The 239,569-nt window shown below is 39.4% G+C and overlaps 2 protein-coding genes across 2 annotated transcripts; one reads left to right on the top strand and one right to left on the bottom strand.

Moving 5' to 3' along the window:
• The first annotated feature begins 19,406 nt into the window (after positions 1 to 19,406).
• On the top strand, positions 19,407 to 193,461 carry STON2 (stonin 2). The gene is made up of 7 exons (XM_036735413.1): positions 19,407 to 19,539; positions 61,755 to 62,002; positions 63,795 to 64,070; positions 84,322 to 84,519; positions 171,331 to 173,175; positions 182,418 to 182,620; positions 190,006 to 193,461. Exons 2-7 carry the CDS (start codon positions 61,915 to 61,917, stop codon positions 190,087 to 190,089), a joined length of 2,694 nt encoding a protein of 897 aa, XP_036591308.1. The 5' UTR covers positions 19,407 to 19,539; positions 61,755 to 61,914; the 3' UTR covers positions 190,090 to 193,461.
• A 35,693-nt stretch (positions 193,462 to 229,154) lies between these two features.
• On the bottom strand, positions 229,155 to 230,428 carry LOC118828887 (40S ribosomal protein S2-like). The gene is made up of 2 exons (XM_036735771.1): positions 229,679 to 230,428; positions 229,155 to 229,309 (listed from the first exon to the last, which is right to left on the bottom strand). The coding sequence occupies exons 1-2, from the start codon at positions 230,409 to 230,411 to the stop codon at positions 229,155 to 229,157; spliced, it is 888 nt and encodes a 295-aa protein (XP_036591666.1). The 5' UTR covers positions 230,412 to 230,428.
• Between the last annotated feature and the right edge of the window lie 9,141 nt (positions 230,429 to 239,569).

The raw sequence follows: 239,569 nt of genomic DNA, 5'->3' as shown, positions 1-239,569 counted from the left end.
GACTTATAGTCAAAGGACTTGAGTTCAAATTCTAGCTCTGAATAGGTACTTCCTACCTATGTGGTCTTTGCACCTCAGTTTCCTCATCCACAAAATCGAGGTGTTGCACTAAATGACCCCTGAGGTAATTTCCAGCTCTAGAACTAAGATCTATAATTCTGCAATTCTGGGTTTGAAAAGATGGTATGGACTAGTGAAAATAACACTTGGTTAAGAGCTCAGGCAATTTGGGTTCTAATCTTGGCCCTACATTAAGTAGATATATGGGATCCATAGTCATTTCTCCTTTCTGGTGGCCCCATTTTTCATTATATCTGTGAAATGAGCATATTGGACAAGCTGATAGAAGGTTCCTTCCAGTTCTAGTATCGCCTTATAAAATACACCCTTGATTGAAGGGTGGTGTCTCTGAAATAGAAGCCCAAGTGTCCTCATAGTGGTGAGGTCATGGTGCACAGCTGTGACCTATTTCAAGTAAGCAGGTGATAGCTTTTGGTCTCCTCCTATGATTTTACTTCGCAGGAAGAAGCAGACGACTTAAAGCCTGGCTCAAAAAGCAATTTGAGACCCCCTTGACTACATAAAAGGAGTAGGGGGAAGGAAGGTTTTCCTCAGGAAACAAAAAAATTTCCTTCTTGCTCCCAAAAGAAAATAATTTTTATTGGGCAAGTTTTTGGAGTGGGGATACTTAGTCACTCTCTCTCTCTGATATGGCCACTTTGTGGCCAGTATCTAATCCAGTCACTTCTGTCCTGGGTCTCCCGACACCTGGACTGGGACACAACAAACGAGTTGATCCCATATGCCTCCAACAGCAGGATTGTTTTTCCTGTTGGAAACATGTCTGGGAAGAGAAAAACAATAAAAGGGTGTAGGTTCTCATAACTACCACAACTCTGCAAATGCCAAGTGCTCTCTGCCAGCTGGAAATGAAAAGGATTTTGGAGGGGGTGGGAAGGAGGGCTTTATGGAGGGAATTTGTCAAATTGAGAATTAACCAAGCATTTTGCTGGAATTATCTCCCCGGGCACTGAAAAGCTTGGCCCAAATTGTTAATGTAATAAATGTATGAATAGTTGCTGGTGTATCTACAGCAAGGCCATTTACATGCATTATGTCATTTGACCCTCACAACCCTGTGAAAGAGGTAACACAGGTATTACTCCCATTGTTACAGCTGAAGAAACTGAGGCTCTGAGAGGTTGAGTGATCACATGGCCAGGAGCACAAAGTTAGCATAGTGTTGGAAGCAGGATTCAAACCAATATTTTCCTGGCTGCAAGTCCAGCACTCTGGCTTCTACTACTCCATATTGGAGATATGCATTGGGTTGTGTCCATCTAAGCATCTGATAGCATTGACTAATATTGTGTTTTTCAAGGACTTTTCATGTTTTCATTTTTAAAAATGGTACCCTGAGGTAGAACCACTTCCTACAATTATTTGATCCTCAGAGATAGCTATGGGGCACATAATTTGATTTCACAAACACTGATCAACTGCCTGCAAAGCAGCTAGATGGTTCAGCGGATAGAGTGCCAAGCCTAAAGTCAGGAAGACTTAGCTTCCTGAGTTCAAATCCAGCTTCAGACATTTACTAGCTGTCTGACCCTGGGCAAGTCATTTAACCCTGTTTGCCCTAGTTCCTCAACTGTAAAATGAGCTGGAGAAGGAAGTGGCAAACCACCGAAGTATCTTTGCCAAGAGAACACCAAATGGGGTCACGAAGAGTTGGACACAACTAAAACCATCAAACAAGAACAACGAAATATGCAAGGCACTGTAGATACAAAAAGAGGAAAATTAGGCAACCTCTTGGAGCTTGGCAGTGGCAGGGGGATGCATACAAAAATAACTATAACACAAGTTAGATTAAATATGTAGATGAAATCAGACATCCACGGATCAAACCTTCACTTCCCTCAAGGATGCTGGCTCAGGAGATCAGGAAAAGCCTAATGGAGGAAGTTAATACCTGAGTTGGCCTTTGAAGGAGTGGTAGAAACTCACTAGGTGAACATGGAAGTGTGCCACAGTCCATTCCAGCCACAAGGGGATGGTGTGTGCTAAGGCACAGGAGGCATAAAATAGGACTGGAAATGTATGTTGAATTCAAATTATGGAAAGATTTGATTGCCGAGCTAAGGAGTCTGTATTATTTTTTATTTCTTTGTTGAAAGCAGTGTGATGTAATGGATAAAGTATTAACCTGGGTTCAACTCTCACTACAGTTACTTACAGGCTATGTGACCCTAGGTAAAGCTCAGATGACTTTCCTTATTTGAGGTTCTCTGAGCCTCGGTTTTCTCATCTGCAAAACTGAGATAGTAACAGCACCTATCTCACAAGGTCGCTCTGAGGATGGAGTGGTGATAATACTGCTAGCCTTAGTGCTTTGTATAGTGCTTTAAGGTTTGCAGAACACTTTACAAATAATCTCTTATTTTATTTTCACAACAACCCTGGGAAGTAGGTGCTGTTAATATGCCCATTTTATAGATAAGGCAATCCAGGCAACCAGTGTTGCCCAGGGTCATACAGCTAGTAAATATCTGAGGCGGCATTCAAACTCAGGTCTTCCTGACTCGAAGTCATTCTATCTACTACACCACTTATCTGCCTAAGATGAGATAATGCTTGTAAAGCCCTACACAAATCTTAAAGTTCTATATGAATGTGAGCTATTTTTTTAATTTAGTAAGCAAGGTGGAGTCACTGAAAAGCAAGGTGGGGTCACTGAAATCATTTGTGTATAACTGGATCTCAATATTAGAAATATTACTTTGGCTGTGGTATGAAGGGTAAGTTGGACATGAGGGAGACTGGAGGCAGAGAGAACAGAGAACAGTTGATAGTTATAATAGTGCAAGTAGAGGTGGTGTGGATCTGAACCAGGGTCCTTGTAAAGAGAGGTGGGGAGGCAGAATAGAGGTAAGACAGATTTTAGAGGTAGAATCAACAATGTTTGGCAACTCACTATATTTTGGGAGTAAGGGAAAGGGAAGAGTCAAGGATGACTCTGGGAAGTCATTTAAGCCTGGTTCATTGAGTAAATGGTAGTGCCAACAACAGAAATGAAGAATTTGAGAAGGTGCACAGGTTTAGGAAAGAAGATGAGGAGTTGAATTTTATATTAAGTAAAAACAAAAAAAATCATATGTTATATATGAATTAGACTACTGTGGGGCAGGTTACTTTTACCATATGAATGAATGTGCTAATGAGATAGCCAGGTGGAAGTACCTAGGAGGCATTTGGAAATGTAGGACTAGAGCTCAGTGTAAGGGTTGGATATGTAGATTTGGAAGTCTTACACATGCATGAAAATTAGAGCCAAGAGGGGAGATGGGATTTTTCAAGTGAGAGAAAAAAAGGGTCAGGGATTCCCTGACAGACACCCCACCTGGAAGATTAAGAATACAGAATAAAAAGAGAGCCAAGAACATGGCCTTTAGGAATTCTCACATTTATGGCTTGGGAGGAGAAAAGAGAGACTGAGAAATAGCTTCCAGAAACATAGAAGGAGAGCTGAAATTGATCTGTGTCATGGAATCCAAACAAAGAGACTATCATAGAAGGAGGGATAGCCAACAGTTAGAGCCAGCATGGTGTGATGAGAGATGGTGTGATATCATGGAAAAATTACTGGAATTGGAGTCAGAAAACTGGGTTCTAATTTTTGCTCTGCCTCTTTATGTACTAAACGCATGACCTTGGGCAAATCATTTAATCTCTCTAATCCTTGATTTCTTCACACATAATTATTTTTGTAAGGCATACTTCATGAGATAGGTGTGAGGATTAAATAAGATAATGTATATAAACTGCTTTGTAAATAAAAAACCATTGACATCAATGTAAGCTATTATTATTATAAATGCTATAGTGTTCTATCCAAAATTCCCTATACAAGATGTGAAAGTCCCCAGTGACCCACTGATCAGGACTTTGTTCTAATATCTATGTTTTTATTTTAATAAGGTGAAAATCTCTTGCCTTGTCCTGGGTTGCCCCATTTGTACTAAAATAGAGGATGGCTGACAGTTCACAGCTGGTTCATAGACCTGGGTTAAACCCTTGAACCTGGTCTTGGAGTTTAAAAGGGAGTGCTGAGACCCAGAAGAATGATCACCCAAGCTGGGAAGTTAGACAGAAACAAGTGGCACACTCATGGACTTGGTTCCTTGGTGAGAAGTCTGCCTAGCTTTGCGCTCCTTCCAGGGAATCATGTGCATCAAAGAAGTGGTGGGAGATGAAGGGAACCAAAGGCATAAGTTTCTAAACCAAGCAGGAAATGGAATCACAGGTAGCAGCCAAGGACAGAGCCACAGTGAAGGAGTAGACCTGGAACTTGCCCTTCATTGGGTCTATGAATTAAATGGATTGTGCAGGTTTTGAGAAAGGTGTTGAGTCACCTTACTGCTGTTCTCTTGCAGGGGGGGCCCATGACCCAAGGAAGGTACTATAAATTTAGAGAACTTTAAAGGTCCCTGGAGGGCAAGAGTATGCTGGTGAATATTTAACAACTAGTTCTCTGGGAAGAAAAAAGTTTTTAAGTTTAAAACTTTGAAATTTAGTCTGCATTATTAATATTTTCTCTATTGCTTTCTTAAGTCGGGATAGTCAACAAAATAACAAACCCAGCCCTGATGTTTGCTCATTTCAGAGGTATAGATGTTCACACTGAAAATTCAACAATGGGTTCACAGGAGACAGTTGAACTGTCTCCAGTACATTCCTGATGGAAGGGAGGGTTGCTTTATTCTCTGATAAACCTGTGTGTGGAGGAAGGGTCACCAGGCTAGTATATGGAGGACCATATAAGTCCATGGGGGAGGTTAGGCTTACCAAAAGGGAAGGTGAGTTATTTTGACTACTTATGGACTCAAGCATGAACCCTCTGTATTTTACAGTTTTTGGCAGGTTAAATAAAGCACATTCTATAGTCAGTGTTAGCTTGAGTACTTATGTCAGTCCTAGGGAACTCTTTCCTTTTTTGTAGGGAACTAGACATCAACCAACGACAGTTAGGTGATACAGTAGACAGAGCATTGGGCCTGGACTCGAGAAGACTCATCTTCTTGAGTTCAAACACAGCCTCAGATACTTCCTAGCTGTGTGACCCTGTTTACTTCAGTTTCCTCATCTGTCAAATGAACTGGAGAAGGAAATAGCAAACTGTTCTAGTATCTTTACCAAGAAAACCCAAAATGGGATCACGAAGAGTCAGATACAACTAAAAAAAAGACTCAAAAAAACATGAGCCAAATTCTGATCATTCTAGGAGAAAATATAAGCCAAAGAGTAACTTGCATGAGAAACTCCCCCAAATTGAACCCAATTCATATAAACCCAAAGCTTCAGTTCTAGGTCGTGAGTTAGATAAGAAAGGTCAAAGAAGATGAAGACTGAATAGAAACTATTGACTTGGGCAATTAAAAGGTTTCTTATAATTTCAAAGAGAACATTTTCAGTAAAGTAGTTAGATAGATCAAAAGCTTTTATTAAGCACTTACTGTGTGCTGTGCTAAGCAGTGATAAGAGTTGCAGAGAACTGAGGAGTGAATAGGTGGTAAGAGAGAACAGACAGTGAACAAAGATTGCCGCATGGGAAGGGAACTTCCAGGTGTGTCCAGAGAAGGCAGTGTTTAGAAATTCTCCAGCATGTCTACAAAATCTGCCTTAAAATGCGGCCAAATGTGAAATTAATAGCAGACAACTAAATACCAGAGTCATTGTTGAAACCCACTAAAGGAATCAGGTGGCATGTAGGAAACAAAAAAAGGTGTGAATGGTATTTAGGAAGCATGTGAGAATGACTGGGATATGGAGTGAAGCTTATGAGGTAGGAGCTTCCTGAACATCTGGATTCAGATCCTGAAAAGAGCTATGATTTGATAACAATTAGCAACAAATCCAATAACATTACTGCTCCTATTTGTAGTGAGAAAGGATGGGACTGGATTTGTCTTTTTTAGTTGGATAATTTCAAATGATCGATGATGGTAATTATTATTGATTCATAATACCTACTGGTCTAGGGCATTATGCATATGATGTCGGACTCAATACTATCTTTGACTAATGGAACATTTTCTTATTAAAGGTTGGCATGTCATCTGTTTCTTGTATTTTCCTCTCTCTTCCTGAGACTTTAAGTTAATCTATGAATGACTGTTACAAAAGACTCCCTTTATCCATTTGCAGCCTCAAAGTTTGAAGTCTTCTTCATTCTCTTTTTCCATTTGTTATAACTGAAATCTATAAGCTTCCTCAAACGGGGAAACCTGAACCTCTTTCAAGGAATCTCATTTGATTAAAAGCCTGCTTGGAATGGTAAGAACCATCCACATTTTGAATTGTAAATAAGCTGACAAGCAACCTGTACTGAAATTGGATTCTCCACAAACAAACCCACAAACCAGAGACTCAGACACTTATTCCTTATTTTGGAGCTATTTTCCTATAATGGATATCCTTTAACTTGGATTCCCCAGCATGGCCTGATGAGAAAAGCATGGGAGTCAGGAAACAAGTTTTATCTTGAATAGCTATGTAACATGAAATTACTCTCTTTTCCTCAATTTTCTCATCTGTCAAATTGGGATATACACATACTTCCCTACCTACCTATAAAAGTCACTTTAAGACTTAAAAGGAGATAATAGCCTGGAAAGTACTTTGAAAAATTAAAATCACAGCTAAAGAATGAAATTATTTTTTATCATATTCTTTTAGGATAGGCACATCAATCAGTCAGCAAGCCTCCCATGATTTTACCTAGAGTTGTAGTTGGCAATGACTGTTATAAAAACAAAAGCAAAAAAAAAAAGGGAAATGAACTTTCGTTCATTCATTCATGTATAGTATAGAGTATATGGAGGACTGTATATGTCCTTGGGGGAAGCTAGGGTTTACCAAGAAGGAAGGAGAGTCATTTTAACTATTTATGGGTTCAAGTATGAATCCTCTGTACTTTGTAGGTTTTTTTTGTCAAGTTATATAAAGCATGTTCTATAATCAGTATTAGCCTGAGTATTGCCTCAGAGTCTAAAGCAGACCTATACAACTTAGCAGTAGGTAGGGGCTAAAATTAAAATAGGCTAAACTTCTTCAGGTTGCAGATAGATTAGTCCAGAGACAGACTGATGATGGTTGGTTGCCATGGGTCATGTGACAAACAGAAGAGTGCACAGTGGCAACCCTACATTTTGGGAGGGCCACCCAAAATTCTTTGGCTGGCCCTAGGGCCCTTTGTTGTGCTGGCCTGGTCTAAAGTTTAAAAAAGAATGTACATGAAACAGTTAACAGCACAATTACGTGTTGAACTGTGTGATACTGAACCTAACTATAATAGAATGTCAAGGCAACAAAAATTCTTATCAGTTGGAGTGGTTAGATAAAGTTCTGTGGAGGAGGTAGAACCTGAGCTGGGCTTTGAAGGGATGGTTCAGATTTAGATAATAACTCACAGGTGCACAGCTTTGCAAGGTTTGCAAAGCACTTTCCTCACAACAGCCATTTTTGCAAATATTGTTACCCTCATTTTACAAGTATCCCTCAACTCAGGGGGGTTCTTTCTCCTGGGAAGTTCTGACTCACATCAACACAGATTCATCTGAGGGGGATGTCCTGACCCCAAATAAGAAGGGTCAGTTTTCCTTTTCTGCAGTTCATTGCCCCACTTGGAATAAAATTTAGGGGAATTTATAAATCAAAGTGTAGGTATGATTCATGTGTAGGGTCTTCTAAAAAGTATATACGCATTTACCTTCTAGAAAATGTTTTGTTCAGTAGTGTCCGACTCCGTGTCTTCATTTAGGGTTTTCTTAGCAAAGACACTGCAATGGTTTTCCAATTCCTTCTCCAGCTCATTTTATAGATGAAGAAACTGAGGCAAACAGGGTTAAGTGGCTTGCCCAGGGTCACACAGCTAGCAAGTATCTGAGGCTAGATTTGAACTCAGGAAGATGAGTCTTCCTGACTCCAGACCTGGAACTCAATCCACTGTGCCATCTAGCTGCCCTTATCATTGGGGACCAATCAGGAGTTGCTATGTCATCCTAGCAAGGCACATATCACTCAGTAAAGAGCCAAAGTGCTTAGAGAAGTTCCTCTGATTACCCTTGTTACATATAAATTCAGAAACAGCTCATAAAGGTTAAACCACTTGCCCAAATTAAAACACCAGTAAGTATCAGAACAAAGATTCTGTTCTCTCCAGCATTTGTTCTACTTATACCATGATAATGCTTGCTTTCTTTATAGCCTGAAAAATGGAGGGTGTACAAGAATTCCAGGATGGAAGGAACAGTACTGGATTGGAATGCTATTCAATGGATTAGCAGCAGGAAACAAGCATGGTGTATTATAGGACAATGAAAATTCCAGTTTGACTAGAGCAGCAGGTGTTTATTGAAGATGAGGAGTAGGAAAATTTAAAGATTTAATAGAGGAGATGAAACGAAATGATAAAAGACTTAGGAAACCAGACAGAGGAGTTTGAACTTCATTTGGTAGAGAATAGAGAACCTCTGGAGGTTATAATGCGTGGGAGTAATGGGGGAATTACATGATTGACAGAAAGCAATCTTTAAGGAAGATTAGTCTGGCAGAATGTATGCTGGATGTATTGGAGTAGATGGGGGAGGGGAGAGAAACCATGGATAAGGAGTTATAGTAATCTAGGTATGAGAGATTTAACTGGAATGGCGATGGTCTAGGAATAAAGAGGAAGGAGAGAATGGAGGAACCATTTCTAGGAAACAATAGGACTTACTGACAAATTAGTTTAAGGAAATGAAGAATATATCAAAGGTGGTTTCAAGTTCAGGTGAGTCAGAAAATGATTCTATTGGCAGAGCCTGGAGAGTTTGGAGAGGAAGACTGGAAATAAAATTAGTTTGAGGGGGAAGATGACAACATGAATGGAGTGCTTATCTAATTTGCAGCTGACTGACTCAAAGGTGGGAAAGATAGGTAATGTGTTAGATAACAGAATTAGGATCCAAACAAATCTCAATGGACTCAAAGGATAGACCTAGAGATAAATGTAGAGTCCTGCATTTAATATGCTTTTTAAATGAGCAACTGAACAGAACCAGGGAGACATGATTATACAGCAGTTTATGTGGAAAAAGATATGGGATTTGCATGAACTGCTAGTTCAGTTTGAGTCATCAGTGGGAATGACAGCCACAAAACCTAATGTAACTCTCTGGCAAATGAGGACAGATGCGCCAACTTCAATCTCAGATACTTATCAACGATTTCCATATTTCTACATTGCCTCAGGCCATATAAATCCAGCAACAACTGAATTTAGAGTATATCTAGAGTACTGAGTTCAGCTCATCCACAAAACTCCAAAGCTTCAAATCAGCATTTAACCATAGAACATTTATGTATTCAGGACAGTAATGGGACAGAGAAGGGGTTACTCTACCACCTCCTCTAGAAAAAAATCAGGAAGCATTTATTGCCCATCTTTCTGGTGAGTACAGTTTATAAATCCCTCCCTCTTCCCACCATAGTTTCATCTCCATCTCTACCCAAAAAGGCTCATACCCATTGGGAAAGTCTGAAGGAATAGTCAAATGTCTGGGGAGCACTGCTGGATGAGTCCTGTGACAAATACAGCTTTTACATCCTCATTTTCCAGGCTGTTCCACCTGTTCACCATATTTCCAACCTGGCCCCTATAGATCCCAGCTTGCCTTAGAAGTGCTAATAACCTTTTGCCCTGGAAACAGTTGTTTCCTGAATATTCCACTCTCTTAGAAGCCATCTCTTCTTCCTCTTCAGTTATTCTTCCAGCTCTCCTGCCCTGGTCCTTTTTGATCATGTACATTCAGTCCACATTATTCTGTGAAAAGTTGTTTTTTCCTTCTTACACTATCTGCTACAGAACAATTGGTATGCATCTTTCCTCTTCTTATCCCTCCACCCCTCTCAAGAGGCAGGAAAGGAGAAAAAGCTCAGCCATCTGTCAGCTCTTATACATGTCTGCTACACTAATATTCCTTTAATCTTTATTAATAGGAAAATGGTGCCAAGAACAAGGGAGGAGAAAGTCATATCACATTCATTATGCCCTGCTCAAAAAGTATCTGGAGTTTTATGTTTAGTTCTTGGGGCTGAAAATCAGTGTTGTATAGTGGTAAGAGAGCTATCCTCAGAGCCACAAAAGTCAAGGCTCAAGTCCACATTTGTGATACATGCCTTACCCTAGGCAGGTCACTTAACCTCTCCATTCTCAATAGGCATTTCTCTAAGACCACAAAATTACAAAGAAGGTGCTAACCAGCATTGGTAGAGGGAACTTCCTCATCTGGAGGCTCCCTAAAGCTATGATATCACAGACCCTATCCTTATCCCTACCTGCAGACTACTTTTTAGGAGAGATATTAACAAACAGGAACACATATAGATGATCCCAACCATGATAATGAGGGTACTCTAAAACTATGCCATATAAGGATCAGTTGAAGAAAAATGGAATGTTTAACCTGGAAGAAGACTTGTTGACAACATGATTGAGATCTTCAAATGTTTGTCTTATAAAAGAAAGATTTGATTTATCCTGCTTGGTCCTAGGGGACAGAGCTAAACCAATGAATGGAAGTTACAAGGAGGTAGATTTTGACTCAGAATAAGGAAAAAACTTCCTAACAAAGCTATCCCAAAATGGAATGGATGCACTAACAGAAAGTATTGAGTTTCCTCTTCTCTATCTCTCACCAGACTGCACTTGGGACTTTTCCACCATGCCCCTGAAATCCCTTCATCCTGGAAGATCATTTTAGCCCTGAAATTCACTCCTTAGAAGTACTTTCTACTCTTGTAGCCCCTCCCTCTGATTGGATGGTACTTCCCAGAGCTTCCATTTATAGAGTGTGGCCCAGCCAGCCATTTCTTTGTTTCTCACCAGGCTGTACTCCAGATTTGTCCATCACGTTCCCTCAACTGGGTGCTTTCCATCCCTTACCCTCTCCTTTTCAGCTTCCTTTTATGCATTGTCTTCTCCCCTTGGAATGTAAGCTACTTGAGGGGAGGGACTAACTTTTTTTGTTCATAGTCCTATCCCCAGTGCTTAGCACAATATCTTTCTCATAGTAAACATTTAATAAATGCTCATTTACTGACTGACTGATTTTCCATCACATCAAGCTGAGGCAGGAGATGTTGAAGTTTTCACAGATGTTGAAGTCACAATTCACCTCTTAGGAAAAGGGTAACTAAATGACTCCAGGCTCTTTCCAACTCTGAGGTTCTATGATGAGTCATGTTTTAGGCATGTTGGATTTGCTTGGCTAAGTGGGGAGATTCTATAGGCTAAAAATCAAAGGTGAAGATTGAGATTTGAGACATCCACATAGAAGTGAGAGTTGAAGCACAGAAGTAATCATACATATAATAATACTCTCATTTGCATAGTATCTTATATTTGTATAGTACTTTATAATTTTCTAGGGACTTTCACATTTGACCTTCACGACAATTATGAAATAGACCAACAGGTAGCATTAGTATCACTTTATAGCTGGGGAAACTGAGGCCCTGGAAGGCTAAATGATTTGTTTCTGATCTCATAGCTAATGGGTCAGTCGACAAACATTATTAAGTGCTTTCTAGACACTAAGTGGTGAGGATACAAGGAAAGGCAAAAACAACTCCTGACTTCAAGAAGTTTACATTTGAATGAGAGAGGCTAGGCACTAGGTTCATAGATAAATGGAAAGTTGATAGTAATTTCAGAGGTAAAGGTCCTAGTAGCCAGAGGGATGGGGAAAGGACTCCTACACAAAGTGAGATTTGCACTTGGTCTTGAAGAAATCCAGGGAAGCTGAGGGGCACAAGTGAAGAGGGAGAACATTCCAAGTATGGAAAACAAGCAGTGTAAAGGCATGGGAGATGGGAGATGAAGTTTTATTAAAGCAGCTGCATGCAATGAGATCAATTTGACTAGATAAGAGAATAAATGAAGGAAAATGATTTAGCATAAGTCTGGACAAGTAGATCAGAGGTGGGCTGTGAATGGCTTTAAATGCCAGACAATGGAATTTGTATTCCCTCATAGAGGTAATAAGCAGTGGAATGACATGGTCCAACCCACCTACATTTTAGGAATATCACTTGGTAATGCCTGAGAAAATGGTTTACACAAAGCTGTTGTAGTGAAAGCTTGATTGCAGTGAATTAAGAAGGTAAATGGATGGACAGGAAGTAGAGACAATGAGTATAAATGGTTAGTTTGAGGAATTCAGTAGTAAAAAAAAAGAAACTTGGAACACAGCTAGAAAAAAAGCTGTAAAAATCAGTTAGGGCACAGGAGGGCCTGAAATGTAACCTCCCTCACAACACTTTTTTAAACTTTCAGTCAAAGCTCTCATTGTAGGGAACTCTCTGAAAAGGAAGAATTCCAAAGAGACCAGCCAAGATGGCCTAGCAGAAAGAAGCACTATAGCCGATCTCTTCCCCATAACTATTCCATGAAAATTAAAAAGTGGACCAAATTTTCACCAGGAAATACAAGAGAAAAAACTACAGTAAGTCATTTTTTCCAGGCCAGGTTTGCATATGGAGCTAGAAAAGTATATGACACTGGGGACAGAGTCCATCTAGGAGAAGCAACATAAAGCATTCCAGGGTAGGGACTGAACCAAGCTGTGCAGTAGGGCAAGAAGAGGTCCCAGATCTAACACAGGAGGGCCCCATTAGGAATGTGCTCATGTGAGAGATCAGTGAAAATTAAGTTTCCACAGAATAATTAATGAAGTGTCATCTTGAACAAAGAAGGGAATGAAAATTAACTAAGGCAGTAGACCCAGCCAATCAGAGCAGAGCTAGTAGTTTTCTGAAAACCACAAATTCAGGATATAGGCAGAATTGGTCTAAACCGGCCAAATAACAGTCAGGGTTGAAGAAAGAACTGAGTCAAATGGCTACCATGCATGCTTAGTTGGCTAATTTAATATTACCTTACTAACCCACAGGGAGGAGTTTTCCACCATTTTTGAACATGGGACATATGTTGAGGCGGGGAACATACCAAGGAGTTACATGTGAGGGGTGTATAGGGAAGAATGTAATGCAGAAGGGAGTGGACCAATTCGTTCTCTGAAGGGAGGTACTGAGCTGATGCTGCATTAATCTGTGTCGGTCTAACAGAATAAAACTGGTCTCCTGTATTCCCCATTCCCTCTTCCCAAAGAAGAGTGAGGCCCACTCCTGGCTAGGAATGTCAGCCCAATTCCTTTGGATTCCTCAATAATAATAAATTGCCCTTGATACCTAAATCTCTGTGCCAACCATGTTTCTAACAGCTCCTAAATGTTTAACAATCAACTTTCAGGGAAAAAAAAAGTATGCATGACATGCTTTTAAGTTTAATCTGCATTATTACCATTTTCTCTCACTTTCTTAGGTCTAGACAATCCACAAAACGATAAATCAAGCCCTGATTTGGAGTGTTTGCTGATTTCTGATGTGCGAATGCTCAAGTTGAAAGTTTAAGTTGGCTCTTGAAAGCCAGTTAGAGCTGGCTTCAGCACACCCCAGGACCTGACCTTGTGTAAGCAGCAAAAACAAGGAGCCAAGCTCCTGGAAGCTCTGTTGCTCACTGCCCAATTCTGGATCACAGATTCAATTCAGATGGAGGAGGGGACCTGTGCCTGGGTGTGGCATTACAGGACAAGCAGTGATTTAAGGCCCTCAGCTATGTACTGAGCAAGAAACATGTATGGAAGGAAGTAGCAGTTGTATGACTTTAATCCTGGGAGCAGAGTGGAGTGTCATATCCAACCCAGCACAGTCTCAAACCTTCAGCTGAATAACCAGGGCAGGAAGCTCAGACCAAAGGGGAGCCTGGAGCTCTGTCACTGAACCCTTAGAGTTTTCCATTTAGCTAATGGCGATGGCCGAGTCCAGCAGCAGTATACAAGAGTTCCAAGCAGTGTTTTACTTATATCGCCCCCCCCAGAACAGGAACTTGCAGAGCTCAGACCAAGAGGGTAGCACTCAGATTTCACCCTGGATTAGACCACTTTGGGCACACTGAAGGACTACAGATCCCTTGCCTGAGATGTCTCAGATCCTAGAATGACACTCAATTCCCAAAGAAAGCAGTAGCAGGACCTAAGAGAACACACAACAGGACCAACTATGGCCCAAACATTCTCTCCAAAAGTGCACACAGCGGTCCTGACAGTTGGAAGTCAGAAACCAAGGCTAGGAAGAATAAGCAAACAAAAATAGAATTCCACCAATAAGAGCCATTATGGTGACAGGGATGCATGCTCAACAAACCCAGAAAAAAAAGAAAAACTCCAAAATATCTACAAGCCAAGACACAAATTAAAACACAGCCTGGGTACAAGTTCAACTAGAATTCCTGTGATATATGAAGCAAGAATTTTTTTAAAGAGCTCAAAATTATTTTATAAATGAAATGAGAGAGCTAGAGGAAAAAATGGAAAAGAAATGAGAACACAAGAGGAAAAAATTGGGAAAGCAATGGGAGCCAGGGAAGAAAAACTTGGAAAGAGAATTAACAGCTTGGAACTTTAAAGGGGGACTGTTTCTTTCCTTAAACATAGGCTTGATTCTGAAAGGAAAAATGCAACTTAGGGAAAAGCAGCGGAAAAGAAGGTAGAGGAGGTCAAGAAGAAAGTGCATTTTTGTTCTTGGGACAATATCATATTAGGGTAGAATGATAATGGACAATTTAAGAAAAGTAATAGAAGTTGAGGGTATATCCCTGATCCTTCAATACCAGCTAAAATGCTTCTTCCTTCATAAAGCCTTATCTAACCATTTTTCCCCATTCAGATATCACATAGTATTTTGCTTGCATCTCTTGTATAGACTTATTATGCAATGTTTTGTATCATAGCTATGCTTGCATGGGTCATATGGGTCAGACTGTAAGTTCAAATAGAGAAGGAACTTGGGATTTATCTAAGTCTTTTATCTTTCCTAGGGCCTTGTACATTTCTCTCCATACAGTAGATGCTTAAAAAATGGAGGGCAATTCCCAGGATGTCCAACAGAACAGTTTTTGGTGACATTACCAGAGAAAGATTAATAGATTAAATAACTGGTCTAGTCCAGTATGAGATTTCTGACATATGGCAGCCATTGTTTCCTCCTAAAGATACCACATCTCTTGGCACTCTCTCCTATGCTGACTGTTCCTTATGGATAAAGATGAAAGAGACCTTAAAGAAAATGTAGCCCGACCTCCTTGTTTTCCAGATGAGAAGACTGAGGCCCATTGGGTTTACATGACTTAATCAAAGTCACGCTGGTGGCAAGCATCAGAGGCAGGGTTTGAATGAAGGCCCTCTGATTCCAGGATATAAAAACTACATTCTTTCATATAGACCTCTGACACCCTGGCCGGGAGTTGTGGGCAATCTCCTTGTTTATTACTACCACTTTTAGACCCTTCATCTATTACCTCCATTCAGCAAACCATCTATCCTTCTTAACCTTTTTAAAATTCCATGAGCTCCCAGTTTCCCAGCTTCCTCAATTCCTATGACTTCTGTTTGCAATCTATCTTGACCCTTGGATTTAAGTGAAGGAGGGCTATGCAAAGTCACCAGCCTTACTATCTCTTCTAGAGACATCTGGGTCCAGCAGCAGGACATAGATGAAAATGACTGGAGATGGCCCTGGATGCAGTGGGAGAACTTGGCCTTTTTAAGCTAAAGTCTTTATCAGGTCTCAATTTGACTGGGATAACACTTATTTAGTGATTTACTCCCTGACCCCATCCACACACTGAATTTACCCCCAGGTAAGAGAATTCCTAGCTTTGGTTCTATTGGATCAGCCACTCAAACACCTGGTAATAATGTCAACCCAAATTAAATTCCTGGCCTAGGTTAGGAACAGGGACAGAACTTCAGCAAATTAAATTTTGTTTCAGCTGATGCCTAAATCCACTTCCCACCTTTTGTTGAAAGTTCTCTTCACAAGTACAAATCAACCTACTTCCTGCCTAAATTACTTTTCATGAGAGGCAAGGGGTTTGCCTATAACCAGTCTGTCACTTCTTCCAATGGGAAATCCGCTGTTTGCCAATTAATATGGGCAGAAGAAAACTTGGCTGTTCTTGCTGCCTGAGTTCTGGGCACAGAGGCTTCTCAAAGTAAATGACCTTATGCCTTACCCTTCAATAAACCTGAGAATAATGGAATGTTATCCCATCTGAATTCCTTCAAAGTGGAGCAGGGCAGTTTTTCAAAAAGCTCTTTACTTCCCCGACAAGGCAAATTATTGGCTCAAGGGCTATCCTGTCAAATCTGAGAACTTATTAGATGGAAAAATAGTATTAAAATGCTAATATAATGGCTTTCCAAAATATAAATATGTCTAAACTTAAGAACCTTTAAAATCTTATGAATGAACGATAAAACAATTAAGTACTTAGTATGTACCAGGCACAGAGCTAAGTGCTAGAGATATAAATGCAAAAATTGCAATAGTCCATGCCCTCTGGGAGGTTACATTTAAGTGTATGTGTGCGTGTGTGTGTGTGTGTGTGTGTGTGTGTGTGTGTGTGTGTAGATTGCACATTTAGAGGAAGGAAAGGGAATTTTTGTCTGCAGAGTCACAGGGACAGGGACAATCATGCCCTTGATTTGATGACTGTGCCTAAAGCATGAGGTAGAAAATTGGAGATCAAAGGTATATTGGTCAATGACAGGGCAGATGGCAAGATGGACTGGATGGTTGGGTGGTGAAGCATGAACTTCATATCTATCAAGCTAGATCTAGGATATGGGTTCCATTTTACAGCAGTTGTGCCTTGACCACATATCAAATCTATACGTACTTATTAAGTGCCTAATATATGCCAAGCACTGTGCTAACCTCTGGGGATAAAAGAAAGGCAAAAACAAAACTTCCTGATCTCAGGGAGCTCACAGTCTTAATGGTGTTACTTGTATTTATGCCCTTCTGCTTATGAACTCTGTGAGAGTTTGTTCTTTTCCATGACTACATATTTGTCGTAATGGGCGACAGGCTTCAGGGGGGAAATGTCTTGTTTCTTACTATGACATTTTGGTAAATGTCTTTATTTTGAACTAGTTATGACCTCTGGATCACTTCTGAAAGGAAACACAAAACGGTTGACTTGTGGGCCATAGTTTTATGAATGAAGACCCACAGAATACCTTGAACCTGGGATAGCTGTCAGGGTGACCTAATCTGCCAATGTAAGTGGGGGGGGGAGGAGGTGCCAGGGAGGGGAGGTAACCCAGAGGAGCCCATACTGTTGGCTTACTTTGTTCTAAAATTATCTGTCAAGGTGCCAGGGGAGAGAGGTAGGTGCAGTGAACTGATGGAATTGGCATAATAAGACCTAAAGGAGAAAACAGATTTATAAATATTTTAAAACAAGGGCTTAGCATAAATAGGAATAAGAAAAGCTGAGGTGCAGTAACAGAAGGAATACCTTGTTTAATTAATACGAATTAATTAAGCACTTACTATGGGTCAGGTCCTGTGCTAATTATTGCATATACAAAGGGGAAAAAGTGAAATAGTACTTGCCCAAAGACATTTTGTGTATAAAAAGGATATGCAAAATATTTATCAAATAAATAAATACAAGATAATTTTGTCAGGGAGACAGTTGAGTGGATTAGTCAAGGCCCTGTAGGTGATGAGCCTTGAGCTGAACTTTAAAGGAAACTGGAGGATTCTAAGAGGCAGAGGTGAAGGGAAAGCAAATTCCAGGCATGAGAGACAGTCTGTGTCGAGGCTCAGAGATGAGAGAGGGGATATTTTTTATGAAGAGTGGCAAATAGGCCAGTATACTTGGAAGGGAGAGTACTTAAAGGAATATGATATGTAAGATACCTTAAAAAGTTCATAGATCTGGAAAAAACTAGAAAGGCCTTCTAGTCCCATCTCCCCTCCCCTTATTTTACAGAGGACAATATTGAGACTAAGGGAGATTAAGTATCTTGCCCACAGAAGAAGGGTCGGAGGTAAGATTTTTGAACCTAAGTCCCCTGACTCCAACATTTTGGCTCTTTATCATACCACTTCCAGGTGTCTGGAGCCAGAGTTTAAAGGGCTTCAAATACTAGAGGAGTTTTATTTTGTTTAGAGGCCAAAGGGAGCCATTGGGACTCAGTGAGCATGGGCATTAGGAGGTCATACTTGTGTTTTAGGGATATCAATATAGTACTTGTGTGGAGGTTGGATTAGAGATGGGAGAAACTTGAGGTGGAAATACACTTCATTGTATTGGGATTTCACTGTTTTGTGTCCACTGTTTTGGAGTCTCTGTGCCTAAAATTCAGGCAAGAAGAACAGCCAAATTTTCTCCTGCCTGTGTTTTCAATTTCACTTTTCATGTGAAAATGTTATTTATTATTAGAGCTATAACTAGACATTCTAGCACATACTGTAAACATCATCAAAATGCTGTGGGGAAGCAATCTAAATGGCACCCTCATATCAGCTTTGTGTCTGAAGGTTTGGAACTGGGGGACACAAGTCATGTACAAAAAGAAACTCTTAGACACTGTCCACAGCAGAGACTCCGAGACATCACCGGAGACATCTGGGAGAGGAGGCAAGATTGGACGAGGTAGGGAAGGAGCTTACCTAGGATACAGTTGCCTGGAAGAAGCTCTCATATGGTAGTTTCCCATTTTAACCAAAATATTATGCCTAATTAGATGCTAGGCTTAATTGTACAGTGCCGTCACTGCTCTCTAAAGAGCGGATAACTGATCACCTAGCTCTACTCCCTACCTCAAGACCCAAAGCTCTATGTCAGCAGGAACCACGTCTTAAACAGATTCATAGGAAGCGTTAGGGCTCACAGTATCTAGCATAGTGCCTTATACACCGTGTGCATGCGTGTGTGTGTGTGTGTGTGTGTGTGTGTGGGAAGGGGGTCCTAGGCATAGAATATTGGGTGCAATATGCGTGCAAGTATATAATAGTGAGGTGGAAAAGCTTAATTGGAGCACTGGTCATTCCAGTGCCTGGAACCACGTGGGGTAGAGAGTACTCTGCATCCTCAGTGTTTTACAAGCTGGCACGCAGGGACAGTGTGGGTGGGAACTGCTTAGACATGATCGTATTCCCCGCCCCCAGTCCCCGCCATCCCCACCACGCACACACAGGTGTCACCGCCCAGGAGTCCCTCAGTTCTGGCCTGAGCCGCGATCTGGACAGTTACGCAACTACGGATTAAGAGGAAGACTTGGGAACACAGAAAAACCCCGAGGGTCTCCCCTGCCCCGCATCCCTACTCCTCCTGCTTGGCTTCCTGCACTGCCCAATCAGGTAGCTCCTCCAGCTTCTGCTCTGGCCAATCAGGAGCGGCGGGAGCGAGGCTGGGGTTGGGAGCAGGGAGCCCTAGCCCTGGGCTCAGAGCGCAGTCGGAGCACTCACTCTCCACGATTCTTCTGCCGGGCGCCTGTGGACTGCATCGCCACTGCCACCGCTGCTACTGCTCTGTGACTTCTCTGCCGGCGTCCGTGGACCCTGCTGGCAGTTCTCAAGGTAACCGCAGCCCTGCCTTCCCAGGTACCGCCACCCCTTCGCTCGCTCCTCGTAAACCTTAGAAGTGTCTCTAGAGACCCGAGGGAAAGGCAGGTGGAGCTAGGGGAGAGAGAAGGGACGTCTGCTAGGTCCTAGTGCCATTGAGGTTCCCTTCACCTCTGGCTCTTCCTTCCACGGACCCGAGGAAGCGAGCTTTGCTCCTGCTCGCTCCTCTGGCTACTATTCTAGCGTCTGCTTCCCCCAACCAGTCTGGGTGCCTGTGTTCGGGCTAGAGCTTACTGTGAATCTGGTTCATCTGAGTGTGTAATTCATAAGGGGGCGACGGGACGGTGGGAAGAAAAAAAAAGTGTTAGGAATGGGGGTTAGGAAGCAAGGTGTCCCCAAGGACCCTCACCAAACTCCCCAGACGCCCGTCCAGGGTACTGCTACGGCCGGCTTAGAGGGATGGTAGAGCTGCGCAGGGGTGAATAATTCAAGCGGGGGGTGGGTTGAAAAGAAAGCTGGAAGGCACGTTTGTTAGCGTGACCTCCCCTAAGGGAGATCTGGAAGTGCTGAAAATTCCCTCCCTTGGGGTGTGTGTGTGTGTGTGTGTGTGTGTGTGTGTGTGTGTGTGAGTGTGTGTGTGTGTGTGTACGCGTAGGGTCTGTTCAGAGATTGCTGGGCTTAGCAGGTGACCGACTAGACACATTTCCCTCTCCTTGGCTCCTTCTGCTTATTATTCTCCAGTGCTTTGTCCTGGAGCACCTCAGCGTCTGTCTCTCTCTTTAGTGATGCAGACGCCAGCAGCTGCTCTCAGTCCCACTGCCTACTTGTCATCGGAAAGAGACTGGCTCTGGTAATGAGGACTCAAACCTTCCTTTTGCTGAAACCTCATAGCCTTGTTTCTGGTGGTCTTCTCTTCAACATTCCCTCTCTGTCCATTGTGCTTATACCTTCTGCTTGCCAAGTATAAGGAGAAGGAAATGCATATTTATTTAACACATCTAAACTATAGCTTCCTTCCAACTGGTCTGGTTGTCTTTTGGAGCTAGAGTTATGAGTGGATCTGCTTATCTGAGTGTGTAACACCAGAGGGGGGCAGTGGGACGGTGGGGGTGAGAAAAGTGCATTTGTTTGCATGTCCCCTTCAGCAAAGGAGCTGCTGAAAGCCAGCTTCCCATCAAGAAAACAAGCTCTCTTGATGCCCCTACACAGAAGGGAGCTGGCAGTGCGGGATGGACGTGTGAGTGAATCATTAAGAATGGTATTTGGAAGCTGCTGGCACCTCTACCTGAATCAGCAAATGTTCTCTACCATTTCTCAATTTGTATGACTGGCTATCACTATTCCTCCAGGCTTGAATACATAAGTGTGAATGCTCCCTTTAGCTTAATATACTGCAAATGTATTTCCACTATTTGGGAGAGGGGCAAGGGGAGAGATGGAAAAAAAAATCTTTTCCTACAGTCATAAATTTTACCTCTGTTAGAGAGATCTTACAGGTCAACTAGTCCAACCCCTTCATTCTACAGATAAGGAAACTGAGGCCTAGAATGAAATGTTTGGCCTGAGCTACACAGACAGTTAATGGGAAGCTGAGATTCAAACCCAGACCTCTTCATTTAAAATGCAGTGCTATTTCCACTATCTTGTTCTGTTTTATTCCAAATTCCAAACATCAAATTATAAAAACAAGAGGATTTGAGTGTCCTTTTGGCTCTTCTTAGCTCTTTACTCCCTTCCTGTTTGAGGCCAGATAGAATTAGATAATTCTCTTGGCTTTATTCTCCTTCTCCATAATGTATGTGTTTCTGTTGAAATAATTCTTTCCCTCTTTGAAACTTGTCTCTGTGCAGCCTCATTTTTAAAAGATGTACCTAAAGAGCAAGCCAGGATTCAACTTGTGGCCCTGGGCCTGCCTAAGCTCTTCACTTTTGTGTGACCCAGAGCCAACTAGGAAAGAAAGGGGCATTGCCATTTGTATTCATGTTGTGATTAAAAGTTACATTACATACTTTGAAAATGCTAAAATATTAGAATATAAAGACATACAAAAGGGCTTTCATCAACTAGCAATAGAAAAGACATGTTTTGATGCCTCATTGAATTGGAAATAGAAATTTGGGGTGGGGTAAATTTAGGAAAGACTAATCAGTGAAGGATTTTGTTGATGACACTGGTGTATTCTGGTTCCTAGGAGCAAATGTTTAAAGCTGTATTACTCCTTTCATTTGTAATTTCAAGTGTTCTGGCCAGTTACGCATATGCCCTGATGATTTGATTCATTTATGTATCACTGTTTCCTGTTTCTTTTCCTTGCTTAATCCTGTAAGTTGTTCAAACAAACATCCTTGCCCTGTTTATTTTTTTTAAAACCTAAGATATCAACATGTCGCAGCTTCAGTTAGTATTCTTAAATTCTTCTCTCTCTCTCTCTCTCTCTCTCTCTCTCTCTCTCTTTCTCTTGCACACACACACACTCACACACACTCCCTCCAAGGCCTTCTGGTCATTCCTATTCTTTTGGGAAACAGTAGCAAGAATATGTGCATTTAAACATGCTTTCCCTATGCAGGAAAATGGGTAAAAGGGATTGGTAAAATATTACATTTCAAGTAGGGAGTTAAGTTTCTGATTGAGCAAGTATTGGAATATGCGCACAGTATTTTTTATGCTTCATAGTCATAGGTTTTTTAGTATTGTGAAGCATGAAGCACCGATTCAGTCCTTGTTGATGTTTATTACATCTGACCATCAAAGTAGAACAAAGGTACCCAATGAATGATAGAAGCAAGACTGACGGTGATGTAGTAGAAAGAATTCTAGAGTTGGAGAAAGAAGTTAATAACTCAACAAACATTTATTAAGGGCCTACTATGTGACAGGCACTGTGCTGAGCACTGAGAATACAAATAAGAAAAAGATAGTCCTGCCCTCAAGGAGCTTACAGTCTAATGGGGGAAGACCAAACACCAAAAAGAGGTTGGAAAAGATGTAGGGATATGTGGGGGGAGGGGAGGGGATGGGTTGGGGAGGGCAGATATCTTCTTCCATGGAGTTGAAACCGCCCTGAGCTGCAGGTAGATGTGAGATAGATTGAACTGAGAGTCCAATTTCCATCCTTTATATAGGAAGGTTTTAGGAGGAGTTTGGTAACTCCACCCTCCAGCCTCCAGTTAGAGGGTGGAGGTATTTGGCTTTGAGTTAACTGCTTGGTGACTAGATTAGAAGTGATATGTTTACCCCTGGATGGGCACCTTGTTCTGTGGAGTTGAAACCAGGCACAGCTGAAGATACAAAGTAGTATTCTTAAATTCCCTCTCTCTCTCTCTCTCTCTCTCTCTCTCTCTCTCTCTCTCTCTCTCTCTCATACACACACACACACACACACACACACACACACACACACACACAGAGCTTGATCCCTTATTAGCTGTGTGACCCTAGGAAGATTGTTTAACATCTTTTAAGATTGGTCTTCTCATCCAGAAAATGGAGACTATAACCATCATAGGGTCATTTTATAAATGGTAAAAAGCTATATAAATATGTATTATTATTATTGCATAGTGTGATTTGATATACAGGCTTCTATTCTACACCCCCCCTCCCAGGTATTTCTCCTACCACCTCTCAATGGTGCCAGAAACTGTACCATGAGCAATCTGTTCCTTTGGATTTTTGTTGTTTGGTTGTGTCCTGCTCTTCCTGACCCCATTTGGGGTTTTCTTGGCAAAGATACTAGAGTGGTTTGCCATTTTTCTTTTCCAGCTCATTTTAGAGATGAGGAAACTGAGGCAAACAGGATTAAGTGACTTGCCTGAGGCCAGATTTGCATTTAGGAAGTTGAGTCTTCCTGATTCCAGGCTTGGCACTCTATCACTGTGCCACCTTGCTGCCTTTATTCCTTTGGCTGTTAAAGGCTTCCCCCCCCCCCCCAAAAGCCATTTATACAAATGCAAACATTCTTGGAGGGGCAACACCTTAGGCCATTTTATTATCAGCCAATGTTTTAAAAATTAAATACCTTTTCAATTATCAAGCGTTTATTTTTGAAAAAAGAAAAACAAAACATTTTTTTAAGCAAACAAGCATAATCGAGCCAAACAAATGCCCATCTTGCCCACGTCCAAAAATGTATGTCTCATTCTGCATAGTTGTTTTGATCTCCTCTCTGTTATGAGGTAGGTAGCATTCTTCTTCACCATCAGTCCTCTGGAATCATGGTTGATCATTGTGTTCTTTTCAGAATTGTTTGTTTTTACAGGGCATTAGTTAATAAAAATGATTTTCTCTGGGAATTGGGTGATGGCACAGGAGCATGAAGAGAAGAGAGCTAAAGAAATCAGAATGTGGAAGGACACCAAAGACAGACTTTGCCTACTTTACATTTTTGTTTATGGACCTGCCCTGAGTATGGACAGTGGAGTCTATACAAATGATTGGGTCTCCTTGTGTTAAGTAGAGTTAATTTTCATTAGCGAGGACTGGTAAGAAACCAGGTTAGGGAAAACAGGAAATATACAAGTCTTGCCTTGTCCTGCCCCTCTGAAACTCTGCCCAGACTCCCATAATCCTGGTTTAGAGCATCCTGTCATTTAGGTCAAAGCTCCTCACCAACATCTGTCAACATATCCCAGTCCTAAACCAAAACACCTCTCACTGTACCCCATTTAGAATTGAATGTGCTTGCTTGGTGGTAATTTTGGGTAGTTTTCATAGGAATCAACAAAGCTCTGATTTCACTTGGGATCACTAGTAAGCTAGTGTTGGTGCCCCTTGATCATCCTAATTATAACTGCCTCCCTCATTCACCAAGGTGAATGACCCAAGAGGACCCAAGTTAATACAGAACAGTGTTCTTAGGTTGGCTTAAGATTGTGGGTGGAACAACAGTAGTTCCCTTAACAGTAGTGACTCATTACATCTATAATGACAGTGCATTCCTAGAATTGCCTTTGAGGAGAAAAGGCTTACATTCCAGTATGGTATACAACATAAGTATGATACAGATACATGATGAGGTTTGTTTTGCTTTTACTAGGTCTTTGCTTATCCCAAAACTTGAACTCTACTGAGGCTTTAATGGCTTGCTCAGTTTTTGGCTGGGTTAAAAACAAGCCTCTAAATACCTAACCAGGATTCTAAACATGTTGCCATTGGTAACTGAAGTGAAAGCCAGGTATATGGTCAGTATCAGGCTGAACTCCCATGGTTCCCCTTACAAACTTTCTACTTACTAACCTTCTCCTCCCTCCCCACATCTTTTGGTAAAAATATTTCATAGATGAGAGATTATCCAATTATTTTTGGAGCCATAATGACTTAGCACAGTCTCAGTTTTGACATTTGCATCCTAACTTCAAAAAATAACAATCGTTAAGTATTTATCTCTGTGCTTTGGAGAAATTCCTGGGCTTTTGGCACACAGTAGGTGTGAGTGATAGGTGAAAAATGGACCATTCAGATGTCAATTTACAAATAACCCCAATGGTACTTTGATTAAGAAATATCAATAGAGGCAACAAAGTGTAGAATAAAGAACCCCAGTTTGGGAGTCAGGAGACCTGGACTTGAATCTCAGCCCTGATACCTCCTAACTGGGGGACCCTGGGCAATCATCTCACTTCTTTCTCTGAGTCCTGGTTTTCTCTTCTGTAGAATGGAAATAACATTTGCCCTATCTTGGCCCTCAGGTGATTATAAAGAAAGTGCTTTATAAACCTTAAAGTCCTCTAGAAGTTGGAGTTACAGAACTATTATTATTAAATATTATAAATATTAAATATTATTATTTGTGTTCTGCAAGGTCCCCCAAAGTAGTAATATTCTTTCTTGGTTCTGTGACACTCTGGAGTCTCCAGTTATCTCTAGGGTTGTTGAAAAAAAGTTCTTAAAAGGAAACCACTTTTAATTCATGCACTTGGATTTCTTGTTCCTCACACAGATAACGTTTGTTAAGTGCTTGTGCTAAGTGCTAGGTATACAATAAAAGCAAAATGAACGATCCTTGCATTCGAGGAGCTCACCTTTCTAAGAAGAGTTAGAAAGGGGGAGAGTGTCTAGGAAGTATTTCAGAGGCCATGAGTTAAGCAAGGTGAGACCAAAGATGGCCTGTGTAAGCCTTGGGTGGCTTCAGAACCGAATCCAATTCTCTGGCGGGGAGGGTTAGTGGAAGTGTTGGCTGGAGTGGAGTGGAGATGACACGGCTCCTAAGAAAGTTATTTAGCACATATTGATATACACATAATCAAAACATTTTTATTCTAAAATAAATGTAACAAGGTGGGCTCCTTTCCCCCCGCCCCCAAATTGGGAAATCACTGCCCTATTTCAATCCAGTGAATATTCACCATATGCCTACTGCTTGCCTAGGATTGAGCAGTATGGAGCAAAGAAAGGGAGTATAAGATAGACATAATCCAAAAAGCCTTCTATCTTTTGTAAACATGTAAACTGAAGCCTAGAGAAATAGTAGTCGATTATCTTTATCTAGTACTTTAAGGTTGCGAAGTGTTTTCACATAGATAGCTCATAGCTACCCCAAGCCATTGTGTTTTCTACACAAATATTCATATTACTTTCCTCCTAATGCCAGGGAGCCTGGTGATCTTCAGCTACAAATTGAGAAACTTGGGTTAGGATTAAAACAAAGTTGTCCAGCTAGAAGGTATATTTTTGAGCCAGAAACGAGATTTTGATGAATTTGCTAAGGTTATGCATATACTTGTCATTTAGCGGAATCTGCTGGATGTGGGTGAAAAAGCTGTGGGATATAACCTCACCAGGAGGGTTTAGGCTACACCCAGCATTGGTCAGAACCATCTGTTTGCATCTGTAGTTAACTTCAGAAAGTCCATCTTCCTTTACCACCACCCCCTCCGCATTGTGTGCTTTGCCGCAGTAATTCCTTCCCTTTGTCAACTCAGTAATAAACTCCTGCAGTTCCCTCCTCCTTAGGTTTCCCTGGAAACTCAGCCTGAAGTTTCAAAAGCAGCAAGCAACACCCCATAAGAGTGAGAGCCTGTGGGGAAGGGGGTGAGGAAACCATTCAGGAGGTATTTAAAACCCTTAACACATTCACTGGGAGGTGTTACTAACACCATTTATCTAGCAATTTGATATTTACAAAATGCCTTCTGTTGCCTTAGACCCCTCCCTACTCTCCATCTTCTACCCACTTCCCCCCACCCCACTTCCCAGCAATTCCAGAAGGCAGGTTTCTAGTATTATCTCTGTCTCTGTTAGATGAGGTAACCAAGAGACTGAGAGTTTGCCAGGATTATACAGGCAGGAAATGTCAGTACTGGGATCGAAATGCATGGCTCCTCAAATGCCTAGCTCTCTACTAAGTATTCTGGGCCAAGACTACATTCTACAGTGTAGTCTCAGTTACCAATAAGAAATGACAGATGGTCTTTTCTTTTTGTGAAGGCCAGTTAAAAAGAGGGGTTGGAAGCCACCCTGAAGCGTGCTCGTCGTGTACTTACTAAGTACCTACTATGTGCCAGGCACTGTGCTAAGCACTGCAGCTATACAGAAAGGCAAAAGACAGTTCCTACCCTTAGATTGAGAAGATCACAATCTAATGGGAGACAACGCGCAAACAAGCTATATATAGGACAAATAGGAAACAGTCAATAGAGGGAAGGTACAAGTATTTAGAGGAATTGGAAAGGCTTCATGTAGAAGGTGGGATTTTAGCTGAGACTTGAAGGAAGCCAGGGAAGCCAAGAGGTGGAGATGAGGAGGGAGAACCTTCCAGACATAGGTTATAGATAGATTGCTGAGAGATGCAGTGCCTTGTTTAAGGCAGAGCAAGGAGGCTGCCATACCTGGATCAAAGAGGAGGGGGTGGTTTGAAATGTAAGGTGTAAAAATATTAGAAATCGCTTGTTATTTTTTATATACATAATTTTTTTTAAAGTTCGTGGTAAAATAATATTGGAAAGGGGGGTAGGAAAGGTAGATTATAAAAGGCATTGAATGCCAAACAGGATTTTATATTTGATACTGGAGGTGATAGGAAGTCAGTAGTCTTGGGAAGGAGACATGAAGCAAGGTGTGAACAGATATTTAGTAAGTACCTACTGTGTGCACTGTTAGGGGTTATGACAGCTATCAAGCATACCACTTAGTCCTTTGCCATCTAGGAGTAATAGTATAGGTTAGAGATAAGGCACAATTACAGGAAAAATCCATAGGCTTTAGAGCTGGAGGGGACTTTATAGATGAGGTGATGAATAATAATAATAGCAACGAACATTTACATAGTTACTTACTATATCATTAGTGCTTTGTAGTGATTCTCTCACTTGAGCCTTACAACAACCGTGGAAGGGAGGTGCTATTATCGCCATCCACATTTTAACAAATGAGGAAACTGAAGCAAATAGGTTAAGTTTACACACTGTCACATAGCTAGTAAATGTCTGAGACCAGATTGGCACTCAGGTCTTCCTGATTCTAGGCCCAGTGCTCTATCCACTGTATTACCTAAGTCCTAGAAAGGTAAAATGACTTCCCTAAAGACATATAGATAGTGAGGAGCAGAGGCAGAATTTGAACTCAGGTTCTCTGATTCCAAATGTACCATTCCCTCCATTATACCACACCTTCTAGCAAAAGAATAATAATACAAAGTAGGAATTAATAGCAACGACAAATATTAAAACGAAGTCCTGTTTCAGTACCTCATGAAACAGAGGTGACCCTGGGATCTTGAAGGCTGTTCCAGCAGAAGACAAATTCTGATGGGTTCTGCCAATATGTGAAGTCTTTGGGGACAAACTGCCTGCCGTTGGAGGATAAGTATAGCTAAGTATGAAAAGTTGATTATCAGTAAGTTGGGCCCTTAGGTGGTTCATTTTTTTGGCTGTGGCAACACAGGAAGCACAAAAATGCTGTCTCTTATTCCTGTGGCTACTTCCCACCCCCCTCCCCCCAACTTCCCTCTGTCCCCTTTTCATTTCACTACTGACAGTGATAGAGAAGTGAAAAAGGCATTGGGAGGTATCCAGCAGTTACTAGGATATCTTGAAAATAATTAGGTTTATGAATTCTAAATATGAAATCTTTCTTCAGTCCCCACCAAGGTTATATACTTAAAGGAACCAAATCATATCAGTATTGATGTTCTCCTCATGAATGAAATCTAAAGCAATAAGGAAATTGCAGCTAAATAGAAAGAGAGTCAAATAAAGGAGTTGCCCAAGGTCAAATTATGCCAAAGGATGACAAGAAACATCATTTCATGGGACACTCAGTCATCTTAGCATTCATGGTGGATATAATGGGCATCATGAGTCTTGTCTTTAGCTTTTATCCTCAGAGACACACACAGTGCCTTGTGAAATGGATGTCTGTAGAATTATACATTAGTATTTATTGCAAAGAATAAAGAGGTAGAGAAATTATACTAAGAACTTAAAAAGATTTTTCAAAACTAAATCAATATGCAAGTATGTATTCAGTGTCTACTTTGTGCCAGGCTCCATGCTAGGCACTGAGAATTCAAAAACAAAAGTCCCTGCCCTCAGAAATCTTACATTCTATGAGGGGAAACCACATGAACATGGTAAATGCATATACATATATATACATATATCTATATTTATATTTCTATATTAATATATTTGTTATATACATACATACATATATAAAATACAAAAAAAAATTTCAGAGAGAGGAGGAAGCAGTTATCTACTTAGGGAGTATCAGAAAAGACCTCAAGTAGGAGGCAATATTGATCTGAATTTGGAAGGAAGCTAGAGATTCTCAGAGGTAAATAAGAGATGTGCATTTCAGGCATGATGGAGAGCCTGTGCAAAGGAACACAGATGAGATTTCACGATCTAGAAGAGGGGCACTAAGTAGGCCAGTTTAGCTTCCATTTAACATTCATTGATACTTGGTTGACCTTGGATTTCCTGATTTGCTTTCAGAACTTGGTTCACGCACTGCTTTCTTCATGAAGTCTTTCATGGTGCCTTCAACTACCAGTACATCCCCTCCAAAAATCACCTTGAATTCATTTTGTACATATTCTGTGTGCATATGTATGTGTGTGTACACAACCTTAAAGGTTCTTCTCCACTTGGAGTCTCCTATGTATTTATTAAGATCATAGAAGATTCCTTGATAAATACAACCAGAGAAATAATCAGAAGATCATTGAACAAAGCTTAGCTATCAATATCAAGTGAGATATAAAACAGGAAGATATAATCTAGCCAGTAGTGGTTTTTTTTTTATCATGGAGGATATCCTGCACTGGGTCTAAATGGAAAAAAATTCACTATAGGTAGTAAAGTCTTCCAGATAGCCCTTTTTGTGGATGATATACCAACTGCTTCAAGCTACTAAATACTACAGGATCTCCTCAATGAGATCCACAAAAGAGAAATCAGTCTAACTATCTGTAGGATCATAAGATTTGGATTTGAATGGGGCTTAGTCCAGCTTCTTCATTTCTGAGATTAATTTTGAGGGCATTAGAGCCCATGGAGGTAAAGTGATTGGCCCAAAGTCATAGAGCTGGTGAATGGCAGAACCAAGATTCAGTTTCTGGTCATTTACTCCAAATAGTGTCTTTCCCTCTGTACCAGGAATTCTTAACTTCTTTTTTTGTGCCATGGGCCCTTTTGACAATCTGGGGAAGCCTATTGACTCTGTTTTCAAAATAATGTTTTTTAATACGTAAAATAAATAGGATTGCAGAATTCTTTTGAAATACAGTTATCAACATATTTAAATGGCCAAATACACAAATCCCAGGTTAAGAACCTTATTCTATACTGCATTCTATACTGCGACGTGCAGTTGGATAGGCAGCCCGTTGAATTAGAGCATTGGTTCATATATCTGTGACAGGAGCTACAAGTAGACAATGAGTTTCTGGAGTCAGAATTGAATAGGAAATAGAGTGGGCTGCATTGTTTTAAAAAAAATTGCATGGCATTTTCAGTGATTCCAAAGCTGCCCCCTGAGGCACAAACCCATTTCTTTAACAATGAATTTTGAAGATTTAAAATTGAAAATGGCTCAAATGGCAGTGGAGAGGAGCATTCCGTGTATAAATAGAAAGAGGACTTGTGATTTCAGTGGCATAGAAAACTCCCAGGTGAGGAAGTGCTCTTCTAGGGCTTGTTAAGCACCTTCTCTGTAACATAGCATTAGCCACCTAAAGCACTGTGTTTAAATGATTTTCACAAGGTCATCCAACTAGTATGTGTCAGAGGTGGGATTTGAACCCAGGTCTTCTTGGCTTGCAAAGCAGCTCTTCATCTATAACACCACGCTGTCTCCCTGGCTGCAAACAGGGCATAGCAAAATACCAACTAGGACTTGCATACAGTTGTGTGAAGGATACCCAGAAAACATTTGGGTGGAAAAGCAAGTGGGCCAGTCTTAAAATAAGAGGAAGTGGTAACATGGAAAACCCAACTGCTGTAGCAGAACCACAGAATGTCCAAAAGGCCTAAAAGAACATGTCTGCTGTTATTGGGTAGATTCTTTAAGGAAGATTTATGGTCAAATGTGAATGGGTCATGATTTGTACCATTGGGGGCAGTATTCACATTGTCAAGATCATAGAAAGATTGATATACTGTGTTATTATTTACCATGTTACCAAATGAATATTACAGATAGTGAGCCCATTGGGTTTGGAGTTAGGAAAGATCACTATGAGCTAAAATAGAATAAAAACATGTTGAGGAGAAAATAGAATTTGTGCTGGGCTTTGAAAGGCGAATAGGATTTGGATGGGCAAAGATAAAAGAGGAGGATATTATGAAATTATTTTATCCGTGACTTGGAAAATGCCACAGGTGGCATACTTATCACATTTGCAAATGGCACAAAGTAGATAAATTAGATCTATGGTATCCAGAAATATCTCAGCAAACTACATTATAGAATTCTGAACCAAATCAAATAAGATAAAATTTGGTTCGGATAAAGGTAGTCTTATACTTGAGTTAAAAAAAGTTTCATAATGTGTTTCATAATAGCATAGATATGGCTAGGCAGCAGTTTGAAAATGATTCAAAGGTTTTAGTGGACAGCAAATGTTTTTTTTTTCTTTTAAGATTATTTTTTAAAATTTTGAGCTTAAATACCAAAAGAATTCCATATACATAGCAGTAAATAGACTACAAACGTAAAACTGTCAGTGATATGTTATGATAGTCAAGAAGGGAAATATAATTTTAGGTTTCATCAAGAGAAGTATAATATACCAAACTAAAGAGGTGATGGTATTGATGTACATGTCCTGGGCAGAGTACATCTGGAATATTGTTTTCAGTTCTGGTAAATACATTTTAAGAAGGACATCACTAACATGGAGGAGATTATTCAGAGGAGGGCAGCCTAGATGGTAAAGCATCTCAACATTATGAAGGAAATAAGAATGCTTAGCCTGGAGACAGAGGACTTGAAAGGGTGGGGATATAATAGTTAACTTTAGGTGTTTGAAGGGCCTTCAGTGTGGTAGAGGGAGTCGACTATTCTGCTAAATCCTAGAGAGCAGCACTAGAAGGGTAGATGAAGAGAGGCTGATTTAGGCTTGATGCTGGATAGCTCTAACAAATGAGAGCTGTCTGAATATGGAATGGACTGCTTCAGGAGGTAGAGGCTTACCTCTACCTAGAGGTTTTCAGGCAGATCCTGGTTGACAGCTTGTTGGGTGTGTCAGAGCAAAGGTGTTAAACTCAAATAGAAACAGCCACTAAACCACATATTGACTTAGAAGACCACATATTAACATTATCTTTGTTCTATTATATTTTCATTCCTTTTGTTAAAATATTTCCCTGCCAGCAGCACGTTTGATGCCTCTGTTGTAGTGGGAAGAGGATTCTTGTTCTGAGAAGGGTTGAACTAGTTGACTCTGAATTCCTTTACAACTTTGAGATTCTCTGATTCAAGTGGGGAGAGCAGCATGCACCAAGACTAAGGTAAAAAGTTCAAGGCATGTTTTGGAAATGAGAAATGGAATCTGGATAGATTGTAGGGCTTTATAAAGGGGTGATAGAGCAATACTAGAAGAGTACAATTTCTCATTTGCTTTTTTTCTATGTTCTAAGTACATTTCTTTTTCACATAAGCAAAGGTCTGTCTGAGGTACCTTGGCATAATCGCAGGTCATGGAGTTAGGAAGACCTGGGCCTAGGTCCTGCCTCCAATGGATATTGACTGTGTCTCTCTGCAGACCACTTCTCTCAGTACCCTGGGCAACTCACCAAATCTCTAAGTTGCAGAGCAGGTGATAGTCTGCATTGGCCAAAGAAGCGTTCTCGTCAGGAGTTTTCCATACCACTTAAATCACAGGTTTGGTTAAAAAAAATTGGGCATCTGAATACCCACTCATACAATAGGAGATAATACAAGTGGTCAAGAATAATCATAAGCATATGGTATCAGTTATGATCATTATTATCATTTTTGGTTTTGGTTAGGCTGGGGATAAGGGATTTATGATTTCTTCCATGTAGGCAACTCCCAGCTTGGAAAAACTGTTCACTGATACAGCTCTATGACTTGTTTAGACAAAGTTAACATTAAAAGGTTAAAAAACTTACCATGGTCACACAGCCAGTATGTGTCAGGCACAGCATTTGTATCCAGAGCTTCCTGACTCCAAGGCTAACTTTCTGTTTACCGTGTCTTGTTGCCCCTTTATTGTTGTCGTCCCTGACCACTTGTCTCCTGTTGAATGGTGACTCTTTGATAACTAACCACAAGTGTCCATGACCTTTCCGAGATAGCCATTTTATGGATAAAGACAGACCTTTATCCCAATACTTTTAAGAAGATCTAATCCTATTGTACCCTCTCTCTGGTAGCATGTGTTCAAATTCTGAAGCACACACCACAAAACCGCAGCCAAAAGCAGTACCTTCCATTCATCTCTACCCTCCAAGTGAAAATTAAAGAGAACCCCTTGGGGATTAGAGAAACTCTGCTATTATCTGGCAAACTCTAGCAAAAAGGTCAGACATCAGCTCGATGACCACATTGACAAAACTATCACCATCCTTGCAGAAATCCTTAAAGTAGTTTACGTCAGAAATTATGATTTATCTAGAGGAAAGGCTATTGAGCTTAGAGTCAAAAGACATAAACTCAGACCTTGGCTTTGCCACTTACTAATGACGTTCTTTCTGTTATTCTTTCTGTTTGTGTTCTTTCTGATTACAAAATGATGCAGATCATGTGACATCCTCATCATAACATTTATATGATACTTCAAAGTTTTAAAGCACTTTACAAATATGTGTCAAATCACATAATAACTGACTTCTACAATTGAAAAGGACCTTAGAAGTCGTGGGATAACTGCGTAGAGTGCTAGGCTTGGAGTCAGAAAGCCTGCGTTTAAATCCCGCCTAGAATGCTTGCTAGCTGTGTGACCTTAGGCAAGTTACCTAACCCCTGTGAGCCTCAGTTTCCTTGGCTATAGTATGAAAATGCTTCATTATGTGACCTCTAAGGTACCTTCTAGCTCTAAATCTCTGACACTATGATCTTAGTCAACACTTTGTTTTAAAAATGAGGAACCTGAAGCCCGGAGTGAAGAAGCTTTGTAACTAGTAAGTGGCAAAGCCAAAGTTTGAGTTTATGTCTTTTGACTCTAAGCTCAATAGTCTTCCCTCTAGATAAATTATAATTTCCGATGTAAACTCCTTTAAGAATTTCTGCAAGGATGGTGATAGTTTGTGAATGTGGTCATCGAATTGATGTCTGACGTTTTTGCTAGAGTTTTACCAGATAATAGCAGAGTTTCTCTAATCCCTTAGGGGTTCTCTTTAATTTTCACTTGGAGGGTAGAGATGAACAGAAGGTACTACTTTTGGCTGCGGTTTTGTGGTGTGTGCTTCAGAATTTGAAAGAAACTGCATTCTCAGCATTTTCATGCTCAATTTCATGCCCAATGACAGCAAGTATTGCACTTCCCTAGAGACCTTTTCTCTGCCTAGATGTCTTAAGGTACAACATTGTGTCCTTACAAGCTTGATGGCATCACTTGAATGGAGACCCTTGAACCTGAAGAGGTATGAAAATGCTTAAAAATTAAAACATTTTCAGAACCATTAATATATCGCTTTTGAAACTCCAAATGTGTGGCTTTCCTTGCTGATGTCATAGCACTTAGCTATTGAAATGAATACTTTCAAGTGTCCTGTTGGGAAAATAGATCACGATAGAAGGACAGATTATGTTTATACATTCTGATACTCATAACCATGTGGAATAGTTCTGTAAAGATGGGATAATCCAGGAATAAATTCTCAAAACGCTGCCTGTTGTGTGAACATTCAGGGCTTTGTTAATCTTATATTCACTTGTTTTTCCTTCTCCATGTTACCCTTGCACTTGCCTCAGTGTTCAGTTTTCCTCTTTCTGTATTATTCCTCCTCTGATATTTTGTCCTTCTTGGTTTAGTCTCAAGGTTTGTTCAGAGCAGTTGAAAGATTGAATGACTTTGTTTGAGAGTAAAAGAAACAATGCTTTAAACCAGCATTGAAAGGAGTCATCTTCTTTGACCAGGTCTTCAGAGGCTCTGCTGGGGAGAAATTCTCTTCCTCTTCATTGTGCTTTGGTTTCATCCTATGGGTGACACAGCCAAAGATTGATTTTTCTCTCTCCTTTACTTAACCACGCCCTACCACATTCAATAAATAAAGGGTAAAGAAGTATGTCTATTTGAGTAAATAAAGCAGATGTCTCAGTTACCAACCTATTTTGTAGAAGGAGTGAATGTCCCATATCTACCAAGATTGGCACTGGTTTTTTTTGTTTAGTTCCATTCTCTCCTACCCTCCTTACTCAGGTAGTAATACGGGTTTGTTTGTTTTTTTAATGCCTGCCATTAAAGGTCATTCTTTTTCTTTTCACATAAGTCTTTGGCTGTGGATAACCATTTTGGTTAGAGCATAATTCTATTCCCCAAAGTCATGGGAATAACCTTCAGTTCAGAGCTTTGCTTTGGTCTTTTAAAAAACACAGCTTGCACTCTTAACATTGTCCAATCACTTTATAAATGGTTGTCATTGGTCACAAACAACATCGTATGAGAATGCATAGGTAGATTAGTGCAAATATATTTATATCACTAGGGAAAAAACCAAAAATTGTGCCTTTTGGATAGTGGGTCCTTAGAAACATATAAAGGATAGCATATTTACAGGTGAAGCTTGCTCTTTATACTATCGATATAGTCTTGAAAATGGAATCCTTTTCTAAATCCTGGCGTTCTCACCATTTAAAAGAATCCTATTAGGGATTAATTTGGCAAAACAAATCATCATTTCTTTAAAGTGAATAATTCCTCCCTAATTTAACCAATTATGTATGTATTTCATAGACTGAATCTGCATAAAGTGGAAGCACTGGTATATGTGTTACTTTACCTCAGTAGTTGGAATTAACTGACCTGTTGTTGCCTGGTTATTCAGAACTGAATGTACTGCTATGGATGGTGTAATATTGCAGCCTCTGCAGTTACTGATACTGTGGTCCTAACTGTAAATCTCATGAAGACTGAAACTGCCACCTGAGGTGAAGTTAAAAGCATCTTTCTAAGAGTGCTTATGTCCCCATGGGCAAAACAGAACATTAAGGAAATTACAGAAAATTCACATGAAGAAGCCATATTGGCCTTAAGCTATCTGGATATCCATTTGCCTCAATTCTCTGCTTCATTTTGCCAGGGGATAACTAGCCTCTTTGAATTTCCCCCAGTGGGATATAAGTTGGACTCCATTAGTTAAAGTCTTTTCCTGTTGGATCAGCCCTCATGATATTGCTTCATTGGCCAGCCAATTCAGCAGACCAAGAATAGTGACTCTTCAAACTTCCTAGAACCCTTGCATATTTTTCCTGAACTTCAGACCACATTTTAAATTATTTCATGGGGCAGGAATTTTTCTACCTAATCTTCTTTCTTTATTAAATAATTATGTGGTGAGGAGAAGAGCAGACAGCAATAAATCTCTCACACATGTTCTTCCCCTTTTATATTTCCATAATTGCACAGAGACTCAATCTGGTCAGTATAAGTGACAGTCTTTACACTGGTTCACGAAGGCTGAAAGACGGAAAAGGACAATAGTAATCTGTTTGGCAAAAGCAATTCAGTTCCCACTTCCTACTACACTTTGTCAGGCAGGCAAGGAGTTCCTTTACATTTCAGGTGAAGTAATTGAACCTCCTCTGGAATTCAGTGTCTCTTTGAAAGTCAAATAAAAAACCTGAGATCTTCGGGAACTGAGTTTGCCTCTTATATTCCCTAATGAGGAAATCTGCTGTTTCCATTTATGGCTTATATGGTTTGAATTTGTGGTTTTTCTGTTTCGCAAGAGCTGCTGACAGTGATAAGTCTAGCATGGGAAATAATACTATTAGTGGTGGTATGACTAAGTGTATGTAATAAAGGTTTGTGTCTAAATCCCCAATGGAATTTTCAAGAATCAGTGTTCACATGCAGGTTGGAAGGGTGAAGGCAAAGAGAAATCCCTTGAGAGTAAGGAGTCATAGATAAAGCCTGGAAAAGGCCTTAAAGTTTGGATAGTTCAACCTCTTATTTTACATATGAGGAAACTGAAGCCCAAACTTGCCCAGGTCACATAGGCAGAGTTGAGATTTGGACAGGAATTCTTCTGACCCCCAAATTCAACAGTCTTTCTACTTATCTTTATCTCTCCCTTAGTGACAGGCATAATGTGTCGCACATAGTAGGCATTTGATGAATGTTTGGCCTTTGAATAAGTTATGAAAAGTAAAGTGGAATAAACTTGTAGGACAGAACTATTTATTCAGTTTTCTATTTCAGCTGTCCAGGATGAGGAGGTAGAGATAATAGGCATACTGTGGGAAATTTCCATCAACTTGGAAAAACAATAGCGTGCATAATTCTTAGCCATCAAAATGATAGAGACAGGGAGTCACAAGGCCAAATGACTGCTTCCCATTTGCTTTTTGTTGACAACTCCTTCCATCTAAAAGTAATACTTCAGTTTTAGATAATAAATGGCACAACATTAGGGCTAGAAGGGAGCATGGAGATCATTTATTCCATGTGTGTGTCTCCTTTCCCTCCATTCTTCCTCACATTTTATAGATAAAGAAACTGAGACCTCAGAAACAAGCCCAGAAATAAGTGACAGAGGCAGTTCCTTTCAAAACTCCTAATTGTTACTCTTAGTAGGATCCCTCCTGGCCCTAAATCCTTTGATTACTTTCTATACTGTCCCATACTGTCCTGATTAAACCTGGTCTTCATGGAAGAAAGAGACTCAAAGGTCCTCCACTAGTCAGTGGTTCAGGGACCCTGTGGTGGGAGAGTATGATTAAGGTAATTATTAGGGATTGGACCTTCCGGCTGGAGATAGGTCACCTTGTTTTATTAAAAACCTCCCTAAGTGTTCTAGATCAACCCATCTGCACCTTCCCTCCTTGACTGTTATAGTCCTCATGGAGGGGTGGGGAGTGGAATGGGAGGGCATCTGGGAGGCCAGTGGTGCTGAAAGCATAAAGGAATCATGAGGTGAGACTAGGATACTGGTTTGGGACAAAGGCTATTCCAAACAAAGTCAAGAGCAAGCAAAGATACCTCTTTAATGTGTCTGGAATCAGAGCATTTAATGTGCCCAGTGGTGTGCATGTTCATAAAATGAGGATTTTACATGTCAGGTTATCACAATCTGCTGTTACTGACCTTTCCAAGCTTATCTCACATTTCTTCTTTACCTCTACTCCCTAGCATTCAGTATGCCAACCAAACTGAACTATTCACTGTCCTCTGAATATATCCCATGCTTTCTTAGCTCCAGGTTATTGATCGTGTTTGCTCATCACTTTCTCTATAATGATAGCTAGAGTATACTACTACATAGCATAGGGTGCTTAGAGTGCTTTTTGGTTTGCACAAAGTACTTTACAAATGTCTCACTTTATCCTCACAACAACCCTGGGAGGTAGAGGCTGCTATTTTCTCCATTTTACAGATGGGGAAACTGAGGCAAACAGAGGTTAAGTAAGTAACTCGCTCAGTCACACAATTACTAAGTGTATGAGTTTGGATTTGAACTCAGATTTTCCTGACTCTGCAGCTAGGTGGCACAGTGGATAGAGCTCCAGGCCTAGAGTCAGAAAGACTCATTTTCCTGGCCTCTGACACTTACCAGCTGTGTGACCTTGGGCAAGTCACTTAACCCTGTTTGCCTCAGATTCCTCATTTATAAAATGAGTTGGGAAAGGAAGTGGAAAACCACTCCAGTATCTTTGCTAAAAAAAATCCCAAATGGGGTCATGAAGAGTCAGACATGACTGAAAAAAACTGAACAACAACTTCCTGACTCCAGGTATAGAATTCTACCTTGTGCCTAGGCCTGACACACTCCTACCCCCAAATCTCCACTTGCTCAAATTCTGTCCATGTTTTAGGACCCAGCTTCAATGCCATCACCTCTAGAAAGTATGATTTAATGGTGAAATCATTAAGACCTGGATTTGCATTCCTTCTCTGCTCCATACTTTTTAAATTATATATCTGCTGGCAAGATTCTTAACTCCTTTGAGTTTTGGATTCCTTACCTGTAAAATGGGCCGATAATGCTGTAAAAGCACTTTGTAAATTGCAAAACTTTGTATAAACACACAGGTTGTTCTTCCTATCTAATCTTCCCTAATTCTCCCAGCCCTAGAAGCAGAAAAAAATCATTCTATTCTTGAACCTCACATAATTCCTTATTTGTATCACCTGTCCATCGTTCATGCCTCATTTTGGTACTGACCCTGTATTCTCAGAGGCCATGCACACAGAACACGAGCCCTGGCAGGACCTACAAAACTGGAAAGATCTTGGATACTGGTTATATTAGGAAGGCAGAATTTATGATTTCAAAGAGAATCTCATATGTGCCTAAAAGGTCCGGAACCGCAGGATATAAGGAATTCTCTAGGCAGAAGGCAGGAAAACTAAAGCATGTATTTACACTCCACAATAACAAGCCCACAAACCAGCGTCCCCATTTTGATATTTTCATCAAAAGCTTCCAGGCCCAATAAGTCCGCCTTACAAGGGTAATCAGAAGGCCACAGAGAAGCGAGATGGTATAAGGCAAAATCGTATACATGCTTCCCCTCTATGGTAAGAAGATTACCCACTAGCCTCTAGTCAGCTCTGCTACGGGCAGCTCAGCTTCGGCTGTAGGTGTCTCTGGCTCCAACCGGAAAAGGAAAGGAGGATCTTCAAGCTGTCCTCTCCCCTCTTATAGAGTTTTTGACATCATCAAGCGCCACCTGAACAACCAGGGCCGATTGGTTCTTGACTTGGCCCCTCCCCCAGCGTAGACCACGTTAACACACCTCCCCTCAGCCAGCGCCACGACTCATCACACAGGAAGCTCTGGTCCTGCCCCGGAAGAGCAAGCCCCAGCGTCCAGGGAAGCTCAACGAGGCGAGCTGAGTCATTCAAAGAAAACAAAGTCCATTCTGGCTACACTGGTCCAGCAACAGACTGCGTAGCTGTCTCAGTATATGCATACTTGCTTAGGATGAGTTGAAATAATGAGAGCTAACATTTATGTAGTGCTTCAAGGTTGGCAAAGCACTTTACAAATGTCTGTGCAAGTGATGAAAAAAAAAAGACTACTCGTATTCATCCTATTATCACCTCAGTCTTTTTTTTAATGGTATGTGTTGGTAATTCGATAGGACTCCTCACCACAAGACTGGTCACTGGTTAAAGGTTATGACCTTTTTTGGCCACAGAAACTCATGAAGTAGTTTGCATTGGTGGAAAAAGTGTCCATGCAAGTCAACAAGTCAATAAGCATTTATTAAATGCTTACTGTGTGCCCAGCACTGTGCTAAGCATTGAAGTGGCAAAGAGAGGCCAAAACTGTCCCTATCCTTAGAAACCTCACACCACAGTCTGATGAGTGTGACAATACACAAACAACCATGTATATTCAAGAGTAAATTGTGTATATGGTAAATGAGAGGTAATCTCAAAGGGATGGCCTTTTTCCATTGAAAGGGACCCAGAGAAAACTGATCCAAAATGAAGTGAGTAGAACTAGGAGAACAAACAGCAATACTGTAAACATAATTAACTCTGAAAGACTTAGTAACTCTGATGAATACAATGATCCATCCGAATTCCAAAGGACTCATGATAAAATACACTCTCCACCTCCAGATAGAGAACTGAAGGACTGAGACTGCTGATTGAAGCATTTTTTTGTTTCTTTTTCTTGGATTCTTTTTTCTTTTTCAGAATATGACTAATGTGGAAATACGTTTTGCATGACTTCACATGTATAAAGGGTATTGTATTTCTTGCCTCCTCAATGGGTGTTGGGGGAAGGGGTGGAGAGAAGGAAAAATTTTGGAACTGAAAATAAAAAGAAAGTTGCGTTTTTAGAAAGATGGAGCCCCAGAAAGACTTCTCGGAAAGATGGGATTTCATACTAATGGAATTATGAATCCTTGAAGTAAAAAAAGCACATTTGTGTGTGTGTGTGTGTGTTAGGGTTGCTTGTATGTCTCTCAACTTTCTTACGTTACAAACTCCTTGAGAGCAAAGATTGGATCTAATTTATCTATCATCCCCCAGCACCCAACACTGTTCTATGCACATAAAAGGTCTTAATGTTTGTTGAACTGAATAGTCTGCTAATTTATCTGTTCTCTTAAGTTTGGACTTCTACATTGGGCTTTCTTGAAGTAGGACCTCTTTTTCATTATAATGAGTCAGAATCCAAGACTGTCGCAATAAATGGAGAGGTAACCCTTCTAGATTTGCAATCTGCAGTTCTTGACAGTTTCTTTGGCCTCTATCTCTACCCAAATTTGATTCTTATTCCCCTTCCCCAACCCCTAGCCAGCAAAACTTGGAATGGTTTCTCCTTTGGAGCTCAGTTTCATGCCATTTTCCTTTGGTGATGGCTTTCCTTTATGTAGTAAGAATTTATTTAGTATTTGTTATGTGGCAGGCACTGTACTAGGCACAGGGCATACAAAGACAGAGTGGAAAAAAACGAAAACAGTCTGTCCTCAGTGGGCTTGGAGTCTGTTGGGGTGAAATGTGATTGCAGATAAGTAGCTATAAAATATATAGAAAAAGTAAATACAAAATAATATCTGTTGAGGAAAGGACTCTAACAGGTAGTTATCAGGAAAGGCTTCAAGAAAGGGAAGGTACTTAGGTGGAGCCTATAAAGGCAGCTAGGGATTCTGAGAGGTGGAAGCAAGGAGAGAGTGCCTTCCACTCACAGGGGACAGTCCTCATGGAAAAGCAGGGAAATGGGATATATAGTACATCCTGCATGGAGAGCGGCTGGTAGGTTAGTTTGATTGTAAGGTAGAGGCACTGGCCGTGTGTGCTGACACTCTAGGGGAGCATTCCCAGTGGCCTTTTCACTCCTCAGAGACAATGGGAATGATCCCCCCGGGTTCCTGAGCACACCTATGGTGGAGTGTATGTAGGGGACTAATATACAGCAACCCTGGAAAGACCAAATTGGGAGTGATCTTTAAATAACAAACTAAGGAATTTACATCTCATTCCATGTGATCAGTCAACATTCAAACTGAAAAGAACCCTTGCCATGTGTCCGTTTTAGATGTGCTGCAGCTGCGTGAGATATCACATTTGGCTGTGCTGCTGTTGCTGTTTTGTTTTACCGTATGTGGATGGGTTGTTTTTTTTTTTTTTCTCAGAAAAGGGAAGATCTCCTTCCCCTCCCCTGTCAGCGGAAACAGAGAGTTATCAGTGAGGGGTCAGCAGAAGCCACAAGTCCCTTCCTTCCTTCAACTATACTTCTTTGGAATGATTTTTGGTTTTGTTTTGAAGGCTAGAGAAGAGACTAGATTATATAGAGTATAAAGGTTGTTTGAGGAGGAATCCATCATCTAAACCTTCCTTGTATTTCTCACACTAGCTCCCAAGCATCACTACTAGTTTGGTTTATGCATAGCATGACAGGCAGTTAATCTTATGCAGTAGCCCAAGCAACCCACGCTTCAGACAACTAAAAGATTCATTCTTCTTTATTAATATTTGTGTATGCCCAGTCAGTGTTTTGCACATGCACAGAGAAGGTGTTTACTGAGTATTTGCTGCATCGAATTGAATTGTGAAGAAACAGATTGAAAGTCTTTTACTTTTCTGTTTAACACCTCATCTCCTTTCCTACTGTTTCTGATCTTGTCTAGGTATCCTTTAATTCAAGGGGTTCTTACCTGGAGTCTAGGGTAGGGCCACCTAGATTTCAGAGATTCTGTGAACTTGGATTGGAAAAAAATCTTTATTTCAGTTTAGTTGGTTTCCTTTGTAATCCTGTATACTTTATCATCTCCAATTAACCTACATATATTTTGTTTGTACACAGTTACTTGCATGTTATCTCCCCACCAGACTGAGCTCCTTGAGAACAGACACTGGGTTTTGGAGGAACAAAGACATGGGTTCATATTCATATCCCTGATGATAGCTGTGTGACCAAGGAAAGTCACTTGAATTCTCTGACTCTTCGTTTCTCCATCTTCAAATGAGCATAATAACATTAGTAATTGTCCCATAAAGTTAGACTGAGGATAAAGTGAGATAATCTATGTAAAATGCATTGCACCCTTTAAAGTGGGGCGTGTGTGTGTGTACACATGTGCATATATGGACAGACGGACAGCGTGGCATCTTGGATAGAGAGCTGTCTATAACACATGCTGGCTGTGTAACCCTAACCAAATCACCTAACCTCTCAGTACTCTAGACAGTTCTATAAGCTTCAGAAAAGGTGCTGACCTGCATTTGTAGAGGGAGTTTCCTTATCTAGGAACTGCCTATATCAATGAAATCACAGGTCTAATCCCTATTCTGTAATTATAATCTGTAACTATTATGGGGGTGGGGTAAGAATGGGAGGGTTTTTTTAAATTGTAGTCATTTTAGAATATGGTATGTGCTGCTATGTACCTGGGAATCTTAAGATTAGACATGAAGTCAGAAGACCCAGGTTCAAATACTACTGCTGCTCCTTATACAAGCGACTGTGAAGAAATCATTTCACTTGTCCAGATTCAAAGTTTCTTCCTTTGTATCATGAAAGGGTTAGACTAGATTCTTTAGTCTTGGGGTTCTTAAAATGTTTTGCCTCATGGACCCCTTTAACAGTCTGGTGAAACCTATGGACTGCTTTTTAGAATAACATTTTAAAATGCATAAAACAAAATATAGGATTACAAAGAAAACCAATTATATTGAAATTTAATGATAAAATTATTAAATAACGCACCCTGGGTTAAGAATCTTTATTCTAGTATAAGATCCTTTCCAGCTCTTAGTCCTACAATCATTTGTTAACAGGTAAGGGCTGCCCACTTAGATCTTGTCATACAAGTCTCCGGATGTGCTCTTCAGTGATCAAAGATAACACAATATTGCCCCTTCTCCAATTCCTGCTCTATGTTTCTTAATTGCCACTTCATCCTTAACTAGTTCTGTAATCTGGTTTTTTCCCATTCTTAAATGAAAATTTAGAGAGTGATAGAAATTCCTTTAGTCTTATACCCCACACAGATTTTGGTGAAACCTGACAAGTGTTGCTTTTCCACCTCTAAAAATTCTTTGTGAGTATGAAAAAGCAACATGTAAGTTTGTGATTTGTTAAGGAAGTGAAAAACAATAATTTTCCATGAATAGTGTTCACATTTGGACCTTTTAGTTTCTCCCTTCTATTTGAAAACCAAGTGAGAATTTGGTGCAATTTAAGAACCAATCAAGTTGAACGGTTTACTGTCCTTCCCCAATTTCTAAGACTCTTCAATGACTGTTCAGTTAAGTACTCTTAGTCTCATTTTACATTAGCTGAAACTGAGATGCAGTGAAGTTAGGTGACTTGAGAAAGTCCACTCAGTGAGCTGGTGGTGAAGAGTATCCCTGAAAATAGACATTTGCTTACTTGCTCAGGGTGACTTGCAATCGCTGCCAAGTGAGTAAAAAATACTGCTGGTATCCATCTTATCACCTCAGTGGAGGCGTACAGGCTGTTTAAAAAGAATAGCGTGTGCTGGCTAAATTTCTATTATTTACAAGACTGCATTTAGAGTAGTTATATTTCAAGCTACAACCACATTCTATTTAACATGGAGCTGAAAGAACTGACAAGGAACTAAGGTGATTCAGAGTAAATGTGTGGGCCCAGGTGAATAGGTGTTCTGTATATAGTGAAAGCAACACTAGGGAGAAAAATCTTGAATTGTATTTTTACTTAAGTATTGGGATGGGACTGGTACCATGAAGGGTTGCCTGGAACACAAGAGGTATGATTCTTGTTATCTTCCTAACAGAGTTGTTGTGGGGTTCAAATGACATTATATGAATAAAGTGCTTTGTAAACTTTAAGGCATTATTAATATTTAAAAGACATAGTTTCAAATCCTACTCCTGCCCTTTATTTCCTGTGTGCATCTCTCTGGGCAAGTCATTTCTTTCCTGAATCTCAGTTGCCCTATCTGCAAAATGAGAAGGTTGGATTAAATGGCCTTAAATCCTATCTAGCATTAATTCTATGACCCTATGTTACTGTAATCAAACATTTGTTGATTCGAATTATTGAATTAATGTAGGTGATTTCTAGATCTAAAGTTGAATGTATTTTGGAACTGGGGGTGAGGAGGGGGAGGAGCACAGATATAATTGAAGCAGGATATACAGGTGGCACCTACTTGTTGGTAGTGTTTAGTGTTATACAGGTTCCTGGAAGAACCAGCAGACTTGAGATGGACTTGGAAAGAGTACAGTAGGTTACTTCGCTAGAGAGCTGTCCACCAATTAGTATGTGCCAAGTACTTATATCATAAAGGATTTAGGTTCTTCTGTGTCTCCTAGCCAGGGAGAGGATGCTACAATTATCCAGGACACCAGGGCTAACCTTAAAGTGGGTAGTCTTTTCTAGCACTATGTTCGTAACCAATCTTGTAAAGCCACTGTGTAGTTCTTATGTGTATGGATGAGGCTAGTAGATCAGTTTCAGTAGAATGAGCACTTCGAGTGATCAAATGTAGTTATGGATTACTCTGATCCAGTCACACACTTTCACTTCCTCAGTAATTAGAACTCTCATCCTATTCCTCCCAAATTATTTGTACTTATTTTATATGTTCTTTTGATTTACTTATTGGTATACAAGTCGTGTCCCATTCTACAGTATATGCTATTTGAGGACTGGTAATTACCAAATTATACAACCTCTTTTTTTTCAAATCCCTAGTACCTAGCACAGTGCCTTGTATGCAGTGAGCACTCGATTGTTTATTAAATTGCACTGCCTTTCTGCTTCTTTTTTAAATTGACCAAAGCCTTTATCTTCATCGAGTATTATAAGTGTTATAACCCTTTTATGCCTGGATTAGAGGATAAGGCATAGCAGGGAGAGAGCTGCGGAGATTTGGCTGCTGAATCTTCACAGAAAATTTCATCTGTTGGAAAGAAGGCAGGGGAGATAGATGCTTTCCATTTCTGCCATTTGCCAAGAAGATTAATGCTCTGCCACTTTGTGAAAGAGTTTCATTGAATCCAACTCAGTGGAGGCAGCTCAACGGGTCTGCCACAGCCTAGTATGGCCTAAGGCTATATTTTCTTTTAATCATCGTTTTTTTTCCTTGGAGAGAACTATGAGTTATTCTCTAAAGTAAAGGCTCATTGTTTTTGGCAGATCCAGTGTTAACTCCTGTAATTCCAAATTCTAAGTAAGACTAGTTATCGTATAGGGCTTGTTTGGTTATATTCTTACTATTTTCCAGAAGAGTCAGTGTGGTATGGTGGTACAGAGAGTTGGCCTTGAAGACAAAAAGATAGCTAACGTTGATCTCGAAGGCAAAAAAACAGGAACAAATATTTATTAATCACCTACTGTGTGCTATGCACTTTTATCATCATAACAACCCTGTGAGGTAAATGATATTATCCCTGTTTTACAGTTGCAGAAACTGAGGCAGATTTGCCCAGGGTCATGCAATTAATAGGGTGTAAAGAAGATACTGACTTAATACTTGTTGAAGAAGTATCCTATACCAGTAAAATCACAGGTATAGTTCCTATCTCTGTTTTCCAGAAAAGTTGATCACTCCTGACTTTCCATTTGGGGAAGAGAACCCTCTAGATTTTTGATGATTGCAACAGTGGATCTCTTGTCTAAGAGAATATGGCAGCAGCATATACCAGTCAGGGACTTGACATCTTGTAAATCAAAAAGCATTTCTTGAGACTTTACGTGCCAAACAGAGAAGTTTACGTTTGATTCTAGAGGGAATAGGTGTTTATTATGATGGAGTTTATTAAGACCTGTGCTTTAGGGAAATCACTTTGGCAGAGATGTGTAGAATGGATTGGAATTGGGAGAGAGCTGAGCTGAGTTATGAGGCTCTTGCTTTAGCCTAAGTGAGAGGTGAAGAGGGCCTGAGCTAGGGTGATGGCTGTGTGGGTGAAGAGATGAGAATGGAAATGAATGTCCGGTATATAGCCGGTTGTTTAACAGTTGTGGAAAAAGAATAGCTATCCTTATTATTGCTGAACTTGTGGAATCATGGACCTCTAAGACAGGGAAGGAACTTGGGAGAAATTTGTCTGCTTGGTATATCATAATGAGTTCTCTTTAGATATATACTCACGATAAATGCTACCTGGAGACCAGCTAGCCTGCTTATCATGGCAAGTTGGACCCTACACCTCCTAAGTCTTCAGAGTTGTAGGCTGTCCACGCTGGAAGCTTTTTTCTCAGATCACTGCTTCCTGGCTCTGGCCTAACCATATGTGTCAGCCCCATCCGTCTGGTGTTCTTGTTCCATGTTTCCCTACACTTCCATTGAGCCCTCCAGAGCTCCTTTTCTTTTGTTGACACTAGAAAGACTGGAATAAACAAGCTGTGTCAATTAAAGAAATAGTTTTAAAAATATATAAGGACAAAGAAAATTAAAGATAGGACAAAATTTTTATTTCAAAGAGAAATTCTAATAAAATTTTTGTGTCTAATAATTCTCATGAACCCTGTGCCATCCCTCTGGAAATTATTTTGTATATACTTTCTATTTATATATGTGCATGTTGTTCCCCCAATAAAGTCCTCGAGGACTGTTTTGCTTTATCCTTATATCCTCACTGTTTGTTCATATAGTCAATAAATGTTTGCTTAATTAGTTTTCCAAAGAGCATACAAAATTAGTGGCAGAAAAGGACACACTGGGTTTCCTAACTCTTTGGTGCAGTACTTCTTAAACCAGGGGTCACAACTCCATATGGGGTCATGAAAAAGTTGGCAACAGTAAAAGGTTTCTGAATGTGCAACAAACAAAAATTAATTCAAAATCAAACTTGTAACAAATGCAACGTGTTTCTGGCAGCTCTTTGCTGTGTTGCTTTACAGCTTCACTGCAGCCTTGATTCTGAACACAAAGTATGTGCACTTTGCACTGTGCATGGAAACCGAAAAGGGGTTGTGAGTGGAAAAAGTTTAAGAAGCCCTGGTCTAGTGCTCTGCTATTGCAACCCCTTATTTCATATAAGTTGCTCTTAAGAAGGGAAATGAGATTGCCTAGGATAACTCTATAGGATTGAGCTTGACTCTTGATGTCTGTCCCTACATTGTCGTCTGTAGCCTCATTTTATTTATTGATCAGTCTGAAATGAAATCCTACCTAGAGTTTTATGAAACACTTTCTCATGGCAGAATCATCACATTTGATATTTAATGCTTTGGGTTTCTTTCTTTCTTCCTTTTCTTTGCCTTCCTTCCTTCTTTCCTTTCCCTGGTTATAAAGAATCAAATTGGAAAAAATCTCCTTTTTCGTGTTGTCAGACATGCTGCCAACAGTTGCTCCCTACTGTTGCTCTTAAGGACAACTCTGCAGCTTATTTTTTGTCTGTTGTGTAGCAGTATGACTAGAGATCATGTGGCCAAACCCTTACCCTTCTACAAGTTAAGATATTATTGTCTATATTTCATTGATAAGGAACGGAGGCAAAGCAAATGATTGATTAAAAATGTGGTAACAGGAATGCCACCTTCTTCCTTGCTAAGCATGTTAGCTCATGGATTCCTAAGAAAGAAAGGAACTGTATCCACATGACATGGTATAATGGAAAGATTGCTGGCTTTGGAATCAGGAGAGCTGGGTTTGAATCTTAACTATGGGCAAATCACATACTCTCAGTCACAGATTCCTCCTCTGTAAAATGAGAATGATAATACCCCAGAGGCTTGTTAGAGGAAAATGCTTTGTAAATCCTAAGGAGTTACATAAATTTGAATTCCTTATTATCATTAGTATTTGAGAATCATAGCTTTTTGAAGCCTGAAAGGACCTTAGAGAACATTTATTCCAAATCTCGGTTTAGTAGGAATCCCATTTACATAAACTCTGACAAGAAATCCTCCAGCCTAAGCTTCAAGACCTTCACTGCATAAAATTCACTACATCCTTCGAAAGCTCCATTTCACTTTTAGACATCTGTCTAAATTTTCACTGATTTTTGGCATGCAAATCTTACCCATTCCTCCTGGTTCCGACCTTTGGGGCCAAAAGAATAAGCTTTCTAAATGGCATTCCTTCGAATAATTGAAAACGGCTATCTGTGTCTACACCACCTCCATCTTCTGTTCTCCAGGCTAAAGATCTGTTCCTTCAACCCGTCAGCATGATCTCTAGTCCCCTCCCCACCTTGTCTGCCTTTCTCTGAAGGTGTTGTAGCTTGTCATTGCTTCGGTACTTAGATAGATCTGTGAGCTTATCAATATCAGTATTTCCTCCAGTGACGCAGATTGTGAGCCATCTGTGCCTTTGCATACAGTTTAACCTTTATTCATTTACTTCTCCCCCCCCCCCCAGCCCCGTGGAAGGGAGGAGGGTAGTAGAAAACCAGTGTATTGGGATCCTCCTCTAGTTTTCTTGACATTGTGTTCCCATTGTTGAGGTTCAGTCTCTGCCTACCTAGGGCCAAAAACTGTTGCAGTTTCAAGGTGTGCTGTGGTGGAACTGTCTCAGAGAATTCAGTCAGACCATTTCTAATCCAGGTATAGTCATTTATTGAGATGGACGCCTCTCGTGGAGTGGGCTAAGTTCCAAGAGGAACCAGCAGCTTCAGAGAAAGAAAGATGGATTTTTATAGGGTAAAGATGCAATTACGTAACAGAAATTCACATAGAGTACAGGAATATGATTAATATTAAAAAGGCAGGACAAATTTGTTAAAGGATAAGGTAACGGAGGAGGGGTGCTATCTCAGGGTGGGCCCCTTCTAAGGTGAGGTGGTGGAGCATTCTGGTAGTGCTGCCCTCCAGTTGGCTAGCTATCGTGGTCCTGTCTGGCCAAGATAGATAGTTAGATATTGTGGTCCTGTTTTGGGCTAAATGGGTGATGTGATTGTGATTGCACACCAGTTTCATGGGAAAGGGTCTGGAGGCAGGGCTGGGCTTCTATCGCATGGACACGCCTGCTCTTTCCGTGGGAACTAAGAGTTCAGGGACATGCGATGTTTCTCTTGTGCTTGGTAATGTGTTGTTAAATCATACCCAGCATGTACCTCTCCACTGCTAATCCGGTGGCCCTTAAATCTAATTCTCCATAGACTGGCATTTCATGATTCAAAGCAATAGAATATCACTAGAAGAATCTTGCTGAAAAGAAGGGCTTTACTCTTCTACCGTTCCAGTCTTCTTTAATCCAGTGACACTGGTCTTGAACAAGACATTCTATCCTGACTCTGCGCATTTTCACTGGCTGTCCCTGATACCCGGAATGCTCTCTTCCTCATTACTTCCTTTGGGCTTCCCAGCTTCCTTCAAATCCCAGCTAAAATCTCACCTCATCAAAGAAGACTTTCCCGATCCTCCTCAATTCTGGTTCCTTTCCTCTGTTGATTATTTCTTATTTCTCTTGCACATATCTTGTTTGTACATAGTTGTTTGCATGTTGTCTGCTCCATTCGACTGTGTGCTTTTTGAGAGCAGGAACTGTCTTTTGCCTCTCTTTGTATCCCCAGTGCTTAGCACAGTGCCTGGAACACAGAAGGCACCTAATAATGACTAAGTAAAAGGCTTCCAGCTCCTTCAAGAAGATCTGTGTATAGATTACCATGAAATTTTTGTAGAAATGAAAAAAATAGACATTAGGTCATCTTTTATGTAACTATAAGCTCCAAATTTTTTTTGAGGTCCTTTGGTCTCCTCCCTTCCTTAGAGAATCTTGAGAATCAGTCCATCAAAGCATTCAAAATTGTGTTACACAGACCTCCTTTGTAAGTGTTTGTTCCAGTCTGGCTGTTCTTTCTATCTTTTTTGTTTTTTTAGCACCATTCAGCTCCCTTGTGTAGCACATGAGGAACTGTGATGTTGGTGTCCAGCACTGGCTCTGCTCTAATTAAGGGTAAAATGTTTGGTTTAAAAATATTTGCAGATCTTCTCCTGTTTGTTGTCTCCATATTTGTTGTCTTCTTTCCAATTTCATCCTTACAGTCCTTGGAATGACTTTGCTTAGTGAGGTCTGGCCCCAAGTTTTCATTAAGCTTATTTTTCCTGTACAATTAGGTTTGTTTTTCCTTTCCAATGGTGATGGAGAGGTGGGAGGACAAGGAAGAATAGGGATAAGGTAGCAAAAAAGAATAAAGCAAGAAAAAAGGGTCATTGAGGCATCTATTTTTTAAAATGGGGAAAAAATAACAGGAGTGACAAAAAGGATGGTTGTGACAATTTTGAAAGCCATAGATTGATCTTATTGTATACTTGGAAAACAAAACAAATTATGTCTAATACAAATGTCAAGTTTCATGTACTAACATTTTTCTCTTCTACATACATACTTGTAAATACCCATCCTATCTGGTGGTTTGAGTTCAGAATAAAAATAGAAATTAATTTAAAATAATAAACTTGCTTCCCCTTTACCATTTCTTGCTATGTTGTGAAGCAATCTAGAAAGGAACAAACTATTCAATTCAGCAAGTATTTATTAAGCACCTACTATATACAGCACACTGTGCTACACAAAAATTACTCTCAAAAAATGTTCAAAATAAGTACAGAGTAATTTGGGGGGATAGGGAGAAGGGCACTAACACCTAAAGGTATTAGAAAGGCCTCCTGAAGGAAGTCACACCTGATTTGTACCTTGAAGGAAATTATGGATTTTAGGAAGCAGACATGAGGGGGAATGAATTCATGAGGAAGGCATGGGGAAAAGCAGTTTTAAAAAACAAGTTCTTATTAAATCATTATAAGAGTCTTGGGATTTACTCTTTTCTCTTCATAAAACAAAGAAATAAAATAGTAAGAAAATACCAACTATATCCTTATGGGATAGAGCTCCATTCTAATACAGGATTTTTAAAAATATGCATATTTTTAAATTAAAAAAAAAACTATTTTCTCTCCTTCCTATATCTTCCCCCACCCCAGTGAGTGGAAGAAATCCTTAGAACAAATATGCTTAGTGAAGCAAAATCAAGCCATATATTAATCCATGTCCAAAAAATAGACTTTAATCCACACCCTGAATCTGTCACCTCTCTTGTCAGGAGATGAGTTGAATTTTTTCATCCCGGGTTCTTTGGAATTATGGTGGATCACTGCATTTATTAGAGTTCTTAATCTTGCAAAGCTTCAACATAGGGTTATTTGCCTGCACAAAGAATATGCACAAAATAAGGAAACTATTATAAATATTCTCTTCACTCATCAGAAGTGAAGGTTCAATACATCTCTCCTCCCCTCCCCTCTTATCCAGTCCAAAAGGCAATGAGAAAACCAGGGGTATGGATAAAAAATTGTTTGGAAAGATGAAAAATCTCTGAGGAGCAATGCAGGTGTTAGACTAGTTAAGAGAACAATAGAAAAGTATGGCCAGATTGCCTCAGATGTCATCAACAACCAGGATCGGAGAATTTTTAAAAAGTTGATCTCATGACAAGGATTTAAGAGTGGTAGTATAAGATAGAGAGGGATAGCTTTTTTACAGCAGGATTTCTGACTGGTTCACTTATCTGATAATCCTTGCCCAGACACATTTAGGAAATTCCTACAGAATATCAGCTGCATTCCACTATTCTCAACTAGGAGGTCTTCTGAAATAATTTAGCTACTCCTCCACCCTTCCTATCTCTTCAGGCAGCTAGATGGCACAGAGGAGACAGAGTGCCGAGTCTGGAGTCAGGAAGACTCATCTTCCTGAGTTCTGTCCTGTCTGGCCTCAGACACTTACTAGCTATGTGACCCTGGGCAAGTCACTTAACCCTGTTTGCCTCAGTTTCCTCATCTGTAAAATGAGCTGAAGATGGAAATGGCTAGCCTCTCAGTGTCTTTGCCAAGAAAACCCCAAATGGGGTCGCAAAGAGTTGGACACAGCTGAAACGATGCAGCAGCAGCAGCAGCAACTACAAAGCTAGGTGTTCTGAGTTTGAAATCAACCTCAGACACGTTTTAGCTTTGTGACCTTGGGCAAGTCAAGTGGTTAAACTGTATGCATCAGTTTGTTCATCTGTAAAATGAAGATAATAAAATGAGATAATATTTGTAAAGCACTAAACATGCTGCTTCCTCCCCCTTCTCCTTTTTCTCCTTCTCCTATTAATTGTTATCATTAATCACTTCTTTCAGGCTGGATTTTATTTCCTTATTGTGTGACTGTGTTCCTTTATTCTTATATAGATGAGAATCATGCCATTTTTACAAAGAATTTCTCAAAAAGGAAAGTCTACATTCTCCCTTCCATAACCTATTCCAGTGATTTAATATCTTTTGCTAGCAGGGCCATTGGCAAGATTATATCCATTCTTGTTCCTAATAAATCAGTCAATTTACCGAACAATATTCTGTGACAGGAAGTCACCAAATTTCCCTTTACTTTCTGCAATAGAAAATTGTTCTGAATGCACTGTTAGAATTTGCTTGATAGTATGTACTGGTTTTTCAAGGTTTGTACAGGTAGAGTCAACTCTCAATTATGCGCAACGAATGTTAAATCTGGGCTAACTCACCATACCCTTTAGCTGCTGTGCGATTAGGCAAAATAGACTAATTTCACGTTTGCCTAAGTGAAGTATATCAGGAAGCCACATTTGCTTGTTTCCTATAGATCACTTTGATTATCAGCTGTTGAGGACAGAATTGTCTGTGATGAATAATATCTCATTAACATGAACAAGATTTCAGCAGTTAAAATCTCATTTCCCTGTCTTATCTTCAGGGCCAAACTGCCTTAAGAAGCTTGTTCAGCTACAGTTTGGAGACAAATGATATGTAAATCCCTCTTCTAAGAGATCTCTTTCCTTTTTTAACTTAACTGAGAGTCTCTGTTCATCTTCATTGTTTTCTGGACTTGGATATTAATTTGTGGGAGGCTCCTGAGTAAGGAAAGCAGAAGCAGATTCCAGATGCCAAAGAGTCAACTCCTCTGCTTTGAGGCTTCAGGAGCTGGTGCTCTCACAATGGAGTAAGCTCGATTAACTGCTAACGTTAGGATTCTGGATCAAATGAGATAATGTATGTAAAGGGATTGGCAAACTTTAAAGAGCTACAGAAATGTACCTATTGTTATTATTTCTATTATTATCTTAGAAATAGAAGGGACCTGACCGGAAGAGTTCTTTATTTGTTCCTGCCCCTTCAGGCTATTGGGAACTGAGGTAAAGCAGTGAACTATGTATCAAAATTGTTGATATCTGAATCTGAGTCATTTGGTAGAAGTATAAGTCACACATTCCTTTGATAGCCTGGTAGGCTTCCATTCACAGAACTGAATGAATATAACTGCCCCAGGCCCATGTTCTCTTCAGGGTCAGGGACAAATCTTAACTTGTTTTTAAATTTTTAAAAAAATTTTATAAAGCTTTTATAATTTTTATTTTATATTTATAAATTTTATTTATATTATGATAAATTATATATACTAAAATAAATTATAAATTATATTTATAAACGATAATTTTAAAAATCTGGATTCCCTACTGCTGAATATAGAATTCACCTTGATGGGGTTGATGTTGGCTAGTCAGGATAGCTAAATTAAATGAAAAGTTTCCTGGCAGGATATTTAAAAATCATTATCTTAAGATTCTTCCCCTTCTACTATATGACTAGAGAGGGGCGTGTGTGTGTGTGTGTGTGTGTGTGTGTGTGTATGTGTGTGTTTGTATGTGTTCGTGTTCCATGCCACTGGGTGTCAGAGGTAAGTGCTGATTGTAAGAGAAGTAAAACTCATATTCCTTCCTTTTCAAGTTCTCCATCATGTATATATGGGTTTCATTTGAGATAGCCGTCAGTCAGTAAATATTTATTAAGTTCCTGTTATGAGCCAGGTCCTGTACTAAGTGCTGGGGATAAAAAAAAAAAAAAAAGGAAAAGACAGACCTTGCCCTCCAGGACCTCACAGTCTAATGGGAGAAGACCACACTTAAAAAGAAGCTGAAAATGGGGGATGGCAGGCAGGGGGAGGAGGGTACTTAGGGTGAGACTGTGATGACATCCTGCTGCCAAGTGGGAATTATAACATGGCTGCCCTGGGCTCCCTCCTTAAATGAAGGATCTAGGAGCTCTCCAGTGAGGAGAAGGGGAAGGGTTTGTGAAGGAAGGGGACAGGCCTCAGGGACATGGGGTGCTGAGGAGGCATGGATTTCAGAGTTGATGTGAAGTCCTTGGTTCCTTTCTGTTCCTCAATAGGAGAGGGAAGTGGTCAGTTTCTTTTTGTTCTCTAGACATTAATTTGGGAGGTAAGGACAAAAACAAAATGGGCAAGGTCAGAGTAGCAAAGGATACTCTTCCCCTCCAACTGCATCATGGTATAAAATCTGGAGTCAAGAGGACATGGGCTTGGATCCCAGTTCTTCTACGTCCTTAGCAGTGGAATTTAGGAAAGGCTTCATCTGTATCTTTACCTTTAACTCCCTGGACTTGAATTTCCTCACCTAACAAATGAGGCCACTGATTTCTTCTCTCCATTAATAAATTTTTGAAGTACTTGTGAAGATTTTAGAATTTTTAGTACTTCACATTTAGTACTTCACATCTTAGTACTTGTGAAGTACTTCAGAAGATTTTAATTTTCACTTTTCAGGCATGTGGTAGAGAGGATTCCTCTTTAGGGACAGATTGGACTAGATGACCGCCTGAGGTCCCTTCCTACTTTGATATGGGTCTGTACAGGACAGCAGTAGAAGAAAAAACTAGAAAGGCGAATTAGGTCCAGATTAGGTCCATATTGGAGCCTCTGGAATGCCAGATTAAGGAGTTTGACCTTGATTCTCTTGCTTAAAAAAAATAGCTTCCGTAGCTCCCTATTTCCTATAAGATGTGTGCAAAGTGATGTTTTGTAAGAATTACTCTAATAATCCTATAAAATGGATTTCTTGGGAAGAAAGTACGGGTGGAAAGTCTGAGATCTCTTTTCCTTTGAGCTGAATCTTTCCTCTGCCCTAAAGGGTGTGACCTCTTCTATGTCCCTACCAACATGTCTTTTCATTCCCCATTTCAGGCCTTTGTTCATGTGTTTCTGCCCACTCAGAATGCCATCCATTCTTCCTTATATCTATCCAAATGCTATATGTCCACCTAGGCTTAAATGGAATAATTCATCATAAAACCTCCCTGACTATTCCAGCCTCACTGATCTCTCTCTCTCTTTCTTATGAACTCCTATATTTAGGGTGTTTTTTGCCACATTGTTTAGTGTTTTTAGTCTTTATTTAGTCTTATTTCTTATTAGTCTTATCTCCCCAACTAGTTTGTAAGTTACTTGGGGAAAGACAGGGAGAAGGAGCCCTTCTGGACACACTGCAGGGCGTATTGTAGAAGGAGATATTGTAGAATTCTATAATTCCGTGATTCTACTTCTTCATGCCTACCATGATGCTAGATAAATGTATTAAGTATTTGATAAATACTTGTTTATTTCATATAGTAATAGTAAGAAAAGATCTCTAAGTTCTAGCTTCCCAAGACTCCTCCCTTTGGCACTGATACAAACACAGTTTGAATTCAGAGGATCTGGGTTTTAATCCCACCTCATATACCTTACTTGGGTGAGCTATTGTTAGCTCTCGGGGTTGCTGTGTCCTTGCCTGTAAAGTGAGAGGTTTGGAGTAGATTTTGAAGGTTCCTTCCAACTCAAAATCCTATGATCTCATTGAAAAAGAGGTATTTTTCTAAAATGCTGACATTCCTAGAATGTGATTTATCCTTCTCTTGCCTTGCATCTCTGGGGGTAGCTCTGTTGAAGATTTTGAGTCATTGGCTTGCAGCGACTGAACGTTGGCATGCTATGCACATCGAAAGAATGGGGTGGGAGGCGGGTTTGTTTTGTCTTGTTCCAAGCTTCTCTAGTGGGAAGTGGAGCCTTACAATTTGTACCAGGAAAACAGAAACAGCTGCTTGTGCAGCATTCCTGAAGGTGTAGTGTCTTATTCTGCATGTTGAATGTGGTCATTTCACAGTAAATACCTGAAACCCATTTAACAGCATTACATTGTATAGGTGGAGCTGGCCTGTAATAAGATGTCTCAGCCATCCTCTTGTAGGATTTCTTAATTCTTATAACCAGCTCACATCTGGATCTGAGACAGGGAGGCCAAGGAAGGGTGGGTGAGTCCTCAGGGAAAACTGTGCAGTCTTCTGTAGTCCACATTTTCTGAGTTATGTCCTTAGTGCAATCTGCATTACATGCCTAATCTGTCTGAGAAACATGTTTGTAAATAGGAATTTTCAGAATCTGCCTTGGGGCCTCTGATATTGGGTCTGTGCCCTTACAGCTGGTCTCACTCTTAACTCATATGGAGATGGGAAATCATTAAAACCAGAGAGTGGTGTAGGGACATGTAGGATTGGGAGTCAGAAAATCTGACTCTCCCACTAAGTTGCTGTGTGACTTTTGGCAAATCAGTTAATCTCTCTGAGCCTGTTTCTTCCTTTTGAAAATAATAGAATTGAACTAAATCTTTAAGATCCCTTTCAGTTCTAAAGTTGTAAGATTTTAAAGGAGCTTCTAGATGGCTTTTCACCTCTATCTCATTCCCCTCATTTAAACCATTTCTTTTGATTCTCCAGTGTAGTGCACTGTCTGAGATGTTTGTTTATTTTCCCTCATTGGGTTATGACAGTGCATATGTCAATGTACTTACTCATTTAATGACTTGAATTTTTTAAAATTTGCTTGTTTTTGTGTGGTAGTGCTGGTAGTGGTGAGAGGGGAAATCTGACTCTTGAATTTTATACTCTTATCTTGGCCAGCAGACCTTACAGTAGTGAGGGGCATTGTGTCTGACAGGACATGAAAATGGCTGTGTGCCTAGAAATTCGAACAGATCTGATGTTTTGGTTTGTGGGCACTATGCCTACTTTGCTACTGGGAGAGCAGGATTCATGTTTAATTCTTGTTCCTATGGTGCTTGCTGAAGTTTGACTCCACAGATGGGAGTAAGAGCTTGGTGAAAGGGGATATTGGACTTTCTATAGTTAGTCTGGCTTTGGTCTCCTGGCTAATTTTTATGTGAGTAATTTTCTTCAGGGCCTTATACTAGGCCAGTATTTCTCACATTATTTATCCACAAAACTCTGGGGCCTGAAATTATTCACAGAATCACAGAGGAGGTCTGGGTCTATAGGCTACACCCAGGATTAAAGGGTGTTAGGGAAATTTGGGGTCAAAATAGAAGAAACTAAGCCCATTTTCTTGGTTTCTTTTTTAAAGATTACATATATGTATGTATATGTGTATATATATATATTAAACAAACATTTGAATACATAATATCATAGTATCCCTAGGATTGTGATTTCATTCATTGATATAGGTAACTCCTGGTTGAGGAACCTGATTCCCACAATGCCTGTTGAAGATTGAGTTGTCCAGGATCACAGTATGATCCATGATCCACTATGTGTCTAAGGTAGGAATTGAACACAGGTGTTCAGTTTAGCCCACTACACAACACCACACTGGGTCTCATTTCCTTTCGTGTCTGCCATTTTAGAAGAGAAAATATTGTTAGCATCAGAATTTCCTCACAGCACCCCAATCTCATTGAGTGGAACTACAGTTTTCTCAGGATTACAGCCTGGGAAATTTCGCACTAAGTAATTGTTATATTCCCTTAGCAATTTATATATGAAAAGTGCTTTTCTCAGTAAGTTAGGTCAATGGTTTCCAAACTTTTCAATCATAATTCTCTATCAGTAAAAATATTTTTGAATAAAGTCTTCAATATGTATATAATTTACTGATAAACTATGTATATACTAATAATAATTATGTATATCATGATATATATACAAAAATAAAAATTTTAAGAGATAATGAGATGAAGAAATTATTTTTTATTCTAGGATAACAGGAAGCCATTGGAATTTATTGAGTAGGAAAATGACAATGCTAGACCTAGACTTTAGGAAAAGTCACCTTACAATCTTTATGGAAGAGAAACTGAAGTAGGGAGACTTAGGGATAGTCTGGACGAGAGGTCATGAATTTCTCAGTGATACCTGTATAGCTACTGCTGCTTTGTTGGCTTGGACTTGAAGAAACTGAGGCAAACAGAGGTTAAGTGACTTGGGCCAAGGTCACACATCTACTAAGTGTCTGAGGCCAAACCGAACTCAGGTTTTCTTTTCTCCAGGTCAAGTGCTCTATCTACTGCACCAATATCCTTTGTCCACTTATCTGTTGAAATATGGCTTTTGGTCTTACGTATTTCTGTTAATTTTTTACGTGTAATGAAGGCCATCACAGAGGGCATACTCAGAGTTGTCCTTCCTGGTTCTAATTGACCACTGCGTGCTTTGGAGACTGCTTCTATAGTTGTGACATCTTTCCTTTTTTTTGGATTGTTTAGGCCATTCACATTTAAAATAACTATATAGAGTCAGGTTGTGGTTTCCTCCATTTGTATCTTTAATATTGTAAAAAATAAATTAATCCCTTTGCTTTTTTACATCAAAACTTTGTTTTGGTTTTGGTTTTGCTTGTACTACTTGAATGCAATTTTATTCCCAGATGATCTCTTTCCTCACTTCCACAACTCCCTTGCTGTCTTTTGCCAACAGTTTTCCTAGGTTGGGGATTTTACTTAAATTACTAGTTTCTTTTTATTTCTTCTAGAAAAGAAATGAGTCAGAGGACAGGGTATGTCTTTAAAGTTTGCTGAAGGAGCTCTCAATATGGGCTCCCAGCACAAGCTTATGAGGGTGGGGCAGGGATGGGCTGGTTAGGTAGGGTGTTAATCAGTGATTGACATTTTCCTGTGTTAATTTAATTCATAAGGATTTTTTAGTTTGTGTCAGTTCTCTCTTCTTTCTATGGATTCAGTTATAATTGCTCTCTGTTTAGCAAATAATGCTTCTTTGAAAGCTTTGAGAGTTAGTGCATTACATCCTGGACAAAGTGTTCAAAGCACCATCTTGATAATTCTGTTTGCCAAATAACTTTTACTAAAATTATTTCCTTTGATCCTCACAACATTCATATTTTATAATTTTATAAATAACAAAACATATTTTATAAATAACAAAATTAAGACTGAAACTTTAAGTAATTTGCTTATGACTGCATAACTAGTATGTTTTGGAATCAGGATGTGAACCCAGGTCTTCCTGCCTCCAAGTCCAGGACCCTATCCACCATACTACCTTGCCCCCTGTGGTACCAGAAAGAGTTTCTCTAGTTGTCCAAAATCCAAAGAGTTGAGGCAGAAGTGAAAAACTGATTGCAGGAATATAGATTTATGTTGGGGTGAAGGGGGTGGGGTGGGGATGTCAGTATTAGATTATAAGGCAAAACGCAGGTTTCAAGAATCTGATTATTCGCCTGACCCAACCTGTTTTCCTATAGCTTCTATCTTTTGTGACAGCTGCCTTTGTTCCTCACTCTCACTTTGTGTGCCTAGTCACTAGTATGTAATGGCCTCTCTTAAGCAGCTGTGCCAATAGGTTTAGAAGCTTATTAGCTCCAATATGAGTGAGCATGTAATGGGCTTCTGTTCTTATGCTGTGAAACGTGCTTGGCTAAGTTCTCTGGACACTTTTTATCTTTAAACTTCAGTAGATTGTGCCACAGATTTAAATCAGTCTTGCAAATAGTTACCTGACAAATGCAATTACAATGCTGAATGAATAGCAGAGAAGACTGACTTTATTTTACTATCTGTCAAGAGAATGTCAAAGTGCTTGAAAAGTATAAGGCCCTTGGAATTGTAAAGCTAGTGAAATATTATAATGATACAAATTACATCCTTGGGAGACTGATGAGTTAATTAAAATGTTTGGCAGCTTAGTAAAATTTGTGGACTTTAAAAAAAAAAACAAAGCTGATTTAAAGGCTAATTTTTTTGAGGTCTTATTATGACATTTCCTGAATTAGGGCAAGGGAACAGGGCAGGGAATAAAGTAAGCTGAATGTTTACTTGGGGTGGATTAGTTCATCACCTTCAAATAATTCACTTTGGTGAGTTTTTTTTTTTAAAAATAGACTCTTAGGTCTATTGCATAATATGTTTAATTATTTTAAAATTATTTTATAATGCATTTAATCATCCATAAGCACAGATGTCTCCATATACAAAGAACAAAAAAAGATTATATAGAAATCTGTGAACTTACATGTTAGTTTGCTTTGAAAAAAAGGCATATATTAAACATAAAAAAATTATAACAAAAGTCTTACTTATATCCTCTTCTGGATTTATTTTTGCATTTTCAGTATATATTAATAGATTTTTATTGACCTTTTTTTTTGCATTATCCATGTTCCCCCCCTTATCTCCTTCCTAGAGAGCCATTTATTCATTGTATTTTAGTGTTTTATTAACACTTTGCTTTTTTTTCCCATTTAATCACTGAGAAAACATGATGTAGTTGAGGGCTAGGCTGGAGGCCAGGAAGACCTAGGTCCAAGTCCTCTGTATGCCATGTCCTGGCTCTGTGACCCTGCTCAGTGTCCTAGACAGCAGAGGTAGCAACCTTCACTGATAGAGCAAGTTCCCTCACTGTGGGGTTATTACGTATGCCAATAAAATCACAAGTCCAATCTGTATCTCTATTCCTATCTTTATATTGCTACCCACTAACTCACACCTTCCCAAGCCAAAGCGCTCCCTAGTAACAAGTATAGCTGAGCAAAACAAATTGGCACATTGTTCATGTCTGAAAATGGCTTCATATGTAATTTCAGTATTCCTTTTTTTTTGACAGGGTGTTTCCACTCCGTTGGGAAGCGTGAGGAAAGAGGGGTCAGTCTCTAAGAAGTGATTAGTACTTTTGGCTGTTTGGGTACATCGTTTATTGCTTTGCTGCAACAAGACATTGCCAAAGGGTCTAATTGAAATCAGCTGTGGAAAGATGCATCTCTAGTATGACGACCCTTAGCAATGTCATCGCCACCCACCAGTCTGAGTGGGTATCTTTCAATGAGGAGTCACTTTTTCCTGTTACTTCAGAAGGTAAAGTCTCCTGTTATTTCATAGAATTAAAAAAAAAAGACTAACAAATCACAGTGTATATTTTTGCTGCTTCTGGTACTTCAGTTTTAGCCATCCATAGGCTTGGTCCTACTATTAAAATAAGGTACATTGGTCACTAGAAAGAGATCCATGAGCTCTTTTCTACAAGCTCTGTAGTTGTAGAGCACTTCATCATCATGGGATTATAGGAACTAGAGTTGGAAGGGATATTAGAGATAATTTTACAGATGACTACATCATGCAGTTATTTTCCTTCACAGCAATGTAGCTATCCAGCCTATTGTAGTCCTTCTTCTATTCTGTTCGTGAAATGAGTACACAGAGGGACCCCAAAGTGGCACAGTGGACTGAGCACTGGCCCTCAAGTCAGGAGGACCAGACTTCAGACACTTGACACTTAATAACTGTGCGACCCTGGGCAAGTCACTTAACCCTGATTGCCTTGCCAAAAAAAGAAAGAGAAAGGAAGGAAGGAAGGAAGGTGGTAGGAAGGAAGGAAGGAAGAGAGAAAGGAAGGAAGGAAGAGAGAAAGAAAGGAAGAAAGAAAGAGAAAGAAACTACTATACAGAGATATTAAATAACTTTTCCCTCAAGACAGGATTATGTGTCAAGGCAATGCCTAGTAAACTTCAGTTGGCTCAAATCACTTGGTTCTAGTATGGCTGCCATTATTCATTGTTATTCCCTTTTACTATTTAGTCATCTCTATGACTGAACTTAATGGGTTTAATTGGATATGAGTGGGTCTTTTTCATTTGGATTATGATTTAAAAATTTTTTGTTTTATTTTTTTTAATTGAAGATAGGGGTCTCATCTTGCTTTTAAGAAAAATTTGTTACTTATTAATGACTTTGTTCCATTATCAGGAAGTTTAAAGCTCAGGAGAGAACTTTACAAAAATACTGAATTTCAGAGTTGGAGGAGACATCAGTGGTCATCTAGTTTGACCCATATCTTGAAAAAGATGTCCATTTAAATACACCTGAGAAGTCATTATCTAGCCTTTGTTTGAAGACTTACAATGAGGGGGCAGAGGGCAGGACATTGAAAGGCAGACCATCTGACCTTTACATAGTCTTCACCTTTAGGAAATTTTTCCTGACATCAGACCTAAAACTCTCATTTTAACTTCCACCCATAGCTCCTAGTTCTCTTACTCGTTGCTCCTAATTCTGCCCTCTGGGACCATGCAGGAGCCTTGTCAGAAAGACTGGAGTTTGAAGCCTGCCTTAGTCACTCAGCTGTTTGACCTTTAGCAAGCCACTTAACAACTCCTAGCTTCAGTTTCCTATCTGTAAAATGAAGGGGTGAAACTTAGTTACCTCCAAGGTCCCTTTCACTTCTTAAATCTATGATCCTGTGTCTGATACCTATTCCACATGAGGGCCCTTCAGATACTTGCAGACAACTCTCATGTTTCCCATAAGACTCCTCTTCTCCAGGTTCCTTTGCTTTACTTTAATTTTGCTAAAGTACTTTTTTATTTAGGGAGTTTTAGTCAGAGCACTAGTTGAACGTTAATGTTAATCATTATACCATATGTGTAATATTTTAACTTTGACCCATTATTAGAGAGAACTGTCACATTAGTACAGAACTGGTTGTTCTTACTGCCCTCGCTCCCCACCCCCTCCCCACCCCAATACCTTTATTAGAAATTCTTACGGCTTCTGTATAGCAGTACTTTTCCCTTCTCTGTCTCATTTGTCTTCTTTAAGGTAGTTCTGAATAGTGGACTATACTGAGGTATCTGTATTTTCTTTGTTTCAGGTGGCCCTGAGAATCTTGTTACAGGGCTGTCTTCTTCCTCAGACAGGTCAGAGAGTTCCTCTGGGGAAAACCAGACAGTGGATGGAGAATCCCAGGACCTCTCTCACTCAGAGCAGGGTGATAGCTCAGAGAAGCTGGGTCTCATCTCAGAGCCATCATCCCCACCTGACAACCTTGTACAGCCCAAACCTGACTTGGCCTCCGCCATTAGCACCTGGGTTCAATTTGAAGAAGATACACAATGGACCAGCACTTTGACAGCTCACAAAGAAACAGGTGGGGCTGGTGGGAAGGGTAAGATACTAAACTTCCTTGGGAGTTTCTTCTGTAGAAAAGGATTCTCTATATGAATATAACTGATGCTCTTGATTTTGCCTGTCTGGAAATATTGAATTAAGCAACCACATTGAGGGCTCCACACAGATCTAATTTGGTTTCATCAAGAAACTAGCTTTTGTTAATTTAAGCAAATTGTGTAATGAGACAAACCCTTATCTTTTTGAATCCTTTATCCCTGGCTTTGACTACTAATTGTGTTTATAAGCACATCTCTATGTATCTACTGAAATCTTACTCCAATGCCTCAATCTGATCCATAGTTCTTAAGATCTTATTTAGGAAAGCAAAAACCTCAGAAGGTCCTACCAATCCGTTTCTATTTAACAAACTTATTAAGCACCTACTATATACAAGTCATGGTACTGAATGCTGGGAATACAAAGACAAATGAAACAGCCCCGTACTCAAGCAACAAAGGTTCTACTGGAGGGATCCAACATCTATAGATACATATAAAGAAAACCGGGAAGGCTGTCATTATAAGGGCCTGGTGACAGACTGTGGGTCTCCTATCTGAATACTTGCTTATTTGATTGGTTTATCATGAGAGGTTTGGAAAGCTGTTGAATTTATTCATCCACAGGAATTCATGAAAACCATCTTCTCAAGTGTAGGAAGGTTGAATCTCCATTGGTAGGGGAAGACTCAGGGCAGGTAGGTGGTGCAGTGGATAGAGCACAGGGCTTGGAATTGGGAAGACTCCTCTCCACGTGTTCAGATCTGGCCTCAGACACTTAATAGCTGTGTGACCCTGGGCAAGTTACTTATCCTCGTTTGCTTCAGTTTCCTCATCTGTAAAAATGGGCTGGAGAAGGAAATGGCAAGCTACTCTAGTATCTTTGCCAAGAAAATTCCAAAAGGGATCATAAAGAGTCAGACACAACAGAACGGACTCAACAATAGCATATCTATGTATAAAATTATGCAACAGTCCACTAGGCACTGGGATTATTACCCACTCGACTCCTGCTGAACTAGGTAGTAACTATTTCTTAACTGCTAGAATTATGCCTTATTCACCTTTTTTATGAATTGCAGCTGTTTTATCCATAGCATTTAGGGCGACAGCATGGCTATAGTCCTCAAAACACTTCAACAGGTCAGGAGTATTTTGCTTGTCGTAACAAGTTGATGCTAACTGCATAGACAGCTGATTCAGGAATGACTCCCATATCAGTAATGAGTTGCTTCCTGCATGTTACTACATAATCGGTTTTATTTTTGGTGATGTTATGTGGTGTACACCATGTGCACCTTTGCCTACCAATTCTTTTCTCAAAGAAAGTATGCCTAACACACAGCCTACAAGTTTTTGGCTTCTTTCATTCTTTATTCCTGATCTATATTGGGTGTCCCAAAAGTCTTAGTGCAGTTTTAAGCTATTAAAGCTTAAAGGATTTTATAATTTAGAGTACCACCAGACTGTCTTTAAACCATAAGCTATTAAAGCTTAAAATTGAACTATGACTTTAGGGACATGCTACATATCCCAAAAAATTTCTTGTCATCTATTCCTTTCCTTGCTTTGTAGTTCCTGAGGAGCATAGTATTTGTTGATTTAACTTATTGAGTTCTTCATAGAATTTCTTTTACCTTTTTATCCTCAGTAACAGGTGTTTCTGCCTAAGATGCAACTATTTTCATGGTGGAACAGTCCTGCCAACAGAATGACTACCCCCTCCCCAACCCTAAGGGTCAGAGGCTTATCACCACTGTCAGATTCCTTGCTGCTAAATTCTCTGGCCATGGCAACCCATGAAACAAAAATCCAAAATTATCCTCAGACCTTTGCCACTTCTGCAGTAATACTGACATTCTTGATTTAAACAAAACCAGAAGAAATAAAGAAATTTTAGCTAAATGTAAAAATGATTCAGGCTCTCCTTGGAGAGGCATATAATGTTTGCATTTATTAAGCACCTCCTATGGGCCAGGCACTGTTCTGAATACCAAGGATAAAAAGAAAGGCAAAGGACAGTCTCTGCCCTTGAGGACCTCACAAGCAAACGAATATGTACAAACAAGCTATATACAAGGTAAATAGGCAGCAATTAACAAGGGAAGGTGCTAGAATTAAGAAGGATGAGGAAAGGCTTCCTGTGGAAGGTGGTGTTTTACCTGAAGGATGGACTTAAAGGAAGCCAAGAAAACTGAGAAACAGAGATGAGGAAGAATGAGGGATAGCCAGAGAAAATGCTTGGCACTCAGATTCATTGTCTTCTTCATGGAACAGCAAGGAGGCCAGTGTCACTGAATCAAAGGAGATGTAAGAAGAATGGAAGTGGGGGTGGGGTGTAAAGGGCTTTGAACATCAAACAAAGGATTTTACATTTGATACTGGAGGTATTGGGGAGCCACAGGTGTTTATAGAGTAGGGGCATAACATGGTCAGAACTGCACTTTAGGAAAATCACGTTAGTGGCTGAATGGAAGATGAACTGGAGTAGAAAAAAGACTTGTGTCAGACAGACCAACCCAGGCATGTCAGTGGTTTAAAATATATATAGAATATTTTCATTATTTTTAGTCTTATCTTTTTAACATTACAGGATAAAGTAAATAACTACTTATATACTCTCTGGGAAGGCTGATACATAAAACATTAAGTTATGATACATTTTGAGGGACTTCTGAATAGGTATTTTAGATATTACTTCAGCTCTGCCAAGTCTTCCAGGTTCATGTCTTCTGACAAAACTTTCAGTCAGCTCTGACCAAGAGACCCAGATCTTGAGTCCTCTGAAACTCACAATGTAGCCTCTAAGTCTGGACACATCCATGTCATGATTGCTCTTTGATCACCTACTATCAGACAAAGAAAAACAAAGCAGAAGAGGCAACCATAAGTCCAGACTCAAGCTCACCTAGTTGAGCCCCCTGCCGTATCACCAGGTTGAAGGTTTTTGTCTTCCACCACCCCTCCCAGGAAGTCCCAGAATTATATCATGCCACCTAGAGACTAAGCCTGAAGCTGTCTCTCCATTTTAACTGATGTGTCCCCACCCTCACTGCCATCTTAGGGCTAAGGGGATCACTTTGTCTTCCTAAAACGGCTGAGCCAATACACATGGTGGGTGGAAGCAGGCAGGGCAGCTCTGTGCATACTCCATGGGGTACAATCCCCACTACATACGTGTTTGGGACAGACAGTACAAATGGACGAGGAATTGGGCCAAGAATTAGATAGGCGGAGGAGAGCGTGTTGGATTGTCTTTGGGAAAACTTGCAGCGCTCCGTTAATGACCCCAAAGTTTTCCCAGAAACAAAGGACCATCGTTTTCATGGCAATATTCCACCAGCCATGAGTCATGGAATAGTACGCAGTCTGTGAAGAATTAAATGTGAGTATCACACAAAGGGCAGTGGAGAGGTGGATGCGAGCGGGCTACAACACATAACAAATGAGAAACTTTACGGAAGTGGAATAAAGGTTAATGTGATTGAAAAGATGGGCTGGACGTGGGGTAAGGATGAAGCTAGCAAGTATCCAGCCTGAGTGTCGCCTGGTACTAGCTAGCATTTAACAGTGCTATGTTAAGAGAAGGCAAAGGGAGCTAGTGTGTTGGGTGGATCCTCTTGTGTAGAACTTATGGAAAGACATGGACAACAGTTGCCAAAGGTGGGTAGGCATGAAATAGGTTGCCCCTTCCATTGTTGGAGAGAATATCCACATTGATGAGATCACAGAGCTGAGTAGTAAAGCTCATTGGTTTATACTTTGCAAAGTGTACCCTCCTCCCTTTTTTGAAAATTGGGATAATAATTATGCTTCTCCGGGAACATTGACATTTAGACTTTTCCAAAAGGAAAAGCAGAGAGTAATTTATATGTGCCTCTGCTGGTTTGTTTCTCTGATTTAACTGCTCCCATTTTGTGGTTATCCTTGCCCACCAGGCTGTGTCCTTTATATTGGTGTGAGTCTAAAGGATGTACAAGGAATATATATGTGCATAAATATGTACATACATATATGGAACATATATACATATATAAAATGCATGCACACGTATATGTACATTTACACATACATACATGCAGATATGTAACATTTACAAAGTACTTAGTATGTGCCAGGCACTGTGCTAAGCTCTTTACAGTTTTTATCTCATTTGACCCTGCGAAGTTGGTGCTATTATTATCCCCATTTTACAGATAGGGAAACTGAGGCAAATGGATGTTAAGTGACTTGTCCCAGCTAGTAAGTGTCTGAGGCTAGATTTGAACTCAAATCTTTCTAACTCTAGGCCTGTCATGGGGCGGGGGGAGAGAGACAGACAAACATATATACGCATATAGCATATGGAGAGATGTATATTTTATAATATATGATATTATAAAGGCAGAAGATTCTTGACTAGTTATGACTACTATTTAAGTACTGTCAAGTTGGTTCTAATTAGGCTCTAATCCCACTTAATGCTTATCACGTGCCTTTTAGTGACTTTTTCTTGATCTCTTGAGAGAAGAGGGAGTTTATCATTGGGTGAAGATGAGGAAAGAGGGAGAAATAATACGCTTTTCTTTAGGCCTGCTCCTTAATGATGAATGTCTCCCCACTCTCCTAACCATTCCTGGTGTGGAGAAGTAGGAGAAAATTTTACATCGATAGTCGATGGCCATCAGATCATAGGATTTAGAGCTGGCAGGAACCTTAGATATCCTGTAGTCCAACTTTATAGAGGAGGAGACCAAAGGCTAGAGAGGCAGAGTGATTTTCCCCAAGTCACATTGCTAGTAAAGAAAAGGGCTGGGATTTCAACCCACGTCCTCTGACTCTAAATCTCATTTTCTTCCTCTGTACTGCTTGGAAATGACAACTTTCAGATGTACCATAGTAATTCTTGAACTTGAGAATTATCAGATGTGATGGCACATTCAAAGTATGTGACTGTTGTGGTGGTGGTAGTAAGAAATAGAAATATGATTCTGGTTTTCCTGATTATTTCATAAACCTAGATGTGTCCTTGGGAAAATCCCAGTAGAGGTTACTGGATGAGGAACAATAAAATACAGAAAACACTTATTAAGCACTTTCTATGCATCAGTCACTGGGCTAAGCTGTGGATACAGTCCCTGCCCTCAAGGAGGTTGCAACTTAGTGGGGGAAGACAGTACATTAAAGGAAGCTGAAACGGGAGGGGGGAGTGCCAGAGGATACCCAGCCAGAGGAAGGGGGATGCAGAAGTGGGGGGCAGGGATGCATGATGAAGACATGTGAAGTGTATAATAGAGGTTTCCACGTTAAGTCGTCACCATCATGAAAAAGTTAAAATGTCACAATTGCTGGATAACAACTCTGAATCATGTAAATTTTCTAATCCTGAAATCGATAATCTTAAGAGACCTAGTAACTACAGAGGAAAATGAAAATACATTTCTGTGAACAAAATGGTATGGGGGTGGGAGTGGTTGCTGTGTGCAAGTAAAGATGTAGAACTGTATCAGCTACCACACTCCTGCTGTCTAATCACCAGCTGAGGAGGAAAAAAAATGAAGGTAAAAACCCAGATTCCTCAAGGAACTTTCTATCATATAGAATTCCTCTCATAAGATGCTATCATGAATAAAAGTAGTTGGTAAAGGTAAGAACAAGTCAAACTCTAAAGACTTGTAATGAGCAGACAGTCCTGTAGAATTGATAATGTAACAAACCTTCCTTTCAGTAAACAGGTCGGGGACGATAAATGTGAAATGCGGTCTGTGCTCTCAGTTGCTTAGTTGGTTGCTATTTACTATGTCGACTTTTTCTTTGTTACGAGGAAGGACTCACTGTGGGGAAGGCTTCTAGGGAAAAATCAGTATGGTATAAAAAAATGCAACAATGAACTTAAAAAAAAATAAAATGCCCAGTTTTTTTAAGGTAACACACATAGGCGCACGAGATTAAGGTCTTTGTTCGATTCCACCTGGATTTCTATTATATTTCTTAGCACAGGGCTGTTTACTACACTTCCCAAGTGTTTAGGGAGAGGACACTGTAAGTTCTAGAAAGAAAGCCATTTGTCTTGTCTAAACTTTATGTCTCATCCAACCAACAGTACTGTGCACACAATAAGTAGTTAATATTTTCAGAATTTTTTACATTTAGGGAACAAAACTTGTTCAAAGTTCATTTCCCAGATATGCCCCCAAATGGAGAGTCCTTCTGCAAAAGGCCTTGTGTCTGTTAAAAAAAAAAGATAACTGAAAGTTTTAGGTTGGCTGTGAAGAAGAAAATGTGTTTATAGTTCTGTTTGCCTTAAAAATTGCAACACTATCTTATGATTTGGCTATTGAAGTCTACATTGTGCTTCTTCCTGCAAAGGCCTAAAGTCAGAATTTAAAGCAAAGCCCCTGACTTCTAGGATTTGGAGACTTATCATTTAACCACTGCTTACTAATCATCCCTTACTTCATTGCATTACTGTGCTGGATTTTCCAAAGGTCCACCCAGGTGAACATCTGTGATGTTCATTACATCTTCTAGGTACAAACGGATGAGGCTGCCATAATAGCTAAGTAGGAATTTTAGCTAGTAACTTGGTATAACGGAGATCGGAAGTCTTAAGATATTTGTTACTACCTAACATAAAATTTTCATTGGTACTTCATTTTCCAGTATTCATTTCTCTAAAAAGTTTTCCTTTATGTTTATCTTAATTCACTTCAAACCAACCAATCTTTTCAAGACTTATTTGGTGTATACCTTTACTTAAATAAAATCAACAAGCATTTATTTTTAAATATATTTTTATTTGTTTTGTTAAACATTTCCTAGTCACGTGTAAAGTTTTTTTAGATATTTATCTTTTAAAATTTTGAGTTCCAAATTTTCTCCCTCCCCTCCCCTCCGCCCCTTGAAAAGTCAAGCAATATAATATTGATTATACATGTGAAGGCATGCAAAACATATTAGCTGTGTTGCAAAAGAAAACACACACACACAAAAACCCCAAGAAAAATAAAGTTAAAAAAAAGTATGCTTCAGTCCATACTTAGAGTTCATCAGTTCTCTTTGGAGGTAGATAGCATTTTTTTTTCATCATGAGTCCTTTGGCATTATTAACATGTGTTTATTAAGCTCTTACTAGTGTTAGGCCGGGCAACTAGATGGCACAGTGGATAGAGTGCCAGAACTAGAGTCAGGAAGACTCATCTTCCTGAGTTCAAATCTGGCCTCAGATATTTACTTAGCTGTGTGACCCTGCTTGTTTGCCTCAGTTTCCTCATCTCTCAAATGAGCTGGAGAAGGAAATGGCAAACTACTCCAGTATCATTGCAAAAAAAAAACAAACCCAAATGGGGTCGTGAAGATTGGACACCACTGAAAAACGGAGGAACAGCAGTAGTGTCCACTAGGCACTATTCCTGGGTAAGTGCAGGGAAAGCAAATGAGCATAAAGACAGTCCTGGCCTTCGGGAAGCTTGCATTCCAAACCTAATTAAGTAAGACTTTTTCCCCCAGTGGTAGTTGTGAATTTAAGCGCCTTTTGACAAATAGAATATTTGGTATAATATGGAAAGGTCCAGGAGCTTTTGGACATGTGGGCTATATGCATGCAAAGAGGAGTGAGGTTAAAGAAAGAAGCAACAATCTTTGGGAGCTTTTTTCATTGTACCATTAAGATTAATAAGAGGAGAAGCCTTCTTTTCCTTTCTGAGTGTGATTCCATTCCTTTTCTCTACCTCATGTACTCCATGCTGTTTCATCTTCTGTCTGCCTGGAGCATTCTGTTCCAGTGTCTACCTCAGAAAATGGGCTTTTTATTAACAATGATTTGTTCTGATGAAAATGTCTTAAAAGAGTGGTTTTTCTCTAGGTTGTGCCTTTCTGAAGAATGCATATTCTACTTGGCTTAAAACAATATTTGGAAGAATGAGAATGGATCTGTACTTGCCTTTTCTTGGATTTCAAGTGCTGTCTCAGTGAGTTATGCAATAGCTTAATGTTCTGCCATGCACTAAGAAATAGGAACAGAGAGTAATTTCACAGCAAGGAACTTGATTGAGGAATATCTTCTAGGCTGTCCTTAACTTCCCCTCCTCTGCACTTCTTTGTAGTAAATCCAGCAGCATGCTGAAGATGGTCAGTGTCAGAAAGTGGACTTTAGGTTACATACACACCTAAGGGGGCCTAAATGATGCAAAAGAAGGTTGGATTACAGCCTAGAATGGGAATGTACTGTTTGGCCTAATTAAAATGCAAGAAGGCTGTAACCATAGTGGAGTTGGAGACAAAGAGGCTGTCTTTAATGTTAAATCTCTTATTTTGTACTGTTTGAATAGCCAGACCAGACCGTCTGGGGAGCTTACTGAGAGTAACAGAAGGGCCAAGCCAATGAAGTTTTCAGTAACCATCGAGTAGCCCCGATGGCCAGGGTATTTATTTCATTGTACACTGAAACATTCTGAGGTTGATTGAATAACCAAGAGCAACAGCTTGGTGATGAGAACAGCCCTAGATATGTGTAAACATTCAAAGGGGACAGTCCATCTATGGCTTTCTTTAAAACCCTAGCTAGGAGAGGATATAAGATAGAGAAATGCCTTCTTGGTCAGATTTTAGCCCAAGAAATAAGAGATGAATACTCTCTTTCACATGGCATAAAGGCAAAACAAAAAAAGAAAGAGAAGTAGTAGCCTATTTTTAAAATCTTATTAAGTGACTGGGAGGAAGGCACAAACTTTAGGGTCCAGAGGATGGCAGGAATTAGGAGATGGAAAAGAGCCTACCCCTTGGTCTGATGTAAAATAAGAGTGCTCTCTGGTACATGGCTGAGGCCACTCTAAAATGTCTTAAGTGATAAAATTAACATCCTCTGTCTTGAGGGAGACTCTTTCATATCTATCAGTGTTGAGTGTTTTTCCTGGAAGCGGTAGCAAGCAGAACCTTAAGTGTTTTTTGATCCCTAAGTTTAAGTTAATTTTTGATCCTTTTTGGAGATGGTGGTAAATAGGACATGTGAAAAAGCATAGGAAGGGAGAAGAGTGGTGGTGTGCAGGAAGTGTCAGAAATGAAAAGTCACTGATCCAGGAACCAATAATGGTAAAGAATTGAACTACTTTAATGAATTCAGGCATTTTTTTCCCTTGATAAATTTCTTTTTTAAAAATTCATTATTTATTTATTAATATTTTTAGTTTTCAGCATTGATTTCCACAAGAGTTTGAATTACAAATTTTCTTCCCATTTCTACCCTCTCCCCCCTCCAAGATGGCATATATTCTGATTGTCCCATTCCCCAGTCAGCCCTCCCTTCTGTCACACCACTTCCCACCCATCCCCTTTTCCCTTACTTTCTTGTAGGACAAGATAGATTTCTATGCCCCATTGCCTGTATATCTTATTTCCTAGTTGCATGCAAAAACCTTTTTTTTTTTAACATCTGCTTTTAAAACTTTGAGTTCCAAATTCTCTCCCCTCTTCTCTCCCCACCCACCCTCCCTAAGAAGGCAAGCAATTCAACATAGGCCACATGTATATCATTATACAAAACCCTTCCACAATACTCATGTTGTGAAAGACTAACTATATTTTGCTCCTTCCTATCCTATCCCCCTTTATTCAATTTTCTCCCTTGACCCTGTCCGTTTTCAAAAGTGTTTGCTTTTGATTACCTTCTCCCCCTATCTGCCCTCCCTTCTATCATCCCCCCTTTTTTATCTCCTTTCTCCTTCTTTCCTGTGGGGTAAGATACCCATTTGAGTGTGTATGTTATTCCCTCCTCAGGTCAAATCCAATGACAGCAAGATTCACTCATTCCCCCTCACCTGCCCCCTCTTCCCTTCCAATGAACTGCTTTTTCTTGCCACTTTCATGTGAGATAATTTGCCCATTCTATTTCTCCCTCTCTCAATATATTCCTCTCTCATCCCTTAATTTGATTTTTTTAGATATCATCCCTTCATATTTAACTCACCCTGTGCCCTCTGTTTATAAAAATACATATATATATATATATATATATATATATATATATATATGTATATATGTATATTCCCTTCAGCTACCCTAATACTGAGGTCTCATGAATTATACACAACATCTTTCCATATCAGGATGTAAACAAAACAGTTCAACTTTAGTAAGTCCATTGTGATTTCTCTTTCTTGTTTACCTTTTCATGCTTCTCTTGATTCTTGTGTTTGAAAGTCAAATTTTCTATTCAACTCTGGTCTTTTCACTGAGAAAGCTTGAAAGTCCTCTATTTTATTGAAAATCCATATTTTGCCTTGGAGCATTATACTCAGTTATGCTGGGTAGGTGATTCTTGGTTTTAATCCTAGCTCTATTGACCTCTGGAATATATTCCAAACCCTTTGATCCCTTAATGTAGAAGCTGCTAGATCTTGTATTATCCTGATTGTGTTTCCACAATACTCAAATTGTTTCTTTCTGGCTGCTTGCAGTATTTTCTCCTTGATCTGGGAGCTCTGGAATTTGGCAACAATATTCCTAGGAGTTTTCTTTGTGGGATCTTTTCCAGGAGGTCATCATTGGATTCTTTCAATTTCTATTTTATCAAGGCAGTTCTCCTTGATAATTTCTTGAAAGATGATATCTAGGCTCTTTTTTTGATTATTACTTTCAGGTAGTCCAATAATTTTTAAATCATCTCTCCTGGATCTATTTTCCAGGTCAGTGGTTTTTTCCAATGAGATATTTCACATTGTCTTCCATTTTTTCATTCCTTTGGTTCTGTTTTATAATATCTTGATTTCTCATAAAGCCACTAGCTTCCACTTGCTCCAGTCTAATTTTTAAGGTGATATTTTCTTCAGTGGTCTTTTGGACCTCCTTTTCCATTTGGCTAATTCTGCCTTTCAAGGCATTCTTTTCCTCATTGGCTTTTTGGAGCTCTTTTGCCATTTAGGTTAGTCTATTTTTTAAGGTGTTATTTTCTTCAGTATTCTTTTGTTCTCCTTTAGCAAGTCATTGACTTGTTTTTCATGGTTTTCTTGCATCACTCTCATTTCCCTTCCCAATTTTTCCTCTACTTCTCTAACTTGCTTTTCCAAATCCTTTTTGAGCTCTTCCATGGCCTGAGACCAGTTCATGTTTTTCTTGGAGGCTTTTGATGTAGGCTCTTTGACTTTGTTGACTTCTTCTGGCTGTATGTTTTGGTCTTCTTTTTCACCAAAGAAAGATTCCAAAGTCTGAGTCTGAATCTGAGTCTGTTTTCGCTGCCTGTTCATGTTCCCAGCCAACTACTTGACCCTTGAGCTTTTCATCTGGGTATGACTGCTTGTAGAATAGAGAGTACTTTGTCCCAAGCTTGGGGAGCTGTGGTGTTGTTTTCAGAGCTATTTCTACACAGCAGCTCAGCCACACCGGTGCTCCTTCTCCCCCAAGAACCGTCAACCCAGACCACAACTCAGATCTAAGCAGGCTCTGCACTCCTGCTGTGATCTGCCACTTAATTCCTCTCACCAAGTGGGCCTGGGGCCAGAAGCAGGTGCACCTGTAGCTCTGTAAGCAGCCTCAGAACTACACCCCTGCCCCAGGGCAGTGGCCAACCAGGAACTCCTTTCACTCTGTCCCCATACTTTTTCCCACTAACCTTCTCTGTTGTCTTTGGTGTTTGTGGTTTGAGAAGTCTGGTAACTGCCACAGCTCACTAATTCAGGGCGCTACAGCCTGTTCCGCCCGACTCATGGTCTGGTTGGTCTGGGCACAGCCCACACTGGGCTCTGCTCTAGTGTGATAGACCTTACATAGCGACCATCCAGGCTGCCCTGGACTAGAGCCCTGCTTCCCTCTGCTCTTTCGTGGGTTCTGCAGTTCTAGAATTTGTTCAGAACCATTTCTATAGGTGTTTGGAGGGTCCTGGGGGAGAGCTTTGGGCAAGTCCCTGCTTTCCAGCCGCCATCTTGGCTCCACCCCAGGCATTTTTACTGAACAATGAACCAAACCAAAGTGATATCTTCCCCCCACCAAAAACAATAATAATAATGATCAACCTAGTTAACCTCTTCAAATATGAATTGACTCGATATGCTCTATTTTCTAAAACTATTAAAATGGGTAAATTACAACCTCTCTGGACCTCAGTTTCCCCAACCATAAAATAAAGGCGATTGGATTAGATTATCTCTTTGGTGCCTTCCAGTCCTTAACAGAAGATGCTATGATGTTATTCTCTCTATGATGTCATTGAACAGGAAGGAAGAAAGGAAGGAAGTAAACATTTCTTAAGCACCTACTATGTGCCAGGCAATGTGCAAAGTACTTTACAAATATTATTTCACATGGTTCTCCCAAAAACCCTGGGAGGTAGGTACGATTATTATCCCCATTTTACAGATGAGGAAACTGAGCCAGATAGGAGCTAAGTGACTTACCCAGGGCCACATAGTAATTGTCTGAGGGCGGATTTGAACTCAGGTCTTTCAAACTCCAGGCCTAGTGCTCTATGCGTTGTGCCATCTAGCTGCTTCCACTGTAGTCAAGTGGAAAATGTTAATGCACCAGACTAAGCTGTCTGACCAACCAACTCTACAACCATGTAGTGTAAAGAATGCTGTATTGGGACTCTTAAGGACCTAGGTTCAAATCCTGTTCCTAATGTTTACTTGCTGTATGGACTTAGGCAACTTCTCTAACCTCCCAGGACATGAGTTTCTTCATCAGTAAGATGAGGTTTGGAATAGATGGCCACTGAGATTCTTTCTAACTTTAGATCTGTGATTCTATAACCAACCTCTCTGAACCTCAGTTTCTTCATCTACAAAGTTCAATTAGAGTAGATGGCCTGACACCTCATTCCATTCACAGAATTATAATTTGAAAGGGACCCAGGTGTGATCTAAGCCAACCTATACTTGAATAGGGGATATATATCTACAATATCCCTGAAGTGGTCATCCAGGCTCTGTTTGAAGACTTCTAGTGATGGAAAACTCACTATCTTCTGAGGTAGCTCCAATTATGAGGTAGTTTTCCCAGACATTGCAATAAAATTTGCCTCTGCAACTTCTACCAATCACCCTTAGTTCTTCTGCCTTTTGAGGACAAGAAGAAGAAGTCCAATCTCTCTTTTATATGGCAACCTTTCAGATTCTTGAAGATAGCTGTCATATCCCCTTTGCTCAATTGCTAAATATTCTCTTCTCTAGTGAAACCTCCCGTTTCTTCAACCACTCTTTCATAGTCATGATGTCTAGTCCCAGCATCATTCTGGTTGCCTTTCTTTATATCTAAATTTTTAAATGTTTCCTCAAACTGATGAATGTGCATCTATTCCAAAAATGTTCTTCTCATTATAGAAGCTTACACTTGCATGTGGACAAATTGATTTTGTAAAGAGCCTAGAAATACCACCTCCATTTTCATTATATACATTAAAGTTCCTCTACCATCAGGACAGTTTGGAAGCAAAGCAAATCATGAAATACAGGATGTGCATAACTACAAACACAGAAGGTCTCTCATTTCTGAAATGTTAGCCTCACAACACAAGCAAAAACACTAGGTTACCCCTGTCCTTCCCAGCTCTTTGAAAAGCTTGAGCTAAGGTCTCCCTGCTATGTCTGGTGAAACTAATTTCTGAACCCAGAGAAAGACTCATTTATGAAGATGTATCCAGTGTCAGTAGAAAATTTAGCCATTCAAGTGAATTGAAGAAGGGACATCTGAAAGATCTGTTTAGCAGGAAGACACTAAGACCAACAGGTCTTTTTCCCTCTTTTCGTCTTTTGGACAAAAAAGTGTATTCGTAAATTTTAGGGCAAAATAAAGTGTACACATTTTTCTCATGAATGGGAGACATGTTGTTTTCTGAACTACCCTGCAAGATCAGCACCTTCTATCAGGCTATTTGAAGTAACAATAACAATGGCTAGCATTTTTTGAAGCATTTAAAAGCTGTGAAGTATTTTGCCTGTGTCTTTTCTTTTGATCCTCACCAGGCTTGCCAGGGAGGTAGATGCTGTTGTTATGTCCATTTGACACATGAAGAATTGAGGCAAAAATAGGTTAAGTGACTGGCCCAGAGTCCCACTCCTATTAAATAAGTCCCACTCCTGAGGTAGGATTTGAACTCGGGTCTTCCTACCTACAAATCCAGCACTCTATGCATTGCAATACTTAGCTGTCTGAGAATATAAATTCCACCCCCAGTGCCTTCATGTGTGTCAGCTGCTATAGCCTCCAAATCCTGGTTTGACTAATTGAAAGCTACATATGTTTGGAGGTTTTAGCTAGATTGATGTAATTTTAGCTAAAGCGTAATCCTTGGTTTTTCATTTTTTACTTTTTCTTTAAATTCTCAAATAATTCCAAGTTGGTTGATCCTCATTTGACCAAATAGATGAGGAAAGCTATCCTTTTATTGTTGCAAGCTTTGATTCAGCTTATTGTCCCTATCAACTAGGGGTTTGACTTTTTAAAATATGGTGGGGGGAGGGGAGCTACCCTGAGAAGCCCACACTTTGAGAACCACTGGTCTGTGAGATTAGGGTTTGAGATGGTTTCCTGGGTGCATGAGATATAAAAAGCCTAGCCTATGAGGATTACTCAAGCTCGAAAGAATTCTTACTGTCCTGTGAGTCAGCATACCTTTCTGACCAGGTAGACAACAACCAAGGTCCTTGGGGGCAGGATCTTTTTTGTTGTTATTGTGGTTGTTAAGTAAGCATTTAATACATGACTTGATGGACTGATTCATAGATGGGGAAGTATTTGAGAGCTTTGGTCATTAGAACCCATGTTGTATCTTTATTGATCCTTTTTATGACTGGGTAAACTTCTCTTTGTTAAATATTTTATGATTTACAAGTGTGTCATTGTATTCCAATCCCTAGCCTGAACCACTGAACAGGCCTAAATTAAGCCTAGCCCAAAATAGCACCAGATTGGCAATCTAGGACAATCAGAGCATTCTGAGGGTTAGCATACTTCCTCCAAATGAATCACTGGTGCAAGCATTTAATGTTTCTTTTGATGTAGTCACAATTAAACCACAAAGGAAAGTGAAAATTTAATCAGTAATCTATAAATATGCCCATTAGCTAATGATATGGTGACTACATTGTGGGTCCAGTTCTGTGATAAAGAACTTGCATCCAAAACACCTATGATTGAGGTGCATCATATTCTAGTAAGAAGTGTTCAAAGACATTGTACTGTACTTTATGGATGATTTAAGGAATTTTCAAGGATTTTTGCCTTAGTTACTGACTTCAGAACTTAATCCCAACATAAGATGTTTTCTACTGAATTTATTGATTTTAGCTTAAGTATCTACCAAGTGTCCTAGAATTCTAAAGAAAAGAGATGCCATTAGTTAACCACCCATGGATGGCTGTAAAGTGGAGAAGCGGATTTGACTCTGTCCTCTGCTTTTCTGTCTCAGGGCATGAAAGGGCTGGAGGGGGAAGAGGAATATGGTAATAGAATCTTGTTGTTCCACAGTATAAATATCACAGGCTTGGCTTCTGGGAGAGGATCAATTCCAAGCCCTTTCAGCTAATTTTATGGTCTGAGTGAATTTCATTAGGGACTTAAATAAATTGTCACATTAACGATTTCTAAACTGATGTAAGTAAGCAAATGTGTTGAACCAGGCAAAAGCAATTAATGAGCTTCGTTGACATCTGGCTTCCCTCTTCCAGAAAGAGTTGTTCTTTAAGTTCAGCTTGGGGCTTGTTAAAAATAAAAAGATTGGGAAGATCCAATGAAAACTAGAATGAAAATAATTAAAACACTCTCATCTCTGAGTAGTAGCACTTGATTTACTATCAGTAGACCAAGCTTTAAATGCCGTATCTGTTACTAGCTGTTTGACCTTGGCCAAGGTATTTGACCTCTCTACGCTTTAGTTTCTTTCTTGCTGTAGAATGAAGGTACTGATGATTTTTCAATGATATGGTACTATAATAGTAATGTTTGTATAAACCTTGTTAATGGCATATTATAATAGTCAATAATAATACATAATGCTTTAAGGTTTGAAGAGTGCTTTGCAAATATTAGCTCATCTGTTCATTTAATTGCAGCATATTTTTATGGGTTAGAATAATTTGTATTCCTTTTTAGTTGTCCAGATCAATATAAAAGTCTCTCCTTTTCTATGTGGTTAGGGGGTGGGGAGTGGAGGGAAACAACCTCTCTTTTGAGTTCCTGAACATGAAGAATGAAAGCATTTTATTACTTTTAAAATATATTTTAATTCTATTAACTCTTTTCTCATTCTGGAATATGTTAACCTATTCTTATATTTATCTATACATCCTCAACATATCATATATAAAATAGATATGTCACATATAATATGTATAATGAGTTGGATTACATATATGTGTGAATCTATAACAGGGCCATCCAAAATAAGGCCACAGTGTGATTTATGCGGCCAGTCTACAAGCTAAAATGGCAAATCAAAATATATTGTCTATTGTTTCAATAAAAACCTAAGGTTGGACAGCCCTGATCTATAATATAGGCATGTGCAGCACATTTCATTAAGCTGCGTACCCAGGGAATTTAATTTTTAAAGGCAGGCATTTATTGAATACTTAATCATAAAATACATTGTTTATATTCATTAAACTAAATAAATTAAAGTTAAATTTGATTTTTCAAAAAAAATTAACAACTAGTTAGTGCAATATATGATTTATTCCTCACTCCAGCCCCCCATCATCATTTTGAACCACTCCCCAGCCACTATGGCCAGTCGGTAACTACATCCCATCCTTTGAGGAGCTCCTTCCCCTACAACCTAGGAAGGATATACTTCTGCCATTGCTGCTGCCACCACCATGGGGAAGGCATGTCATGAGTGAACATAAGCTTCCTATGTGCATCTATATTGAACAATTCAGCTCTTATTGCCTAATAAAACAATCCAGACTTTAAAATTAAAAGAACATACTATGAGATTAAGCTAAAACACAAAACCACTTTTTTGAGATAGGGTGTGCCTGCACATGCCTGACACACCTTGTGCACACACTCTTGTATGTTATTCAACAAGTATTTATTAAATGCCTAATACAAGTTCTGTGTGTGTGCTCTGTTTTCTTGCTATACCATTTCACAAACACACTTCTAGCCAGAAGGGTTGCCAGCTTTTTCCCTTATGTTTGTATTTTCCCCTCGTAGGAAAAAGATTCAAAGTATTATGTGAGATTGAATGAGGGAAGAAATGATTCCTAGCTCAGGGCATCAAAGAAGGCATTATGGAGGGAGTGGTACCTGAGCTCTATTTCAAGAAAGGGAAGAATTTTCACTGGCAGAGATGGGGGTGGGGGAGAGGCTGCTACATTCCTGGGGTTGAGGGGATGTTATGAGCCAAGGCAGGCTACCACACACTGAGATGAGAGCTGTGAAAGCCCTTTGAGGTCTCAGAACACAGTTGTCACCTGAGTGGTATTTCTTCAGAAAGCAAACAAAGATCTCAAGACTTGTTTGAAGCCCCCCACCCCCACCCCCTCAGATCCCCGATGTTAGATTGAGTGAGGTTTCTTTGGGCAGCATTATTTCCTAATACAATGTCCTGGCCACACTGCTCCCCACCTCCATTCAGTGTCCATCCCCACCGCCTGAGGTCTAACCTACCTTTTCAGTCTTATTTTACACAATGCTTATTAATGGACTGTGAGTTCTAGCCAGATTAGATTACTTGCTTTTCACCAGTTTAATTCCTCCCTCTCTTACCTTTGTGGTTTTGTGTGCATGATCCCCAGCATCTGCAATAGACAACCTTCATCCACAACACATTCACACCTCTTTCTCTTTAAGCCTTCCCTTTTTGCCAAGGCCCAGCTCAGTTGCCACATCTTCCACAGTGATGTTCCTAAATCCCTTTCCTGCCTTGAGGCTCTTAGCACCCTTCGTTCAGACCTCCCCCATTCACTTGTATTCTTATTTTTATTACAGTTAGCTCTGTATGTTTTATTTCTCCTACAAGATTGTGTGCTTCTTGACAGCTGGGATTATACCTTGCTTCATCACTGTTTTTCACATAGTACCTAGCTCACTTATGCACAGAGCAAACATAATGTTTTCCTGAATTTACTGAACTGAATATGGCACTCCCAAAGGAATAAGCTTGCACATGCCATTAACCAGAGGCTTTCTGTGCTTTTTAGTAAATTTGAGAGGATAAGATGTGAGGGTGGCAACTGATAATTTTGGTTAGTCTGCTTGTCTCAGGAAGGCAAGGTGGCACCCAGGCCTCTGGGTGCTTTGAAGTTTTTTACTTTGGATCTCCAAATATGATATAAATATGAATTTGGGGCATAGGACAAAGGAAATGGATCTAGATAATATACATTTTCCCTTTAGAGAGTTCGGGGTACTATGGTGCAGGCCATCAGGTATGTAATATCTGCCTAGCATTATGTGGGGGGAAGTTTAACCTAGAGGAGAGAAAACTCTTTTTTTATAATTAATTAATTAATTTTTAGTTTTCAACATTCACTTCCATACGATTTTGACTTTTCAATTTTCTCCCTCTCCCTCTCCTCCCCTCTCCCCAAGATGGCATGCAATCTGACACAGGCTCCACTTATACAGTCATAGCAAACACATTTTAACATTAGTCATGAGGTAAAGAAGAATTAGAATTAATGGGAGGAACCACAAGAAAGAAGAAACAAAACAAAACAACAAAATAAAAGAAGCACAAACGCAGCGCTTCCATGTGCATTCAGACTCCTAAGTTGTTTCTCTGGATGTGGGTGGCATTTTCCATCGTGAGTCTTTTGGAGTTGTCTTAGATCCTTCCATTGCTGAGAAGAGCTAAGTCTATCAAAGTCGGTCACCACACGATGTGGCCGTTCTCCTGATTCTGTTCATTTCATTCAGCATCAATTTTCCTGGTTCTGTTCATTTCATTCAGCATCAGTCAAGTCTTTCCAGGTTTTTCTGAAGTCCACCTGCTCATCATTTTTGATGGACGTCCCCTCACTTTCCAATTCTTTGCCACCACAAAAAGAGCTGCTATAAAAAATTGTGTACATGTGGGTCCTTTTACGTTTCTATTGTCTCTTTGGCATACAGAGAAATTTCTCTTTCTAACCAAAGGAGGAAGAATCAGCTTAAAGCAATACAACACAACAAGCATTTATTAAACGTCTACTATATGCAGAGTACTAGGCAGGTAGGTAGCTCAGTGCATGGAGCGCTGGGCTTGGATTCACGAAGACTTGGGTTCAAATCTAGCCTCAGACATTACTAGCTATGTGACTGTAGGGCAAGTCACTTAACATCTGTTTCCCTTAATCCATTGGAGAAGGAAATGGCAAACCACTCCAGCATGTCTGCCAAGAAAACCCCACAGATAACACAGGGTCGCAAAGAGTCAGACACGGCTGAACAACTAAACAACTATAATCTAGACCATGGGGGATATGCAAAGTTAAGATAAGATACTGGTGGTCATTGACTTTGTAGAGCTTGCAGCATACCATGGGAACACGGGCCAAACACAGATTAAGTCTAATATATTATAGCACATGATCAGGAATTCGTTTTGCTTGGCTATACTTATCTTTCACAAGAGTTTTCTTTTTTCTTTTTTTCCTCCAGTGGGAGGGGGAGTAGGAGAGAAAAAAATTTTTGTTCATTGGAAAAAATTAAATTGAATTTTAAAATATTACATGAGTAAATAAGAGAGATAAGAGCTAAATGGAATATGAGGTCAAAGGAGAAGAAAGCTACAGATTGAGAAAAATCAGGGAAGGTTTCCTGGAAGACCTAGGTATTGAGTTAGGAGATTAAAGAATGGGTAGGCCAACAAACAAAGAGGAAGAGGGTATCCATTGCAGATATATGCATAACAGCATTAAAACACAAACATAATTATCAGCTGTGCGCAGATATGTACTATTATATACAACACAAGTACATTTACACAGGAGTGTGAATGAGTGGATTATGTTGAGGATAATGAATGGTATACCTCTAAATACAGCAATCCAAAGTTGCTGCTGCTAAATTCATTTCTCTCTTCTCCGAGCAAAGCTATAACCTAAAGTCTATCCTAGAATGGAGCCCCTGACATCACTTATGACATTGTATGTCCTTGAATAGGTCATCTAGCTTCCTGTTTCATTCTACTTACTCTCTGTCTCAGGTGACTATTTTGAGGGTCAAATGAGCTAAGAACTATGAAAACTCTTTGAACTCTTGAAAAGAAAATGGGAAAAATTTCAGTCAAGTTAGCACTATTAATATTAGTTGCTTTTTTTTATTTGTCTCTAGCCCCACCATTAACTGTGTCCTGCTGGACATGTCCGTCCTTTGGCTCTTTGGGAAGATGTCCCCTCGCTTCAGAGAGCAGCTGGACCACCCGTTCTGAGGACACCAGTAGCCCGAGTATTGGCCCATCATACACAGACATGCAGGCTCTTGATGCTGAGGAGCAGACAAGTGGCGGGGCCTCGGGAGCAGATTCTGCTGGTAAGACAAACCAAAGCAAGGTGAAAGACGTTTCCATCCTGCCTCAGTGTCTCTCTATGCTCTCGAAACTCTCTTATCCAGTTTGGTTCTTGGTACTTGTCAGGACTTTATTAGAACATCTCCATCCAAGGCAGCATAAGAATTGCAACAGGGAGACAGTTTCATTGGATTCACCAGCAATTTCATGTCAGGAAACATTTGAGATAACTAAGTGGCACAGTGGACATTTAGTGTTGGATTTGGAATCAGGAAGACCTGAGTTCAAATCCTGCCTTGGACACTATCAGTGTCAACCTGGGTAACTCACTTAGCCTCAGTTTCCTCATAAGATAATTATAGTACTTGCCTTTTGGCATTGTTGTGAGGTTCAAATGAGATCATATACATGTGAAGCGTCTTATTGTAAACCTTGAAGAATTATATAAAGGCGAGCTGTTACTTGTTTTATGCCTATTATAATGTCGTTGTGTTGTGGATATTATGTATAATAATATACATAAATATAATAATATATAATTAATATATATGGATATTACAATTGTTGTTATTGGTTTATGGATATCATAATGAGGCATTTGAGGATTCTGTTCAGCACCAGCTCTTTTCCCCTGTCCATTTATTTCCCCCTCCCTATATCCATGAGCTGGGAGCAGTATGTATAAGGCTAACTCTTTCATCCTTTCCTGCCTCCCACACATCTCTTCTGCCCGCAGAGCTCTGTTGACATAGAATAAAGCTCAGTTTAGGAAAGAAACACACAGCGTGTGGAAGGAGATAAAAATTGGGATCCTAGAAACTGCTTCCGTTCTACTGCTCCTTTGCTGTTTTTCCCGTCGTAATCTAAATATTCTTCACATCAGTCTGTGCATTCCTGTGACCTCTAATGCTAAACTAGGTAGTAGACTAGACAGTGATGTTTACTTTTCCTGGCCTGTGGAGTACTGGTAAGTAGACAAGCATTTCTTGACTATTTTTTGTGTTTGAAATCTTTGATGAAAAAATTTTTTTAAAAATTAAAAAATTTAAAGAAAAGAAATCTTTGGTGCATGTACTTTAATGATGTACTAGATTAAGGGTAAGGGGGAAAGTGCACATGAAAGAAATAGTGTATTTCATTTCATTGGTTTCTTTGGTTCCAAAGATATTTCTTTGCTGATTTCTAGTGCCATCGATGGTTTTTATGTGGAGTATGTGGGCCACTTTGTATTTTAATGTTGTTTGTCTCTCCTTATCAGATTTAAGTGGGTTTTGAAATTTCATCTCTAGAGTATTTAGGCAGTTTTCAGAGGCACAGTGCTACTCTTGGGTTCCCAGAGGAAAGCAAGAGGTCTCACCATCACAAGGGCCCTCAACTAATTGATCAAGATTGACTGGTTAATCTTCCAGGTGACCTAGTCAATTATGGAGCTAACACATTGTCGTCGTCCCCCCCTTCCATCCTGCTTCAGTGTCTCTCTATGCTTAAGCATAGAGAGCATTTTTAAGCATTTTTGATGGGAAGAGAGGTGTTCCCAGGAACCTCAGCCCTCTCCTATGGTTATTCAGAGCACTGAGGAGGGGACAGAATGAGCGGGATGTACATCCACTGAGATTCTGCTTAGCTTCAGCAACTCTTCTATGTCCCCTCCACTGATTCACTGTTTCATTGTTCTTCTATAGGCCCATTCCTTTCCCAGAAGGAATGTTTTTCATTCCAGGACAGTGAAAAGTAGATTTCCTCATTGAAAATGTTTGTCTGGTCTAAGACATACTTTGGAGGATCCTTGTACCTTGTTTTTATGACAGCATTACTTTAAAAATCTATATAATGATGTCTCAAATATGTCTCATCTGCCACAGACATGATTAGTTTACCTTTCTGAAAGTTAAAAATTCTAGTGCCTCCATTTCCCCAATCCATATGAATATAATTTTCTGACCAACTGAATAAAAATAACTCACTATGATCTGGTCCTAGTCCAGAAAGTAAGGAAGAAACCGAGTGGTAGAAATTAATTGACAGTTAAGCTCATCCACTTTAAAGATGCAGAGACAGAAATGAGACAGAAGTGTTGAGAGTTTTCTTCTCCTTTAAGCAAAGGACAGCTACCTGAATCAGAGCCACAGTCTAAATAGGACCTGTTAGCAGGCAGTTACATTTGCAGAAATGAGCTTTTGTATTCACACAAATAAGACACAAGTTTTGGGAGGGTGGGATTGTGTAGCAGCACTGCAAGAGCTGATCCTGAGTTCTCAAGGACTCACTGGGGAAAACCAGGCTGCCTCAGAAAGAGGTTTTTTTCCCTTTCAAGCAGAACTCTGAGTCATTGTTTAAGGACACAGTTGTATTAATGCAATGAGAGTCTCCTTAAGTGTAGGGAAATACAGATTAAGTGCCGAGGTGTTTTACTCGATTGAATATAAATCATCCTGTTGGTCAGGGAAATCCACTTGCAGAATGATGTTCTACAGAAGAGGGGTTCTTAAGGATACAAGTTCAAGCTTCTCAAAGCTGGGAGACAGTATGTGTGCTTCGATTGGGTTTCACGCATTCTCCTATACTTAGCCCAGACCTAGGAAGAAGGAACTTTATGTGAGATATACTGACATACCCAGATACAGGAACAAAGCTGATCATAGCATTCAGGTTTTCTCTTTGCAGATATGGTCTCATGTCAAACACTTTCTAGATGAAACTTGCAAGAAAAAAGGAGGGGAAAAGAAAAAAATAAAAAACCTTTCATTTAGAACAAGACAAAGGTTGAGAAGTTTGAGCCTAGATCTTTCTCACTAAGCCCTGGATGCACGCGTGACCCTTGGACAAAATCTAATGTAGTGTCTGGACAATAATCTCATCTAGAAATCGTAAACTACTAAGACTAAAGTCGATGACATATAATTGATGACATAATCTATAAAGTTCGATGCCTAAATATACTAATGAAATATTATCCCTTGCCAAATTATTTTGCTTATCATCTCCGGGTGAAACAATAGCTACCCTGGCAGTACTAAGAGGGTTATAAGATAATGAAATGAGTGGATGTAAACCATATTCATGTCATGTAGTTAGTATCCTACTAAAAAAACAAAAAACTTTACTGCTTGAATCAAAGAAACTAATTTCAAGTCTTTCCTTGGTCACTTAATATGTTTATGACCTCAATGACCTTAGGCAAGTCATTTGACCTCTTTGGGCCTCAGTTTTCTCATCTGTAAAATCAGAGAATTAGACCAGATGGTCTCTGAGGTCTCTTTCAGTCCTAGACCCATGATTCTCCAGGAAAGGGGGAGAGATTAGGTAAGTACAAAAAGGAATCAAGTCAGATCAGATCAATAAGCATCTATTAACTACTTCGTATGTTCCAGGTACTATGCTAAGTGCTGGGGATACAAAGAAAGTTTAAAAATAAACCAAACAAACCGTTTTCTGCCCTCTAAAAACCAGGTACATATAAGATAAACACATAGTAGAAGAAGGTAATCTGAAAGGGAATTACATTAGCAACTGAAGGGACCAGGAAAAGCCTCTTGTAGAGTGTAGTCTTTGAGCTGAGTCTTGAAGGAAGCCATGGAAACTAGGAGGTAGAGGTGAGAGGGCAGCCTTCTAGGAATGGGGGATAGCCAGTACAAAGCTGGGAGATAAGAGTATTTGTTCAAGGAACTGCAAGTAGGCTGGTGAAGCTGGATCATAGAATTTGTGGAACGGAACAAAAGATAAGAGGACTGAGGACAGAGGTTTGGGGATATCACAGTTAGAGAATGTGACATGGATGAAGAACCATCAAAGGAGACTGACAAGTGTTTGGACAAATAGCAGAAGAACCAGAGGAGAACAGTGTCACAAAAACCTAGGGAGGAAGGAGTATCCAGGAGGAGAAGGTGATCATGAGTGTCAAGGCTGGATAGAGGCTTAAGATTTTTTTTAAAAAGACCTTGGGTTTGGGAATTGAGAGGTCATTGGTAGTTTTGGAGAAGGTTGTTTCAGTTGGATAATGAGATCAGAAAACAGATTGCAGAAGGTTTTGAAGAGAATGAGAAGAGAGGAAATGGAGGCACCCGTTGTATACATTACTTCTCAAGAAGTTTAGCCACGAAGAGGTAGAAAGCTAGAGGATGATAGCCGGTGGGAACGGTAGGATCGAGTGAAGGTTTGGTTTTTGGTTGGTTTGGTTTTTAAGGGTGGGGGCGAGAGTTATTTTAACTTTTGAGAACTCTGAGATTCTAAGACAGAAAAGCCTTGAGAAAAATGATTGCTGATACTCTCTCTCTTGCCAGCTCTACAGAAGCTCAAATTTCTTCTCTGTATGAGTTCGCAGTAGAAGTGGAAAAGGTGAGGAAGGAGGATACAGGGTTTGAGAGGTAAAATGGAATTTCAGCTTCACTCATGAGACTAAGTAAACCATCTCTCTCCCTCAGCAACACAGCCAGCTCTGGATAATAGCCATGGACAGAAGCTGTTCAGTTCACCTTAGACCTTTGAAGTCCTGGAGGGCAGGGCAAAAGCCTCTTATTTGTGTCGAAGGTGTTCTAGTGCCTGATGCTCCTGCCTGTTGACTTGGCTCCTGTTCCGTAATGTATTGCTCATAAACAGGAGCTCAGCTGGGGATTTAGCAGCCAACACAAGGCAATTTTGTCTGGTCACATAATTGTAAAGGAAAATTATCTGTGTTCTACCTACACTTTTCTCTCATTTTTCCTCCATGGGGATAATTAGGAGAAGGAAAACAAATTAATTTCCTCACCTTGGTTTAATCACAGGATGTAAAGCAGGCTAAGGATTATAGCCCAGTACATGTATGTATGGGTTCAGTTCTGCACTTGGGTCTGGTTCGTTGTCAAAGGAAATGTCAGTAGAATCAAGGTTAGGTAAGAGTGTCCTTCCATTCCATCCATCTTTTCCTCTTCCTCTCTTCTCTGATAAACATTTCGAGTTTTGACAAAGCTGAGAAACGCTGTCAGTCCTCAGTGGAAATAATTAGTTCTTCAACACAACATAATTTCAAATTAGAAGCTAAGATGAAAGAAAGAGTACAAAGAACCTTGCTTTTGAAATTGTTTCCAAAAAGGGAATCACTGAGATTTCGGAAGTGAAACAAACTCCTGTTAGTGCTTTTCTGTGACTTAAAAAATTCAGCCTTTGTGTGTGATATTATGCTTGTGCACTGCAGGCATTAATGTGGCATGAGTAATGTGAAGACTGGGGGGGCAAAAGTGAGAGAGATGCGCCAAAACATTTCTGTCCTATGGAAATGAGTAGACATCAGTATAGCATGTCTTACCGTATAGCTAGCTATAGGACTTAAACCCAGAACAATAAGGTGGGCGTCAAAATGTGAAGGCCAGAAGTCTGGTGGATTTGAATATCTCAAGAAAACTAAAAGCATAAATAGATCCAGGAAAGGGGGGAAAATCAGTTCACAGCACCAGGCTGCCTATTCAAGGCAGTACAAAGATAAATAAGAAATAGTTCTTGTTCTTCTCATCCATGTGCTTACAGTTAAATAGTATTTGATTATCTGTTATTGTCTATTGTCTATATAATAGACAGTCACCTAATTCTTAGGCGATTCTTAGGCTCTAGGCATTTAGAAGCCAACAGATTCTAAGGAACTCACTTTAGAAGATACCTAGTAGTTCAGCTTTTCACCCAATGAAGATGTACTTCACAGAGGTTGGATAATTATCTGCTTGAACACCTGCAGTCACAAAGAGCTTACTGTCTCCTAATGTAGTCCATTCCAGTTTTGAAGAGTTGTAATTCTTAGAGAGTTGTTCTGTATGTTGAAATAAAATTTGCCTCTTTCTGATGTCTACCTGCTAGTCCTAATTTTGCCATCCTGAGCAACATAAAAGAAGTCTAATCCATATGTTTGTTGTCTTCACATGTCTAAAGTGCTGTCATGCATGAGTTCCAGTATTCTGCAATCAGTGGACAAGACCCCTGAATTCTGGGTTATTAAAGACCCAGTTCAATCTTTGGGAATGTCCCCCTACCAAATCATCACTGACTCATTTCATACCCACCTAGAGTTACTTCTGGGAATCTCAAAGTATGGGTCATGTTTAGGTCTTCACAGATGCAAATAAAAAGGTCTTTAGTTCATGCCTCTCTTCTCTTCTGGCCAGAATCCAGGAAAACACAAAGAACTCACAGTAGCTCATAATTTGTCAATACAATTTTCCTTCCATTTCCAGTATGCCTTGTTTCACCCCAGGAACCTATGTAGCCCTTCAGCTACACAATAGAGGTTTGAACTCCCTGTAGAAGAACAAGCCAGTACTTCACAGTCCAGTTTGACTCCTAGGACAGTTATAGGCCTCTAGACTTATAGTACTACCTTAAGAGTTTAGAATCAAAAGAAAAAAAAACCTCTCTCATCAGACATGCACTTTTCTCATTGGTAATAGTAGGGAGCAAAGTTCAGGTTTTGCTCTTCCATATCTTGGCTCAGTCGCTTGCTGCTCCTCCACCTAAGGAGCCTTGTTCTAAAGCCTCTGTCCAGGAAGTTCTAACAAATCTTCAGAAAGTTTGTGTTTTATGACCACCTGGAGGGTTCAGTTAATCCTACCACTCAGCCTGTTCTTGCCTTCTCCGTGCCTGTTCTTTCTCAGACTAATAAGATATGCTATTATGGCTCCACAGCTTGGTCTAGGAATTTGAAGCCAGGAAGTCTTACCACTCTACTGCTGTTCCAAGTTCTTGCTCTCTCTTAGGCCAAAATGATCTGCCACCAGATAGCTGGTCAGCATATTTGAGGGTGAGGAGATAGGTGGTTCTAGGCTGCTGTGACAATACCCAGGCTTAACCAGTAACCCCCACCAAAGTTTTCTGTCAAGTCTCAGCTGTCTGTGGATGTCTGATTTAGCTACTCTGCCAGGTCTGTTTGCTTCCTTTTATAAGCCAAATACAAAGAGATGGCTAAGTTCCATAATAGCCTGGGCCAATCTAATTATCCCCAATTCTGAGACTTAATTGCTCATCCTCTGTGAGGTGTGAATGGGCCAACAATTATCCAGGCCCTGGAGATTTTGGTCTAGGAGGTATAATCAAGGCTTTGGCAGATAATGAAGAGTCTCAAACAATGACCTCATCCGTCTCTCCCTTACTAAATTAATTCTTTTATGCTTCTTTTTTTTTGTAACTATTCCTGAGTTCTTTCGATTGATTTTCAGGTAACGATGTTTCCAGATCATTCACTGTTCTTTTTGCTCACTTGGACATCACCCAGTTAGTGAAGGTTCCTTTTGACATTGAGATCTAGAATCGAACCTCATACCCCAAATATTGTCTGACCAGAACATTACCTCTCTTGAGCTCATTACTGTACTTCTGTTAATGCAGCCTAAGGTTGCATTAGATTTTTAATACCCATGTCACATTGTGGGTTTATGTTGAACCTGTATTTAATTAAAACCTTTTTCACATGACTTGTTGCCAAGGTATATCCCTTCCATCCAGTGTTCTTGCAGGTGCCAACACACATAAGCACAGACATACACACACACACACACACACACACACACACACATCCACGTACACACACACACCATCACCACCACCACCACCGCTGCCATTGTCACACCAAAAACAAAACCAACAGCAACAACCAAAAAAAAAACTCTCCAAAGTCTAGGCTTCACTGGTCCCTGTTAAATTTAACCTTAGTAATTTAAGCCCAAAACATATATAGTCAATGCCAGATAGGAAGGTTCCCCCCTACCAAAAAAAATGCAATAATGACATAGTATAGATTTAAAAAAGGTTGTGAGAGGTTATAGAAAAGAAAAATCATTTCCTACTGGGGAAAATCAAGGAAGGCTTCCTAGAGGAAGAGGTGGTATTTGAGCTAGGCCTTGAAACATAAATCAGACTTCAAGAGATAAAGTGATATGGGGATAGGAATTCTAGGTATAGTAAATGGCATGAGTAAGAGCTTGAAAGCAGGAAAGCACTGGACATCTGCAAGGGATGGTGAGTGGTCCATTTGGGCTGAAATAAAGTAAATGTGGGGTAGGAATGAAACAAGTTAGGAGAAGAGTGACATTAGTGGCAGAGAGGTATGTAGGGCTTGGGATGCCAGGCTAAGAAGTTCAGACTTGATCTCAATGAACTCTCACTGACTAATGGTGATCACTTTTTTTATGTAAGTGGTCACAAACCATCTATTTAAAGAGGTGGCATGTCCTAAGGAATAGAGTACTAGCTTTGGAGTCAGGAATATCTATATTTTATTTTATTTTTACTTCTTTAAGGCTTTTTTCATTTATTTATTTTTAAATTTTTTAGATTTGTTATTTTTAGTTTACAACACTCAGTTCCACAAGTTTTTAAATTTCAAAATTTCTTCCCCTCCTTCCCTGTTTCAACAATCTGGCTAGCAGCTTCTGTGGGGGTGTAAGATCCACTAACAACCAGCACCCAGAAAGCTGCCAACACACTGCAAAAGCACAGGTTCTTTTGATCTGCTTAACTAAGGAAAGCAACGTTAAGGGGTTGACAAGCTTACTTTAATTCAGCATGCAAATATCATTCACTTAGTTCAGGGGAAAAGACCAACACCCTGAACTTCAGAGCAAAATACAAACAAATTACAAACATCAACAGACAGACCCAATACAATTCATGGTTACCAACATCTAGGTTCAGCCCGGGAGCTCAGAACAAGGGCTGGCCCAGAGTCAAGCACGCCACCACTGCTGTGGGTAAGAGCCCCAAAGAAGAGAAAGCCAACCCCTGGTTTTATATCTTTTTCAGGGTCAGGGGTGAGTCACACATGTGACTCACCCATGTGACCTCACAAAGAGGCAACTTAAACCCATGTGGTCTAAAAGCCTCTGCTGTCCCAGACATGTCACTCAAACTCATGTGTAAATTAGGCCCTCCCCTTAGTTAGCCCCACCTTGGGCCCCACCTTAGTTACCAATCCACACCCACATAGGTTTAACACCTAATATGGGTTTGGGCCTGGGGCTTAGCACCTAGTAAGACTCAATGAAATACCCTGAACTACTCAAAGGAAGCAAAAGCCAAACTCTTCAAGGGCACTTGGTTGAACTAAGTGCTAAGAGCCCATTTTGCTTACCAACACACTCCCCTCGGCCCTTCCCCCACCAAGACAGCATGGAATCCAATATAGATTCTACATATACCTTCTCATTAAACTTATTTACACAATAGTCAAGTTGTAAAGAAGAATTATGTCCAATGGAATGAATCATGAGAAAGAAGAAACAAAACCAAAAAAGAAAAAAAGGACGGCAAATAGTTTGCCTCAATCTGTATTCAGACTCTGTAATTCTTTCTCTGGATGTAGATAGCTCTGTCCCTCATGAGTCCTTTGGAGCTGTCTTTGAACCTTGTATTGCTGAGAAGAGCCAAGTCTAGCAAAGTTAGTTAGACAGAAGCAATATATCTGTGATTGTATACAATGTTTTCCTGGTTGTGCTCCCCTCACTCAGCATTATATCATGTAGGTCTTTCCAGGTTATTATGAAGTCCGTATCTTCCCCATTTCTTATAGCATAATAGTATTCCATTACCTTCATATACCACAACTTGTTCAGCCATTCCCCAATTAATGGGCATCCCCTTGATTTCCAATTCTTTGTTACCACAAGAAGAGCTGCTATAAATATTTTTGTACATATGGGTCCCTTTCCCACTTGTGTGATCTCTTTGGGATGTAGCCCTAGGAGTGGTATTGCTGAGTCAAAAGGTATGCACATTTTTTAGCCCTTTGGGCATAGCTCCAAATTGCTCTCCAGAATGGCTGAATCTGTTCACAACTCCACCAACAATGTAACAGTGAGAAATATCTATATTTTCAGTCCTGCCTCTGACATATTCTAATGATGTAGTGATGTGACCATGGATAATAAGGTTAGTAATAACTGCGCTACCTACTTCCAAGGTTTGCTGTGAGATAATATCTGTAAGCATTTTTAGACCCTCAAGTGCTACATAAAAGTCAAACATTTTATTATTTTCATCTTTTCAAGAATGTATGGTGATCAATTCCTGGTAGGAATCACAACTAGCTAGGTCTAGAACTGAGGTCTAACTCAAGTGTTTTTTTTTTCCACCGTATTACTCATCTAACTTAACCGTAGTTGGGTGTGCTCATGCATAAAATGTGAATATCGACTTATAGTCCTTTCAGGGGAAAGTTGTGGCACAGCATTAAAATTGAGAATACTAACAAACCAGACAGAGTCTGTTGCTGCTCTGGGTTGTCTTTGTCAAGTAGCCAAGTGTTTCCTTCTGTGGAATTAGTTAGGTCTTTCAGGGATAGTTAAATCTACTATTTTTTTCATGCTCCACCATATAACCTTGAAAAGTATTTTAAACATTCTTGGTTTAGCAAAACCCAATCTATGTTTTGCCAAACACACATCATATTTAAACCTGTACATATTTCAAGGCAAATTTAGACTGTGTGTTTTTATTTATACTTCCCTCATCAAAATGGTATCTTGCCAGAATAGTAGGGTAACCTCTAAGTTTTGACTTATTTCTCTTCAGAAATAAATGTTTTTGCTTCATGATGAGTAGACAAGAATTCAAGCTAGTTTAGAACCATGAGAGGTTCCTAAGTACCATTATTTAACATTTAAAATGAATTAAACATCTTAAATTCAACTGTCCAAAACGAAACTAGTTATCTTTTCCCCTAAACCCTCCCTACCTTTTACCTTTCCCATTACTGTAGAAGGCAACACCACCCTTCTAGGCCCTCAGGCTCACAACCTAGGCATCATTCTTTCTTCTTTTTTAATTTATTAATTAATTTTTAGTTTTCAAATTTCATTTTTATAAGATTTTGAGTTCTGAATTTCCCCCATTCCCTCCACTTGCCCCTCCCCAAGATGGCATGCAATCTGATATAGGCTATACATGTAGGTTCATATTAAACATAAATCCACATTAGTCACGTTGTGAAAGAAGAATCAGAACAAAAGGGAAAATAACCATGAGTCAGAAAAAAACAAAAAACAACAGAAAAAAGAGAAAATAGTCTGCTTCAATCTGCATTCAGACTCCATAGTTCTTTCTCTGGATGTGGATAGCATGCTTTGGATCATTGCATTGCTCAGAAGAGCTGAGTCTACAAAGTCGGTCATTGCACAATGTTGCTGTTGCTGTGTACAGTGTCCTCCTGGTTCTGCTCACTTCACTCAGCATGAGTTCATGCAATTCTTTCCAGGTTTTTCTGAAGTCCACCTGATCACCAGTTCTTATGGAACAAATAGTGCTTCATTACATTCATATACCACAACTTGTTCAGCCATTCTCTAATTGATGGGCATCTCCTCAAATCCTAGTTAGATTTTTTTATTCTTCCTTACAAGCTTGCTACACAGCCTGTCAGTGTCACCATGTGAGTAATGCTGATGGCTCTGATATTAATGGATCTGGTGATCATGCTTTTCCAGATTCCTATAAATGAGATCAAGAGATAACTCAAGGAAAAAAAAAACTGTTATCCAGACTTATCCAATCCAGTAAAAATGTATCAAGCCCCTATTATGTGCCAGGCCCTGTGCTAAGTGCTAGGTATATAATTAATATAAAGAAAGACACTCCTTGACCTCAAGGATATTACAATCTAATGGGGAGACACAGTACACAAAAGAAGGCAAAAATGGGAGGGGGCAGGAGGTACCTCAGATGGGGGTATCTTGTTCCATGGAGCTGAAACCAGGCAGAACAGCAGATTCAGAGTGGAGTCTTATGTGTATTATTTAAGTTTATCTTATATTTAATAGTTATATAAATATAAACAGTAGTTAACTGGTCTAGGAATCACAGAATCTTTGAGTCAGAGGGAAACTTGAGAAGCCTTCCTTGATTTTCTCCAATTAGAATTATCTTTCCTTCCTCTGACTTCTCTTAGGGTACAATAAATGAAATGGGAAATGTCGCTGGCCCCTTAGACAGTCTATCCAACATGATACAAAATTAAAGAAATATGGATTTTGCCACACTTCTATTTATACCATCCTCTTCCTTTATGTGCTTCTTTGGACCTCAAATTGTAAAATGAATTCCCACCTAGGCAGCCATTGATTGGTGACTTTAAAAGTTTGTATGACCGCATTAGTCTTCCTGGGTGGGGCAAATGCTCCTTGGAAATGCTTCCAACCATTGAAAGTTAAGGGTTTTATATGTTTCCTTCTACTGTAACACTATTTGGGAATTAAACCTGAGGGCTAATAAAAAGGGATTGGAAATTCATTATCCACAGGTAAGGCTAGTCTACCACTATCCATGGTCCTACATCATCCTAGAAGTTACCTTTCCACTGCTAGTTTCCTTGGCACATTGTATGAGTACCTATTGAAACAGAATCTCAGGGGTCAAAAGGAGATCAAACATATGTACCCATAGTGTAAATGCGTCCTCCTGTTGGGGCTTCCATTATTAGGTAGTTACTTGTGTTGACTACAAAGTGAGTTAGGAATGAAAATCTCTCCCTCAGGTCCTTGTCCTAACTCTTTGATCTAGATTTGAATCCTAGCTGTGATACTTAATATCTGTGTGACCATGGGCAAGTCACTCATTCTCTCTGGGCCTCACTCAGTTTCCTCATTTACAAAATGATACAGCTTGAACAGGTAACCACTAGGATCTTTTGTGGCTGTAAATTTCTGATCCTGTGACTCATCAAGGAAGCCAGGCATCAGGGAAAAAACAACAGAAATCAGGATACAAACTGTGTCTTACCGAATTTTGCATCTGCCCCTTTCCTCAGCACAGTGTTCCACATACATAATGCAGTTAAACATTTGTTGAACTGGGAAAAGATGTTAGTTGTATTTTCAGATAATAAGATGTAACCATAATAATTTGGAGTGAAAATAGAGCTGGCTGAGAATCTGTGGAAAGAAAATGTTATTCTAATTAATTTGGTGTGGTTGTGGATATTTCTTAAAAACCATAGAATCCTATCATTTAGAAGCTCCAACTCCTTTATTTTACATGTGGAGAAAATGAAGCCTAGAGAAATAGACTTGCCCTAGGTGGCAAACTACTTAGTTGCTGATCTAAGATCTAACCTGACTCCCAATCCAGTGCTTCTTAGATTGCTGACTCCTGCATGGCATAGGGTCATAATTAATTTAAGCCTGTCCTGGAAGAGACCATCTAGTCCAATTACCTCATTTTGTAAATGAAGAAACAGAGGCCACAGGTGTTAAGCACTTTGCCCAGTGTCACATAAGTAGTTAGTGACAGATCCATGATTTGAACCCACTTTATGGAGATAATTCTCCTTGTACAGCTCCTACATGAACAACTACCATAGTGATGGTAGTTAGTCAATGCTTTTTGGTCATCTTCATCCTGCACCTAATTTTTTATCCTTTCTATTAGAGGTTTTTCCCTGCCACCTTAACCTTTCCTTAAGTTTATCTCTTCCTTCCATGTTCAAATTATAGAAGACATCTTTGCTAGCTTTCATGAAAATAGGCCTTCAAGAAGGCCTTGATGTTATCAAATGAAGAGGAGAATCTTGTATAATTTAGCCGACATAGTCCTGGGGCACTTGAAGAATAAAATACGTAAGAAACAAATTCATTTGCCAGAATTCTCTTGAACTCTTACCTATAACTTACTCTATATGCAGTCAGTCACCAAGCACTTACAAAGTGCTTACTGCATGCCATGCACAATGCTAAGCTCTGGGATACAAAGAAAGGCAGAAACATAATCTTTGCCCTCAGCGGACTCAAATTTAATGAAGGAGACAACCTGCAAATACCTATGTACATACAAAATATATACCTTAAGTATATATTACCTTAGAGGGAAGTACCTTAGAGGGAAGACACAAGTACCTCCTGCAGAACGTATCATTCAGACTGAGTCATGAAGGAAGCCAGGGAATCTAGGAGTTCAGCTAAGGAGAAGAGACCCTCATCTGGCTTTTGATGTTTTTGAAAATTTAAGGAAAAGTCATTAACATAGGATGCTGTAGCCTAGATGCCTATGAGGGATCAGACTTGGTATAGGAAATGTTTCCTGGACCTGAAACTTCAGTTTTTACCCACCTGTTTTTTGCTTTTGCCTGAGTAAATTTAGGTCTCTGGAAAGGTTATCAGTTGCTTGCTTCAAAGACAGGAGGCAGAAAATTGCAGAAAGAAGATGAAATAAAAAGCCTGTCATGCTTCATGAATTTCCTGATTAGATTTTTTGATGCTCCACAGAATGGATACTGGGAATTACTTATCCAGCTAGATCTTCCAGTCCTGACCTGGGCTTCATGGTTTTTTCCCCCAGTAATGCCTGATGCATTGCTCCAAATGAGAGGTTCCTCAGTAAATGTTTGTGGGCTACTTATTCAAATAATGCCATTCAGTGCCTCTCAGGTAGGAACATGGGAGAGTTCAATGCTACTTGAAGTTCAAGTTTGAGATGATATTGATGAAGGTGTGCACATGAACGAACATCTGTCTTACTTTACCACTGAAGTTTGCTGATAGTTACTATGCTCAGAGATTCTTCAGCAGAATTAAAATTAAACTGTTTGCAATGAGCCTGGAAAAAAATCCTGGGGTAGGTTTGTGAAAAAATTGCATAATTCCAAAATATCATTAAGTAACCTTAGTATATCACTATATCAAGGACTTATGATTTTGTTGGTGCAGAAACAAGACTTAGTACAACTGTAATTTAGTCTTAATGAGTTTCTTGAGACTCAAAGATGTTAGGTGAGTCAACAATAGACTTATGTCTAAAAATTCTTAAAGGTGAGACTTGAACCTAGATCTTCCTTACTTTCCTAGCACTCTACATACTGTACCACACTGTTTCTCAAATTGCATAAGACACAGTGAGTTGACCATGTAGATTTTGGAGATGGTTCTAGAAGACAATTCAGAGTTTTAAAGATAAACAACATACATTCTACACATATTCCACAAATGTTTTGAGCATGTGTTAATGCTATTTAGTATGGTGTTAGGTACTATGTACTTAAAAAAAAAGGCAAAGGGAGATAAAGATAGACACAGTTCTCTTGGAGTCTTCATAATTAATCTGTATCTCAAACTAGACATGGGATCATAGTTTATGTTTCTAGCTTCCTTTCTTGGTAGACCAGTGACAGTTTTCAGATTTTTTGTCTGTCCCAGTGAGCATTTATGATTCCATTTTCCTATCACATACCCAAAGTATGGAAGTGTTTACATTCTGTGGAAAAGGAGCCAAGTGATGATACTGCATTTTCTTTGTTTTACCTATCCTACTGGACTATATGGTGAACCTGTCTAAAGCTAAGGGAGGAGAAGGTGATGACCAAGAGGGGCCCTCTGAGGTATAGGAGCTAATAGGTTAGAATAGCTAGGGAAGAAATTGAGTATGTCAGGAATAGGGCAAAGCTGATGGGATAGGCATGGAAATTCTAATTCATGGAACTATGCCCAGTGCTGTAGCTCAGGTATCCTTGAAATCCCTTCTGGATTCTCCCTTGAGCATCTTGGGTGTCACGATCTCTATTTTGAAAAATAAGCAATTATTCATATTTATGTAATTACACAGTAGCAGCAGTGAGGTAATATAGTAGAGAGAATGCTGGGTTTGGAGTTAGGAAGACTTGGGTTTGAGTACTGTCTCAGACATTTACTAGCTGTGTGACCCCGTGCAAGACCCAAGTTTCCTCAGCCTCAGTTTCCTCATGTATTAAATAGGGATACTGATAGCACCTACTTCATATGATTGTGAGAATCAAAACACATAATGTCTGTAAAGTGCTTGGCAAATCTTAAAGTGATATGGAAACGGAAGCTATTACTCCCTACTGTTGCTCTCACTGCTAAAAGTATCCCGTAGGGCTAGAGAGTGATGAGAAAAAGATGCAGACCCATTTTCAAAGTGTTCTTTGGGGATCTAGAGTTAAATTTTTATGAGTAAGGTAGGTCTTGTCTTCTGAGAAAAGGCTTTATCTTCTCATCTGTGGATTCCAAATTCTTTCACTGTGTACATTTTAAATTAACCCTTAGCATCTCAGTACTGTGTCTGAGAAAAAAGAAATAGGAAGAGGTAAGGACAGCTAAATCTAGATGTTCTATGTTAGGAAGTTGTTGAATTTTATATTCCTGGCTAGGTACTTGCAAATTCATTCTGCTTTTTCACTGTGTTTCATATACTTTATAATTTAGTACTGGCTCCAGTGAAAGGCTTACCCGGCAAGATTTGTTAGATTGCCTTTGTCTAAGAGATTCTTATAAAGAATTAAAACCTAGAGAGGAAATTTTCCTCAGAGGTTGGGAAAAGATCTGCCAGGAGTTTTGCTCCCATGAATCCATTTTCTTCCTCCATGGGATTGGGTTGTTTGTACAGAGTTGGTTGCCTTAAGCAACACATTGCTAATGTGAGCCAATAGCGTTTCCCTAGAGATGTGCCATTTTCCTCTTCTCCATTTGATTCTTTGTAACCACAGAGGATATTAGGATCTTGGGCATTTAGCTTTCCTGGAATGAAATATTTTGAGATTTTATTTCTTTGTAAATCCTTTCCAGAAATCTATCAACTGTAGCAACAATTGTTGAAGCATCTCCTCTGTTTATTAACACTCCACACTAACTGACATTAGAGAAAGGGAAGGTACTAAGGAAAGATACTGTTGTCAGACTCCTAACCACTTAAAATCATGTGGCATCTGGAGGAATATTTATTAGAGTGCTCAGGTCTGGGCTATCCCAGAGAGAGTTTGGGAGAACTCCCTGTGGGCCATTGTAAGAAGAATACACAGTAGATACACTGTCTGTAGCTATTTCTCACATAAATAGCCATATGTGTGTGTATGTGCATATACACACACACACATGTATATATACATGTGTATGTTTGTATATTTCGTTTCAGTATGCAGAGATGCTGATGGGTCAGTCTGTAGCATCAGCAGGAGCATCAGCTTTTGAGGGGTTTTGTTTCTTTCTGTTCAGATCTCATTCATACTCTTTCGTCTCAACCTTCTTGCATGTGCACATATGAGATGACTGACTGGTTGGGGTTAAGGGTGCAGATTATGACCATGGAACCCAACAAAACTAACTGGCCAGAGTGAGACTGGAAACCATGGCACTGGCCTGAGCAAACAGTGTAGCAGTCATCATAATGGCAGCTCTCCTTTATGTAGTGCTTTATACTTTACAGAGTACTTTCCTTGTAATAATTACATGATGTAAGTAGTCCAAGGATTATGATCCCAGTTTATGGATGAGGAAACTGAAGTTCAGAGATGCCCAATGACTTGCCCAAAGTTACCTGGCAAATGTCAGAATTGGGACCTGGTTTTCTGGCCCCTACTACACCTACAACAAACTACCACAAACAGACATACTTACCTTCATATATTCCCTTTTTCAATTTTCAAAACATTTTCACATAAATAATCTCTTGTGATTCTCACAACAACTCTGTGAACTGACCAAACAGCTATCATTCTACCCACTTTATAGATAAGGCAAGATGGAATAATTTTCCCCAAGGTCCCACAACTTGTGTCTGAACGGGTATCTGATTTCATGTCAGAACTTTTTCTGCTATATACTATACCACCTCTTATAAATAATCATAAATATCTTATGAGTATCGTTTTTGTTCTTGTTGCTCCTAATAAGAATAATGTTGAATTTCTTTTGAAGAATGATTGACCTGCCCAAGACCCAAATGTGACTCTCTTTTTGTTTTGTTCATGTTTACATTTTCTATGATCCTATAAATCATTTCCTCTTGACATCCTGCCTTAGAAATGGCAAAGACCATAAGAAATGTCACTAATTCTATTTCACACAGCCATGGATTCACAAGGAATTTGATGAAGGAAGGCCGTGAGTACCTGCTGTGTGCCACAATCAGAGGAGGGATAAAAAGTATGTTATTACTCTTTGGAGCTCCAATGTTGTACAAATGGGACTCCCAATTGTACAGAGTGGGTCGATGATAAATTTGTTGATCAGGTAAATCAGAGAATAAATATTTCCTAGGGAGGAAGGCCTGCCAACCCATCTTCCCTGTAGGCAGCAATTTATTATCAAGGAAAGCCCAGCAAATTTTCAGAGGCCCAAACCAGCATTCCAAAGAGAACTTTGAAGGCTTGGTTCTGTAAACTCCTCCAGTAATCAAGTTGTCTCTTATCACAAATATATCCTCCTAGCCCTACCTCCAACTTCCTGCTTCCTTCATCTCAGTTACCCAGTTACCTCATTGGGCACAAATCCTCCCTTTTGCTTTTCCCTCTCAGTCCTTCTCATGGCTAAAAGCATTCTACCCACTTACCCTTTTAGTAGTCCCTTCCTTTTGTGTCCTGATGATTCTCTGATGATATCACTGATATCACTCCCCTCCAATGGTGGCAGCCTCTCCTAATTCTTATTGATTCTCAGGGCCAGGATGAGGAATGGGTGGTAATGAGGATAACAGCAACTTGATTTTATATAACACTTTAACATTTGCAGAATACCTTTCTCATGACACAAGAGCAGATAAATAAACAGAGGTAGCCTTTTGCCCCATTCCTTCCTCATCTTCATTCTACCACCCTTTCTAAAAAATGAAAATAAAAAATCTTTGCTCTTTGTTATCCCTCTCATCATTAGTCAATTAACCAACCAGGATTTAAGTGCCTGCTATATGCCACGTCCTATGCTAGGCACTGGTGGTGTTCAAACAAAAATGAAATAGTTCCTGCCCTCAAGGAGCTTACATTCTTTTGAGGTAGACACCATGTAGAGATATGAGTATAAAAAGACAGACAGACAAAATAAATATAAAGTAATTTGGTGGAAAGGAACTAATAGTTGGGGAAGGGGATCAAGAAAGGATCCATGTAGAAGCCTTTGAGCTGAGTTTTGAAGGAGACCAGGGATTCTAAGAGATGAAAATGAGGAGGGAGTTTGTTGTCATCATCTACGTATATGCAGGGTATATTCCCTCTCACCTGTCTAGTTGGCTTTAGTACCTGGCTCATGGTCCTTTTCCTCCAGTTAATCCCTGGTAGCCATTCCTCATGGCTTCAATATCCATGTTTGCAATCTCAACCTGTTAATAAAAAACAGGCCCTCCTCTCCATGAGTTTACATTTTAAATGTAAGACTAGTAAAGCTACTTCTTGGGACCACGTTGTTATTTAAAACTGCCTCGCTTCCAACATAACAAACTATAAATTCTTTTCTCTGATGCCACCCTACCTCACATCCCTTCAGTTTTTCCATGTCTCGTTCCTATGAAACCTACTATTTGTGATCTTCAATCTTCCCTGTTCTCCTAATCGGTAAACCCCTTTTGGCAAAACAAAGTACTTGACACATTAATAAATCTTTGAAATGAACTTATTTGAATTGATTTCTCTTCATCAACCTGGACCCCTTGATCAGTTATTTTAGTGATGTCTTTACTACCATCCTCCCTCCATTGACCTTTTGAAGTCAGTAGAGTCATAGTGTAATTGAAAAAGCACTTTCCTTAATCTAGAAAACCCGGGTTCACCTCACAGTTCTGACATTTTCTAGCTGTGGGATTATGGGCAAATCACACGACTTCTCCAACTCTCATGTTCCCTATCCATAAAATGAAGATAATTGTATTTGCACAACCTGCTTTGTTAGTAACATGCTTTATAAACACCAAAGCATCATATAAAGGTGGGCTGTTATTATTCTGTTATACCTGTTATTCCCATCCCTGGGAAGTTTCCATTATAGGTTTTGTTCTTTCATTCCCAGCCTGCTGAGCACTGCGGGAAAGTCATGAAACTGTGCTGATTGGGTTCATTATAAATTCATGCTCTCTAACATCTACTGGATCTAAGCTTAGTTCCTTTCTTATTTCTTTTAAAAAAAACTGTGTTGCTCTCCTTGAATTCTGTCCCAGCTTTCTTCTTCATTATAAGACACCTTTTGCCAACCCAGCAGCGAGAAAACGATGACTGGTTGAAAGATTCATAACATTCACAGCAGTGATAGTGAACCATGTTCTCTTGTGGCTGTCCAGTAGAGTATTCTCAAGAGAACATGCTGACCTTGGGGAAAATGCTATTTGCCGAAGAGTATTTGTCAGTACAATCCTCACCATGTTGAAGACATATATTTTTTCTAACATGCTGCAGAATATTTCTTTGAAGGATAAGCAAAGTCCTACTACTCAGACATCATGGGATCACACATATAAAGCTGGAAGGGGACTCAGAGGCCACCTATTTCAATCCCCTAATTTTACAGATAAGGAAATTGAGGCCTTTTTTCAATGTTATACAGGTATATGTGCTTTTCTCAATGTTATACAGGTAGTAAGTGTCAGAGGATGGCATTTGATCTGAGGCTTTCTGAGTCCACGTACAAGAGTTCTTTCCACTGGGCCAGGCTTTTGACCACCTACTGCATTCCCACAATGATTGATCCACATGGTCTCCACACTCCTCAAATCACTATTCTTTCTCTGATCTTGTTTTTTCCTGAATTACTGAGAAAAATGAAGCCATCTAGCATAAGCTCTCTCATCTTTCTATAATGAGTGACTGGGGTTCTTGCTCCTATATTCCTCCAACTGGAGCCACTTAATTCACCACATACCCACCTGCAGGCTCTGCCCTAGGACTTAGCGAACAGGTCTGTAAGCAGAAATGTTAGAAGGATCCTTACCCCAAGTATCTCAGTATCAAGCCACCTACCCTTACTGTTCTGTTCTTGGACCCTGGCTTGAGTAATTGAACTCAGGAACTGGAGACCTGCTTGGCCATCTCACTAGTCCTCCCAAGGACTAGAACCCAGTTCCTTGAACTAGAGCCCTCATGGCTGGTCCTCACTACTTGCTGCCAGACCTCCTTAATGCTGACCAGCTGGCTACCTGCCCAAGTCTCTTCTTGTCATCTACTGATAGTTTATTGTAACAAAACCAGGTTCTATACACACACCAGCTAGGGAAGCTAGGTGGCACAGTGGGTAAAGCATTGGGCCTGGAGTCTGGAAGTCCTGAGTTCACATCTAGCCTCATACCCTTATTAGTTGTGTGACCCTGGGCAAGTCATTTAGCCTCAATTTCCGCAACTATAAAATGAAACTAATATTAGCACTTAACTCTCAAAGTTGTTGTGAGGGTCGGATGAGAATAATATTTGTAAAGCACTTAGCACAGTGTCTGGCACATTTTTTTGTTGTTTAATCATTTCAGTCAGGTCCAACTCTTTGTGACCCCTTTTGGGGCTTTTCTTGGCAGAGATACAGGAGTGGCTTGCCATTTCCTTCTCTAGCTCATTGTACAGATAAGGAAACTGAGGCAAATGGCATTAAGAGACTTGTCCAGGGTCATGCAACTAGTAAATGTCTGAGGCCAGATTTGAACTTGAGTCTTCCTGATTCCAGGCCCAGTCCTCTATCCACTGTGCTACCTAGCTGCCTCACCTGGCACATAGTAGGTGTTTAATAAATGCTTGTTTCTTCCTTCCTGCCTTATCACTTGATTTCTTTCACTGGACTTCTTGGGCTGCTAAGCCTCCACCTGTTCTAATACTGTCCTAAGAAATAGAATTGAATAGAGGAGTCAGCTTGAAAGGAAGAAGACTAGGATTCAACTTGGGCAAGTTATGTAACCTCTTGGTGTTCTAGTCAACTCTCTAAGACTATAAGCTGCAGAGAAGGTGCTAAATCTATGTGGGTAAAGGGAATTTCCTCACCTGGGAGGTCCCTATACAAATGAAATTACAAGTCCTGGGCCTATCACTATCTCCATCCCATACTCCCCTGCTGTAACCACTTATCCTGGTTTTCTTCTGGTTCCAACTTCTAGGAACTCAAGATCATCTGTCCTGCCTTAGCTAGTCTGTGGGCCTTTTGCTGGCCAAAGACAACCTTATGAATGGAAAGTAGCTAAACTAGAGGAAAAGTAGAAAAATATTGCAATATACAGTGCCAAGAGCAAGGGAGATACAAAAAAAGGGAGGATTCTGGCAAGCCAACTGGATCTAAGAAGGGGAAGAGGACAACAAAGAATAAATGAATATCCATGCTGTGACATTTTGGTTTTTGTTTGCTTGTTTGTTTTTTACAAGCCATTTATAGTTTATTTTGCCTGAAAGTACTTCATCTCTTTGTGAACAGCTACAGAATAGTACTAAGCAGTGGTGGGATTCAAATAAATTACCAACTAGTTCTCCATGGAACTGAGCCAAGGAGAGGCCACTGCTGCTGATGTGGAGGGTGCAGGCCCTGCCACTGCTAACAACCGGTGCACCGACCTCAACCTAAAATTAGATAACAGTTCTACCGAACTGGAGCAAACTGGCTGAATCCCACCACTGGTACTAAGTCAGAAACTATTGGGTAAAGCAAAATCATAAAAGAGAAAGATGGCCAAATATTCCTTCTTTTTTTAAGTCCTCTTCTTTCTGTACCTGATAATGATTATGCCCCTTCTTTCAGAAGAAGTAGCCTTCCTTCCCAGACTAAACTTTTCACTGGTGCCCTTCCTACCCTCTTGGAGGACTTCACTTGTCTATCATCCCTTTTCTCTCCTGCATCAGTCATCTATCCATTCTACATTCAAATCTAGGAGATGCTACTTACTACTTGTGTGATCTTGGGCAGGTCTTTGATTTCCTCATCTATAAAATCCAGGGGTTGGTAGACTAAGACTTGAAGTTCTATTTCCTTTTTCCTCTCTACTGATTCCTTCCCCTCTTCCTACACCATTCCCAGACTCCTCTAGTCTTGAAAGATAAAAGCAAAAGCTATCTCTTCAGACTAGTACTTGATGACAGAAGGGACAGGATAGCTATAGTTGAGTATTTAAAGGGCTGTTATTATATAAAAGGACTTAACCCCAGAGGGCAGAAGTAGGAACAACGGCTAGAAGTTCCAAAAGGCAAAATTAGACTTGAAGAATTTCCTAGCTGGTAGACCTTCCCAGAGGTGGGGTAGTCTGCAGCTAGAGATAGTGAGTTCTATGTCACTTGAGATCTTTAAGCAAAGGCTGGATTGCCTCTTTGGGGTATTCTTGTTCAGGTACAGGTTGGAACAACTCTGCCAACTCTGAAATTCAGGGACAATTTCCATATTTATATGCAACTAGGTCCTGCTATAATCTGTGATGGAGATCTTCAGTCTACAGTATTGGTTTAGATTTCTCAGCTGTAGTGGAAAGAAGACAGAAGAATTGGGTTCAAATCTCAGACGTACTAGATGAGTGACTTATGTTATTGTCATGTCACATGACTATTCAGAGCTTCAGTTTTCTCATCTGTAAAGTAGGAATAATGGTACTTTCAATGCCCACCTTTCAGGCTTCTTAGGAGGAAGTTCTGTATAAACCTTAACCCACCATATAATGAAGAGCAATTGGTCTTGTCATTCAGAAAAGAAAAACATTGCCTGTAAGCCATTGATTTCCCTCCTGGAATCTCAACTTCTTCGTCTCTAGGACAGGGACAATACCTACCTTCCCTACCCCAGGAGGGTCGTTGTGAGCCATCAAATGATAGCGTCCAGAGAGTACTGTGTAAACTACAAGGTAGAGAATAACAATAATCGTATTTGCAGAGAGCCTACTATGTGCTGAGTGCTTTAGACTTTCCACTTTGCTCACCATGTGCTGAGTACTTTACAAATATTATTTCATTTGTAGCCTCACAACCACCCCGGAGGCACGCGCTGTTATCCTCATTTTGTAGTTAAGGAAACTAAGGGAGACAGATTAAATGATTTGTGGCTCGATTTGAATTCGAATCTTCTTGACTCTAGGCCTGCTGCTCTAATTATAATAAATGTAATCCATTATTATTATCATTTCTGGTGTTTGAAAAGATTAGACATAATTTCTGGGTAATTTAGTCATTTTATTGATAATGCCAGCATTTTAATAGAAGCATGGTCATTTGGCAGTCTTTCTTTTTTTTTTTTTTCAGTCTTTCTCTTGTACAGAAGACAATCCTGGCAGTGGGCTCAAGCCCCTAAGCCCACCGGGTAAGAAGTATTCCCCAGGGTGGCAATCAACTCTGATTGGCTAACAGTTAATGAGAGAATGAATATTACAATAATGGGCTGTACCTGAACTTTGATTTTGTCATTTACTTCTAAGTTAGTCCCAGCCTGGGGCAATCTATTCAGAGAATTTCTCCCCACCCAAACCTGAGTGGAACACTCTAGCTTCCCCACCTGGGTGGGATCTGGATAGAGGAGGTTAGCTCAGTCTTTAGAGACTGAGGTCTTGAGATGAGGATAAGAGAAAAAGGAAGACATTTGAATCTCTGCAAATCACTGGTTATTAGTAATCCTATCTGCACATTTTTATTATTATTAGCAAGATCAACTACATAGGAAACCTAGGAATTCAAGAAATATATTCAAAATCCAAGGCTGTACTCAGAAACCGAGTTCATGTTCACCTTGAATTTTCCCTTTCCCCCCTTAGATCTCTCCCCTACCTATGTGACAGGCTGTGTTCTAAAAGGATCTTGGACTGAGAACGACTTTTTTTTCTGTGTGTCTTATGATTGACAGACCAGCTGTGTCCATTGAACAAAACTAATTTGTCTTGTGTGCCTGGCTGAACTAACAAAAAAAACAGGTGTTGAGAGACAGGAGAAATGGTGACATTTTCTTCTTCCAGTTGCCCTTTTTCTCCCAAGAGCTCATTTGGTCAAAATAAACTAAAATTCCCAGTGTCTCCCAGACAGAAAAGTCAGGGGTTAAATAGATCAGTTTTAGAGGTCTGGGTTACTTTAGAGCAGGGTTAGCAGTCTATATAGCACTGAAGTCACTTTCTATCTTATGTGCCTCTTATTCTTTTCTTTACTCCTCATTTTTCTTTCCCTTCTGTTCCTTCCTTGATTTCCCCCTTGGTCATTCTATGTGTGTGCATACTCGTTCAAGCATGAGCTCGCATGTGTGCTCATGCACACATACAACCCTCCCCACCCCCCACTCAGTCTCGCAAAATCTCTCTCCTCTCTCACTATCTTCCTTTTCTTCTACCTTTGGCACCTGTCAGTACTGCTTAGCCTCACAAATAGAGATCACCATTGCCCAAACATAGCCAGTAGTTCTTTTAGCTCACAAAAAAAGCCCCTTACACTCCAGTGGTGGAAAAGGCATTTTTAAGGAATGGGAGGAGGAGGGACGTTTTTGCAAAATATTGCTTGGGAGCTCAGATTTCCAATAATGGCTTTGGCCCTATTGATGGTGCTTGGACCTAGTGGTGTGCTACTAAATGTTTAACAGGCAGCTGTCCGAGGGGGAAATGTATCACACAAACTTATAATCTGCTTTATCAATATTTTCTCCACAATTTTCTTAAGTCTAGGTCAGTTAGGTGGTACAGGAGATAGAGCACTGAGCTTAAAATCATACACTTAATTTTGGGCAAGTCACTTAACCGTATTTGCCTCAGTTTCCTCATCTGTCAAATGAGCTGGGGAAGGAAATGGCAAACCACTCCAATATCTTTGCCTAGAAAACCCCAAATGGGGTCATGAAGAGTCATACATGACTGAAACGACTGAACAACAAAAACAGCAAAACAATAACTCAAGCCGTGATTTGTAGCATTTTCTGATTTCCAAAGTGTAAATGCTCACATCGAGAATTTAACAATACGCTTTTAAAAGCCAGTCTTGAGCTGGCTCCAGCACAACCCTGGCTTGCATGTAAAAGAGATTCACCGAGCTTTAGAATCTGAAGGAGCCTCAAAGGCATTTAATCCAAGCCAAGCTTGAAAAAGGATACTCAGGACAGCATACCCAATATAACTTTTTCTTGCAGCCCTCAGGGATAGGCACAAGCCATTACCTCCTTCCTAAGAAGTTTAATTTCTTAAGAAATGATCAAGCCTAAATTTGCCTCTTTTGGGGAGAAGTTTCTTGCTCTAACCTCCAGCCCTCCAATCAGAGGGGAGAAGCAACTGAGAGTGCTGCGGAAGTGTTGAATATTAAAGCTGAATAAGTCTACATGATGTTGAGATTTCATATGATGAGTTCATCCTGAGGGAGGCATGATGTTCAGCAGTGGAAACCAAGCAGAGCAGCTGACAGAAAATGAAGTTAGTTGGAAAGTTCTGAGCCCTCCACAATGGAAGACTTTATTCAAGTTCACTTTGCTTTGGGGGCATTTCTTTGCTCTTTGACACCACCATCAGAGGCTAGAAAGTTCAGGAGAAGAAATGGGAATGCTATTTGGGGAAAAGTGAAGCAAATAGTTAACATGGGACTTTTATATTCTATGGACTCAGGTATTTGTGTACACCACTGTACATAGTACTCCAAATGTAGTCTGATCGAGGTACAGTGGGATTACCATCCTTCTATTCCTTTACACTGCTTTTCTTAACACATTCTAAGATCACATTAACATTTTTAGGTGCTGTGTCAGACTGTTGACTTATATTGAACTTGAAATCTACTAAAAAATCCCGGTGCTCTTTAGCCAGTCTGCTGTCTAACCACACCAACCTCATTCTGTACTTAGGTCGATACAGAAAAAGTATTGCATTTGGAATCAGAGCACATGAGTTTAAATCTTGGCTGTTTCATTTACTGTCCACGTGACATTAGACAAGTCATTTCATTTCTGTGGACATCAGTTTCCTCAAAATGGAGTTGGAGATGGAGTAGACAGTCTCAAAGGGCTCTTCCAGCTCTGACATCCAATAATTCGATGTTAGATAATATTCAAATAATGTCAAATAATATTCATCTCCTGGCCTCCGTTACTATAATTAATCCAGATTTTCTGTTGTTTCTGTGGGGAAACTTATGAGAAAAATGGGAGACAGGCATCTTGTGGCCTGTGTTTCTTATGTAAACTTCTTGGCAAGCTTTTGGAGCTTTTCAAAGCTTTGTGGAAACCATGGCAAAAGGAGCTTCCACAAAAGGAGCAAGGAAGGAAAGAGATCTGAACTACTTGAGTAGAGCTTATGTTTTTTAAAAGTACCTCTAGAATATGAACTGAACTAGAAAAACAAGGTCAAAGTAAATCTAAGTAGCGTGGAAGTTAATTTTTCTAAGCCCCTCCAGACCAGTAATAATCCAAATTGATTATTCTCATTCATTAATAGAAAATTCCAGGTAGCTCAACTACTAACTTTAGGGAACCAACAAGTAATGGGCCCAAGGTAGGAGTGGCTAAAGAAACATCTCAGTATAGTAACGGAGGGCTGTCTCTATGCAGCAGGAGCCTGGGACCGAAACAAAGCTCTCCCTACCGTCCATCAGTGATGTCCAAGGAATTTCCTAAGCAGTTTTGTTTTGACAGGTGTAGAACCAGAAGATAAATCCAATAACCCAGCAGCATAGAGGCTTTATAGCCCTGTATATAGGTTTGTGACCCATGTTATAGCTGGATTTTGGCTTGAAAGGAAGACCTTTCACTGGGTTTAAAAGTAACATAAAATCTCTTTCAAGAGGCTATGGAGTTTATTCATCAAAAGGAGTGACAACCCGAATCTTCATTAAGCTGCTGATGTAGGCTGGAATATGAAGGAGGTCAGGGGCTTCCATTATCCATTCAGACTGTGCCTGGCAGCAGTGGCCCTGTGATGTGTGGGCTCTGCAAAGCCTTTGTTTGATTTCTGTGGCTCTAGCCTCAATTAGTAGCTCCGTGTGGTTGTAGAGCGAGACCAAGGGAAGCTGGTTTTAATCGTGACTTTCCTTTTGATTTGATTCTCCTTTTCCCCTCCTCTATCCACAGCTGATCTTACACCTTATTGTCATGACTTTAAGGGTGTGTGAGTAAAGGAGGAGAGTGGATGAGACAGCCTTTTGCCTCGCAGTTTTTTTCTAGGTGGGGGGTGGTGGTTACCATTTTATAGTTCTACGAAATTGAACCCTTCCTCCTTTTTCTAGAGGGAACTCAAAAAGTTTGTGGGAATTATGCGAGAATGTGTCGATTCAAAAAAGTGCATGGAAAATCAGATTTCCTCCCCTCTCACCAAATAAAAATTTGGCTGTAAGAGAAAAGTCTTTCATTGTATAGCCCTGAGTTAAGGTGCCCCCATGCCTACTTTCCCCTAGGTTGCTAACAACTAATTCCAGCATCATTCTGCCTTACAGTATTCCTGGTGCTATTTCATGATATTATCTTTCCTCTTAACATAAACACAGGCCCACTGCATTTTCCCAAAGGAAATTGAATTTGTTTATATGTCACAGTATTGACCTCACCTGCTTCTGATTATTCTATACTGCTGAAAATGAAGCATACGAAGATGTGACGTAACATACGTCCCACACTTCCCTACCTAGCATTGCCCTCCCCAGCACAAAGACTTACAAGCAGTTAAACGTTCTACACCTGGATATATCATGCCCACCTCCACTTAGTAGCATCGTGAACAGTGGTGAATCAGCACTTCAGCAAGGACTTAGGGAGCATCTCTTGCATCCTCGGCATTGTGATATAGATGCAGCGGTGGGTGGGGAAAATAAAGGATAATCTATGACCCTTTGCCCTTTATCATTGAATCTCTGTCCAGGCATAGTGCTTGGCACATAGTAAGCACAAATGACTTGGAGTCACAAGACTTGTGTTCAAATCCTCCTTCAGGCACTTACTAGCTGAATGACCGTGAGCAGGTCACTTAACCTCTTTCAGCTTTGGAAAGATGAATAATAGCACTTTCCTGCCAGGGTTGTGAGAATCAAATGAGATCATAAGGGAAAAGTTCTGCGCAAACCTTAAAGTGCTTTGTAAATGTTAGTTGTCATTATTGTTAATAACAAGTGCTTGCTGAATTAAATTAAATATAATTGCCCTTAGCGGACTTAGGGGCTAGTTAGGTAGACAGAACCAACGCACATGCAACAGTTGTTCAGAAAAGGACTTAATCATTAATGTGTGTCTTAGAAGTTGGATATAAGACCACATCCTGTAACTCTTCATGCCTCCTAAGATCCTCCAGGCCTTACCATCTGCCTTGCTTCTATGCCCTGAAATCCCCCCAGCACCATCACCTTAGCTGTTTATGTAACCAAAGGACCTTTGTGCCTTGTCGTCTATCCAGCAGAAACCCCCTTAGGATTTCCAGGCCTTTCCCTTTGCCCTACGGTTGAACTGTCTTTTATGTGTTGTCTCCTACAATCAGATTGTGAGTTCCTTGTGAACCAGGACTGTCTTGCTTTTTCTATTTGTATTGCTTAGTACATAGCACTTAAATCAATTTTCATTCATTCATATTCTCTATGGTGTCTTGTACATAGTAGGCTCTTAATTTCATCATAGTCATAAAATATGGATGGGGGCCAGGAAGTGAATCTGTTTTTTCATTATATGGGGAAATTCCCTCTACCAATGCAACCTCTTGTCATGTTCACCATGACTTAGAATCTTAGAGAGCTTCCTAGAACTCTGAGAGTTTAGTGTCATGCAGGATCACACAGTTAGCAGGGTGAGACCTAAACCTAAATAGGTCTTCTTGACCTCAAGGCCAGCCCTTTATGCTGTTGTGATAAATAGAATAGCATATTGTAATCCTGCCCCCTCCAAAAAAATCCTTTGGACCCATAAGGCTATGTAACACCATTTCCTTTGCTCCTTTTGATGCTGTTTTTTTTTTCAGGTAGCTTGCCCTGCAGGGGCAAATGGGGTGGAAGTATATTATGAGATAGTAAAGTGTTGCTTTTCTTTCTTTTTGTCTCCGTGGAAGGGCATGAAAGCAGCCAAGTTCCTAAAAGAACATGCTCAACTCAGCAGCATCTGTGCCAACATGTTCTGTGGCTTTTGCTACCCGATCTTCAGGTTAATCGGGATTTACCTGTTGGTACTTGTGCAGTTTACAGACTCTGCCTCAGGCACTGATGAAGTAAGATTGAATTAGGACTGATCAGAGTTCTCACAGTTATATGGTTTCACTTCTTCCTCTTCTCCCTCTCCCAAATGTTTTAAGTCAGCAGTGGATTATTTCATTTCTGGTGGAGAAAGTATATGAAGTATGAGGACGACAATCATAATATATATACTTATATAGCACTTTGCGGTTCACAGTGTTCTAATAACATGAACATGCTGTGTTTCATCTACGTAAGTTTACACATATATTCTTAATGTTCAGCTGGATCTATGGTCTTATTCATTTGGAAGTTTCTTCCAGTGATGCAAAAAAGCAACCTTCCTGCGACACTTGTGCCATATCATTCCATTAGTTCATCATGAGGGAGCCATCTTATGTGCCAAAGGCCTTTCCTGTTTTCTCTGGATATTTTTAGGGTACCAGTGGAGTACAATGGCTATCTACCTATCGTCCCTTGACACATGACCAGGTCATCTTCTCTTTTTATCATGCAGTTCATTGGTGATGACATCTTTTATTCCCATTCTTCTGAGTTCCTCACTAGTTAAAGGTCACAGATTTCCATTGCCCTCTGTGAAAGCTCTTTTAGTAACCCCAAACTTCCCGTTAAAGCAAAAAGTCCAGGCAGCAACTCATGAAATTTCAGTAGTGTCCAGAGAAAACTAAATATGTGGGTGTACACACTCATGTCTGCGTATGTGTGAGAGAGAGTGTGTATGAAGATATTAAGAGGCTGCATGGTGTAGTTGAGAGAGAGCTGGCCTTGGTATCAGGAGGACCTGGGTTCAAGTTCTGTTTCTGACACATAGCAGCTATGTAATACCATGTAAGTACTTAGTCTCTCAGTACCTCCAAGCAACAATCTGTGTCTGTAAGTTGCAGAAGCACTGGTTGATCTGTGTTGGTAGAAGGGAATTCATCATATTAATGGGAATTTCCTATACAAATGAAATCATAGGTCCAAACCAAGAGATGTCACTGCTTCCTCATTGCTTTTAATCTTAGACAGTAATGGAGGGTGGTGTATGTATTGATCCAACTACAGTGTATTGCTTTGCCCCCTCATAACCAAAGGCACATAGTTTGAGGTCATCTAGCCAGGAGAAAATCTGGAGTCAATGACCTCTGGGACACAGAACCTAATTGATCCATGAAGCACTGGACCTATGATCATCGTCAATTGGCACTTTGTATGTAACATTATCAACTGATCTAACTAACCCACTTCGGACTAGGTAACTGTTTAGATGTGGGTTTCTCTTCCCATAAAGCTTCACTCTTATCTTGGACAACCTAGGGTTCTCCAAAGCTATAGCAGAAGAGCACAAGCTTTATCAGGGCCTTTTAAGCAGGGAAAGCTTTGAGTTTGGTCCAAGGAATTAGCTGTATGCCTGTCATCTGAGAACTAGCCTCAGTAAGTTGAGAGGCTTTAGGACAGAAGGTAGTCCACTGGCTGGTGAAATTTTTGGTCAATTATGTTTAATACTGAGCTTATTAAATTCCCCTTTAAAGCTGGTGTTCCTTCCTGGTATCACTATTGCTTTGTAGAATAAAGCCTCTCAGTCTCTCACATTCAAGATTTCACTATTAATTTTGGAGAACTCTCCATACTGAGACTACTATTTCAGTTCACTCTTTTGGCTTCTCCTCCTCCTCACCAGCCACCTTGCCCCACCCTGCATGGGTTTACCTCTTTCTACCCTGCCCCTTTCCATCTCCCTTTTATGTATTTTCTTCCGTTGTTAGAACATGGGCTCCTTGAGGGTAAGGACTGTCTTTTTTGTTCATATTTGCATCCGTTATATTTAACACAGTTCCTGGTACACAGTAAGTGCTCAATAAATGCTCTATCCATCTGTCTGTCCTCTCAGATACCTCTTTAAATATCTGTCTTTATCTTTGGCTGGTCTCTCTCACCTCTTATAAATTATCACTCATCAAGCCCTTTAATTCTTTTGTGGTTATTTTCAGTTTTGTCTGACTGTGACAACATTTAAGGTTTTCTTGGCAGAGATATTGGAGTGGTTTTCCATTTCCTTCTACAGCTCATTTTTGTAGGTGGGAAACTAAGGCAAACAGGACTAAGTGATTTGCCCAGAGTCACACAGCTGGTAAGTGACTGAAGCCAGATGTCAACTCAGGAAGTTGTCTTCCTGATTCCAGGTGGACATTCTATCCACTGTGCCCCCTAGCTGGCCCCCTTTGATTCTACCTATGCAATATCTCTTGCATCCGATCCCTGCCCATTATTCTCATCAAGCCCACCTGAATATAGCCCCCTCATTACCACCCACTTGGACTATAGCAATATGCTCCTAATAGGTCTTTACAACTCAGTTGTCTGTTCTCTCCAATCCTTTGTACTTCTCCCAGATTTATGTTCATCTGTAGATATTACCATGCCTTTCCTCTACAAAAAACCTTTCATTGTTCACCACGTTAACCGCCTAATCCAGACATTCAGTGTCCCTAATCTGGTGCTGTCACAGTTTTCTTTCACACTACTCTGCTCTGTGTATACTGTACTTTAGTCAAAATGGCAACTTTCCCACATTTTCTTTTCCATTCTTGTATTTCCTCACAGCATTCCCTGTGTCTGGAAAATACCACCCATTGCCCCACATTCTCAACCGGTTTAATTCCTATCCATTTTTTAAAGCTAGCTCTTCCAAGAATGTTTCTCTAGTCCCACTCTAGTTGGTAACCCCTTCCCTGACCTCATATAGCAATTTTCTTGTACCTCTCATGCATTTATTATACACTATGGTTGTTGGTCTAGTGTCATATGGACTAGGTATGTAGTATAAAGGCAGGGATCGTGTCTTAATTAAACTCTTCATTTCTCCCTACACTTAGCACAGAGCTCTGCACTCAGTGAGTGTTTAATAGATACTGAATTAAATTTGTTTATTAGCATTCTATTGAGGATTCTAGTCTAGAAACCACAGCTATACTACGGCAGAATACTAGAAACAACAATCTTAAACTTATAAAATTCTGTATGTAAGTATAATAGTTATAATCTACATTCGAGGATGTGTTGATAAAATCACAACCTTGAATAAACCTGCAGAAGGCATCAGTAAATAATAAGCATTTATTAAGCATTTACCATGCACCAGACACTGTGCTAATGAAAATTAGAAGTAAAAATCCTTTTAAAAAAAATAATGTGCTATATAAGTGAGGTCTGTGACTTTTCTGTCCCTAATGTGGGCTTTTCATTTTCTTTTGTCTCTAATTGAGAGCAAGAAACAAAGCTGGGAATCTTTCTTGTTGGAAGGTCATCTTTTATGAAAATGACATCTAAGAGAGCAGTGTGGATGAGGAGATTAAGATATAATCAGTCCTTCATTGTGAGAAGCAGCCTAGCCTATTTATGTAGAAGGAATTATTAAACCAGACTTGTTCAGGGTTTTCTTGGGTAGCTGTTGGGTTTTTTTTTCCTGTTGTCTTATGAAGTCAAGTAAGACAGTCAATGCACATGGAGTTTAGACCTGACCAATACTCCATTTTAGGGGCAGCTAGTCAAATCTGGTCTCAGACACTTATTAGCTGTCTGATCTGGGCAAATCACTTAAGTCTGTTTGCCTCAGTTCCCTCATTTCTAAAATGAGCTAGAGAAGGAAATGGCAAACCACTCCAGCATCTTTGCAACTAAAACTCCAAATGAGGTCATGAAGAGTCAGACTTGACTAAACAACAACAAAATATTTCCACTTTAACACTTTCCTTTCCCTACACGTGGCCACATAATTCAAGCTTATCAAAAAGTGGAAGCAGATTGCAGGCATGAGGGCAAGGCCTGTTTCATTTTTGTCTTTTTTGGCCCAATTTTTGCATGGTGCCATGTATGTGCTTTTCGGGGTTTGTTGTTATGTAGACCTGGAGTTACTCTCCTTTCACAGGTATAGATCAATAGCTCAGCTGTAACTTCAAATCTAAGGAAAGTTGCCTGACACATTAAGAGGTTTTGTAATTTGTCCATGGTCACACAGATAATACAGGTTTGAGGCAACACTTGGACCCGAGTTGTTCTAACCTCGAGGTAGGGCCTCTAATCCACTATACCATACTATCTTTCTCCTTGATCATAGAAAATGCTTTATAAATATTTGTTTAATTGAATTGAAAGTATCCTCTTTGAACTTAGAAATGGTTTTCATTTGGCCGCATAGGGAACTATAAATCAGTGATTTGGAATAATTATTCTTAAGGGGACAGAAAGAATGGCAAAGATGGGAGATTGAAAAATCAGCAGCTGAATAACTTTATGTATAAATGAATAACATGTGTGTTCACACTGATGTGAATGAAAGTTCAGTATGGAGGTAAGGAAGAGCCTTTTTCTTAGTCTAGAGAATATGATAAAATGATTTCCATTACAACTTAGTATTTTAGAATATATGTGTTCCTGAAAAATCAAGTATGAATTTAATTTCTATGGCTTTCAGGACTTCTTCAAATAAGCAGTGACTCAAGAAGTCAGCAGTATTGGGGAAAGAGGTGTGGCTTTCAGGCTAGTTAATGTTTGGGGGTTTTGTATTTAAACAAAAATCTGAGACTAAGTGACAAACATACCTACATAAATACCTACATACTCACACAACTAATGTCACCAGAGTAAAGGGGTGTGACTACTCTTCCCTCTCCATTCCCATACACCCCATCAGATCACCCTTTTATGATTTCTTTTGTCCTTGTTTAGAGAGGATGGTAAAGAAAAGATAATAAATGAGGGCCAAGTTCTAGAAAGTTCTTACTCTCCAAACGCTCACACCTCTGCTTGCTACAGAAAAATTTATCCACAGTTTGAAGGAATTACTTCAGACTTCCATCAATAGCTCTGTTGAGGTACATGAATCATCCAAGTTATTTAAAAGGGACTTCCTAATTCTAAGAACAGAAGAAAAAAGAAACAATTTATTAAGTACTTATTATTACTTACATATTCATTTAAAATCAAACGTGATATAGTAGAGTCCTATACAGTTAGGTGGTGCAGTAGATAGAGTAGTAGACTTGGCGTTAGGAAGACCTGAGTTCAGAGCCTCCTCAGGAACTTACTAGCTGTAAATAAAATGACCCTTGGCAAGTTACAACATCACTTAAGTTCAATTTCCTCATCGATAAAATGGTGACTAGAAACAGCACCTACAACAGAATTATTGTGGAGATCAAGTGACATAATACATGTAAAGCATTAAGGCAACAGATAAACATTAACTATTATTATTATAATACATGAAAGCCCCTTATATGATCCTTATGTTCCCTTCAATTGGACTTGTGTAAAGGGAGATTATGTGCTGTAATGGAAATCATCCTAGCCTGGGAGTCAGGAGAGCTGGGTTCTATGTCCACATCCACCATTAAGTACCTCTTTGAGCTTGGACAGGTTACCAATACCACTTTAAGGCTTAGTTGCCTTATTTGAGATTGAATCTCTAAATTTCCTTCTTTCTGTAAAATTCTATGACTTTGCATAAATTCTTACTATTTAATATTTTTATAGAAATATGTAGTTTTATATCTTGAATTTTATCATGGATCATGTTTACATTTTATTTTGTTTTGATTTGCTGAACCCTGGTCAGGACCCCAACCCCCCATTACTTGTTCATTCATTTCTTTATCTGTCATATATCCACTGAGTTCTGCCTAAGCACAGAGGGGGAAGACAAAGATAAGATTATAAACTCTTTGAAAACAGGGACTATGTAGCAGTAGCAGTAGTAGTAGTAGTAGTAGTAGTAGTGGTTGGTGGTGGTGGTGGTAGATGACAAATCAGTATAATTCAAAATGGAATGTGATAATTGCATAAGAGAAATACAAAGCTCTTTGAAAATGCAGAAGAGATGTTTTAGCTTTACAAGGATACACTTGATATTACTAGGAATACATTGTGACAGAAAGGACGACTTGAATTATGTTGGTATAAAGTAGGTATGTTAGGCCTGGCAATATTACATATGCTGTTAGACTTCATTTACACAAATTCACTAATCTGATTCTCTTCTAGTCACCATAAAAAATGAGGGAAGTGGAAAGTGCTCCCCAAACAATTTTATTACAAGTGTAACAAAACCTCAAGCATGTTACAGAGCTCAGTTATTACAGGGCTTTGTCTCCTGCAATTGGAGGTTCTTATCCTAAGATCCATAAACTTATTTTGTTGTTTTTGGGGTGGTCATGGTGATGGTGGTGGTGTTAGTATTTTGATAACTATATTGCAATATGATTATTTTCCTTTATAATTCTATGTATCTTATTTTCTGCATTTAAGAACATTATTTTAACAAGAGGCCCATAGGCTTTACCAGACTGCCAAAGAGGTCTGTGACACACAAAAGTGGTTAAGACCCCCAGATCTACATAGTACAGTAAGAGAGCCCACTTTTATTCCAGATTATGGGTATATCTTACTTTGAGAAACTATATATATATATACACACACATATCCAAATATATGTGTGTATGCACAGAGAGACAGATATGTCTGTGTTTGTGTATGTATGTATATGTGTATATACATATACATACTTGTATATATACACATATATATCCTTATTTACACAAGTTAGGAGTGATCATTCACCTCATTGAAGGACTTCTCACTTTGCAAAACCGTTGATGTCTCTAGGTCTATTACAATCATCTTCCACAGGGCATTTAAAATGGGAATGTTTGTTTTGTTTTGCTTTGCTTTTTAAAAAAAAAAGATTAAATATAACTTCCCTGAAACTAATCCATTGTATAAACTGAGGTGTCACCTGTCTTTGGGGCCCTGGTAGATTGGGTAGGGCAAGATCCAGAGACTAAAGTCCTTTTTCAGTGACTCACAGTCAGGTTTGCTTTCTCTAGGCTATACTAAGCCTCTTGCCCTCACCTTCATTTCCGGAGGCCAGTAATACCTGCATATAAGAAGCTCACTACAGGACCACCATATAAAGAATGTGTAGATATAAATTTTAAAAGAATCAAATGTTTAGATTTGCCTTTAGAAAATAACCTCTGTATTAAATTGCTTTGAGATCTAATTATCCAGCTATCGTATGCCCATCCAGAGTGCTTTTGTATAGGCAATTGCCCTTAAAATTCAGTAAGTTTTTTTTTTTAAATAGAATCAAAAGTAGGATCTTTGTATAGAGTCACTGAAATGTTCCTGTCTATCAGCTTCTCCTGGCTCTCCCTCCCTCTTAGGGTGTGTCGCTGTGGGGAAAGCCAGTGAGTTAACCTGTATGGGTTGGCTGGTTTGGTTTTTTTTTCGTGTTGGCCCATCCCACACAGACAAGAGGACTGAGTGGCAGACAGACAGCCTTGGGTTCTGCTCAAGCATGCAAAGTGCATACCTACACAGACACACACGCAGACTCACTCACCCCCACACACACAGTCACATACACTGTAACCTCAGGAAGAGACTGAGCTGCAGGGTCAGCGTGGGACGGGGGAAGTACTCCATTCCTTCTTAGTGGTAAGTAAAGTGAGCAGAGGACTCCATTCATCTCATTTAAATGCTTCAACGCTGATCTTTCTTGTTGGTTGTCCAAACGAAGATTAGAAAAAGGACTGCAGAGTGTTTTTTGTTTCTTTGGTTGACTTCCTGAAAGTTATGGGACAAAGAAATGTCTTTTCATTTCTCTGTGATATTCAAACTTATAACCTGATATCATGATCTTGGAATGAAACTTTACATTACCTTGCCAAGTCGGAGTTACCGTTTGCCCCTAAAGGAAAAGGTTACAAGATTTATTAATAGGTTTTGATGGGGAAAAAGGTGCTAGGGGTGATCATGTACTTTCCAGCTCTCAAAAAGAAACAGTGAGAATGATTGACGGCTTCAGCTAGATAGCCCTTAAATGGGGCTATAAGGGTGTTCTGTCTCTCTGATTTAAAAAAAAAATACAACAGAAAGGTAATAAAAGTTTATTGAATTCAAGTGGCAGGGAGTAGGAGGTTTGAGAAAGTAAAAAAAGCAAATTAATGAAATTACACAGAGACTCTTTATATCCTTTCTATATAAGTAGTAGCCCTTTGAGGAAAAAACAAGTAACAAGAAATCAGAATTGTAATATATGACATTCAAAAAACAGGGATCTTTGTAAAGTAGTATGTAGGATGCTTTGGGAGGCAGAAGGAGGTGGCTGGGGAGCAGGTTTTTTTTTTTTCTGTGTCAGCAGTGCCAAGGGCCTCTCTGTTAACTTGCAGTGGGTGAGAGAGCGATTCATTTCTATCAAGCCCTGCATTGTTAACTGGGGGCATCTGTTTCAAATATTTGTTCTAAACTTAAGAAGCTGATGGCATTGGCATGTAAAAGAATGCAACTGCTGCCCTCAGTTTGTAAAATAATTCAGACTTTGAAAACTGGGTGGGTATGGAGAAGATTTCAAAGCAAGAGAGAAAGATGTTCAAGGAAAAGCTGATCTGTCTGGATCGTGGGGAGGTAAATATGATACACGGTATTTTTTTAACAGCTCTGTTATTTTTAAACAGCCGTGTGAAATGCATCTTGATTACATTAGAGTGTGAAGTAGCGAAGTAGTTTTCTAGAAAAATGGTCCAGGAAATCTGAATAGGAATTGCTCAGGCCAGAAGTACAGATGCCCTCTCACAGTGCACATGTCAGTCTGACACACATGCCTGATCAGCTTTCTCTTTGCAAACCAATATAACACTGGCTTTGATTTGGAACCACGTGCACGGTCAGTTTGGGAATTTAAGCTGTGTGGCAGTTTGTACTTATTAAAGCTGGGTATTTCTTGGGTAGGGCTTAATGGTGTTTCACGAGCATGATTCAAGGTTGTGGACCCCTGTTTGCAAGGGGAGGAGAAGACCAGATGGTGCCCGATCTTGTCTCAATGACAACAAAAACTAACATTTATATGGTCCTTGAAGGCTGGCAGAGTACTTTGCAAATCTCGTTTCATTTGGTGCTCACAACAGCCTTGTGAGCTAGGTGCTACTGTTATTCCTGTTTTGCAGATGAGGAAACTGAGGCAGACAGGGCTTAAGCAACTTGTCCAGAGTAACACAACTATTAAGTGTCTGAGGTGAGATTTGAACTCAGGTCTTCCAGCTCCAGGTCCAATGTTCTATCCATTGCTCTACATTTAAGTACTAAAAATGGCAATATTCACAAATGCTTCCCCCCAAAAAAATCAACTGTTGAACCAAACAAGTTGGGAGAGAAGTAATTTTCCAATCAAATCCTCAAGTTTTCGATCAAATAGAGGAAAAATTATATATATTACATTATACATTTTGATAAAATCAAACTAAGTAAAGGTAAAAATGGATTTACTCAGGTGAATGCTAGGCCACACATGGAATAACCATGCATTTCTGTACATGCAGTGACCATGTGTATGTTTGTATTTAGAGAGATGGCAGCACTCAAAAGTTGTGGGAAAGAGCTGGGTCAGTAGTGATGTCTGGTTATCGTGCATGACTTAGGTTATTGACCTTGTTTGATGGTATCCGTGACAACAGTATGAAGACTTTTGCCCTAGAAAGACATTCATAACTACTCTTCCTGCTTTTCCTTGAAGCTCCTGTAGCAAAGGTAAAAATAACCCAGAGAGGCATTGGATGAAAGTATTTCAGAAAGAACACTGGATGTGGAGTTAGAGGGAGGGAATTCATTGTCCAGTCGTGTCCGACTGTTTATGACCCCATTTGGGGTTTTCTGGCAAAGATACTGGAGTGGTTTGCCAACATGGGTTCAAATCTTACGCAATACAACTTTGTAGTCATCAGTGAGTCCTATAACTAGCTCTTTGAGCCTCAGTTTACTCCATTATAAGTAAGACTAGATGGTCTCTCAAGATTTCTTTTTTAGCCTTTAATCTGCAGTCCTATGTCTACATCCTTGGAATTCATATGGACCTTCTAATTCTTGAAGATTCAAAAGTTAAGTTTCTGTCATTGGTAAGATACAAACAAAAACCGCATGGATTCCTGTGTGTCGTATTTCGGAAGTGATAACCATTAGCTTCTGGTTGCTGTTTTGATCACCATCTATAGCAAGCCGTATATTAAGTTCAAAAGTTTCCTCATGCTCCCCAAACTCATTATCCTCCCATATCCATTACTTATGAATATGAATGAACAAAAGAAAAATATAGCTTATGCAGCTTACAAGGCAATAGACTTCTTAACGTACTGGTGGCCTGATCTTTAAGTTTACAGATCCTTTCAATACCTCCTCCTTTTAATATTGGGGTGCTTTCTAGTCTTTCTTAATCAAGTTGCATTTTACTCCAGACAGTGTCTTTGTTTTTGTCTTTTTCCCATCGACCTTAATAGAATATTGAAAGCTGCGGGAAAGAGCTGGGCCAGTAGTGATGTCTGGGGATCGTGCATGACTCAGGTTATGGACCTTGTTTGATGGTATCCATGACAACAGTATGAAGACCTTTCCCCAGAGAGAAGTTCATAACTACTCTTCCTGCTAGAAGTGTGTGTGTATGTTTTAACGTAAACCAAGAGAAAAAAAAAAGTCTTGTTATCCAGCTAGGTGGCACAGTGTATAGAATGCTGGGTCTGCCGTAAGGAAGACCTAAATTCAAATCTAGCTTTCAGATCACCTAACCTGTGTTTGCCTTATTATTCCTGCACTGTAAAATAGGAATATTAATAGCCCCTACCTCCCAGAGTTGTGAGGATCAAATGGGATAATATTTACAAAGGGCTTGGCACATAGTAGGAGCTTAATAAGTGCTTGTTCCCTTCCCTAGTTTAGCAACTCAGTTTAAAGCCTCTGTTCTTTATATTGTCTTAAAATCCCTCTATGGATGCAGATGGCTAACTCAGCTGTAACTTGGAGTCTTGGAGATTTGCCTGGGTCACTGAGAGGTTAAGCAGTCTGCCCGTGGTCACACTGCCAGTATGTGTCAGACACAGGATTTAAACTATGTCTTCCGGACTCTAAAATTGCCTTCTATCCACTATTCCATTCCGTGTGCGTGTGCGTGTGTGTCTATTCCAGGCCTCTCCTCTATTCCATTCCGTGTGTGTGTGTGTGTGTGTGTGTGTGTGTGTGTGAGTGGATTTGTAATCTCACTGATGGAGCTACCATCTTCAGGGGTTCAAGAGATCCATAACTTCCCACTGTATCTCTTATGCATGTTCTCCCATAAATCATTGTTGGGGAGAAGGGGAAAGTTCACTTAACATGCTGGAGGCCTTCTTCTAGATCTCTAAACATTCCGTGGGTAACAAAAAGGCCAAAGACAGAGAGTAAAGATATGTATATACAAAAGTATTTAGAGCAGCACTTTCTGTGGTAGCACAAACCTGGGTACTAATCAATCGGGGGACGGCTGAACGAATCATGATATGTGAAAGGAATGGAGTGAAATGACAAAAGGGACAGATTCAGAGAATCCCAGGAACACTTTTCTGAACTGTTGTAGTATGAAGTGATCAGAACTAGGAGAGCAATTCATACAACCACTACACTGATTTAAAGGAAAATAATTTCGAAACCCTTGAGAACCCTGACCAAAGACCAGGTGGGGTTCCAAAAGACTAATGACAAGGCATGCCTCCTTCCTTTTGCCAGAGAAGTGACAGAGAGAAGGCATGGAATGAGGCATATGCATTCTCGGACAGTGTCAATCTGCAAGTTTATTTTGCTTGAATGTACTTACTTGTTGCAGAGGATGGCTTTTGCTATGGAGAGAGGGAGTGGTAAAGATGGACATTCCTAAGAAGAAAGAAAGGAGCATTGATGAAACATTGAAAATATAGAAAAGAGGAGGGGGGCAGATGGGAAGGGGCACTGACAAGCAGAACAGTGTTGGCATTATCATGTTAAATGTAATAGGTACTTTCAAGGAAAAGCTTAACAGAATAGATAGAAACATTTTTCTGTTGTATATTCAAGTGCTCTTGTTTCATTTGTAATGAAAAAAAAAAAGAATTAAAAAAAACAGCATTTGTGTAACAAGGTAGCACTCAGGCCATCCATCTTTTATTCTTTAATCTCCACCCCCCTGGTGTTCTCCCTTATCATCCTTGTCACTATCTGGACCAAAGTGCCTCTCCCTGGCTGCACTCCCCTATGTGTATTTTTTCTTTCGTTAGAATGTAAGCTTCTTGGTAGTCAGCTCCTCAAGATGCCAGTCAGTAGAAGCAGAACAGACAGGCAGGCCCTCTCATGACAACTTCGGCAAGCGTGAAACACAACAACAACAAAAACACTTAACAGAGACGTAATCAGCAATCCGAAGTATGTTTTGCCAGCCTCGGTCCACACAAAGAGATAGCCAGACTATGGGCATTGGGTAAGGCGTCCAGACCAAAAGGGCCTGGAGAAGTCTGGAAGTCTTCTAGCTCAGGATCTAAGGGCAAGCCAAGGAAGCCTAAGCCTGAAACTGGGTTGCTTCAACCCCAACTACAGCTCGAAAGCATGCAGGCGCTCAGGTACAGAAGAAGATGATCAAGGATTCCCTGGATCACTTTGTCTCAGTACGGACCAGATTAGATAGCCACAGAGCCAGAAAGATCTGCTGCTGTATCATGCTTGACTCTTAGTGATGTGGGTTTTCTTGGCAAAGATACTGGAGTGGTTTGCCATTTTCTTTCCCACCTCATTTTGCAGTTGAGGCAACTGAAGCAGATAAGGTTAAGTGACTTGCCCAGGGTCACTCAGCTAAAAGGTACCCTGAGGTCAGATTTGAATTCTGGAAGACTGGTCTTCCTGACTCCAGGGCAGGCACCATGTCCACTGCCCCTAGTCTCTATGCATACCACACTTCTTAAAGCACAGGCCATATTAAGTGTCTTACTAAGGTATGCAGAACCTTCCCTTTGGTGACCCAAAGGCTTGACCCCTTGGACTCTATGTGGAGGAAAGAGTCAGTTATCTGCTGATGGCTAAAGTAGCACGAGCATAATCATGCAGTCCCTCCAAGCTCCCTTGGATTTTTCCTGTACCTTTGTACTCTTACCTACTGACTGCTCTTTCAGATATTTATGTTTTAAGTACCATTGCCCTCAATGGTGATTTTAACCATCTTGTGCCTGTTAAAATTCCTAAGGGGCTATCTATGCAAAAACTGAAGGGCATTGGGAAGTAGTCCTGATGGTTCATACAGAATCTGTGGTCCAGTGTTAAGGCTAGATGGCATCAGTGTGGTGGAGTGTGCTGGAGGAGGGGAAAGTATTGTTTAGCTGATAAAAGCCACAGATAAGGCTGGAAATGGAACTCTTTAGTTTCTCCTGACCAACCATTGACAACTACATTTTTGCTAATCCTAGATGGAGCAGAGATTTTCCTCTAATTATGTGGCTACCTCTACATGTTCATTCCCGGCTCCCTGTCATTCCAGACATAGAAACATCAGGTCACTGATTTATAGTTAGCAGCTAGGGGAAATGAGATTCAATTCTCCAATTAAGTGTCTATGTGGAAGATAAGAAAGTAAGTTCTTTTCAGACAAGGACTGTATTTTTGCCTTTCGTCATATCTCTAGTGCTTAGTACAGTGCCCGACACAGTACAGGAGTTTGATTAATTGATTGAAGAAGACAGGAGAGCTGCCTTTCCCTGGGGCTGGCCAGGGCAACACTGCATGCAGATGACAACATCTGCCTAGCCTGGCACTTAGAAGGCACATAACAATTTATTGAATTAGATGGAAGAATTTAAAGGAAAAAAGAGTTTATTGCAGCAGGCATATTTCTCAAGAATTGGAGCCAAAATTCCCATAGAATGTTTATCCTCATCCTCATCATAGACATGCATACATTTGCAGAATGCTCAGGAACATTCTAATGTACCAACATCCCACTCACCATGGTAGAGTTGCCTGGGATCTGGAGCCCATTGAGAGTGGAGGTGGTTTTCCTAATCTTTGAGAAAACCTGGTTGCTGCAGCTGCTACCATTGCTATACCTACTTCTTCTTTCTTCTCAATTTTCCTTGAGGCCCTGATGCAAGAATAGGAGGCATATCTACTGACTTAGTTGTCTAGTATTTCAGGGCATCACCCTCTTCTTAGATACTCTGAGGTGCTGCCTCTTCTACGTCAATGGTAATTCTTGTTGAAATACTGTTCCTGTCTTGATCAGGTGAGCTATCTGCCTTTCTTCTGCCTGCTCCCAGGAGGCCTCTACTCCTGCCCAGGGACTCTAACTGACTGAAAGCCAGTCAGGAAAAAGTCATCTAGACCTTTTTCCCCATCAAAACCTCATCTTTTTTCCTCACCATACTTTGATTCTGCTGGTCACTTTTTCCCCGTGGTTCAGTCCATGCTATTCAACCCTAAGACTCTGGTTGATACAGCCAAAGAATGCAAAAAAAAAATAAATAAAAATTCAATTTTAAATTCTAAAAAGTCACTTTTGGTCTCCAGTCTTTAAATGCTACCACCACCTCTTTGTGGGCTAGGGGAGCACGGTCCATTTGAAATAGTCTTTCTTAGACAAGAAGATAAGGAGGAAAAAGTTGTTGTGTATTTTAGGGCAAGAGGAAGGGTTTGATTAAAATGAGGCCTTTGCAAAGCTTGTATATTAAAAGTAAAGATTAGGTGTTGATTTTTTAAAATTAAATTTTAGTTTCTTTAGTTTGATGAATAAAATAAAGTTCTTTATTTTTCAGCATTCAATAAATAATCCCCTGTAAAAATTATCCATGTGCAAAACCTCAATAAAATGTATCTGGAAAGCAACTTGTAACTTTGCCTGAAAAGTTACTAAATTACACATACCCTTTGACCCAACTAAAATACTGCTAGGTCTCTATCCCAAAAAGATCATAGAAAAAGAAAAAGAACCCTTATGTACAAAAATATTTATGACTTTTTTTTAAGTGGCAGAGAACTAGGAATTAAAGAGGTTCTTATTAGTTGGGAATGACTGAACAATTTACGTTTGTGAACATAATGTAATATTATTATGCCATAAGAAATGATAAAATAGATGGTTTCAAAGAAACTTTAGAAGACCTGTATGAAATACTGCGTAGTGAAGTGAGCAAATTTATACAGTAACAAAAGCATTATAAAGATGAACAGCTTTGAGATAATTAGGAACTCTGAGCAACGCGATTATCAACCACAATTCCAGAGGAGCTGTGCCATGGGAGTATCACAAACTCATCATATACTCATAAGAGTACCATAGTCAGTCACTTTCGGGAGTCACGCTATACTTTGTTATCAAGCACCTCTTTCCTTGGCAGACAAAAATCCAGGGTAACAAAGGAGAACTTTATTGTTTAGCAGAGAATGTGCCAAACTTCTTTCAACCCTGTGACCCATTTCTTATCTGGATTATTTGTTTGTTTGTTTTGCAGTGGGTTGTGTGGGCTGGAAAAGATAGGAAACCAAAGTTCTAAAATATATTTGAGGTTTTAAGTCTCTAGGGCAGATTGTGCTGATACTTATTAATAGTAATAAAGTACTTTATTTCTGGCAAAGTACTTTACAGTCTTCTGTTATTAGTCATCTTTCATCACTGGATCCCTAATTTATAGCCAGGGAAATCAAGGCACATGGAGATTAAGTAACTTGCCTGAGGCCACCCAGACTTTGATAAATAGACACTAGCATTTATGATGTCTGGATTTTCTAGCTTTTTGTCTGCCTTCCAGACTTATACCTACTGAGCTATTATTTGGTTATATTTATGAGGTGGTTCACTGTTATAAAGAACTTCTTGCATCTTGAACTGATTGTTCTATAGATATTTTTTTTATTTACTACATTTTATTTTTCCCCCAATTACATGTCAAAGTCCTGTAGATATCTTAAACACAACATGTCCAAAACTGAACTCATTACCTCTCTCTTACCAACCTTCACTCCTTCCAAACTTTACTATTTACTGTCAAGTGCATCCATATCTTCCCAGCCCCAGGCTCAAAACCTGATTGATGTCTTCTAGTATCAAATATAAAATCTTCTGTTTATCATTCAAAAAGCTTCATAACCTAGCTTCCCCCCGCCCCGGCCCTCCCCCCACAGACACATACTTTTCCAGTCTTCTTGTACATTCACCCCCGTCTCACTCCACCACGTACTCCTGATCCTGGACATTTTCATTGGTTCTCATGCATAAAATGTTCCCTCTCCTCATTTCCACCTCTTGGCTTCCCTGGCTTTCTTCAAGCCTCAGCTAAAAACCCACCTTCTACATGAAGCCTTTCTCTTAATTCTAGTGCCTTTACTTTGTTGATTGTTTCCTATTTATAGGTAGAACTAGTAGTAGGATGCCCATTTTACAGATGTGGAAACTGAGACTCAGAGAGGTGAATAGCACAAGTAACTGATCTGGAACTCAAACATTATACTTCTTACTCTTCTCCTGGTGTTTGAACTCTCTGAATAAGAGGAAATATTAGACCATCACATAGGATAATCTGGCATTACGATTTTTCTAAGTCACAGTTTTAATGCCCAGAATTCGTAGGGTATTTATGAATGTCACCCATTTCTACTCTTCATTTCTGACAAAAATGGGGGAGGCTGGTTTGAGTATCCCTTTGTTCCCCCTAGGCAGTGGTTACTTGATATACTTAGCCGCTATGCTGGCAGCTATCGATTGTAAATGCTCAGTTGTAATCTCATCCCCAGCAACTGCCTGGAATAATTTTGTGATCAATATGATACGGAATAAGTACACTGTTTAAATTTTATGTGATAACTGGCTTAATTAAATTTACTTATTTGAAAGAATCTTATCAGTGTAGCCTAGATAAGAACCAAATTTTCGTTTCTGGATGCATTATTCTAGAAGCAACAAGATTATTATCCGTAGAAGCATTGCAGTGACACAAGAATAAAGTCGGTCTGCATTTAACCCAAAACTGGACAAGTTGAATAGCTTCTCTTTTTCCTTTCTTTCTTGTTGCATCCTCTCTAGCCTAGCTCTTCTGTTTTCAAGATGTTGCTTTTAGAACAGAATTGAGTAGATTTCTCTAGTATTGCTACCCTTTTGAAGGAAGGGCTAATGGTATTCTAGGGGTTAATGTCCATCTGCTTACTGGAGCTTTTGTGGAGCCTGTTAGGAGGGATTTGGATATGGAGAATGGCAGTACTGCAGTTTGCCCCTGAATCACATTCCTTCTGCTGCTATAGCAACAGGTTGAAAATTCTGCCTGCATTGTCGCAGCCTACGTTCAAAAATTCCTGGTGTGCAGACGGCTTTATTGTCTATAGGACAACTGTCTTTTCTATGAACTTTCAATAAAGCAGCTTCTTCTTAGAGATAAAGAGACCAACACAAAACAGGGTCTAAGTGTCATGGAAATGGAGAGCAAAGAGATTAAGTTTTGATTGGAGGAGTATTTGTAATCATTTGGCCCTCCAAAAGGGTTGGGGGAGAACTTAGTTTAAGCTGAAAAACTATAATTTCCCCCCCAGGCTCCTTTCTCTTCTTAATAAAGCTTTTCTCTTGAGGCCCTTCTATTACCCCTGCCCCCCACCAACACTTCATAAACTTTGCCAAGTATCACCATTTTGATAAGTGGAGTTACTATTAAATGTTTATTTCCCACGTTCACTTTTAAACTGGAGACAGCTATGCATGGACAGAAGATCTAAATTTCTGTGATGGCTGTGTCATCAGAGGGAAAGCAGGGTGGGTTGAATGCTAAAGGAATGAAGATCCTGTTTCCAAACAACTTAGCAGTGTTGTAAAAAGAGAAGAAAATGAGGAAAGATGGGCTTGAACAATAAAATGCCATGAGATTGCCAGGAGGCTTCACAAGCTTTTTGAGAGCCAGTACTTTTGTTTGGGTTTCTTGTAAGAAATCTCAGTGAGGCCGGGGCAACAGGCAGATAGGATGTGAAAACCAGGGAGAGGGCTGATGGGGACTTAGCTCTGATGAGGCTGATGAGAACAAAGCCTGTAGCTTTGTGCTAGCACAAGATTAAACATGTATATGAAATAAGTAGACACCATTTTAAAATCATCTTTTGGCCATACTTTGGATAGATTTGATCAACAGTCATACTTATAGAAGTGTGTTACCTTACATTGCTTTAACTTTGCAATTCAGATAGTGAAATCTGCCTGTGAGTTTATGTAGCTAGTTTTGTTGCAAGGATATTGACTCAGTAGGCGTACAGATTCTGCTAAGGACATACTTATGTTTAACAGGTCTTTAAAGGCCCCTTTAGAGGCAGCTGGATTGCCACTGTGAATAGATCGCTGGGCCTGGAGTCAAGAAGATGGGACTTCAAATATGGCCTTAGACATTTACAAGTTATACGATCCTGGACATGTCAGTTAATCTCTGTTTGCCCCAGTTTCTTCAACTGTAAAATAGGAATAGAAGTAGCACCTACCTCCTAGGGTTTTCATGAGGATCAAGGCAATAATATTCATAAAAGCACTTAGCACAGAGCCTGGCACATAGTATGCACTCAATAAATCCTTATTCTCTTTCCTTTCTTTTTAAGATGTTAAAAACCCATCAACATTTCTATTAATAAGATACTCTTTTCTTCAGAAACAGAATGAAGTCCTCTTATTTAAAATCTTGTCTTCCTCTCTTCCAGCACATTCCATTTGGTGATTGGATGCACTCTTAATTTTTGCCAGTAAAATTTTTCAACAGCAAATATCTATCATATATTTAATATATGACTGCTAGGGATACAAATACAAAAATAAAATGGGACCTGCCCACAAGGAGTTTACATTCTACTGAGGGGGATATATATATAGATATAGATATAGATATATAGATATATATATATGTGTGTATGTGTGTGTGTGTGTGTGTGTGTACAAATAAGAAAATACAAAATAATACAAAATAATTCCCTAAAGTGGAGGATCAGGAAAGTCCTCTTGTAGGAGGTGATATTTGAGCTGTGTTTGAAGGAGCTGTATCTGAAGGAGGCTTAGAATTCTAATAGGTAGAAGTGAGGATCGAGTGTGTTCCAGGCATGGAAAGACAGCCTGTGCACAGAGGATGGAAATGGAATTCTGTGTTAGGCAACAGTTAGTAAAGCTTCATAAATGCTTGTTGATTGATTCTAAATTTATCTCACTTTTCTCCTCATCCCACCCTACCAATCCAGCAAGCCATTATTCATAAAAAATAATTGAAAAAGGAAAAAAGCAGTTCACAAAACTAACCAACACATCAACCAAGTCTGATGGTGTATGCTGTGATCCACACCCACAGCCCCCCAACTTTGCCAAGTCTTCTTTGGGGCCAAGCTTGAACCAGAGGCAGCTTGATATTTTTATAAAGGATGGATTGGAATGGTGGAAGAGACAAGAAACAAGTAAACCAGATAAGAGGTTATTGAAATAATCCAGGTGGGAGGTGATACAGAACTGAACAGAGATAGATGAGATTTGAGTAAAAAAGAAGTGAATGAAGCAGACATGACAGCAGCTAATTGGATAATGGAATGGAAGGAGAAAAGAGTCAGTGGTGATTCCATGAGCAACTAGAAGGCTAGTGATATCTTCAACAGAAAAAGGAGAGCTTTGAGGTAGGATAGATTTGGGGGAAAACATAAAGAGCTCCATTTTAGAAGTGTTGAGTTTGAGACGCCCATGAGATATATAGGTGGAAATGTCCAGTGGGACTAGAGTTAAAGAAAGAGAATATGGTAGAATAAGTATACATGGAAACCATTTGCATAGAAATGATAGTGGAACTTCTATGAGTTGACAAGGTCACTGAGAGGTCACTATGTCCATCTGGAATCCTGTGTTAATATTTTGGAGTAATGGAAAGAACAATTGACTGAGATTCCAGAGACCTGGGTTATAGTCCAGTCCCACATGGCCTTGAATCATTAATCCACCTTTCTGTATCTCAGTTTCCTTATTGATAAAATAAAGGTGATTGTATCATCCCTAAAGTCCCATCTAACTTTAAAACAAATATGCAAAAAAATGGCATGAAAATGATTTAAAATAAGAAGAAAGATTTTTACATTTGCCTTTCCTCCTCTCCTTCTCCATTTCCTAATCTGTAAAGAAGAATTTTTTTAAAAACCTAGTTTTTATTGATTATAATGGGGATAAGGATTGGCTCCCTTTCAGTGTCCTGATTTTCAGGCAAGTTTTATGACTTTCATTGTTCTGTTTGGACTAATTAATCTTTTCTGAAACCCTCTATGTCCTTAAGGGAGGGGAAGAAAGAGACAGTGAGAGAACAAATTCCTAAGAAGTATATCCACAAAAGATGATATAAATAAATAAATATGGATGATGAGTAAAGAATTGAGATCAGATTCACCAAGCACGAATTCACTTATGGAGTTGTTTTTGTTTTGTTTTGTAATCAATGTGTATTTAAGGCTTTTTGCACATGGCAGTCAAGGTTTACAAACAAGAACCTGGATCAAACGAGTCTTGCTGACACTGGTTGCCACATAGATAGTGCACAATCTATGGGTGAGGGCTTTCACCCAGAAGACTAAAGTGGACTGGGTTTAAAAATTCTTTGTACTTTTAATCCCCAGGGTACAGATTTTTAAGAGACTGGTTAGGCTCATGTAAAGTAATATAGTTATAGACAGTGTGGGGGGGGGGGAAGCATTGTGAAACCAGACTTACATAGTTTCATCTAAATGAAGAGTAAAAGGTGATTTTGTTTTAGATAGTGGTAGGCTGGGTATCCATATTATAAGTTGAGAGCCAAGCATTCCTGGATAGGTGGATGAAATGGACTTTCAGTCAGTCAGGGTATGGCACTTAATTTACAATGAGTCCTAATGTAATATAGAATGTCTTTTGATATTGTCACACTTTTCAATTTAGAGGGTTTGCCCAGGAAAAATTCTCCTGCCTAGTGGCTTGATTTCTGGCAAAAAAAAAAAAAAAAAGCACCAGATGGCAGCCGCTGAGCCCAAAAGGTATTTTTTTTTACCTCCAGAACAGGGGTAATATTGGCCATAGATGCAAGTTTTTCCTTCCAGTCCCTTTCTCTAGAGCAGAGATTCTTAACCTGTTCATGCGTCATGGTCTCTCTTGAAAATCTGATGAAATCTATGGATATCTTCCCAGAACAGTGTTTCCATAAATACATAAAATAAAATACTGTGATCACAAGGAAAACCAGTTACATTAAAATACAGTGATCAAAATATTGAAACAAGTTCATGGGACCCAGAATAAGAATACTTTTCTGGAATATTAAGCTAAACACCTGCAGTCTTTCTCTGACAGCTGCCTCTCTACTATTCCCAACACGTTTGATTGTCTTCCTATTTATTTCAGTTTAAATTTTGAACATCAGCAAGGCTGATTCTTTCTCAAGACCATTTCAGGAATGGATATTTGACTAAAATCAATAATGCTTCCCTGCTGTTTGTTGAGAAAAGAGAAAATGCCCTGAATAAGGAAAGAAGAAACCCTCTTGGGTTATAAGAGGTGACCACTGGCTTTGGGTCTGCTTCCCACAAACATAGCTCCTTTAAAAACAAGATAACCTAGGATGTTGGGAAGAGGAGACCAGATCTTCCATGGACATCCAAGTAAAGCTCTAAAAATGGACCTTAAGGAATAATGATAAAGAAAACAAAAGGGAATCAGTAATAAACAACTCGATCCAGGGCAAGATTTCATGAAAAGTGACTGCCAGAACCTTGCAGATGCCCTGAGTGAAGACAAACTGGGGCATTTGAAAGGTGAAGTACCAGGCCCACATCCAGGTAGCCTGTACCCAACTCAATAGAGTTTTGTTGCAAGGATATTGACTCAGTAGGCGTACAGATTCTGCTAAAGACATACTTATGTTTAACAGGTCTCTATAGAATAGGTATTCTTCAATCTTTTTGTGTGTGCCACAAAACCCTTTGGAAGTCCGGTGAAGCATATGGATTCCTTCTCAGAATATTTTTAAATTTATAAATACACACATACACACACACACACACACACGCACGCACGCACGCACGCACACACAGGCTGATGAAGAAAACCAAAAGTAAATGAAAATAAAGGTGCAATTTTTTCCATCTCTGCTCATGGACCTCCTGAAATATATATGGAACTTGTTTTAACTTTCCTAGACCCCGTATTAAGAACTCCTGATGTAGAGCCTTAGAGAGAAGAATGTCTTGGCCACAAGATTTTAAGAATACCTTGGAGAAATTAAATAAATGATGTAAAATGGAATTAGTAGTGAAGAAAGAATGGTAAGAAGAATTAATATCTTAAAACAGGTGTGGTAAACCTTATCCAAGGATTGAATTCATTGAAAATTAGAATGCTCCAAGTGGAAAATAATGAAAATAAGAACTAATAAAACAAAGTAAAACTTTTGAAAAACCAGGAAAAAAATAAGGTATATGTTAACAACAACCAACCTGGAAAAAGAATCAAAGAAAGATCATCTAAGAATCACCAGATTACCTGAAAATCATGACCTCTGACCTTTCTCCCTCCCCCCCAAAAAGTCCCACTGTGATTTACTTTTTTAAGTAAGTATAAATGGTAATTGCTGGATACTGTTGCTTATTAAGATATTCATATTTGTCTTCCTTTACATTTTTATAGTTACTGTATAAATTGTTCTCCTGATTCTAATCACTTTACTCTGTATCAGTTTATACAGGTCTTTCTGGGTTTTTCTGAACCCCTCTCTTTTGTTGTTTTTTATGCGGCAATAATATTCCATTATGTTCACTTATCATAATTTATTCAGCTGGGGGACATCTTTAGTTTTTAGTTCTTTACTACAACAAAAAGTGCTGCTACAATTTATTTTAGGTCTCTTCCCACTTTTTTATCACTTTGGGGTCAATGCCTAGTAGTAGTATCACTGGATAAAAGAGTATACAGAATTTGATTTACTTTTGGGGTATTGTTCTAAAGGACTTTCCTGGATGACTGTATTAATTCAGTTTGACCAACAATGCTTTAGTGTGCCCAAGCTCCCACAGCTCCTTCAGCAATTGTCAGTATCATTTTTAAAAATCATCTTTACCAATCTGATGAGTATGCAATGGAATTTGAGAATTATTTTAATTTGTATTTGATGTTATTAGTCATTTGGAGTATTTTTATATGATTGTTGATAGATACCTTTCTTCTGAGTTCTGCCTGTTTATGTCTTTTGACGATTTATCAATTGGGGAATGACTTGTTCTTTTTTCTATCAGTTCTCCATAGATGTTGTATATTAGACCTTCATCAAAGACATTTACTGCAAAGATGTTTTCCCTACTTAACTACTATATTCCTCCTCATATTCTTTAATCGTGAAATTTGCTCTTATCTTTAATTGTGGAGGATATCTATTTCTCTGCTCCTCGAATTTGATTATGATATGACCTGGTATATATCAATCTTATATCCATTAGAATTGTGGTCTATATCTAGTTTTTGCCAGGTTATTTTCCAGTTTTTCTCAGCACTTTCTGCTGAATAGTGAATCCTTACCCCAATAGTTACAGTCCTTGATACTATATAGAAGTCTTTTGTGTGCTTTGATAGGTCATCCTCTAGATAGTTTGTGCAGTTTGTAAAATTTTGGCTTTTTTTTTTTCAAAATGAGATTTCCCTTCCTGTTGTTGCCTTTTGGGTTTTGATATAATTAAATAGGGATACTGCTGAATTTTAAGGATTTTGTAGCCCACTGCTTGGCTGAAGCTAGTAATTGTCTCAATTAGTGTCTTTGCTGATCCCCCAGGATTTTCCAAGTATAGCACCATCAAATAGGGATAATCTTGTTTTTTCTTTACCCATCTTTAATTTCTTTCTCTTTTCTTATTGCTGTTCCTAGCATTTCTAGAACTATATCAGATAATAGTGGGGACATGGCATCCTTACTTAACTAATGTATTTGTTGGAAAAAGTTCTAGTGTATCTCTATTGCATATGATATTCTCTTTTGGTCTTAGATATATGCTTAGCATAATATTTTTAAAAGGTCCCTCTATGCCTATACTTGTCAGGGTTTTTAGCATAAAAGAGCATTGTACTTTGTCAAAGGCCTTTTCTGCAGCTACTGAGATGATTATGTGGTTTTGAAAATTTGATTTTCAAATGTGGTTTTTCATATGATTGTTTTCCTAAGGTTGGACCATCCTTGCATCCCTAGGATAAATCCCACTTGGCCATAATGAATGTCATAATGAATATTTTTTGGATAAACACCAATGTCTGTTTGACAGGCTTTTGCTTAGGATTTTTGAGTCAATATTAATAATAGTGGCCTATAGTTTTCTTTCTGTGTTTTCTCTTTCCCTAGTTTAGATATTGGGACTGTATCTCATAAAAGGATTCTGGTGGGGTGCTTTTTCAATTTCTGAGAATAACTTGTGAAGTACTAAGTATTCTTTAAAAGTTTAATATTATTTTTTTGTGAACCCATCAGAATCAGGAGGTTCCCCTCCCTTTCCCCATTGGTGGTTCCTTTAGACTTTGCCCTAGTTCATTTATTGAGATTGGGCTATTTAAGATCTCTATCTGATCTTCTGATGGTTTGGGTATTTTATATTTTTTAAGACATTCCTCTGTTTTCTGATTGTTCTTTTTGTTTCTTTGGGTTTTACTGTGGTTAGCTTTGCTCGTTTGCTATTTTATTGATTTCATTTTTTACTCTTTTTAATTAGATTAGCTACAGATTTGTTAATTTTATTAGTCTTTTCAAAGAACCAGTTTTTATTTTATTTATCTTTTCTATGTCCTTTTTTTTGTTAACAATTTATCTATTTCTTCTCTAATTTTTGATATCTCCTCTTTTGTGCTTATTTTATGTCTATTTGTTAGCTTTCTAATTTCAAAAAATGCACTTCAGTTCATTAATACTCTCCTTTTCTATTTTGTTAATGTATGCTTGTAGCGATATGATTTTCCCCCTTAAGACTACTTTTGCTGCATCTGAAGAACTTTGGTATGTTGTTTCATCTAGCATTTATTCTTTGACCCGCTCAATATGTAAGACTTTATTTTATTTTATTTTGCTTTGATAACTTTCTTTTTTCTTTTTTATTAATTAGCTAATTTATTTTTGGTTTTCAACATTCACTTCCATAAGCATTTGAGTTTTAAATTTTCTCTCCTTCCCTTCCCTCTCCCCTCCCCAAGACAGATTTTATTGTTAAGTCTCCATTTGGGTCAGTATCTTTTGTTTTTGGTCCCTCAACCAATTACCATTTTTATTGGGTTATGGTCCTTAAAAGATATAATAACTATTTCTGCTTTTTTACATTTGATTGCAATATCTCTATGCCCTAATGCATTGTCTATTTTTTTGAAGTTCTGTGTAGGGCTGAGAAATATGTATATTCTTTTGCTATCCCATTTAAAAGAAGATACCACAGGTCTTTCAATTTTAGTTTCTCTAGCAATTGATTCAATTACATATTTTCCCTCTTGTTTATCTTTCTGTTAGACATTCAAAACTGAGAGAGGGATAGTGAAGTATCCTGTCACTATTGTGTTACTATCTATATTTTCTTATAGCTCAGATAATACTTCTTTATGAGTTTGGATGCTAAGGCATTTAGAGTATATAAGCTTATTAGTGATAAGGTTTGTTGTTTAGCATTCCTTTCAGCATAATATAGTTTCTTTATTTATCCCTTTTTACTTTTTGAATGTTTGTTTTTGCTTTGTCAGATGATTACAAGTCCTCTGTTGGGAGTTTTTATTCACTCGATGCATAGTAAATTCTTTCCATACCTTCACTTTCATTTTGCGCATGTCTTTGTTTTTTAAGTGTGTTTCTCAAGCAACAGATGGTAAGATTTTATTTTCTTATGCAATCTGTCACTTTTTTTGTTTTATTGGATTGTTTAACCCATTCACATTTAAATTCATGAGAATTAAGTTTATATTTTCCTCCATCCATCTCTAATATTTGTTTTCTTAATGATTATTTTCCTCTTCTGCTATAAGCATAGTACTACGCTTCTTCAGTTATTTTACCTTAATCTTTTTTAAGGTTGCCTTCTTCCCAGTTGCTCTCTTCCCTTCACTCTTTCCCTTTGGTGTTTTGCTTATTGGTTCCTTTTTTCTACTGGTTTTAGCTTGTTATTTTGCCTCCATTTTTTCCTCTCACTCAAGTAGATTCCCCCTTCTCCTCCCCTTCAACTAATCCTGTTCGTTTGATTTTTAAAATTTCATTTTTCTGCCCCTTTCCAAAAAGGATGTCTCTCATCATCTTCATTATCCATCCTCTCTGTCTGTCTGCTCTAGACTCTCATTCTATGATTCACAACTCCTTTCATTATCTAGTTTCTCTCTATTCTCCGTAGTCTGCATGTAATCAAAGCATCCAAGATAATCCATTCTAGCTTTTCCCCTCGAGGTGGTTGCTGCCATTGCCTTCCAGAACTTGCCCCACAGATTGCCCTTTTCCATTGTCCCTCATTCCCAGAACAATGCCATTTATTGCCAGTATCAGTTTTCTTTTTTTTTTTTTAAACAAGAACCAAGTTTTGTTCCATGAGTCTTCAGGTCTTTAGAGTTTTAATTTTTTCATATGTTTTACAGCTTCCTAGAGCATAAGCTCTAGAGGTAGGAAGTATAGGAGCATAGTTCATAGGATTTAGAGTTGAGAGGCATCTTAGAAATCATATAGTAAAGTCCTACCATTTTATAGATAAGGAAATTGTGTTCTAGAGAGAAGCAGGGAAATGATAAGGGTTTTTCTACCCCAGCCAAAGCAAAAGAGAAGTCTCCTTTTCCTCTCTGACTTTCCAACCAGAAGTGAGCTCTCTCTGCCAGGATCATGGCTTATTTATAATGCCTGAAGCAATGCCTTGCTTACAAGAGTCACTCAATAAATGTTTGATTGAAGAGCTAGTGGAATTTTATCTCATTTCTAAGAATTTCCTCATTTCACACGCAAGGAAACAGAGGCCCCAGTTGTTTTTTTAATGGCTTTTCATTCACCTCTTTTAGATGGATCTTGCAGGAGATAAATGAGGATACCCTTACTCCGTCACTGTTATTAAAAAAATTAATTTAGGCATGTTTTTACATGGCTAAGTGTTATATGAAGAAAAATACACAAATCTCAGCTCTTCCCCCTAGAAACCTATAATCCAAACTTCGGCTTCGCCTTCCCCTATTCTTTCTCTGAGCCTTAATTTTTTTTTACTGATTTCTAGTAAAAAGTAATCTTCTTGAGAGCAGGGACTGTTTTCTTGTTAGCCTCCCACATTGCTTCACAAATAAAGCTGCTTAATTTATTGAATTTATTGAATCATTAATTTATTTTCTGGCATCTTTCACACAAACCTGCCCTTGTTGGTTCCAAATTGTAGTTCATAAATAAATTTATTGAAAGGATGGGTGGATGCATGCATGGATGAACTAAGGAGAGACCAGCCAAGATGGGAAAGGAAGAAGATATTAGATGGAAAAACCAGGTTTAAAAAGCCAAAGGGCAGATAAATCATTGAGTTGTATTTCTAATCCTGTGTGAGTCTCTCAAGCATGATGTAATTGTGACATAAAACATTTAACCTGGGAAGGGAGGGTAGGGTGGAGAGATAAGGGAAGTAGATTTCCTGTTCCTTTCCTTCCCACTGTGAAACAGGACAATTAGTCTTTATTTTCTCTTTTTTATTATCCCCAAATAATAGCTTCATAATTCAGGAGCTGATTAGACTTTTTACTCTTGAATCTTGCTCTTTATTTATATATTTTTCTTAGGAAGCATAAAGACTGGGAGAAGAAGCTTAAGTTAGTCAATTGATCTAATTATCTACAAAGAAAAAGGTCGAAATTAAATGAGCCCCTTTGAGAGGTTACCTTTGCATTACAATTATTCATTCTATCTGGGAGATCATTAACATGAATAAGTAAGAGATGATTCTGCTTCTGACAATTATTTCTCTAATACTATTCATCTTAGAAAGTCTGAGGGTCCTTAAAGATTAGCATCAGTCAAGGTCTCCTGTATTAATCTATTTGAGATAGTAATGTTTACATTTTGGTTTCTTATAAGAATTTATCATCTGTCACATTGATTTCTCATGGGGATTGTTTCATCCTTTATATCTGTCTCTCCAGAACCTAGCAGATTGCCTGGTATAGAGTAGGCACTTAATGCTTATTGATTGAGTGTTCAAAAGAGGCACCACTGCCCTCCTATTAATCTTGGCAAAAGTCTGTTGTTATTTTTTCCCTTGGGGAAGAAAAGCCAGAAGCAGATGGGATATGAATAAAAAAAAATTCAAAATAGAAGGAACTAGGGAAATATTTAATTGAACCTCTTCAGTTGACAGATTAGGAGACCAAATCACAGAAAGATAAAAAGTTTTCAGTAATGTCACACCTCTGATTAGTGAAAGAGGAATCCAGTCTCCTTGATTGTTAGGCTGATATTATTTTCACTATCCCACATATATGGTTTATAGAATTTCTTGGCTCCCCAAAAGTTGATCCCTCATCTAAAAGTTTGATTGTATTTCTCTTAGATGTGGGAATTATATCCTAGGGAAGTACTCCCTAGCAAAATCTTTATACCAGTGGCTGAGTCTGTTGATCATTGGTAAATGTCCGCTGGCTTTGCATTGAGAAGATGAGTCTAGTTGTGTATGAAAGAGGGGAAGTGATAACTGGTTGAGTGATTCCTGTTTTCCCTTTTCTGCAGGATGACCCAAAATGCATTATGTCCACTGGCAGACAGCCCTCTTTATTTCCCATAGTCACAAATACTCATGGTGGAGGAAAAATTACTCAAGCAAAGAGCCCCACTTTGTTGAACTGATTTCTTTTCATTGCGAAGTAATTCCTCATAGGACAGTTTTTTATGTTCCGGTCCTTTGACTCCAAAGAAAGGTCAAGGTTGTAAGCAAAAACACATGGAGATGTCCACATGGTACATCAAGTGACATGTTGTGCTCAAGCTATGAAGGAAATGATTAAGCTCTATCTGTTGTCCTGGCGAAGCAGGAGGTATGAATAGGAAAAGCCCTGTTACCTCAGAACCAGATGCCATCTGCTCTTTTGCACTTTGAAAAATAATTGTAAGAAGCACTAGACTTGATACCAAGGGAGCTGGGTACCTTTTTTAGATCTGATTACTAATTTACTGTGTGACCTTGGGCAAGGGATTTAACCTCCCTATACCTCACTTTGCTGTTTATTGATTCATGGCCCACGCACTGATCTTTCTGTAATAGGATGATAAAAATATAAGTGAGAATATGGAGAATGAATTTGCACACAGTGCAAATTGAAAGTATACTAATGGTTACTTGATTCAAGGTGCAGCAAAGCCTAAAAGTCAAATACTGGACTAAGTCTTTCTCTCAACCCACAGAGAAGCATCTGCTTCTCTGCTTTTGAATGCTTCTGTAGGCTGATGATTACTTCTGCCTTTTAACATTAGCTGATTCTGAAAATTTTCTCCATCTTCCTTCCAAATCCCTAAATTTGTTCCAAACCACCCAATGCTACATCACGTATTACCTTATTTATGCATTTTCATCCTTATTTTATATTCATTTGTGTACATCTTAGTTCTTCACCTATTGAGATAATATCTGCAAAGCTCTCAGCATGTTGCTTGGTGCATAGTAGGTACTTAATAAATGCTTGTTCCCTTCCCATCCCACACTACCACTTTTCCCTCTATTGTACTATAAGCTTTATGTGGGTAGCAACCGTGCCTTGCCCATCTTTGATTCTGGAGGGTGTTTGGTACTGTACCTGCCAATTGGAAAAGCATGCAAATGGTACAGATAGACACTAGACAGAATGATAAGGCTCTGCCACTAACTGGCCATGTGGCCACGATTTGACCTTCACTGATGACTCAAGTTCATCCTGAAATTCAATTATTATAAGATACAGTCTGTTAGGGACGATTGAAATGTGTAGGAGGACTTTTTGCCCTTACGTTAAGTGACCCCGTAGCTATGGTTTTTTAATTCTTGTCTGCTATGGTATTTTGTAGAAACTGTGGTGGGGGGTTGGGTGGGAGGTGGGGAGGGTTGAGGTCCTTAATGATTTCCATGTAAAAAGCAGCCTCCACTCTACACACAACTCCTCCTCCTCTTGCCAAACGCTCTTCTCTCTGGAACTTTCTGTGCTGGAAATGCCCGGTGCTGTAGAGTACAGCTTCATAAGCCACTCATCTTTGCTTCCATATCAAGTGACATCAGAGATAGAAAACCAATCAGATGCCCCTGAATAAGAACCCTCGCCTTCACCCATGGTCTTTGTCTCCAGAATCAAGCTGCATAGGTCTATGAAACAATGACCCACTGGACAAGAGTTTGGCTCTGGATGTACCAAATGTGCAGGGTGACCCCTCATAGGGCCATTACTGACTACCTTCCTCCTTTTAACAATCTTTATGCTTAAAAATTGTCAAGTTCTGGGTTTCAGTGACCTCCCTTATTGAATCATTGATTGTTTCTCTCCTCCCCCCACCCCAGGCTATTCTTGATTGTTCCTGCTCTTAGCTGCCTTTGACATCTGCTTGTGCTTGTGCTCATGCTCTCACACATGCATTTATGGCCTTCCCTTGCATGAGTTAAAATGTACCCATAATAAAGACCTACTTGCTTTTAGGATCACTAGACCATCTGCCTCTTTTGTGAAAGCATCTAAGCCCCAGGATAATTGTAACAGATCAGGACATCTGCTTCTTAAAAAAATCTTTTTTATTATGAACTTAATCAGCAAATAGTTCAATATACAAAGGAAAAAGGGGATTGTATATAAACCTGTGAAATTCTGTTGTATAGTTTTTTAGATTATGTTACATTACTCTCTGAATGTTATGAAGTAGTAACAAAATTTCCCTATTTGTCTTTCTTCTAAATTTTTTGCTTCCTTCTGTGTATGACATTTGGGGTGTTCTCGTCATTATTTGCCTCTTAGGTGTGAGTTTGGAACCTAGACAACCAGGCTTGTTGGGATTATGTGTAAAAGATGAGGGAATAGTCTGTGTCATCTGTTTTGTAGGAAGAAAAGGGCGGTGAACACACTAGGAGGACTAGATCAACAAGGGACCAGAAGAGATGGTGAAGTCAAACAGATAGGGATCTGAGGAAAATAGTGGTAAAGATAAAACTTAGGTACCAACATAATCAAGCAGACAGACGTCAGAACTAATCATAGATACCAGAGGCATTGAGGCACCAAGTGGTCAACTTGGCATTTATTATCTACTGTGAACTAAATACTGCTAGCTGCTAGATTTCCAAAAATAAAAACAACACTGCAGCTTCTCTCAAGGAGCTTACCTTGTGCTGATTAGATATACCTAAGTAAAGTAGAGACAAAGTAGATATAAAGTAATTGGAAGGGAAGAGAAGGCAGGAGCATGGGGTGGGGATCACACAAAGGAGGTGGCACAAGCTGTTTTTGAAGGAAGCTAGAGATTCTAAGAGGAAGAGATGAGAAGGGAATAAGCATTTATTAAGCACCTATTGTATGCTGAGCATTGAGCATTTAACAAATATTATCTCATCTGATCTCAGAGAGGAGGAACAAATGTGTTCCAGGAATGAAGGAAAACCTTTGCAAAGGCACAGAAACAGGAAGTGAAAGGTTGAGTATGAGGACCAGCAAAACCAGTTTAGCCGGAACACAAGAGTATGTGAAAGGGCAAAATGTATAATGATCTGGGAAAGGTAAGCAAGCTGTAGCCAGGTTAAAAAAGTCTTTAAATGCCAAACCAAAGAGTTCAAATGTAATTCTAGAGGCAATAAATAGGGAGCCACTGGAGCTTTTCAAGGATAGCGACGTGGTCAGTCCTGTGCTTTAAGACTATCCCTTGGGGCAGTTAGGTGACTCAGTGAATAGAGCACCAGCCCTGGGGTCAGGAGGACCTGAGTTCAAATGCAGCCTCAGACACTTGACACACTTACTAGCTGTGTGACCTTGGGCAAGTCACTTAACCCCAATTGCCCTGGCTTCCCCCCTCCAAAAAAAAAGACTATCCCTTTGGCAACCCTGTTGAGGATGAACTGGAGAAGGGAGAGACTTGAGGCAGGAAGTATAATTAGGAGAGTATTGTAGGTCAAGCAAAAGGATAATGGAGAAATCTGGAGTTGACTCAACCAGATTTGGCAGCTGATTGGATATGGGGGTTTGATGGAAACAGAAAAGTCAAGGGTTATGTTAAGGTTGTTAAAGCAGGTGACTTAGAAGGATGATGATGCCTTTAACAGAAATAAAGTGTCAAAGAGGGTTTGGGTTTGTAGGGAAAGATAATAAGTTCTAATATGGATCTATTGAGTTTAAGATGTCTGTGGTTCAGCTAGTTTGAAATGCTTAATAGACCATGGTCTATAGGACTGAACCATAGGATACATAAATGAATGTAGGAGTCATCTTTGGTGACATAATCATTGAACCCATGGGAGCTGATGAAGTCATCAAGAGAGGGTGTGTATAGAAGAAGGCTCAGGATGGACACTTGGAGTATGCTTTCAGTAAGGGAGCATAACATTGATGATGATCCTGAAAAGGAGACAGAAAGAGTAATCAGAGAGGTAGGAAGAAAAACCAAGACAAATTAGCAACATGAAAACCTAAATAGGAGAGAGTATCGAGAAGAGGCAGCATCAAACACCTGCAAAGGTCAAGAAGGTGAGGACTGAAGAGGCTACTGGATTTGGCAATTAAAAAGATCACACCTTGGAGAAGGCTGTTTTAGTTGAGGGAACGGCATAATTAACACATATGGTATAGTAATCAAAGTAGGAAACGTAGATAGGACAGACAAAGTAGTGCCCTTGAGCCAGCATCTGGGCAGGATGAAGCAGAAGCAGTGTGGTGCAGAGAGCCTTGGATCTGGAGTTGGAAGGGCAAGGTTCAAATCCTGCGTCTGGCACTTTCAACTTGTGTAACCTTGGCAAGTCACTTAATCTTTTTAGGCCTTTAGTTTACTAATCTGTAAAATGGGGGGCAGGGAGGCTCGGTATACGGGTGACTGTGTGACATCTAAAGTTCCTTCGGATTCTAAATCTTACGATTCAGACAGCATTTCAAAGACCAAGCTCTCCAGCAGTATCACAGATTGTTCTAAAAGACGTGAAGGCTTTTAGATTTAAGGCAGACTTTTCTTACTCAGAGATGACCAGCTCTTGTTCTCTGATACCTTAACCACCTAAATCCTTCAGTGTCCACATCTTAGACAAGAGTTAAAAGATATATTAGAGAATATCCCATATCTTTAGCAATGCCCCATGAAAGTGGATTCGTCTCTCAGGGTATTCAGCCTCTTCACTGGGTTACTAAAGGATTATCTTTTGAAGTCATGGGTTCTTCCCTATAAAAGAGCAAATGAAATAGTGTATAAATGCATTTCAAACCTTAAAATACTCCGAGTGTTAGTTGTTGTTGTTGTTGTCAATATTCTCCCTCCCAGGTAGATGGTTGAGATTTTGTTAAGGGGTTGGGGGAAGGGGACCCTCTGGCTGAGACCTTAATACTGAAAGACTCAGCTATGGGCATAGGAGCTTTGTACATAGACTTAATGATGTCTATTTCTTCCGTTATTTCCTGCTTTTCTGTGATAAAGATAGGTGAGTCTCCATTACAGGAAGTTGAAGTGTTATTCAGTGGCTAAATTAACTCATAACTATGACATTTATGAGGGGTGGGAGGTTTTAGCCACGATATCAGAAAATTATTTTCGGGATTGGTTTGATTTTATGGAATTGCCAAAAGTAATTTTGAGTCACAGCTGGTGAATAAGGTGAGTGACCTTATTCCAAGCTGGATAATATTATTTTTCATGACAAATGAGATGTGATTATAAAGTAATGAATAATTTTCTTGTATGGCTTGCAAACTGGCCCTGTGGGCAATTCCACGAGAGTTCCCAAAATGTTTGGAGCGGTGACAATATCATTAGAGTAAGTGTAGCTCCCCAGGGTGATTGCTTTTAAGGTGGCAGTATTCATCCTACCTGCTTTGCAGGGCTGTTGTGAGGAAAGTGCTTTGTAAACTTAATTATAACATAAATATGAGTTCTAATTGTGCTGTGCACATGTACCAGCCCTTGTATGTTTGCATTTTCAAAATCAACCGTATTAGTTTTTGGTTTCACCTCATGCTTGCTACTACATGCTTGCTGTTCGAAGGCACATTTCATTTTAGTTAAGTCCTATTAGCTATAATACCATGATACAGCAATGAATGCCCCAAAAGGGCTGTATCAAGTACCTTTTCAATTTTCAACATTTGGTTGGTTGTTTGTTTTTAGGTTTTGAGTTCCAAATGCTATCCTCCCTTTCCTCCTTTTCCCACTCCCTGAGGTGGTAGGCAATCTGATACAGGTTATACATGTGCAATCATGTAAAATATATTTGATGGTATGTACTTTTACGAAATGGATAGTAATGTCAACAAATGATATTTATGTAATACTTTAAAACTAGCCGAATGCCTTCTCTATATTACCTCATATAGCCCTCAAAATATATACCCCGTGAGGTATATATGCCTGGTATCATCCCCAAACCACATGATAAACCTGGCATGACCAAAGGAAACCGGGAAGAAAGGTAGCAGCCTGCATCTAGCCCTATACAGGTGAAATGTATGGTAACAGACTTAAAGAATAAAGACTGATAAAATCAGGTTGTGTAATGGTTTGGAGAATTTTTATATGGCTTTTGTTGCTTCATGTTAGGGAATGACTTTTAACATTCTTGTCACATTGTTTTGTTTGGAGCGCTACTGTGTGGCACTACAATGAATCACCTGCTAGGGCAAAGGGCACTGCCCTTAACCAATGCCCCAGCTTGTTACCCATAACGTGGTACCACCAGCTGGTTTCTTTTTTCCTGTATTTAGTCACAGCCACGCCTATGCATGGATTCACTACTTGTTCCAGGTATTCATTCATTTATTCCTAAGTGCTCTGACATATATGTAGCATTGTACTAGGTACTGTGGGAGATATAAGGAAGAATAAGACAAGTTTTTGCCCACTGTAAATGTAAAATCTAGTACAGTGATTCCAAACTCCTTTTTAAAGCTAAAATATTCCTGATCCCCTCCTCTCCTCTCCATCTCTCCTTACCCTGGGGTTTGCCAGAGCCTGTTCCTGAAGGTTCTCCAGCCAATTGTTAAATTTTTATGGTGAGCATTTACATCTCAAATGAGCAAAGAGGGCTTAATTTATTTTGCTGATTATCTTAAGAAAGTGACAGAGAAAATGTTAATAATGCAGATTAAATTTTAAAATGTGTCCTCCATAGATTTTTTGAGACAATATTTGTAAAGCTCTTAGCACAGCCCCTGGCACATGTTAGGCACTCTATGACCATTATCATCTTTGGTGTTGTTATTCTTATCATAATATGTGTGAAACATATATTAAGTTTACAGATGTTAGGCTTACTTATTTGCAAATTTGAGGACCCCTGGGAGTAACTTTATAACTTACTTCTCTTCCAGTTTCCCCATCTGTAAAGAGGCTAGCTTAGATGACCTTGAAGGCCTCTTCCAGTTCTAATTCTGTGATCCTATGCCATTTTTTTCCTACATTCTCTTCCATATTCATCTCTGACGAATATGATGTATATGTTTTAGGCTCATCCAGCAGTAGATTTGTTGACTCTAGTTTTTTAAATAACTTACACTGCATTGCATTTAGGATCATCATTTGAGTAGAGGCAAATCAAAGCATACTGTTAAACAGCCCTGGCTTCTAAGCCAGGACTGCTCTGGCCAGTCATGGAAACAACAACCCAAAATAGAACTGACAAGTAACCCTCTCTATTGATGCCTCACCTGGTCATCTGGGCTAACCTGCTCCCCATTAGAAATCATGGTGAGCAGCTTTCATTATCCATATTGAAATCTCATATGCGGGCCAGTGCTACAGGCAGTGAAGGAAAAGACAATGTGCTCACAGAAAGTCCTGTTCATTAGGGGCACTATCTTACTGTGCTGTCTTTTTCTGATTGATTTAATATCCTACTCTGTTGTGAAAATTATGGGAAAGGTGGAAGGATTTAAAGTCAATTAAAGTGAGAGATTGGGGGCAGCTAAGTGGCACAGTAAGAGCACCAGCCCTGGAATCAGGAGGAACTGAGTTCAAATGTGCCTCAGACACTTGACACACTTACTAGCTGTGTGATCTTGGGGAAGTCACTTAACCCCAATTGCCCTGCTTTCCCCCCTCAAAAAAAAAGTGAGAGATTAAGCAGCTAGATGGCTCACTGGATAAAGTACTGGACCTGGATTCAGGAAGACCTGAGTTCAAATGTGACTCAGACACTAGCTGTGTGACTTTGGGCAAGTCACTTCTGCTTGCCTTAATCTACTATAAAAGGCAATGGCAAACCACCCCAATATCTTTGCTAAGAAAAGTCTGTGGACTGCATGATCCATGGGGTCACAGAATCGGACATGACAACAACAGCTCTACAAGAAGTCAAGATCAAGAGCTGCAGCTGCTCCCGTTTGCCTTATGTGTTCTAGAACTAGTCTCCAGTTTAATTCAGCAAATCTTTATTAAATGCCTCCTGTATGCAAGGCACTACACTAGGGGAACAAAGACAGAAATAAAACAGTCCTTGCCCTCAAGTTCTGCAGGGAGTGGTGGTGTGGAGAATATTACATGTACACAGGTAAGTACATATAAGATCCTTTGAGGTAGAGGAAGGGGCCCTCAAGTGGGAGGGGGGAGGACAAGGTGTGGGGCAGGAACAGAAAGGGCCGTCTGTAGGAGATGGCACCTAAACTAACTCTTCAAGGGAACCGAAGGACTCTGAGGGGCACAAATGATGACATATACCAGGCAAGGAGGGCAGCCTTTACAAAAGAAAGGAAGCTGAAAATAGACTGCTAAATTTGGGCAGCAGTTTGGATAGAATAGAGAGCGTGTACAGGCAAGTAATGAAATAATTCCACTGGCAAAAACTTTGTTTTAGAATAGTTTTATTTTTTTCTCAATTACATGTAAAAATGAATTTTAACATTTCATTTTTATAATTTTTGAGTTCCACATTTCTTCCCTCCCTCCCCTCCTCCTTCCTTGAGAAAGCAAGCGTTTTGAGAGTAAAGACACATGAAATTATGCAAAACATGTTGTAAAAGAAAATACAGATACTGCCTCCCCCCCCCAAAAAAACAAGAAAAATAAAGGGAAAAAAAGTATGCTTCAACTCGCATTCAGACTCCATCAGTTCTTCCTCTGGGGGTGAATAACATTTTTCATCATAAGTCCTTCAGAATTGTCTTATATCATTGTACTGCTGAGAAAAGATAAGTTATTCACTGTTGATCATGGGATGGTATTGCTGTCACTGTGTACAATGCTCTTCTAGTTCTGTTCACTCCCCTTTGCATGAGTTCATAACATGTTCCCAGGTTTTTCTGCTTGTCATTTCTTATAGCACAATAGTATTCCATCACAGTCATATATCACAACCCATTCAGCCATTCTCCAATTGATGGGCATCCCTTCATTTTCCAATTCCTGAGAAAAACTTTAAATCAGAGAGCAGAACATCTTTGGCCTCTTTTTGTATCCCCAGCACTTAGGAGGGTCCTTGCCACATAGTCAGCACTTAATAAATGTATATTGAATCGAATGGAATGGAACCACAGATTTTGGTTGTCTAGTGAAGCCTGTGGACCCCTTCTCAAAATAATATTTTTAAAGTCATAAACTAAAATATACAAGATTACAAAGGAAACCAATTATATTGAAATACAGTCATCACAATATTTTTAAAGACAAGCTCATGAATCCCAGGTTAAGAACCTCTACAAATGAATGACTGAGGTGTTTGTATTTTATCCTAGAGGCACTTCCAAGTTTGTTAAACTGAGTAACTAGAAAGATTCTACTCTGCTAGAAGGATTAGTGCGCTCAAAAGAAACAGGGAGGTTTGGAGGAGAGTGGGTTTAAGGGAGGAGATGATGAGTTCTATTTTGGACTAATCGCATTGGAGAGGCTGAAAGGACATCCAGGTAGAATTGTTAAACATGCACTAAGCCTTCATGAGAGGGATTAGGGCTGGATGTTGTAGACCTGTGAGTCATCTCTATGGAGATGATAATACAATCATAATAATAACTAGCATTTAGATAGTGTTTTAGTGTTTGCAAATATTTTACAAATATTATCTCATTTTATCCTTACAAAACCTTTGAGAGGTAGGTACTAATTGTTATTCTCATTTCATGGGTGAGTAAACTGAGGCAAATAGAGGTTAGGTGACTTGTCCAGGGAAACACAGCTAGTAAGTGTCTGAATCCAAATTTGAACTCAGGTCTTCCTGTCTCCGGGTCTAATGTTCTTACCCATTGTGCCACCTAGCTGAGATCACTCAGAGAGAAGGTATAGAGAGAGAAAAGAGAAGAAGGTTCAAGGCAGAGCTTTGGAGGACCCTTAGGAGATCTGAGATAAATTCTCATTGAACCAAACAGGTTGAAAGGGAATAGTAAAATAAGTAGGATAACCAGGAAAGAACAGTGTTATGCCAAGAGAAGAGAGACTGTCCAGGGAAGGGAGGGATCAACAGTGTCAGAAGATTAAGAGACAATAAGAATTCTGTGGAAAGGCCTTTGGATTTAGCAGTTGAGATTGTTGGTCCCCTTTGAGAGGCCATTTTCAGTTGAGGGATGAGGTCAGAGGCCAGATTGTAAAGGGTTAAGATGTGAAGTAATGGAGGTGGTGAGTGTAAATGATCTTTTTCTAGGAGTTTGATTATGAACAGGAAAAGGGGTACAAGATGGCCAGTTGAGGTTTAAAGTTTTTAAAGGCTGGAGGTCACCTGAACATGTTTGTAGGAAGTGGAGAAAGAGCAAGTAGATACAAAAAGAGAGGAAATGGTCACATAGTTAACCTCGTCATGGGAAAAAAAACACCAGGATGAAATGGAATCAAGAGCATAAGTAGTAGACCTTGACAAGAACAGTCTGTATAAGGGGGAAAAATAAAGGAGTATTAAGGTATGAGGGAGAACAGGGAGCTCACAGAAGATGGGCTGGATTTCTTTTTTTTTTAAGCAAATCAGAGGCAAGATCCTCTGCTGAGTGGTAAGGGGTAAGAGTGAAATGGGGGTTTGAGGAGAGAAGATGAGGTCTGACCCTCCTCTGAAAAGCCACTATAAGGAATGAATAAAAGAAATAATATTCAATAGCAAAGGACCAGTTGAGATTAAGTGTCATAAATGTGTTATATACTCAGTCAGCCCTGTATTGTATAGCTTTCTCCAGCAGCACAGTGGCAAGAGTGGAGAAAGTAGATAATAGGGGTAGGGTAGCCCAGGGTTGCATTTTAACAAAGTGTGAGTGTTAATTGGACAAGAAAACAAGGGATTTTGCAGGATAGAGGACAGTGCATAGTTGAAATAGTCAACTATGGGGTCGAAGATGTGATAGTTTTTTAAACATACAGGAATCCTGGGCATGTTTGTGAGTGACAGGGAAGAAATCAGTAAATAAAAAGATATTGGAGATGAGGGAAAGGGAATAAATCAGATGGAAAACTGCCAGAGGACACAGGAAGGGAGGGGATCAAGAACACAAGTCAAGGGATTTTCCTTAGCAAAGGCAAGAGCCACATCCTTCTCAGGGACTGTAGTAAAAGAGAGGAGAAAAAGAAAATGACATAGAGGGGTTTTGAGGTATAGAATAAGAGAGAAGAGGAAGCTCAAGACAGCCTGTCTTTGTTCAGTAAAGTAGAAGGCAAAGTTCTCTGCTGAGAGGAAATGGCTAGTGGATGGTGTAGGGGGCTTGAGAGAAGAGAGGTCTGGAATAGGCATTGTAAAGAGCATGATATACAGAGTAAGTCGGAGAAGAATAAAGCCTGCTTTTCATTATTGAGGGCTCACTTGAGATTAGATAGCACAAATCTGCAATAGGCCCAGTCAATTGGGTAAAATTCCTCTAGCCAGATTTGATAATTCACATGTAGGAGAATAGAAGGCTAGATGGTGGGGGGAGGGGTGGTGGATGAGCCATGGTTGCAAGATATGATTGCCCTGCTGGAGCTCTTATCCAAGTAGAGAGATAAGACGTAAACACAGGTAGCTATAATATACAATATTGCATGATTTAAGAATTGAAAAATGTACTATCTGATATTCGAGAGGAAGAGCTTTTGTTGGCCAAAAGAACAAGAAAGGCTTCCTGGAGAGGTGGCATTTAACTCTATCTTTAGAGGATGGGTAGGAATTCAAGAAACAAAGAAGATGAAGAGATTCCAGACACAGGAATGATGTGAGCAAAGGCAAAGAGGCAAGAAACATCATAGTGCATCCAGGAGCCACAAAGTAGAACAATTTAGCTAGAGCAGAAAGTGTATGGAAGAAAGAGGTAGATAGACAGACAGACAGATAGATAGACGTAATGTACACACATACATATGTATACATACACATATACATGCTATGGTAGCTAGGTGGTAAAGTGGATAGAGCTCTGTGCCTGGAGTCAGGAAGATCTGAGTTCACGTTTGGCCTCAGACACTAGCTGTGTGACCCTGGGCAAGTCTTTTAAGCACTGTTTGCCTCAGTTTCCTCATCTGTAAAATGTGGATGAATAATAGCACCTACCTCCCAGGGTTGTTGTGAGAATCAAACAAGATAATACTTGTAAAATACTTAGGACAGTGCCTGGCACATAGTAAGCGCTAAATAAATGTTAGCATTTATGATGATGATGATGATGATGGTGGTGATACACACATATATGATAAAACTTAAGAGTTACAGTTTTACCAGATTACAAAGGGTCTTAAATGCTAAACACCAGGAAGCAGTCAGCTGTTGAAGATTTTTAATGAGTGACATTACAAGATCTCTGTGTAAGAAAGGTTGATGTATATTGTAGCTGCAGCAGTCATATTATTATACTTTTAGCTAGAGAGAAGCATTTACTTTCTGTGCTTTGTTTTTATGGCCCAGGAAGGAAGTTACTATCTAGATTATCTTGGGACACACAAATCCTTGAAAGAAAACTCATTTCCCCTTGTATGTGTCAGGAAATGTCACTCAGTCTCTAGCAACTAGAGCAGCACTCCATCAACAGATTTGTAGAAATCCCAAAGGAATCATCCTAAGCCAGGGTCATGATGGTGAATCACTGTTTTTATCTTTTCCTTCCTATCATGTAGTTACTGATGCAGGTGGTTTCATGCCTTTTTTTAAGTACTTAATGCTCACCAGTGAATGTGGGTTCTTTTTCTTATCTTCCCATAAATGACAAGTCATTGATTACCAACATTTTATATTTTAATAGTGAGCAAAAATTGCTCAAATCAAAGTGAGGGCAGATGCAGGTGTGTTCCAGGTGCTATCTTCAAACCCTGCCACAAAAGCAAGGCTGTCTGTTGGTTTTTTTAATATATAAATTCTAACATTCTCCTGTAGCAGGGGTCTTGTAAGATCATAGACACCGACCGGCAGTATTCGATGCAACAAGGAAGCAACTATATCTTCCCAAGAGCCTAGGAAAAATTCCCAGCAGGCCAGGTCAAGAAATAGATTTTTCAGGGAATGAGACTTTTTAGAGATTTATGATTCCCACTTAATATAAATAGAGGAACAGCATTAGAATTCACAGGGATGTCTTTCCTTAGGCCAATTTTGAAATGATTCTGATATTTGCCAGCTACATTGAAATGCTGCATAACAGTGATTCTCAAAGTGTAGTCTAGGGACTCCTGGTAGTCCCCAAGACCCTTACAGGGGTCTGAAAGGTCAAAATTATTTTAATAATAATATGTTTAATTTCTAATAGAGCAAATGTCAATAGGTATAACCCACAGAAATAAAAGCTCTTTGTGGGGAGAGGGAGAGATGCTTAGTAATATTTTAAGAGTGTAAAGGGATCCTGAGCCCCAAAAATTTGAGAACTGCTACCCTATGGTATATTCTCAAGAATTAGTTGTCAAAGATTTCAGATACCAGAGAGTGGACTATTATAGCTGCTGTATGTAAGGAAGGGTGAATGTATAATTGCATTATTGCTGTCTAAGTTTTGCCTACAACAACAGTACAGGACTGTTTTCTGCCACTTATTCAACTGAGCTACAGCAAATTTGCAATACTGTGGCTAAATACTCAAGATGGTCCATTCTCGAAAAGGATTTGGATGGTCCTAAGTGTATATGTTGTGTGACCTAGAAATACTTTGCAGTGGACCACTTTCTATGTTGTTATGATCCAGGGGGGGGAAATGTTTTGTATTTCCTATTTTAATTTTTTGAGGTGTTTAGATGCAGTATGAGTATCCAATGTGGAGGCACAATGCCTGAGTTTGAGTCCTAGCCATGCAATGTAACCTCCCTGCACTCCATTAGCTATATTGGTCAAATGAGGATGATAAGACAGTAGTTAACCTTACAGGTTTGGTGTGAGGAAAATGTAAAGCTTTAAAGTTCTATATAAATATTAAAAGAACTTGGTAAAGGAATGGCAAAGGTAGGGAGCTGTCCTCACCAGAAGCTCTTTACACCAAAGAAAACATAGGTTGAGGAAAAAACAAACAAACAAACAGAGAGAGAGAGATCTGATCCTTCCTATTCATGTAGGAAAAGACTTTTGAAAGGAAATGGCTTTCACAGACTGGCTGTCTTTGACTACCAGTGAGATTAAACTAAATTCCCCAGGAAATACCCTGCATACAGGAAGCGAATGATTCTATTTTAAGGAGTGGAAAGGGGCACAATGATCCATATTTCAGGGCTGTGTCACAGGAGGCCAAGAAGCTTTAGATTTGAAAATAGAAATCTTAGTCCCATCACCTCATCTCTTGTCAGCTGAAGCCTTGTGCTCTTAAATGTCAATAGGAATCAGATACTGCTAGTAACTGGTGAAGCTCCCTTCTCCATGGACCAAGCAAATTCCGTCTGCTTTTCTTGTGATGAAAATATGGCAACGTTCACCTTCCGCAACTATAAATTTATGTTTGATCATCTCAGTATTTATATTCATGAAAAGAAGTCCTTTTTTTCCTGTATAATGAGAAATTAGAACTATGACTCACCAAAAAAATTATTTTAAAGTATAGCCTCTAAAACAAATTGACACAAATATAAAATATATTGGAATAAACCTACAGAATTGTATAAGGCTGGAATGTGCTTGAAAGCCCTGGTTGACCTCTTCTGAGGCAGAGTGTTCAACCTCTGCTCTTGGCTTCTGCTGTACAGAGTAGTCATTCATTAACATCTTGTCAGCCTTAGATGGATGAGAGTGTCAGAGGATCATTTCCCTTCCTTTTTTCCTGTTATCTGGGTTAATTTCATTTGTCTTTCTCAAAAAATTTCTTTCTGTCTGATTCTTTCTGTCAACCCATTATTTTGTCTCTGGGAAGGTTCTTAGGTCACAGTCTTGGTAAATTTGATATTTAAACCTTTGGTACACAGAACACTTTAATCTGCAGGTTTGGGTTTAACTTGTCTCTACTGAAATCCATATTCTAAGACATTGGCTAACTTTGTGTTTTTCCCTTAATACTTTTTAGACCTAGCAATGTCACTTTTCAGATGTCTTCAATGACTCCCTATTGCCTCCCAAATAAAGCTCCATTTCCTCTGCCTAGCATACAAGGTCTCCCACAATCTACTTTCTTCTCAATTCTATCCCATAATAATACCATCCATATACAACAGCCATACTGGTTTATTCTCTGTCCTCCAACTATGCCTTTGCATACAGTTCTCCCCATGCTTAGAATATCATTCACACAATTATTTACCTGTTGAATTTCTACTCATCTGTAACAACAATGTTGCTTGCAGCTGCTTTGGAGGTGTAAGGCCAATAACACCAGCACACAGGAGGGCTGCTAGCACACTTTAAGGGGTTAACAGTCTTACTTTAATTAAACATACATATACCACTCACTTAGTTTAGGGGGAAAAGCCAGCACCCTGAACTTCAGAGCAAATACAAACAGAAATTAACAGACAGGCCTCTATCTGACCAGGGAATTACATAGTTACCAGAGAGGGACACCAACATCTGGGTTTTCAAAGGGGCAGGGGGTGGGGGGTGGGCTCCAACAGCTACCCAGAGTTTCATCTGGCCAAATCACCAAAACTTTTCCGATGACTGTGCCCCCAAAGGCAAACCACCAACCTCAGAGCTCTTATACTCTGTTCAGGGCCCTGAGGGCTCAGAGCCTACTTAGCAAAAAGATGTGGGGCCTGGGGCCTCACATCTAGTTAGTGAAAGGGTGTGGGCCTGCCTCTAATCAGGCCTCCCTTTGTTGAGGCCTCTTCAATGGTCGGGGAAAGATCTTTCACTTACAAATCAGCCTTACACCATCTTTTAAATTGTAGGAAAGTGGTGGGTGAGGATCAAGAGTTAGGGGTGGGGCCACAAGGCTCCATTGAAATCAGTTTTGGTCAGGGCAGACTGAGACTTAAAGAAGAAGGTTTCTACTGCACTCAAACTCAAATATGACTATGAGGACCATTCCTCTAAGTATGCTCTGAGGGGTAAAGAGTGAGTCGGAAGGTGGCAAGGTGATTTGCTTTCTTTTGAAAAAAAATTTTAATAGTATTTTACTTTTTCCAATTACATATAAAGACAATTTTTAACATTCATTTTTATTTATTTTAATACTATTTTATTTTTCTTCCCCAAAACATGTCAAGACAATTTTTAGCATTCACTTTTACATTATTTTGAGTTACAAATTTTTCTCCCTCCCTCCATCCCCTCCCCTCTTACAAAAATGGTAGGCAATTTGATATAGGTTATACATGTAATACAGGTTATACTCCCTCCCCACATCCTCTTCAACATTTATTTTTCCTTTTTTGTCATATTAGCCAATCTGATGAGTATGAGGTGGGACCTCAGAATTGTTTTAATTTGCATTTCTCCAGTAAGAAGTGATTTAGAGCACCTCTTCATATGGCAGGGTGATTTTCATCCAAGGATAGTTATGCTTTGCTTTTTTTTTTTTTTTTTTGTAGTCAGTTTATAGGAGAGGGGGCTTCCCTGTCTGATCCACAGAGTAATATGAAGTGTCTATGTCTTTCACCTGTGCTTAAAGAAGTATAGAAGTTGTATCTGTTCTGATTAGCTCCTCCAGGTGCTTTTGAAGACATCTTCAATCCAGTATTGGGGGGCAGGGAAAGCTCTGACAAGTCCAAAGCGACAAATCTTTCACTATTCCATAGTGGAAAGAGTTGTTGTTCAGTCGTTTTTTTCAGTTGTGTCTGACTCTTTGTGACCCCATTTGGGGTTTCCTTGGCAAAGGTACCAGAATGGTTTGCTATTTTCTTCTCCAGCTAATTTTACAGGTGAAAAAACTGAGGCAGATGGGTCACACAATTAGTGAGCGTCTGAGACTGGATTTGAACTCAGGACAATGAGTTTTCTTAACTCCACGTCCAGTATTCTATCCACCGGAAAGAGTAGTGGACTTGAAGTTAAAAATCTGGGTTCAGTTTATTTTAGTAGTTGTGTGAGCCTGGGAAAGTCCTTTTCACATCTCTGAGCCTTAGTTGACTCTGTAAGATGGGACTTACTGTACTTAAGCCAGTTGCCTCATAGAGTTGTGATGAGATTTGGGTGAAATAGCATGATTTGTAACTATAACTTTATCAATGTCTGTTATTATACTCAAGCTTCCCGAGGAAATCTGGGATGGTAGCGTGAGAAAGATATGGGACGGCCCAGCGTGGACGTATATTGAAGAGTACGGCATGAAACAAGTAAATCTGGTTAGCATTGACATTGCTACTTTGTGGGGATGACAAGACCTGTGGTTTCACTGGTTTAGGGAACGCCCTCTACCAATGCAAATGTCCATCCTTACTCTGCAACTTTTGATCTTAGAGAGTTACCTGAGGCATTGAGAAGTTGTGTCTTGTCCATAGTCACATAGCCAATACTCAGTCAGTCATTGAGCACCCGCTCCATAAGACAGTCCCTGCCCTTGAGGAGCTCAGAATCTAATCAGGGAGACGGTGAGCCAACAAATATGTACAAACAAGCCATATACAGGATAAACAGGAAATACTTAACAAAGGGAAGGCGCTAGAATTAAGAGGGGTTTGGAAGGCTTCCAGTAAAAGGTGGGATTTTAGTTGGGACTTGAAGGAAGCCAAGGAAGCCGGGAGGCAGAGTTATTATAGTAGGAGTTGTATGGTAGTAGGACAGCATTTCAGGCATGTGGGCCAGCCAGAGAAAACACCCAGAGCTGACCCATGGAGTGTCTTGTTCGTGGAACAGCCAGGAGGCCAGTGTCGCTGAATCAGAGTATATGTTGGGGAATCAGGTGTAGGAAGACTAGAAAGGTAAGGAGGGGAGGAAAAGGAGAGATGGGAATAAACATTTATATAGCACCCATGTGCCAGTCTCTGTGCTAAGTGCTTTTTATAAATATCATTGCATTTGACCCTCACAATAACCCTGCGAGGTAATTTATCCTCATCTTACAGTTGAGGGAACTGAAGCAAATAGAGATTAAGTGATATGCTCAGGGTTACTGTCACATAGCCAGTAAGTGTCTCAGGTCAGATTTGAACTCAGGACTTCCTGACCCCGAGCCCAGGGCTCTATTCTTTGTGACACCCACTGCCTCAAGGCTAAGTTATGAAGGGCTTTGAATGCCAAATGGGATTTTGTATTCGTTCTTTGAGGTGATAGGGAACTACTGGAGATTATAGTTTGCAGGGAGAGAGGCGTGTAACATGGTCAGACTCACATTTTAGGAAAATCACTTAGGTGGCTGAGTATGAGTTAGAGGCAGACTTTCACTATACGTCTTTCTGACTCTGAGGCCAATTCCCTATCTAATATGAAACACTGACTCTCTTTAAGTAACATTTAAATAACGTTTCCCGTGTCTATAGAAGTACTATAGAAGGCAATAGCAGTAGGCTATCCAAAACAGCAATGGTTTATAAATATTCTAGGTATTCCAGTTGCAACGGCAGATGTGGGAAAACTGCATAAATTAATCAACAGTAAACAGTCCCTTATTTTGTATTTTATTATGCCACATAAATCAGATTATGCTTGATGAGGTCATTCTGAGAGATCTGATAGATTCACTACCTACAGTCAGAACCCTGTTGTGATCATTGATTCGCCAACATTCAAAGTAACATGAGTGTATATGTATGTATGTATTGATATGTACACATATATATATATTTGGCTTACTTTTAGTTTTAGAAATATTCAGTACATCCTCAGAACACATAATCCTCAAGAGAGACTCACTTCTTTTTTTGTTAGATTCTAATCATAATCACATTGTCATCATAAAAAGTGTCTAAGGAAACCCTTAAAGGAAGCCATCTTAGAGGCTCCTGTCACCTGGAAAAGAAGTATGCATGTGAATTGTTTGGGGATCAGGATGGTAATTATTTGGAACTCCCAATATAGAGAGTAATGTAGATAAAAGGGAACAACCCCATGATGTTGAAGAACAACCAAGTACTATCTTAGAAAAATGCTTCCCCAACATTAAGGTTTTAAAGTCTGAAGTAAAGCAGCTCAAGGCGGCAGGGCATTGCATTTTAACAGAAGATGGCAATAAATATAAATATGAAAAACTCTGTGTTCTGGAGCTAAACCAAAATTGTTATCTGAAGGAGATCCATGTATTAGAAATCCATGATACAGACAGTGCTCCAGAATTTCAAAAAGAACTCACTAAAGCTGAAAAAATAACAATTGTTGGGAATGGGGGCATTGCACTTGAGTTAGTGTATGAAATTAGAGAGATTTTTGGTTCACCTTTGTGAACTGGGTGCTCATTACTCTCACTTGAGGTGTGATTAATACAGTTGAATGGCCTGCCCACGGAATTGTTGAATTTGACCAGGATGTCAATAGCCCTACAGACAGACTGAATTCAATTCAAGAAATGATTATTAGGCATCTGATATATATATATTTCTCTCCCCTCCCCCTCCCATGGTAAGCAATCAGATATAGGTTATACATGTGCAATTGTGTAAAAACATTTCCATATTAGTCATTTTGTACAAGAAGACTGAAATAAAAAAATAAAGTGAAAAATAGCATGCTTCAGTCTGTATTCAAACAATATCAGTTCTTTCTTTGGATGTGAATAGTATGCATCATCCTTAGTCCTTTGGGATTGTCTTGGATCATTGTATTGATGACAATATCTAAGTCATTCGCAGTTGATCATCATTCTGTTACCATGCATGACATTCTCCTGGTTCTGTTCACTTCACTATGCATCCATTCATGTAAGTCTTTCAAGGTTTTTCCGAAATCATCCTTCTTGTCATTTCTCACAGCACAATAATATTCCATTAAAATCACATGCCATGGCTTGTTTAGTTATTCCCTAATTTATGGGCATCCCTTCAATTACCAATTCTTAGCCACCACAAGGAAAGCTGCTATAAATATTTTTGTACAAATATGTCCTTTTCCCATTTTTTAGATGTCTTTGGAATATAGACCTAGCATTGGTATTACTGGATCAAAGGGTATGCACAGCTTTGCAGCTCTTTGGGTATACTTCCAAGTGCTCTCCAAAATGATTGGATCAGTTCATACCTCCATCAACAGTGCATTAATATCCCAGTTTTCCCACATCCTCTCCAACATCCAACATTTTCTTTTTTTGTCATATTAGCCAATCTAGTAATGTGAGGTAGTACCTCAGAGTTATTTTAATTTGCATTTCTCTAATCAGTAGTGATTTAGAGTACTTTTTCATATGACTGTAGATAGCTTTGATTTCTTTGTGTGAAAACTGTCTGTTCATATCTTTGACCATTTATCAATTCAGGAATAACTTGTATTTTTATAAATTTGACCCAGTTCTCTATATGTTTGAGAAATGAGGCCTCTATCACAGATGCTTGTTGCAAAAAAAAAAAAAATTTCCCAGTTTTCTGCTTTCCTCATAATTTTGGTTGCATTGGTTTTGCTTGTGCAAAAAAATTTAATTTTATATAATCAAAATTATCTTTTTACTTTTTGTAATATTCTCTATATCTCCTCTGGTCCTAAATTCTTCCTTGTCCATAAATCTGACAAACTATTCCATGCTCTCTTAATTTACTTATGGTATCATCCTTTATATCTAAATCATTACCCATTTTGACCTTATGTTGACATATGGGGTGAGATGTTAGTTTATTCCTTGTTTGTGCCATGCTGTTATTCAATTTTCCTAGCAGTTTTTGTTCCAAAAGCTTGGATCTTTGGATTTATCATATACTAGATTACTATGGTCATTTACTGTAATGTAATTTGCACCTAATCTATTCCACTGATCCACCACTTTATTTCTTAGCCAGTACTAGATTGTTTTGATAATTACTGCTTTATAATACAGTTTGAGATCTGGTATGACTAGACCACCTTCTTTCACATTTTTTTCATTGATTCCCATGATATCCTTGAGCTTTTGTTCTTCCAGATGAATTTTATTATTATAGGTCTATAAAATAATTTTTGATAGTTTGATTGGTATGGCACTGAATCAGTAGATTAGTTTAGGTAGAATTGTCATTTTTATACTATTGTCTCAGCCTACCCAAAGCAGTTAATATTTTTCCAGTTGTTTAGATCTGACTTTACTGGTGTGAAAAGTATTTTATAGTTGTGTTCATATGGTTCCTGGGTTTGTCTTGGCAAGTAGACTTCCAAGTATTTTGTATTGTCTACAGTTATTTTAAATGGAATTTCTCTATCTTTTGCTGCTGGACTTTGCTGGTAATGGGTTTATTTTGTATCCAGCAACTTTGCTAAAGTTGTTAATAATTTCAAGTAGTTTTTAGCTGATTCTCTAGGATTTTCTAAGTATAACATCATATCATCTGCAAAGAGTGATACTTTTGTTTCCTTATTGCCTATTCTAATTCCTTTAATTTATTTTTCTCTTATTGCTATAGCTAGCATTTCTAGTACAGTATGAAATAATAGAGGTGATAATGGGCCTCCTTGCTTTATTCCTGATTGTATTGGGAAGGCTTTTAGCATATCTCCATTAGAGTTAATGCTTGCTGAAGGTTTTGGATAAATAGTATTTATCATTTTAAGGTAAGCTCCATTTATTCCTATGATCTCTAGTGTTTTTAATAGGAAGGAGTACTGTATTTTGTCAGAGGCTTTTCTGTATCTGTTGAGATAATCATATTATTTCTGTTGGTTTTTTTATTGATATGGTCAGTTATGCTGATAGTTTTCCTAATATTGAACCAGCTCTTCATTACTGGTAAAAATTCCATTTGGTCATAGTGTATGATCCTTGTGATATATTGCTGTAATTTCTTTGCTAGCACTTTATTTAAAATTTTTGTGTCAATATTCACTAGGGAAATTGGTCTATAATTTTCTTTCTCTGAATTGTCTCTTCCTTGTTTTAGGTATCAGCACCATATTTGTGTCATAAAAGGATTTTGGTAGGAGTTCTTCTTCACCTATTATTTCAAATAGTTTATATAGTATTGGGATTAATTGTTCTTTAAGTATTTGGTAGAATTTGCTTGTGAATCCATCTGGTCCTAGGGATTTTTTTTCTTAGGAATTTCATTGATGGCTTGTTCAATCTCTTTTTCTAAAATTGGATTATTTCATCTGATATATTCTATACCCTACAAAGAACTACACAGATAGGAAAAAAAGCATCTACCCTCAAGAAGTTTTCAGTCTAGTAGAAGAACTGAAAACTACAAAGTGTGACTATTTAGTCGGCATCTGAGGTCTGATACACAGCAGAGATTCCAGGAACTCTGGCCTCACTTGTTCTCTCACTTTCCCCACCATAAACCTCAGCCTAAATTTACATGTCCCAAAACCACCCAAGATAAAAAAAAAATTTTACATTACTTAGTTCATCAATAGCTAGTGCCACGCTGAGTGACAACCTTTTAAAACTGTATAATTATGCCATCGTGTCTCATAAGTGAGCTCCAGTTTCAAATGAATGCATACATGAGTGTTTACAATGTGTGTATTCCCATTGCTTACTGTGGTAAGCAAATACAAAAGGAAATGTAGTCTCTACTTTCAAGGAACATTCATTATTCAGAAATTTTTTTCAATTATCAAGTATTAATTTTTTTCTCTTACCTTCTCCCACCTCTCCCCATTAAAAAGAAAGAAAAAAAAACCCTATTGCATAAGCAGAGTCAAGCAAAACATATACTCACATTAGTCATGTCCAAAAATGAATTTTCTATTTTGCATATTGGTCTGTTATCTCTGTATCATATATTGGGTAGTGTTTTTTATGAGTCCTGAAGTCATTAGTGTTCATTAGTTGATCAGAGTTCTTAAATGTTTCCAAATTTTTTTCATTTTTATAATATTATTGATGTTGTAATATAAATTATTCTTTTGGTTCTGCTCTCTTCACTCTGCATCAATTTGAGTCGTTCCTTGTCTTGGGAGCTTATATTCTAATAAAAAGAGAAGAGTGGTGGCTACACAAACGTATTTCAGTCTGGGAAGTCACAGAAATTGAGTCTCAATTTTCAGTGAAATCTTTTATTCTAAACAAATATTTTCCAACACCAACTCTCTTGTAGGCTGATCACATACCCAAATTCTCTACCTCTGACCACTTTGGCCTCTGTATGCTGTACCTCCTAGGGACTGATCAGAAGTAAGGATTAGGAGCTGGATCAAAGAAGGAATTGGTTTTGGAGTGAGTGGAGCAGGAAGAGGCATTGACTTTTTGAAGTTTATATGCTTCTAGAAGTATGAATCTTAGAGTTTTGAAAACCAATAAAAGTGTGCCTCTGACTAGTGGATGTACATCATCTGAGAGTTTTCTTACACCTGTCTGTTTTAGGATTTTTCTGGAGGGGGTAAAGAGAGCTGATGATGAGGATTTTGCATTACATTAAAGTTAAGATTTTTTTTTTGAAGATCCACTTTATGTATAACACATGATCAGTTAGTTGCTCCTATGAGATAAAAATGAAAAATAGTAGGCAATAGTCTCTATTCTCATTGTTACCATAATCTAAAAGGATGACAGGACATACATACATACATATATACATATATGCAAATATATATATATATGATAGCAATTCCATATAACAGTTTCCTCATCTGTAAAATGAGGGAATTGGCAAGGGTGAAGGAAAAGGAGTAGACAAGGTAGAGCAGACACATAGAGAGAAACAACATTTAAGGTGAGACATAATAAGAGATATTTCAGAAACAAATTAATGCATTTTATTGTGAGAAAATTTAGAACTTCATGACAGCCAGGTATTTCTTTTGTGATAAGTCAGGTAGTGCCTATATAGTGACAGTATTTCCCAAACTCCAAATCAGGACACATGACCTGGCAAATGGTATTTATTTTTCTAAACCTCATTTTAAAAGTAATTTTTTTCTTTTAAATTAGGATTGTCTTGGAAAATCTGAGACATACAATTGCAGTACTCCTATACAAAAAATGCAGCTCAAAGCATCAGATGGACAGTAGAAACAAGAGAATTAATTTCAGACTTTGCCAAAAACAGACAAATATTTTGTCCTACCTCTGAGATTTGGACTAAACAGCCTCTAATATCCCTTATAGTTCTAACATTCTATAAGTCTAAGTAAATAGTAATATACAGGCTTGTTTTCCATGTGAATGGTTAATCCTGTAGTTTCTTTCTTTTGTTAAATTCCAAGGGAATCTTCAATAACCCACCTGCCATTTCTCTGAGGACCTTGAAACTACACTGGATTTTATGTTGCCTTGATCATTTAGTAGACATTCAAATATTTGGTAATTCTTCATGGACTTGAAAACAATGAAATATCTCCCTTGATTTTGCTGTGGGAGGATATAATCTTTTAATGGATCTAGGTTGAACATGCCCATTAATTTCCATTGGAGTTGTATCTATAAAATCAATAGAACCTTCTTGGGTGATTGCGGTTGGGGCAATAACCTTGTAGTAGACATCTCACATCTGTAGTATTTAGCTGCTGTGCACATTAAATGTGCAGTGCACATTAAATTGAATTTGGGGCCCATGGAGGAAAGTAGGAAGGGAAGGAATAGCTGCTAATTAAACTGTTATGATTATAGAATAAATCAGTAAATAGAATAAGGTGGATTTGTAGCTTTGTTCTGAAGAGAGACATTTTAGGTTGATTTCCTCTGAGGGAGAAGGGTTTGGTCATCTTCCAGCTTGTTTTCATCTTCATTCTCTACTGTTTTCCTCTGCCAGGCATAGATCTATAAAGAGATTCTAACAAATTGACAAGATATGGTTGCTGCTGTATCCATGTAGCCTGTGTCAGGACTGTTTATTTTATCCCCAGGGGCTATTAGTAATTTCTTAAAGATTTTGGAAGTCCTCATACTTGCCTCCAGGAATGTCTTATTTTAAAGAACATTGCAAACCAACTTCTGTGATTAAATAGCAGGATAGTCTTGTAATATGATGTAGATAGTTTTGTGGGACTTTTTCATTAAAAAAAAAACTTTTCCAAAACTCATTCATAAAAGAATGGATTTTCTTTTCTTCAGAAGTTTCATCTACTTTGACTACTTAACACCTGAACATCCTGATATTTAGATAAGGACATCACAAGTGATTGTTTTGGGCTGATTGTGACCTCACAAAGATAGAAGTTGAGCTTCAGTCAGCTTATAGGAAGAAGGAGTGAAACTGCCAAAGGACATGAAATTATATATGTCAGTTAAAGAAAAAAAATAAGCATAAGTCTCAAAAATAAACAAATCAAGGCTTTTCATTTCATATTTCCTCCACTAAGTTTCAGGAGACTTTTTGTGTAAAGGCTGTCCATGGGACTTAATTTCATACAATGCTCAAGGCCAAGGGAGCAGCTCCTAGAGGTCTCTGTGTGAGCCCATACCATGGTGATGTCACCAGGAAGGACCCTGTGTGATAAGAAGGCTTTACAAGGCAGGAGGCTTAAAAAGCACGGCTGCACATAGGAGAGTAAAAGACATAAGGAGACAGAAGTGGGAGAGATCGCATGGAATGCTGGACCATGGCATCCCCAAATCCTAGTGTCACTTATGGACCATGATGACTCCAGATACACAGTGAGAACTTTAAACTTTCAGGCTACCCCATTGGAATCCTGGGAAAGATACTGTCAAAGGCAGACACTCTAAGCATTTACCACTGGGACTGTGAGTTCTGAAGTGACTGTCCTCTCCTACTGTGCCAGAAAGGAAGAGGGATTGAAGGGGAATTAAATTACAACTTCCCTGGAGGGAATAGGAGATTGTCAGCCCTTTGCGTATGTGTACAGATATTCTCCTACTTGTTTCTCTTCCTTGTTGTTTACATTGTTTTGTGTCAATTAAATGTTTTGCTATTGGATTTATGTGTCTTTGGTAGGGTCTAGCAAAAGAGTAATACATCAGATGGAGACTCAGGCCCATGAATTGAAATTATCCCAAACTAGCCACACTGAGCCTGGATGTAGCTACATCTAAAATTGTAGAACGTTGTGAAACTCTTCAGTAGAGCCTATTACTTTGCTGCCGTTTAAAGAAATTTTATTTTACAGTAGATGGTATTGTTTTACAATTTCCTTCAGTTTGGAATGGAGGACTCTTTTTATTATGTTCACAAAGTATGTAATAGGAAAGATGGAAAATGATTCTCATGAATGAGATTTTCACAAAGCACTTGTCACGTTATATATGTAATCCTTTTAGGGAAATTATCCATAGCTTCATCAGTAAGCCAGCCCCCACGGAAGAAGATTTCATCTTGCTTTTGAAAACCTATGAGCAAAGGAGTGGCCTTGAGCTCAGCAGAGTGGGACAAATCCCTAGCAGAATGGGTGTGATCACTTACTTAGCAAAGGCTCTAAAGTAATGTGAACTCTGATGGGTGAAAACTGGGATTAAGAGACAAAGAAGACATGAAGAAAGGCATGAAATCTACATGCATTTTTATTTGTGTACTTTCCACTGATTTGACAATAGTTTCTGAGATTCCTAGCCATAGTGGTTAAGTTATCTGTCAAGGAAGCTGCTATGATCAACCCAGGAGTTCTGTTTAGGGTTTTAAAACAGAAAGCTAAGAACTGCTAACCTTCTTTGATTCCCAAGCTCTTTTTCCTATTTGTATACCTTTTGGAAAGCACAATAACCAAGGTCTCTACATATCCAGCTGAAAAATGGGATAGATCATAACATTATACATAGGAATTCTAGGTCTTAATTTTAAAATACTTTGTAATTCTTATATGATTTCACAATTATTAAATGTTGTTTTTTCATTATTGTGTGTATATTTAGGTTGATAGATATGTAAATTATGTACATGCATGTGTACCAGTCTTTATTTTCAAAGATAACTGTTGACAGCAATTGCTACCTAGACACAAAAATGAGTATGACTTGAAAAACCGATGTGTGGCCTGGTGTGCTGGCATGTATTTGTCATCCCTGCCGTGGGGATTGGCTAAGGCTCTGGTTGATTCTTGGAGCTCAGAAGTTCTGAACTGAAGTAGGGCTGAAGTTAATGGAGTGACTTGCATTAATTTTGAGCCCTCAGGGAAGGTCATTAGCTTTCCTAAAGAAGGGTAAACCAGCTCAGTTTAAAGCCTCAGTGACAATCAGTATTGGAATTGACCTAAATGTGGCTATTGCATTTCCAGCCCTGGTAAGAAAAAGAGACCCACTCTCAAAAAAAACAAAACAAAACACCTAAGATGAATGTGAAAACAGCAATCTTGTCCAAAGGCAATTATATATCATACTATTAAATTTGTGAGGCTAGATATCCTTCTCCATGAAGGTATAGCAAGTTGTTTTAGAGTGTGTGTGTGTGTGTGTGTGTGTGTGTGTGTGTGTGTATTGCACCACCAGAGTTATCTCCGGTATCTAGCAGTCTAAATTGGTATCCTGTTCCTCTTCAATTCTAAGTCATCACCAGTAGAGTGTTTTGGATGATCACAGTAGAAACCAAGGCACTCATCAGAGTACCAGAAAGTTAGGACCAGGGCTGGCTCTAGGAAGAATTGTGATGCAGATAGGGCTTGTTTTCATTCTGTTCTGCTTTTGTTCCTGTCTTTTAATGTCTTCCCCATGGTGGCCTTTAAGTCCAAAGCCCCTTTCCTTCCCTCTATTGCCTCATTTCCTCAGGACCCTTCGGGATACACTAACTTATCTCACAATTTGTGCCTAAGTATTAATAACTGCTCTCAGTTCAACTTGTTACCCCTCTCTGGTAATATTTACATTTTATCAAGTGTCTTCAGTTGTGATCCAAAGTTACATTTCAGGTTGGGATTTGGAGTTTTGGGGGCAGGAGGTGGGTGAAACAGCCTTAAGAAGAAGGAACTTTTGGTACCCCTTTAAATTAAATCATGCCACATAAATGGCTTCTATTCCACTTTCCAGCGAGGCTAGCCTTGAAAAGAACAGAAAACAAAGAGAGAGGAGAGAGAATAGTCATAGGGAGTGGGAGGCACAAGGAGGGGAATGTTGCATTGAGGGCCGTAGACTCTCTAATCAGTTCAAGTATAACTAAACAATAAACTTGGTTTCTTCAATAAGATCAGTTTTATGCCCACTTGCAAAGATCATTTTCAGGGTTCAGAAGCTTGACTTTCTGAACTTGAATTTATCAAGGAAAATAAAATATTTATTTCATAAGCACTTTGTAAAATACAAAGGAGAACATATGAGAATGCAATTCTGAGATACTTTGTTCCTACCAGCATGGTCTTTTTTGAGTGGCAATAGATTGTTGCTTTAGTATTAATATTGTCAAGGCTACGAGAATGAATAACTCCAGTTCTCAGCACTACTTAAGTATAGAAGAGAGAAAGGGAACAGATATTTATTAAATATCTCCTGTATGTCAGGCACTGCACTAAGAACTTTACAAATACTATATAATTTTTACCTAAAACAACAACCCCTATATATAGGTGCTATTTGTATCCATTTTATAGATGAGGAAAGTGAGACAGGCAGTGGTAAATTTGCAGTATACGATGGCTTCTTATGTTATATACTAACCAGTTGTATGATCCTGGCCAGAGTTACACAGCTGTAAGTGTATACATGAGAAGTCATCATATTTCACAAATCTATATTCACTGTCAAGATTAGGCACATACGCATGCATGTGAGCAATGAACAACAATGAAATTTGACAAATTCCAAATAAAATTCTAGTAATTCATTTCCTATCCTATCAGTCTCCCTGTCCTGAAAATAATTATTAAATGTTTACATCATTTTTATATTTTTTTCTTTTTCCTTTAGACAATTCTTCTTCTCTCCAGGAAGATGAAGAAGTAGAGATGGAAACCATCAGCTGGCACACTGGTGGCCTGGCCATGAATGGGCATTCTGCCACCCCAATGACCTCAGTTCGTTTCCCCAGCTGGGTGACTTTTGATGACGATGAAATCAGCTGCCCTCTGCCACGAAGCACCTCTACTTTAAAACCAGACCCAGGATCCATTGTACCTCCTATCGAAGATGTGAATTGTAACTTAACTGGATCCTTTAAGAAGAGAGAACGTCCTAAGAGTAGCTTAGTAGACTTCTCCACAGTTCAAAAACTAGATATTTCCTCTCTAAACCGGCCACCTTCCATAAGTGAGCCCCCACCTTGGAGGCCAACCAACCCTTTCCTGAATGAGACCCTGAAGGATGTGCAGCCTTCTCCCATTAACCCTTTCAGTGCCTTCTTTGAGGAGCAGGAAAGGCGTTCCCACAATAATTCCATCTCCAGCACCACAGGAAAAAGCCAGAGGGATTCCCTCGTTGTCATATATCAGGAATCAGATGCCATCACCTTTGATGATTCGGTCAAGAAAAGAACACACTCTGATGCTGTTGAGAAGCTCAAACAACTACAGATTGGGGACCCCGATCACCTTGGCAGCGCCACACTACCTGATGATGACCCAGCATTGTGGGGTGGGCTGGGCGATGAGCTGAGTAGCTCAGCCCTATCTCGACCCAGAGATGGTTGGCCCATGATGCTAAGGATCCCTGAAAAGAAGAACATTATGTCTTCCAGGCACTGGGGACCAATCTACATAAAGCTCACAGATAGTGGCTGCCTACAGTTGTATTATGAGAAGGGCCTGGAGAAACCATTCCGAGAGTTCAAACTGGAGATCTGCCATGAGATTTCTGAACCTAAACTCCAGAACTACGATGAAAATGGGAGAATCCACAGCATGCGAATAGACCGTGTTACATACAAAGAGAAGAAGAAATACCAACCTAAACCAGCTGTGGCTCATATGGCTGAACGGGAGCAAGTAATTAAGCTAGGAACCACCAGCTATGAAGACTTCCTGAGTTTCATCAGGGCAATTCAGGACTACCTTATGAGTTTGCCAGTGTCCTCCATGGACCTAAGCACAGTGGGTTTGAACTATCTAGAGGAGGAGATTACAGTGGATGTTAAAGATGAATTCTCTGGAGTCTTGAGCAAAGGAGACAACCAGATTCTTCACCACCAAGTCCTAACACATATTCATGTGCTAAGTTTTCTTTCTGGACTTGCAGAGTGCCACCTGGGCCTCAATGATATCCTTGTGAAAGGGAATGAAATAGTCTCCCGGCAGGATATCATGCCCACCACCACCACCAAGTGGATAAAGCTCCATAACTGCCAATTCCATGGGTGCGTAGATGAGGAGGTGTTCAACAGCTCCCGAATTATCCTGTTCAATCCCTTAGATGCGTGCCGCTTTGAGTTAATGCGGTTTAGGACAATTTTTGCGGAAAAGACCTTACCTTTCACTCTCAGGACTGTGGCAAGTATCAATGGGGCAGAAGTAGAGCTACAGAGCTGGCTAAGGATGTCAACTGGTTTCTCCTCTAATCGTGACCCTCTCACCCAGGTTCCCTGTGAGAATGTGATGATCCGGTATCCAGTGCCTAATGAGTGGGTGAAAAATTTCCGGAGGGAAAGTGTTCTAGGGGAGAAATCTTTAAAAGCCAAAGTGAACAAGGGGGCCAGTTTTGGATCAACCAGTATATCTGGCTCTGAGCCGGTCATGAGAGTAACTTTGGGTACTGCCAAGTATGAGCATGCTTTCAACTCCATTGTATGGAGGATAAATCGACTCCCTGACAAAAACTCAGGTAGGTAGATGATCTTTCTCTAGTTAATGAACAGCTTGAAAGCTGTCAGCAGGGCTGGTGTCACTATTTCAAGTCTCCTTGTTCCTTTAAATTCTGGTTTTGTCGCTTCTTTGTTTTTGTCTTCTCTTATATTCCCAGCACTTAGTACTGTGCCTGGAACACTATAGATGCTTAATAAATAATGCCTATTGACTTGACTTCCCCACCTTAGCCTGCCCCCTTCACTGTTCAACTACTTCCTTAAAATTTTAAAATATTCCTCTTAAATTAACTGAGTGCCTTACCAAGGCATCTTAGGGAAAGACTTGTTCTTATCTGATTCACTAAGATGTCAGCCCCGTTGATAGAAGCTAGCAGATTCCAGGTCCTAGGAACTTCTAGGTTCCAAGAAAATTCCAACAGAAGCATCTAGGTGGGGGTTGGGGGTGGGGTGACAATCTTTTATTTATTTGCCAGTGATGACTTAGAATCTCTGTACTAGATGCGACCGAAAAGGACCAATTCATGATCAGTCTTCCTTTCTGTATTTAGGAATGATTTGTGTCCTTAGTTGGTTACATTTAGCCTGTCTCTGTTTCTGAGTCAGGTTCACAATCAAAGAATATTAGAATTGGAAAGGACCTTAGAGATCATCAAGCAGATAGACCCATCATTTTATAGATAAAGAAACTGAGCCCCAGAGAGATCATGTGGCCAACTTGAGGTCACACAACTAGTGGGTTTGAATCCAGATCTCCTCTCTCTATTGTAGAGCCATGCTGTAGAAAGGGCAGCTCCTGGACTCATGGACTCTTATAACCAGGAACTGTCTTGCCAGCTGCTTTACGCATACTGCCTTGACTATTCCTACTTCCCCACTCTATACCTCTTGCTCTTGTTTTGGGCACAGTGATCGAGTTATTGCTAATATTGGTTCTGAAAAGGGTGTGACAGTTGACTGCCCTTTGGCTCTACCTACTATCCTTATAACCAAAATTCCCTTCTTTGGCTACTCCCCTACATGTATTATATTGAAATGTAGGCTTCTTTAGTGTAGGTACTCTCATTTTTGTATTTGTATCCCCAATACCTTTCATAGTGCCTGGCACATAGTAATAATATCTAGCAGGTTTACAAAGCAATTTTTATACTTTATCTCTTTCGGTCCCCATAACAACCCTGTGAGGTAGGTGCTATTATAAATCCCCATTTTACAGATAAGGAAACTGAGGCTAGAGAAGAGGTTAAGTGACTTACCCAGAGTCTGAGGCAGGATTTGAGCTCAGGTCTAACTCCAAGTCTACTACCACTGTCCATATGCCACCTAGCTGACTACTACAGCATGGTACATTATCATTTTGGTTATTGGAACAACCTTGCGAGGTAGGTAGTTACAGACACCATTATTTTACCAAGGGGCGAAACAAGGAGCTCACAATCAGTAACTGACAGAACCAGACGTTGAACCCAAACCTTCTGACTGTCCACTACACTAAGCTGACTGGGGCACTGGGAGAAAAGGATGATATTCAGAAAGCACACTTGAGAGGCTTTAACTCCAGCAGATGGTGCAAAAATGGGACGTAGATGATAAAATTGTCTGTTCAGACCCAGATAGTCTAAAAAAGGGATCATAGATGTTGAAGTGAGACAATGGGAGCAATGGCCTGCTTGAAATGTCTGTTCTCCCAAGTCCTAGTGATGCTTTGAGATGACATATTGCAAATCGTTAGCCAGGTACCTTAAAGTGAATGAGCCTGTCAGGCAGTAATTTCAGGTCTTGGAGTCTCCTAAAAATCAGTTACCTTCCTGGTTTATGTTTGTAAGAAGTTCATCTCTCAATTAAAAAGTATTTTACCATGGCCATAATTGTTGATGATATCCTGATTTGTAGTAATAGCTAACATTTGTGTAGCACTTTAAAGTTTACAAAGCACTTTATAAATACTATAAGTATTAACACATTTTGTCCCACATGTTGTCTCACAACAACCCTGGGAAGTAGGTGATATTGTGATATCTATGTTACAGTTAAAGAAACTGAGGCAAGCAGAGGTTAAGTGAATTGCCCAGGGTCACACAGCTAGTAAGTCTCTGAGGTTGGATTTGAACTGAGATCTTTCTGACTCCACGTCTGGCACTCTAAACACTGTGCCACTTGGTTACCTCTAGTGTATCTTTTCTGCTTTGTCAGTTAAGTTAATGACCTACAGAGAATTATGGTATCAAAAAATCCCAGATTTGGAAATGAACTCAGAGACCTTATAATCCAGCATTATAAAAGTAAGAGAAGGGAACAGGCAACTGACATTCAACAGCATTCAATAACATCATTATATTCATAAAATTGTCTGAAAAGCACAGAGAATAGATAATCCCACTGTTTATTATGTCACTAACAAAAAAACACATATGGTTTGGTAGAGTGAAACACAGTATCAAAAGTATGCATATGTAAAAAACAGAATTTCCCTTGAAAGCTGGAATAGAGATAAATTTGTTCAACAACACTGACTATAAATATAAAGTGGAATGTAAAACAGGGAAACTTAGCTTGTCAGAGGCATTGGTCACTGTCATGAAGAATGTCCAGTGCTGAGGCAATGGAAGAGATATTCCCTATAATTGATAAGGTTCTTCAGATGGTCCTCTTAATAGATAATATGGTGCATCAAAGTTCTCCTATATCAAAGTACCTCCTAAATGAGATCAATCAAAAAGCATGAAAGTGCCTACTGCATTCCAGGCATTGCCCACAATAGCTCGAATTCTACGTGTTTACATAGGACAAACCAAATGAATAAATAATATTGATTGTCCATATCAGCAGTTGAACCGGCAGCCTCTATGGCTGGTATATTAGTGTACATCATTTGACAAACACTGCAAGTAGATAAGGAGCTAGGCCCAAAGTTGAACAGGAGATTTGAGTTGGATTGTCCTTGGGAAAGGATTAATTGGAAGACAGAATGAGATACAGTTTGCACAATTAGTGATAGTGCCAATACAAAAAAAGATCACAAATCTATCACAGTATCCAAGAAGCATCCCCAACAAGCCTCATCTCATTCTGAGCTCGAGTGCTTCTGATGCTGTTCTTGGAGGACTGTGCCACATTTTTGATCTTGTCTTTCAGTGCCTACATTGGCTTCCATTTTTTGGTACACATCTCATTAAAATCTAGTTTGGTCAATTAGTTCCCTGTGCCTCCATTTTCCCTTTTCTTCCTCAAGGAAATTATTTCTATTTGTGACTTCAGAATTTCATTTTTGAGAGCTTCATTTCTCTCTCTTGGATTCTTTTTTCTCATAATTTAGTCCATAGGATCCTATTTCTCCCTTCTCTGTACCCTTTTGAAGTCTGATCTCCAAAAACCTAAGGTGCATATCAAACTATGTTCAGCTTTCTTCTTTTCTTTCCCAAACTGCAAAAACTGATAAGGGTTTCCATCATTCATAATTAAGCAATCAGCAGATATTTCTGACTATACCTTTTTGGTCAGGATTAGGTTAAGATTAAAAGGACCAGTTGTTGTTTCCTTCATGTTTTGAAGGATGAAATGATTGTAAGGGGAGACAGGAGAGGGTTGAGGGAAGAGGGGAAAGGTCGGGGAGGGGAGAAGAGAGAAGAGAGAACAAATGTCCACATAATTTAATTCACCCACCACTACTTAAGTTATGCCTCCAGGTGGGGTTTTTTTGTCTCTTTCCCAAATTCCTCATATCCAGGTGGCCTGTGGTATGACCTAATGGCAGTATTTCTTCTGTTTCTGCCTCAATTAAGCTTCACCTAACTTCCCAGGGACCTTAAGGTTGTAATAATCATGCAACAAGAGACCTCAAGATTCCAAACTATTGCTAACACTCCCCTCATTTTTCACCATCTTTCTAAATCTACTACTTTTTGAAACTTCTTCCCATCCTAGCCTTTGGAAGAATCTTACTCTTTTTGTGTCATTGACCAATGTGATGAAGCTTATGAACCCCTTCTCAGAATGTTTTTAAGTGCATAGGATTACAAAGGAAGCCAATTATAGTTATCATTTAAAAAAAAACAAGGTCATGGGCTCTAGGTTAAGAGCTTCTTCTTTCTTCCCAATTAATTCTGAGCAAGCATGAATATTACCCTTGACAGTACCCTAACAATTTTTTTAATTTCTTCCTTGAATAGGAACTAGAATTCTAGTTTCTATCAGGCCAAATAAGAATTGAGAATAAATTTACTGTTTATGTTGGAAAGATACATAAATGAGTACATGTAGTGTTGGTATCACACTATTAAAGCTGAAGAAAACATACCTTTCTAATTTTTGTGGTTGTTGTTTGGTTGTTTCAGTCATGTCTGACTCTTCATGACCCCCTTTGGGGTTTCCTTGGCAAATATACTAGAGTGATTGGCCATTTCCTTCTCTAGCTTATTTGATGAGGAAACTGAGGCAAATAGGATTAAGTGACTTGCCCAGGGTCACATAGCTAGTAAGTGTCCAAGGCTGGATTTGAACTCGGGAAGGTGAGTCTTCTTGACTCCAGGCCTGGCAGGCACTCTATCCACTGTGCCACCCTCCTGCCCTAATAACAGTTGTTAAACTAAATAAAAAGATGGCATGTACTGCCTGTCACAGTCATAATGTTAGACAATTTTGCTTCATGTTTTGAAGAAACACACTTTGTGAGCATTGGAGGGTTTGTTTGGGTGTTTGGGAAATACCTGTTGTTTCAAAATAAAACATATCATTAAAAAATATGAAATTAAAAGGTAAACTGGATTTGGACACTAACTCGAGAATAATAATCACTAACATTTAAATAACACTTTATGGTTTTAAAGCACTGTCACCCACACTATTTCATTTGATCCCCAGAGCTAGCTGTGACCTCAGAGAAGTTAAATAGCTTCTCTGTGTGTTAGTTTCCTCGTGTATGAAAAAGGGATAATAATACTTTCACTTAGCACAATGCCTAGCACATAGTAGGCACTTTAAAATGCTAATTAATTGACTCACAAGGTTGTGAGGAAAGTGCTTCGAAAAACTCAAAGCACAAAACATAATTTTATTATTATTTTACCTGTTTTACAATGAAAAACTAAGGACTAAAGATGGGAGGTAACTTGCCACATCTTGGTCAGATAGCTAACTGGTAGCAAAGTCAGGGATCCTGTTTGCTGATGGATAATTCCTTCCATTATACAAATGGTTCTCAACCTTTTCAAGTAGAAGGACATTTTTTTAATCTCAGAAAATATATCTTACCTCTTCATCACAATGGTGCTATTACTACCCATTGAATGAGAATGTACATAAAGATAATGATCTATTATGAGTTCTGCCCTGTTTATAAATGATTTTGTTTCGTCAATCACAGTAGCATCTACATATATTTGAAAAATAGCATGCAAGATATTACTTATTCAGCCTTTAAAAGGTACATTTGTATATTTATTATCCTAAGTCATTTAATGAGATCCTTTGTAATGATTCTTCAAAAACCTCTCCACTACACCATGCTGTTAGTAATCTGTTCATTTACTAGGATTGAAAATAATGTATTTCTCCTGCTCTCAGCCATTTTTTGATAACATGCCAGCCTTAATAGCTACTTACCTGTGTATCTAGCACAAGTAACAATTTGTGCTCAACATACAGAAAAAGGTTAGATTATATTAATTTTACTACCACCGTACCACACTGTAGAGCAGGATGTATTTTGGGGGGAGAAATTGTAGAATGATCAATTATTTATAAGGGTTTGTACCATAGTGACACAAACTTAGAAGAGTCCCATTTTTCAGTCTATCTGTAAGTATGCAATAGAAGTGCTTATAGAAAATTATTCCTTCAGTTGCTAGGGAATCATAGATTCCCTTATTTTATACATACTTGGTGGTAATCCAACTTCAGTGCAACATCTAATAGCTACATTCTAGAGAATTCATTTTCTGAATGTTGAAACTTCCAGTACTATGCTTACTGTTCTTCAGTTTCCTAAAGACTGAATCAAAGTTTTCCAAGTAATTTCTCCAAGTATTACTCATTATAAACACTTTTGAGATATTTTAAATATGTGAAATGGAGCAAAACAAATACTTCACCAAATAATATTTTCCTTGGAGAGCGGGTGTGTATGTTCTCAATTTCTGAGATTAAAAAGCTCTGCTCAGACCAATAAAGATAACTAGAATCGTTTACTTTGGGAATGTGAGGATGGGCAGTTCCAAATTTCTCTCTCCCAGACAAATGAACTCATACCCCTGGGTGGACAGATTGGGGAGGGCAGTGAGCAGTTTTCTTTCATTTTAAGTCAAAGCCCCTTTTGGAAGAAGCATGGCTGACCTCTTGGATTCCAAACTTTTAGCCTGCTTCTTACTACTGCTAACCACTGACTCTTTGAGCAAGCTCAGACTTCCTGGCTTTCAGACCTTCACCTCATTTCTGGTCTCTAGGTTATTAATCCTTATTCCTAGATCCTGGCAGTAATAATGTTTAACTAGCCATGCCCAAGCATCGTAGGTCATTGAAGAAAACTAACACTTATACCTTTAGTGTCAGTCTCCCTCCCCCATCCCCACCACCAGTGTTTTACCATACACATAAAAGAAAGCACAGCACAGAAAAAGGAGCATTGGACAGACAGTCAAAAGACCTGGGTTTGAATCTTTATCATGTCTCTTTCAAACTGTGTGACCTTGGACAAATCACTTAATGTCTCTGGGCCTAAGTGAGTTGGAGTGAGATCTCTTCTACCTGAGTTCTTTGCTAAAATCCTGCTCTGGGGCTTCTTTTGTTAACTCCACTTCTTAGACTCTCAATTCCTTCAAAACTCAGCTCAAGTATCATTTTCTACATGAAGCCTTTCCTGATTTCCTCCATCTGCTATTGCTCACTCCTCCCCAGTTAGCTCATATTTATCTTTTATGTAATTTTGTGTGTGTAGTCTCACCAAATAGTATGTGAACTCCTTGAGCCAGGAACCCCTTTCTTCTGTCCTTGTTTCCCTAGTGCCTAGGGAAGCATCAGAGCATAGTGACCTGGGTTCAGGTCTGTTCTTTGATACGTACTTGCCATATAACCATGGGCAAGTCACCTAACCTCCCAGTGATCCAGGCTAATCTATGAGTTATAAAGAAGGTGCTGATTTTCATTGGTGGAGGGAATTTCTTCACCTAAGAACTCCCCTACATCAGTAAAATCAGTTCCCATCCAGTCCCAGTCCCTACCACCTAGCATTGGATTCTTGAAACCGAGGCTACCAGCAACTTAAAAGCTCTGGCAAATCCAGCCCAGCACAAGAAACAGATTGCATGTCTGGATGAGGAGCAGCCTAGTCACGCTCAAGAAGGCTCATCCCCAGTCTGTTGACCACTAAGTGATGATTTTTATTTTAGCCACAGTAATTCATAAAACCATCTACTAATGTATGAGAGGTTGTGATCTGTTCTACAGAATGGAGTACCCATATATGTAAAATCTTTGACATATTGGTTTTGAAGACAGTTAAAAAGTGTTGTGATTATGTTTATCTATAGGCAGTAATTATTGTGTGAGCCCCTTACAACTTTTAGTCAATTCTTCCATAGTGCCCTCTGCATCCTGTATACTTTGTGAGATAATCAGATTTGGAGTCAGGGGTAGAATGGCATTCATATCAGGGGGTTATGAAAGAGACTTAATTCTCTAAGAATTTTTTTTTGTTTTCCTTTTAGACCCATGTGAGGTTATACCCATGAAATTGAGCTCTGGCCTAAATGCCCAGGACCTGAAAGAAACCTTGGAGGTTTTAATGAAAATCAGACTATCTCTCAAAGAAACTTAACTCACTCTGCCTCTCCTTTTGGCTTGGATTTCAAGAAATCTGTGTATATGGGAGAGACAGTGCTATTTGCTCCAGGCAGAACCCTGTGTTCCCCAGGCCTTTTGTATGGCAAGCAGGGGAAAAGCAAATCCCTTGACTTAGAGGGATCTTACTTTATAAGCAAGACACACAAGCATCACCAATAAAGTACACACCCTGATATTTAAGCGCAAAAATATTTTAAAACTGTGTCTCCTTTCATTATCATCATTAGCAAACATATATTGAGCATCTGCTCTGGAGAAAGCCCCATTGGTTCAAGGGCATAAGACAATTCCTGCCTTTAAGAGCTTGCCACGTAGACAGATTAGAACTAGACTGGACTTATAGGATGGTAAAGCTATAAGGCTTTAGGGATCACTTCATTTTACACATAACGAAACAGAAGCCCAGAGAGGTTAAGTAATTCACCCCCACAAGGTACCACAATAGAGCTGGAACCAGATCTCAGGTGTCTGACACCCAGTCAAGTTCTCTTCATACTGTATTCTGATACCTCCATACACAGGTAGGAATATCTTTGTATGCTCCGTGAATATACAATTTAGGATCATATGATCATAGATTTACAGTTGGAAAAGACCTCAGAGGTTATCTACTCTAACCCTTTTTTTTTTTTTTTTACGGATGAGAAAACTGAAGCTCAGAGAAGGCTGTCGTTTTCTTAAGCTCACACAGGAAGTACGTAGCATCCAAGGATCTGGGATTCAAACCCAGGTCCCCTCCGGAGCCAGTGATCTTCCATCCTATACTGTCTCCCAAAGTCATCCACAAAAGGAAGTCTACCCTTTTACTCCAAAGAGCTGTCACTGATGTTCGATTGGCAGCTGACCCCCTTTCTTCCTAATCTTACAGCTCTTGCTCCTGAGCATTTGTGCCATGTTCCACTGTCCATCATGACACAAGCATGTGGAATGACCTCCTTCTTCAGCCCAGGGCTTTATCACTAGGAAACCAAGTTACTGTAGTCAGATAATGTTACATCAAATGGTGTAGGACATACACAGAGCATGACTCGCAGTTGAGACAACCTCTCTATTTAGTGTCAAGGACTTTTCTTGAAATATGTGCAGCTATAAAGTCTACAGACAGTCCTCAAGCTGCTCCTAGTTTCAAACTGGCTATTCAGAGTTGTTCATGACGGAGACAGACAGGTACCCTGGAAAAAATACTAGATTTGGAATTGGAAGACCTGGGTTTGAGTCCTGACACTGTCACTGGTTACCTGTGTAAACTTGGGCAAGTCACATCATTTCCTGGGACTTCCGTTTCCTTATCTATAAAGTGGGAATCATGCTTGTATTCTCGACTTACAGGATTGTTAAAAAGAAAGTGTTTCATAAACTGAAAGTGCTGAGTTCAGTTATTACTAACTCAACACTGGATGTCTTCCCTCCGTTTTTCTTTCTTTAGCTTCTGGCCACCCTCACTGCTTCTTCTGCCACCTTGAACTTGGTTCTGACCGGGAAGTGCCTTCCAGATTTACCCACCATGTAAATGTTGAGTTCAACATGCCAACCACCTCTGCCTCCAAAGCCGCCGTCAGATCCATCTCTGTGGAAGACAAGACTGATGTCAGGAAATGGGTCAACTATTCTGCACATTACAGCTACAAGGTAGCAATAATCTGGGGTTGGTGAACCGTCCTAGATGCTCTTGTCTATTTTCCCACCACCCCCACCCCCACCCCCACCCCCCTTTGTCTCACTAGAGTCCTACCTACTTCAGGGCCTCATCATGGAGTGGAGGGGTCGACCTTAAGGTTCTCGAAGGCTGCACCTATCGAGCTGAAAATGTTTTGAGTGTGGAACCAATGATAATCTGCGGGTCTGACTTCTGAGGACTTCTCCCCTGGATTGGTCTTCCTGCCTTAAATTTCTCTCCACTTTAATCCAGCTTCCCAGTAATGTCCAAACTGGTTTTCTTCAAGTGCAGATCTGATCGTGTCATTAATGAACTCCAGGGTCATCCTCTTGCCTTTAGAATCAAATACAAACCCCTTGATTTGTCTCTTGAAGACGTTTATAATCCACCTTCCCAACTGTATTATATATTACTCTCCTCCCCACTCCCTACAGTTTAACCAACTCCTCCTGTTCCTTGTACAAAACACAGTCTCCCTTCTCCACGCCCCTGCAGTGGTTATCTGCCATTCTCTGAACATTCCGCCTTGTCACCTACACCTGTTAGAATCTCTTCTTTCCTTCAAAACAGCTCAAGTATGACTTTCTAGGCGAAGCCTTTCCGAATTCCTCCATCTGCTATTGCTGACCATACATCCTAAAAAATTACCTCATATTTATTTTGTATATAAGTATAATTAATATACAAGTATATAATCTCATATACATAGGTGTGTGCATAGGTATACATATGTGTGTATGTATATATGAATATATATAAATATGTATATATTATACACATGTATGTATTTATTTGTTTATACACATGTGGTCTACCTGATAGACTGGTTAGAAGGTAAATTCCTTGGGGGCAGAGGCTGTTTCACAGGGATTAGAGACTTGGCCTCAAAGCCAGGATCACCTGGGTTCAAGTCCCATCTTTGACACACATTGGCTCCGTGACTGTAGACACGTTACTTAGCTTCTCAGTGCTACTCTGTAGCTATAGATTGCAAAGAAAGTGCTGCCCTGTGTTGGTAGAAGGAGTTTCCTTTCCCAGAGCTTCCCTAAATGAGTGATATCACAGGTCCAATCTAGACCCTATCACAGGACAGTTCCTGGCCAGTCACAGGGCAGTTTCAGTCCCTATCACCAATGTCTAACAAGAGTGCCTGGTACATAGCAGGAACTCAAATGCTTCTTGACTGATTAAGTGATTGGCTACTCATGCCAAGTTCACAAGGGCTCATCACCCAAAGTTTGGCTTCAGGCTGGTAAAACCTTTTTGGCTCTAACAATTCACTAAGGTAAGTATTAAGGAGTAGAGGTTTTTGCCTGTCTGTGTCAGTGGAGGAACTTACCCATACCAATGGAATCAAGGGTGCTGAAATTGAAGGAGTGTTTTCCCTAACATATATCTCTTCATCCTCTTCCTTGCTACAGATGACAGATGGGGAAATCTGCTTTCATGCTGAAATAGTAGGGTAAAATAGAATAGAAAAGAAGGAAATAATTGAAATGACAGATTGAGTTAAAAAAAGGCAGAGGGGATTAAAAATTTCTCTGTATTTTGTATCCATAATACCTAGCACAAAATTCTTCTTCAATTAATTTATCCATTCATGTTTACTTTTGCCTTCCCACCATTACCAAAGAAGAGAGAACAGAAGTAGGGTGGCGAGAATATTTGAAGTTTCTGATACAATTTGTGCAGCAGAGAAGAGGAGTTGAAGATGGTAGATTTATGACAGGCAAGTTAGGAACCCAAAGCACAAATTATTGCTGTAGGGGTGGTTAGTATGAACCTGAGAATAAAGGTAGGAAATGCTCAGTGTGCCCCCTTTGACTTGCCACCATTAACAAAAATAAAAGTGAATGGTTAAACAAATTTCCTGTATAGCAGCAAAGCCACGAAGAAGGAGAATAACTTTATTATAGTTTTCTGATATACATGCAAAGCTGCCTGGCTAGGCAAGTTCTTTACTGATAGATTGGATATAAGATAGTAAGAGAATGATTTCCAAAAGAGAAGAGCAAGTGTTTATTTAAGGAGCACAAGGCACAGTAGCTATAACTATTCCTTACCTTCATGTGGTATTTTTTTCCAAAGTGCTTTCATATTATCTCATGTTTCTAAAGCCAAATTCCCTAACCACCAGAAAGAACAACAGCTCCCTCTTGTGGGATTTTTTTTTCAGCCCTAAAACTCCCAAAAGTCTGTCCATATATCAGCTGGTCCATGTATTTTATATTATTGCCCTAGAACCTGAATATCATAAAATACCAATAAAATTCCAGTATACCCAAGACCTACTCTAGTCTTGATATGGAGGTGTCCCCGAGTTCTTCAAGGCTCTGAGGGCAGAATATAAAGGCTGGTATGTCCTATCAAACTGGAAAGGCTTCAAGAACAGGCCAAACAATGGGCAAATGTGAATGTGTCATCTAGGGACCAGCCACACAGCATTCAAAGACTCATCACCAGAAGGTTAGTCAAAGGCGATGAGTATTTTCAGCTTCAGAAAAGCATGATAATCTAACGCTAAAAGGTATATTCACCTGTGTCAACAATCTGGCTAGCAGCTTCTGTGGGGGTATAAGATCCACCCACAGCCAGCACCCAGAAAGCTGCCAACAGCACAGGTTCTTTCGATCTGCTTAATTAAGGAAAGCAAGGTGAAGGGGTTGGCAAGCTTACTTTTAATTCAGCATACCAATATCATTCAGTTAGTTCAGGGGAAAAAGCCAGCACCCTGAACTTTAAAACAAAATGCAAACAAATTACAAACATCAACAGACAGACTTTGTCTGATTCAAATCCCAACACACAGTTACCAGAGTTCAACAAAGTCTCAGCATCTGGGTTTACAAGCTGGAGGGCTCCTTAGCTACAGCTGCCCAGAGTCTCCTCATCAACACCATCTCCACAGCCCCGCACAAATGGCTCTGTCCTCCCTTCTTATAGGGCTTCAGACATCATCAAACATCATCTGAATCACCAGAGCTCAGGCTCTGGTGATTGATTCTTGAGTTGGCCCCTCCCCTTAGGACCCTGAGAGGTTCACATCCACATGGATTACATTAACGCCTAATGGGGTTTGGGCCTGGGGCTTAGCACCTAGTAAAGCTCACTGAGATAAATTGAGTCACTCAAAGAAAACAAAGGACATTCTGGTTACACCACCCCAATGAAATCACACATCCTTGGAGCTGCCATAAAGAACAGCCTTATGATGACATCCTAGTATTATAAACCTTATACCGTAACTTAACAACAGTTCTCACTACATCTTTGTCTCTTTCACAATAAAACTCCATCATAACTTTTGCCATGTAAGTATAAAGCTTCAGGATTTTGTAGAAAATGTGGGCAAAATCACCTACCTTACAATTCAGAAGTTGTTTGATTTTTTTTAAGGCAAAGAAAGGGCTTGATATAGAAGAATAAAATATTATCAAGTGGACCCAAAATGTTTTGTTTTTTCAATCAGACCTTAATATTTTCATTTTAAATAGGCTTTAGATCGAGGCCCTTTGTAAGGAAGGGTCTTTATAAGAACACCAGAACAATGGACTTTACAGGGGATGGAATTCTTTTAAATGTAACTTCACAGGAAAAAAAAGAGGCACATGATAGTCAGTTGGCCTATGATCAGAATGGTCCTGTGAAAGTGAATTTTCTGCCTGTTTTTTTTTTTTGTTTTTTTGTTTTTGCAGTTGGTTCTCCCTTTCTTTCTCTTGGGAGAAGGCAGTTTTATACCTTTAAAAGTGTGCTATTCTTAAATACTGAAGTTCAGATTTGCCCACCCCCTAAACATTCAGTTTCATGTGGCTACAAACTCTTCTACAATCCCTGACCTTAATGAGTTTATGATCTAATTAGATCAGAACTTCTTGGAATTACAGAATTTTGAAATCAGAAAGAATCTTAGGGATCATCCAAGCCAGCACCTTCATTTTCCAGGAGAGGAAGCTGAGGCCCACAAAGTTTATGTGACTTCCTCAAAGTTACATAGGAGTAAGTAACAGAACCAAGAGAACTGGAATTCTCTCAACTCTGAGAAAATGTTCATCCTCCTCTGTGCCATGGAAAAGGGGAATAACCTAATAGCTTTTGTAGGAGAAAATTTTTATTATGGAAATGTAAGTTCCTTTCCCCCCATCACCACTTTCTTTAAAGGAAAAAAAATTAAGCTACATCTGTAAGATAGTGGTTAATTTTTAGGCAAATATTTCGGAAAAGTCTCTCCTTTACAAATAAACCTCAAAAAATATGGAAGCTAGGTGATATATTGATGCTGAGAGGGCCTCTACCAGCTAGATCAGGGCTGTCCAAATCGCCTACAAGCATAGAAATTTACATAAATACTTTGGTAAAGGAAGCCAAGCTACCTAGCTATGGAAGAGCTCTCACTAAAATGTCAAATCAAAATATATAGTCTATTGTTTCAATAAAAACCTAAGGTTGGACAGCCCTGAGCTAGATAAAGAGATAAAAGCGGTCTAAGAAATAGCAAAAGGGACCATAATGATTTCTTTAAGGCTCCCCTGCCCAGTCTTGATCTGAGAAGCATGGACTCAGTGGAGTTGAAGTTTTTTTGTTTCCCTTTTTATATAGTCTTTTAGCTTTTGATCAAGGCTTATTAATTGTGGCTTTGAGGTTAAACTATTTCCTTAAAGTTGTGTTTTTTATACCTTGCACTAGATTTGTAATAATAAAAAACCTTTCACTTGTATAACACTTAATATTTTACAAAGCACTTTCTCATACATTATCTCATTTGAGCATCACAACAATATTATAAGAATCAAGTGGTCTTGAGGACATATTACTATAACTAATTTACAGATGAAGAAACAGGCTCAAAGAGATTAACCATCTTGCCCAAGGTCACCCAGTTAATAATAGTCAGAATCAGGGTTCAAATTTAGGTCTTCTGATACTAAGTCCAATGCTCCTGTTTCTGTACTCTGCAACCTTTCATGTGCTTTGTAAAACACTAGGATGACTGACACTATGTGAGAAGAATGTTAGTGATGGTTGTCTTCAATGGGCTATCATGCCTGGGTATGTTCAGATGGAGGTAGTTATTGCCAAGATATAGGAATAAGGATCAATAACTAGAGCCTAGGGGGAAAAAATTGAAGATTTTAGGGCTAGGAAGTTAGAAAAGGACCCATGGAGTTGTTGGGTGACGATGGTAGATAGGAAGCCAAAGGTCTGGGGTCTAAGAGGTCAATCATACTGGAAGTACTGATGACAGTAGCTAACATTTACATAGCACGGTGCCCGGGCCCTGTGCTAAGTGCTTTACAAATATGATCTCATTTGATTCTCACAACAACCCTGGGAGGTAAGTGCTACTATTATCCCTTTTTCGAGGAAACTAAGGCAAATATAGGTTAAGAGACTTGCTCAGGGTCACACAGCTAGAGTCTGAGACTTAATCTGACCTCAGGTCTTGCTGACATCAGGCTCAGCACTCTAACCTCCCTCTTTCCATGTTTACCCCACAACAACATTATGGAGATCAAGACTAAGGTCTAAAATTCAGGAAGTTTCTGGAGAAGAGTTGTAGTACCAGTAATCAAAGACAAAGAAATGAATATTCATTCTCCTTCATGGTTCAGGGGAAAGAAGATTGGATTTGGAATGAGGAAGCTGCCTGTCATAGCTTTAAGTCCCAACTTATTATTTAAGGCACTTACCAGTTGTGTGACCTTGGGCAAATGGCCTAGCCTCTTTGGGCCTCCATTTTCTCATTTGTAAGAAAATAAGGTTGATAATAGTTATACCTCTTATCTCTCAGGATTATTGTGAGGAACAAGTGAGAGAATGCATGTTAACCCCACCCACCCATAAATGGAGGTCTTCTTGTGGAGGTTAGGTGGCCACTTTGGGGTATGTTCTAGAAGGGATTCCTGTAAAGATACAGGTTGGATAGAATATTTTGCTTTGTAATAGCCAAAGAATGATATACGTGTGAGTTGTTGTTATGGAGAGAAAAAGAAACTATTTTCCCTTTGGTCCCCCTTTATGCTTTTGTCTGGGTTTTGAAGCCCTGAGTCCACAGGAAGGAACTACGATGGTTTTCAATGAACTCTTGATACTGGTTGGAGCTATAGAGACGTTTTAATATTGACAACCACAGGAAGCAATGTGATAGTAAAAAGAGAAGTGAATTTGGGATAAGAGAATCTGGGTTCAAATCCTAGGTCGCCATTCCTGCCCATGTGGCCTTACATAATTCATTTAACCTCTCTGGGCCTTAGTTCCCTCATTTCGTAAAATAGGGAAGGAGATATTTAACTAGATCACCTCTAATTTCCCTCTCAAATCTAAAACTAGAAGTCTGTGGTTTCCCCTTCTTCCTCCCTCCATTCCCAGTTAGATCTATTAACTGGGTTAGACTATACCCAAAGGACGATAGGAGAGGTCTGGTGGCATCTGTATAGCTAACCCTACCCATTGGAGAGGATACGGGGTACAGAAGCAAATCATAAGATCACAGATTTAGTCAAAGTAAGTCAGTTAAGAAGCATGATACAAACGGGAGTAGAGAGTGGTCCCTGGCCTAAAGGAGCTCACATTCCAATAGGGTACATTATACACAAACAACAATGTACATAGAAGATACATGCAATATAAATGTGAGGCAATCTCAGAGGAAACACACTAACAGTGGAAGGGGGAGACAGAAGGAAGGAAGATTAGGAAAAGCCTCTTGAAGATGATATTAGAACAGAGTCTTCTGGGAAGCTAGGAGTAGGAGGTGAGGAGAGAAAGCATTCCAGGCATGAGGGACAGCCAGCCAGCGAAAAAGCTCAGAGCTGGAAGACAGAGTATCCGTTTCATTCTGTGCATGTGAAATACTGCTTATGTCACTCTAGGAGACCTTGAGAATGAAAACAACCCAAAAAGCCTTCCTTTTTGATACTTCAGAATAGATACATAAGTATTCCTTTTGCCCACATTTCACCAGAAAATGAGGAACGGCAAGAAGGCCCATGTGGCTAGATCATCAAGTATAGAAGGAAATAGAGCAGGAGAAGATGGAAAGATTTTTTCCAAAATTCCAAGCTGTGAAGGGCCTGCAAGAGAGAGGTGGCTGTGTGAGTAGACAGAGGAGGACGTAGAAGAGAGATATTGTGAAGCTACAAGACACCATAACAGGATTAAAGGGAATTTAGTCTCATTTTACAATGGAGAAAACTGAGGCCCACAGTCACATAGGGTATGACAATCAGGATTTGAGCCCAGGTCCAAATCCAACACCCTTTCCATTATGCTATAACTACCACAATTAGAATTTAAAGAGGTTTTTTTCTTTTGTTTTTATTATATCCTTTCCTATTTAATTTACTTATTTTCTTGGCAGGTGGAAATTGAACAGAAACAGAATTTGAAATCGGACTTTGAGGGAGACGAAATTGAAAATCCCAAGGAGTGTGGGGTACAGTGAACAAGACATATTGCACTGAAGCAATGACGGTTTCTCATCCTGCCTAATAGAAGTACAAGTCGGTACTTTACCACAACCACTCGTCAATGTGGCAGTGTCTTGGAATTTCCTGCTCACAACCTCCTGGATTTAGACAGGAAACTGAATGATGGTTGGTTTGGCAAGGCTGGTTAGCTTTAGATTATGCATTGAACATGTAGTTCAATTGACTTTGGGGGCTTACTGTCCAATTAAGCCTGCCTGTCTCCCTGACTTTTCTCTGCTTGCCTTTCAGAAGTGATGTGTGATATGTAGACTGCTTTAGACATAACACTTTCCATCTCAGAGTTGGAATATTTCCCCATGATGCGTATTCTTCCATCACTTATGCGAGTTTCCTTTAAAAAAAAAAAAAGACATACGTGTGTGTTGGGGAGTTGGGTGGGGACACAGTTCCTGAGGGATAGATTCACCAACTACTAATCGCTCTGTATCTTAAGTTTAGGGAAAGTTCAGAAGAGATGTAAAACCAATATGGCTTCCTTTCCATCTGGACCCTCCTCACACTCTAAATTTGAACACTAAACAACACAAGATTTCAAAGACATTTTTAGTCTTCACTTTAGAAACACTTTCTTCATCCTTCTAAGATTTTAGTGCCATAAACTGGCCCTTACAAGGTTATTCTCACTAGGTCATGGTAGGAATTAGAGACAAAGGCCCAGGAGAGTACCTTTTTAAAGATTAGATCAGCAGTCCTGTGCCAGGGAATCATTTGAAAGGAAGGAAGGTTTATTTGAATAAGGTCTTTTTCAGCCCAGGGCATTAGTCACCAGTTTATATTCAAGTCATGAGAGGAACACTTTCATTCTGTGTGTGAAGTAAATACTGTTTGTATTTAGGAGAACCTTGAAAATAAAAACGACAAAACTTTTATTTATACTTCAGAATAGATACGCAGGTACTCCTTAATGCCTACATTTCACTTGAAAATAATTTTTTAAAAATAATTTTAAAACACATTTTTAAAATTTAGCTTACATGAGCTTGCCCAAAATATCAGTAACATGAGGAGGTTGTTTGTTCTTTTTTACAAGTCTAATGGCAGCACAGACCTCAGTCTTGTGGAAGAAGGAATGTTTTTGTTTTTGAATGTAGAATCCTGGTTCTGAGGACATTGCACTTCAGACACTAAATTTTCTCTGCACTTCCCTTATCCTTAACCACATTTGGTGCCACTGCTTCCACCTCCCCCATCTAGCATAATTTTGCCTGTCAAAAGCATAAGTGGATTTCCCTTCCTCTGGGCTGCTGGGGTTGCTCCTACTTGGCCTCCTTCTCATCTGCAACATCCTTCTGTAATGAAAAACACACACTACCTTTTAGCAAGTGCACAGATGGCACAAAACTGTTAGGGATACGTAGAACACTGGCCAAATCAAATCAGATTTTTTAAAGATTGACAAGCTTCAAAAAAATTAACTTAAACAAATATAAAAACCCCATGCTTTCCAAAAAAAAATCACACAAGCAGAGAAGAATATAGCTAACCTAATAGCAATCCATGTTGGAAGGGAAAAAAGGGTGTGGATTTAGTCCATTGTGAGGTCAGTATGAGCCAATAGTGTGTCATAGCTGCTTTAAAACGCTAATGCGATCTTAGACTACATTAATAGAGGGTATGCTGTCCAGAAAAGGCAGGGATAAACCCACTCTCCAGTTAGACCATACCTGGAGCATCTGGTTAAGTTACAAATTCAAGTATGTCCACAAGGGGACGACCAGAGTGATGCAGGGTACGGGAACTGTGTCCTCTGAAGATCAGTTGAAGCAACTGGGAGTGCTGAACCTGGAAAAAGAAATGATACCTGACTTCAGGCATTTGAAGAGCAGTCACCCAGAGGAGAGGGATTGGGTTTTTTTCTGTTTGACCCCAGGGACTAGAACAGAAAGTTACTAAAATCTTTCTGCCACCAGTGTCATTTGTGCAGGGGAAAAAAAGAGACATCTACGTTAACCTTGTACCCATCCTGCAATCATTAGGTGACCCTAAGCCTTCTTGGCTTGGTGCATTGTTTATGACCGTCCTAAGGAATGTGGCAGCATTTGCAAATTATTCTTCATTTCTGATGTGCAAATTTACCGACTGCCTTGGAGAAGGCTTTATTCGTGACTACAAAGAGCCTTCTCTGTGTCACCAGATTATGAAGTGAGACTTTTTCATTAGAACACAGATCAAGCTATTCCACAGGCTGTTACTTTTTTAATTCCCTTGTTTTAGGTCTAGTACCATACTCGGTAACCCAAGTAAAAGGCTTAGAAAGGAACTCGGAGGACCTGACAAAGAAGCACATCTAGGACAGGTATTTTTTTGAACCATTGACCCCCTCCTCCCTAAACTCTTACTCATAGTGACCATTTCTTATATTTTATCTACAATTTTGCATTTTACTGTTTGGATAAGGGCTCTTGCTTGGCCAGTCTATTTTTTTGTTATTTCTGGTCACCTTCATTCTTTCTTTTTACACAACTGCCAGGACTCATAACACATATGAAATGTAAATAAAGACATTTTCACCTTTCAGATGTGAAATCATTTCTATTCTTATGCAGTTTGGAAGGGGGGAAAGTTGGGGAGGTGACAGAAGTATAACTATATTTTCCCCCAAAATTGTTTGTATTAGATGAACTCAGTCTATAATAGGACTTTAGAAAGTAAATCGATAATCATTAGCCTATTACTCCTTTTTGGAGAGATATAGAGGAGATGAGGGCAGGGGCACAATAGAGAGTTTGCCTCTATTAAGGATTTTAAATACTCAAAATGTTTTCTTCCTCTCACTTCTAAAAGTGCATTTAGCATGGAGGCAAAAGTCTCTGCCCAACTATTTCTAATTGCCCTTTAGTCCCTTCTAGAAGGAAATGGAAGCTTCATTAAGCCTCACTTGTGCCTCAGCAAAAGCTCATACTAAAGCAAGAAATGCCTTGTATTTCCCAAAGGAATTCAATTAGTCTCCTCCTACCCCTTTCCATGCCCCAGCTGTAATTTTCACCTAATGGTAACAACACTTATCTCATATGATAGACTGTTGTATTTATTGCACTCTCCTCTCTGTGACTATATTCAAAAGATAATAAAATGTAGACACCTTCTCAGTTCAAGGCCAGGGACTCAATTTGGACCCTCCTGCATTTAGGAGAACCAAGACACCACAATGTTTATTTGAGAGATGAGCTGAAAAGGAGGGACAGTCTAGTGAGGACAATTATCGGCCTTGGTGCATCAGTACCAGCCCAGGATGTTAAATATCACTTTTTTGTCTTAGATTTCTACCTTACTAAAATAATGTAATCTTGCCTGATTTGAGAGAGAGAGAGTGTGTCTGTGTCTCTCTCTCTGTGTGTGTGTGTGTGTGTGTGTGTGTGTGTGTGTGTGTAGAGAGAGAGACAAAGATCATTTCAGTAGAGAGAGGAGTAGGATGAACTCAAACCTTTTTAAAGAACAAACAAAGCCTTGAAGCAATTGTTTTTCTCTCATTTATAAATACCATCTTTTAGGCTGCTCTCAGAAATCCTATTGATTGAGAAAGGAGACAGACTTCAGCTTCTCTAAGTGTTATATTATAATTCATTTCTGTGCAACCTGGAACAATGGAATGGTCCACATTTTCCAGAGACAGAGAAGATCTCCTTCCCTCCTGCCCCATATATATGTCTGTGTGTCTATGTGAGTGTGGATGTATATGTGTATGGTGTGTGTGTGTGTGTGTATATGTGGGGGGGGGGGGGTAGGGGTGTGTTGTGTATGGAAAATCTCTAACCAATCTTGGCAACTACATAAATACCTTTTGCCAAGGCTATCTGATTCAGTCTCCCAAGCTGGTTTGGTTCCCATGTCTGTTGGTGCCAATTCTCTGTAGCTTTGACACCTCATAATTCCTATTCTGGTCAGATTGGGGTTTTTTGTTTGTTTTTTGTTTTTCACTGGAAAGAAAAGTATCTTTTTTTGTATATCTTTCTCAGAAGTTATTAAAAGAGAAAGGAATGTTTTATCTCACTGTAAGCTTTACCTGGAAAATGGGAGTAATGATGAATTTCATGAGGTGTGTGTATTTTAAACAAATAATTGAAAGTGAAAAGGCTGTATAAGGCCATCAGATGTTGAAACTAGAAATGGGCCTATTTAGCAAAGACAGTAGATAAAGCATGGCGAATAAAGTTTTTATGCTATTTAGATCATCTTCAATTCTGAGAGCTACCTTTTTTGTTTTAAAATTTGAAGGAATAAATGTTCCTCCAGCTTCCTCTCAATTTCAAGGTCCAAACTTAGCCTTTAAAGCCCCAAACCAGTAAGGTTCTATTTGAATCATATAGGAACACCTCTGCTTTGTTGTTCTAAATTCACTTGTCCCAAAATTAAGATGGTAGCCTGTTCCTTAAATATACCAGTCTGATGTACTAGTATCATGTCAGTAAAATATCATCTTAACTTTGTTTAAACCATAGTATAGCTACACCTGGTATTTCACATGTGAACTGGTTGCCAATCCCTCAGCAAGATATGATGGAACTAGAAAACTCCAGAAAAGCACAGCCAAAATGGCAAGTGGAATATAGTAGATTTTGTGAGGTTAGACTCAAAATTAGGACAAGTGCAACATAGACATAGTCACAAAATCAAAGAATATTAGAATGGTAGGCATATATACACATACATACACACATATACATATGTATGTATGCATATACATATACATTAGAATACATCATAAAATATTATACTGGAAGGGACATCTTGGAGCTTTTAGTAAAAGCCCTTCCCCACCACTACTTGTATTACAGATGAGGGAACTGAGGCCACAAGGGTAGTTATGAACCCAAAGCCAAACAATGACAGCTGTGCTTTTAGACCTTGGTATTGGAGTCTGGAGGCCCTGCTCTGAATTTTATAAGCTATGTGACCTTGGTCAAGTCACAACCACTGAGCTTCACCTGTTTCCTCATCTGTATAATGGAGATGCTATCGCTTCAGGTTGTTGTGGGCTAAAAAGCACGAACCATAAAACACTATGTGAATGTGAGCTGTTGCATGACAACTGCTTTTTTAAAAACTGCCTTACATAGCAAGATTAAACAAGGATTTAACTACCTTGAGAGGTCATAAAGGCTGAAAATAAAGCAGTCAAAAAAGTTTAGATAAATCCACAGATGACAATCCACTATAGACCTAAGGGAATGGTTAGTATGCGTCCTTCATTTTTAAAGTCCGAAGTCTCATGATTAACATGAATGATTACCATATATAACACCTCCCTAGGCCTCGGTATCTGCATCTGTAAAATGAGGGGGCCAAATTAGATGATTGCTAAGGTTCCTGCCAGCTACAATTTTTTATGATTCTTTCATAAAAAGTCCCTTGATGTCCAAGACAATAGATGGGTCGTGGATCTGACCCTCTATGTCATTTCTTCCATTCTTATGAACCAAGGGATTTTAAAACTAGAACAGGTAGAAATTAATTGTCTTGCTCCTAAATCTTTGATTGACATTTCCTCATCCCTAACTGCTACTGTTTGTCCAGGCGGGAAACATAGGAAATTCTGCAGTCTTTTGTTCTCCATAAGATTTTTTTTTTAATAAGGAGAAATCAGGGGGTCAGAGTGGAGTGGGGAGAATTAATTGGAAAGTAACGCCTCACGAACTGCCAAGGGGAGCAGAGTAACACTGTGCCTAGGGGGGATCTACCCTCCAAGGGACTCAGTAAAATATCACAATCACGAGAATTAGAAGCGGCCGGAACATCCTTTCATTGGACTGAATCGGGGAAGGCTTTCATCAGGCCCTGAAATGTTGCCTAGCCCCAAATTACTTATATATTTCAATACATACCCTTTAGGATAGGGAAGAAGACAGGTAAATATACTGGGTACTTTTGTACAGAGAAAAACCAAGAGCTAATCTGCCCTGCCAACCTACTTTGCCTGTCTTCTTAGCCAGGTAAAAGAACAGCATATCTTCTGCCCCTGTAGCATCAAGAAGGTGATAAGAAAACGAGATGTGTAGATATTAACATTCTATGATTGTTGCAAAAGTATTGCATATTATTCAAGTCTTAGAAGCTTGAATCAGAGAACCTAGGTTCTAGGACTGCCTCAAGTCCCTAGGCCTCTATAAAATAAAAGGGCTGGACTAAATGAACTCGCAGTTCCCTTCCTGCTCTATATCTATGAATCTGATCCAACCAATCTATTAAAAATATTTGGGGGGAGGGCAGCTAGGTGGCGCAGTGAGTAGAGCACGGGCCCTGGAATCAGGAGGACCTGAGTTCAAATTTGGCGTCAGACACTTGACATGCTTACTAGCTGTGTGACCTTGGGCAAGTCACTTAACCCCAATTGCCCTGCCTTCTCCGCTCCAAAAAAAGAAATATTATTTTTTTAAACTACAAACATCTCACCCATGGCCAGCCAAGTTCTATAAAGTATCATTTCCTTTCTCATTTGCAATGTGCTTAGGCATGCTTTGAGTTAATTTTAGTTTACTTGGAAATATTCAAATCCGGTAAAGACTCTGCTTCTCTCCCTGCTTACTTCATGCCTCTGGTGTAATCTTGGGCACCCATTCTAGCCATACTGTGATCTCATGAAGCCTTAAGCACCACAGCCTCACCTCAGAGTGGGTTAGGGTCAGCTGTACATATACCATATAGTGTCTTAAGGGAAGGGCTCTCAGAACCTTTGACAGCCATGTAGGCCTAGAATTCCAAGGGTTCCAAAGTGAAACAGGTTTCTAAGAGCACTGACACAACGGAAATGGAAGCCAAGTAGGCATGTAATCATTATTTCCGATGGCTGACAGATCCTGGAAGGTTGCTTTGGCATTTCCACGGGATAACCTAGAGACAGTATTCTAGTGAGGGGTCACTTCGTTGTCTACCTCTTGCATAATTCATGGTGTAATGCAAAGGCTTTGTAATCAAAATATCTAGGAAGGAATCCTAGCTTGGACACTTAGTCCCCTGAGTGACTTCGAGCAAGTCACTTCATCCCCGGTCCCTCAGTTCCCTCATCTGCAAACTAAATGCATTGGGTTGGGTGATGTCTGAGACCCCTCACACTCTCAATCTTCCTGATCTTATCTTGTCTGTAATGAATTCTAAACTGTCAGGATGGCTGTGGTCAAGTTCAGTTCAGCTGCTCTTACACCATTCATCATTCATTCTCACTTAATATAACTTCTTGCACTATTGTTAATTGTTTTTATGTAATAACCAGTTTAATTTTTTATATGCACATACATAATAAAGTCTACACACTGGCCAACTTTGTAGAAATGAACTGTTAATAAAAAGTTTTTTAAACTGTTTAATTGTTGAAATTTGATCTGGAACATGCATGATTAAGGGCAATATTGTATGTGTGTCAGAGCTGAGGCTCATCAATGTGTCATTGGCTAGCCAATGTCCGTCAGTGATTCCTAGTGCCTATTAACACAGTAAGTGCTTAATAAGTGCTTTTACATTCATTCAGTGATTGGTAAAATTACATTGTGCCATACTGACAATTTTCTCAACCTAATGGTTTGCTTAGTTAACTATTTGCAGTTAGATGTAAAATTTAGGTAACCCATTCAGTTATTTACTAAGTACCTATTGTGTACCCAGCTCCGTGAAATAGTATTAAAAGCCTCTCAAGGGGCAGCTAGGTGGTACAGTGCCCTGGAGTCACGAGGACCTGAGTTCAAATTTGGCCTTGGACACTTGACACACTTACTAGCTTGTGACCTTGGGCAAGTCGCTTAACTCCAGTTTCCCTGCCTTCTCCCCTCCAAAAAAAAAGCCTCTCAAAAAGTATATAATCTTGTTCATGACATGATAAAATGAAAAGTGTTAGGCTGAACCAGAAGAAGTTCTGGGTTCAAATTCTGACTTCCCTACTTATTAGCATGATGTAAATTATTTAACATCTAAGCCTTAATTTCTTCATCTTAAAAATGGAGATAATACACTACTTTCACAGAGTTTTATGAGGAAATGGCTTTACAAACTATGTAAAGCAGTGTCGGTCAACTTCCATTAATTAGACCCTTTTATTTTATTTTACATTTATTAAGCCTTTTGTACCAGACACTGTGGTAGGAGGTAGGAAAGGGGAATACAAATACAAGCAAAAAAGATAGTTATTTCCCTGAAGGAGCTTACAGAGCGGGAGGGCCAGAGAAAATGTCTGGAGCTGAGACATAGAATGTCTTGTTCATGGACCAGCCAGGAGGCCAGTGTCACTGCATTGAAGAACATGTGGTGAGTAGCAAGGTCTAAGAAGACTACGAAAGAAGGTTATAAAGGGCTTTGGATGGCAAACGGAGCATTTGTGTTTGAATCTGGAGGCAATATAGGGAGCCACTGGAGTTTATTGCATAATAGAGACAAAGGTTACTGAACAGTAGAGAAGTGAGGGGAGTAAGGTGTGAATGCTAGGGATGGAGTGACCTTCCAGGACAGAAAGGTTTCTAGGTCATAGTAGAGAAGCCCAGAGTACAGCCTGAGGAGAAATGAAGATAAGGGTGGCATCCTATATAAAGATAAGCTATCGTAATTACTATTGTTGGTGTTGCCAACTATGACTTGTATATAAGAAAATGGGTGTACAAGGTATCATCGAGGATGTGTATGTGGCTATAAGGCTGGTCCTGGAGTGAAGAAGATGAATTCAAATCCTGCCTCAAACACTAGTTGGTTGACCCTGGACAAGTCATTTAATCTTTCTGGCCTCAGTATCCTCATCTGTGAAATGGAGATAGTAATTGTACCTACCTCCCCAGGTTATTGGGAAGGGAAGGAAAAGGGAGAAGGAATAAGTATTTATATGGCACCTACTATGTGCCGGGCACTTTACTAATCACTTTACAAATATTTGGAATTGATTGTTTGACATGAGAGACACTGGCAAAGGACTGCCCAGGATGGCATGCCCTCCTCGACGAAGGTACTGTGCTCTATGAGCAAAGCAGAATTGAAATAGCTCAAAAGAAACATCAGATGTGAAAATTTATAGAATCTACCCCAAATGTTCACAAGTACTATGCCCAGCCTACGATGGAGCATTCCAAGCTTGTATCGGTCCGATCAGCCGTAGTCGGACACGCTGAAGCTTGACTCTCACATAGTGATGTCATTTTGTCCTCTTTAAGAACGAAGGACAAGAATCGACCAACTACAAAGATTATCTTACTTAGAGATCCTCACAACAATGAAATATTTGTAAAGTGCTGTGTAAATGCTAGCTATTACCCATGACTAGAAAGACAGGAGTTGTGGTCAAAATGAGAACGACAACAGGTTGAGAGCCTACGTACTACACCACTATTTTCAAGATCTCAAATGAACCAGTGAAGGGTGTCCAGCCTTCCTTATTTGGGTAGATATTCTGTGGAGGATTGATAGAATGCTAATGGGAATCACCTAGGATGGGAAGCCACAAAGGGGCTGCAATCTGCGCTGATGGAATAGACAGTGGCCTCTCTGTTGAGACAGAAGTATTTTTGTCCCTACAAGAATTACATGCATGAAATAACTAAACAACATTTCTCTTTCTTTAGCCCCTAGAGCTGGACCAAGGCAAAAACTGAGGAGTTTGAGCATGAGCACATCTCCTTAGACCATTGAATGTGTGTGGGCTGAAGCTAGCTCCCCTGGTCAAAATTTAATGTATCTGTAGAATCAATAATCTCCCACAGAAACTGACTTATTTGGCCTCAACCTGATGACACTGTAGGTAATACCTCCATCTTCTTCTAATCAAAATATTTTTCCCTACCAGTCTACTGTGCCTACCTCCTTGTCTAGGTGAAATAATATCATCTCCACTGCCTCTATAGCATTGAAAAGGTTATACAACAGTTAAATGAATCAACACCTCCCCCTCCCCCATTAGAGTCCCTATAAATACTTGTGTAAGCATCCTACCCTACCTTGAAATTTAAGAAATCATTGAGTCAAAACACCTGGGTTCAAATCCTGCCTTACTCGCTGTATTATCTTGAATGAGTCATTTCATCTCTCCAGACTTGAGTTTCCTTATCTGTAAAAGGAGGAAGTTGAATTAGAGGGCCTCCACATGGCCCCTTGGAGCTCACGATCTAAGATCCAATGACTATAAGAACATTTGATCATTGGTTTGATATGATAAGGGTATATAGTTCATCACTCCTGGTAATAGGAAAACACAAGAATGAGCTGGATAATAAAATTAGTCACAATGAGATTCATACTGAAGCAAGGTGCTCTATTCCCCTTCATAAAGATATGACAACACACTTCTATGTTGTTGATTTAACTTTTGTTCAGACTTTCCAGACTTTCTTTTTTTTTTGAAGTGGGGAAGGCAGGGCAATTGGGGTTAAGTGACTTGCCCAAGGTCACACAGATAGTAAGTGTGTCAAGCAGACATGTAGACATTCTACAGCAACTGATATTGCTAAGGATGAACCATGGCTGTCTTTGTGCCTCCCATACATACTTTTCCAAGGTCCCCAGGGCCCACATTCCATCCCTTGATGATTGAATTAGGATGACCGATTAAGACAGGTTCCTAACCTTTCTTATGTCATGGACCCCTTTGGCAGTCTGGTTGAAGCCTACAGAGCCCTTCTCAGAATAATATTTTTAAATATGCAAAAACTATAGGATTTTAAAGGAAACCAATTTCACTGAAATAGGAATTAAAATGTATTTTTCAGGTTCGTGAACCCCAGGTTAATAACCCCTGGATTGAGGTCTAAAAAGTAATCATTAGGTCAACCCTGAGTCCTGGAAGGTTTGAATAGCTCACTCCCTGTTCAAACCTCCTCCCCTCCCCTTAGAGTTCCTATAAATATTTATATAAATATTCCACTCTAACCTGCAATTTAAGAAAATGTTACTGTGACTAATGTGACTGCAAAAGCAGAACCCCTAGTTGGGAAATTCCACACATTAAGTAAACTACATCTATAGTTTTTGATTGCTTGGCAATATTGCTGACCTATTTCTCGAGGGCCCCATCCTGCATAACTTTTGCCAAGGCCATACAGGTTTAGGCTGTCTGCCAAGAAACCATCCCACAAGCAAGGTTGTGACTAGTCCAAAACAAAAAATAAACACAAATCCTAAGGTGAAGATCTGGTTTGGTTTTACTTAAATTAAGATGCAGGGCAGTACCACTTTTTCTAAGGTAAAATCCAGAAAGTCTCAGGCAGGGACCAGAGATATCACCCTAGAAGGAAATAGAAAAAGACAAAGATGGTGCTCAAATCGAACTACCTTCATCCACAAATACTTTGTTATTTGTATCAGTGCATACTAATGAGTGTGGTACAGATAAATGCAATTAATTCAGAGTGGTGAGCTCAACGTCAACTAAAGTTGTTGGGAGATGAGTCACGGAAGACAATATAGTAAGAAATTTAAGGAAGGAGGGATGGAGGAGGGAAGGATGGAAAGAAGAAAAAGAGGGAGGAAGAAAGGAAGGGAGGGAGTGAGGAAGGAGGGAAGAAAGGAAATAAAGGAGAGAAAAAGAGGGAGGGAGAAGGAAAGCAGGGAGGAAGGGAAGGAAGGAGGTGGGGAGGAAGAGAGAGAAGCATAACATGTTTGGGGATAGCAGACAAAAAACAGTGAGGTAATTGGTCTCACTTAAACAAAGGGTTCATGTTAAGCAATAGTCAAAGATATGGTTTAATGAGATGAAGCCAAATTATTTATGGCTTTGGATACCAGGCTAAGCAATCTGGATTTGATATATCTTAATACAAGATAGAAGAGGTACAAACCACACAGAAAATAATGGTTCATCCAGAAAGATCTGGGGGTTTTAATGAGCTTCAAGTTCAACGTGAGTCAACATAAGTGTGATATAAAAGCCAAAGTAGCTATTGCAGTCTTGGGCTATGGTAATTTCCAGGACTAATGCCCAGAACTGTTCAAATCTAGGTCAGTGCTTCACATTTTAGGAGGTACATTGATTAGCTGGTAAGCCTCCAGAAGAAGGGGATAAGGGCCTTGAGACCATGCCATATGAGTATCAACTGATGAAACGGAAGATGTTGAGCCAGGAGAAGAAAAGACTTGAGGGGCCATGATAGCTGTCTTCAAGTTCTTGAAGGGCTAGTATGTGGAAAAAGGAACAGACTCATTTTGCTTGGCCCTTGAAGGTAGAAGTAGATGGGAGCAGGTTGTAAAGAGGCAAATTGAAAACTTCCTAACACTTAAAGCTTTTCAAAAGTCTAATGGGCTACCTTGGGAAGTAATAGCTACCCCTCATTGGACGACTTCAAGCAAAGGCTGGGTGACCACTTGTCACATATATTGTAGAGGATATATTGAGTATTCTTTTTCAGGTAATGATTTGGTCGGCTTAAATGGTACAGAAAACCTATATGTGGATATATATATATATATATATATATATATATATATATATATATGTATGTATATATATATATGTATGTATATATATATATATATGATCAACAGAGTAGATTGAAGATAATATTATAGAGGAAGGCACTAGAAGCTAGGGGCAGGGGAAGAGGTTCTAGGAGTTAGGAAACCTTTCAGAAGGTGGCATCTGAGCTGAGTCTTGAGGGAACCCGTGGATTCTAAGAAGCAGATAGAAGAGGACATTCTAGGCACCAGGGAGTCCATGCAAAGATGGCTTCTGAGATCCTTTACAACTCTGAGATTATGTGCTTCCTTTGTAAGTAGGAGATCTCGAATAGGAGAGTAATGGTGAGAACATTGTTTTGAGATTAATCCATGTTCAGGATACTTTAAATAGGCAGAAAGATTAGAGGCAACATGAGATAAAAGTTCTAGAGTAGGATAAAGGCAATGGGAAGGAAAAGAGATGGGAAATTCCTAGAAGCCTTGGGAACCTCCATGAAATTTTCCCAGCTACTCAGGACCATGTTGATCTCGCTGTTCTCTGAACTCTTATAGTGCTTATATTTTATACTAGACAATTTAGCACTTAATTATATATTTCTAAATCTTCCAAGTGTATTAGGCTAATTATACACAATAGTGCTAAACACAATGAAGTTTGTATAGCAGATGCTCAGTTCAAAACTTGACTGAGTTAGATGGCCTTGCTTTTAAGAAGCATACACTCTTTTTAGGAGTGGATAAAATGCATATCTGAAACAACTTAAATCACAAAGCATGCGAAATATTACAAATGAAATCCCTAGGTGCTAAAAGGTTGTGGATTAAAAGAGGTGATCAGAATAGGGTGGGGTTAACTTGGGAAGACTTCTTGTGAAGTGGAAGTAATCATGCCACTTCTTGGGCATCAGGACAAATGAAAGATAAGGCAAGAATTCTGAGTAATTTTAAAGAAAGGCCCTAAAAATTAGTATCCATTAAAACATTTAGCTTTTAAGCCACTCAAATTTAGTACTTAGTACTGTGCCTCACATATAGTAAGCACTTAAAATTTTTTTTGCAGAAGCCAATTATTTAGATTCCTTGGATAAATAGCAGCCCTGCCTCCTAAAAGGTCAGCTCAAAGAAATCTCAGATCCTTCACATCCAACCCTGCACAGGAATCCTCTCTACAACATTCTGGATAAATGTTTTTGTAGCCGTCACTTACAGACTCCCAATGAAGAGAAATCTACCATCTTCTTCCCGATGTACCTTCATCCTGCTTTTGGACAGTAATTGTTAGGAAACTTTTCCGTACATAGAACCTACAAGTCTTTTCAGGTCTCCACATGGATCCACTCTACTTCCACCTGGCTGCCTTGTTGGCCTCCCAGGTCATCCGCTTCTAGCTCTTCTTTACATTTTGTCTTCCCTATCAGAATGTAAATTCCTTGGGAGGAATTGGTTTTCCTATTTTCATAACACCAGCACCTAGCACAGTGCCTGGCACATAGTACACACTTAATAAATGCTCTCTCTATCCCTCTATCTATCTGTCTACCTACCTACCTTCCATCTGTCTCTCTCTGTCTCTAACTTCCTCTCCCCATCTCACCCTCCAGAGCGGCTAGTGCTGCCCTCTGGAACCAAGCTAAATTAATCTAAACCTTACATATAACAGATCATGATCCCCTTCTTCTCCCAGTTAAATACTCCCAAGTTATTCAACTAACTATTAGAAGTTATTAGAAGAAGCAGGAATTCAGTATCTTCTGGAGAGGGCCAGCTTCTGTTAGTACATGAAGATGAAAGAGTGCAAAGTGAAGGAATCTAGGATAAAGGCGAGTTTGTTAATAAGAGGATGGCGATCCTAGGCTATTTAAGATTTGCTGTGGCTAAAAAACCATCAGTCATCTTAGCTAGGTTGGTCTTTGGAGAAAGAACTTACAGCACCCATTGTTGGGCCCATGCTAGAAAGCTTTCCAATTTCATAGAAACCTGCCAGATTTTTTCCTTTTGTAAGAGAACATTTTAAATCTCTATGCTACAACGAGGTACCAGGATAGGACTATAGGGCAAGGGTATTCAGTATACACTTACAAATGAATGAACGAACATGGCTTAACCAAAAGTCTTTACATGGTCTTCTGTATTCCTTCTTTTAATGAGGAGCATGACTCCTACTTACAAGTAATTAGCCTATTAGATAGAGGTCATATTGTGGAAAGCCTTAAATGTTCATTCACTCATTTATTTATTGTATCTTGAATCAAGGGAGCATGGTTACACATAGGCAGGAATTTTGGAACCCAGACTTCCTATTACTCATTCCACACACCTAGAGTTCTCTTGATCCTAGCAAATTGGTGGTTAAGCCATGGAAAGAGCCCAAGTGGAATTCAGGAAACTTTCTTCTAGTTCTTGCTCTTCTACTCACTAACTGAATGACCTTGGACTAGTCATTTCACTCTTTGGGGCTTTATTCCCTCATCTGTGAAATGAGTGTGTCACTACATTTTCTCTGGAAATCTTCTAGCATTTATAGTCTATGGCTCTTTGATCCCATAGTTTTAACTTTGCCTCCCTAACCCTTATTGACATCCTGCTATGATGTTCGGAGCTGCTTGATTAGTCATGATACAGTAAACACCGTGATGGCTATTAGCTAATCAATGAGGAGGTTTTTTCAAGGCTGCCTGATCAGCTATAAACATAAAAGACATCATAATATCACGTCAAGCTAAATGGAACTGGGGCATATGGGACATAGAAGATGCTGCTCCTCCCTCACCCCACTCCATCTGGTACAATAGCTCTCAGTTGTTCCCAATAGGTCATGAATTCATTGTGTAGTTTTCTGTTCGTTATTAGGGTAGGACCCTTGATATCAAAGCTATAGTCTTCAGGGAAGCCTGTGGATTGAGGAGGCAGTTTTCTGTTTGTTAGTGGAGCAAGATGTCCTTGATTGAGAATTGACTCCCTCTTGGAAAAAGGCCACCACCTGTATTAACTTTCAGAGCTAGCCAAACTTGAATTGTTGAAGAAAAGAAATATTGCCTCACAATTGGGGGAGGAGCTGAGCAGCAGGTGCAGATGCTGGCAAGAAGGAATATGCCTGGGAACATATGACCTAACAACCAGAAACTGTAGATAGAACTCTAGGGCACAGGCCTCCTGAGGGTCCCCTGACCTTGTTCCCTTCTCTCCTGGTCAATCAGGGGAACAACATGTAGCTCTACTCCTCTCCTCTCCTTGGGTAGAACAGTGGATAAAAAACTTTGGGGTACTCTTCTCTTTGATCCCCCCCCTTTTTTCCTGTAGTATGCAGCAGCACAGAGTACAATGGTTCCTCAACTTATATTTGTAACAGAGATAGTTAGAAGGCTGCTTTGGCAGGGGAACAACCATCACACTTTTTTTTTTTTTTTTTACAATTCTCTCCCCTTTGCTAGTATTAGGAAGTCCACGTGGCCTCAAATCAAGTTAGCCCCAACCAGACCTAGGAGAGGTAGCCAGTGAAGTGCAGAACTTCTGAGCTCAAGAGATCCAGCCCCTTCTCCTATCTGGGATTACAGGTGGCCACCACCATGCCTAGCTATCTTCTTCATCTCTTTGCAGAAGCAGAAGACTGTGGTTTGTGTAACATTGTATATTGTATATACTGTCATAGTGGTTTAATGTTTTGGTTAGTTTTTGCTGAACTGCTTCTTCCTTTCCTTCTCTTTCTTTTTATGTATATATTTAAGGGACAGCACATTAGGTAGGGGAGGGAACAGGGATATATTTGGAAACAAAGGTGATGTTAAAATAAAAGATATCGATAAAATTCTAAAATAATGCTGGTTTAATTTATTTGACTTGAAGGAGCAGTTAATACAAAATATATGAACACTGTCTTAGAAATGTATGTTAAACAACTCTAATCAGACCATGTGGCACACTTTCTGCCATTGTTTACCCAACCTCATCACTGACATTTATTGGGTAAGGTTATGTGGTAGGCATTATGGACGTAAATGTGCATAAAACTCAATTCCTGCTCTCAAGAAGCTTACATTCTAATTGGCCAGACAACACAAATACATGAAAAGGTAATAGCAGTACAGGATAGCACGTAGAATCCTTGTATTTTAGAACTGAAAGGTATGGGAGAAATCACGGAGTCCAATCTCCTTTTATAGGCGAGGAAACTGAGGTTAAATGCCAAAGTTAACGAATTGCCAAATAGGTATTGTCTGTGGAAGGTCAGGAAGGGAGAGGTCATTAATGGGTGGAGGGTTCAGTAAGGGATTCACTCGCAAAGGAAGTGAGTGGGATTGTAAGTGCCTTGATGGAAGAATAAGACTGAATAACAAGAGAAATGCAAATGAAAACAGTTGAGAGGTTTCACTTCACACCCATCAAATTGGCAAAGAGTCAATTTATTCTAACAAGCTTTGTTAAGCAACCACAATGTGAAAGGTACTTGGGCTACAAAGACAAAACAATAAACATCTCTGTCCTTAAAGAGCTTATCGTCTGCTAGGGAGACCTAATACAGGTAACTAACCCTAGAAATTGTAGGCGGAGAGAAAGCATAAACAACTATTGAGAAAAAGAGAGGCTTCTAGGAGACAATGGCAGCCAGACTTCGCCTGGAAGGCAGCTGAAGATTCTAAGAGGAAGCAGAGAGAAGGGAAACATATATGGAGATCATAAATTTAAGTGACATAGAGATCCTGAGTTGGGATTGTTCTAAAATGTATTTAAAGCCTTCTCATTCCTTTTATCAGACAGTCAGAATTTCCATTCTGGCTCTTTAAGGAAATAAATAATATAAAGGGAATAAATAATATAAATATATATCACCTAGTCTGTTTGCCTCTTTTAACCAAACTTTCAGGTCGACACTATGTATACACATATATCCGCCTAAGCTGCATATGGGGTGGCAGGGGACAGGGTGTCAGGCCTAAATCTTGCCTCCATTCAGAGGCAAGAACTGAATGCAAGGAAAAGGAAGCTGCCAGCATAGATAGGGACCAGATTGTAGAGGGCCTTGAATGCTAGGCTAAGAAGTTTGGAATTTAATTTATAGAAAACTGGGAGCCTGTGCAAAGGCCAATAACTAAATATTTGTTGAATGCTGTGTGTGAGACATGTATAATGATTCTGTATAAGATAGAATGTGAAAAGGGCACAAGAAAACTACGAAGGGATATGGGGAGTTCAAAGGTGAGGGGAGATCAATCCTTATTGGAGAGATTGCAGAAGACTTCAGGGAGGTGGCATAAACTGTGCTTTGAAAGATAAACTTAATTTCAACAGACAGTAGGGGAGGACGCACAAAGAGAATGTAAGCAAAGGCACAAAGGTGTAGAAAAATTCTAGGAACTTACTAGTAGTCCAGTTTAGCTAAAGAAAAGAGTATATGATATATAACCTGAAGTTGTACATTAGGTGCCTGTTCAATGAATCTAGAAAAGTAGGTTTGAGAATAGGCCAAGGAGAAAATGTTTTAAATTTAATTTTTAAGCAAAGATGAGCCTCTACCTGGAAAGACTTACATGATCTGATGCTGAGTGAGGGTAGCAGAACCAGGAGAACATTATACACAATTGCAGACACACAGTATCTATGATGACTAACTTTGATAGACTTGGCTCTTCTCAGCAATACAAGGTTCAAAAGTCTCAGGATGGAAAGAGCTATCTACAGCTAGAGAAAGGATTACGGAGAGCGAATGCAGATTGAAGCAAACTATTTGCTCTCTTTTTCCTTCTTTTTTGGTTTTGTTTCTTCTTTCTCATGGTTCATTCCATTGGTTATAATTCTTCTTTACGACTTGACCACTGTGTAAATAAGTTTAATGTGAAGGTATACGTAGAACCTATATAGGATTACATGCCATCTTGTGGGGGAGGGGAAGAAAATTTGGAACTCAAAAACTTGTGGAAGTGAATGTTGTAAACTAAAAATAAAAAATAAATTAAAAAAAAGATGAGCCTCTAACAGAGTAGTGATACAATCAGAGCTGTATGTTACTCTGCCAGTGATGTATAGGATAGATCGGATGGGGGTGGAACTGGAAGCAGAGAAACCATTTAGGACACCTGTGGATTCTGGATTTGGTATAAGAATATTTTCAGGCCTAACTCTGTGACTTACCATCTGTAAGACCTTAGGCAAATCACTGAGCTTCCATCAGCTTCCATTCTCTCACTGGTAAAGCAATAGCAATGGGGAAGTTGAGAGAGGGAACTTAGTCTTCCTGGATGATGGGTTTTGAAGTAGTGGAAGGGCTGGTGAAAAGGTGGACACTGAAAGTATGGTTAAGTAGGATGTGGGAAGGTAGGAAGAAAGGAGCAGAGGATCCAGTAAGAGAAATAATGAAAAGTTAAGTTAGTTAAAAAGTGGTGGGTTAATTTGATGGGTGAGATTATTTTTTTAAAACCTGAAATGGGGACTTATAACAGAATTAGAATTACAGACCTGGAAAAGACCCAATTGATCTAATCTAATTCTCTCTAGAGAAGGAAAGTGATTGGCAGAGGGTAACACAACCAGTGGTATAAAAATTACTCTAAAGTTCCTGACTCCAGTCTAGTGTCTTTTCTACTACATCACAACCAACATAACCCTTGTTTCAAGGATTCTCACATAACACCAAGGCCCTAAATATACTTTAGGGCAGGGGTTCTTAACCTGGGGTCCATGAACTTAAAAAAAAAGATAGCTGTAGTTCAATATAATTGGATTCCTTTGTAATCCTGTTTTCTTATGCATTTAAAAAAAAAGTATTGTGAGAAAGGTCCATAGACTTTGCTAGATTGCCAAAGGGATCCATGATATACAAAAAGGAAGTTAAGAACCCTTGCTTTATTGGATTTTTCAGTTCCATAGCCTGTTGCCTCCAACCACACAGATAATTGGGGAACTGAACTGATACCACTCAGCTCAGTGTTGTCTTTTTTTAATAGTTCATTTTTGTTTTTTCTAATAAACAAGTGTTTAAAAATTAATATGTTCTCTTACAGCTCCTGAAAAATAAAGCCCTTGGTACGTAGTGTAACTACAATTTATAATGCTCTTCAAGGTTTGTAAAGCTCAGTGCATGTTTTTTTTTCTTTTGGTCCTCATGACAACTCTACAAGGTAGGTGCTATTGTTATCCCCCTTTTTACAGAGGAGAAAAACTGAGGCTGGCAAAGGTTAAGGGTCACACAGCTAGTGTCTAAGGTCCAATTTGAACTCAAGTCTTCTTACTCTAAGTCCAGCACTCTTACTCACTGTGCCATCTAGCAGTATAATACAGCAAAATAAATTCCCGCATTGGTCATGTCTGAACATATAAGTCTGTCTGCAATTTAAATTCATCACCTTCTTTCAGAAGGCAAGTGGCCTGTTTTATCTTCATTCTCTCATATTCTTGATTTATCATTTGTTGATCAGAGTCGTAAAGTCTTTCAAAGTTGTTTCCCTGTATTGTGTTGTTATCACTATATGAATTGTCCTCTTCATTTTCACTTTGCATCAGTTCACAATGGTCTCCCCAGTCGTTTCCTTTAAAATTGTCCATTTCTAGATTATTACTATGATGTAAGAATGACAAATATGATGACTATAGAGAAGCATGAAAAGAGATACATGAACTGATGTAGAGTTGGGAAAACAATATACATGATGACTTCAACAATGTAAACAGAAAGAACAGCCACAAAAAAGTGAATGTTACAAAATTACAAAGGACAGCGTGTATCAAAAGAAAAGATATGAGAAGACACCCCCCCCCACCTTTGCAGATATGGGAGGTTCGTGAGTATAGTATATTGCATATGTTTTAGGAAAATTTAGATGTATTGATCAATTTTGTTGATTTTTCTGTTTTTTGTTTCTAAAATAGTATTTGTTATATGGGATGGCTTTCTGATAGGAGAGAGATAACAGGGGAATAATTATGGAGATATTTTAAATATTAATAAAAAGTTATTTAAAAATAAATTTTCCATTTTTATAGCACAATAATATTTCATTACATTCATATAATACCATTTATTTGGCCATTCCCCAATAGGTCATCCCCTTAGTATCCAATTTTTGGCTATAATGAAAAGAGCTGCTATAAATAATTCTGTATGTATAGTCCTTTTTTCATTTCTTGGATTTCTTTGGGAGCACTGGCTTAGTAGTGGTATAGTTGGATCGAAAGGTATGCACAATTTGGAAACATTCTGGGCATAGTTCCAAATTGGTTTCCAGAATAGATGGGCCAATTCAGAGCTCCACCAACAGTGCACTAGTGTACTTGTTTCCCACAGACCATCAATGTGTTGTCACTAACTCCCTTTGTAAACACATGGTCTACAAAGCTCAAAGAATGAACAGGTTTGTTTATAGGACAATGCCTGTATTCATTTCCTAACCCTGCTCTTCTGATACCTTGCATAGCATCATTAGATTTGCAATTCCTTAGCATATGGTCTTGGTCCTCTTTTGCTATCCTGCCCAAATGTCACTACACCCTCAATTATCTCACCTCCCAGTAGATGGTGCCTGACATCTTCTGATACATTCAGCCTTCAGTGTCCCAGTTAAAGGCAAATCCTATAACTCCATGGGATTATACAGAGCTCCCTTGTCTGGGCCTCCCTAAAACTCTAGTGCAATTAGAGACAGTTCCACACAAGGTACTCAACTTTGGATTTCATCCTTGCACTACAACTTTGCAAACCTCTGACCTCACAGAAGTGTGCCCAGTAGTCAAGAATATACCTCCCTGACAGGATAGGATGGAAGGAAATATAGTTAGCTTTTCAAAACATGAGTATTGTGGAAGTGTTTTACATAATGATACATGTGTGACCTATGTTGAATTGCTTGCCTTCCTAGGGAGGGTGGGTGGGAAGGGAAGAGGGGAGAAATTTGGAACTCAAAGTTTTAAAAGCAGATGCTCAAAAAAAAAAGTTGTTTTGCATGCAGCTGGGAAACAAGATATACAGGGAATGGGGCATAGAAATCTATCCTGCCCTACAAGAAAGTAAGGGGAAAAAAGATGGGTGGGGGGGGGGGAGTGGGGTGACAGAAGGGAGGGCTGACTGGGGAACGAGGCAATCAGAATATATGCCATCTTGGAATGGGTGAAGGGTAGAAATGGGGAGAAAATTTGTAACTCAAAATTTCATGGAAATCAGTGTTGAAAACTAAAATATTAAATAAAAATGATAAAATTTAAAAAAATATACATCCTCTCATATCTTCGAAGTTTGTCTCCATCCCCAATATTAGGCCTACAAACTCACTCCCTCAGCTCCCAGCTAATATACCTCCAGCCCTGTCAGCATCTCCCATAAGTCTACATACTCAACAGAATTTCCATTTCCCCACTCTCCATTATCTCTTCAGGTCCCAAGGGACCAACCGGGCAGTTATTCAAATTACTAAGGGTTATTTCCTACACCGTTCAGAGTAAGGTAATGGCATAGTTGGGAACCAAGCATGCCTACAGTGTTGCCAGCGGCACCAAGAAAGAATACAACTTTACTGTCCCCATAATACTAATAAGTGTATAAGTAATAAATAATTGGTAATAAGGGGAGTGTCTGGCTCCTCACAGATTATTGTTAAGACAATTATACCCTAAAAGATGAATTTCTACCTTCACAGGATAAAGTTATCTTTAGTGATAATGCATTGGTAACAAAGCTGTAAAATGTACTAAGGAGAAATTAAATGCCACTTCAGACGTGTTATTCCCTAGCTTTGTCATCTATTGTGGCTCAGTCACATTTGCTATTCATGTGGAAAAATAAAAGTATCTAAATGTTGCTCACGTCCTTGGGAGGAAAACAACACAGATCCACTTTATTACGTAAAGTGAAGGAAAATCTGTCCAGAGTATTCTTATCACAAAGCCCTGTTTTCATACAGAGTAATTTCCATCTAATTAGAGGTTTCTGGGGAATAGAAATTCAATTTATACTTGACAAATTATTATTTTATATGTTATATTCCCATTGTTTCAAAGTGCCCAAGTCCTTCAGAAAAGAAAAGAATGAAAACATAGCACTTGGGGAATCATTTTTCTTCTCAATCTAGAAGGTAGCCCTTGGACCACCTTAGCACTGAGGACATGACCACAGCAAAGGACTCCGTTATCCTCCTTTTTAATTGTAGGGAACAAGTCCTTTTCTTTATCCTATTTGTTTCTCAAGAATCAACCAGTTTACTAAATATTAAAAGCTGATTTTAGTTCGGGAACATTTTTCCCGAGGAACTATTCTATCAAGTATTAAGGCTGGGGCACACTTCTATCAAATATTAAAGATGGGGCACAGGCACAGGCCAGTTGCCCAAAGTCTCCTAGAAGGCTCAGGAGCAAAGCTCTAAGCTAAGCCATCAGCATGGGGACACTTAGAACTGATCTTGGACTTAGCTCCTGCCCCACCCCAGGCTATCCTCAAGAAGACTGTGGCCAGAACCCCAAGCAAGGTGTCATCCAGAGCAGATCTTAGATTCAGTTCAAGGGGGTGATCTCTGGAATTGCAGATTCAGCTCTCTTAGCTCTCAGCTCAGCCAGCAACACAAGTTTGCCTAGAGTAGATGTCTGTAAGAATGAATAAACAAAAAAGACGAGCTATTATGATGCCAGGTTTGCCCAAGACATAAACCCCAAAGAAAAATAACTCCAAAATACCTACATAGCACAAGGCAAGTCCAGTTGAAATTCATCATCCCACACAGATATATCTTTAACAAACTTTATTGCTACTCACAAGAGAAAGAGGAGAACATTGCTAGCAAGGACAGTCTTGCTATGTGACCTCAGTGTCCACAGCAGGCATCACATGGAAGAAAAAGAGAAGAGGAGTATAATCCAAGCTCCAGTCAAAGGCTCAGAGCCCCTTAGGGTTCAAACATATATGTTGTCTAAGACAAAGAGTCAGTATGATATCAATGGAGGAGTGGCCTGTTCACTATAGGACCAATAATGTCAGGGTATTTTCTAAATTACCTAATAAGGAGTGAAAAATACAGAACAAGGAAGTAGAAATGAGAAGTAGGGAAGTACAGAACTTAATCCTGACAGTACCATCCTAGATAGAGGCTGAAAAGGGGGAGAGAGGTTAGGACCATACTAGTCCAACTAGTTTTCACTTAATCATAACCTACAAAGCCTCATAGAAAAACATAGACTTGTCCACAAAATCAATTAGAATTTCTAGAAGGAATAATGCAAGTTTTTTTAAGAGTGAAAATGATATTATAAATTAAAGGACAATACTAGAGGAAAGAGTTGGAAAATATAGACCTATGGAAGAGAGACGTGGAAAGAGAATTAACTGCCTAGAACAAAAGATACAACAGAAATTAATGAATCTATGAGACAAGAAATATGAAAACAAACAACAGATCTGGAAAACATATCAAAGAGACTTAATTTAGGAATCAATGGATTACTTGAAAGCCATGACCCAGAAAAGGGTCTGGATACCACACTTCAAGAAATCATGTAAGAAAATTGTGTAGATCACTTAGACCCAGAGGAAAAAGTCATCTTCTATAGAACCCACTAGTCACCTCATGAATGATCAAATTGAAAACTCCTATGAGTATCATAGCCAAAATCCAGAATTTCCAGGTTTAAAAAAAAAAAAAGATTTCCTGCAAGCAGCCAGAAACAAAGACTCTAAGTATTGAAGAACCATAGATAGGATCATACAAGATACTGCAGCTACTAACTAAAAGAGTGGAAAACATGGAATACAATATTCCAATAGGCAAAAGATAGAGGCTTACAATCAAGAATAGCTTATCCAGAAAAACTGAATATAATCCTACAGAGGAAAAAATGGACTTTTAGAGAACTTCCAAACATTCTTGATCGAAAGATCAGAGATCGATAAAAATTTTGAAATATAAACATGAGAGTCAAAAGAAACAGAAAGCAGTAAATATGGAAAAGACTTTATAAGGATGAAGTATTTGCATTCTGATCAGGTGTCGGGGGAGTGGGGAGGTGGGAAAGGGGTTGATACTCTAAGAACCATAATGTTATGAAATGATTATTAAATAACCAATTACTGGAGAGATCCAGGTCTGGACGAGGGGAAGAAAAGCAGTAGAATAAAAGCTGTTTTTATCAGGCATAAAGTTTTGGTATTAAGCATATTCTTGTTCCATACCTATCTTCTTCTATGTAAAGAGGGATCAAGGAGTAAAAAGAGAAAAACAAGTAAAAGAGAATAGGATAGAGGGAAATAAAATTTAAAAGGTTTTGAACAAACAAATCTAATGCAGCTAAGGTTAAAAGGGAAACAGTTAACTGGGGAAGATCTTTGCAGCAGGTTTCTCTGATAAAGGGCTCATATCTAAGCTATAGATATACATTTGAACTGATTAGAAAGTACAAGAATAAGAGACATTCTTCTATTAATAAATAGTCAAAGATATGAACAGGCAATTCTTAAGGGAAGAAATCTAAGTGATTTATATTGTTATTCAGTCGTTTCAAGTGTGTCCAACTCTTCATGACCCCATTTGGGGTGTTCTTGGCAAAGATACTGGAGTGGTTTGCCATATCCTTCTCCAGGTCATTTTACAGATGAGGAACTGAGGCAAACAAGGTTAAATGACTTGACCAAAGCTGTATATAGCTTTATTTTTAAAAATGTTCTGAATCACCAGTAATCAGAGAAACAGAAATTAAAGAAACTCTGAAGTTACACTTCATACCCATAAGATTAGCAAAGCTGACAAAAATGGAAAATGACAAATGTTGGAAGGGCTGTTAAAAAATAAACACACTGATCCACTGTTGGTGGAGTTGCGAATTGGTCCAGTCATTCTGGAACGTAATTTTGGAACCATTCCCCAAACTGCGCATATCCTCTGACCCAGCAATACTTCTACTAAATCTATATTCTTAAGCATACCAAGGAAAGTGGAAATGATCCTATATGTTCAGAGACATTTATAGCAGCTCCTTTTGTGATATAACTGGAAACTAAGGGGAAATGGCTGAACAAATTATGGCATATGAATGTTATGGAATACTATTGTGCTATGAGTGACAAAGAAAGATATAGTTTCAGAGAAACTTGGGGAGACATGTGTGGACTAAGGCAGAGCAAAGTCAGTCAATGAATATTTATTAAACATCTACTACATGCCAGGCACTGTGCTAAGAATTTGCAAATTCAAAAACAAAAATGACAGTCCGTGCTTACAATCTAATGGGGGAAGACAATACACAAAAGGAAGCTGCAAAGTGGAAAGGTGGGAAAGAAAGTACCCATGGGGGAATGATGTTTCCAGAGGAAATGTTTTAAATGGACTTACAAAACTTAGCAACTTCTCTGATTGTTAACAGTGTGGTCTAAAAGCTATCAAGGAAACAGAATGGTAGAATGAAAAGAACATTGTTCTATGAGCCAGAGGCCTAGGGTTCTAGTCCTGATTCAGGGACTAACTTGCTGACTTCTGTCCGTGTGAGACAACAATTCCCCCCAAATGAAATAACAATCAAAGGTATCTCAAGGTAAAGACAGAGGCTTTATGTGCAAGTCTCGCGCGAGAATTGGACGTCGCCTACTCCAGAGTGGACTGGGGTAGGGAGGCAAGTTTCAGAAGGCAGACATGCAGTTTATATACCCCTTAAAGGTTCTCCCCAAACCCCCTTACAAAACAATTCTAAGAAACCCCAAAAACCCCCTGGACCTCTATCCGCATCTGTGTGGGGTAGTTGGCCTCACGTTCTTGAAACAAGGAAAGATTCTTAATCTAACACCTTAGCCTCAAACTAACAGACGGCAGTTACAGGCATGCTCACCCTATGTGTATGCAGGATGTGGATATATGTGGTGTATATACAAGTTTAAGCGGCGGGAGTGTGTGTTAATTTTTAAACTCAAAGACATAGTTCAGGCGTTATGGAAGCTAAAATATTAAGTATCCTTTTCCTTAAATGAGAGACTTTCGTCCATTCCACTCATGTCTGACAACCATATCCATGATGTGACCATAGCATATCTGCTTCCCCCAGTTGTAAGGTTGCCCCTGTTGCCTTCTGGAGGATGAGGGGAGATGGAGGCAGGGTTGGGGAAGGAGGGAGAGAGAGAGAGAGAGAGAGAGAGAGAGAGAGAGAGAGAGAGAGAGGGAGGGAGGGAGAGAGGAATTACAACAAATTACAACAGAAATGATGAGACTGGAAGCAAGGAAGAGATCCCACAGACCAGATCACTAGCCTTAGAAGGACAGAAGATATGTGACATAAGTTCCAGCACCCAGAATTGGGGACTGCAGGTATTAAGGTATTAAAGATACTAGAGTAGCATGTATTTGTCAGGTTCTTCCTTACCAGAGTCAGTTGCTGTGTCCATTTCTACAGCTTCATGAGTGATGAGAATCAAACAGGATCATAGAATCATAAACTGAGAACTAAAAGGGAACTTCAGTCTCCACCAACAAAAAGATACCGACCAAAGAAAAAAGCACCAATCATAGGAACTTCTGTCTTCTGCTGAGTCCCCTGGAGCCTGATTCCATCTTTTTGCTAAGCAGCCAAGATCTGAGCCCAGAGTTCTTCAGTCTTTACCTAAAATTTGGCCTTACTAGAATCATGAGTTGGATGTTGATTAGTATGCTCCAACAGAGAGGTGATAGACTGGAAATGTAGAATGAGATTTTTTGGGGGGTGAGGGACACAGATAAACAATGCAGGAATTTGTTTTGCTTGATTATATTTGTTTGTTAATAGAGGTTTCATTTTCTTCCTTTTTCAGAGCTAGGGACCAGGGTTGGGTATGGAGGTAAAGAGCGGTCAGAGGGGTAGAGGTTGATTCTTTGTTGATTGAAAAAATAATAATTTTGAAAAATGAACTGATGTATTTCCTATACTACTTTGCCTGCTCACAGGAAGAGAGACCTAGAAATCCTGCCTTTGAGGCAATGTATGTACTATCTGGAAACTTCCTGTGTCTTCTTAGACATCTCACTTCCCAACTGGCTATATTCATTTTGGACTTCTTTGGCTTGGCTGCACTCATTTTCAAATCCTTTGGCTTCTCCACCATGACTCCTTTAGTGCACTGCCTTCCCCCATTAGATTATAAGCTCCCTGAGGGCAGAAAATATTTTTCTTTTTCACCTAGCAGAGGGCTTGGCACATGTTACTCAGTCATTTTTCAGTTGTGTCCAACTCTTCATGACCCCATTTGGGGTTTTCTCGGCAAAAATAAAGGAATGGTTTGCCATTTCCTTCTTCAGCTAATTTTACAGATAGGGAAATAGATGTAAACAAGGGTTAAATGGCTTGCTTAGGGTCACACAGCTAGTAAGTGTCTGAGCCCAGATTTGAACTCAGGAACATGAGTCTTCCTGACTTCTGGCCCAGCATTCTATCCACTGCACCACCTAGCTGCCCCTAATATATGCCCAGCACATAGTAGACACTTAATAAATGTTTATTGACTATTGACTAGGCAAGCTGTGGGTCCACAGACACAAGGAGACATTTAATTACATATCATCATTATTTTTATTGAATCTATGCTAGTAGTAACATTCTATATGGATCATAGAATTAGAACTGCACAATGGACTATAAAGGTCACCTAATCCAAGTCACCTATTTTACAGATTAGGAAACTGAGTCCCATAAAGGTTGAGTGAATTACCCAAGGTCATACAATCAGCAAATCTGAGCCAGGATTTGAACCTGGGTCTGACAGACCACAAGGCCTATTTTATCTCCAGTGCATCACTGAAGTTCCTTGGGGTCTGTTCCTTGGAGCAGTAGCTCCATTATGCCAAGATTATATGGATAACATGCTGTGAAACAGCAAATGAAGAAGATGGGAATTCAAAGCTGATTCTGATTGGGTAGATCCACATTTAACTACACAATCTGAGAATTAGAGAGAACTCAGAAAGAAGAAATAGGAAGAGTTTCCCACTCTGTGAAAACCATTTCCCTACCTCTTTTTCTCAGTGGGTTATAGTGTCATAACTGCCCAGGGGAGTATGGAATTCCAAGCTCTTGATCATTCCTATTGGAGGAATTGTAAATAGGGTTAGACTTGGAGTCAAGAAAACCTGGGTTCACATCCCACCTTAGGCACTTACTAGCTCTTTGTCGTTGGACAAGCCTCTTAACATAATCTCTTTTAGTCTCATTTTTCCCGATCTATAAAAGTGAGGGATTGGACTTCAAGAGCCTTTAAGGTATCTTGTAGCCCTAAATCTATGATCCTATGAATAAAATTAATTTAGTGGCTAACAGAGCCCTCTGATGGTTCAATGAAAAAGAAATTGGGCTAGGTTTTTTTTTTTCTAGTTCTAAGAATCTTAAGGCAGAAGCAAGACAGAGGAAGATAATGTCTAGAATCTGGCCAGTGGTGAGAGTAGAAAATTTTTTAAAGAAATGTTTAGAGCTTGAATTACACATAAGATTGACAGACATATAGCCTTAGTCTCTGATTGTATCCACCCTATCTATCAGAAACGTGGACTCTAACACTGGCTTCCCTAATTCATAATTCTGATGAGTAGGTTTTTTTCTTCCTTTCTTTCTTTCTTTCTTCCTTCTTTCCTCCCTTCCTTCCTTCCTTCATTTCTTTCTTTCTTTATCCTTGAACCAGCAAGTGAACTGAACTGTTTGTTTACTTCCACTTTCCCATGGTCTGCTTTCTGACTATCTCTACCCCACCAGGAACTTCAACTCTGCCTCTGGTTCTGGTAGGGTGAACTCTTTGCTTTCTCTTGCCAAAGCCCAGTTTTCCACATAATTTTCTACATTTTACTTACCATACTCCCACTTGGGTACCCTCTTTCCACCCTCACCCCCCACTTTCCAGCACCTCTTTATGTGTTGCTTTATTCCATTAAAGTAAAAGTCCCTCAAAGACAAAGACTGTCTTACTTGCTTATATTTGTATCATCAGCTTAGCATAGTGCCTAGCATAAAGTAAATGCTTAACAAATGCTCTGTCAGTCTCTCTGACTGATTGTCTGCCTCTGTCTGTCTATCTATGTCTGTCTCTCTATCTATCTATCTATCTATCTATCTATCTATCTATCTATCTATCTATATCTCTACTTGCCTACCTGTCTGCCTGCCTATATCTATCTATCTATCTATATGTCTATCTATATCTATCTATCTATATCTCTATCTACTTGTCTGTCTGCCTGCCTGCCTGTATCTATCTACCTATTTGTCTGTCTGTCTGTCTATCTATCTATCTATCTATCTATCAGCAGCTATAATTTGTATCAAAGCTTTAGCAGAAAACAGATAATTTGGGATCAAATGCTCCTAAGCAGGTGAACAAGTAATATTGAGAGAGAGAAAAAGTAGGGAAAACCCCAATAGATAAAGCTTCATTAGCCCCAGGGGAACCAGAAGACCACTGAGACAAGAAAAGGACAGATCATTTCTGAAGTCTTGTCAGAGATGAAAGAAGAAAAGGTGGGGAGGGAGGGGAGAGTTAAGAAGTGATTAGAAATTGGATTTCTATATGACATTTTTTTTAAAACATGACTACCCTACATGACAAATCTTGGACAATACCTGAGAGAAGGTTCTGTTTTCATTAGGGCTGAGTCAGGAATCTGCTAATGATAGATGGAACACACCATAGAAAGCCAGCAAGTAGTGGCCTACCTTAAGAAAAGTCAGGGAAAGGCTGCTGTAGATAAAGCTCCATTCAGGAGACCCCAGCCACCAAGCATGCCATCTTACTTCCCTTAGTAAACAGTATGACCTGGCCCTTAGCCATGAGCATTGGCCGTGAAAGAGATAGAAAACAGAGGCTCTTAGTTCCAGCAAGTTTTTCTTCCAATGACCTACAGAAAACACATCTTGTTTGAATTTTTACCACTACGTGGTTTTGTGACCACTACGTGTGCACAAAATGGAAATTGACAGAAAAGGTAAAAAGGCTAGAAGAATGCCTCTTTAGTCTCCATCTTATCAGAGAGAATCTGTTTTAGACAGTCTTTCAAAGTGAAAACGAGGAAAAAGAATCTGAAGAGATTAACCCATATGTGGAGGTGAAGGAGACAAGCTGTGGTGATGGCAATCTTATTGGTACCCTGTTTAGGAGTACCAATTCAGCCTGACATGAAAGGTTGAAAGATATCCTAATTTACCAGGACATATAATTGGGACATGACAGAGAGCCTTCTAAAGTATGTCAAACCCAGAGTCTAATAACCATTTCTGTTGAAAAAGAAGTGTTATATAGTTGTTAGGGATCCAAACTTCCAATCAATCATGAAGATCTTGTTTCAAATACTGCTATTGATAGATGTTGACTGTGTGACCCTGGGCAAGTCACTTAAACTCTCAGTGATCAAGGCAACTTTCTAAAACTGTAAATTGCAGGGAAGGAGCTAAGCTGCACTGGTAGCTTGAGTTTCTGCATCTAGGAATTCCCTATGCCAATGTAAACATAAGTCCAGTCTCTAGCCCTATCTTATACATAGAAATGAATGAGACCATGAGAAAGAACATAGAAAATGTTGCTAAGAAGTCCTGATAAAGAAACCGAGAGTCTTTGTAATATTTCATTTCTACTGTTGATGGAATATAAGGCCTTCAGAAAAGAAAGATTTGGGAAGTGAACAGCTGCTGGTCATGAAGATGGTGTGTGAGAAAGGAATGTAGATTTCTGGACCATAGCTTAAGATAGAGAAACGATGGTTTCCTCACAAGGGATAGAGTTCATCTAAAGAAGCTCAGTAAAATAATATTTGCTTGGAGATTTGTGAGTCTAATAAAAAAGGCTTTAAACTGAAAATAGAAGGGGAAGGAGAAAACTGCCCATTAACTTTCTCTGTAAGTTAGCACAGAGAGTAACAAGAATCATATAGAAAGAATATCAGAAGAAAGGATATCTAGGAAGAGTAGCTATAATAAACTCATGGCCTTAGAAGCCCCAAGCAAATATACAGAGAATGGATAAAAATCAAGGTAAACTAAAGATGTTAACACAAGAAGGTAAATTTGACCTCTTTGGTATCACTTTAGTGAGATGTAAACCATGACTGAAATATGACTTTACTCAGAAACAATAGATGAGATAAAAGAGAATAGTCTTCTAGATGAAGATAATATGTGCTTTTAAGGAGATCCATGAAATAGAACAAGGAAGGGACAGCTAGGTGGCACAGCGGGTAGAGTAAGTTAAAATCTGACCTCAGACACTTACTAGTTATGTGATCATGGGCAAGTCACTTAACCCTGTTTGCCTCAGTTTCCTCATCAGTAAAATGAGCTGAAAAACAAAATGGCAAACCACTCCAATATATTTGCCAAAAAAAACCCAACTGGGGTCATAAGGAGTCAGACACAATTGAAAAGCAACAAAAATGTTCAAGCCGGTGAAGATCTTTTTGGATCCTCATTTGTCATGTGCTGTATTTGCTTTCCCTTCCAGCTTTGTGTCATCAGCAGATTTGATAACCATGTGGTTTATGACTAAATCCAACTCATTGGTTAAAATATTGATCAGCACACGGCCAGTTCTAGACATCTCTAGAGCACTCAGGGTGGTAGCTATTTGAGTAGAGGGAAGCCTTGAAATGGCTACAAGAGATGTGGTAGAGGTGAAAATGACAAGATTTGGCAATTGTTGGCTATGCGAGATAAGGGAAAGAGAGAAGGTGAGTAGGACATTAATAATTTAAATCTGGGTGACTAGAAGGACAACGATGTCATGGGAAATAATTGGGAAGTTTGGAGGAGGGATGGACTTGAATAGAAAGGTAATATAAAATCCAAGATGCAGATTGTAAGCTACGTATGCCTGCACAGAGGCCACCCACTATGGACATCCTGCCACAATCACAAGTTAATATAAAGACCCAGTTGTGGGGACAGTGGAGTGGGTGTACACGTGGAATTTTGCAGTTACTACAGATATTTCAGATGCAATTAAGTTATAACAACATTGAGGGGCCAAAAACTGGCAAAGCTACCAGTGGGTGATGGGAGTGATACAGTGAGGGAGTACTGAGTGATAATAGGTAAAGGGTGTAGTGTAGTTATGTTGGAGACAAACCCCAAATTGGCAGAATAGTGGAGGGTTCCCTCCGACTCCTACTTTCCTACCCTTGGAGTCATGCCATGGTCCCACTTTGAAGACTATTGATCTTGACCACTTCTCTTCATCTTACCTTTAAGGATAGCATGAGATTATCTCAACGGCATTCCTGAAAACTAGATAAACTTTTGCTATAGCAATTCTCTGATTAACCAGTCAATTAACGAAGGAAGGAAGGAAGGAAGGAAGGAAGGAAGGAAGGAAGGAAGGAAGGAAAGAAGGAAGGAAAGGAGGGAAGGAGGGAAGGCAGGAGGGAGATGGAAGGGAAGAAGGTGAAGAGGTCAGAGTTGGGAGAGCTGGTTCACATGTGAAAGAATTCACTTAGATCTTCTCTGTAGCCATTGGGAACTTTACTGATGCAAAAGGAGCAGGCCTGAGATTTAGCAAGTAGCTAAACAAAGGGCCTGATATGGGAAAAGAACCAGACTTAAATAGACAGAAAGCTATACAGTCTGTAGGATGATGATGTAATTTTTAGGGTTTCTAATGGGAGTTGAAGATTTAAGGACAGGATGAGGAAGATGGATAACACAAGATAAGGGAGACAGGAAATTTTATGACCCAGGATAGGGGTGGGGGGACAATGAATTTTATGGTCCAGGATAAGGGGGAAGTTTTATGGTATCTCAAGATAAGGGGAAGAGACTCCAGGGCACCTTCAGGTTAGAGAATAAACTAGGGGCTTCACAAAGTCAACTCTTAATTTTAATTTTAACTCTTAGGGGACTGTTTGTATCCACGTCAAAGGGAGAAAAGGAAGGAAGAAGAAAGGAACAGAGGGAAGAAGGAAGGAAAGAAGCCATGCTAACTCTTTGTGATTAATTTCTTCTAGAGCTCACTAATTAATATGTTCCAGAATTTTGCCAGATGTTTGAGACCCTGCTGGGTTCAGGCATGGGAGGGCTGGAATCAGACTGGGAAATAAATGAAGACCCTTGGGGGTCAAATGCAACAACTTCCAGGTACCTATAAGATGCTTGCCAAGTAAAGCTAGTAGAATATAAACTCCTAGAGGTCAGGTGCTTTTTCCTCCCTGCTTTTGTATCCCCACGATGCTTTGAATACAGTAGGTACTTTGTAACTAGTTGTTATGTTGAATTTAATTGGATCAAAGTCAATCTCACTAGCCTACATGGCATGTAGTCTATACTCTCTTTTTTGAAAACTGGAACATTTGTTCTTCTCCAATCTTCTGCTAAATATCGTGTTCTCTGAAATCCTTCCAAAATCACTGACAGGTCAATTATAAAATCTTCCAATTCTTTTAGTACTTTGGAATATAATTCATCTTGACCTAATGACTTAACAAGTCAAGGATAGCTATGGGTTCTGTTATTACGTCCTTACTTATGTTGCATTTTCATTCCCAATTGACTATTTTTGTTCTGTCCATTTTAGTCTAAATGTCTTTTTCTTTGACAAAAAAATAGAAGCAACATAAAAGAGACTTCAATAATTCTTCCTTTTGTCAGCTATCCAGCTATCTGGACTACTAGCTATGTAGTCCTTTCTTTCTGTCTTACCATTATGCCCTACAGACCCCTGGGGCATTGCCATCTGTTCTGTTGATGAACCCTAAGGACCACTGGGTCTCTCTATCCATTCTGCAGCTAAATCTCTCTCTATGTGTTACCCCTCCCCACTTAAAACTGTCTTGTTTTCTATTTGCATCCTTGTTTTTTGCACAGTGTAGCACATAATGATTAATAAATGCTTTTTCCTTCCTTATTTCTTCCTTCCTTCTTTCCTTCCTCTCTTTACTTCTTCCTGACTTTCTGCCTTCCTTCATTATCTCTTGATAATAGAAAGCATTGTCCCTTTTTTTTTGATGCCACCTTTCCTTGATTCATCTACTTTTCATAATATAGTTTAAAATGCATGAGCATGAGCACACGTGCGCACACACACACACACACACATACACATATGTACACATCCCAAATCTTTCTGTCGTTCTTAGCATTCTTCCCTAACCTCAGTTCATTCTAAACTTTAAAGCTTCTGACATTCTTTAAGACTGTGTCACATATTCATATTCATTCTCCATTACTTTCCCTTGTATCCACTTTTTGTATGTGGTTTGTTTGTTTGTTTATTTTTAATATAAGTTGGTCATTGGGTTCTTTATGCATCCACATTGATCTATTTACATAGCCCCTCCTCCCTATTTTTTCATCATTAAAATTGTTTCTGTTTGTGCTTTTAGAATTTAATATTTGAGTTTCCCGTTCCCTCTGGGCTGGCATCCTCTCTAGAATTTTAGGTCATAGAATCTTTCCTATCTTTTCTCTGAAATCCACTCTCCCAAAAGTATGTCAGACTGGACTACCTTTTCTCTCCTTTTTAAATCATAAATTTTAATATGTAATGGTTACTTCCTCCTTTCCTACCCCACCCAAAGTTCCAGCATTCTATATTAACAATGCTGGTTCAGAATAGCAATTTTCCTCTTCACTTCCTCCACCTTTCGAAGGATGAAATCATTATTTGTTGTACCAGAAGCGAGTGAGACACGCCACAGAGTATGTTTTAAATGGAGAATTTATTAGCCGGCGGCCATCGGGGTACTGCAACCACAAATCAATGGCCCTGTGTTGGGATGATGGCTTGACTTATATAGGACATGTGGGGGTACAGTGATTAATTATCTCCTGGAACCTACAGGCCAGGTCACAGGGTGGGGGGAACAGGAACAAAGGTCCTGGCTGATCAAAAGATTCAGTCAGGTTATTGTAAAGTGGGATAACCTCATTGACATTCCTTGGTGGAGTCACAGAGCCCCAGGGATATCTGCTACACAGAAAGGGTCTGCCAGGTTATCCTTCAGTAGGATGGTCCTATCTATTGACATTCTTTGGAGGAGTTGCAGGGCCCCAGGGATATCTGCTAAATCCCTAAGAGATCTGAGTCCATTGTTTCTGGGGGTGTTTGTCAGTAGCTAGGGGTTTCTCAGGGGTTCCTAATTTTCCAGTATTACAATTAAGGCAAGTCAAGAATGCATTAGCTGCTCTGCTTTGCTCAGAAAGAGAGATTCAACAGATGTCTGGAGAATGGAAATCCCACATCTTGTCTCTGTGCCATGTTCGCAACCTGTTCCCCAAACTCCTCAGCTATTTCATTCCAGGTGGTCTGTCATAAACCCCCATAACAATATCACTTATGTTTTCCTCTCCATTGATTTTCACTCAGATGTTCTCCATCATTTCTTCTCTAATGTGGTTCCTGGATTTCCTTACGTCTTCTTAATATATGATGCTATTTGACTCTCTGACTTTTTAAACTATTCTGATTCTTTTGAATGAGATATAACCTTCCAGAGCCATATTCCAGAAATGTCTTATCCCACCATCTCAATTAAGCCAAGTTTGACTCTTTGTGTTAGTCTTTCTAGTTAACCTTGATTGTTATCCATACTTTTTAAAATATAGATATCATAGACATTTCTGTAGAGATTATGGGTTTTATTGCAGGGTCTTTTTTTTTTCCAATTTTTGTCTTCCATGAGATACTAGTCATCTCTATTACTACTGCATTATAGCTGTTCTCTATATTATCTAACTTGGTTGGTGTGCAGAGCCAGTTTTTCCATTCCCTCACTTTTCAATTAATAGGTAGTTGAAATCCATGATATATGAGGAGAGAAAAAGAAGGTATGCATCTGCCTTCAATGACTTCAGTTTTCCAGGCCTAGATGAAATATATCCTGAGGTACTAAAAAAAACTTGCAGATGTGACAACTAAGTCATTGTTTGTAATCCTTGAAAAGTCTTTGGACAACAGAAGAATTTCCACAGGAATACAAATGGACAGATGTTATCCTTATTTTCAAAATACGGAAAAGGATAGAATCTTCCACCTGTAGAATAGTAATCAACTTGCTGAGGGTAAAAGATTAAAAGTCATAGTTTAGGACTTTAATGACATCTTCTCAGGGAGTGTATGGACATACTAATTAATAACTCCTTGAAAGGACTGATACCTCCTACATTTGAGTATTCATATGTCATTGAAAATTAATAAAATTTCAAAGTATGGTTTCCTTGCTCTTAGCTGTTGCCACCTCTTTGAATCAAGAAGCTCTTTGATACTATCTCTAGAGTTTAAGGGGTTAGGGTAGTCAAAAGTCAACTCTCAGGTCTCTGATTTTAGCTCTACCTTTTATATATCCAAGGGATTTCTGTAGATCTGTCTGCTCCTTTTTATAAAATCAGCACAGTAGTTTGAGCCAATCAAATTATCCCCAGGATGCATAATCATTTACCTTCAACAAGATATGACTGGACCAACAACTACCCAGGTGCAAGAGATGTACCCCATCCTCTCAAAGGGGTATCTCCACATTTGGGGGCTTCAGCTTCCTCATCCCTAAATTGATGTAGTTGGATTAAATGATCTCTAAGGTGCCTTCCACTTCTAAGTCCTATATATGCATTTTGAGGAATACTGCTGTACCCCATAAAGAAAAAACACATGCACAAAAAGCAAAAACAAAGGTCTCCAATTGTTTTAAAATACTATAGAGAATGTTTCATTTTTTTAAATGTTTAAACTTCTTTTCAAGCATTTATGAACTAGAAAGTATGATCTATGCAAATTTGACAGCCAATCCAGTAGGGGACCTACAATAGCATATTTCCTAAAATGCAGATTGAATTCATTGCCATACGCTTGTTAGGAGTAACTCAATAAAACAAGGATTTTCTGGATATTTCAGATGCATTACAAAAAGGCTTTTCTAAGTAATCTCAAGAACTCAGAAATGACAAAGCTACCGCCAAGTTTATTAGTGAGGAAACTGGTTTAATCAAAAGAGAACTCGATTTGGAGTGACAGGATTTGGGTTTGAATCTTGACTCTTGGATCTACTATTGGTGAAACCTTGGAATAGTCATCTAACACTCCTGTAGTTCACTTTTCTCATCTGTAAAATGACCAGGTTGGTCCCCACTATGTCTAAGGATCCATCAGATCTAAATCCTATGACTGACATATCTATAATCAAATAATCTACCTGAGCTATTTATACTTTCTTCAGTTAAATAACGGCAGAAAAAAAGTTGTCCTTACGTTGTCAGTAAATTCTCCTGCCTTTGTTTATGCTAGTGTATTCAGAAGAGATTCTCACAGTTGTCATAAAAACAAATGAAAAAAAATCTAGTCCATCCATAAATTTCAGGAGGCTGCTTACGCTTCCGACTATGTAAAGAAAATTAGGATATCAAATGGACAAAATGCTACAGTAGTCTCTCATTCTTACAACTGATAACATCCTGACTGAATAGCATGTTGGTTAGAGGGCTGGCTTCAAAACCAGGAAGACCTGGATTCAAGTTCTGCTTCTGACACATGCTAGCTATGTGACCATGATCAAGTTGCTTAGTATCTCAGGGCCCCAGAAAACTATGTAAGACTCTAAGCTACAGCTGAGTTGCCAGCTGGCCTCCATGAATGGAGTTTTTATAAACCGTTAAATTTCCTATCTAGATCAATCACAGGCCTGATCAAGAAAATAAATGTCTCCCTCAAAGGGTTATTAAGAAGATTGAGTGGAAGAACAATAGTGTTGTGGAAAAAAGGAGGTGATGAGGGAGACCCACAGATTTGGGGTTTACACCCAGCTCTGCCATTAACTCCTTGTGTGTTCTTGAGCCTCGGGATTAGAGAAGTTCCAAACTCCCTTTCAGTTCTGTAATCCTTTGGTCTTACTAGTAGTGATTTTGTATGATGACATCTTCTAGCTGGAAGTAGAATACACACACAACACAACATCCGAGACAAACTCCAGCTGCTCAAATACTTTTCAGTAAATGGAATTCCTCTAACAACACTCCAGATATTTTTAGACCACTCAGATTCTTCCATTCCTTATTACGGTCTTTTTTTTTTCAGTGGGGTAGAAGAAAGAGGATTGTTTCTCAAAACTTTTAAAATAAATACTACTGAGTTATTTATCAGCATGATAGCTTTCTGCAATTATTTGAAGGTTAGTTATACTGAAAAGAGATTTTGAGATAAAGCTTTCCCCTCCCTCAGCTTACCTTTTCTATATACTCAGATATGTACTTGTCTCCTGCAATAGAATGCAAACTCCTTGAGGGCAGAGACTTAATCATTTTTGTCTTTATATTCCTAGCACTTGGTACAGTGTCTGGCACATAGTAGGCTCTTAATAAATGCTTGCATGTTAACTAAATTTTTAAGTTAAAATGTTATATTCCCCATTTTCCAGAATAAGAAGAATAAGGATTTCACAAAAAAGCATAGAATATTCAAAATCAGAATTTGTTGGGTTTTTTTTTGAAGGGGGGAATGCAAGCCAGTTGGGGTTAAGTGACTTGCCCAAGGTCACACAGCTAGTAAGTGTGTCAAGTGTCTGAGGCCAATTTGAACTCAGGTCCTCCTGACTCCAGGGCCGGTGCTCTACTCACTGCGCCACCTAGCTGACCCCAAAATCAGAATTTGAATTCACAACTCTCTTTACTGAGTTGAAGAGCCATACAAGTTCTAAATTCTAACTCATAGCTCAATCAGTAGGTTGAGTAAGCACAGGCTAATTTTTTTTTTTTTTTAGCAGGCATAGTTCAATTTGTTTATTAAAAACATCTACGTGGTTGCCACAGCAGCTGCCTGGGTCCTCTGGACAGACACTCGAGTGTGAGTCTTCACAAGATGGTCGGTGAATTCCTGATAGGGAGACTTAGTGAACACAGTCTCCTTCCACAGGTCTGGGGTTAGATAGCTGTATGTTTTGGAGATGGCTGTTAGGGGCGCTCTGGACCCAGGCCCCCCCGAGAGGGTAGTGAGACGCCAGGGAGTCTGGACCTGCTGACATGGCAATGCCTGTGTGGCTTTCGCCACCTCAGCACCTGGGCGGCTCTTACTGGAGGAGCTCCACCCTCGGGGAGGAACTGGGAAGGAGCCAACCCGGAACACCCCGATAGGGTATATAAGGCGCACCCCAGAGGAGGTCGGGGGGAACTTCTATCAAGCCATGCAATAAAGCTGTTTGCCTACTCCTCCAGTGTTCTGCCTGGTGTTTCTCCTCTCGTTTCCCCCGAGAGGAGCCGGAGACGTCCGAAGACCCGAGGGCAGGGTAAGTAGAGGCGGCGGTAGGGGTCGCCCCCGACAGATGGCATCAAAGGTAGCTTTAGCAAAGTTGCCCAGAGTGGCAGTACAGCCTCTTGCAGAAGTATAGCAGTCATCAATTCCAGCCATCATCAGGAGTTTCTTAGGCACAGGAGCTGAGACAATGCCAGTACCTCTAGGAGCGGTGATCAGGCGCACCAGAACCGATCCACATCGCCCAGTGACCTTGCAGGGCACTGTGTGAGGCTTGCCAATCTTGTTCCCCCAGTAGCCACGTCTCACAGGAACAATGGACAGCTTGGCCAGAATGATAGCACCACGAATAGCTGTGGCCACTTCCTTGGAGCACTTGACACCCAGACCAACATGGCCATTGTAGTCACCGATGGCCACAAAAGCCTTGAACCTAGTACGCTGTCCAGCTCTAGTTTGTTTCTGGACAGGCATGATCTTCAGAACCTCATCCTTCAATGAAGATCCCAGGAAGAAATCTATGATCTCAGACTCCTTGATCGGGAGCGAGAAAAGATAGATCTCTTCCAAAGACTTGATCTTCATGTCCTTAACTAGGCGGCCCAGCTTGGTGACAGGAACCCACTCCTTGTCTTCGGCCTTTCCTCCCCGGGCTCCGCGGCCCCGGCCTCGGCCTCGGCCACGGCCCCGGCCTCGACCTCGGCCCCCACTGCCGAAGCCACCGCGGAAGCCACCCCGACCTCCGACTCCGGGGCCCCCGGGGCCTCCCGCACCTCCTGCAGCACCGGCGTCGTCCGCCATTTGGTGTTCACTAGAAGTAGAAGCGGCACAGGCTAATTTATGTATTTTCCAACAAAGATGATGCTACCACTTGTTTAAATTTTTTTTTTACTATAAAAGTTACCAGTAACACATGAAGAATTGCCCTCCAATCTTTTAGTGAGGAGTCAACAATCATCTAAGAAGTACATATTGCTATTTCTTGGAGGACTTTAGCATACAGTAAATTCTATAGAATACAAATCATAAAACTAGACATAAATGGTTATACAGTATTTGGTTGAAAAATGGCTTGTTGAAAACTAAAATAACTTAATAAGTGTTATTTGGACCAGGGATTCAATAATTTTCAGTTGGCATTAAACAGAATAGAGTTTAATATTAATAAGCTTACAAGAGGTATGGGGGGTGTTCAGGGAGGACCAGCACCTCTGGTATGAAATCTTGCCAAGCCCTTTTCAGGGCTACTCATTCCTTTCGTGTCCACCTATCACCCAATTCTTACCTGGGGCTCCAAGAAACTATAGCATGCTCAGTGGCCACACTCTAGTAAAACCTTCCCAGCAGATGGGCTAAACCAGGTTGAGGGTAACCAACAGGCCTCAAACCTGTCTGTGAGCTAGGGGCATGTCTACCCCAAACATGGGAAGACTTCTGAAGGCACAAGTGGTGGATGAGAACAATTTATTTTAATAGCAGCTGAAGCAGTACTGTGTGGCTCTTAGAGCTTGATCAGACATTGAAGATGCCAAGGTCATCTACTGCATCACAAGCCATTGCCAATCATCTTGACTTTTGTCTTGCCACTGGACTTCAATGGTTCTGGAAGAGAGAATGAGGTTGATGCCTTTGTGCCAACTCTGCCTCACTTAAATCCAATTCACCCATGAAGTTATTGGTCCTCTTCAAAAAAGGACAAACAACAACAATAAATATTTTTGATGGTACTTTTATACAGTCACAAGTATATTTATTTTGGACAAAGTCTCTGTGGCTGTGGAGTTTTTTTCTGTTTTTCTGTTTTCATGTATTTGTATAAATACATATACTGTATATAATATTTATAGCTATATGTATGTATGTGTACACATACACACATATATAATGTATGTACATATACATATATACATATATATCATATTAAGTCCTATCATTTCAGCTGACACTTCAATTTACCTTTGGCTGGATCTTCTGGTTAATTTTCAGTTAGACAGAGAAATTCAAACCCCCACTTTCCCTCCTTTTGTTCACTCTTGTTTGCTAATGGTTATTCCTCTGCTCTTTGCCTTTTGAGAATTACTTCACAATAGTTTATCTCTGCTCTGTTTTTACTTTTTTCACAATAACCCTCTATAGGAGAAAGTGGGAATTGTGGGAATTTACACACCAGTCACTCTACTGGTTCTCTGTCTTACTCTGTTTGGAATCTGTCACAATCTCCCTGCTAATTAATCATCTGGTTTCAAGAAGGACTGTGAGTCTTTTCCTCTTCCACATGTTCTGGTTTGTAGCATTTGCTAATTTCCAAGGTGTAAATGCTCACAATGAAAATTTAACAACGGTTCAAGCTATCAGTACATCCCTAAACAATACCTGCCATGATACATGAACTAGTCACTTGATCCTCTCAGTGACCCAAGTAACCCTCTAAAACTACAAGATAGGGAGAGCTGCCAATCTCCATTAGAGGAGCGAATTTTCACACTTGGAGTTTACCAAACCAATAAAATCACAGGTCCATACCTGACCTTCTCCCCTCTACCTCCCCCCCCCAAATTAATTGCCATCAATATTAAAGAATTATCTTTGGATCATCCTACAACCTTTTTTAGAAACCATATCAAACCAGAAGTAAGAAACTCATCTAAGCAACACTCATTGGCTTATTAAAAATATAGCCCCAAATGGTGTTATGAACAAAGATCCTTTCATGTTACCTTTGGATATTCACAATCACAGCTATTCCAACTGGGACTCAAGATGAGCATCCATGGCTAAGACTTGTGAATCACAAACAAACAAAAGAAACTTGGGTAATTAAATATAGCATTAATATGAATTACAGTCATACCATAACACCAGACATTGTCCAGAATCAATAAGTGTTATTCAATGCCTTCTATTTGCTGGGGACTGTGCTAGGGACTGGGGATATAAATACTAGGGAGAGACATTTCCTCCCCACACAGAGCTTACATTCTACCAGAAGACTGGGTAAAGAATTTTGTTTAGCAGTCTAATTATCTAATAAATTGTCATTGAGAATTCTCAGAGCAATGATTCTTTGTTTGGGATCCGTGGACCAAGAGATCCATAGCTAGATTTCAAGGGATCTGTGAACTGGAATGAGAAAAAAAATAAATTTTTATTTTCATTAATCTCTATAATAAAATCTCTATAATAATAATCTCTGATATCTAACACTTCCTCAGTTACTCAGACACAATATTCTAAAAAGGGGGTCCAGAGGCTTCATCAGACTGCCAAAGTGTTCCATGATGCAAAAAACCCCTGTCTTAGACCATATTCCTGCTGTCATTTGCTTTGTGTAGCTGCTCAGGAAGGCCCAATCAGCTCTTATCTGACCTTGAGAAGTTCTACAGAGGACTCATATCACTATTACTACTAGTGCCCTCAGCTACTAATGCTTTCCCCTTCAAGATTAGCATTTATTTGATTTGTATATGTCCTATGTGTGTACATTTTCTCTCCCTAGAACGTGAGCTATTTGAAGTTTAGTACTGTTTCCTTTTGTTTGTACCTGCAGCACTTAGAGTAGTGCCTGGCATAAAGCAGGTGCTTAATAAATACTGATTGGCTCAATTATTGATATGGCACTACCATTAACATCACAGCCATACACAAAAAGCACATTTGAATATATCAATTTTCATAACCACAATTTCCACATGGCTTGACTGCTGCACGTGTTAGAGAGGACTAATGTAAGAGAATCGATCTTTGACCAATCTTCTTCCCTGTCCCCAATCCAGAAAGCCTAGAATGTAATTACAAGGAGTTAATAAGATGTCATGGAAGATGTCAAGATGGAAGACTAGACACTTTCTCCAAACCCCACAACTTCTCATACTTCCCCAAAACAGAAATTATGTGCCAAAGATAAAGCAACTTCAACTGTCTCCATGGTCTAGGACGCCAAAAGGTAAAAACAAAACAAAAACATTAACTGACACTCACTGACCCTAAGTTTATTCAGCACCCCATTTCCGCCTCCCACCACTAGTGGCAAGGTTGCACTAGCAGACCCAAGGACCTGATACAAGCTTACAACGAAACCCACTTCTATACTCCAGTCTCCCCTCCCTCCTTCCAGTGCCATGGAGACCCCAGGCTCCAGGATATAGAAGTTTGCTAGACAATACCAGAAAGCCAGTATGGCCAATGGCAGGCCCTCAGGAGCAAAAGCCTGCTGGGAGCTACAACTTTGTAGCACCAGAGCTGCAAAACTCTGAACTGCCAATGCTGGGCCAAGGAACCAAAGAACAGAGAAAGCAGGATGACAGAATGCAATAATCCAGTATTTGATAAAGGGGAAAACATAAATTACCTAGAAAAAAAATCCTTATTTAATAAAAACTGCTGGGAAAACTGGAAAGAAGTCTGGAAGACATTAGGCTGAGACAGATACTTTATATCACATTCTATAATGTATTTTAAATGTATATGTGCAGGATGTTGACCTGGAGGTTTGGTTAAAAGAGGCAAACGAGCTAAGTAAATTCATATTGTTTATTCCCTTAAAGCTAGCAGAATACATACATTATAGAGCTAAATGCAATCTGCCTGTCTGAACAAAAGAATGAGAAGGCTTAAATACGTTTTAGAACCATCCGAGTTCAGGGTGGCTGTGTCACTCAAATTTATGATCTCCATGTATGTTTAATCATAGCATGAGAAAGGAATTTTCTTAATTGAATAGGTGGCAAATACTATAAGATAAGAAAGTTGACAAAGTGTCAATTGAAATTACGATCCTGGGCATCTGTATTTTCTTTACCATTAACATACCACAACATAGTATATGTCCATAAAATACTAAGATAAGAAAAAGTCCCATTATTCAAGATAGTGTCTCAGGTTAAGGGTCTCATTCTTAATGGCCACAGACAGAGGAAAGAATGCTCTTAAGTCAGCTCCATTTGGCCTTGTTGACACAGGAAGAGTTATTCTTTGAGTTTAGTCAGAGAACAAAGAAGCTGTTAGGTCCAGGCTCTTCTGGTTGATTAGTTCAGGCTCTGGCCCTTATTGAGGTTATTAAATTGATATTAAATGATTATCAAGGACAAAAGTCAAAATGATTGGCTAAGGTCTATTCGTTACCCTCAAACTAGTTTAGCCCATCTGTGGAGATAATTTTACCAGGGTATGGCTGCTGCACACGCTATGCTTCTTGTAGCCACAGGTGAGAGTTCAGCGCCAGGTAGACACCAAAGATGGATGCACAGCTTGGCAAGCCCTCATACCAGAGATGCTAGTCCTCCTTTAACAACCCATAAACCCCTTAGAGAGTTTGCTGAGGCACTGAGAGGTTAAGCAACAACTTCCCCTTCGAAAAGCCAGTATGAGTCAAAGACAGAATTTGGAACCAAGTCTTCCTAACCAAAGACCTGTCTCTATTATTATTAAATAATGATATCATAAAACCTTAAATTGCATATCATTTTCTGCTTTTCTTTTTTTTAAAAAAATTCTGTTTTTGACACATCATACAAAACCCCAATGAACTCAAAACTGAATCCACCACAATGTATAATCCCTAAAACAAAGCCCCAATACCCAAAACAGTTATGGAAAACAGCATATAAGAGTTGTTATGATTGACAATATGTATAATTCATTTTTGCTTTTGTAATTTACCATTTATTAAAAGAAAGGACAAGCATGTGTTTTATAGGTTACTTATATAAGTTATAGAGTTTGTTCTCCTATTCCCCAATTGCAGAGCATACAATTTGTTTCTTATTTTTTGCTATTGTAAATAGCACTGCTAAAAGCAAAGGGCTTTTGTTGTTGGTGATAACTTCCTTGGGGCATAAATTCAATTGCCAAGTCAAAACTGAGGTGTAGTGGACAGACAATGATTTTGTAATTTTTCTTGAATAATTCTACATTGTTTTCGAAAATGTTGGAGCAACTCAACAGCTACAACAGTTTAGTGCAGCACTTTTTAGAGTGTAGTTTAAGAATCCCTAGGGGTGACCAAGAACCTTTCAGGGGGTCTGTGAGGTCAAAACTATTTCTATAATAATACTGAGACTTAAAAATTCCTAATATTATAAATATTGGTAGATATTACCCACATACACAAAAACGCTTTGAGGGGATCCACTTTGCATCTTCTAGTTTCAGCTTCATGGAACAAGATGCTCCTCCTAGGATAAGCTCATCACTGCAGAACTCACCACCATGCATCCAACTCAAGCCTTGATTGACTTCACCTCCCTCAGCCTCCTCCCCTCTCTGACTGGAGGGCTAGAAGGCAGAGTGCCAAATTCCATCCAATGACTTCCTTTATGGGAGGCAGAAACTGGACTCTCAGCTTACTTCATTTTGCATCTGTTGCCCTGCCTAGATGCTTCACCCCCAGCCCTCAGCCAGGTATTCCCAACTATCCTTCCCCCCTCTTCTTGCCTCACCTTTCCTGCCTCCTTTTGTGTGCTGTTTTCCTCTTTAGATTAAGCTCCTTCAGGACAAGAAGTGTCCTTTTTTAAATTAATTGTAATCCCTTCAATTAGCACAGTGCCTGGCTCATTGAAAGTGCTTAATAATAAATGTTTACTGGATTGGATCAGGTTCAATAATTTTTAAGAGTGTAAAGGAGTCTAGAGACCAAAAAGTTTTTGAACACAGCTTACTGTGACTTTTCCTTCATCAAGATCATCCTTGCATTTTTTTCATCATTTACTATTTATAGCAATTTGATTTTGATACCCCAAAGTTGTTTTAATTTTCATTTCTCTGATATGCTGATAGTTTGCATTTCTTCTTTTGAGAATGGTTTCTTCCTGTGCTTTGGCAACTTATCAGTTGAGGATGCATAGTTTTCAATCTTACATATTTTTGAGGTTTTTTTGGCAATAATTTTCCTAATCTGTGCCTTTTCTTCTTATTTCTAGATTCTTATTATATCTGTGCAAAAGCCTTTTATTTTTATATAACTGATGTTATCTATTTTGGCTTTATAGTATTCTATGTAGCAGCTGGCTGTGAATTCATTCTCTGTCAGGTGTGAGCAACAGAACCATCTGTTATCCTCTAACTTCTTAAAAGGACAACTTTTTTATATGTAGTCTTATTATCTATTCAATTAAATTCAACAAATGTTTATTAAGCAACATATTTTGCACAGTATTTTTCATTAGTGTGATCCCAAAGAATTTTATTTCATTTTTTAAAGGTGAACACATATGAATATTTATTGACTACCTAGTCATAAAAGACATCATTTTATTTGTAGTTATCAAACTGAAGACTTAAAATGTAACTAAGTTTAATTTTAAAAAATTATAACTAAACGTTATTTTAAAAAGAGAAACTTTGCCAAAGTCTTGTTTTAACCAAACCTTACTCCCTACCCTAAAATACAGAACAACCTTTTCAACCTTGTCTTTTTGGCTAAATTTTTTTTTCCATCTAGACCTAGCTCCCTTTGCAAGGAATTAAGAATTAAAGACCAGAAGTACCGTCATTTAAAATTTTAACTTTTTTGACTTTCTTGCCCATAACAAACAGAGCTCTAATGCTGAACATGGTGGGATATGTCATGTAAAGAAAGTAGTAAGAGAAAGAGGAAAAAAACGCTGCTTGATTTTTCCCTGACCAAGTTGCACCCAACTGGAGTTCTCAGGCAGGAATCTGATCCTGGCAGAAGCTGGGCTCTACAAAGTGGTGATGCCTACTCAGAGTGTGGAAGAGGGTTGTAGAGGGATCCTGAACTACAGGGCAACCAAGTCACTAATCGATAATCAATCAATGAGCACTTACTGTGTTCTGGGCATTATGCTAAGTTAATCTGGGGATACAAAGAAAGGCAAAAACCAGGTCCTAACTTCAAGGAGGATGTGCTTAATGGAGGAGACAAGATGGAACTAGCTATATACATCTAAAATATATACAACACAAATGGAAGATAATCTCAGAGGGAAGGTAGCATTAGTGAAGGGGAGGGAGGAGTACAGAGACCAAGAAAGGCTTCTTGCAGAAGCTGAGGTTTGAGTTGAGTGTTGAAAGAAGGCAAAGAAACCAGGAGGAAGAAAATAGAGGGAGCATTCCAAGCATCATTATCTTCATTATCATAGCTAACACTTAGGGCAATTACTATGTGCCAGGCACTTTACAATTATCATCTCATTTGATCCTTACAACAATCCTGGGAGGTGGGTGCTATTATTAGCCCCACTTTATAGATGGGGAAACTAAGACAAACAGAGGTTAAGTGACTTGCCCAGGGTCACGTAGCTACTGAGTGTCTAAGGTAGGATTTGAATTTAGATCTTCCTGACTCCAGGCCTGGAACTCTACTCTATGCACAGCACCACCTAGCTGCCCCAATCATCATCACCACCACCACCATCAGTGTCATTTTCATTATAGAGATGAGGAAATGAGTCTCAGAGAGAAAAGGACATTGGATTTTGCAGTCAAAAGCCTTCATAACCTCAGAGAGGTCACATTCAGTTGAGTGCTGGGATCAGTAGCTGAGGTTACAAAAGGTTGAGAATTGGGTGGTAAGTAAGGAAGTTAGCTTTGGGGGATTTGCTTGTTCATATCTTTTGACCATGTATCTATTTGGGAATGGCTCTGGTTCATATATATTTGAACTGGTTTCCTATATACCCTAGATATTACAGGATATCCAATATGTATTCACTGTAAAGGAGTTTAGTTTACTGTTTCCCTCCTAATTTTAGCTACATTGACTTTGTGCAAAATCATTTCAATTTCATGTACTCAAAATTGTCCACTCTGTCCCTTTAATCCTTCCTACCCTTTGTTTAGTTAAGGGTTTTTCTCCTATCCATAGCTGTGAAAAGTGTCTACTTCCCAGCTCCTTAAATCTGTTTATGTTGTGATCTTTTATCTCTAGGTCATGATCTATGGTGCGCAATGGTCTAAACCTTCTTGCTTCCAGACAACTTCCAGTTTTCCTAGCAGGTGTTATCAAATAGTCACTATCTCAGTAGTTGAGATCTTCAGGTTTACCAAGCTCTATGCTACTACGCAGGATAGCACTTCTAGATCGTGTTCCTAATTTGTCCCATAGATCAAATTTTCTATTTTTAACCAATAGAAAATAGTTTTGATGATAATATTTTGTAATATAGTTTGAGCTGCAATACCAGATTCACTTCTTCCCACTTTTCCCCCTTGAGATTCTTAATCTTTTACTCCTTCAGATGAATTTGTCATTTTTTCAAACTCAAAAAAAATAACCTTTTGGTGGTTTGATTGGTGTGGCACTGAATAAGTAAATTAACTTAGGTAGTATTGTAACTTTATTATATTGGCATTGCCCAACTGGGGGAATTGTGGGAATTAAGTGAATCTCACTGACTCGACCTTGTGACACAATTCTGGATCTACCTCCATTTCCTTTCTATTCATTTATAGGTCTAGTCCAATTTCTGTCTTGCGAGAAAACTTTGTTCAATTATGGGAATTATGAAAAAAAACTTCATTGCATTGTTTGAACCTAGCCCTAAGTGGCTAGGAAGCTGGACTACCTCTATCTGTTGTTTAGAGTATTTTAACTTACGACCATGCTGCCCAGAAACCCAGTCAGATCCAAAGATTGATGCAAGGAGTTTTCTCACAATTATACATCTCAGGCAATCCATATGTTTTGTCTAAAAACTGGCACCACCCTGGTCAGTTACTGTTTCCTTTTTCCTTTGATTGAATATAGATAGTAGAGGGAGGGCACCTTTTTTTTTTTTATTTCTGGGAATTGTACCTGTTCACTCTCCTCCTCCCAACTTGGAAAGTCCTTAATCTTGCCTCCAGTTAGAAATCAGATCACCTAATCTTGTATCCTGGTTTATAGCCAATTGCTTTATTTTAAAGCATAAAAATCTGTTTCCCTCTGTATTTGGGTTCCAGTACCAAGCTGAGATGGTTTGGTCCCAATTTGTTATGTAACTGGCATTCATTGCTTAATA

Source organism: Trichosurus vulpecula, chromosome 8 (assembly GCF_011100635.1).
Source record: "Trichosurus vulpecula isolate mTriVul1 chromosome 8, mTriVul1.pri, whole genome shotgun sequence".
Lineage (NCBI taxonomy): Eukaryota > Metazoa > Chordata > Mammalia > Diprotodontia > Phalangeridae > Trichosurus > Trichosurus vulpecula.
This window is presented reverse-complemented; position numbering and strand designations above follow the sequence as displayed.

Excerpts from the sequence above, each read along its gene's own strand:
- LOC118828887 (XM_036735771.1), bottom strand. The coding sequence starts at position 230,411 with ATGGCGGACGACGCCGGTGCTGCAGGAGGTGCGGGAGGCCCCGGGGGC. Across the intron at positions 229,310-229,678 it reads AGCTACCTTTGATGCCATCT|CCATCTCCAAAACATACAGC; the intron begins GTCGGGGGCGAC and ends CGCCCCTAACAG.
- STON2 (XM_036735413.1), top strand. The coding sequence starts at position 61,915 with ATGACGACCCTTAGCAATGTCATCGCCACCCACCAGTCTGAGTGGGTA. Across the intron at positions 62,003-63,794 it reads TTTTCCTGTTACTTCAGAAG|GTGGCCCTGAGAATCTTGTT; the intron begins GTAAAGTCTCCT and ends TCTTTGTTTCAG. Across the intron at positions 64,071-84,321 it reads GACAGCTCACAAAGAAACAG|CCCCACCATTAACTGTGTCC; the intron begins GTGGGGCTGGTG and ends ATTTGTCTCTAG.